The 288,358-nt window shown below is 45.8% G+C and overlaps 4 protein-coding genes and 3 long non-coding RNA genes across 16 annotated transcripts in view; 3 read left to right on the top strand and 4 right to left on the bottom strand.

Annotated features, from left to right (window-relative positions):
- LOC126545210 (isobutyryl-CoA dehydrogenase, mitochondrial-like) overlaps positions 1–82,229 on the bottom strand; it is a 149,719-nt gene extending 67,490 nt beyond the window's left edge. For both annotated transcript variants that reach the window (XM_050192971.3, XM_055078301.2), the window contains exons 1-6: positions 82,038–82,229; positions 51,758–51,858; positions 39,961–40,130; positions 26,584–26,693; positions 14,098–14,448; positions 10,926–11,023 (exon numbers count right to left, since the gene is read on the bottom strand). In XM_050192971.3, coding sequence (XP_050048928.1) covers positions 10,926–11,023; positions 14,098–14,448; positions 26,584–26,693; positions 39,961–40,130; positions 51,758–51,858; positions 82,038–82,146 — 939 coding nt within the window. In that variant the 5' untranslated portion in view covers positions 82,147–82,229. The remainder of the gene's footprint in view (positions 1–10,925; positions 11,024–14,097; positions 14,449–26,583; positions 26,694–39,960; positions 40,131–51,757; positions 51,859–82,037) is intronic.
- On the top strand, positions 2,264–5,855 carry LOC140213685 (uncharacterized). The gene is made up of 2 exons (XM_072284934.1): positions 2,264–3,113; positions 5,626–5,855. The coding sequence occupies exons 1-2, from the start codon at positions 2,264–2,266 to the stop codon at positions 5,853–5,855; spliced, it is 1,080 nt and encodes a 359-aa protein (XP_072141035.1).
- A 1,337-nt stretch (positions 82,230–83,566) lies between the features above and the next one.
- Positions 83,567–86,871, top strand: LOC129380350 (uncharacterized). Of its 2 annotated transcripts, none has more exons than XR_011890533.1 (2): positions 83,567–83,635; positions 86,706–86,871. It is a non-coding gene; the product is annotated as an uncharacterized lncRNA (long non-coding RNA). The 2 variants fall into 2 exon arrangements; XR_008608342.2 differs by having other exon boundaries at positions 83,575–83,635; positions 86,691–86,871.
- A 16,804-nt stretch (positions 86,872–103,675) lies between these two features.
- On the top strand, positions 103,676–105,681 carry LOC129380349 (uncharacterized). Its single transcript, XR_008608341.2, has 2 exons — positions 103,676–103,742; positions 103,894–105,681. It is a non-coding gene; the product is annotated as an uncharacterized lncRNA (long non-coding RNA).
- Positions 105,682–119,005: 13,324 nt separating this feature from the next.
- LOC126545211 (isobutyryl-CoA dehydrogenase, mitochondrial-like) lies at positions 119,006–268,046 on the bottom strand. 3 transcript variants are annotated; one of them, XM_050192973.3, is made up of 11 exons: positions 267,825–268,045; positions 259,280–259,380; positions 247,379–247,548; positions 243,766–243,875; positions 185,648–185,862; positions 180,185–180,320; positions 164,370–164,467; positions 163,260–163,412; positions 147,473–147,575; positions 135,067–135,130; positions 119,006–119,241 (listed from the first exon to the last, which is right to left on the bottom strand). In XM_050192973.3, exons 1-10 carry the CDS (start codon positions 267,925–267,927, stop codon positions 135,078–135,080), a joined length of 1,242 nt encoding a protein of 413 aa, XP_050048930.1. In that variant the 5' UTR covers positions 267,928–268,045; the 3' UTR covers positions 119,006–119,241; positions 135,067–135,077. The 3 variants fall into 3 exon arrangements, with proteins under 3 accessions (XP_050048930.1, XP_054934275.1, XP_050048931.1); XM_055078300.2 differs by lacking the exon at positions 267,825–268,045 and adding an exon at positions 267,139–267,289; XM_050192974.3 differs by lacking the exon at positions 119,006–119,241 and adding an exon at positions 128,193–128,888 and having other exon boundaries at positions 267,825–268,046.
- l(2)34Fd (nucleolar protein 10 lethal (2) 34Fd) lies at positions 202,430–206,844 on the bottom strand. Its single transcript, XM_050192965.3, has one exon. The coding sequence runs from the start codon at positions 206,666–206,668 to the stop codon at positions 204,626–204,628; it is 2,043 nt and encodes a 680-aa protein (XP_050048922.2). The 5' UTR covers positions 206,669–206,844; the 3' UTR covers positions 202,430–204,625.
- Positions 268,047–282,908: 14,862 nt separating the features above from the next.
- LOC140213767 (uncharacterized) lies at positions 282,909–286,649 on the bottom strand. Of its 6 annotated transcripts, XR_011890707.1 has the most exons (6): positions 285,260–286,647; positions 285,059–285,123; positions 284,891–284,986; positions 284,659–284,764; positions 283,940–284,099; positions 282,909–283,123 (listed from the first exon to the last, which is right to left on the bottom strand). It is a non-coding gene; the product is annotated as an uncharacterized lncRNA (long non-coding RNA). The 6 variants fall into 6 exon arrangements; XR_011890706.1 differs by having other exon boundaries at positions 284,891–285,123; positions 285,260–286,649; XR_011890705.1 differs by having other exon boundaries at positions 285,059–286,644.
- Between the last annotated feature and the right edge of the window lie 1,709 nt (positions 286,650–288,358).

The following is a 288,358-nucleotide window of genomic DNA, read 5'->3' as shown; positions in this document are numbered from 1 at the left end:
CTTGGAAGTCATGGACAGACGCGGCGGTCATTGTCTGCAGGGTCAACACTGGGCTGAAGAGGCGCCTGCTCGGGGCAGGACCCGCGTCTGCGAGAACCATCTCACCTCGGTGTGGTCAGTGAAACCTGTGCGGAAGTGAGTGCGTAAACCCTCCCCATGAAAGTAGGGTCGGCTACGATCACTTTGGACGCTTTTTCCACGTTTTTTCCTCACCTAGCGATCTAGGGAGGACAGAGTGTACTTAAGGAGCCGTTAGCGGCTCCTCAGGGTGCACTACTCTTGGTCATGTTAGACTGATGAACTGTAACGTTCTCATGTAGATACTCTAAATAAATCCCATATTCCACGTTCTCGATGAGAACAAGTCTCTCCCTTCAACAATGTCCTCAGCGTGGATAAGTTGGGCGACAGCATCGGCCAGCTACCATCTATTTCATGCCCGACCCCAAACATTACAACTAGCTGACAGGGGTGAGACGGACTTTGCGACGTGGTGCTGTGTCTGCGGTGAGTGCTTGCTTCTTGCTTTGACTCTCTAGGTTTCATTTTGTAGTTCTTCTGTTTAGAACAGTAGGGAAGCTGGATTGTTGATTGTTAGCTAGGTTGCGTTTTCCTAGGTAGGTTTAGCGAGCAGGACCAAGGCAGTAAAGCAGCAATCATGGCGTTAAAGACACTGCTGAGAGACGAATTGTTGATTGTTGGTGAGGAACTGGGCCTAGAGGTACGCGAGGAAATGCTAAAATCGGAATTATTTCAGCTAATTTCCCAACAAGTGAGTGAGGAGGACATTGAAATTGGGTTACAACTTTTTAGGGACAGAGAAGAACGGGACAGAGAGGAACGCGAGAAAGATCGTGAGTTAGGAAAAATGCAACTTGAACCTGAAAGCAAACGTTTGGAGTGGTCTCAAGGAAGTGAAGGGGCTCTGGGACGATCAAGTGAGGCAGAATCATACCGCATGGACAGGCTGTTAAAGACATTTGAAGTCGGGAACGACATGGGCTTGTTCCTAGGAAATTTTGAAAGGACTTGCGAGGTGAACTTCGGCCCGCGTACATGCATGGCCACAGTGGTTGCCGTCTATGTTGACTGGTGAGGCTGCGGCAGTAATCGCCAGACTCAGTGCGGAAGATGCATATGATTACGCGAAGGTCAAGGCTGGTCTTCTGAAGAAGTACCACCTTTCAGCCGAAGCTTTTCGGACAAGGTTTAGAAGCACAGGCAAGAAGGATAGCGAGGGATACCCGGAGTTTGCATATAGCTTAAAGGCAAACCTAGTCGAGTGGCTGAAAAGCGCGGAAGCGTACGAGAGCAGAGACACGTTTATTGAATGCATGTATCTAGAGCAGTTTTACAAAAGCATCCCACCATCTGTGAAGCTGTGCGTACAAGACAGAGGAAATGTAAACACTGCGTAAAGGGCGGCTGAAGTGTACATAACGCGTAGAAAGTTGAACGCCGAGGACGGAAATTGGGACGGTAGAAATGTACCGCGGAAACCATTTCCGTTCAAAAAGGGTTCGCAGGATAAGCGACCGGAGCCTGTAGACGTGGAGGAAAAGCCCTCAGAAAAGAGCGAGGAGAAATCAAACGGGGAAACCGTACAAAAAGAGCAGAAAAGAAAATTCCAATCTTTTAGACCAATCTGCTGGTAAAAGTGCCACAAACTCGGACATATCGCTGTAATCTGCGGGAAACCTAGCATAGTTTTCTCCTATGTGGATGGAAAAGACGAGAATATGGAACTTTTAAGCCCATATCTTCACGACCTGCAAGTTAATGACAAACCATGCAGGGTGCAGGGAGACAGTGCCGCCACTATGGACATTGTCCATCCGTCTTACGTGACGGTAGATGACTTCACTGGAGAGGTAGCATGGATTAAACAGATTGTAGAAGAACACAGCGCGTATCTGCCCATGGCCAAAGTCAAAATCAGTGGATCATTCGGGGAGCTAGTTGTGGCATAATCGTTGCTGTGTTATCGTGTTTAGTTCTTGCCATGCCACGGCCCTTGATGCGATGCCCTGCGCATGCATGACATGCACACATATGTATATATACTACGGAGCAATAAAGGCGGGGGTTCATTCCCGTTGATGTTCAAGATGGTGTCGTTCGACGCGGAAACACGACATGGTGTCAGAAGTGGCCTTCGCAAAGTGGGTGGAACCACGGGCGACGTGAGAAGATACAGGTACGGCCGACCTTCATCGTTGGCGTCCTCGGCTCGGACACGATAACGGAACAAGAGCTTCGAGCCATGGCGCGTGAGGAAAGTGGTATTTCGCGCCAGCTCTTTCCGGTACAGCCACCAACGAGCTTCAACTTTGACAATGCGTCAGAGTGGCCGGCGTGGGTGCAAGAATTCGATGATTATCGATTTGCTTCCGGCCTTAATGAGCGAACTCAAGAGGCTCAGGTACGCACGCTGCTGTATACCATGGGGCGGCAGGCACGCAACGTATTCAAGACCTTTGAGCTGTCTGAAGAACAGTCAAAGGACTATGAAGTGGTGAAAAAACGTTTCGACGCCTACTTCATTGCCACGCGCAATTTGGTGTACGAAAGTGCGTGTTTTCATCGTCGCCACCAAGTTTCAGGCGAATCGATGGACCGGTATGTAACGGCCCTACATACTTTGGCAGATAACTGTGACTATGGCGTGATGAAAGAACGGATGATCCTCGACCGTTTCGTGGTTGGACTACGTGACACAAAGTTGTCCGAGGCCCTACAAATGGACGCTGCACTAACTCTGAAAACGGCACTGACAAAGGCAAGGATGAAGGAAGCGCTACAGCAACAACAACAGAAACTTCACAGCAGTCCATACCACCAACCAGCCAGCGTAGAGGTCGACGGAATTCATCAACGAGCAAGCCGGGGACGTCCAGTGGACCAATGGGCCAAAGAAGACGTCCGAAAGTGCGCGGCTTGCGGCAGGGCCCGTCATTTAACGTCATCGTGCCCTGCAAGGGGGGCAATGTGCTACAGGTGCCAACAACGGGGACATTTCGCCGCGGTCTGCCCACAAAAGCAGAACTTCACGATCGCCGAAGCAAGCGCATCCGAGGTAGATTTGTGCAGTGTTCCCCGGACAGCTACATTGAGTGAGCAAACAGAGTGTGCCATCTATTTTGTTGGGACTTTAGCTGGCACAATTGCAAGAGCTCGTTTTGTTCAGGTCGCTATTAATGGGGTCACAGTGTCTGCTAAGACTGACACAGGAGCAGAGGTAAACGTTGTTCCAGCATCATTTCCTGGCGTACCCAAGACTCTAGAGCGTTCCAACGTAATTTTAAAAGGGCCAGGCAATGAAGTGTTAGATCTGAAAGGACAGTTCACTGCAGACATTCTGTGGAAACGATGTTTGGTTAGGCAGGACGTTTTCGTCATTAACTCGGGGAGTAATGTCATTTTAGGCTTGCCAGCAATAGAAGCTTCGGGAATAGTGAAATTTGTAGACGAAGTTTCGATCCACCAAGCTGTGCAAACGTGCTTCCCCTCTTTGTTCTGCGGTTTGGGTGCCATGAAAGGAGAATACTGTATTAATATCAAAGCAGACCCGGGACGGCGTGAAACGCGAGCTAGACGAAATGGAAAAGAACGGGGTCATTCGTAAAGTCGAAGGGCCAACCGAGTGGTGTGCTGGCATAGTGCCCGTCTTGAAGCCGTCCGGGCAAGTGCGAATATGTGTTGACCTAACCCAACTCAATAAGTGGGTGAAACGTGAGCGATTTGTGCTCCCCACTGTTGATGAGACACTCGGGTTACTAAGCGGAGCAGCTGTGTTTTCTAAACTTGACGCGAACTCGGGATTCCATCAGGTAAAGCTAAGCAAGGATTGTCGGCTATTGACCACGTTTATTACCCCCTTCGGACGCTATTGCTTTGAACGCCTGCCGTTTGGCATAACCTCTGCTCCTGAATATTTTCAAACGCAAATGTGTGAATTTCGTGATGGAATGCCGGGGGTCGTAAACTTAATGGACGATGTGTTAGTCTTTGGTTCTTCACAGAAAGAGCATGATGAGAGATTGTTTCAGACTTTAGGACGCTTGACGGAAGCCGGCATCAGTTTGAATCGTGAAAAATGTCAGTTCAGTGTAAAAGAGCTATGTTTTTTGGGATGCCGAGTGAGCAAAGATGGCATACTGCCAGATCCTGCAAAAGTTGTAGCGATCACTGATATGAAGCCACCAGAAAATGTTGCCGATATGCGGAGGTTCCTTGGTCTTGCAAATCATTGCTCGCGGTTTATTCCAGACTTAGCTGAGAAGTCTGCGCCGTTACGTCAGTTGCTGCACAAGCACAGGGAGTGGATTTGGGCAACGCCTCAGCAGATGGCGTTTGACAGCATAAAACGCGCTATCTGTTCTGATAGGTGTATGGCAAAGTTTGATCCACGGAATCAAACCATTCTCTCTGCAGACGCGTCGTCGTACGGTTTAAGTGCAGTTTTACTTCAGGTACAACCAAACAAAGAAAGACGGCCAGTTATATTTGTTTCAAGATCACTGACTCGAACAGAAATGCGCTACGCGCAAATTGAAAAGGAGACCCTAGCTCTAACATGGGCGACTGGGCGTCTCGAGGGTTATGTGCGTGGACTACACATAACGCTGGAGACGGATCACAAACCGCTAGTGACTTTGCTAGGAAAGACTCCCCTAGATTTGGTACCGCCGCGCATTCAGAGATTCCGAATGCGTCTGATGCGATTCAGTTTTGATGTAGTATACGTTCCTGGGAAAAATTTGGAAATTGCTGATGCACTTTCTAGAGCACCAGTGCGAGGGCAAAAAACCAAGAACTTCCTTTCTGTGGATGAAGTAAACTCGTTTGTTACTGGTGCGTTATCCGAGTTGGGTGAAACGGATCACTTTAGACTGGTCGCTGAAGAGCAGGCAAAGGACGAGACCTGCCGTACGTTGTGCCGTTACCTTCGTGAAGGCTGGCCGGGCCCAACTTCGGTATCAAGCGTTGTGAGGTCATATTGGCAGTATCGCGCAACATTGAGCGTGTGTAAAGGGGTTCTCATGCATGGAACTCGCCTCGTTGTGCCCCTCTCGCTCCAGAATAGAATGTTAAGTCTGCTTCACGAAGGTCATCAAGGTATTGTGAGATGCAGGGCGAGAGCAAGGGAGTCTGTTTGGTGGCCAGGCTTGAGCTCTCAACTAGCTTCTTTGGTTGTCAATTGCCGCGTGTGTTCGCAGTTTAGAGAACAGCCGAGTGAACCAATGATCCCAACCCAGACACCTATTCGACCTTGGCAAAGGGTCGCAGCAGATATCTTCCATCTCAACGGCCGTAACTACTTGCTCTTAGTGGATTTTCTATCTCGATTTCCAGAATTGTGTTTACTGGAATCGCTCACCAGCACTTGTGTTGTTGGTCATGTCAAAGATGTCTTCGCTAGGCACGGCATACCCGAAGTGCTTGTCACGGATAACGGAGCTCAATTTGTCAGTGAAGAATTTAAGCAGTTCGCGAAGGTCTATGGATTCAAAGGTGTGACGTGTAGCCCTAGGTACCCGCAGGCAAACGGAGAGGTAGAACGAATGGTGAAAACGGTAAAAGGGCTACTGCTAAAGTCTCATGATCCCTATTTGGCTCTGTTAGCCTACAGGGACACCCCGGGACCACTAGGCAAGACGCCAGCGGAGCTGCTCATGGGGCGGCGGCTTCGTACAACCCTGCCTCTCCATCCGAACAGGCTGGTACCAAAGACACCCAACCTGAAAGAGGTACGGAAGAAGGATGCAGTTGGCCGGGAAAAGCAGCGGCAAAATTATGACCGCCGTCATGCGGCCCGACACCTTGTCCCATTGGCACCCGGTGATTCTGTCTAGGTCACGGACTGCAGGCGGGAAGGCGTCATCTGTCAGCGGGCAAAACGGCCGCGGTCGTATGTCGTCACGTTGGAGAGCGGCATCCAGATCGAACGCAACAGGAAATTTCTAGTCAAGCAAGCGCCAAGCAGAATTCCAGATTCTTACAACGAGACATACAAGTTTCCCCCTAGCCTGGAAAATGCAGAAGTTAGCGATCAGCCTAACTTCCAAGCCCTCCAAAGGGACCCCATACATCAGGGTAATGTTTCGCCGCAGGTACCAGGCGAATACGTTACACGATTCGGCAGAGCTGTAAGAAAACCAGACCGTTACGGGATTTCTGAATGTAAAGCAGTACGTTTCTTTTGACTGTGTTTATCATTATTTATTTGGTTGTTATTTTGTTGGAAAAGAGGAGATGTGGCATAATCGTTGCTGTGTTATCGTGTTTAGTTCTTGCCATGCCACGGCCCTTGATGCGATGCCCTGCGCATGTGTGACATGCACACATATGTATATACACTACGGAGCAATAAAGGCGGGGGATCATTCCCGTTCATGTTCAAGACGGTGTCGTTCGACGCGGAAACACGACACTAGTGACCCAAGCTGCAGTTTTCAAATTCTTGTCGCTGCAGTACCCTTACATTTTTTCGAATCGGTCGGATCAGTTCCTGCGTGACAAAGGGCTTAAACTTGGAGTGGGCGTAGTACGTGCATTGACGCCAGGCCAAGCTCGTAAAATCGCGTCGCTTTCAGCTGAAAATGCAAAAGCTGCTCCAGCGGAAGTAGCAAAACAGGTAACTTCAGTAACCGAATACGAGCTAGGCTCGAGGGACGGAAAAACGGTTGAGGAAACACTGCCAGCCGACCAGCTCAATGAGAGCGTATCACTAGGGTGTCAAAGTTCACGCCTGCAGGAAGAGCCAGCTGACGCACTCGCAAGCGAGACAGGGTCGTTACTATCACCGGCCTCAAAGAACTTTGATCAGCTCTTACGTGTGGACAGAGAGTCACTGGCAGCCGAGCAAAAAAAGGATGACAGCTTAGTTAAACTACATCACACAGCTAAAGAAGGCATTGCTAGGCGCAACGTGACGATACATGAGAGAGGAGGATTGCTGTATCGGCACTACAGAGATCGAAAGGGTAGGATTTTAGATCAGTTAGTCGTACCTACTAAGTACACACAGGACCTTTTGAGTTTCTGTCATGGAAATGGGTGGTCTGGCCATCTAGACATAAACAAATCAAAGGAAAGCTTGCTTATGGAATACTACTGGCCTGGCTGTTTCAAAGACGTAGAAAACGTTGTAAGATCATGCGACGCCTGCCAGCGCTCGGATAAACCAGGAGAGACATGGAAGGCTCCACTAAAGGTAGTGCCCTTAATAACAGAACCTTTCAGACGACGTGTCATAGACACGGTAGGGCCTCTACCAAAAACAAGATCGGGTGACAGGTACTTGTTTACCATGCTGTGTCCGGCTACAAAGTTTCCAGAAGCAATCCCTCTGAAAGAGCTCAGCTCCACCGAAGTAGTAGACGCGCTTCTGAAAGTATTTGCACGAGTTGGGTTTCCAGTCGAAATTCAGGAGGATCAAGGGTCAGTATTCACCAGCGCACTGACTTCCACATTCTTGCAAAAGTGCGGGGTAAAGTTGATACACAGTTCCTTCTATCACCCTCAGTCAAATGAGGCAGAGAGTTCGCATTCAGTGCTTAAGCGAGTTTAGCGGGCGCTCTGTTACGAGCACAAGGAGGAGTGGGAGAATTGCCTTCCGGCCACTTTGTTTGCTTTGCGAACGGTTCCTCATGAGGCTACAGGGCTCGTGCCAGCAGAACTAGTGTATGAAAGGACACTCCGTTCTCCACTGACAATGTTAAGAGAGATGTGGGAGGAAAGAGGAGAAAGTCCAACAGTGGTAGAATACGTGCTAAACCTGCAACCCAAGAACTAGTCAACAAGAACATGGAAATAGCGCAAAAGAACGCCAAATTCTATTACGACAAGAATGCGAGGCTTCGTACGTTTAACTCCTAAGACCAGGTAATGATCCTCAAACTTTCAAGAAAGAACAAGCTTGAAGTTCACTGGGACGGGCCCGTTAAAGTGTTGCACAAACTTTCAAATACTAGCTATGCTCTGAAAATGCCCGGTCGCAGGAAGGAGGTGATGATATACCACTGCAATTTGATGAAGCCGTACGTAGAGCGGAGCGGAGTCGTTAACTGGTACCATGAAAGAGCAGGATGGCACTATTACCAAGTTTAAGGAGTATAAGGCGACCTCTAACTCTGAAATCAACCTAGAAGAAGTAGTAAAACATTCGGTAACCTCGCACGCTCGTAGACCCGAGCAGCTAGATGAGCTAAAAGGGATGTTAGGGGAATATCTCGACAGATTCAGCGATCGGCCAGGTAGAACCGAACTAATAACGTATGAAACAGAGCGGACATCAACCGAACCCGTAAGATCGAAGCCTTACAGGGTGTCTCCACGACACAATTAAATTATAGAGGCAGAGATACAGCGCACGCTAGAGTTGGGAGTTCTTAAGCCCGCTGAGAGTGACTACACGTCACCGCTAATACTTGTAGAAACCCCTAATAAGGACCCTCGTCCGTGTATTGATTACAGGAAGTTAAATGCCATCACTAGGCATCAGCTGTACCCGATACCCAACATTGAGGAACGAATTGAAATAGTTAGCCCTGCTAAATACATTTCAACTATAGATCTCGTGCGGTGATACTGCCAAGTTCCCCTTTCAGAAAGTGCCAGCCACTATGCCGCATTTACCTCACCTGTAAGCACTTTTCGCCCTCAGCTTCAGGCTGAAGAACGCGCCGTTTAGCTTCTCTAAGTTAATGGATATTTTCCTAAAAGACTTGCAGGAGTTCGCCTTGCCATATCTTGATGATGTAGCAATGTTTTCGGACAGCTGGGAACAGCACGTATCGCACCTCAAACAGGTGTTCTCATGGTTGAGGGAAACCGGCTTAACGATGAAGGCGGGCAAGTGTAGGTTTGGCTGCTCGCAGGTGAATTATCTGGGCCATGTTGTCGGTCAGGGCACGAGACGGCCAGCCGAGCTGAAAGTAGCTACGATAGGAGATTTTTCACAGCCGCGCACGAAAACAGACATTCGTTCATTTTTGGGACTTGTGGGGTACTATCAACGGTACATTCCGAATTACTCGCAAATGGAAAGTCCTTTAACGGACGCCCTCCGAAAGGGAGCACCGAGTTACGTGCACTGAGATAAGGACAAAGAGAACGCTTTCCAGGGTTTGTAAACGCTATTGGTTTCTCGTCCTGTGCTTCGCGCGCCAGACTACACAAAGGAATTCATAGTTCACTGCGACGCAAGCGACCGAGGTATTGGCGTGGTGCTTAGTCCGGTCGGCGACGATAATGAGGAACATCCTATCCTCTATGCCGGCCGTAAACTAACTGGAAGAGAGGAAGCCTACAGCGCTTCAGAGATTAAGGAATGTGCTTGTTTAATTTGGGCAGCCCAGAAGTTGTCGTGTTGCCTGTACGGAGCGAGGTTCATCTTCGAGATCAACCACTGTCCTCTGACGTGGCTCAATCAAATGTCACACAAAAATGGCCGCTTGCTCCGATGGAGCCTCACTCTCCAACAGTACAACTTCTCCGTTAGATATAACAAGGGAAAGTTGCATAGCAATGCGGATGGTTTGAGCAGGCTAATTGGAATTCTGCGTTTAAGGACCCCGCCTAAATTTTGGGGTTGTTATTGTTAATTTTGTTAAGCCAAGATGATCCCCTCTCCTTTAGCAGGACTCCATCCATGATTTCTCAATTTGTTAGCACGAAATTGCTTCGAAAATTGGCGTAGCGAAATGCAGCATTTTTTGTTTCTGCACTTATGTTTTCCGTGAAGCCTAGCGGGTCTAAAGTGAGATCCAAAATACGTCATCTCGGCGCAGAGCCATGTTGTGCGGTTCGCTTTGCAATTGCCTGTCATTGTTTAATGTTTTCGGGCGGCGTCATCATTTCACAGCTGGTTGCTGCAAGCCAAGGCATCCCCCCTTGCCATCAGCCATTCTCTTCCTGCCCAGCGGTTATCAGCACTGGCCAGTTTAGATTTTCCGGCCCATGGAGGAGCTGTTACGAACGGCCTGCAAGGGTACCGACCTACAAAAATTTCCCAGCCAGCTGCTGCTGCGGGGGTGGCGAGCTTCCCAGAAGAGACCTGGGAACCCTTCCCCACCTGCTTCGGCGACTCGCTTTGTAGGGGCGACGATGTGCCGCATCGACACCCCCTCGGCGCCGCTAAACGCGGTCGGCGGACCAAGTATTGTTAGTGGATTAGCCGCGGCCGCCAAGGCTTGTTTGTTGTGTGAAGCGGTGCAACTCCTGGGAGAAGTTATCTTGCGGCCGTCTCACGGGGCTTAAAAGTCATGTACAGACGCTGTGGCCATTGTCTAGAAGGTCAACACTGGGCTGAAGAGGCGCCTACTCGGGGCAGGACCCGTGTCTGCGAGAACCCTCTCACCTCGGTGTGGTCAGTGAAACCTGTGCGAAAGTGAGTGCGTAAACCTTCCCCATTAAAGGCGGGTCGGCTACGATGACTGGACGCTCCGTTTGGTCGAACGGCCGCTTTTCCCTCACCTAGGAATCTAGAGAGGACAGAGAGCATTTAAGGAACCGTTGACGGCTCCTCAGGGTGCATTCCTCTTTCAGTCATGTTAGACTGATGAACTGTAACGTTCTCATGTAGATACTCTAAATAAATCCCATATTCCTTGTTCTCGATGAGAACAAGTCTCTCCCTTCAACAACGTCCTCAGCGTGGATAAGTTGGACGACGGCATGGGCCAGCTACCATCCATTTCATGCCGGACCCCAAACATTACAATGCGTGGAAAATTAGAATGCTGAAATGTAGATGAATCGCTTATTCTGTAACAACAAATATATTGCGAGAACGAAACGTTCAGCACAGAAGCACAGAGGTTATTTGGTACGGGGTGACCTCATTCGGTAAATAAAGTTTGCATCTAATTAGGGTTTGTTTGTAGATGATTGCATTTGAGTCTCACTGAGATTAACCGTACCTGGTAAGATGCCAGAGGGCTTCCGAACTGCTTCCGAACCTTCATGTGCTCTGTGACGATGCCGATGCTTGCAGCGGCGGCTCCCACCGAACAAGAGGCTGCAACAGGACGGCACAATTAGGCTCCCAGCATTACTGGACGAACGTCTTAAGGGAAACGGAATTAGGTGCGTGCGAGCAATGCTGACATGCTTTCGCTGGTAAATTCTGCAGTGCCGTGAATTGCACTGTGTTTGTTCACTACAGTATAGACACGTTTCAATATATGTTGTGCTTAGGCCCGGTCTTGGGCGATACGTTTGGAACTCACAGAGCGACAAATCAGCCACTGGAAATGAAAAAAAAAATCTCAACGCCAACGACGACCACGAGCTTGCTATCCTCACACTTTGCCTAGGCGTGGTAAGTGGTCCTGAACCGCGCCTCCCAGGGCATTGGGGTACAAGAAAAAAACTGAAATTTAAGATTCGCTGTACCTTAAGGGATGGCGTCACTAAATCACTAAACATGAAGCAAATGCACATTTGCTTCATGCGACCCTTTGTGAACATTGTTTGAAAGCTATTTTGCAAGGCCGCAGCAGGTCGAACTGTCTACCTTATATGCAATGCCCGCAACAGGCTAATGCGACCCACCACGAGTGAGGGGCTTCAAATGCAGCCCGCTAGTTCGACTAGGAAATGAGCTGGTTGTCCAACTTCCACGACCGCTATGACCGTGAGAGCACGTCTGGCAGAGATTTCCATGCGACATTCAGGAGCAGTGCGGGTTACGGCGTATGGCTGCGCTGCGCAGGCGACAGGGACACGTAATCACAAAACGGACATTGCGCCCGAACAACAAGGAAACCGTTGTTAGTGGCCAAGATCCGTGATGGCTTCGTGCTTAGCAGCGCAACCACACGGATGCACTGCTCGAAGAGTATGCACTACCAATTCCTGTCGGACAACATGTGAGTCATCCGACAAGCGACTCTCTAATTTAGTCGTTGTTTAATGTCCTTCGAAGTTTCTTTCTTCTTTTTTTTTTTCATGGAGTACAATGGATTGTTAGAAGTTACATAACGGCTGCGGGGCCGTAACAGGTGCAGTCGCCACAAAATAGTACGGGGCGCAGAATTTGCCGAAAAGCACGAACCCCGGGCGCGTACAGTAGCCTCGAATTGAAGTATTCAATGCGTGGCACATAGCCTTCGCAACTTACACAGCGGTCCATAAAATTAGAAGCACCTCCACTTTTTTTTTCTTTCACAATATGCCCTCCCTACATAGTAGCGCTTCAATCGCTGCTCCCATAACCACCCTTGCTGATGCCGGTGACAACTGTTTCTGAACCGCCTTTCGCCCGAAGCTTGGCGACCTTTTGGATCGACCTTGCTTATGATTCATCGGCGAGCGCACCAAGCGCATGCGTGTATTCACTTTTTTTTGTCCCGCAGTGCATCCCAGCCTGGTTAACCGATGTGCCCACAGTTGCTTGTCGCTTGTGTTTCTGCGGAGAAGGCACACTCGGCGCAGGCAGGACGCCAGTTGCCGGTGCAGACACCGCCCAGCCGCTGTGGGAGTCTTCCGCCTCAGCGTCACCTTCTATACGGGATGCTCTTTTTAACCGCCCCAAAATTCTATTAAATATCGCCTGTGGCAGACAGCACAGTTCTAACTTTTGGTCTAAATTACTCCAAGAGGTGGCCCTATAGTTACACGACACAATCGAAATTCTTATTAGAATAATCAACATATTTACGCTAATTACCTTATAAATTCATTACTTTTGGCACATACGCTAATGTACGATTTCTACCTAGTTAGTACGCACGCAAGGCATATCGATATAGAACGAATTCTCAGGACTACGCCAGTTTCGAGGTATTATTTTTCAAAGTGCCAGACAAAATGCATTGGCGTTCCAGTTACTTTTCTGCTTCAATGCTTAACAGAGCGTTTTCTTTAAAAAAAATGTAAGTGGAACAACAGTACATTTTTCCCGCAAGCTTGACGCGTCATATCTCGAAACGCGTGCCATACTCAGAATTCGTTGTAAGTGTATGTGCCTTGCTAACTCACTGAGTACAATTAGTAGATCGAAATATTTCCGTAATGTGATTAATTTCAAAGTAATTAGTATAATTATGCTAACTACATAGCTAAGTATATTAATTTCTCGTAGAAGTAATAACCGCCTCTTGGAGTACTTTAGCTCAAGGATTACTACTGTGCTATCTGCAACAGGCAATTTTTAACATTTTGGTGCAGCTGAAAGAAACACCTTATATATCCTCACGTAAACGTTTCCAGACAAGGTCATTTCTCGTTTAAGGGATGCTCGTGGCACATCATATAGAGTACTTGGTTATTTTATGTGGGACTGACTCATAAAAAAGAAGTGTCCGAGCAACGTCTCGCATAACATTGATCGAATTTCAAGCACTGATTTCCGGACGCGAGTCATGACATCAGTTCAAAAGTGTGCGAAGTGAAGCCACTCAGGCTGGCTGGTTCATAATTTCAGAGAACCGCAAGTGCGCAAAAAGAAAAGGAAAAAGAAGAGACACAGGCTAAGACAAAGAAACTCACAACACGCGATTGTTGCCTCGCAAATGACAGTTTATGGCGTAGCGCCATAAGTGCGCCAGAGAAATACATTATTTCTACTACTTAAATCGGCTGCACGTAAAGCAAAGGACAGATAAACGAAAAGAAAGCAGGATTATAGACATGCTAACGTGAGCGCACACATGCTTGTGTCGGTACTCAGGCGTTGCCTTTATTCAACCAGCTTTGGTGGAACTGCCTCGTCGACTAGGCAGTATCCTTTCCCTGCGATTCTATTTCTTACATTTTGTTTGATAGTTACCTGCCATCAACCCAACCTAACCAACTTAAATCCCTTGGCTTACTTTATTGCACCATACCATAGAATAAATAGTGATTTTTAGTGCACCTATTGCTTCTCTTTGTCTCATCCACGTATTTCTTTTCCCGCTGTCTGCAGCCCCCGCACCGTGCATCCCTAAATTATTACATTAAAAGGCCCCGTGAAGGTATTGCACGTGGTAGGGACCACTTAATTATTAAGCCAGCGGTGTATGAGTGACTACACCAAGTGTGCAGGCTAGGCAGGACAGCTCATCGTCACTGTCGCGCCCTGTGCGCGAGCGAATTGGGGCGACGCACCGATGTTGATGCGCCCTCCGTTGAGGCCTTCCATGGCGATGGTGAAACCCTGGCCTTCTTCGCCGAGCCGGTGCGACACGGGCACGCGGCAGTCCTCGAAGATGACCATGCGCGTCGGCTGGGAGTTCCAGCCAAGCTTCTTCTCCTTTTTGCCGAAGCTGAGGCCGGGCGTGCCTTTCTCGACGACCACGGCCGAGATTCCCTTCGGACCCGCTCCACCGGTGCGGCACATCACCACGTACACTTGGCTCGCACCGGAGCCGCTGATGAATGCCTTGGTGCCGTTCAGGACGTAGTCGTCGCCGTCGCGTTTGGCCGTCGTGCTGATGGACGCGGCGTCGCTGCCGCTGCCTGCACAACGAGTCACAGCTCAGTTTTGGCAAAACATTTCAACGACTTCGTGTATTCCTGCGGGTTCCGATATATTAAAAGCCTCACCGAGGGATCACATTCAAGTGCACAGCGAAGCGAAAAGCTATCACAAAGACGAATGCATCGCCGACTTCATCTGACGCTCCAATCCACTGTGGTGCCCTCGATTGACTGGCTTCCATTCATTCGGCTACCTTTAATCAATAATCTGACATGACGTGCACAGCTCAACTGTGCTTAAGCTCAATATGAACCACCCATGTTTTTTTTTTACTTTTTTGACTGCCGTTTCATACTGTATTTTGACATTGCATCTACCGCTCTAAGTTCCATCACTCGTTGCACGGCCCTTAGCTTCGCAAGTTCCTTCGTTATCCTCCAAGTTTCAGCCCATAGGTACTTACTAGTAGAATCCCCTGGTTGTATCCTTTTGTTTGCACACACGCAAACAAACAAACACATACACACACGGTCCCGTCGAAGGGAACGAATGCAAAGAAAGAGCAATTCGCGGCTAACGGTATGTTGCCGACGGTCCTTGTTTAATAAGCAGAACACAATGGGATAGTTGGTTGCATGCAAGGAACACGTTCTGGAACAAGGGTTTGTAAATACTGTAAATATTTCTCGGGCAAGAGAGAGATAGAACAACTTTATTAATCAAAGGCAGAACTGGCCACATGACCCGTTAAGAGGCAGGCAGGCAGAACCCGCCCGCAACGTCCTGGGCATGTAGGGTGGTTGGGGCCTGGATGCGGCTGTCGATTGATCACAGCACGCAGTTCCACGCTTCCGGTGAGGGAGATGGCAAGAGCTGAAAGGGAGGAGGCAAGGCCTCACATCCCCATAGCACGTAGGCGAAAGTGGCGGCTGCATTGCACGAGGGGCAGTGAGGTTCATAGTCGCCTGGATACATATGGGAAAGCATGTAAGGATTAGATAAAGAGCGCGTTTGTAGTTGACGCCAGACTGGTAGCCTGTTCGCAAGTGAGACGAGGGTGAGGAGGGGTAGGGGCTAAGTCGCCTACTCGTAGATGTGATGTCGTGGTATGTGGTGAGGTAGTCAAGAGTTCGACGAAAGTTCGTCTAGTCAGGTAACATGATGATGAAGAAATTGCGGTCACTGACCAAGTCAAGGTGAAAATAATACAGAGACGCTTCGGGACCCGTACGGGTTCCTTGATCACACTAAAAGCGGGCAAGAGCCGCAAGTCTTTTTATGCCAAAATGTGACGTAGAGAACGAGTGCAGTTGGCAGGCACATTTTCATCAGTCCTGTTGATACTGTTGTCCGTAGTGTGAATAAATAAATATTTTAACAAGAGTCGCGTCATCGGATTCTTTTCCTTAGCTATTATATCAGCGTTTTCCCAATCGATGCGGTGACTGAGATTATAGGCGTGTTCGGCAAGCGCGTTCGAGGATTTTTTTTTTTTTTTTTTTTTTTTTTTTTTATTGTTGGAGACGTCCCTTTGGTGCTCTTTTAATCTTCTCGTGAAGTTGCCGGTTTCGCCGATGTAACTGCAGCTGCCGTCTGCGCCTGGTACCTTGTAGATGACACGGGGGTAATTCTTGCTGGTCCCGGCCCGGGATCGGCCCATGTATGGAGAGTTTTGTGTCTATATACGGACACGATCCAGGGGGAACTAGTCCTTACGAGGAATCTTTAGCTCGGGTGCTCCTATTTAAACACATGTAAAAGAAGAATTCGTTTTGCTCGGCAACCACTGCACCAAACTTGACGAGGTTTGTTGCAGCCAAAAGAGAAACCTAAAATCTAGTAACTGTTGGTTTAGAATTTTGATTTAGGTTGTCAATATTTTACTATAATTTGGCGAAAATCGCAAATTTTCATAAAACGAAACTATCAAGTTCACAACTCTGTATCTCAGCAACGAAAAACGATACCACAATTCTGCGAATTGTATCTCATAGTACATCTAAAGCGAACAAAACTAATATGTTGCACATGAGTCTTAAAAAATGAGTAATGTGTAAATACAGGTCTTGCAAAACCCTTGTACATAACGTAACACTCATGTAATATATAACTTGACATACACAATTTGTCCGCTTTGAGTGATCTAATGGATGCCGTTTACAGAACCGCGATATCTTTCTTGACAGAGAGCTATTAATTTGTAAAGTTTGTGCTTCCACATTTTTCGAACTTCCGAATTTTGAAAAATATTTGAAATAATAGTAAAGCCCTAAACAGGCACTTGGCAAGATTTTTTTTTGGAGGGGGAGGGGGGGCAACCCATGGCAACTTTTCAATGCAAACGAGGGGGGGGGGGGGTACCTTTACTAGTACAAATATGAATAACGTCCACAATTCGCCATAAAGACGCGTAAACCCGCAAAAGAGCAATGAAATAAGGTGTTTCTCACAGGTAGGTCTGCGAAATAAACCTCTCCTTTATTTGGCAAACAAGAAACCACATCAAATAGACTGGCGCAGGAAAGAAGCGCAGGAAGAACACTGCCAAAAACAAGTAAACAAGCGAAAGTGTAAAATAAAGATTTCTATAGTAGAATACAACTTAAAGAAAGAAACAGTTAGCAACCAAGTCCCACGGACCGCGCGGGGTTGTGTTACTCCGCCAGCCAATCACAGAAGCGAACAAAATCATCGTCATGCTGCCTTTTCAAAATTGGCGTCGTACTTGATAGCTTCAGAGAGTCGGCTGTTCTTGATAAGTCTTTTCATCGGCGGAAGCAATGAGTCCGGAAGAGGGTTGTAGCGCCGAAAAAGACAACACATAGCAAGCGAGACGGTCCCGTCTCGCTTGCTATGTGTTGTCTTTCTCGGCGCTACAACCCTCTTCTGGAAACATGCACCAACTAGCCCGCCAACAAGTATTACTCTGAAGCAATGAGATGTGCAACAGACATGGACAAAGTGTATGGAGTCTGAGCATCTCACTCTTCAAAATTCTGCGGTACAGTTCATTTAACTGCTTAGCCCGTTTTATTCATAAAACTTCACTGCCAACTGAAATGAAAATTGCAAATAAATAGATGCAGCGAAGCTACCATTTTATTTCAGTTCAATAAGGAATTAGACTTACGCCATTCCACTATAATAGGCGAAAGAAAACGTATAAAATTACGCGCTAATAATTTTATTTTTATGATTACCGCCTTCTTTGGGTAACAAGAAAAGTTTGAAGTACGAATTATTTGCAGCCTCGGCGGAGGAACAGTGGCTGCCAGTTATGAGGGCGTGGGCAGAGCTTCAGTGCAGACTTAAGTTGTACCCGACTATAGTACAGTTTTTTTTTTAATTAGCTCTGGAAGAATTACAGAGAAATATATATTTGCGGAGTAATCACAGTTCATTTGTATCCCTCGTTTACTGCTCTACCACGTGTCAAAACCGACTCGTATTGTTATTTGGGAAGTTGCGTAACGATGCGTGGCCGCCAGTCTCGTGCAACTGCGTAGAGCGCAGGACGCTGCGGTTCTAGACGTACTGCGCCCGCCGCGAAAGGTTAGAAAAACACGCACATAAGCAAAGCAGAGAAGTGGCTACGTCAGGCGGTTCGACTGATAACTGTGGAAGCGTCATTCAAAACACACGGAATTGTTCTCCACTTCCGGCGGCGTTTCCTCTATTTCCTTATTAAGTAAAAAGAAGTTGATCCATAAATATTTTCATAAGCAACGATTAAATTTGTTAATTTTCGCTTTTTCTTCCTGTCTGGCTATTGCCTTGGCTCTCTCCCTTACGAGATCACTTAATTTATGAACACCTTGCGACTGTTGTTTGCAGTTGACAATTTTTCACGAGAAGTGCTGTACAATTAGGGAAAACCAGACGAGTTAACAGGTGACATTCATATTGCTTATGGGTGTAAGGGTTATTGCAGGGTTTGATGATGGACACTGTTACTCATTATTTTATTTTCCACCTTATCTAACCCATATCGCAGGTATATGGTTCCGGGGATCTGCCAACACCGCGGCGAGCCGTCACTCGAGGAAATAATGAAGCAAAAGGAAACGTACAACGCAAGTGGCGTTTTCTCCGGCCGCAACTCGTTCCACGAATGAGTAAAGACCTAGGCGCAATAGACCAGGACAGAAGAAGAACTAGGTCTTTACTCATTCAAGCATGAACCAACTATAGCCCAAGCAAGAGTTTTACTCGTTCCACGAGTATACAGACCAGCTTACTAAGGACCGAATCCCTTTCCTGGTCCCTGGATCAATCTGAACAAAGAAGGTTGAACTAACGAAGCAATAGCGATGAACGCGACCGTTGAATAGATGGTGACAACTGAACGCCCACCTCGAGTTAATCGCGCGGGCACCGAACATATGAGAAAACTGGCCTACACACCCCATGAGATGCCGATAACTACCGCCATCCAAAAGGAGTGAAAAAGACAGCAAAACGTTGACCGCTGAATAGTTGTCAAGTATCAACATTGATTTAGCGGCACTTCAGAAATGTGTGACGAGTAGTAGCATGAGCGGGGAGGGATGGGCGCCCCCCCCCACTGGGTACGTGCCTGGCCCTAAATAGAAATTCCGCTTCCCAGCAGTCACTAGAATTTAACTTTCTCTCTCAAATGCAGCAAATTTCATTAAAATCAGTCCAGGGGTTATCTCGGGAATACGTTTCTCAAACAAAACAAAAAAAGCTTTTCAAACAGAAAAGCAACAATGACGCAACACATTAAATTGACCGCAAAAAGAAAAAAGCCCGACGTAATCATTCTCCAGGAAACATTCGACCACGCCAAAATTGCCGGGTACGCCACCCACGAACAACGCACAAAAGGGACGGGGAGGGACATAGTCGTGACCACATTAGTCAAAAAAGGACTGGTCGCGATCCCGCGAATTATGAGAAAAATTACGGACATTAGCCACATCCTCACAGAAGTCGTGCCACGCAGTAAGAAGGAGAGCAGCACTTTCATCCTGAACGTCTACAGCAGCCCGTCCAAAAAGGGCCTAACACACAATTTCGAAGATTTAATTAACGAAACGTTGACCATCACCGGCGACAACAGGCTCGTCATCGGAGGGGACTTCAACGCTCCACGCACGCAGTGGGGATATGGGCACTCGTCGAAGAAGGGAAAAGATCTGGCCGACCTCATAGAAAAGGCCGGCCTAACCCTTCTCAACGAGCCGGCCTCACACACCAGAGTGGGTGCGGGCCCCGACAGGGACACCACACCAGACCAAACGCTATGCAGGAGAGCCGGGAGAATCACCTGGGAGAACACCTTCGAGGACCTGGGGAGCGATCACAGGATACTCAGTATAGCCCTAGGAGAGGCGCGCGTCCCGAAGGGAATAAAACATAAGTTCCGGCTAGTAGACTGGTACAAATTCCGCAAAATCAGAGACGAAAAAGAACAGGCACCCATAAGAAACAGAAGAATGGAACGGAGAGCTGCTACGAGACGTAGAAAAGGCCACGACCGAGATGGAGTGGGACGACTGGGAGGCTCGACGCGAACATGAAGACGACGACAACGGTGGTGGTCACTTTTCGCGGATGGACAGCAGGCTCGCGCACCTCGTACAAGCCAAAAAATTCATCCAGAAACGGCTGCAAGGGCAATAACACAATATAAATCTAAGGCGCAAAATGTCGGAACTAAACAAGACCATCGAAGCGCACACTGCGCCCAGTTATGCAATCAGGATTGGGACGACGTATGCGACGCCATGGACGGCAACATCAACACGGGCAAGACGTGGAAGATCCTCAAGCACCTGCTCGACCCGTTGGGAACGAAGACAGCGGCGAAAGCGAAAATGACCAAGCTCTGACACGAGTACAAAGGAAACATCCGTGAAATGGGTGATGAAATCGTCAAGCTGTACCTTGAGAGACCTCCAGCTGTTGAACAATCTCTGTCGAGCTCTCCCAACGAAGACCTCGACAGAGATTTCTCCCGGCAAGAAATCAAGGCGGTCCTGCAGACCATCAAGACCAAGTCGGTTCCGGGCCCCGACAAAGTGACCGTCAAGATGCTCCGAAACCTGGACGACCAGGCAACGAGCCGCTTGACAGACTACATCAACGAGTGCTGGCGGAACGGCGGGATTCCCGACAAATGGAAGAGACCCGACATGATCCTCATCCCCAAGCCGGGTAAATCCTTAGAAATACAGAACATGCGGCCGATCTCTCTCACTTCCTGCGTTGGTAAAGTGATGAAGCACGCTTGCCTGAGTAGAGTTAACGGCTACCTGGAGTCAAACGACCTGTACCACAGCAACACGATTGGCTTCAGGAGAGGGCTCTCTACCCAAGACGCCATGATACAACTCAAGGAGCAAGTCATAGACACCACAAGGCGGGGCTTCAGGGCAATACTTGGACTTCATATAAAGATGGCCTTCGACAGGGTCAAGCACACGGCCATCTTCGACAGAATCTCGCAACTCGGCCTGGGCGAACGAACGTATAATTTTATCCGAAATTTCCTTACGGGAAGAACAGCCAGAATCAGACTGGGCGAGGAGGAGAGTATCCAGGTGGACATGGGCAGCGCTGGCACACCGCAAGGGTCCGTCGTGTCACCGATGCTCTTCAACCTCGTCATGATCGCACTATCGGAAAAACTGGACCGAATAGAAGGCATTAATCACACCGTTTATGCAGACGACATTACGATTTGGACCACGAAAGACGCAAGCGAGGGCGATATGGAGAACAGACTTCAAGGAGCGGTGGAGGCAATCGAAAATCATCTGGAGGGCACCGGACTAGAATGCTCGCCGTAGAAATCGGAACTGCTGCACTACCGCCCCAGGAGGCTCGGCAAACCGTCCAGAGACGTAGCGGAACTACACAAAAGGGGAATCAGATTAACCACGAGGATAGGCACGGAGATACCCATGGTCCAAAAGATTAGAGTCCTGGGTCTCTGGATCGAAGCCAGGGGAACAAACACGGAAACCATGACACGCCTGGAAAAGAAAGTCACGGCGACCATTCGGATAATACAGAGAGTCTCCAACAACAGGAGGGGCATTAAAGAAAGAAACGTCGTACGGCTCATTCAGGCCTACGCGATCAGCCACGTCGCGTACGTGGCGGCGTTCGTCCACTGGAACAAGACTGAGAAAGACAAGATCGACGTGCTCATTAGAAAAGCGTAGAGAACAGCACTTGGTCTCCCCCAATACACAAGAAACGAAAAGTTACTACAACTCGGGGTACATAACACGCTGGAGGAAATCGCGGAAGTACAGAGGATAGCGCAACTCGAAAGACTCTCCTGAACCAAGGCGGGCAGATTAATCTTGGAAAAGATCGGCATAAGCTATCACGGAATGAACGGCCCCAAGATGCAGATTCACCCAGACGTCCGAGCCGCAATTAACACGGAAAATATCCCGAAGAACATGCACCCCGTGCACAATGTTGAGAGAAGAAAATGCCGCACGAAAACGATTCTCAAAAACCACGGCGCGCGGAAGGGGGTGCTCTTCGTAGACGCCGCGCGGTACCCCCGAAACCGGGACGACAATGGTGGTGTCGGCGCTGACAAAGGTAACTCCCTCTTCGCAATGGCGGTCGTATGCACGAAAGGAAAGACCGTGACTGCGGGCTCCGTAAGGACCAGATCGTCGGAGGCAGCGGAAGAAACGGCAATCGCATTGGCTGTAATCAACGGTCGGCAACAATACAGAACAATAATCAGTGACTCCAAGACGGCTATTAGGAATTTCACAAAGGGCTGGGTCTCCACCGAGGCGGCCAAAATCCTGAACCGCAGAGCAGAAAGACTTTAAGAACGGCACAATTACACCCAAATACCTCAAATGGATCCCGGCACATATGGGAGAAGTTACCATGATGCCCCTCCCAACCTCAACGAGAAGGCCCACCGAGTCGCGCGAAAACTAACCCACCACGGCACGGATAGTGACGGCCCAACACCCCGCAACCCCCGGGGAAGGGGGAAGGACTGCGGCGGAGGCGATGGAGAAGACGGAGAAGGCGAGGACGACGAAGAAGCGATAAAAGACGACAGGGACAGACTGGTCACGTACCACGACATACTGACACACTACACGAAACAAAGAGAAGCATACCCACAACCCCGTAAACAACTCCACAGGTCTCGAGAAACAGATTGGAGAAGATTGCAAACCAGAACGTTCCGGAACCCAGCACACGTAAACAGAATAAATTCAACACAGTATCCAGACGCGAGCTACAAGCTCTGCAAACATGAACACGCAGACATGGCACACATCTTATGGAAGTGCACACAGATAAGATCAGCATATGTAGAGGACAAGATAGAACCGGACCTTCTCGAGGAGCGATGGCTAAGCGCTCTGACTAGCTCACAACTACACGACCAATTATGGGCTATCCAGCGGGCCCGGGCAGCGGTGGAAAAGATATGCCTCACCGCACATAATGCCCGGGTGGCCTTAGCCCGGGCTGGCAACCTCGCAGGTCCTTTTTTCATTAAAGTTTTTTCCGTCCGTCCGTCCGTTTTTGTGTTTTACATGTATTTGAATGGGCCACATCGGAGTTGGGCCCGAGCTAAAGCTTCCTCTTAACAGCTTCGCTGTGCAAAAAGAAAGAAAAAGAAAGCGCCGTCTTTCTTTCCCTTCTGTCTGTCATTTAATCTTTCAGTTCCGTTTCTTTTTTTTTTTTTTTTCGCTACAATACCATGTCACTATGCACGCAGGCGAGCTTTCTGGTAGAAACGCGGCCTTTCGCGTCAGCCGATCCTTTGTTATTTAATCGAAAGCTTTACTAACCTAGTCGAGCTGAGTTTCACTGTCGCCAGAAATATGACTTTCAGTTGACCCCAGCTTCGCCGTAGCCTTGGCAACGCATCACGTGACTCGGTCCACCGAGCTTAGCCGCCAGCTTGGCGCATGCGCTCTCCGCAGCTGGGTCGCCGCCTGACCAAGTGACTCCCCGCGCGCCTGGCCAGCACCCTCTAGAGAACTTAAGGCCTTCATGTTGTACCCTCTTCCCTTGAGCTACGTCACGCAAAAGAGGCCCACATAGAAGTTCTGTGCAGCGTGCTATAAAGCTACGAGAGGCGCACCTGTGTTGTAAATGAGACGCGGAAGACCGAGTGGCCGACGACGGCAACAACAATTCGATTAGTTCCGGGAACCCTGCCGCTCCTTGGATAGCTTCGTGGTTAGAAAAGTCCTGGCATGCTGCGACATGCTTCCGAGCGCACTTTTTTTCTGGACGTGAACCGTGCATGTAGTCTATGCGCTTGTGCTGCGATTGCGGTTGTGCGTCCGGCAAGCCTTCATTGCCGCGGAATGTGGATTACGTTCATGCCAGGGTATGCTTAATAAGTGCTACTTGCCCAACTGCTGGAGCAATTACAAATCGGGGCCGAAAAATCATGCCTTCGTGTTTCCACAAGATCAATGACACAATATTGGGTGCCAATATTAAGGCAAAAAAGAGAAAAGCTGGAATTTTACCGAATAAGGCAGCTGTTTCTTCGTAAATAGTTTCATGAATGTTTCGTATCTCCATTGCTAAACTTATTTGAGGTGTTGTAAATATGTGGACTGCGTTACTGTATGTAATAATGCCTCGAAAGCAAAATTATTCGTTTAGAGCCTTATGTAGACTGGAATAAATACATGTGTTCCGAATGTGAAGAAGGGCCCACCAGTGAAGTTGTGATGAGATGTCTGTTATGGTGCAGTGCTAACATTTTGTTGAAGAACTTTTGTAGTCGCATGGACGGCAAACTGACGCCGACGATATATCAGGGCAAAGAAGCTACTCTGAAGAAGAGGGCAGCACTGTGACTTTTCAATATAAGCCATGCTCCCTGTCATCATTTACCCGAAATTCGTTCCCAATCCTAAGGTTGAACCATTTCATTTTTTATGGACGGGCTTTTTTACCAATGCAGCGCGTAAATAGTTTTGCATAAATAAAATAATCTTGGAACACCCTCTGTTCTCTGCGGGCCACATGCTCAACTATGCATAAAAAAAAGAAACAATAACTGCGCTCTGGTTAACGTTGCCCATATGGGTGCGATCCCTTCATTCAACCCGTATCGCTGAGCACACCGTCGGCCTCTTCTCCGTGACGTCACTCGCCCAGCGCTCACACCTTCTCTTGTCTTCTCTTGTCTCTTGTCAGACCTTCTCTTGTTATAGGTGGTGTTGCCCTGGCTAAGAGGAACGCCGCGCTCGCCTAGTCAGTGCGAGCTCAACCATGGGCGAAAGTGAGGCCGGGCTGTCTTCTCTGAGCGTCGCGCGGGAGGCTTTGAGCCGTCGTCGCCAAGCGGCGCCTGACCACTCCGTGGATATCCTCCGGCCAGCTGCTGCACTGAAGAGGGTCGGGAACGCCAAGCGCGCGAAGCTAGCGTCGGAGACTGAGGAAGAGCGAGCCGTTCGGCTCGCGCCGGAAGCGGGACCACCACCGTAGACAAAGACAGGCTTTGGACGAACCAAATGAAACCACCGAGACTTAACCAGGCTAAACCAACCTTTCACTGTGCATATCCAGAAAGAGTCTGTTGCTGGGCCTATTGGTACATTCATTTAGAAACGATGGAACCCAGCTTTTAAGACGCAAACACCAAGTAGACAGCGTGTGTCTGTCTACTTCTCTCCTGGTGTTTGCGTCTTAAGAGGAAGCTCTAGTTCGGGCCCAACTCCGACGCGGCCTATTCAAATACATGTAAAACGCAAAAACGTTTTTCTGAGATAACCCCTGGACCGATCTTAATGAAATTTGTTGCATTTGAGAGAGAAAGTTACATTTCAGTGACTGTTGGAAGCGGAATTTCGATTTATGACCTGAATATTGTTACAGAAATTTTCAGAAATACGAAAGTTTGAAAAATATAGATGCACGAAGTTTAGAAATTCATAAATTTGCATCAAGAACAGATATCACGGTTCTGTAAACGGCATCCATCAGGTCATTCAAAGCGGACAAATTCGATACGTCATTTTACATTTTACATGAATTTGTTTAAACCTTGTTTACAATGGTTCTGCAAAAGCTGTATTTCCATGTTACTAAGTATTTGAGACTCATGTGTAACATATCAATTTTTCCCGCTTTAGATGTACTATTAGATGCAATTCACAGAATTGTATTATAACTGCTCGTTGCTGAGTTACGGAGTTGTAAACTTGATAGTTCCGTTTTCCGAAAATTTTCCATTTTTTCCAATTTTTTATAAAAATTGACGACCTAAATCGAAAATCCGGAACTAACAGTCACTAGATTCTAAGTCTTTATTTTAAACGCAACAAACCTCGTCAAACTTGGTGCAGTGGTTGCCGAGAAAAAATAAATTCTCCTTTTACATGTATATAGATAGGAGTACCAAAGGACGACGCAACGAACGAACGAGCTATGGAAAGAAGAATGATGGGTGTAACGTTAAGGGATAAGAAAAGAGCAGATTGGGTGAGGGAACAAACGCGAGTTAATGACATCTTAGTTGAAATCAAGAAAAAGAAATGGGCAGGACATGTAACGAGGAGGGAAGATAACCGATGATCATCAAGGGTTACGGACTGGATTTCAAGGGAAGGGAAGCGTAGCCGGGGGCGGCAGAAAGTTAGGTGGACGGATGAGATTAAGAAGTTTGCAGGGACGACATGGCCACAATTAGTACATGACCGGGATAGTTGTAGAAGTATGGGAGAGGCCTTTGCCCTGCAGTGTGCGTAACCAAGCTGATGATGACCCGAGCTAAAGCTTCCTCTTAAAGGCTGGGTTCCATCGTTTCTAAAAGCATATCCAGGGTTAGCTCAGCTAAGCGGCAGACAATTTTTGTTTTGCACTTTTAAACTTTCAATCTGAGATTTCACATAAAAGGCATGCGCTGTCAATGTTTTGTTTCATGACATTTGTTCGTGGGCTGTCATTCTCGATATTCCCAGGAGTAACTTTGTAAAGAATGCGAAACAAAGTATGAGCAACTTTGAGTTACAGAAGAACAACGTTAGTGCGGTATGGAATGCTTCGCAGCCTCACACGAGCATTGCCGATTTGAAGAGTTACGCTTTCACGAAAAAGGCGCCATCCGGTTACTCGAGTGGCCACGCAAGCGCTATATATGGGCAGAGCAGTTGCCGCACAAGAACTGAGGAATGAGTGCTCACCGGGCTCGGTGAGGCAGTACGACGCACACTTCTCCATAGAGCACAGGTCGGGCAGCCACCTCTGCTTCTGTTCGTGGGTCCCGTACCGGTCGATCATCCACAACGCCATGCTGCAGCAGGAATACACTTTGGACAAGGTTTGTATGACTCTGTTACGGCGCTATACAGCGCTTTCAGCTTGTTTCGCTCCTAGGAAGATGTAAATCTGCCTTCTTCAGTTGCTTTCACTTTGATCATTCTCGCATGAGGGGCATTCAGCGCAGCTTAGCTAGCGCAGCAATTGCGTGATCAAAGCAATCTCCGAAGGAAGGCGAAAAAATTTCTGAGGCTATGCTCGTCACTACGCAATTTCTGAATACTCGTTACATTAACAAAATATTGACACATTTACTTGTTTATCTTTCTTGGGTGACCACGATTCGCTGCCTAACAAATGTTATCGCACAGCGCAGGACGCGCGTCATGTATCGGAAGTTTCTCGAATGTTATTGATAATTCTATCCACTCTCTGTTGTCACCGAACCTTGTGTAATCTGATTTAATGTATGCGCGACGCAAAAGGCGTAGAACTATCTGGAAGACACGTGGGCACCAGTGATTACCACGTGCCAGCGTACCATCGACACGCGTACCAGCGAAAGATCACGTTCTGGTGACGCCTGCGGCAGAAACGATGTTCTACATCCGCCGCCAAGGTCTGCGAATGGGGGCAATGGCTAACACCCCCAAGGTTCTACTAGCAAACATAAATACCCAAGAAAGTGGATGGGCAAACGGCGCCGCGGTAGCTAAATTGGTAGAGCATCGCACGCGAAATGCGAAGGTTGTGGCATCCTTCCCCACCTGCGGCAAGTTGTCTACTTTATTATCTACTTTATTTCATTCCTTTAATTTCTATGCTCCACGGCCCGCCAGGGGGCCGTGCAGTACAGACAAGGTCGATTCAGATAGGTCGCGAAGCTTCGGGCGAAAAGCGGTTCAGTACAGATTGTCACCGACATCAGCATGGAGGGTTATGGGAGCAGCGATTGAAGCGCGGCTATGTTTGGAGGGAACAAACATTGGGAAAGAAAAACGCGTTATTTAATTCAAGCGAGACACAGTTAGATTCATTCAACGAAAATAAAATTCCTACTCAATTTTATATATTCGTGAAGAGTTAAGAAAATACAAGTTTATTTAATTTCATTATTATTAATAAATGCATTTCTTTTCAGCGCCTATCGCTACAGGGGGCATTGACGCCACTATCACTCGCAATGCAATGCACGTCTTGAAATGGGCAGAAAGGCGCACTCGTAAAGTTCACCTGTTGAGATACGCCCCCCTCACAGTTTGTGCTTTCTTGCTTGTCGAAGTTTGTCTGAATTTGGTGACGCGGGTAGCTTCATCGCTTCTTATGCTGTTCAGTCAAAAGAAGAGAGTTACGACCGCCAGATAATTGTGTAGTTGTTTTCGCGCGACTGCGCTGGCCGACGGGCTTGGCATCCTACAATAGGATCAGCACTCTACACCTAAAGCTTTCGTCGGCCTCCAAAGAAAGTATGTTCTGGGCAGGGGTGCGATTTCTACAACCGTACGGCTGGCCTTTTCCTTCATCGCTTTCCACGGTGAAAGCTCGAAACGCCCATCAAGTCGAATGGCGGGACATTTGAATATATAGCTCCAAAGGCAGGACAACAAAACAAATTTCGCGCCTTCGAAAACAACATGACGTCACTTCTGCTTTTAACCGATATGGCGTCACGTTATTTTTTCTTCCGCCGAAAGTGTTCCCACCACATACAGATGGCGCTAAGCCCCATGAACCGCCGATAGACCGCCATGTTTTGAACGTATGGGCTCCTATGGAAGCTTCGCTACCAGGTATATTTACCTTGGTACAGACGTGTCTGACATGGGCTCCCGCTTCTCGTGCTTCTCACCCCGGAACAAGGCCAGTGACGAACCCAAGTTTTGCACCGGTACAACCGGCAAGACGAGAGAAACCGGCGGACACTAGCCACTTTCGGGTGAGTGCACCTTATCTCAAGATATCAAGCGTTATTTCCGACGACCGTCCGCCCGCCCTGTTAAGCCTTACGCCAGAACCAGCTCCCGCAATCTCATCGGCAGAAACACCCTCGCGCCGCGTGAGGACGAGCACACGAGCGCTCGCCCACGCCGCAGCGAAGAGCCCCTACGATGAGCCGAGCGGCAGCTGCTGCAAGCGAAATGTCAAAGAACCAGAGAGAAGATAAAGCAAATGCAATTCAAACAGACCGGACGGAAGAAAACACCGGGGAAGGTTCCTGGAACTATGACGCATAAAGCGGCCGAACAATCGAAGCGGAAAGCGCCTGGATCACAAGAAACAAGAAACAAGAAAGCCAAGAAGGACACCTCGAATTCAAAGACGCCGGCGAAAGGACCAACCGATGAGCAAACGCCCAATGCAGCACCTTCACAGCAACAACGCAGACCCAGGATGCCGCCCCTGCCACTTGACGACCTTAAGATCGTCTACCGCCCGCAAGCAGGTCTCGACCACGCCAAATGGAACACCGTCGCAGTCATGCACACCATCGGTAGAGCGAGTGGACTATCGCAGCAGGACTTCAATGACAAAGTACGTGTACAAGTACAGAGAATCGAAAGTTTAATCATCGCAAGCACGGCCGACAAGAAAGACGCCAAGATGCTGGTCAGCATAAACAGAATACAGCTCGGAGGCACTTACCACAACGTCAAAGGCAACATATGAACCCCTGACGACGTCTGCCGAGGCGTCATCCATGGCCTCATACCAGGAATAAGCACCGCAGAACTTATGGCAGGAATCCGAGCACCGGCACGATAAACCGTTCTTCACGCCCGAATGATGGGTCAGTCAACCGCGGCAGTCGTATTCTTCCAAAGACCGCACGTTCCCTACTGCATCATCTTCCAGAGCGTAGACTTCCGCTGCAGACCATATCGCAAGTCAGTGCAGTACTGCCGCACCTGTGGCAACACGGGACACCGCCAAGACGTCTATCCGAAATCGATCCCAGATTTGTGCTACAAATGCGGCAAGACATGGACAACCACAATACCATGACTGCAAACCGACCTGCAAGCTCTGCGGAGAAGCGTCCGAAACTGCAAGTACAGAGTGCAAGGAGAGACTGAAGCCAAGCCCTCACCCTACAATATACGGCAACAGCGCCTTAACAGACTACAAGAAAGAGACAACCGCTGGATCTCCAGCAGTGAAGAGTTCCCGGAGCTGGGAACCTCGGCCACCAGCTCGAGCAGTGTCAGCGCGAGCAGCTCCCGCAGACGCAGCAGCTCCAAGCCAATACTGCGAAGTGCTTCGCGCTCCCGTTCCCGCTCTCGCTCCCGCTCAGTCAAGCGCGCGAGCTACGCCGACGCGGTAAGCGGCTCGAGCGACTCCGTGGTACGAGCAGCTTGGATGCATCGGCCGAAGCCGCAGTCATACGGGTCCTAGAAAACAAACAGCAGAACCAGCAGAGTAAACTGCAGAATCAGCACAGCCAATTGCAAAGCCAGCAAAACCTTATAGACAAGCTACTCCGCAGTCAACAGAAACAACAAGAACTCACAGACAAGCTGCATCAAGAATGCCAGGAGCTCGAAAACATAAACAGACAGTCGGGGACGACGTTGACCAAGGCCGACGTTGAAGCCATAGTAGATGCAAGGTGCCTGATATTTCAAGAAGCCTTTATGAAGAACATTCATGCCACAATGGAAAAAGTTGTCCAATCAGCAGTCGAAAAGACAGCCGATACCTTCGAAAACAAGATCGCCACGTTAAACGCCAAAATAGATGGGATCGCACCACAGCTCAACAATTTTATCGCGCATGTAAAGAACAACTACATCACCAAGGCACAGCTCGACAAATCGCGCCCACGACTCGGAAGAAGGCACGGGCGAACAGCCACAGCGACTCTCGCTCGGTCTCGCCCACTCGCGATCGCCGACGCGAATTCGAATCCATCGACGATGGCGATCCCTAACCACAAGGTAAAGAACCAGCATTCAACTATACGCATATGGCAATGGAACTGTCGATCATACCGCCCTCGACACGCCAATCTACAAGAATTCGTCAAACTGAATCAACCCGACGTCATAGCACTACAGGAAACCAACACGCAGAACGTCCGACTGCAAGGATACGCCAAATATGCACAAACCCGACGAACTGCCATACTGGTGAAGAAAACTCTCACAGCCCAAAAGCATGACGTCACCCAGACCGAACACACCTTAATCGAGGTTTTACCGGAACGAAAGACGCAGAAAAGCTTATTGGTGGCCAGCGTGTACAGCCCGCCTCGCGACCAACTACCGGACTTCGATTACTTTGTACGAGAAATAAGGAAATTCACGAATGGACACCAACTCGTCATAGTGGGAGACTTCAACGCCTCGCACACGGCATCATACCACCACAAAGAAGGGTGCTAGAGTGCACGATGCCGCCCAGCAACACAGACTCACCCTCTGGAATGATCCTCTCCAGACCACGAGAATTGGAAACAGCGTCTCCAGGGACACAAACCCCGATCTTACTTATACTGCAGACGCCCCCTGGGCAGAGTGAAGTCGACTCCAGGAAACCTTACGTAGCGATCACCATATCCTCCAATTAGATGTAGCACACACCCGTAAACAGGCCAAGACCGGAATTGCACGGCTAACCGAATGGAAATCCTTTAGGGACAAGCTAGATTCCGGAGCAAGCATAACTGACATTGACGAGTGGCTCACAAATGTATTAGATACAGCAGAATGTCACACCAAGATCATACAACTCGATGCCGATACACCCGCGGTCGACGCGCACCTCCTCCATCTCTGGGAGGCAAGCAGTACGTGGCCTCCTGAAGAGATGGAAGCGACAAAAGCTTAACAGAAAGTTGAAAACGCGTATCGCTCTCCTTACCAAGCAGGCTCAAGACTATGCTGACCACCTCGTCAGGCAGAACTGGCACGCTTTCTGTGACAAGCTACACGGGACTCTGAGCACGAAGAGGACCTGGCACCACCTACGCGCACTCCTGGCCACTGAATTACCCACCAAACCGAAACAGAAGCAACATCTTCACAGTCTTATCCACAACCACGCCGGATCAGAACACCTCCTGCGAGAACTACAAAAGAAACTATGCGGAGACGCACCCTCTACCGCGTCAACTCGCAGCACCGAATACACTGGAAAAAACCGAATCCAGAACTCGACCGACCCTTCACGCAGGCAGAAATCCACGTAGCCCCTATCCAAGCTGACTAGAAATACTAGCTCTGGTAAAGACCAGATCGTTAACAAACACCTACGCAACCTACTGCAGCAGGCCACCGAGGCTCTCCTCAGTTACTACAATGAGTGCTGGGAGAAAGGAGAACTGCCTGCTGTGTGGAAACACTCGGACATCACCATGATCCCCAAGCCCAACAAACCTCTCAGCTTGGAGAACCTACGCCCAATCTCCCTCACCTCGTGCGCGGGAAAGCTTTTCGAACATGTGGTGCACGACCGCATTACCCAGTACCTGGAAGACAACGGCCACCTACCAGACACCATGTTCGGCTTCAGGCAGCACCTCTCGACGCAAGATGTACTCTTACAACTAAAAGAAGGCCTTCTAGATCACCTAAACAAACGAAGCAAATACTCCATAGTGGCAATAGACGTCACGGGAGCCTTTGATACCGTTAGCCACGACGCGATCCTCAGCAATCTCGAAGGCACCGGCTGCGGCACTAGGACCTACGCATACGTCAGAATATTTCTGATGGACCGCACGGCAACAGTCGGAATGTGCAACATCCGCAGTGAAAGCTTCCTACATCCAAACAGAGGCACCCCGCAAGGGTCGGTCATTTCACCGCTACTCTTTAACGTAGCTATGATCAAGCTACCCCCCACTCCTCGAGACCATACCAGACCTACGTCACGCGATGTATGCTGATGACATCACGCTCTGGACCAGAGCTACGAACGTTGGAAGGCAAGAAAGTAGCTTACAAGAAGCCGCCGACACCATCGAAAGCTATCTTCGAAACTGCGGCCTCCGCTGCGCCCCATACAAGCCTGAGCACCTCATCCTGAAAGCAAGAACGAGAGGCTGACCACCCAACTACGAAAAGCCCGACCCCAGCATCACACTCAACGGGACAACAATCCTGAAAGTCGACACCATGCGAATAGTTGGACTCCACATCCACAAAGAGGGATCGGGAGCTGCCAGCCTACCGAGACTAGAACGCACCCTTTCGCAACTCACGCACCTCATCAAGATAATCTCAAGCTAAAGAAGCGGGCTCAAGGAGCAAGACACTCTAAGAATATTACCAGCACTGCTCACCAGCCGCATCACATACGGCACGCCGTACCTGGTTTAAAGAACGCTGAAATAGAAAAGCTCAACATCATGATAAGGAAGGCAATTAAAGTCGCCCTGGGACTCCCCGCCATGGCCTCTACATCACGTCTCCTTAAGATGGGCGTCCACAACACGTGGCAAGAGGTCGCCGAAGCGCACAAGAACAGCCAGCTGGAACGACTCAAGCTCACGCCCACAGGCAGATCAGTACTCCGACACTTAAACTACAGCGAGACGTATGTTGCAGACACGGACGGACAAGAAAGAGCGAATACCACCGGACGTTCGAGAGTGCATTTGCATCGCACGTATACCGTGCAACATGCATCCCATATATCACAATACTAGAAGACAAGCTAGAGCGAGCCAACGCCATCAAACGAAGTTTCAAGCATGACCCGAATGCCCGCTACGCCGACGCGGCCAAGTATCCGCATGGAAATGCGTACGCTCTCAGCGTCGTAGACTCCCAAGGCTCCGAGCTAGCATGAGGAGGGAAGATAACCGATGGTCATTAAGGGTTACGGACTGGATCCCAAGGGAAGGGAAGCGTAGCAGGGGGCGGCAGAAAGTTAGGTGGGCGGATGAGATTAAGAAGTTTGTAGGGACGGCATGGCCGCAATTAGTACATGACCGGGGTTGTTGGAGTGTATTCTGTGTTTGGTTCTTATACATTGAATTTATGGGGTACCATGGCGGTGCCGCGAAGACGTCCGAATTATCGGGCACGTCAGAAAAATCGGGCGACCCGAAAGTCGGTCGTTGACTGTAGTTGCAAAACTCTACTGAAGAAGATTGCATTGCCGTGAAAATGCTAAAATACCATACTTTTGCGCAGTTGACGCAAATGGCACTTGGGAGTGCGCAGCCAGGAGCAGGAAAGTAGGATTGTAGCAAAATGGCGCAGTTGAACCACCACTGCGTAAACTGACGACCCTCCATACTACTACCGCTGTATTGAAGGAGCTTTATCGCAGACGTACGTGAGCCCGTGAGCGGCCTAATCGGCCTTTACGGTCTAGCAACTTGGTGGCGCCGAGTTTAACCACCCAAACACAGACCTAAAATTTCTGTGCCAACGGCGTAAAACATTTAAACAGTTAAAAAGATAACGTCCTCACGATTACGCTCCTGCCGAAAATTCACACCAGCAGAAAAGTAGAGCTAATATAGCAGTAACCAAGTGTGTTCTGTGTTTGGTTGAGCTCCGTGCAAGCCAGCTGGCTGCATCATGCAGGCCGTTCACGTATGCGCCTCCGCTCATCCAGTAAAACACAGAAACCACTTGCGCATGCGTTTACCCGGATACCGGACACACGAAACTCTACTGTGGTAATAATCCTCCGACGTGAAGAGACGAATGAAGATGAGTAGATCCTGGCACCGTTCGAATATCGACAGTTCAATGTGCTGCAGGCAGTCCGCTCGTCTGCTGCCTTGCAGAGATACAAGATGTCGCAGCTTGACGTAATCGCCGATCGCTATGTCTGCAGCCCACAACGCAACAAGGGAGAACCATGGGGACCGCGCAAAGAATGACCGCGCAGCTCGCGTCAACGCAAACGTTGTAACACAAGCAGACGAAACTTGCTGTGTGCCGGAAGTGCTCGAGTGTAGTGCTTTATTGTCCTTGTGTATTCTCTTTCTGTTACTTTGTTCATAGAAAGCAATTAACCGATATTCCAACTATTATGAACAACACTTGTTCACTATAAAGTTGGAAAAATTATTGAAGACGCACCTTGGGTAGCAAACGGGATAGCTCGCCCTACTGACGTCAGATGGAGAACACACGTCAACATGGGTGGGGCGGCTGCGGTCGGTAGCGACGTACATTTTTAAAACCTTATAATAAATTACACGCCTTACGTGGAGCGCTTAGATGCGTCAGTAAATTATCAGAAGGACCTACCATAACGACTCAGTACGTTTATACAAGATCGTCAAAATCGTTTCAGTGTCTCTTTAATATGTGGTTCCGATTCCAACTAGGGTGAATTCATCTTGCCTCGCAGATAATACGAGGATCTTTTGTGACAAGGCAGTCTCTGGACGGAGGACGTCGTGACACTGGGTTGGATATTAAAATTTCATTTCGCTATACGGTGCGGCGCTGAACCTAATGATTTTAGCCCCTAAAATAATTACAACTTTGTCGCATCGCTGTCTTGCGAGTAACCGTGGAAGGCAGCTTTTTGTGTAAATTATGCGTTTTTAGTGTTAGCGTGATAACAATGACCTCGTCTGAAGCAGCCTGGCGAACCTACTGACGTTTTGTCACTCACAGTAGTGTCTTTAATTAAACTGATTGAATGAGTGCATTTCACCACGAATGAAAAAACATTAAGGAATCTGTAAAAAAAAGGGGGGAGAAAATGAAACGGAGATGTACGTGTGCAATTAGAGAAATAGATTGTACATTAACTTGCTACTTTAACTTCGTTTACAGGAATACCGTTCTTATATTTAAATATGCGGTTTTACCTTTCATAACGACGATCTTATTATGAGGCACACGGTTGGGGAGACTGCGGGTTAATTTTGGCCACTTCGATTTATCTAACATGCACCCAATTGCTGTATGGTACACGAGCGTTTTACAGACTCCGCTGCTCATTCCATAGCCATTTCCGTTGGTGATGGTGCCCGCCGCCACCGCCGCCGCAGTCAGTCTCCGTAGCAGCTATCACCGGGAATGAGAAAAAAAACTACCCAGTACCCGCCGGGAACAACTATTACACAGCTATTATAGCATTGAGCGACGCCAGCACTTGCTAGCATGCAGCTGCAAATGCCCTATATACGCCTCCTAGCGCGCAAAGAGACATGCGATGTGACATGCGCGCCGCGTATCATCGATTCGTGAACATTTTAACGCGATGGCTTTAAGAAGCCCGTGCCTCAGAAAATCTGGCGTCAACATCCTGCGCCGGTGTCCCGCGTCGGACGTCGTTCCGATAAAAGCATTTCTTAGCCGCCATACCCAGGCACTCCATGTGCCGCAAGGAATCTACTGAACTAATTGAATTTGTCAAGCTAAAATACGTGGAAAAATCGTAAACTATGAGTTACGTACAACCTACAGACATGATAGCTATCGGATTGTAATTTGACTATGCGATAAAACACAATTCTGTTACGCGAAAACTAAAAAAAAAAACCCTTCCAGCGTTTCTACAATTCACAGACCAGCCGCGGCGTCCGCCATTTATGCACGCCGGCGCGCGGGTGTCTTGGGAGCCACGAAGCGGCGCGCCCGGTTCTTTGCAACACCTCCAGCTGGCGCTCGCCTCCATCGCATCGCGGCCCACGTAAGAAGCCGCGTTTCTACCACAAAGCTCGCCTACGTGCATAGCGTTCGCGGCCAGCGTTTGCCGGTAAACATTAAGGTTACATACGCTCCTGTTGCCGGGAAGCGTGAGAAGCAGTCAGGGATCTTTCAATGCTATCGCGTTCCACTCTTAAAGGCGAAGCTTAAGTGTCTTCCAAATTTCTGCATTGCAGTTGCTTACCAGGTGATACGCCATGTAGCAGTGCCATAAGTAGCGGTACAAAGTGGATAGAGAAGTCTTGAAAGAGAAGATCATGGAGATGTATACACGAATGCTAGAAATATATATATATATATATATATATATATATATTGTATACCTGATTGAGTCAAGCTGTCTAGGCGACTATGCCACCGCCGCGTTTCACGGGGGATGCCAATAAATCATCATCATCATCATCGCCATCATGAGCATCGTGTCGCGCCACTTGCGATGTGAAATACGCACCGCAGTAGCGTCTATACTGCGGCCTTTGCACTGCAGTTGCATATTATTACACCAGGTAGCACACCATGTAGCAGTTGCATAAGCATATCGATACAAGGTAGATAAAGAAGTCATGAGGAAAAAGATTATGAATATGTATAAAAAATTGGAGGACGCTTAAGCTTCGCCTTCAAGAGTGCAACGCGATAGCGTTATCGCATCCCGTTCGCACCGCCTACTCAAACACGCTACGCTAGCCAAACGTCGCGATCGGCACAGATAGCCGGGCCCCGACGCGCCATGAAGGCGGACGCGATCATGGGGGGAGTGGCGCGCCACGTGTCGGGGCAGCGCCGAACATTGCGACGAGGGGGTCTTCTGTGTTTGCCGCAAGATGGCTCTGCGTGTGCGCAGAAGAAATGCAGCGGAAACGTACTTCGCTACTCGTGAAACTGCGACTTCTGTAAGTTACATGGTCATAATTACCGATATACACCGCAGTATAAGTTTCTACGGCACGTTGCTAAGGCAACATGGCATTCACTAGAGGCGATTTTGTCCCGCTTTGTAGGAACGAATTCGTGGCTGAGTGGTAGCGTCTCCGTCTCACACTCCGGAGACCCTGGTTCGATCTTGCCCATCTTGCAATATGTTTTTATTTATGAAGTGCTTTCGGGGATTTCAATAAAACTTGGTGCTGGGCTAGTTGGTGATGCATTCTTTGGCTTTTACCCATGAACTTCCGCAAAATGGCGAGATACGTTTTTTAGACCTCAGGCTGAGGATAACTAAGGGACACACCTGTTGGGCGTATTTCCCACGTGCAAAGAAAGAACTTTTGCCCTATGAATCTTCTCATTCAAAGACCGTGAAAAGAGCAATTGCATCGCTCTGCATGGAATCGGCGCTTCAAAAGTCGTGCCCGCACGAAATGCTTTTTAGCTTTGACTATCAGGTTCGCAGGCTATTGGCCGCAGGCTTCCCTTGCTCGGTCCTCGTAGCTGTCGCTGAAACCCTCCTCAAGAAATTTGGCCCCCGACGAATGAAGGCTGCACCTGAACGCGTGAAGACCAAACCTGAGGTGATGCCTTACATTCATAAGGTTTCACACAACCTCAAAAAGGTGGCCAACAGGCACAACGTGCCGCTTGTGTTTTCTGCGCCAAACAAGTTGGCGAGGCTGTGCCCCCGCATCTGCGGTGAAGGTCAACGCGGTTGCAAAAAGCAGCATGAAGACACCTTCGTCAGGTGTGCCCTAGGAGTGGTATACTTTATTCCCCTGTCCTGCGGCAAGTGCTATATCGGGCAGACAGGGCGTTGCCTCAATGACCGCTTAAGGGAACACTCTCAAAACTTAACAAAACAAGACAAACTTGCGAATTTAGTTTCGCATGTGATGGTTTGCGAGTGCGTGCCACGGTTTAAAGAAGCAAAGGTTCTGGGTAGAAGTGCAAGCTCTAAAGCTAGAGTGTTGCTGGAAGCTTTCCACATACAAAAGAAGGAGGGTCTGTGCATCAGCGATGCTTCAATAAATTTGTACTCGGCTGAGCGCACACTTCTGGGGAGATTTGAAAAACCGTAACGTATGGCTGTCTTCAATTGGTCATGTGTTCACCTCTTGGTGCTCGAATGTTTTATCATTTCACTTCGCGTGCATGTTTTCGATATTGCGATAAAGAAGGCTGGTGCAGTTCGGTTGTGCGCATGTGTTGTGATTCTTTTAAATATAGAACTTTTTCGAAAAATAAACCAGTTGTCAGTAGCGTTTCCTCGTCGTCGTGTCGTCTTTTCATCTTGTGTCCGTCCTTTTAGCGCTACCATCAGTTTCGGGGATTTATAGCTCACGGCCAACGCCGCTGACGCCGACACCGACGACACCGGCTTTTCTGCGACACGAGCTCCTTAACGCTGTCGCGTTAATATTCATGTAATGAAGAACGTGTATGGCACACAGTAGATCTGTAGGTCTGTCGGTCCGGTGCATAATGAGTTAAGAAACGAAGGGGCACACTTACGAAAACTGCATGTTTAATGTTTCACCGTTTCGGCTGTGGCACGGCCTTCGTCAGAATGAACACAGATACAAGCACGCAGCCTCTTTTATGAGCATGCGCACGTGGGCATAATCAGCAGTACATGTACGTGTACACTTGAACATAATAATAATAAAAAAAGTGCAGCAGCAAGTATAACTCAAGCACGATACATGATGTGTAAGAAATATCATTATGGTGTTACAATGATTGTACACGAAGGTGTACAATCATTGGTACACCATAAGGTACAGAATGATATCAATTGCGGCATGGCAAAACTAGGGATCAATTGATTTGGCATGCTTTGTTAATTCTGTACAAGAACACACACGTCAACGTATGACAGAAAGGCATGACATTTTTCCTGCGCTCTCGTTTATACCGGATGACACAATGTTAAATTTATGAATGAGAAAGGATTCTCGTACTTCTCGATCATGGTGCGATTTGAAACGTGATTTTATTTCTCTTACACTGATGATGTCAAACGTATAACCTGGCAGTCGAACATGTTTAGATAATGGCAGGTTCGGCAAGCTGTTAACGTTTGCTTTGTGGTTGTTGAATCGGATCGTGCTTGAGTTATACTTGCTGCTGCCCTTTTTTTATTATTATTATGTTCAAGTGTACACGCACATGTACTGCTGATTATGCCCACGTGCGCAGCATGCCAATAAATGCGGCTGCGCACTTGTATCTGTGTTTATCCTTACGAAGGCCGTGCCACGGCCGAAACGTTAAAACATTAAACATGCAATTTTCGTAAGTGTGCCTCTACATACATGCATCCATACATACATACATACATACATACATACATACATACATACATACATACACACACACACACACACACACACACGCACACACACACACGCACGCACGCATGCACAAGGCTAGCGGTCTAGCCAACGATCGCATGTTTGCAAACGTTCTCTACGGGAGCTCAGCGCAAGCGAGTGGGCGATGATAAACTCAATTAAAGAGTGAATGTCCACTTGTGATCAATTAGGGGACTATCAATTCGTTGTAAAGCGCTTCTTTTTAATCATTTATCTTCTTGTGTTTGTGTGTGTGTTTAACGTACAGTAACGTACAATGTTCCCACTCCTGCCCTACATTGAGCGGCAGTATATGTAAATAAATAAACAAAATAACGTCTTTCCGCAAGTGTCGTCCACTCTGCAACACTGCGAGTGTACTCACTGGTGCACCGTGATGTATGCGGTGGTGCTGACGCATCCCTTGGCCAGAGCCTCGAAGATGACCGATGCGTCGAGCCTGCTCAGTCCCGCTCCCCCGTACTGATCCGATATGTACACGCCGCCGAAGCCGAGCTCGCCGGCCTTGCGCATCGCCTCCACGGGGAATATCTCCTGCACAGCAGCACATAGCATAGCACTGTTAGGCCGCAGCGGCATTGGATGACCAATGTGCATGCTACGTTAAACGCGTGCACAAACTAAATTAGCTGCACATTTAACGCTTCTTCGTCCCACATTAGATTACGCGAGCGTCGTGTGGGATCCGTTTAAAAAAGAAAATCTGGTAGGTAGAATTGGAGAACTTCAAAGAAGAGCGGCAAGGTTTATCTTGTCAAAAATATCGTTCAACCGACTCCGTGAATGAAATGCTCAGGAAGCTCAACCTACCTCCATTTTCAGATCGCAGAAGGATAGCGAGACTAAAATTTATTTATCTGATTCGCCAAAACTGGTTTAACCTTAATACACAGCAGTACATAAAAAGCGTCTGTCTCGAACAGTAAGATGCAGCAACCAAGAGCAAATTCAATCCATTTCAGCACGAATAGATGCGCATAAGTACTCGTTTTCCCCTAGAACAAGAGAGGAATGGAGCGCACTGCCACATAAATTACTACCAGTAGACAGTCTAAATAAAATTGAAACCACACTAACAAAATTTTTTACCACGGCTAGAAGTACATAGCTACTATTTAATAATGGTAATTTGTCTAACTTATGTTCCTGGTTGTAATACACATGATTAATACAGTGGCTGCGGTACATTTGATACCACCCCGATGTAATTTGCTTTTTGCTTCACCTTGCTTTGCATTGTGCCTTTTCCTGTGCATATTACTGAAGTACTATAGCGCCAAACAGACGACACAAGAAGAAGAGACACGGACGAGCGCTCGTCCGTGTCCCTTCTTCTTGTGTCGTCTGTTTGGCGCTATAGTACTTCAGTAATATGCACCAACTAGGCCAACAAAAAGTTCAGTTGTCCTGTGTATATACCTTATTTGGTCTGTTCTAGACTGCGGCAGCACTGCTATCTTGTTTCGTTTGTCTTGCAACCGCCCTTTAACGGCCTTCGGCCAACAGTATTGATAAATAAAAAAAAATCAATTGCAATCTGTGTAAAAAAAAATCCTGCTACACGTGCTCGCAGGCGTGACGCAACTGTTCCAGGCTTTTCAAATAAGTTTTCTTCCTTGTAACGATGTTATTCTGTACGCGCACTGCTTAATTTTGGTTTTGTATACTGTAACATACCCCCCTCCCCTGCAATAAAGCGTTCACGGCGTCTGCAGGGTTTTCATGTAAATAAATTCAACTAAATTATTGAGTTTCCCAGTGTCCTGGAAACACTGTACTACACGCCGAGTCGACAATTAGTGAAAATGTAAGGCACGTTAAGTGTAATGTTGGGGAGAAAGTAACGTTTCTCGCTTAATTATATGAGCCGAATAATTATATATATATATATATATATATATATATATATATATATATATATATATATATATATATAGTATAATTAAAGTATAATTACTGCCCCCTCGTTTTCCATGCCCATATAAATATATTTTCATGTTTCGAAGTAATCGGTGAACTATACTGACACCCCGCTTATATCTGAAGAAAGTAAAGAACAGGTTATGAGTAAATATAGACACAGTTCCAAGTGTATGGGTGAATTGCGGTATTTGCAGTAAATATTGCATTCGAACGCTCCGAAGCGTTATAAGGGTGTTTTACGAACGGCGCAAACGGCATGATGTATCATCTGGGCGCATCAAAGCTGTTTTGCTAGGCAAAGTACAAATTTGAGAATATATTTTAGACAATCGGCGGTTGTTCTCCCTTTCCAAGTTCCGACAGCTGATTCGCCACCGCAGTAGTTAACTTAAAACTATCGTTTGTGTGTGCGTGTGTGTGTGTGTGTGTTGACATCATGGACGTAGCTGTTAGCGCACATATACGGCGCCGGCTACACCTCTGCTTAAAAGTCGCCCTTTCGCCAGAAAAGCGAATCATTGATTGCGATGGCAAATTAGTGGACAGCTATACGAAGTAAGGATGATGGTTTTATCGGGCGTATAAGTTTGTAAACACAGGCATACTAACTAAATTAACAAGCATGGTGTCACGCGCGCACACAGAGACATGAGCACATCTCCCTCGATGACCGCGGAAACTGGCTGTCAGAACGCTGGAGCGAGGACGCGCGGCAGCAGCAGCGGGCGAATGGAGCTTCGTGCTGTCTCTCGCATGAACGCGAACTAAGCCGCGAGAAGACCACGCAAGGCAGACGCTGTTCCCGTCACAGATGGCTTTCATGATACAGCGGCCCGGGCGGGAGCGCGCGGGCGCCCAGGCGCGTATTTACAATTGCTAGTAGGTACAGCGGGGCGTGGCGTTTCCACGGCGTTCGACGTTTCTGCGCAGGCGCGAGTAAGAGCGGGTGCGAGAGAGAAAATCTGGCGGCCTTTGCTCCTTGAATATGTGAGTCTGCCTAGGAACAACGGAGGAGGTTTCTTAACGCGTGTTGTATGCGTTTCTCCCCTAGGCATGCCGGCATTGCGGAGTGTGGTCCAGTTTGTTTACGCTCCGCCACTGGCTGTCCGCGCGGTGAGGCAGTGGGCACGGACGCCCCATTTGGTGATCGCTGTGTCTGAAGGGCCAAGGTTCTGACTGGTGTTGTATAAGTACCAGGTCGATTTTTAGTCACGACGGTAGATGGCATTTTTTACAAGCACTGCTCCAGGAGGGCAAACGTAACTGGTAAACGGAGGCCTCAGGAGAGCACCTGAGGTTATATTAAAGCAGGTGGCGCAGGATCTGACACGTTGTTTTAATTAGTAAAAAACACGATTGAATAAATATAATTACGTCCAGCCGCCAATTTGCGATGCTAAGTTCAGCACTACCGCGCCCTGCGACTTCTGCCTGCACGCCTAGGGACAAACGCATACAACGCGCGCTGTTAGGAACGGCCTGCAGAGATGCCGACATGCAAAGTTTTCCCAGCCAGCTGCAGCAGCGGGATTGGCGTTTTCTAGGAACCGACCGTCAGTCTCCAGCCGAACGGCGCCACTAGGTTCACTGTGGAGACTTGCTTTGAAAGGACGACAAGGCGTCATTCCGCAGCCTCTTGGCGTCACGATGTCTGCTGCGGCGACTGACTGTGTGAGGAGGACAATACGCCGAGTCAGCAACTCTTCGTCGCCGGAATACCGGGACGAGGTCGGCGAACCAGGCTTTGTTAATGAACTCGCCACCCCAGACCTGGTCTGTCGGGAGCGGGGAAGTTCCTGAGGGAATGCATTTGGCGGCACCGTCCCACGTGCCTTTCAAGACGCAAGACAATGAAGAACCACGGCGGCCACTCTGCGGGGGTCAGCTCGGGGATTAAGAGGCGCCTCCTTAGGGCAAGACCCAGTTCTGCGAAGACCGTCTCGCCTCGGTTGGGGCAGTGAAACTTGTGCGGAAGTGTGTGTGTAAGCCCTCCCCCTCAAAGGAGGCTCGGCTACGATGACTGGTCGAACGTTTTCCCTCACCTAGGGATCTAGGGAGACAGAGTGTATTTAAGATGCTGTTGCACGGCACCTCAGTGTGCTCTCTCTCGCAGTCATGCTAGTCTGATGAACTGCAACGTCTTTGTGTAGATGCTGTAAATAAACCCATATTATTCGTTCTCAATGAGAACAAATCTCTCACTTCAACAACGTCCTCAGCGTGGATGAGTTGGACGACGGCATCGGCCAGCTACCATCTAATTCATGCCCGACTCCAAACTTTACAGCGCCAAGAAACTCCTCCGTAGAGCCCAGGCAGGGTCGTATATTCAAGGAGCAAAAGTCCCCATATTTCTTCTCGCAACTTGCGCCATAAAACCCCATGCATCATCCTCTCGCAACCGCTCTTACTCGCGCATGCGCGCAAACGTGCGTCGTCTCCACAAGTGCCACGCCCCGTTGTACCTACTAGCAATTGTAAATACGCTCCTGGGGCACCCGGAATATAACGCGCCAGCCCTCCCTACCCTCCCCCTCGGAGCGTTGCGCGCGACGGAAGACGCTTTCCCACACTTTCTTCCCTTGCGTGCGCGAGATAGTGCCGCGGTCGCTGGCTCACCCTCGTGCGCTTTCTTTTGCACATACAGCACACGGCGCGTGGCGACGATTTTATCGCCCTAGGACTTTATGCGGAACCTCACAGCGACACCGACGGAGGCAGCAGAGGTGCACCTGGAGTGTCAATGTAATTGCTATTGCAATAAAAGCAATCGGGCGTTGCCCCACGTTGCTTACTTATCCACGGTGCATGAAGATCTTACACCTTCGGACCCCGGGTCGCAGAAATGTGTAGGAGGTATTAAAACATAAAAAAGGCAATGCCCAGCTAGTCAGGATCATCATCACGTAGCAAGTGTTTGCTATTCATTGAATGTTGTGGTACAGGTGCAGCGGTGGCGTAGAGGTAGAACACCCGCCTCGCGTGCAAGAGGTCCGTGGTTCGAATCCCGGTGCCGCGCAATTTTCCACCGGATTAAAAAAAAAAAGATCCGCGTGTTGATAAAATTGCATAAACAGGCCTGGAGTGTGGCCTGAACCCGGTGACCAGAACCGGCAACGCACTCCCTCACCAGAGCAGGATTGGCCACCCTGGTGCAGTACTTGGCCCCAACCTCCTATATCAACACAGTTGAAATCAAGAAATGGGCATGGGCAGGACACGCAATGAGGAGGGAAGATAACCGATGGTCATTAAGAGTTACGGAATGGATTCCAAGGGAAGGAAAGCGTAGCAGAGGGCGGCAGAAAGTTAGGTGGGCGGATGAGATTAAGAAGTTTGCAGGGACAGTACATGACCGGGGTAGTTGGAGAAGTATGGGGAGAGGCCTTTGCCCTGCATTGGGCATAACCAGGATGATGATGATGAATGTTGTGGGCGGCGACCTGGCGACTTTGTCCAAAACAAATGTTACCAACACTTATTTTCTGGCTCCTGCACTCTTCCTACAAGTTTCAAATTTCAATATCGTTTTCGCGAAATCACTTATTACTCTATTCACGTAACCCGACGAACCCAGTAGTACCCTCACGATGCTTCCAGCATCATCACCACCAGCACCAGCAGCAGCAACCTACTTTAGCACCGAAATGTTTTATGCCGGGGTCCACCACCAACTTCCTCTAACGGATGTGACGCAGGCGCGAACGAGTAAAATATGTTCTATCGTGAGAGGAGGGATGGCGTCATATAGCTAGCAGCGGTGAAGCGAAGTACTGCATCATGACACAAACGAGCGCCGACAGTGAGCGCTTCGGTGGTCCCAGCGCAGCGGAGGCTTCAACGCGGTGCAGCCTGGTGTAGGCGGCGTAGGCCTTCTGCTGAGGTGACGACGCAGTTACCGCATGGTTTGTGTATCGCGTCGAATTATCTTGTGACGCCTCGTCGCCTACGGAGTGCAGCCTAAACAGGCATCAGCAGTGCTTACACGCCGCGTACTGCTTCCATTGCGATGACACCAACTAAAAAAGCTGCCCGCTAAGCGGCGCAGAAAGGCAATGACGTCAACTGGCGAATCTCGTGTTGGTGAGGCGATAGGCACGCCAGCGTGAAGCAGAACGCCTTCGGGCGTTCATGGCGCACGCTGCGAACTCTGTCACTCGCACTGCTGAAGCCGAGCGCCTCGCAACTCAACTGGCTGTCCAAGACACTACGGAGTCGGACCAAAATGCGCGTACCTTCGCCGGAGCGACTCGGCAGCAAGAAGTCGTTCGGCAGCAGGCCGCCACGCGCCAAGCAAACCAGCAACACGGTCGCCGACCCGCAAATCGTGCGCCTTTCGCTGCAGTGAACCATGAGTTAACGAAGTGATTTACTAACAACACGTTCGGTTTCGCTTCTACGGTGCGCCATCGCCTGTGGTTTATGGCAGATTTGCGCAATGCTGCGGCACGTGCAATGAACAGCTTCTGTGAAGACACGTTCCACTTTCGTGTTCTGCCGATTCCTATGAAAGAGAGATCAACCATAATTTTTTTACGTCCACTGAAGGGCGAAGGCCTCTCCCAGCGATCTCCGATTGCTCCTTTTTTGTGCTAGCTGGTTTTAGCTTGCGCTTGCAACTTGAAAGTATCCCCATTTCATCACCCCACCTAATTTTATGCCGTCCTCGAATACGCTTCCCTTCCCAGTTAGCGTTGAAGCGATAGACAGCGCGAAGGTCACTTCGCTCACTTCTGATGCCGCGCTTCCTGGTTTTGACAGCGAGGTTTTTTTAACGTTTTGACAGCGAGTGTCCGAGGTCATCGAGTGTCATGTGTGCGTGTCTGCCTGCGCGCGCTGACGTCATGCTTGTTAATTTAGTTATTAATCGAGTCTTTACAAATGCCTACGGCCGATAAAACTACTATCCTTGCTAATTATGGCTGTCTACTGATTTGCTATCGCAATCGATGCTTCGCCTTTCGGTCGAAAGTGCGACTTTTTTCGTTCCATCCCTCTTCGCACGGTCATCGACTCGTTTGTCAATCTTCATTGTTAACCTTCAACTTTCTGCCCCATATGTTAACACCGGTAGAATGCAACGATTGTACACTTTTGGTAAGCTCCCAGTAAGGATTTGGTGATGCCTGTCGTGCACACTTCAACCTATTTTTCTTCTTCTGTAAATTTCCTTTTCATGACCATAGTCCCCTGTGAGTAATTGACCTACATAAGCGTATTCCAGCACAGACTCTGGGGGCTGACTGACAATCATTAATTATTGTTCTATACAGTGCTTCCATAGAGGCAAACAATTACCCAAATTGATGAAACCTTCTCCGCCTAAATTCACTACCATGCGTCATTTTGATCAGCCCTTTCGCAAAGCGTCTCTATTTGAGTGTGCGGCTCCGACGCACTCCACACCGGCTGAGAATGCTCGTGGCCAGGCAGCTCGCCACCGGGAAGGGGCGGGAGAGCAGTTGCGCGGCACACGAGTCGCCAGCTCGCTCTTTGAGGTGCGTGTGCTCTCTTGCGAGAGTCTTGTGGTGTCCTAGAGACTCCAGGTGTGTGGGTTGGTGGCGCTATGTCGCGCTTCGCCGCCTGGGCTGACGGTTGCAGGCAGGCACGTACCCAAGGGAAGGCCCGGGGGGGCCCGGGGGGGCCCGGGCCCCCCCCCCCGAGATCAAGTGGCATACCCCCCCCCCCCCCCTCCCCACCCACGCCACCACTCCTCACACATTCCTAAAACGCCGCCAGATCAATGTTGAGACTTGGCAGCTGTTCATCGGTCAGCATTATGCTACCTTTTTCACTCCTTTTAGATGGCGGTAGTTATCGGCATCTCTTGTAATGTGAAGGACGGTTTTCTCATAGATTCCGCACACGCGCGATTAACTCGAGGTGCGTTCAGATGTCACCATCTATTCAACCGTCACGCGCATAGCTGTTGCTTTTGTTAGTTCAACCTCCTTTGTTTAGGCTGATCCTGGGACCAGGAGAGGGATGCGGCTGTTACTCAGCTGGTCTGTACTCTCATGGAACGAGTTGCTGCCGGAGAAAACGCCAGTTGCCTTTAACTTATCCCTTTGCTTCATTATTTCCTTGAGTTACGGCTCGCCGCGACGCTGGCAGATGCGCCGGAAGCGCTGCCCGGAACCATATACACGTGATACGGGTTAGATAAGGTGGGAAATAAAATAATGTGAAAGAGAGTCCATCATGAAACCCTGCAATAACCCTTAAACCCATAAGCAAGATGACTGTCGCCCGTTACCTCGTCTGTTTTTCCCTAATTGTATAGCACTTTTCGTGCAAAATTGGCAACTGGAAACAAAAATCGCAAGGAGTTGAGAAATTAAGCGATCTACTAAGGGAGAGAGCCAAGGCAACAACCAAACTGCGAGCAAAAGCGAATAATAAAAAAGTTAACCGTTGTTTATGAGAATATTTATGGATCAACATCTTTTTATTTAAAAAGGAAATAGAGAAAACGCCGCCGGAAGTAGAGAACAATTGCTTGTTTTGAATGACGCTTCTACAGTTATCGGTCGAACCGCCTCACGTAGCCGCTTTTCTGCTGTGCTTATGTGGGTGTTTTTCTAACCTTTCGCGGTGAGCGCAGTACGTCTAGAATCGCAGAGTCCTGCGCTCTACGCGGTTGTGTGGGACTGGCGGCCGCACAGCGTTACGCAATTCGTGGAACTGTCAAAACTGATCAACAAGGCGAAAATAACTGATATTCGAAACTATAACATGAGAAAGACTGAAGAAGCCGTAAAAAATGAACGCAGCCTGAAATCAGTAAAAATGAAACCTGGCATAGGACAAACCATGATGTATGCACTAAAAGATGAGAAGAATAATATCATCAGCAATCTCGAAGATATAGTAAAAGCAGCGGAATATTTCTAAGCTGACCTGTATACAGTACCCAGAGGAGTCACGATACCTCACTTAGACACAGTAATGAACAGGATACAGAAACTCTCCTATAACTAGCGATGAGGTCAGAAGGGCCCTGCAAGACATGAAACGATGAAGAGCGGGAGGAGAAGGTGGAATAACAGTCGATTTAATCAAAGATGGAGGAGACATAATGCTTGGAAAACTGGCGGCTCTTTATACGAAGTGTCTATAGACTGCAAGGTTCCCATAAAACTGGAAGAATGCAGACATTCTATTAATCTACAAAAAAAGGAGACGTTAAAGAATTGAAAAATTATGGGACCATTAGCTTGCTCCCAGTATTATATAAAATATTTACCAAAATAATCTCCAATAGAATAAGGGCCACATTGGATTTTGTCAACCAAGGGAACAAGCTGGCTTCAGGAAGAGATAATTTACAATGGATCACATCCATGTCATCAATCAGGTTATCGCGAAATCTGCAGAGTACAATAAGCCTCTCTATGTGGCTTATATAGATTACGAAAAGGCATTTGATTCAGTAGAGATACCAGCAATCGTAGAGGCACTGTGTAATCAAGGAGTACAGAACGCTTACGTAAAAAACTTGGAAAATATTGCTACATGCGTGTGGTATTTGTTTGTTTGAACGAGGCGCGTAGGCGCCATCATTCCAGAAAAGAGGAGGAAGAACGAACTGGGATCGCGCTGTGAATCTAACCGGTCAGCGCTGCAACCGTTGTTGTAAATATAATCTGTAAATAGTTTCTCGTCTTACTGACACGTCCTTCGCGTAAGAATATCTACAGAGGTTCTACAGCTACCTTAATTCTACACAAGAAAAGCAGGGAGATACCTATAGAAAAAGGGGTCAGACAGGGAGACACAATTTCTCCAAAGCTATTCACTGCGTGCTTAGAATTCAAGCTATTAAACTGGGAAGGCTTAGGAGTGAAGATCGACGGCAAATATCTCAGCAACCTTCGGTTTGCCGATGACATTCAACAACAAAGCAGACGAGTTACAACAAATGATTGGCGACCTTAACAAAGAGAGTGTAAGAGTGGGGTTGAATATTAATATGCAGAAGATTAAGATAATGATAAATAGCCGGGCAAAGGAACAAGAGATCAGGATCGCCAGTCGGCCACTAGAGACTGTGAAGGAGTACGTTTACCTAGGTCAATTAATCACAGGGAACCCTGATCATGAGAAGCAAATTCACAGAAGAATAGAAATAGGTTGGATCGCATACGGCAGACATTGCCAGCTCCTGACTGGAAGCTTACCATTATTATTGAAAAGTAAGGTGTGCAATCAGTGCATTTTGCCAGTGCTTACATATGGGGCAGAGACTTCAGAGCAAGTTAAGGACAGCGCAAAGAGCGATCGAACGAAGATTGCTAGGCATAACGTTGAGAGAGAAAGAGAGCGGTTTGGATCAGAGAGCGAACGGGTATAGACGATATTCTAATTGACATCAAGAGGGAAAAAATGTAGCTGGGCAGGTCATGCAATGCGCCGGTTAGATAACCGTTGGGCCATTAAGGTTACAGAATGGGTACCAAGAGAAGGGAAATGCAATCGAGGACGACAAAACACTAGGTGAAGCGATGAAATTAGGAAATTTGCGGGTGCTAGTTGGAATCGGTTGGCGCAGGAGGGGTAATTGGAGATCGCAGGGAGAGGCTTTCGTCCTGCAGTGGACAAAGAACAGGCTGATGATGATGATGATGATGATGATGATGATGATGATGATGGAGGTGGTGGGCCCCCCCCCGAAAGAAAATCCTGGGTACGTGCCTGGTTGCAGGAGGCGTTTATTGCACAAGTCCGCTGTACGTCTAGGCTTGCCAGATGACCAAAGCTTCGCTTATACCTACAGCCACAGTGCGTGACATGTGCATGGTTTTAAGCCGAATGGTCGCAGAAGTATGTCTGGCCTCTGTGGAGTAAACGAGCGTAGGAGGAAGTGCGCAGCTGTCGTCACGCCATCGTCGTCGTGCAGCCGTCGTCCTCGCGCCGCCATCGTCGCCACCTTGTCATGCCGTCTACTAAAACATGCCGACGATAATTTGTGCCGCCATCTCCGAACACTGTTATCGACGTCAGCAGTATAAATGCATCTCAAACACTGCTAGTGCGTCCATTTGACTTCTGCGATCCGCAGACGCTATTCGACAACCATCTTCAGTAGTTTCTGCCCATTTTTTAATCTCGCTCGAACATCCCACCATCCCTTCCCTAGAAGAGCTGGGCTGCTCCGCAGCAACAGCTTAACCCTACTGGTACACTCAGTTGACCAATGCTGGTGTTCCGCATAAAACACATCGGTTTGGCTGGCACTGACCAGAACCGGGGACTCAGCTGGACTCCGATGACTCGGACCATAAGAGTCGTTCAGAAATTAAATTTCTTTCTCTTGTACTTGGGCGCCTTCGTTTTCGACTGCATTCTTCTGTAGTCGCAATAACAGCTTAGCTGCAAAGAATCGCAAGAGTAGGCGTGCACAGAGACTGCGTACTCAAAGATTTCAGAAGATAACTTGCAGGCTTCCTTTCCCCGCACGCCTTGTCCTCACGTGATTTCTTTTTTTTTTTTTTTTTCGTGCGCCAAAACAGTAGTCATGATTCGAGGAACAATATTCTTGTATTGCAATGTGCGGGAAGAGATTAACTTCGGGCGAAAGATTGGATGAGAAAGACGGACTCCTTTCTTGCTTTCATGACAAGGAATGGGTCTAGATTTTGTTAATAGTAATATCGCCGCAGCCGTGCACTATGTGGTTGAGGGTACGGTATGTCCTTATATTCCTCCACCTTTCAAGTTAACATCGTATAGCTGGTCAAATCATTTTCATAAAATCAATGGAGTCACGTCACAGGATCAATAAGGCTTCGAGTTTGGCTAGCTGGTATGACATCGTTCTGTTTACTGCACTATTCTGTTACACAAAGGTCAAGATAAAAGTCAGTGTCCTTTATTTTGTCCTTCGTGTAAGAGTATAAAGCAGTAAACAAAACGATCCACAGAATCAGCAGGATGTTCTGTAAACGTTAACCTTTAGCTGTTCGAAATGAAGCCGGCGTTGGAATTCTTCCTGTGCTAGAAACCGCAGGCTTTGCCACCTCGTCAAAGCGTTTTGTATATTTTTTTTTTTGCGCACCCCTTCCTTTCTGTCTCATTAAAGCGCAAATATGGTTTCCAGTGGGAGAAATGCGAGAAGAAAGCGAATTTTAAGTCGGCCGATTGCTTCGAGTTGTGGTTACATCACTCGCCAATAGGAAGAATAATGTATGCGTCCCACTGACGTACATAATCTACATAAGAAATAGGATTAAACTTACTTTTTCGTCCCATTCTTGCATGTATGGCAGGAATTCTTTTTCAGCAAAGTCGGAGGCAGTTTTCTGCATCTGGATCTGTTCCTCGCTGAGCCCGAGGGTGGCTGAGCATAGTGGGACGAAGAAAAACAAGAAGCAGTAAAGAACTGACACTTGTATGAAACCTGAATTTCACACTTTTACCTTCTAGGATGCAAATGCAAATACTGTATTATTTGTCATGAAGATGCCGCATATTGGTTCATGCAGAAAAACGCCAGAAAGAGCATAAATGTGCAGCCCCGGTAGCATAAGGGAGATCATTTGTTAAAATATAGAAGTCATGTGATCACGTAAAGGTAAATGAAAGTGGACAAAAAAACAGCTTGCCGCTGGTGGTAGCCGTACCCACAACCTCCGCATTCTCTGTACTTTCCTTGGCTTCGTTATCTATGGTTGACAACCGCAACACCCCCTCCCCCTTCTCATTCATTGCTTAGCGAGGGTATCGGCTCCGTCAGGTTCGATGCCTTCAGGTAGCATACACGTGTGTGTACCACCTATAGCCGTCGTTACGGCGGCTATGCGTGGGTAGGTGTGCCGTCTGCCGGGCGTTCAGCGCTTCCCCGCTTCATGACGACAAGTGGCGTGGCACTGTCACGTGGCACAGCGTCGTGTGCTGCTGCGGTCGTCTTACTGTAGAAGTGTGACGTATTTATCACTGCATTTAAACTGTAGTCTTCAGAGTGACACCATAGACAGTTACAGATTTCTGAATGGACTGGAGCTCTGTCACTAGCGAAGGCAATTTACTTGACTTCGTCAGCTGTTTGTTTACCGGTTAGAGAGGCAACAATACAGAGCTCCTATAACGCTGTTTTGTTCGGTAGACATGTTAAAATTGAGTCTCCAAAGAGCAGCACAAATTCTGCACGGACGAAATATTCCTTCATTAGTTCTTCCAAAGAGAAAAATAGAGTCGAAATTTGTTTCACGAATCAGTATGTAGGTACTGTATGCGAATGTAATTCACGCAGGGGGTATTCTTATACCACGAAATGTGTAACGAAAATGACTTCGGTGGAAGGAATGTAAAACACAATCCAATAAATATCGATATTCGCGCAACTAAACTCCTTGACTTTATTTCTTTGCCCGTATGGTTGCTGTTATAAGCGAGATGTATGGTAATTAGTGTCGAGCTGTACACGTTTGCAATACGAGGTGCTACCCAAAAGTTCCGAGAATTCAGTCGTAAAAAAAAATGCGTTCACCATACCGCCTAATCTGCACTGTCTCATTCAAAGCAGTCCCCTTGCGCATGTATGTACTGATCCCAGCGTTTCTGCCAAGATTCCATGCATTCGTGGAACTCTCCAAACGACAGTTTGTTGAGGACCGCCTGCTATTCCGACTGGATCTCTTCAACAGTGTGAAACCCAAGTCCCTTCACCCTCAACTTACACTTTTGGAACAAGAAAAAGTCAAAATGGTCAGGTGAATAGGATGGGTGCGGAATTACTGTGACTTGTTTGGAAGTAAGGAACTGTCGAAGAACGAGTGACGTGTGAGCGGGCGCGTTGTCGTAATAAATAAATCAGTTGTTTTTCCACTTCTCCGGACGTATACGACGAATGATGTCTCTTAAAAACATCACAGTAAAGCTCGCTATTCACTCGTATATATCAACCATCTTTTTTGCTAATAGAAACAAACTTCTATATCTGAAAGTTTATATATATATATGATGATATATGATGAGTAGCAGCTTGTAGCATGTAAATTAACAGTTTGGCCTCTTGATTGTCGCGCACGTATATTTGAATTTAATAGGCTAAATCTTAGGCCACACGCATAAACCAGCAACAACATGCTTTTATAGTAAACTACAGCCTTAAGTGAAACGTGGCACTGCATCACAGCGCTCACAAGTCACAGGTGCTTTTTTTTTTCTTTTCTGGAGTACGGTCAAGAGCCAACTTGCTGCTTGTCAAAAAGAAGTGCAGGCGAGCAATGGACTAGTTTGATGATGCTGTTCGCAGTGATGGTCCAGCCAGTTTAGCACTTGGAGCAATTTTCGAAGCATAAAAAATGTCCTTCTGGAGCAGTTTAGGAGCAGCCATACCAGCATTTTGGAGCAGTTTCGGAGCAGAAATGTTGGTCTTGAAACATTTGGAGTAGTACAGCAGTAATCTGTAGCCATTTGGTGAAGCTTGCTATTACTACGCAATCAGTAAGTGCTGCTCAACAGTGAAGCAAGACACAAAGCGAGCAGCGACCAATTAAACTTGCCTTCCCACGGACGGTATACCATACACGGTATGTTGCAAACACTTTTGTTTGGGTAGGCAGCGAACATAATTTTGAAAACAAATAAAATTTTGTAGCCTAACGAGAACAAATATGGACACCTGGGCCACGGAGTGACCTGGGCGCAAGACAGACATAAAGTTACAAATGAACAATTTGCGCCTTGAGGCACAAGATAAAAAATGATGACAAATGTCTTATGTGCGTTCCAAATTATAGATGCGCTTTGATATGCTTTACTGCACCATATAAAATGTATATTACGCCCAATGCCAATACTAGAAGCTCGACCAGATACTATGCCTCTATGAACGAAGCCAAGATGAGATGCCTCCGTACGGTGCGTCGCAAAGATGGTAGTGGCAGTGAAGAACAACGTCTGTACCATCCCGTATACACGTTTTTGTTGTGAGCCGGTTTGTCGGCGTCCCGTGTGTCGTGTGGCCTCTGCGAATAGATACGAGTCGACTCGACGTAAAACCATAACTTTTATGGGCAGTACCCGACCGACCTTTCGAAGCACTACCTCTTACTGCCCCGAAAGGGCTCGGATCACCACAGGCACGTCCGAAATAGCTTTGAAAGCCTGCCAGTACTATTTCGTATCGATGCTCGTACTGCGACAGGAGAGGGCGATCGCACGCCTGCATAATTAAGAAATACATACTGTGTCCCGAGACAATTACCTCTTCTAACTCTTGGTATGCTTCACCTCAATGCTTCGCATACGCTTCACCGCGTAGTATTGCTGTATTGAGGCGCAAAGCTGCCTTTCGTGAACCGGCATAATGCAACGCGGTCTGCTTTCCGAGCTTCGAAGCCATTGGCGAACTGACCGGGCCACCCACTTCATGTAACTCCAAGAACTCACAAACGTGTAGTGCAGTGGGCTCGTGCCGGACCCTGGCACCTACGTGCCCGAATCCCTTGGTCAAATAAACTTGCTTGTCTCTCTCTCGAGCCATTGGCGAGGATTAAAACGGCGGAGTCTGTGCCATTGCTAACAGCGGAACCGAACAGCAAGAAGCTTGGTAGCGAACGTCGAAGTAGCTAGACCTGGCGTTGCCACGGTGGTGGCTACGGCAGACAGCGGACCTGCGTGCGAGAGCGCCTGTTTGAAGCGGCGAGATAATTAAAATGGCAGCGGTGATAGCTTCGATCAATGCCGTTTCGGACCTGCGGCATGGTAAAAAGTCCGGAAAATCGGACGGCGAAAGGGTTTTGCGTCCACCATTTCAGACATTCTTTTATTAGGGTAAACGCAAGCGCAAGGGGACAGGGCCTGACCATTTGAATGTGTCGTTTCGCGGGGTGAGCAGAAGTCAAATGTGAATGGTCTGCACGGTGCAGCCACCTGGTGGCACAAAGCTCAACCACACACCGTACGAGTAAAAAATATTTTCTTGTTTGCTGCTGGCGTAAATTTTTGGCAGGACTGTGATTGTTAACACGTTATTTTTGTAAATGTTTAAAATGTTTTACACTTGGTTAGAGCAATATTATCTCTTTGTTTGGCTGGTTATGCTCTGCGCCAAAGGGTGGCTGGACCAACGTTACTAGACTAGCTTGTCTAGTAACGTTGTAGTAGTAACGTAGTAGCTTGTCTAGTAACTAGACTAGCTTGTATAGCAACGTACTAGACTAGACAAGCTAGTCTAGTAACGTTGGGCTGGACCGTGGAGACCGATCAGGCAGCTCACGTACGTCTACGCTAAAGTTTTTTCATCAGCTTGAATTTATGCCTCCACCGTTCCGTCGAAATGCCCAGCTCACCCGTGGTTACCGGTATACCAGACACGTTCGGCGCTGCAACAGAATGGTCGCAACGCACGCTGCTTCGATAGATCTCGCTTGGAGTCGACTGCCAGAGCAGCTGCCGGAGAGGTTGGAGAGGCTTCGCGCGCTCGCTCCTAGAGAAACGGAAGTCGACGACACGACGTACCATCATGACGCCGAGCAAGCGAAGGCGGAGCATAGCCCCGATCACTCGGCGAACGAGTTGAGGAGAAAATGCATGACTATGGAGGAGGGTAACTTGTAATCGTCCGTGGCTCTAATGGGCGTCTTGCGCTGGAGTTTGAGGTATAGTAGCGGCGCCTGGTGGCGGCGCGGGAAACGACATCTGGGTCGTACCAGCTTGGGTCGCATTGAGCCCTGGCTGTGGCGTAGCACGTTTCTAGACCGAGTTTTGCGTCGATTCGCACTTTTTTCTGCCCTGTTGCGAGTGCGAAAAGGCTCGTCACTTCTCACAGACCACGCTGCGAGCTGGTCGCAGCCTATAGTTAAGCGAAAACGGACTCTCCGTGTGCCGTGGGACGTAATGCTGGAAGCAGAAGAAATCGGCAACGCCGATCCGGAGGGACCTAGCTCAGTATTGAAAAAGCGTCACCGTCGATACTGCTGCGTCGTGGGCTGCCATGAAAAAGAAGGCCTGAATCCCAACATCCGATTCTATCGTTTCCCTTCAAGGCCTCACGAAGCGGAGCGTCGGGCGCGCTGTACAACTACAGTTCGTCGCGCTGGGTAAGCGAAACTTCGCGCCATGCTGACTGCTTCACCTGTCTTGAAGCTTGCTTGATTATAGATCTGCGTTCTAAAATTCGGTCTTTTGCACCTACAGTCCCGACGGCAGACCGACATAGCAGCAGGCATGGCTGGTGATTCACGATTCGAAACCCGGCCACAGCGACAATTAACAATTCGACCGGTGCGAAGTGGTGAAGTGCCCAGGTGTGTGCAAATGACCACAAATGGCCGGGCTGATTCGGTGACAATTCATATACCCCACTACGAGCAGCGCAGGTTAGAGAGTTAAATGTGCTCATACTTGACCTCAATTAAGCCAGCATGTTGAGGCAGCACAGCAAGATAGTATTGATTACAGCAGATCGATTTTCGAGCGTTATCATTAAAAGCTACATCAAGCGAGCAGCGCACGACCTCGCGCTGCAGCGCAATTCGCACGTACGTGCGAGCTCATATGCATTGCACTAGTTATTACCAGTTACTAAAAGGGACAGATGGCCGCTACTACAACGCAGGCATAACTACTTGTTTAGCGGCATGTTTAGCGGCAAAGATTGCAGGAGACCCGCCGTTTCGCGGCATGTCGAAAGACCGCTGCCGTCGCGGCGCGTACGATCGTGCGCTCGCGCAGTTTGTACATCGCGGCATGCTGAAAGACCGCTGCCGTCGTGGCGCGTACCGTCGTGTGCTCGAGCAGTTCCGTACACATGATGTCTGCTTATCGCTGCTGTGGATTCATTTATAGCAAGCATTTCCTCGCGTTTGTGCGCCTGAATCTAGCAGCGTGCAAACCTTACCTGAAGTTCCACTTCGTACGCGACTCGCTTCACTTGCGATTGACACCGTGCTAAAACTTCGCCGCTTAATTCTTGAACGGCATACACGTATTCGGCACTGCATAATTTCTTGCCTTTACGCAGCGTGCCACTCCTGAAAAAATCTTCGGCGCCCGATATTCGCTGCAGGCCGTGACAACACAACCGAAAGTGGCGGGTCCATATTGTAAACGTGCTTTCCGAAGCAGACGACAAAGCTTGGTACGACCCATTTTAGCACAGAGGGCGCTTTTTCGCACCTTTTTCGCAGCGCCCCCTGGGCAATGCAAAAGCCCCATATGAGACGTTTCACACAAATTGTGGTGCGAATTATTAACTTTAACTGTACCCTACGCGTCGACAAAATTTGTCCGAACCGTTTCAGGGGCCCTTTAAGACTGCTTACGTGGGGAATGCGAAAGCATTATAGTCTCTTTGGTGAATGGTGTAATATTGGGCTTGTTGCTAAAACATGCTTCAAAGTTCGATTAACAGCGCAAGGACACCATAGGGGACAGAATAAAGAACAGAGCGCTGCTTCCAACAGTTTATTTTCCTTTCAAGAAACAGCGCTATATATATATAGTCGCACGGAAGCCCAACAGTCATGCGCAGAACGCAGCAAAAGGAAAACCACAGAGAAAAATTCAGCGCAGTGATAGCCCGAAGCATCTCATCTTGTCAGTGTGAGCGTCAGATGGGACGCAACCATCCTTTAAGCAGAAATTTTTCGAGCTTCGATAATCTCGCGCGTGACACGATCTCTGCGTTTTGCTGTGATACTACACTCGGTGAGTCTTGGGCGGCACCCACACATGTTGCAGTGAACAGAAAGCCGTCCCTGTTAGGCGCAGTCATACATCGTATACGCCGCGCGGCGCAAATGTTCTTTTGTCTCCTCTGGTCTCCTTGCGCTGTTCACCTTTAAAGTTTAAAACCCTTTGGTGAAATGTTTTAGATTGATGTTTTCGACATGTATTCGCTTCTTTTCGCTGATTTGGTGTGCGTGTGCGTTGGCCACAGACCGGCTCACTTTATACTCTCGTGACGAGGCGTCGAGAGTCTATCGCAGTAGACAAGCACCGATGAAATCCGAAGAGCAAGTGACGCATGGGAGGCAGCGCGCTCATTTTATACACTCAAGACGCGGCGCCACCTGCTCCTCATTGGCTGCGCCGTCACGTGCCCGATGACGCACGCACTAGGCACACCTTTAGTCAGCCAGAACCGTGGAGCCGCCGTGGGCTCGGGGAAGCGTGCTCGTATCGCACCCCGCAAGCTCGGGATCGATTCCCACCAAGACCGTAAAGTACGAAATTTCCTTTTGAAACCCATAATTTACTTTGTTTGCAGGAAGCACTCCTGACGTGTTTTTCATCTTTGCGCCGTTCGCCATTTTTGGTAACGCCGACGAAGACGGATTTTCGCGTATTGGGGCATACAATGTTCTTGCATTAGAATTATTCCGATCTGCCTCCCCCCCCCCCCCCCCCCCCCACACACACTATACGGCGTGCCTCATAATCAGATCGTGGTTCTGGCACGTAAAACCACAGAATTTTGTGTGTGTGCGTGTGTGTGTGTCTGTGCCTGTGATATGTCAACGCATGAGGTGCGATCGTCACGTGGAACACGCGTGTTGGCCTTCGCGATCAGCGCAAGCCGACAGCCGGCGCCTTCCACGCGTTCGCCGAGTCGGGCAACGAGCAAAGCCAGTTCTTTCGAAATTGCCCCTATGGCCGCGGCGCGCGGGCGCTGAGTCACGCGACACCCTTTTGTGTTTCACGTGCTACACAATTAAAGCACGGGAAAACCAATTACTCGGGACATAGCGCTCTGGAAACGACTGAGTGGGATATTTTGCGACGCGATATCTGTCCCATTGGAAGTCACGCCCTCAATTTAAAGAAGAATCGAATAATCAATTTTTCGATCATCATCATAATCAGCCTGGTTACGCCCACTGCAGAGCAAAGGCCTCTCCCATACTTCTCCAACTACCTCGGTCATGTACTAATTGTGGCCATGTTGTCCCTGCAAACTTCTTAATCTCATCCGCCCACCTAACTTTCTGCCGCCCCCTGCTACGCTTCCCTTCCCTTAAAATCCAGTCCGTAACCCTTAACGACCATTGGTTACCTTCCCTCCTCATTACATGTCCTGCCCATGCCCATTTCTTTTTCTTGATTTCAACTAAGATGTCATGAACTCGCGTTTGTTCCCTCACCCAATCTGCTCTTTTCTTATCCCTTAACGTTAACCCATCATTCCTCTTTCCATAGCTCGTTGTGTCGCCCTCAATTTAAGTAGAACCTTTTTCGTAAGCCTCAAGGTTTCTGCCCCGTACGTGAGTACTTGTAAGACACAGCTGTTATACACTTTTCTCTTGAGGGATAATGGCAACCTGCTGTTCATGATCTGAGAATGCCTGCCAAACGCACCCCAGCCCATTCTTATTCTTCTGATTATTTCAGTCTCATGATCCGGATCGGTGGTCACTACCTGCCCTAAGTAGATGTATTCCCTCACCACTTCCAGTGCCTCGCTACCTATCATAAACTGCTGTTCTCTTCCGAGACTGTTAAACATTACTTTAGTTTTCTGCAGATTAATTTTCAGACCCACCCTTCTGCTTTGCCTCTCGAGGTCAGTGAGCATGCATTGCAATTGGTCTCCTGAGTTACTAAACAAGGCAATATCATCAGCGAATCGCAAGTTGCTAAGGTATTCTCCATCAACTTTTACCCCCATTCTTCCCACTACAGGTCTCTGAATACCTCCAGTAAACACGCTGTGAATAGCATTGGAGAGATCGTATCTCCCTGTCTGACGCCTTTCTTTATTGGGATTTTGTTGCTTTCTTTATGGAGGACTACGGTGGCTGTGAAGCCGCTATAGATATCTTTCAGTATTTTTACATATGGCTCATCTACACCCTGATTCCGTAATGCCTCCATGACTGCTGCGGTTTCGACTGAATCAAACGCTTTTTCGTAATCAATGAAAGCTATATATAAGGGTTAGTTATATTTCGCACATTTCTCTATCACCTGATTGATAGTGTGAATATGGTCCATTGTTGAGTAGCCTTTACGGAATCCGGCTTGGTCCTTTGGTTGACAGAAGTCTAAGGTGTTCCTGATTCTATTTGCGATTACCTTAGTAAATAATTTGGAGGCAACGGACAGTAAGCTGATTGGTCGATAATTTTTCAAGTCTTTGGCGTCCCCTTTCTTATGGATTAGGATTATGTTAGCGTTCTTCCAAGACTCCGGTACGCTCTAGGTCATGAGCCATTGTGTATATAGGGTGGCCAGTCTTTCTAGGACAATGTTCCCACCATCCTTCAACAAATCTACTGTCACCTGATCCTCCCCAGCTGCCTTCCGCCTTTGCATAGCTCCCAAGGCGTTCTTTGCTTCTTCCGGCGTTACTTGTGGGATTTCAAGTTCCTCTAGACTATTCTCTCTCACATTATCGTCGTGGGTGCTACTGGTGCTGTATAAATCTCTATAGAACTCCTCAGCCACTTGAACTATCTCATCCATATTAGTAACGATATTGCCGGCTTTGTCTCTTAACGCATGCACCTGATTCTTGCCTATTCCTAGTTTCTTCTTCACTGCTTTTAGGCTTCCTCCGTTCCTGAGACTATGTTCATTTCTATCCATATTGTACTTACTTTGTCAGCTGTCTTACGCTTGCTGATTAACTTGGAAAGTTCTGCCAGTTCTGTTCCACCTGTAGGGTTAGAGGCTTTCATACATTGACGTTTCTTGATCAGATATTTCGTCTCCTGCGATAGCTTACTGGCATCCTGTTTAACGGAGTTACCACCGACTTCTATTGCACACTCCTTAATGATGCTTTTGGTGTGCTATCTTTAGATAGCAGACCAAAATTATCCTTGTGGAAGAATAGAACTGGGGGAAAGGGAGCATTCTGTAAATGTTCACTCAATGGTTGAGTGCTCATTTCTACTGCTGCTTAAAGGGAAATTAGTGCCCTAGAACATCTAAGACGTCAATATTATCGCGAGCAGAGCGTTAGTAATCGAGAAAGTGAGGTAATTGCAGGACGCGTTTAGAGACTCCCCCGGGACATTCAAGTACTAGCCCGATGATGAAGGCACTCCTCATTATAATTCTGTCAATAGCTCTCAATCAGTCGTAATAAAAAGATCGTTGTATTATAACACGAAATGAAATAATCCTTGTCCAGTTCTGCTTGATCGTTAGAAAAAAGAAACTTATTGACGCTCCCCTTCACAGAGCCGCGGACGGTCTAAAGGCTTTTTCTCCACCATTCGCCGCCTGCGCTTTCGCGTTTCAGTAGTTTCGTTGTCGCGTAGTGCTGTGCTGGTTTTGCTGGCTCGAGAAATTCACCCAAACGATAAGTAGAAGCGAATGCCGCGGGATTCCCGAACGGCCCACGCCACTTAACCATGAGGAGCGACAACGGCGAATCCAACGCTCTGTCTTGGCTCGGTATTGACTCGGTTTCTTGATGGCCGCGCGCTTGCGTTTTGCGGAGAAAACCGTAGCGCGCCTGTCGGGCACCGTTTTACTCAACGACGGCAGTGAAGGGCGTTACATACGCCACCACTCCCGCGGTTGGGAGACGGACGATTTGATTTGCTCTAAAGCTATGCAGATCCATCAGACGCCACATTCAAAAGGTCTTTTCTTCGCACGAAACTAGCGTTGCGAGGTTTGTGTAATGATATTTTAACAGTCCACGCCCATTTAGTAGTTACATTTAGTGGCACTTTAAGTGCTGATTGGCTGGGCTGGGGTACCACTAAAAAAACTCAGTGCCCTACCACTCTGTGAAGAAGGATGACCAGCGAATCTGTGTATGTGGGCTCCTTAGGCAAACTGCACTTCCGCCGCGGTTTGGCCCGGCACTGCACTATCTTCGGGATCGGCCCACGTATGGGGAGTGCTTAACGCCTGCTTCGGCTCCGCCGCGGGTTGGCCCGGCATTGCACTGTCTTCGGGATCGGTCCTCGTATGGGGAGTTTTGTGTCTACACAAGGACGCGATCCTGGGGGAACTAGCCCTTAACTGCTTCGCTGTAAAAAGAGGCAGGCGCCCCCTGCCAGTCCTCTCCTCGCAGGTGCAGCTGCAGCCCATGAGCGGCGGCCGAAATGAACAGTCCACTAGGTGGACGCTTACAGAATACTCCCTCGATGAGCGAACGCCGAGGTTTCATAATCGTAAACTGTACCGTGTGCAATGCGTTTTAAAGCGTACCTCACTAACTTTCCAGGGGCTAGCTATGTCTGCTTGTACCTATCCGTTTTCTCGCCTGCGTGGGTCAGTCTATGGTCGAATGGGTAGCGCATCGGGCCGTTATTCATCGGGAACTGGTGTCATCCTGAGTATACGTTCCAAGTGAAACCAGTTTGTGAACTCCCCAGCTACCATTTGTAAATTGCATGGTGGCGTAAGTGTTTGGTTAAAGTGACTGACAACTGGCCAGAATGTGTTGCGAGACGTTGATGGAAATGAAATGACCATGATTTATATTGATCCAGCACGCTGTTCGCGATTTAAAGGCCAACTGCAACGAAATTTTCGACCACCTAAAAAGCCCAGTTTCAGTTCATTTAGACATTCAGTAGCCTCTGTGCAAAATTTTACGCTTGAAATGCAGGTCAGTTCGTCACAAAGAGCTCGCAAAAATATGCGTTTTTCATGCCAAAAGTGAAAAAAAGAAAAACGCCGCCATTCTAGCCCGGCGAAAGTGACGTATATACAGTAAAGAATGTAGAGATGCTGCGCCCGTGCTGTCTGCTTTCCTTGCCTGTATTCCGTTCCTGTGTATCAGTAGTGAACTGGTCCCGAACACCTGCTATAGCCACACAGTTAGTATACTTCGTTACCTGCTTCGTGCGCTGTGACAACGCTGTTCTTTTAATGCAAAATATTCTCCAAGTCCAGCCGGTTTTCTCTATCTGGTTGTTTAAGTTCACCAGCAGGACCTCAATGCGTTCTGCCTCCGCTCGAAGAAGAGCGCATCGGGGTGGCCAAACTAAATATGCGGCATAGCCGGCTTTACGCGGACGTGATCCACGCCTGGCGCAGTTACGATGTATACATCGGCGGAAATTGTCTAGTGTGGCTGGCGCAGGAATAGAGCGTATCCTATCGCACGCTAGCTTGGCTGACCAGCAGCAGGCTGTTCGGGCCAGGCAACGCATAGGCATTTCTGCAACCGCTCAAATCACGAGCGCAAAAGGGAGAACGCACGCCGAGTGAGACACCCGTCTTCCACGCGTCTCTGCCACGCAAAATGATTAGAGAGCAATGCGCCTCTGGCCGCTCAAGGCGCGATGTGGCGCCGCTGAGACGGTTCTTCAATATTCGCCTAATCCATATCGCTACCGCTTAGCCGCCAGGTGCACGCGTAGTCTACTTAACAACTGCTAATAACAAAATTAGGCAATTACCAGCCCTGCGGCTTTACCAAGATTACTTTGAGATCATACGCTAGGCATTTATATATAAATGCAATGCAACGAAAATGCAACGAAATTTCACTTGGGCTAAATTTACTATATTAAATTTAGCCCAAGTGAAATTTCGTTGCATTTGGACTTTAAGTAGGAATTATAATTTTAATGTGGCAAACGAAGTCTCAAAAACCAGTAAGTGGCGAGGCAGGCGGTGAAATCTTGGTGCTTCTGATGTAGTCCATGAGATTACTGTACGTAAGTCCGCTGTTACTATGTGCAACATAATTATTGCTTAAAATTACAGTTGCTATATTATTAGACACTTGCGCCTTATTCTATGCTTCGGAAACCAAAGCGCACGCATCGCTACGGCAACATACTGAACCGCGTATCACGTGTGAAAGCGTCATTTCGTTTTCGATCCGATTGGTTTCATTTTGACTGGTTAAATTCCACAGCAGTTGAACAGGAAACCACTAAAACACGTAGCTATTATCGCAGAAATACTTCAACGCTTCGGAAAACGTGAATCGCAGCAACATATATTTGATAAAATAATAGTTTCTCACAGTTACGGCTGCACTTGTCGTCTGCCTCCCTCTAATGCCGGCGTATAATCGTTATCGCGCTCTCATATCACCGTTTTCAGCATGCTTCCAGTGAACGACTACATCTTCACTGTAGATCAAAGAATTCTGATAAAGGACTGTCAGCCAGCGAAGCTGAAACGTGCGGCCCCGGTGTTTATCACTCGGTAAATCCCAACGGTTAATTAAAGTCTTTCTCAATTATTGGCTGCGTCTTTGTGCTTCTTAAAGGGACACTAAAGGCAAATATTAAGTCAAGCTAGAGTGATAAATAAGTGGTCGAGAATCTCTAAGGCGTCAATATTATCGCGAACAGAGCCTTAATAATTGAGAAATTGAGGTAAATGCAGGACATGTTTAGAGATTTCCAGGAACATTCAAGTACTTGCCCGATGACGAAAGCATTCCTCAGTTAAATTCTGTCACTGGCACTCAACCACTCGTTGCAAAAAAACATCCTCGTATTGTAGTATAAGACGAAATAAAGTGCTACGCGTACAGTTCTATTTCATTTTTTGAAAAAAGAACTCATTGAAATTTCCCTTGACAACGACGCGGGTGGTCGAACGGTTTCGTTTTCGCTCGACTCTGCACCGCCCACGCTTTCGCGTTTCATTAGTTTCGTTATCGCGTCGTGCTGCACAGGTTTTGCTGGCTTGCGAAACTCGCACAAACTGCAAACAACAGAGAATTCAACTTCCGTGTGACTTTGCGGGATGCCCGAACGGTCTACGCCACTTGACCGAAAAGCAGCTGCAGCGGTGAATCCACCGCTCTGGATGGATGGATGGATGTTGTGCGCATCCCCTTTGGAACGGGGCGGTGGGTTGCCCCACCATGCTCTTGCTATTGTACTTCCTAATATCCTACCTAAGGTAAAAAAAAAAAAAAAAAGATACGCACGATGAATTCCCATAACCAAACTTTCTGACCCCCTATTGCGAACTTTATTTTTCTTCGTCTCCGCTTATGTCGTTTCCCTACTTTTCTTCCACCAATCTTCCAAACACCTCTTACTAATCTCTATTGCGGGCATGCTTACTTTCCCCCTGCTCTCGCTGAACCCAAAGGCCTCAAAGAGTCCACTGGTGCCTAAATCGACCGCTGGGCAGATATCTTCACATTCTAAGAAAACATGCTCCATCGCTTCCCTAGCTTTACCGCAGCAAGCACATGCTTCTCCTTCGTTCTTATATCTCGCTTTATAGGTGCGTGTTCTAAGCCATGCTGATCTCGCTACCAAAAGTCTTTTGAGTTATCATAAATTGTTTCTTTCCTGATTTCGTTTTTTTTTCCTCTTAAGCAGTTACTCATGGCAGGTTTCTTTTCCATTGCCGCCACCCGTGAGATTATTTCACCCACTCTAAATTTACGCTTGACGTTCTTTGTTGCTGTGTTGCTCACTCTACAGGCCGCATACTTGCTGGTAAGTTTCCTTGTTCTTTTCGTCTACTGTGAATCAATGTTTTTTTTTTTTTTTCTGTGCAAATACTTTAACACTCTCCCAGCCCATTTACATCCTTCCATATTTCTCAGCGTTCTTCATAATCACATTTAGTGTGAGCTTCCCTCAAGTGAAAACTTGTCCAGCCCATATCACCCTGCACAGCTTCATTTGAGGTGTTGCCGTCAGCGCTGTCACGATAGGCGTGTAACACGCCGTGCAAAAAGGGTGCTCAAAGATCATGCCCAATCGAAACGGAGGAGGGATCCTTAATTTACTATGGTTGCCTCGAGTGGTTGCCGGTCTGGCAGGCACCCCGCAGTGATTACAGGGCACTTTGTGTGTGTGCGACTCTATAGGGGAGCATCCTTTGCGCGAACCAAACAGGACCCGCGGGTTGCCGCCAGAGGAGGCGAGCACGTGCAACGTCGCCTAGGAGAAAAGATCAGCCGCCCATCCCCGACCAGACTCAGTGCATGTCACGTGACGTTGACGTGAGCAAGATCCCGCCTATGATTTTAGCGGGCCTATTTAAGCGGCCCGGCAATGTATAATTCATTCATCCTCTTCTTCTATAACCTTCACCAACCATTGAATAAACAGCACAAGTTTCGCAGTAGAAATCGTCTCGTCCCTGCCTCGTCGCCATGGTCTGCAGTCTGCCGACAACGCCACGTTACCCAATAGTAACGCCGGTCGAGGTTCGAGTACGCAATAGCGCCCAATGCGAGGCGTCCCACCGGCGTTTGGTTGCGATCGAATGCTGATTGTACCCCTGATTTCAAGCAAACAACCGCATTTCCAAAAGTAAGTCGTGGAACCATTACACCTTTTCACATACCCCGGAGCACCTCGTACTTATTGTATCCCCATAGCGCTCTGTGCTTCACTATGCCTGCATTTCTGTTCTCCTTTACTGTCATTGTTTCTTCCTGTGTTTCCATATATCTATGGCCTTCGTTTATCCATATACCAAGATATTTATATTCTTTTACCCGAGGTATTTCCTGGCCCTGTATTGCCACTGTCTGTTGACTGTTTTCACTGAATACCATAACACCTGATTTTCTAACGCTAAATTTCAGAGCTAAACTCCCGCCTTCTTGTCCACAGATATTAACCAGAGGTTGCGAATTACTTTCCTTGATGGCTAGCAACACAATGTCGTCCGTATAAAATAAACCGGGAAGCTGCTACTCTACTACTGTACCCACCTGTTTGTATGAAAAATTAAACCCGATATTACTTCCTTCTAGCACCCTCTCCATCCTCACCACGTACATCATAAACAGCACTGGGGATAAAAGGCACCCCCTGCCTGTCACTTGTTGATATCAACTTTCTCCTCGCTCCTCATCCCTTCCCATTACCGCAAACGGTATTTTCTAGGTAAATCTCTCTCAAAAGCTGTAGACAATCGCCGCCTAAGCCTTCCCTCTCCAGAATATCCCACAAAATGTTGCGGTTTACGTTGTCATACGCTCCTGTAATGTCTAAAAAGGCCACGTATAACGGTCTGATTTCTGCTCTTGATATTTCAGTACACTTATTAAGAACAAATAAGTTATCATCCAAACGCCTATCTATTCGGAAGCCACTCGAAAGTTCTCCCAAAATGCCATTATACTCTGCCCATGCTTGCAGCTTTAATTTGATTGCCAGCATTGCTAACCTGTATATTACCGATGTAATGGTCAACGGTCTATACGAGTGAATCCTATCTTTCTCCCCCTTGCCTTTATAAATTAAATTCATTCTACTTTGTCACCAACTGTCTGGTATTCTCCTATCGTTTAATGTTTTCCCCACTGCTTTCACCAGAGCTTCCATACTTTTTGGGTCCTAGTTCATTGATCAACCTAACGGGAACCTCGTCTAGCCCTGTGGCTGTGCGCTTAAGAATTTTCTCTTCGGCTTTCTTCCGGTTGAAATTTGTCAGCACCAGTTCCTTTTCCATCTGGTTCTCTTTCATGCTCTTTTTTTCTTCAAATACAACCTTGTCATTGCCTTGGAAAGATTCAGCTGTTATTTTTATGATGTAATTTAACGCCGCTTCCCCTTCCAGTTTGTTTCCATCTTCGTCTAGGATATGTTGTTGTATTGTTGTTGACTTCCTGCCTAATAATTTTATGTGATTCCAAAACATTCGAGGTGCGGCCTTCTTTTTCTCACGTATTTCTGACAACCAACGTTCACTTTCACCTTTTAATTTTGCTTGCACCAGTATTTAAACCACAGACTTTTTCTCCCGGTATATTTCCCATTTACTGGTTACTTCATCCTGTGGCAACTGCGCCTTCTTTGCCTGCCTGTGCTCTCGAGATGCTTTCTGTGGTTCGGCGATCGCTTCTCGTATCTCCTTGTTCCACCAGCTTTTCGGTTTCTTTTTTCCTTTCCAACGAACACGTTGTTTCTCTTTCCGTATTTCTGTCGTTATTACACTTAGAAGCTCACCATATTCCCACTCCTTACTTGGCCACTTGCCAAGTTCTTCCTCACCTCTAGTGACTACATTTGCTATTTGTTCAGCGTTCAAATTTGGACTGGCCATTGTGCTTTCCTTGCTCTCTTTCCCAACTACATATCCCATTTTCAAAATGATGCGTTTATGGTCACTCCCTATGCTGTTAAACCCTTCCTCATCGATGACCATTTCTCTCAACTTATCATGAATTCCTTCTGTCATCAGACAGTAATCAATGGCCGATTGCCGGTTTCCCACTTCCCACGTGATCTGTCATTCACACTTAGGCCCTGTATTCACGATCAAGAGGTTATGTTGCTCGCAAAGATCTAGCACTGACTTCCCGTTATTGTCGGTATAGCCATCTAGATCTTTTATGTGGGCGTTAATGTCACCTAATAGGATAATTTTAAGTTAAGTTATGGGGTTTTACGTGCCAAAACCACTTTCTGATTATGAGGCACGCCGTAGTGGAGGACTCCGGAAATTTCGACCACCTGGGGTTCTTTAACGTGCACCTAAATCTAAGTGCACGGGCGTTTTCGCATTTCGCCCCCATCGAAACGTGGCCGCCGTGGCCGGTATTAGATCCCGCGCCCTCGTGCTCAGCAGCCCAACACCATAGCCACTGAGCAACCACGGCGGGTTAAGATAATTTCGGCATCATTCCCGAAACCCTTAATATCAGCACTTATGCATTCCACAAACTCTTGAATCTTCTCTGTGCAATTATATCCGGTCCACAATTACGTTACGCGCAGCCAAGTCTTTTTTTACTCATTGTACCGATAACCAAAGATGCTCATGACATATTGAATTTACTCTTTTCCATTTGGCTCCCTCATGGATGCGCATTCCGACTCCCCCATCCTTTCTTTTCGACTTAGTTCTGTTGCACCCTTCTCAAACATAATTCTCAATCACTGGCGGCTTTCCGAGTCTCTAAGGTGTGTTTCTGTAACTGCATACACCCCTCTTTGTTCTCTATTTGACTTCTCCTCAAACTCTGCACACTTTTCCTATCTTCTGCCACCCTGCATGTTTATGTAGCCTATTGCATGGCGAGCTCTCTTTCTTGTTTTTCTCCTTTTTCTGTTATTGACGGCGATGCTATTCTGAAGTTCCCCTAGGAGACCTTCATTACTACTTACTCTGGCCTCCTGAGCGTCCGTGGGCCCCCTAAAAAAGCCTCAGCGCGACCAGCAAGTCGCTAGCCCATTTCTCGTCCAAGCCTGTAATTGATGTAGATCCCGTCTCGCTCAAAACCACCATACCTTCTGACTTCCATGTTTACTTCGAGAACCTCGAAACCTTTCTCTCCGCTCATTTTCTATATCGCCTCATTAACAACCACTACGGCTCTTTGTACGTGACTGTCACGTACAGGCACTTCTGGCACCGTGCACACCACGATCTGCACCTGAGGGGACAGCCCGCGCAAGTCGACCACTCCCTTCGCCAAGCGCTGGGCTAGTCCTGTCCCTTTCCTGTTTAGGACGTCATTTAGCCCACCTGCTACTCTGACAAGCATGCGCACCTGGACATTTTCCGCGAGCTTTGCTTTTGCTCGTCCCATGACAGAACCCAGTGTCAGCCGTGGAAATGTCCCTACCGCCACTCTTTTATCGCCTTTCACCCTTTCCACAATTCATTTTGAGCATCTAGCCAGGTTTGAGTCGCCGGCGATAATCACCATTTCTCTCTCTCTCCTACCTCTCCCTGCTTCCCTTTGTCCTTTTTCGCGTGGTTCGTACTCGACAAGTGGCACTGACCCCCGCGCTCCTGCTTTTTGTGTGTGGCGGCCTCAAGGTAGGTGCCGCTCTTTCCAGCTAACCCTTCACCACGTTGCACGCATTCCACGTACTTTGTTCACACTCCCTCTCCTGTCATGTCGGGGGATTGCGTTCCATTGTCATGACTATTCTCGTTCACAATGACGGCCCTGTTCAGCTTTTCCTCGGCTGCTTGAAATCTTTTTTCCACTACCTTCTGTTCATCACGCTCCATATTTAGCTCATTTGCTCTTCGACCTATTTGACAAGCTCATACTGGAGAGCCTTCATTTTCTTCAGCCTAACATCGACATCACAGTGTGGGCCGATTTGCTCGATTCCCTCTCCATTCTCATCCGTCCCCTCGTCTGCATTGAGGGACCCCCGCACACTGCACGCTTTCCCAGCTTGCCATATATTGCACGGCTTTTTATAATGCAAATAATATAATACTATAATAATGCAGAGCACGTGCCTTCTAGCAAAAATCGATACGCACAGTATCTAAATCCTTTCAATGCCGCAAAGTAATTCTCAGCAATCTTTCAAAAACACTCGATGCCGCACAGACTTAAAGGGAAGCTGAAACGGTTTTCAATTTCCCTGAATTTCTGGGATTGGGAAGAACAGACCTAATAATTTACGGTTCCGAAATTTTTTTCTTCGTTTTGTTAATATAAGGGGCGGAAATCGCTTTCTAAATCACCCCCGCGGACACGCCCCCATCGCTTCCCGGAGCGCTGGGTGAGGTGGTTGCCAGAGGAGAGAACCGGCGAGAGTGACGTCATTCGCGGGGACCGAGCTGCCGGACCGGCGTGCTGGCATGTGCTGGCATGCCTCTTTCCGTCCTGCGCTTTACTGAACGACGCTACGACAGATCTGCCGCCGCCGCCGCTCACGTTTCTTTTCTTTTGAGATTTTCGTAAACTGTTCTTTCCTTCTGTGCTGCGTGAGTGCCTACAGCCAAGGGCGCCCAACATGCCCTCGTTCTGTGCAGCATTCGGCTGCACGAACACAGGCGGGCGAGACGATGTGGTGTTTCACAGGTTCCCGAAGGACAAGAGGCTTGCAGCGCAGTGGGTCCGTGCGGTGAGGAGAGATAAGTTCGTGCCGACGAAATCAACTGTGCTGTGCTCGGACCATTTCCGCGATAGCCGGATAGCCTTACGACAAATGCGGAAACGCGTTGTTGCTAGCGTTGCTATACTCCGTTTCATACATCAGGTGCAACGCTGTGGAGGCTTGAGATACTTCTTGCAGTGTCTGCGTTCGCACTTCGAAAAAGTTCAGTGTTTCTTGACCCGATTTTTGAGAAAATTTTCCATATATAAGCTCAGTTCTGAATAAAAAAAAAAGAATTTACCCAAAGAAACAATCCGTGTACTTATACGGCTGCTAACACGTTCTTTTAAATCAATTTTCTTTTCGGCATTCTTTAATTGCAGCCCGTCGCGGCAGCTTCACGTGCATGCTAGCGCGAGCATACGCCGCTGGCACGCTGCGAAGCATAGAAGGAAACACGCGCAGTAATAAATTTTGGTGACCGGAGTCGTGCGTAGCTTCTATAGCGTTGCACCTGAGGTATGAAATGGAGTATAGGCTTGCCTAGTGACATTCGACGTACGGTTGCAGTTATCGTGTTTACCACACGGCGGTGCTAAAACTGCCTAATATCTTTATGTCAACACTAGCATGGAGTACGCATACCGATTCTTGATCGAGCCACAATCGCAAAGTCGTCGAACCATAGTATAAATATTGCACATATAATACCTCTGGCCATCTCTGGATGTGTATGATAAGCAACTTCCATGACTGTACCCCACAGCACTGCATGTGCGCGCTTTGAAACGCGGCACTTATGTTCCCGATCGTGTATCAACACTGAAAAAACCACGGGACTTTAGACAAGCAGCGGCAAGGTGCTTGACATCGCGGAATTGCACCCGTGTTTACAATCTAATGAGAAGTTAGTGCTTCGGCATTCTTCCAGCAGCAGGTTCCCAGTGACACTTCAGCGGATTTTTTCTCCCGTCATTGGAACGTGCAGCTACATGAAAAAAAAACATACGTACTAGCTAAGATTTCCAAAGCGCGAGAAGGTGCACACATCGCTCTCGCTGTTGGCACACTCAACATCGTCGTTGCCGCCGTTGCCGCCATCGTTTTCTGTATCGGCTGTCGGTTCGAACATGTACGGCGAAAATACAAGCTGTCCGAGACAGCGAGAACGTTCCATAATGCTTACAACTCAGCTATGAAACCAGAACAGAACAGCGTGCTACGCTCTGAAACGGCGGCGCCGACCGGCGACTGCCGCGAATGACGTCACAGCGGCCCCGACCAATCACGGGCAACAGCGGCGTTAGCGCGATGCCCTGAGGCGCTGGTGCGCGTTTTCTTGAAAAAAACAGCCGCTTGCGTTTGTTTCCGCCCTTTTTGAACCAGATATTCGTGTTCAGGGGACTCAAAACTGCAGAATGCCGCAGAGAACTCATTTTTTTTTTTCGAAAAGTGTTTCAGCTTCCCTATAAGGTATGCCACGTTTTCGCACGTGTTCAACCACGCGTCCACGCTCTCACTTTCCTACCAACGCAATATTCCCGATAATAAAGCACACACAGTAAAACCACTAATAGCTATTACTCTTGCCGTTTCCAAGCTACTATTTAAAGGCTATAAAGACTTAACGTCCCACTCCGTTGCACGTGTTGAAGCACGTGGCGCGAGCTCACTAACATCTGCATAATGGTATATCACGAACATTTATCACTAAATTTCACAATAAAAAAAAAGAGTTCAGGAAACACGTCAAAGACAAACAGAAATCTGTGATATGCATACCAATTTACACAAACGAGAACAATGTTCAGAGAAATACGCCTAAGGCAGAAAAAACTATTTTAATTGCTGTTTTGATGTATTTTCTAGCTGCATAGCGTGTCTGTGACAAAAATTCAATAATTCTGGTAATTTTCTTTTCATCATTAGCCGTCCATAGGTAGTTCTACACGTCTCTACGTTCCAAATTTCCCTACTACATGTATCATATAAAGGAGTTTTCTTTGGCAAAGAAGCTAAAGCTGAGAGAAAGTTTATTGCCATTTGTTGGGCGTGTTGGTAAATTGAAAGCATATTTAGCGCCAGCAAACAAGGACGTAAGGGAGACGACAACACAATGCGCTGTGTGTGTTTACGCTGTTTATGTTTTCTTTTACATCCTTCTTATATGTTAAACACAGACGGTATGGATACATCTGAGTAATTTTCATAATTTCCAACTTTTCAAAGGCAGAGATGGGTGATCTCGAGGAACACCGAGAACATGTCGCAACATTCTTTTCTGCATTAAAAGAATGTTACGTAAATTTGTAACAGTTGTAGTTCCCCAAACTAAATGTGCATAACTAATAAGAGAGTGAAATAATGTAAAGAATAACCTTGACCTGCACAGGCAGCATCTCTTCATTAATGTGCGTAACTCCTACGACACTTGAAATCTTAGAAACAACATGTTCCACGTGGTCTTCCCACGTTAAGCTCTCATTGAACACAACGCCAAGAGTTTTGAATGCGCGGAGTATTTCTATTTTTGAATCGCCTAACAAAAGATCTGTATTAGGAAGGAACAGCGCCAACTAAGACGATCACGAGAGGGAGAACGACACAGGACAAGCGTGACATACACCATCTAGCCCAAATGAATGTTGTCCTGAAAAAGATATGGATTTATAAAAACGCTCTTATTCATCTGACAGAAAAGTATGGCTTTCGTCTTGACCTTGTTTATTTTTAATGTATTAGCACTTGACCACTCATACAAACGCGATATAGAGCTATTTGCTTCATAAATTAAGTCATTCGGACATGCAACTGAGAAAAGCAGAGTCATGTCATCGGCCTAAATGATATGTTTAATGTTCGGATTAATACATATAATGGCATTCAAATAGATATTAAATAAAAGTGGTCCAAGGATACTTCCCTGAGGTACTCCTGATGTTATTGTTTTTTTTGTGTGTGTGTGTGTTTGTGAAGAGAAGCCATTGAGGTAGACATATTGTTGTCGATTTTTTAAATAAGATGCTAATAGTGCTAGTGCATTACCACGGATTCCATATGTATCTAATTTTTTTAGTAAGATCTAATGTTTAAGAAAATCAAACGCTTTTGTGAAGTCTACAAAAACACCGAAGGCTACTTTTTTTTCAAAGGCGTTGAAAATAAATTCTTTCTGCTCCAGTAAGCCCTGTTCCGTCGACCTGTGTTTACGGATGCCAAATTGTGACTGGGAGAGTATACTGTATTTATCGCAAAAATTCATTATTTTGGCGTAAATTACTTTTTCCAGCCCTTTAGAGAAAATAGGGAGTATGGACACGGGTCTGTAATTTCCAATGTCATTCTTATCGCCTTTCTTATACAGCACTGTCACCCTAGCAACCTGCAATCGCTTTGGAAACACTCCCTCTAAAAAACACAGATTAAATATGTGCGTTAGGCACGGTGAAATTAGTTCAATTACATGCTTGACAGGTGCAACTTTTATATCGCCTGCGTCTCTGCTTTTACTGTTATTTAGTCCTCGGAACGCCGAAATAACATCAGGCTCTATTACAGGACTAAAAGAAGGGATTCCTGGTTTTTAGTTCTGATGTGACCGAGTGCCCCTGCAGTCGGACGTTCTACTTTAAGTTCAACAAAGTATTTGTTAAATTCATCCGCTATACGAGCGCCTGTGATCTCTTCATTGTTACGCTCAATCTTTGTAACAAAGCTAAAGTTTGTGTGGCGATTTAGAACTGCATTTAGTTTTTCCCATATTTCTTTCGTCTTTCCTGCAGAACTCTGAAAGAAATTGCGAATTTAATTATTTCTGGCAGCTCTAATCTCCTTTGTTAATTTATTGCGGAACACTTTAAATGTTTTTAATATACCTGGGTCGCGTGTGGCCATGAATTTTGCATACAGTTTATTTCTAATGTCAATCTGTCTGAGTTCTTCTGTAATCCATGGCTTACGTATCTTCTTTTGCTTTGAAAAGACTTTTTTGGGAAAACATTTAATATATATATCTAGAAACAGACTCAAAAGTATATTAAATGCACTTTTAGCATCTGTCTCGTTCAGCGCAATTCGCCAATCTACACAAGAAATTTGTAATTTGAAAATGTCCATATTCGTTAATGAAAAGTCTTGAAAGTATTGCTGTGTGGGTATTGTTTTACGCATATGTTTATCTAAGCACATATATATACCGAAGTGATCACTTATATGTGTGTACATTATTTCAGCCTTCATATTAGATGCATGCAAGTTGGTTATAAACATGTCAAGCAGCGAAAAAGATGTGGGAGTAATTCTAGTAGGCTTATTAATGACATTCATACATTCATAGGCTTTAATTAGTTGTGCAAATTCCCGTTTTGCGGGCAGATCTCCAAGCATAATAATTTTAAAATCTCCGCCGATGATCACAGATAGCTTATTTTCATTTGAAAAAGTCAACAATGAATCTAGCAATACCAAAAAGTTTTGCACATTCCCGCTCGGAGGCCGGTATACTACGCTTACTAGTGTTTTGTCGATCGCCAAACACAGGATTTCATAGTCTTCATGCACGCAAAAGAAATTCGCCACTTGCTCGCAGACAAGATGTTTCTTCACCATCATTGCCACGCCTCCTCCACGAGAGGTAGTTCGGTTCAACAAATAAGTGTTGTAAGAGGGTGAGCATAATGCATTAGCTTATTCTATGTACCACGTCTCCGTAAACATAATGATGTCAAAAGCGAAATCAAGGTTGCTGAGCAACATTTCGAACTGAGCGGATTTGTATTTAGCTAATTGGGCATTGAGGTGAAACAGCTTAAGTGAATTGGCATATTCCAGACCAAAAACATCTTTAAACATCTTTGAATTTCGAAAAAGGTATTCGGACCGTTCAGGTGCAATTTTCTCGTAAACGAAGTATTTTCTTGGCACGATACAAGCGTTGCGAGGTTTCTGGAATGGTATTGAAACAGTTCACTTCGACTTAGTATTTGCCTTTAGTGTCCCTTTAACGCTATCGCGTTAAAACTTGCTAGTTATACCGCACTCCTTTATAGGTGATTTGGGAATTCGCTGAACGCCAAGGCAAGCCACGCTATTCCTTACGGAAAAGAACCATCTCACGCTATACATATATGAGGAGGTTGTGGGTCCGGCTCCAATCGGCGGCAAGTTATCTTGCCTCCCACTTTTGTTTCCCTTTTCTTCATTATTTTCTACATTTCCATTTCGACCGCAGCTAACTTTCCCTATGCTTTCCTTGGCTTCATTGTCTGTTGACTTTATATGGTCATGATATACAGGGTGTCCCAGCTATGTCCACCCGGCTAAATGCTATTGCTCGTTTGTACGCGGATCGTTTGGGAGCGCTGAAACCACGGTGCGCAGGCGGGTATGTCACGTGTTTTTTTTTTTTTTTTTCGCGGGCATTTGCAGTGAGCGGAAAAGCACTAATGCCTAATAAATAGAGAGTTAGAAACTGTTTAATTGGATGTTTTGCAAAGCGCTCTACAACTTTCTAATTGGAATGTTTTGCCTAATTTCGCTGCTTCAGAAGTTGGTTAGTTAACCTTGACTACTTATGCAATTAAGCAAAATGCAAGAAATAGTGTGACTTATTCCATGCAATAGTCAGCAACATGCACTTGGTCGCGTCGTCTTAGAGTGCACAGGCATATTTTTAAACTCTGGCTAAAGTTAGCTGGGTCACCCTTTATATATAAAGATGAGAAGCACAACTTCGCGGTTATCTTTGGTTTATTTGCCCGACAGTTTCGGGCAAACAGTGTCGCGAGAATTTAATGTAGCCCTTGAAAAAGGGCTACATTAAATTTTCGCGGTACAGTTTCTTGATATATGTAGGTGAAAAATAAAAATGAATAGAGTAAAAAAATGAAAGTGTGCTAGAGAGCAAGGGGGGCTCAAGAGCTTGGTTAACAGAGGAGGTATTCACTGCGCATTAGCGGAGCCACGTTGCTCACAATGTGCAGTGTCGTTAACACGATCCCCAAGACGAGTGTCATAGGTTCAGGAAGTGAGTGGCGTAAGAAATTCGGTACGCGTGCAGCTAGACGGTGTCGTGAAAGCCATTTTGTGGTGTTCTTACCAAACAAAGGCGTTGCAAAATTAGAAGAATGTGTAAGAACATTCCAGAAATAAATAATTATAACAATAAAAAGAAAAATGCAGAGCGAATGGACGAGGCAGGGAGCGGTGTCAACAACGGGGGGTACTTGGAACAGATCGCGAAAGAGAAACAATGTAGTAAGAGAGAATGACTATATATGTAATTGGCAAAATAAAAATGAAAAGAAACACAAGGTACAGTAGTGTGGACCGGAACATTGCGGTGAAGCCCGGTCTGTCCGCTCCCCAAGACGAGTATAGTGGATATTCTTTCAGCATCGGCCACGTGTTCATGCAGTTTGCATACGCGATGATTCAGTTATTACTTAATTACTGTAACCTATGAACGAAGAAACGAAAGGTTTTCCATGCGTTCATTTATGCCGCGTGTGATTGTTCTATATCTGTGGATAAAATATGAGTATCTTTCTTCCCGTTCACGAGCACAGCAGAAGCCTAACTGGAGAAGGGTGACACGTATTTTGACAAATGAATGCTCTGGCAGAGTGAGATGTTTTGAAAAATGGAAGATTTGGTAGCGCGCGGTCGAAGTTCTGTGGTTATATAGATATATATATATATATATATATATATATATATATATATATATATATATATATATATATATATATATATATATATATATTGTCACGTGGTGGTGATGTTGAATAACACAGTAGCCATGCTGTGAACGACAAAACTAGCTTTTATTGGGCGAACCTGTGCCCACAAAACAGGCTACGCTTATAGCACAGCGATAGCGGCGAACACTGTTGGCGATCGTCGAAAATTTGATCAGCGAGTCAAGCGCGTCGGCTTTTATACAGCAGTCGTCGAATGTTCCAGACTAATCGTGCGGACCCGCGTACCTTCCACAAAGTTCTACACCATTCGCGTCACGCGATGAAATCAGATAACACAACGTTCGGCGACAACAGACAGCCGGGTAGAAGCATCGATAACTTTCCAGAAACTTCGGATACATGCAGGCGCGTCCCGCGCTGTGCGATTACATTTGTTAGGTGGCGAAACGTGGTCGCCCGATAAGGATAAGTACACGTGTCAATATATATATATATATATATATATATATATATATATATATATATATATATATATATATCCAGTTATAAACATAGGAGGTCCTGACAAATGTATATTTATTTGCAGAAATCCCCGAGCAAGAACCAAAGTTATTTTCGCCGTCTCGATCGAAACGTCGAAAATAAATTTGTTTTTCAACTTGTTCAAATGCACGTTTGTGTGTGTGCTTGGGGGGGGAGGGGGGGGGGGGGGCTTGCGCGTGTCCATTCTTTAGCAGCATAACTTACATAAACTAAACAACGCAGATGCATCAAGCAAGTGGACCGCGTTGCTCACAAATCGAAGACTGAAGAAAACGCCAGCCCAGCAAGCTTCGCCGATTCATCGGAGTCATGAGGCAGTTTATGGCCGAAAACGATAGCGCACGCAGTGCAGAGGAAGCAGTGTACGCACGTGTCTCTTGTCGGTATCACTCCTCAACCTCGTGTTATGCTTGCTTTCATGAAAATTTATACTTGTTTACTCAGCTTATCATCTAGGAGAGTGCCGGCTTCCAGTTTGTGAGGACAGGAATGCGACAGTCGACATAAGCATAGGAAGTAAAATAAAAGAAAAAAGAAAAAGATAGGAGAGAATAGCAGTCGCCTTCCACGAGGAGAGCAAAGAGACAACACATAAGAACGTGCAACGTCAAAGAAGAGTAATATCTCTAAATGCAAGAGCGGTGCAATAAGATAAGGAAATCGGCATGCATTTGGAACTCCTAATCAAACAGTATCGGTGCAATCAGGAGTCCGCAAATCAGGAGCTGGAGATGATCGGCGGAGCACTTTCGAAAAGAGCAGGCCTTGTCACGTGGCATATCGAGAGTCGGGGAACATGGTTCGCCACGAGAATGTCCCTTGCGACACGGTAGAGGGAGTGCGACGAGCTTGTGCATACGCACACACCGACGCCAAGTTGTCTTTTGAGCGTCGTGACTTCGTGTGTGACTTCAGTCATGAGCGGCCAACGCGAAAACCTCGTATATGTCGAACCCTCGACGGTACGTACAGCGACCGCAGTCTCTCCTGCTTCCATCGAGTAAAACTGAGGGCAGAGCGGCTGCATCGAACATTAATTTTTTTAAAGAAGAGGGGAGGGAGGGAGAGAAATAGATGACCAACGTTAAGCGGACACCCCCATTGCGCAATTCACACATTGCTTTCAAAGGTAAACATTCGGCAGAGATCTATCTGGCTGAAAAGAACTCAAAGAATGAAGAAACTACAACCAAAATTTATTTTAAAAGTCCGACGTTTCGGAGTCCGACCGGCATCTTCTTCACGGGTGAGATGGCGTGATGTTATATAAATTTCCGTTGGTGTTTCTTTATTCTTTAGTATATATTGGTTTGTCTCGGTACAAGAGTCAGTCGGTCGGCAATAAGTCGTGCTACTTCGAGCAAAATAAATTTTATTTGTATTATCAGGACTTAGAATCCTCCAATATGTAGTAAACGGCCGACTCGCGACAAAAATTTAGGCATGTCACAAAAAGCCAAACTGCATCATCAGACGTCAATTCAATGGTACTTAGAATGGAAGGGCATGAAAGTAGTCTCGGCTTGCGTTATCAAACACGTGTGTATATTTCTAGGCGAAAATATCAATTACAGCCATATTTTGATCAGTGTCTTTCTACAGCGAAGCTGTGTACTGCTCGAATCCGAGATTTCTTCGTGGCGTAACGTCGACCGAAAACTGTCATCATCTATGGCTCATACCCCCAAACGCAATGGCGCACAGCCCCGTAAGGCAGAGGCTACAAGTACTTAGCAAAGTGAAGCGAATAGTGCATACATTCTTTCACGCACGCAATACAGATAGAGCCCGCAGCAGCGAGAGGCTTCACCTTCGTGCTGCCTGTCGCTTCCACGCGAACGAGGCGGCGAGAACGCAGCGCCCACAAATCTATCAGCACACGCCGCACCCTTTCCCAGATCGCTTTCAACATACATGGGGCCACGCTTCTCTCTTCAACGCGAAGTGGCGAGAACACACGCGACGCTATCAGCAGTCGGCAGGCTCCGCCTGCACCGCAGAAGATATTGTCCGCGCGGAGCGTTCGACGCGGATGGGTCAGGCGAGCCTATAGCATCTCATAATGATCGGAACGTCATCGGCGCACCTGGCGCCGCCACCTGCAGTAGTTAGCCTGCTTCGTTAATTCACCTCGCGCCGCCGTCCGCAGCAGTTCGTGTTGCCGCAGTGCTGTCGTTTATACCGGTCGTATCAAGTTCCATAGCATTGATAACACCGGGATGCGTGGAGAAGAGCAAATTTATGCATTGTACCCCTTGCTTACGCGTACTGAGACAACTCCCAGAGAAGTTTCTGCGGGATTTTTTTTTTTTTCCGGCGGTGAAAGCAAGGAAGACATGAAGCGTTATTCGCTAAAGCATAGCGGGCAAGCAATTATGTGAATTGTTTGAATTGAACGGAATCACGCGAGTTTTAAGCACGTCTCGAGTCGCTCGATGTAGGAATTACGGACGTGGATGCTCTTTCGCACGGCGCTGTCTGCAAACTATATACCTCTAAGCTAACTTCATTAAAACCCTGAAGTAAATAGAATGTCGTTCCTCGAATTCATTTCCGTACCACGCATATTCCGCATGCCTGTCTATCGACATAGCGTTGAAGACTGAAATTCAAGAGCATTGGCGGGCTGGTTGCAATTGCCTACATAAATAAATCAGCGCGTGCTGACCATGGATTCAACGCTCGGAATCGGCAGAAACTAGGAATTATTTTCACGATCGATATTGCGGGGACAACGGCAACCATATTGAAATATTTCTATTCACTTATATATCGCTGACATATGATTATGTGAATATATAAACCCGTAATGCATATACTGACATGTACATGCAATGTAATGACATATACGTAATTCGTGCTGGGAAGTATATCACTGGGGCGATAATTTCTGGAGGTGTCGGTACCCCCTAACCCTCGCCCTGGTAACGGGCCTGGGCAGAAATAACACACATGGCACTACGCTCCATCACGCTTATGTCTGGCGAAATTGACCAATGATCGCGACTATTATTAGCAGTGGCATCTCTGTGGCCCGTAATGCAGTGTTAATTGTGTGCCAATTTCTTGACAGACTATAGTCACCTACTATAATTAGGTTAATTAAAGGTTATTTATTTCGAGTCGCCAATAATTGCTATAGCGACGATGCCCACTTGGGAACTTTATAATACAAACATAATATGTACATCAGAGTTTCTCGAAAAAACTGGACATATGTGATGTTCGATTGATTCATGCACTAGGTAACTGAAATAAAAAATCGTATTCTTTTCTTTTTCCAAGTTGTGGCGCTCATTCGAAAGCATTGTAATAACAGTTTTCACGTACATGCACGTAAGTTCGCTTAACAACAATTATAATATATATATATATATATATATATATATATATATATATATATATATATATATATATAAACTGTCACGGATATCACAGAATTAGGTTACTGTCACGGATATCACAGAATTAGGTTAGTTCTCTCAATAAAGATACATGTACCATACATTATGTAAGTTTGACGCGCATCTTACAGCAGGCCGCTATCGAGGAACACGCACATTGAGTGTCAGTTATGCATAGCGATGAAACGGGAAGTCGGTGGTCGACAATGTACGTACCATCGAGAGCAGTAGACGCTTTGCGGGTCGTGCATTTATGGGATGCAAATTGCGCCCGGAGCAACGCAGAAAATTGCCGCCTGATAAGTGCCTTGCTAACAATCCCCATCAGTCCTCTGGCAAGCCTGGTGACCAGAATAAATGCGGAGTCCCGATAGCTTTCGTTCTCGAATTTTGAGCGATGCCCGGGCGAGAAACCGCGCACGACTTTTATAGGAACTTGGGGCGATGGTGCTGCCATCTATTGGAGAACGAGAAAACTGACGACGCCGCACCCTCCAAAATTCTGTATTTTCAAAAGCGCACGTTCATACGGTTTGGGACTATTTTCACAAGTTGTTCTGGAGGCACCTGGTCTACTTAATTGCGAGTATGTGCTCTTACGGCCTGCTTTCAGTGCCGATCTAGCCACGTCTGGGCGAACTTTTGTGGAGCGAACTCCGAGGGTTCGCTAGGTGTTCGAATTTGCAGCGGCAGCTACATAGCGGTTCCAGAGTTGCAATGTTTAAACGATCGCTCACGGTAATAGGGTCGGATGCCTTCCGCACGCATACACCGCAAAGTTTGGTTCTTTGTGAATACACAGGGTGCAGAGTAGCAGCTTGAAATGCTTGTTCTTCAAAATAAATGTCATGTTTTCTGTGAGCGTCTGGAGCCACCGCGCTAGCAGAACACAAACAGCAAAAAAGGAGGGAAAATTAAACACCTTTAAAAGCTTCTCAGATGCCAAGCGTGATCCTGCATGTTACTTGTAATCGGGTGTTCGTCGCTGTGTCCGGTGAGATTTATTTGAATTGTATAAAGGCTTGGAGTGCCGTCGAAGTTTTTCTAGCGACGAGTTTGTACAACGCTCGAGCGGCTGACAGACGGCCTTGGAAAAACGTTGATTTCTGTGATTTCTGTTCGCTCAAAAATTATCTCCAACCACTCTTCATGATCTCTGGTTACGGAAGCAACAGCGAGATGAATTTAGGAACTGTCCTCGTCATTTCTCAACCCTGAAACAGAAAACTATGGACTGTAGAAGCAGCCCATTAGGAGCTGCCGAACTCGGTCGGTGCGAAACCAAATTCGCGCGAAACGTCTCCGCGGTTTCGCCTAGTTTCGCGTCTGGCGAGCGACAAGTTCGGTTATCACGTTTCGGTGAGCTCCGCGCTTTTTCGGGGAAACACTTGGTTACGAGCCGCGCACATCGGTTTCCAACAAAAATGATAATTTACGGTGGATTAGAAAGGTGGCAGTGTGACGTCAGACATTGTATGTACATTTTTGCCACAAATGAATGTTTCATGGACTACGTAACTAGACATTTTTTGTTGCCTGTACGTCAGAGAGCAGAAGCCATAGAAGTCGATGTGCACCTAGCTCTCTTTGAGTTCGCGCTTACCATGGTGATGCCCAGCGTTAGAATGTTTCTTACTTTCAACAATTTGCGAATGCAGTGACTGGTGCGACCGGGGCACAGCAGACGAAAGGTGCCTTGAACGTCTACGGTCACCTATGACGTCACGTCCGCTATAACCCATGAGGTCACATCTGCCTATTTACATGGCGTCTGTCTTTCGGGATCGGTTGCGCTGCGAAGCGGTCGTTACAGCGTGAGTAATAGCTTGGGGCTGTGAGCTGTTTGATGCGTTACCGTTAGGTACCTTGCGCGCATATTTTGCCTCCTGGCCGCGTCAAATTGCAGCCGGCCTGTTGAATGGGCCGTGGCGTCCCATATAGAGCTGCTCATGAAAGCGGTATTGCCTCCGTCAGGATCGTCGGTGCGTGCACAGAACAATTCAGTAGTCTGGTTCAGGAAAGGATGCGCGGAAGAACGTGAACGTAAGAAAACACTGGTATGACGAGCTGTTTCGTCAGATCGTGTTATATGCTTTTTTCTGGGATGGTCGAACAGCATTATTACTGCTTTCTTACAGCTTTGCTGCAGCTCATTTAATCATCACCTGCTATCTTTTAATAAGGCAAATGACAAAATAAGACAAAAGAGCCAGTACCGCCGTACCTGCTGCATACACACTTACCTTTCCTGACACAGTGAAGACGCGGCATCAGCTCTGCTACTGCGTGCTATAGGGTCGTTCACTATGATAAGAAAACAAACAACGAACGAAAAAGAACAAACGAAATTAATGCAGTAAGTGTGGTCAAGTGGTGTGAAGCGTGATAAAGTGACGTTCCTCGCAAGATAGGTTGAATAAATCGGCGTCCTGAAGTTGCAGTAGATTTGTGTTACGCGGTGAAGCACATCCAACAGTATTGCAATGAAGCATGTCAAAAGAACGGCCACAGTCACGGAACATATACAATATGTGTTCCTTAATGACGTACGGGCACACCCGCCGTCGCCTGTTACATTACGCGCGCCGAGGCGTCTAATAAGTGTACTGGCCGGCCTTCAGAGCTATTTCGGGCGTGGCTCTGACGCTTTGAACCGTTGGTTTGTCGACCTCGTAAGTCAATGTTTGCACGGTTATTTTTTTCTGAACTGTTGATTTCTTCCATAATAGTTACATAATTTCGTAGTTTCCTGTCCAACTGCTTTGGTCATGTGCAAGTCAAGGTGTTCTCTTTAGCCGAGCGCAGTTTTCGAAATCGAAAGGACGCTTTTGCACCATAGTGCCTTCGCCCATTTAGAACACAGTCAATCAGTGTCATTTTGTATGTCACTGGGAGACCACCGCATGCGGGGAACTCACTCGCACGCGTGGAACTGCATAACTTGGTTAAAACACGTTGGCGGGCTAGTTTATCGAAAAAAGCACAAAGGGGGACCTTGAATTGTTTTTCTCAGCAAAAACGCACAAGCCGGAATGTCCCCTCCGAGTGATAGTGTCAGAGAATACTACTTGGCAGAAACATGTAGAGACGTTCTCACAAAGGCACTTAAAGCTCTTGCCAATCAACGACCCATTTTTGGTAACTAAGTCTGAACAAGTGGTGGAATTCTTTAAAGACTGTCAAGACAGGAACCTTGTCGCTTTTTCCATTGACTTAAAGGATCTGTACTATTCTCTCCCGCAGAATGACATGATGATCTCCCCTGTTGGGAGTGGGGGTGATTCACATATATGAAAACTGCCAAGGGAAGCAGTTGCCCTTATGAAAGCAAGCTCCCCTGTCGAAACATTTGCACCAGCCTGTTCGACCACCATTATCACCACAACACACAAATATGTTGCTGTGAAGCATAGCGATATTGGGAAGGATTTACGTGAATCTGGAATGTAGGGTTTCAGTCAGCAACGAACCTAATGTTCTTGTCTCAACAAAGCAGATTTTCACGGCAGGATGATGTCTTGAGAACTTTCGTTGGCTAAAGCCATACATGCCAGGTTAGCTCTTCTCACTATCAATACGCTTTACCGCAATATAGAAGGGGCCTCACTGCAAGACACGCCCGCCATACATAGCCAAAACCTTACGTGACCGTTCACTGCAAAACACATCCTGTATTGTGGTGAAACGTAATAAAGCACATTTGTCAGTTTAGAATGTAAAGACCCCTGCCCTTTGTTTTTCTGATATTATGACACATAGTCTAATGAGACCATGTATTCACTGCTAAAAACATCCACATTGAAATGGAGACATGAACACTGATGGCAGCCTGTGTGATGTTTTATCCCTTTGCTTTGTTGTGTACCTGTCATGCTGCCATCATTAAATTTTCCTGTGCTTTGTAAGGTGCTGACGTACAGAACATTACATCACAGAGAGCCACTGCGTAATTAGTGTTCAAAGACCAGTGTGATGGCTTTTCTCAAGAAAGGTTGGAGTATCTTGTTGTGAAGCTTCTTTTTTTTTTAGAAAGGTAGTTTTCTGAAAAGAAATCAGATGTCAGGAAATATACCTCAGTGGCACAGTAATCTTGGCTGCCTTTTGCTTAAGTGTGCCCTAAGCATAATTGAGTGATTTGCACTTGCAACTGGACAGCAGCCTTAGCTTGGGAGACCAGTGGGAGGGCATATTTTAGCAAACTAGGCGACACATAGCATCACCAGTCCGAGCAGAGGCCTGTTTAAATATGTGTCGCCTTTAACACATAGATTTTCGACCATGAATTCAGAAAAATTTGTAGCACATTTAGATCCTATATTTTAAATGCTGTATAAGTTGTCTTCTTGTTCACTGCAGTTGTGCTCGGCTTCTGTCCAAATGGGAGAGCACTTCTGCATAGCTTATTAGGGAACATACTTATTTACATACCTTCTTTTTATTTATCTCGCCTACAATCAAGATAAAATGTTTATAGCATGAATGTGCCGTGCGCGAACCTAACTTACAATGCCTTGTTCAACAGCACAGTGCATGTAGCTGGTGTTGGTTCATTCAAGCTAAGCATTACTACAGCCTTTAACTGTAGGTATCATGGTATGAGAGCAGAGAAATGGATATGCAAAGACAGTTGGGCACATTGAGACATCTTTTTTGCATGTGAAGAGGAGACAGATACACAAAATGGGGAGAACACATGCACTTTCATATTTTCTCACTCACAAAAAAAGCCGGAGGAATAAGGTTTCTTCACTGTGCCATAGAAACTATATGTATGCTCTGAAAGGTAATTCCGATTCATTGGATTTGTTCCTGTGCTGTGTTTGTTTCCCGAGTCTGCTTTAGTTTTTACAAGTAAATGTTTCAAACTAGTTTTTATTTTCACAGACTGAACATCCAATGTCTTGGTTCTACTTCCTGGTACAGGATACTTGCACTTAGCATGGAGTAATGAAGCAGAGCAGTGTACTTTTATTAAATGCGTAGATTTTAGCAGTATAACAGCAGTTCATCAAAAAAAATGTGTGCTGGAAATAAAGTGTTCCTACCCACATTCCTCGTCTAATTATGCTTGTGTTTCTGTATTCTCTTCTGCAAAACCATTTATATGGGGAACTGATCATGATAAGTGCCCATGAGCATTTTAAAGAACAGCCTTGAACCCTACTGGTGCACTGGTAAAATGTATAGATGCAGTGAAATTGAAACAGAAGGCAAAATAGCAAACACCAATGCTTGATGCGGTGTTTGTCAGACTTGTATGTCAGCAATTTTCGCATAAAACGGTAGACAGAGCATACTAGCACTACAAAGCACCCATCTTTCATGTTAGGCATACATTTCCACAAGCTCTTCAAAGGTGGTCACAAGAGAAATGCTGGCTTTAACGATAAACTATAGATGTTAAAGGCAGCCCTGAAAATCCATTAAGAAATTATACAATGCATAGCATTTACTCAGTTCAGAGAGCTTCTACAGTTGCCATAAGGCCTTGATAGCTGTGTATGAGGGAACAGTTGTAGCCCTATTTGGAGCATGAGAAATTAACATTAAGATCAAAACATAAGTAACAACTCGTAATGCAATTAAAAAATCTTGCCATACCTTTAAAAAGGAGACAGTGAACTGAAATTAGTGTCACAATTTCCTTTTCTTTTTACTTCATTTAGATTGAATATACTGATTGTAGTAACACAAGAAAGAAGAGGGGGTGAAGCACATTAGAAAAATGCTAGTCTGTTTTTATATTCTGCCTTCTCTAGATTCAAAGTTCAGTAAAGTTAACTTGGAAAGCTACGGTGAACCCATCGCTTGAGCCTGTATGGTGCATAACAGCGGCAATCGCCAACCTAACTGCTTGGGTTTACAGTGCCTTATTTGTATTGTATACCTTTTAAGTGCTGAGCTATTGGAAGATTGATTAAGGTGACCAACATGCTGAACCAGTAGTTCACTGAGTAAAATACACGGAGAAGGGCAGAAAGATAGGACAGAGCACAGGGGGTGTATTCCGTGTTCACCTAGTGGAAATGTCCATTTCATCTGCTGCTGAAGTTCTGATTGACTGGGCTGTGGTATGGATGAGAAGGAGACAGGCTCCCCCAGCTAATTAGCACTTCAGCAGAAGACGATATGGACATGTCCACTAGGTGAATACTTACAAAGCTATTTAATAGAGTACTTCTGTAACCAACATGCCTGCTATGCCATCCTTGCTTTCAATGTCTGTCTTAGTAAAATTGTGAAAGAACCAGGTTTGTGCATGAAAAGTTTTCCTGAGGGTGTGTGCCTTGAAGCCCGCAGTGGTAATCACAGGAAATGGGGGTGGATCCAGAGTAGCACCAAAGGGCAAGCCTTCATAAACACAAACATGGAGGCAAGTGGCTGCATGCTCAAACTTGTCAGCTCACAAGTTTGCCAAGACCAAGTGATGTCAGAAGTTGATGAAGCCCACATGGTTAATGTATAACCGCTTAGGCCAAAATTATTTAGGTACAGTTTATGAGGACTACACATTTACTGGAGCTCTCAAAATAATTATCTTAGCGCAGAATACCTTCCACTAGTTGTGACGTCCTTGAAAGAATGAAAATGTTTTGAGTTGTACTTGTGTGGTGCATGGTTACTTTTAAAAAAATTGACAATGGAAACAAACTGCAAGGAATAGTACTCCAACTATATTGCCACCTCTTTAGGGCTAGATGAATTAAAATAATAATAAGCAGATGAAGATTGGATGCAAACGAAAAAAAAATGAGATGTTTCGGCTTCCACATGAGAGCCTTGTTCACAACGATTGTGAACAAAGCTCCAGTTGAACCAGCTCTTATTTTTCATTTTTGTGGTTGGCGTCCAATTTTAAACCACTTATAGTGCCTCTTTTGCCCAGACCAGACAGACTGCCATAACTCTTCACTATTTCAGTGCAAATAATTGGAGATTGGCAAATATCACATTTTTCTAATAGGAATAGTAGGTATCGAACAGTCGAACACCGATGCATATAGTTACACTAGGCATCTTTATCTTGGAATTAAGCACCATGCTTGTATCGACAAGTAAAAAAAAAAAAAGACAGCTATCAAGGATGATTAGGATTATCTTTAAACACAAGTTTACTGTTGGTCATTCAAAAACTGCACAGACAGCCTCTCAGAATCTTTAGAGCCTGGTGGCAAACAAGATTTCTAAGAATGAACAGCTGCTGTATGACTAGCTATAAAAAAGTCCTAAATAAATGGTTGACGAAAAAAAATCAGAAGTAGTGAAAATGGAAAACAAACGCTGCTGAAGAACATGTTTGCTGTAATGACATGTAAAAGGACACATTGCATGAAAAAAATCACTGGTTATAAAAAAATTTACCAGACTAGACTGACAATAAATTTAAATGATAGACAAGCAAAAATGAGGGGTTGTCATGTAGCCTTCCACAATGAAACCAAAAACAAAGCTTGCATAACCCTTTTTGTTTCTGCATTGCTTGGAAAACTTATGTTGCTTCACTTGTGATAATTTGTGATAATTTGATAGCGGAAAGATGATAGTAACAACTTAAAAACTTCTGGTTATTGAAATATATTTGGCTAGTTTGGCGTAATCAAAAATGCCAAATAGTAAATATTTAAGAATCTGAATATTAGCATGTAATATTCGATTCATATTCAAAAGTTCAAATATTCATCCACCCCTACAAATAATGCTTCCTTTACCAGTGTTCATGCCAAAGCCCCCCCCCCCCCCCCCCTTGTATGTACTCGGCATCCACCTCTACAATCCTGAAGCATACAGAAGTTATGCCCTGTGGCAAACCAAGCGAATCAAAAAAACAAAATCCTGAGGCATGATTAGATTTGCATTGTGTGGCAAGTACCAGTCTGCAACACCTTAGATTCTGCCTGCTGCGTTAAGTAAATATACCTCATATGTTTGTAGCAGATGTAGTGCTTCTCAAGCATCACGTCCAAACTGTACACAATAAAACATTAAGTTGGGATATTCAAAGAGACAAGTACATATTTTGCTCGCCAAGTCACTTTTAGTATGCTCAATTATGTAAAGTGTGTTATTATATGATTAATGCAATTTGCTAATGCAAAGAAAGAACAAGCCAGCATCTCTTGCTTCATATATATGTGCTGAACTAAGGAAGAAGAACACCAGAAATAAGCACAAATAATTGTGTGCTTTCTGGCATAAAATAATTCTCATGTAAGCCATGTAACATGCTTTCCAAAGCATCGCTTACCTTAACTTACAGCTGCATAACATCTAGGCACTTTCTAAGAACACACATGATTCATGATCATTCACTGTGTTAGTGACTCCCACTGAAGTAGACTGAGAACATATCTGGGCATCGCATTCAATAGCTGATGTAAAGTGACAAGACTGCTGCTTGTAGGTATGGATGAACCAAGTGAATAAGAAATATAGGTTCTCAAACGTCTAGCAGTAGGTGTGGTAGCACTTAAGAAAAACATATTGCAACTAAAAATTGCAACACATGATGAAGTAACTGAAACAGCTAGGGAGAGTTTAATAGACCAATAAACAGGAACTGCGAATTCCCAACATTTCTGAATACTTTGCTTCACATGTACTCACCTCATAAGTATGACTTCCCTTAATGCTCACACCTCTGCCTTAATTTCATACTTCCCCATTCTCGCTGCTTTGCCCATGCTGATTGACATCTAGCACAAAGGTTAGGCAAAAGTAGCTGAGCACGTGCATGTGTTGTGAGGTAAGCTGCCCACATCTGGTAGCCACATGCCAATTTGTCAGAGTAGATGAAAGGGAAGCCTCGTGGGTAAACCATAGAGAAGACGGATACCTTGGTTCAATGATAACTGAAAACGCCAACATGGAAAAATTGGGCAGCCCACAGAATCAGCAGAATTGACATAGTTTGGAAAAACTGAAAAGATGCTTGATGGTATTTATGTTACACAGGTCCCAGTCAAGTTGAAATACTTTTTCTGTCTAATAAACTTATAAGACAATACATGACCAGCAATACTGTATGGAACCTAAACAATTTTAATAAAATCATCTAGAAGTCAGTATGGAAAAGTGACTGAATTGAGGATGCTAAGGTGGACGAAGTGGAGGCAGATTGTGATGACAGGTCTTAAAAACTTAACATCCAACACACACTTAAGTTGGCAAAGATTGGACTGAATGTTCAAGAAGAAATTGACTAAGATAATTTATTGGTATACATACTTGAGAGAGCGCAGCAACAATACAGCAGAGATAACTGTCATGCAACAGGAAACGACGTCAGTCGTTTCCTGTTACGAGTTACGAGACGAGTTAGTTAAGCATAGGCTCAGGCTCATGTACAATTCTGTATAGTATGCATGATGTCAGAGCTGCATTGCATAAGGAACTGTGGCCTTACATGCCTCGTTTATGAATTGATGTGGGCCAAGAGTGGAACAAGGATAGCATCAAGAGATAGCATCTCCTCCAAAAGGAGAACGGGAGGGAAACTGGGTGAGAGAGATTTTCTACGCAACAGATACAGAGTCATACGAGTCAGAATTAGAGCCAGCATGTCTCGGGGGAAGAGACAAACTTCCAGGGCCCTCCACTTGAATCTGCCAATGGTGCAGGCAAAACGGTACATATATATTCCGGTGTGAAAGGCATAAAGTACTATATCTTTCTCATACTGTGTTTCCCTTTAAACTTAGGCCAATGTTGCTTTAATATAGCAGTTGTCAACTGGCAGATAGAAAGTAAATCTGCACAACTAAGTGCATATCCAGAATATGGTAATATAGCTGTCTGCTGCTTATAATTGGTAACGAAGTCTCTTTTTTTTTTTGCACACAAATAATGCACTGATATTTGCAAAAGAGCATCATGCAATAACTTAATTGTTCTTGGTTAAATAGAGCACGAAAATGCTTCACTCAAACCACATACTGTAATTTTTTATATGAATGATTAGTTGTCGAACTTGTTGATGAGCACTTTATCATTATTGCTGCAGCTAAATGCTGGCGATATTACATGACTGAAATGTTGCAATCTCACTCAATATGTACACAGTCCCTTTGTACATGAATTATGGTACACTGTCAATAAATGTGTAGAAGTAAAAAAAATTTTACTACCTCAGAGTTGGAGACACCCTTGAAAGGATGCAGAGATAGCAGGAATATCCTTTCTGCATTGTTTAGTGAGTTCTTGTTAATACAGAGTAATAAAGTTTTGACTTGATATGCAATCAGCATAATGCTACATTGTTCTTAAAAAGGTTTACATCACCAGCCCAAACCACATGAACAAGTTATTACTAGGTGCAGGCATAAGGCGGATTAAAAGAAGAACTACTTCACTGCTGACAGAACAAAACATTGAACATGTGTTGAAAATTGTCTTTGCATGGTCCCTTTAGTAAAGCTGTCATGTGTAGCAGCACTCTGCAGTCTGATTGAGTGAACTGGAGTAACATTGGATAAGCAGCATCAATTGATCCGAGTTCAGTTTTTTTGGTTCTTTCCTTGCCGCTATAATGTACAGAATAGGCAAAAAGAATTTGCACCCACGAGCAATGTGGAAGCCATGACTCAAGGAGCTACACAACAAGGTATGCACATTCAAAACTCTATATATAATGAAATTTCCTGTTCTCTACAAGGGTGGCAATGTGGGCCTGTTTGTTGATCATCATGGAATGGCATGTAGTGTAGTGCAGCAAAAACAAGAACACAAGAAGAAACGAAGCACAGACACAAGCGCTAATTATGTCTGTGTTCTGTTTCTTCTTGTGTCCTTGTTTTCGTTGCACTACACTACATGCCATTCAATACTTTCACTGTCGCATTCTTGAGCACTGAAAACCTAGAATGAACTAGCATCTTGCCTGATTTGCCATAATTAAAAAGAAGAATGTGGGTATAGTAGGTCTAATTGAGTTCTGGTTATTTTAGTATCACTGTCGTATAGCTTTTAAGAATCTTTTATCATTTCTCCCGTTAAGGCGGAGTACATGCTCAACTGCTACAGTGAGTGGGAACGCAGGCAAAAATGACATTCTTGGCTCTTGCTTAAATTTTATGGCAAGTTGCATGATCTAATGAAGTGGTTGCAATTTGACGAAGTTCTCGATTTAACAAAATAAAACCTCACATCCCACTAAAATTTATTAGCTAGACTTACTGTACTTCATAACCAAAGTTCTGTAAACTATAAGCAGCTACAGCCGCCACAAGTGGTGAGCAAAAGTGAAATGACATTGTTTTAGTCAAAACACGCCGAGCGCTGCTGCTCAAGTATGCGCCACATGCATTGGGCAAGAAAAAATCTGCGCGAACTGCGGTATCACACGCAGTTATTCAAAGCAGCACATAAAAGTGCTGCGGACTCAAATTGGTTAGTAAATGCATTTGGAAGCAGTCTTTCGATTACTCAATTGTTACTATCAGCCGCACGCTCACATAGCACAGCCACGTGGCAAACGCGGCCGTGCGGACGCTTTGATATGCGCGGATCGGCTGGTTGCAATATTGGGGCACTCTCTGGGTGCATGTTTAAAGTGCAGCGTTTTTTTGCCTATCGCGTGATCTTTGCAGGTCTTGCATGGTACAGATTTGGCTCCAGTACCAAAAGTACACAGGTTGGGCGGCCCGTGCAGATGAAGCGCAAATGCGAGCTTAACATACCCAAGTTGTCGTTGTTATTCTGTAGCGATTATTTATGCAATAGCATAAAATGGCCCATTGAGCAAGAAAGCCGGCATTTGTCCTCTCAGCGAAATGGCACCTCAAATCCCATAGAAATTTAAATTGATTTATTCATTATAGATTACAGCTTATACAAAAGAATAATATACAGCAGGAGGCCCCATAGTCAAAGCCTGTATTGGGACCTCCTGTTATTTATAAATATGTGTTTTCTAAAGCAATGAGGACAACTACAAATAAAATCACACAATAAGAAAACATGGAAGAAAGTAAGTACTGGAAAATCCAAAACAAGTTTAGGAGTTACAATAAATCTAACGAAGGAAATTATACAATTGCAAGGAGCAAATGCAGAAAAACTAAATCAACTAAATGAAATTGACACTAACAGACAAAAAAAAATTTACCCATACATGCAATACAAACAACAACAAAAAAGAATTTCAACATATTCATGACCATAAATGCAACAATAGGAACAACAAAAAAGACTTCGAGATATTCATGACCATTAATAAAAAAGAAAGGTATCAGAACAGCGGAACTGGCTGTGACTGCACCTCGACGGAGCAGAGCTGGTGAAAGGGTACATCTGCCGTCGTGCGCCAGGTGTTGCGTGAGGGGAGGGGGCATTGCCACAACGCCACGTCATCCTTGCTCTTGCAAGCCGGCGCCCGGTCCCTATCTCTCCCCTCCCCCCCTATGGGCTTAGCTGCTGTGCTTGCCTGCCGGCCTTGGTGGCCACTGCTGCTCCCTGGTCGTGCTGGACGTCGGTGGCATGCGGCATTGGCACCGCAGGCTGCTGCTGTTTGCTGGCTCGGGCACAATGCAGCTCTAGGGTACATTACTCGCAGCGCAAAGCTCGAAGGACTGCTCAGTGGCATTTAATTGGGCATTAATGCTTTCGCAATCGCAACTCAGATAAGACATGCTTAGCAGTCCTCAGATGTTTTTCTTTAGTTGCCAAGCAGATGCATCGTTGTTCACAGCCTTCAATCTGTCATCATCATTGCATTGTCATTTCAAATTAGTTGTAATATCACGCCGTCGGATGCTGCCACCTTCATGCTGTGCAGCAGATATGCAGTCATTGCCATGCATGCACTCGTCATCCCACAGTCATTATGCCTCAATCGTGATGACTCTAGAATTGTCATCCCATTGTCGATCACGCCATCATTGTCACCCCATCAGCATCATACTGTTGTTGGCATTCAACAGATACATTACACAGATTAGCAGTCCCTTTTAAGCTTCTAGAACAGAATGCATGTGATGATCTACCGCAGTAATATTGTGAGACACTTGGGCAGAACGATTGCTGGCCTCGATCGCCAAGCCTCCCTGCCACATAACTTATTTAAATCGCACACAATAATCCTAAATTGTGTCACAAAACTTCTACAACAAACGTCAACATTGTTGCCATAAGACCTTCTCTTTCATGCAAAACACAACTATTGTTATGTTCACTAACTTGATCTCCTCTCTTGAACTTGGTTCTTGCGTTGAATGGGTGCCATTAGTGTTTTAAATTCTGCTACTTTGTGCCACTGCCTCCTTCTCCTGAATAAGCAAACTTCATATTGATCCACATGCAATTACTAAAATTCACTGAATGCTTTCTTCATGACCAAGCACAATTTGTATGTTAACAACTCCAATTCACAAATCTGTTTTTGTCACTTCTGGCATGCCACAATGCTGTGTTTAGGCCCTTGATTTTTCTTATTTTAGATCTCCCAAAGAACTTAACGTATAAAATTAAACTTTCTGTTGATGACTGTGTGTTTTGTCATAAAACAACCAAAACCTGGCAGGTCCGCTTCAGTTCGAACAGACTAATGTCTCTTCGGAGTGTCATCACTAGTTAAAAACCTAACATCAGTAAAGGTAAAATTAAGAGATTTTCACATTATAGCTAGTCCTTTTAACACATTTACCTACAAAATTAAACACTAAACACCTTGCACATAGGTATTCATATTACTAATAACCTTTCAAGGAAAATACTGTCAATTATGGCTAATGCTAATAAATGAACACTTGGTGTTTTGTGCTGCAAGCTTTCTTGGACTTCTGCTTCCACTAAACTTATACTGTATAATGTTTGCAAGATCAAAAACTAGAGTTTGCTTCATTAATCCGGGATATACCTACAAAAAACACTACTCTCATATTTAGTTGAAGCCATACAAAACCAACCTGTACATTTTATTGTAGCTGCTTATTTTTGTACCGCAAGCACATCAACAATTAAAACTTGCCTTGATTGGCCAGGCTTGTCAACAAGAAAACTTACCCGTTTAATTTACAAATTCTCAATTGAAACACGTCTTTATTACCTCCTTGTATCTCATTGAAAATGAACCACGACCTCAAGGTACAGGTGCCAACATGCAAAACCAATCTTTACTATTCCTGTCAAAGGCAGCCTCAGAACACACTCACACATATATGTATATTCCATGGCACCTATTCCGTAACTCTAATGCTCCATTTGGTTATCTTCCCTAAGCTCACTAAGATGGAAAATTGGGCAAGTTGGTGAAGCTTCATGGTAGCTACTGCACGACAGACGCTGCCAAAAGTAACGGAACGGGACAGGATACAGCACTGACAAATGAAGTTTATTGGAAGAAAACAACCAATATGTAACACACATCACGTGACCAACACCCGTCCCCCCAGCATATGCGGATACATATCAAAACAACCTTCATATCACAGAATGCGCATGTTTTGATGGCAACACACATTTCACGGCTGATTAATCAACGTAAAAAAACAATTACTATGGCACAATGCAACTCAGTGGCTTTACTCAAGATGTAACAAGGCAACCTCACTATCTTGCGGTGGGATGAATGGCTGGCTAACACATAGTCAGCCTTTCTTCCTAATGTGATAAGCCTCAATTAATTCATGTGAGAGCTTTTCATAGTGTCTGAACAGCAGACTAGTACTTTCAAAAACTGGATGACACCCACAGTTGCAACAATGCACAGAAAGGTGTGAATGTGCAAAAACCCTTCAAAGAACTATGGTTACATCTTAGTCGAATGTTCAAGCATCTTCCAGTCTGACTGATATACTATCTTGTAGGCTGCAAGAAAAAGGAATCGAATAAACATTTTGTGTGCAAGAGACAAACTGCATGCTATGTTTCACTTTGCAGACCCCCTGTTCAGACACCCCTTGTGAAGAATGCGCTTGTTTATTGCTTCACATATTCCCTTCAGCTTATTTTTGCATGAAAACCTAATCCGGACCTGGAGCTTAGAAGCCACCTTTTTCAACCTGTGCGACAATGGATAGAGTAGATAATGGCAACTTTGTTACGCTCTTGCTCCTTAAGCTTCTTCCACCCTGGTTGCACTTGGAGGTCCTTAATTAACTTGTTGCAAGATAAAGAAACCACTGAAACTGCATAACCTGCCTCATCAAGCCTTGCCACCAGGTTCCTTACACTTTCAAGCATAAGGTGAGGATAGCTCTTGGGTAGGGCACCTCTAATTGCGTGAGTGGCAATACATAATAATTTTTGAATAGCTAGACCTATAATCAGGAAGAGAGTTAGAAGTTCTCGACTGATATCACCAGCATACGTGATCCTTCATAAAAATAAGCCTGATATAAGAAGTTGCAGCAAATTTTCTGGAACTTCTAAAGTGAAGTTGAAACCTTGCTCTTGTTCTCTAAATAGCTTCAGTATTTCGGTGACAGCTCTGCAAAAGTTACCGTTTGCCCATGAAAATCAAATAATCATCCACGTATCTGAAAATGTTAAGAGCAAGCCCACTCAGGTTTTGATTAATTTGCTGCTCAACGTAACTTAAAGAAATATTACTGAGCACTGGTGCAACACAGGAACCTATGCAGATGCCACCATTCTGGACAAATATTTTACCTTCCCACCAGACCGAAATTGACTTTAAATAGAAATCAAGAAGCTCCAGAAAACATGCAACCAGAATTTTACACCTTTCAGCAAGTTCCAGCTAATCTGTTTGATCGTGTATGCAGCCCTTAACAACCTGCAGGAGACATACCTGCAGCAAAGAATAGTATAGATCTTCTACATCTATATTAAAGCCTGTGCGTTTCCCAATATTATGCTCCTGCAGAAAGTATACAACACTCGGAGAGCTGGGAGCAAGGAATCGGTCCTTGATTCTCAGCTTGCCAAGGTGTGTCTGTAGAAATTATGAAACAACACGAAGGCATGATTTATATTCTGACACAATGGTCCTGAAATTGATTCCCTAGCTTGTATGTTTTGCACTGAAAAAAACCGCATAAAAGAAGACCTTTTCCCACCTTAACATCATTTGAGACCGTTGGCAACCCAAACTGATTCAACTTCACGACAGCTTAACATTTAATGTTAGCTAGATTGGCATAAATTTCATTAAAATTACTGTCAGTGGCCAACACACTTCCCTCCAGGAAAGTGCCTCCCAACATAACAAAATGCCCTTCTTTGTGTCCAAGAAAGCTCCAAGTTTCTGCCCCATATGTTAGCACAGGTAGAATGCAATGATTGTACGCTTGATTGGGCACAATGATATATATATACTTTGCATTCACCATCCAGGGAACAAGAGAAGCCAGGCATCACTGACCAATTTCTGACTAAAGGAATTAATCTTTGACCTCGTACATCTCTCCACCCTCACCTCCCTCACCTCCATCTAGGTTCCCAACACTTATATCTAAAAAGCTCGTCTACCACCACATACACATACCTTGAAGGTATGTTTGTGGAAAGCGTTTTCAACTTCTGCTTGCTTTTCTGGCACGAAATAAAACAGCCTTTTGTCTCTAAACCACTTACTTTTAAACTATCCCATTTGGTTCATTTTTCAAACTTTTGCAGAGTTGCATTCACATCTTCCATAGTTAACCGGCTCCATTTTCTTTCTTGCTTCCCAAAATATGTCATCGTGTCATGCTGATTTGGAAGGCCTTGCTAGCAAAGGGTATTTTATTTCAAGACTATCAGTGCAATGTTGCATGAAGAAAACTATTCTTGAAGTAAATAATTGTTCAGCTTGATATCATGACATTGCCGCATGGTTGTTATTTAACTCTGCAAAAGACTGGTCTTGCCGTCCTACCAAGAGTGTATTTCATGGGTATTACTCTCTTTCTTTTGACGTTAGTTTATGAGGCTCACAGATATGTATCTGTGTCAACAATAACACCTGGCACGGTCTCCTAATTTTGTGCAACATACACTACATTTCATCAGATAAAAGTTGCATGTTTTGTCTCTCGGACCAGTCTGCTCAGTGGCAGGAGGTCAAGACCACAGGTGGGAATGGCTCGCCAAGATCCATGGTGTCCGTCCCGTGATATGCAACTGACAAGATTTTGTTGTGGCAAGAAGACATGTCATACACCATGTAGTCTTTATAATTATTATGCACAGAGTTATCAGCATGATAATATCCTTAATGCTATAAATAATACCTCCAGCAGGCAGTCTATATGCTTATGCCTTTTTGTTGTTTATGGCAACAAAATACAACATCCTTTGAAGCATGCTCACTCACTGTCTGATGCACAAAATGAAGAATGTTGCCTTCTCTAAATTTATTAGCAAAAGAAAGTCACCCAGGAAGCAATTATATACATACACAACACAAACCAAAACCTATAAATGGGGGAAGAACACAAAGTAAGCTAACAATGAAAGAAACCAGACACCCAACATGTGTTACATGTTACTAAAGTATGCACATTCAACCTGAACTACAGAGATAGACGGTTTACTCCCGCACTCCTGTGCATGCATCTTGATATGTTAAGGCTCAGCTACTCTTTGTGTTTCATAACTATCCACATGTTTGTGAAATCTGGTGCACAATGCAAGAACGACAACGGCTTGACAGGTGGTTCACCTTTCGAGGAGTTATGTTCTATAAGTAGGATGCATGAACTCTTCCAGCCAATGTACGCACTACCACGTGAAAGCAGCAGCTTATAAACAGCACAATACCATACAACACAAATTATATATTTGCCACGTTATTAAATTTACATCATTTAAGTACATCAGAATTGGTGCTAAGGCTGATGCACAATATATGCATTTACTTTGGACAATGATAGATAAGGCAGGAACTTGGAATATGATTGAATATTCTTGGAACTGCTTTGATCATACAAGTCAAGGCTTTCTTTTTGACATCACCCACTCCCATTCGTTTCCTCTTTTTTTTTTTTCAAGTGAAGCATCGGCAGTGTTTGTGCCATGCGCTTCGAACGTGATTCTTCCTTGTTCACGCCTTTTAAAAGCGCATGGCCACGACCATAAAACAAGAAAATCGCCACAGTAACGCAGTGGCCCCTGTTTACTTTTTTTATAAACTTCACCGCAATACATCATGCATGCTTCACCGCATAACATGACTGTATTGCAGCAAAGCTGAATTTATAGAACTAACTTTATGTAACGGACCGTTTGTCATTCTGCTGCTCGCACGAGCATAAGCTCGCAAAGCCACGAAACGCAGACTTGACTTGCTGCTGGTTGATTTTCTAGTTAACATTTCGAGACGTCCACGTTGTTTATACAAAAACAAGTGAAGTTTCTCGCGCTTGTACGCGCTTCTAAAGGCAGCGTGACCACCTATAATTAAGGCACTGTCATAAGTGGCGACGAAATCCACACAAGGTACATCAACTTCCACAAAGCTACTGGGCAACGTCATCAATCACTCGCACAGGCGCCACCGATGAACTGGCAAACGCTGCGACGACATCCACACAAACCACGTTACTTTCCACGAAGCTATTGGACAACACAATCAGTCACGGTCACAGCTGAAGTCCGCTAAACACTACATGGGCAGAACTACAACGGCCACACTCGATCACTTCGCCACAAGCTCACATTTAACCACATCAAACAGCCACCATCACTTCTCCACAAGCACGAGCACACGCGAAGTCCGCACCATTCCGCACAGACAGAACGGAAGACGGAAGCACTAGAGTGTTTTAGTTGAGCGTCTTTACGGTACGCTCCGCTCTGAGCTGCCCCGCTAAGCCACAGCGGAGCGGTGGACGATTTTCACGTTTACCGTAGCGGAGCGGACCATAGAGTTTCTCACTACATTACCTTTTATAGTGAGAAACTCTATGGAGCGGACGGATAAATGGATGGATGGATGGATGGATGGATGGATGGATGTTATGAGCGTCCCCTTTGGAACGGGGCGGTGGGTTGCGCCACCAAGCTCTTGCTACTATGCTGCCTAATATCCTACCTAGGTTAACCAATGAAAAAAAGAAAAGACACTATGAACTACCGCGTCCAAACTTTCTGATCCCCTATTGCGAATTGTGCTTTTGTACGTCTCCGTCTTTTGTCGTTTCCCTACTTTTCTTCCACCAATCCTCCAATCGCCTCTTACTAATGTCTATTGCAGACCTGTTTGCTTTACCACTGCTCCCGCTGAACCCAAGGGCTTCAAGGAGGCCAGTGGTGCCTAAATCGACCGCTGGGTAGAGGTCTTCACATTCTAATAAAATATGCTCCGTCGTTTCCCTAGCTTTACCGCAGCAAGCACATGCTTCTTCTTCCTTCTTATATCTCGCTTTATAGGTGCGTGTTCTAAGGCATCCCGATCTCGCTTCGAAAAGTAATGAGCTTCCCTTTGAGTTATCATAAATGGTTTCTTTCCTGATTTCGTTTTTTCCTCTTAAGTAGTTACTCATGGCAGGTTTCTTTTCCATTGCCGCCACCCATGAGATTAATTCAGCCTCTCTGACTTTCCGCTTGACCTTCCTTGTTGCTGTGTTGCCCACCCCACAGGCCGCATACCGCTGGTAAGCTTCCTAGTTCTTTTCCTCCACTGTGAATCAATGTTTTGCCTGTACAGATACCTGAACACTCTCCCAGCCGAAACACTTTCTTCCATATTCCTCAGCCGTTCTTCATACTCAATTTTACTGCGAGCTTCCCTCACTTCAAAACTAGTCCAGCCCATATCCCCCTGCACAGCTTCATTTGTAATCTTCCCGTGAGCGCCCAATGCGAGGCGACCCACTGACCTTTGGTTCCCGTCGAGTCCTGATTGTACCCCTGATTTAAAGCAAACAACCGCATTTCCAAAAGTAAGTCCTGGAACCATTACCCCTTTCCACATACCTTGGAGGACCTCGTACCTATTGTATCCCCATAGCGCTCTGTGCTTCATTATGGCTGCATTTCTCTTCCCCTTGACTGTTATGGTTTTTTCCTGTGTTTCCATTATCCATTGCCTTCGTTTATCCATATACCAAGGTATTTATATACTGTTACCCGAGGTATTTCTTGGCCCTGTATCTCCACTGTCTGTTCACTGTTTTCATTGAATACCATAACACCTGATTTTCTAACACTAAATTTCAAACCTAAATTGTTGCCTTCCTGTCCACAGATATTAGCCAGACGTCGTAAATCGCTTTGCTTGTTAGCGAGCAACACAATGTCGTCCGCATAAAATAAACCTGGGAGTTGCTGCTCTATGGACCTTTCGTAGTTGCAGCGCCCCCTGGCTCAATGCAGGGTAATGAAAGAAAATAAAAACACCTATTGATGACTTTTATACAGTAAAACGTATATATGTATATATATATAACTTATTTCTCCATGAAGTATCTAGACGTGCGCTTGTAATGCGTTACCGATCCATTTTATCCAATCGAAAATAAAGCGCCGTCTTGGGGAACGCCACGTAATAGCCAGCGCGCTTGCTTTCTGCAGCCAATCCAATCCTTTCTGACGCCAACGCTAGCCAAAGCACTGCGCAGCACTATATTCTAGGCACTATAGCAGCACGCTCCGCTCAGGCAGCTTCTAAGCGGACTGTGTTCCTCGCGCTTCCGCTCCGCTTAGCTGCTTAGCGGAGCGTAAACACGACTCGGAGCTCTCGTCGCGTTCGTCACTTTAGCGCCACCTCTTTAAAAATAATACACGAAAGGGGACGCTCATAACCACGGCCGCTCGATGAAAACGCACAGGCGATGAAAACGCGAGCGGCCGTGTCATAACATCCATCCACCCATCCATCCTACTTTATCTATAAATGTACATATAATAACCGACAAACAATGTTAACATGCTATTTTGTTACAAAATAAGTAAACAACTGTTTTTGTTGAACTGATGTACTTAAAGTGTGTGCTTTATTACTTGAATGAAGGTTTTTAGTACTCACTGGCCTGCGATAAGCAGCAGCCCACTGGTATCGACTGCAGTACGTGCCGTTATCGATTCAAATTGTACGGCGGTAATGTTTGAGGTGGTCGTTTTCTTTGAGCAGCATCACGCAGGTTTGTTTTAGTTAGATAGCAATAATACCTCAGTCAGTTTAAGCGTCCACCATTCAATAGCCGCCACCAAGCGAACGTGTTTAAAGACGGTGAATTTTATCAGCTGCGGCTATTCGCTGGCATAACGGCTGCATGCACGGCTTCCGTCGATGGTGATCTGCCGCTTTTAAAAAAGTGTTGCTATTAAAGAATGTGCTAGCTGGCGTGAAAATTCGCCGCTGGAATCGAGCACAGTGCGTTTGGGAAAACACCCATGAAAGCAGAAAAACCTTGCACCTTCTAAGTGAGTGCACCGGTGAGCAAAAAAGCAGTTTCGCATTTTCAAGTTCGAATTTCCTTACTTGCGAGGCGGATAAAACATATTCCTGTAGTCATTTATTAAAATTGGAAAAAAAAATATAGTTATTGCTCTTCAAAGGGAATTCAAACAAAGCTCTTGTTATTTTGCCACGTTGCTAAAGTTCCCAACGCCGAGTACAGCATAAATAATAAATAGTTTTTTCTGTTTCTACGTAGACTATACGCTGCGAGAAATTCACTGCACGTTAGTGCAAATGCACTACTGGTGATACAGTTGGATTAATTGCATTTGATACATGACAGAATTATTGCTTATTATTTAGTATCTGGCAAAAAAAATGCATCTAATCAACACTTCACTAAGCACAGTCCATACAAGGGCACCATTGAAAGAAATGCACACTCAAAATAGTGTTGCGTGTGTTTGCTTTTCCCTCATGGAGCGTTTTGTGTACTGTTCTTAGTCGTACATGAATCACAAACTCACCCACATTTCTGCTACAATAACTGAGGCTCCTGTTTTCGACTACAGCATCCAAGACTCTGCTCATATTTGTTCACCCCTTTGGACTATTGTCTGTGGACGTGCAAGTCAAAAGTGAGTGTGTCACTACTGGGTCAGAATCCTCGCAAGGTATTTTTCTGAACACTTCACCTAGAACCGTGATTTGCTCATTTGTTTGACTAACTTTTGTTTCACCATTCTTTACTTACATGTTTGTCATGGCTTCATGATTTCTCTTTTGAAGAAGAAGGACAAAAGAGAGATTATTGGTCCGCAAGCTGCCCATGCCAAGCCCCAAGAAGCTCAGCAGTCACCATAATAACAACAGGTCTTCTTGAACTATATGCCTCACCATGAAATGTTTGCAGGTTTACCAGATAGAGGGGTGTGAGCCTTGTCAGGGAAGCAGCAGTCTACAGTTTTGTATTGTACCGAGTAAGAATGCTAAAATTTTACATACAAGCTTACTTGCATTTAATGGCGTTTTATGACAACCGGAGAAGTAACATGTTGAGTGCCAACTTGTTTCTTTTCAAGTCGTTATAGCCATGACGACCAAAACAAAAACAATGTAGCGAACTCCTACTTGCTAATGCACAAAATCTGTCATCTGCTCTTTGCAAATCAGCTTGACAGGCATTACAACCAAGTAACAAGCTCCCTCACAAAATTAATTTGTTACATGAAAACGCACATAATTTCGAAACCTTCAAAAACACTCAATGCAGTTTTGAGAAAATTATATCATGTTGACTGAAACTCTGGCAGCCACTGTTCATTTTATTATTTCATTTTTTTTTAAATACCCTCACGGCCATATGGCATGAAAGAGGGGACTGGTTAAAAAGTAGTAGATTAAAGCAAATAAACAAGTGCAGTGAGTTGTAGTAATAATTATCCTTAGTATACAATGTTAGCTAATGTTTTGCAACAAATTTATCAGTGATGGCTACGATACTTGAGGGAAAGCGGTTAGATTCTTGAGATGTACAGGAAATGAAAGATTGAGAGAAAGAGTTCGTGTAACATGAATAAATTCCTACCTTACTGTGATGATCGACACAATTTGAAATGTACTGAGGCCGCAGTATGAAGTCGTCATGAAGTGCTGTGTGATGGAAACTCTGAATAGCGAAAGATGGGCGACTTTACGGCAGTTAGCTAGTGGAATAAGTGCGACGTTAGTTCTCATTGAGGTCATACTCGCGGTACAGTCATAATGAGAAAGAATGAAACGAGTAGAGTTATATTGTACTAATTCAAATGATGTAATAAGACTTGCGCTATTGGGATCCCATATTGCAGATGCATATTCAAGTTTCGAGTGTATTAGAGTCTTGTAAAATTATAGTTTAAGTAGATGGTGCTTTGTAAAAGTTGTACCATGAGTACCCGAGCATGTGACTAGCATTTTTAATGATGTACTTTATATTAATGGTCTAATTTAAGTTGTTTGTAATGTGTACACAAAGATATCTATATGACATGTTGAAATCTAAGAGACTGTTCTTAAGATGGTAAGTGCTAGGATTAGAATCAGATCTGGGTACGCGCATTATTTTATGTTTGTTAACTACAAAAGGCTCATGTACAGTTAGCATGAAATCAATAACTAGGCTAGCCCTGCATCGTAGGAGATAGCTAGAAAAGGCAAATGCACGCAACCAGCCTACTCCACACTTCTCTAACATGACAAACCAATAAAAACGATTTTTATTTCTCTTCAAGCAGCAGATGACAAAGCTGCACAATCTGTTCGAAAAACTTTTTGAAATATACTGTGAATAAGTTTTGCTTAACATTCAGCCACTCAAGAGTGGACGAGCAAGGGAAAGCTCAGCATAGACTGTCTTTGTCACAGCCCTCACAAATATGTTTGCTTGTTGAAACGTTGGCTCCAGGCTGAGGCTTCCCTTGCTCACCTTTGTTATTCAATTGAAATGTTCATCTCCTTGCAACCTCTTTGACTTGTTTGAATACACAAACCGAGATGTTTTTAAAACATGAAACATTAAATTACATTTTCCAGCGATCTGTGAGCATTAATTGGTCTGATATGTTTATTTAGTGTACTTGTTTATTCACACAATATTTGCAGGTGTCCTTGTAAGCACTGTTGACTCCACAATGTTCCTTGCTTTCCTACGAATACTACACTTGTGTGGAAACCTTTACTGCCGCATATGAACACTAAATGTGCAGCAGAATTATCAAGAGGTACGTTGTTAAATTTAGCTCGTTTTCCCCCCTACACTTCATGCCTCTCGCCAATGTGTCACAGAAACAGTGGGACATTGCAGCTTGAGCTTACCTTCCTGACGGTACATCTTTCCAGAGCACTTTTTATGTTTCTTTTTTTAATATAGCTGAAATGATTGAACGCAGACAATATACTATGAAACACGTCAAGCAGCACTGTACGCAAATACAAGTACGAGGGTATGGTATTGTATGGTAAAACTTTATTATGGTCCTTCGGAACGCACGTCAGCACGTAGCAGGCCGCTCCCATGTCTGTACAAAAAGGCCGAGCCTCTCCGCTGCGTTGCGGACCTGATGTACAGCGCATAGCTGTGCCTCAAGGTTGGGGCTGCTTAGGGCAGCCTCCCATTTGGACGACGTGACGCCGTCATGGCCGTGTAACGCGGGGCACTGCCAGAGCATGTCGTCCAAGTTAGCTACGTCAGCATAGCTCGCAAAGATTGCTTGATTGTGTCTCTGGATAGATTCTGTGTAACGGGGTTAGGGTATGCCCCGACTTAGAGTAATCCGAGTGTTAAAGCCTGTGGTCTGCTTAGTTTCCTATGGGGCGGAGGATATCGTCTCCGTCCTATGTAAAAATGTTTGGTAAGTTCGTTATATGAGGAGGGACGGTCCTGTTTGTTCCTAACCTCAGCACAGAGCTAGCTGGTAGCTACGTGGTCGACGACTCCTTGCGCAGCACTGTGGACGGACTCGTTGAGGTTTGGTGGGGCACCCTCGATCTGCACCATCTGTGCGGGGAACCAGATCGTGTGTGGCTTGCTGTCCTTGTCCTGCAGAATCTGCAGGGCCTGCTCCGAAACAGTGCCCTTGGTGAATGCTCGGACAGCCGTCCTGGAGTCGCTATAGATCGTGGTCCTTCTGTCGTCCAGCCCAGGGCTATCGCCACCTGCTTCACCACCTAGGCCGACTTTGTTCGAACCGTCATAGAGCTCGTGATTTTCCCATCGTGGTCGATGCCCACCACTACGAATGCCGTCCCATCGGGGTACTGGGCAACATCGACAAAAGAGCAATCCCGAGCCCGTTTGCGAGCCTCGACCAGGAGAGCCCTGGCCCTAGCTCGTCGCCGACCCACGTTATGTTCGGGATGAACGTTGCGTGGAATTGGAACGACAACAATGCATTTACCCTGTTCCCGAGGGAGGCCGCAAAAGTGAGACTCAATTTCCGCCGCAGGAACCCCGAGCTCCCGCAGGATGCTCCTACCCGCTTGGGTGGTGGGCAGCCTAGCGTATCGGGCCCTCTCCTGCGCTTCCGCAATCTCTTCCAGCGTATTGTGCATGCCGAGATGCATCAGTCTCTCCGAGCTTGTGTACATGGGAAGCCCAAGGGCACTCTTGATAGTCTTCCTGATCAATGTGCTGAGCTTGTCCTTCTCCGATCATGGCCAATTGTGCATGACCACCACGTAGGTAAAATGACACATCACAAAGGCGTGCACCAGTTTCACGAGATTGTCCTCTCCAAGACCTTGCTGCCGGTTGGCAACTCTCCGTATGGGTCTGAGGGCATTTTCCATTTTCTTGGCTAGTTTAGACATTGTCAAGTTATTGGACCTCGTCAAAACGGACGTTTGGGCGAGTTGGTAAGCCATATTTGAAACAGAACAGTGCGGTTCTGACGGGGACAAGCAGGGAGAAACGACACGGACGGTCGTCCGTGTCGTTTCTCCCTGCTTGTTCCCATCAAAACTGTGCTGTTCTGTTTCAAATAAGGTTATTGGAGCTGTTTGATTCGATCGTCATTCCCAGGACTCGGAGGGAGTCTACCCTGGGGATGACGCCAGCCTCACTTGTCCATAGAGTGATGTCTACATCCTCTACTGGCTTCCAACCCTTTGGTTTGGGCCCCCTTTGTCTGGGTCTGTAAAGGAGAAGTTCTGATTTCCACGGTGAACACCGAACACCGGTCGGCTTGAGATATTCTTCCATGATATCGATGGCTTCCTGCAATGCAGACTCCACCCGTATGTCGCTGCCTCTTGTAAACCAAATGGTGACGTCATTGGCATATATTGTGTGATGAATGCTGTCAACTTCGGAAAGCCTCCTCGACAGACCGATTATGGCAAGGTTAAAGAGGATTGGAGATATGACAGACCCCTGTGGCGTCCCTCTGCAACCCAGTCTAATCGAGTCCGAAACGAGTTCTCCCACCACGAGGTTGGCTTCTCTGTCCGTAAGCAACGATCTCGTGTAATCGTGGAAGCGCTTGCCCAACCCAAGGCTAGAGGTTTGGTTCAAGACAAAGGAGTGCAGAACATTACCAAAGGCCTTCTCCAGGTCTAATTTGAGTATGGCTCTCATGTCCCTTTTGTTACGGTCAATGACTTGATCTTTGATCAGCTTCAAAAAATCCTGCGTTGACAGTCCAGGCCGAAAGCCTATCATATTGTGCGGATAAATATTGCGGTCTTCCAAGTATTGCGTGACCCTGTTTAAGATTGCATGTTCGGCCACCTTGCCAACACATGAAGTTAGTAAAATCGGTCAGAGGTTGTCGAGACTCGGGGGCTTGCCCGGCTTGGGTATGAGAATGGTGGTAGCCCTCTTCCACATCTCTGGTACCCTTCCTTCTTTCCACATTTGGTTGATGACATCTGTCAGGTACTCCACCGACTTGTCGTCCAAGTTCCTCAATGCCTTGTTTGTAGTTCTATCCGGACCCGGGGCTGACCTGTTGTTTAGATCGTGCTGGGCCTGCCGAATCTCCTCGACACCGAACTCTGCATCCAGCTCCCGATTCACGACACCTCCATATTATAGGATGGAGAGCGCCGGACCGGAGGCTACTGGCAAATACTTCTATATCAACCTTGCCATCATCTCCTCATCCAAGGATTCTTGCCTGGCGCTGTGAAGCACTCTTCCCAGTGTGCTCCGCTGGTTCGACTTGGTGTTGGTCTCGTCCAGCAGATGTTTCAGGAGGTTCCAGGACCCACCGCTCCACATTTGGCCATCAATCGAGTTACACACTTTGTCCCACTGCTGTCTGGAAAGGACCTTGCAGTGCTCTTCGATGCTTTTGTTCACCTCGGCAATCTTCTTGCGGAGCCTTCGATTGAGCCGCTGACCCTTCCATCTGGCCAGAAGGGATTGCTTGGCCTCAAGTAGGTGGGCCAGCCTGCTGTCCATCTTCGCCACCGGGAGGTCCGTACTAACCTCCTAGGTGGCGCACTCACTGTCTTCACTAATCTGTGCCATCATTCTAGGTAGAGCCTTTCTTCCCCGGTCCACTCCTCTCTCAGCTAGCGGAACTTGTCCCAGTCGGTGAACCGGAACTTGCGTTGTTTGTTCTGCTCGATCCGAAGGACAGAGGCCAAGATGGGTCGCTGCTGAAGTCTATGTTAAGTTGCATCCATTTCACCTCCGCCACTCGCCTGATGAAAGTGAGGTCCGGAGTCTTGTCCCTACTAGACGATGTACCGCACCTGGTAGGGATGGCAGGGCCCGTGACCAATATCAGGTCCAGGTTCATCACCTTTGTCTTCTCGTGACACATGGGATTTGATATCACTGCTTGCACACTTTGTCTGCTGTCTTGTGCGGTCCCCTGCAGAGCTTGCATTTTGGGACACAGTGGTGCTGATCATTTGGGCTTGACGTGCCACAACCCTGGCATGTCACGGCCTCCGGGGTTGGGCATACGTCAGCTCGATGACCCAGCTTGCCACACACGTAGCAATTGTCCACTTGCTTGCAGTACAAAAAGTACTGCAAAAGGAGCAAGTACGAGGGTCGCCCAGCATAAATATGGTAGTCTGAAACTTTGCTCTCACTGCTTTAGCGGCACGCCGAACACGATGAGAAAACTTTGTTTGGTTTTAGCTTTCAATTCCATTAAGTAGATGGCTATCTGTGTTTCTATATGTTGTAAACTTAGTGACTAACAGCATTAAGTCTGCCTGACCTGTACGAAAATTGCGAGCATGTACTGCTTCATTCACCATTAACAATAAACGATGTAAGCTTAATTGTTTCAAGTGCATTTTTGCCAGATGAGGCCTCTTGGTCAACTGGCAACATAATAAAGATATCTGTAGTCATGTTAGAGTTAGAGTCATGTTCACGCGATTATCGCCCGAAAGCGGTAACCAAACGCCAAAAACCAGCGAGTGAGCAACACGATGAGACCCACCACCCACTACCACAGCAGCCATATTGCGTACTGTGTAATGATGATGATATTAGCATAAGTTTTGATTTTGTCAGCGCCATCTCTCGGTCGTACACTTCAGTTCACAACACCACCGCTACTCTTATTATCCGTTGCACTGTGAAAGGTAGTTTCCCTCATCCAAGTTTATATAGGTGTTCTTTGGTGTTCATGTCCACGCTTTCATCGCAATGCGCTGTGTTTACAGCAGTCACCGAACGCCGCAATATGGACTTATATATACAGTGTGACAGATCCGTGAAACTGCAGTCTTCGCACTGTCACTCGAATGTTTCCTCAAAGGGTCGAGCCCATACGAGTTATTTGCTATAATCGGATACAACTCAAGTCTGCAGTGAAGCCCCACTCCTGCCCTCATAACCGTGAGCGACTGTTCCTCCGCGACGCTGCAAATAGTTCGTACTTCAAACTTTTCCTGTTACCTAAACAAGGCGGTAACCACAAAAATAAAATTATAAGCATGTAATATTATACATTTTCATTCGTCTATTATAGTGGAACAGTGTAAGCCTAATTGTTTATTGAACTGAAATAAAACACTTGCTTTGCTGCAAGTGTTTGTCAAGTTTCATTTCAGTTGGCAGTGAAGTTTAATGAGTAAAATGGGCTCAGCAGTGAAATGAACTGTACCACGGACTTTTGAAAAGTGAAATGTTCAGACTCCATACACTTTGTCTATGTCTCTTGCACGCTTCATCGCTTTCGCTGATGAAAACTCTCTTCAAAAGTAGCAGACACTCCGGAGGTATCAAGTACGATGCCATTTTTAAAAGTTCACATGACGACGATTTTCTTGCTTCTGTGATTGGCTGGCGAAGTAACACAACCCCGTGTGGTCCATGTGCCTTGGTTGCCAACCGCTCTTTCTTCAAGTTGGATCCTACTATAGGGGGAACTCTAGCGCTCGGCAGCTGCAAGCAGGGCAGTTCAATCAGCATGGGAAGGATGCCACCACCCCGCTCTGTGCAGGGTGCCGACGTTCTTCGAAAGTGTCAATGCAGACTGACAAAACCACTTCGAAACCAGTTTTCTGAGCGTGCTCTGCCATTTTGTACACGTGCGTGGTCAGCAGCCGTCATACGCATTGCACTTGCAGGCATTGATGTGGTTACTGAAACATGACAGGTTGCTGCGTCCCGCAGTACTCTAATCATTCGCGAAATGGCTGGCGAATTTTGCCACTTCCGAGTAATAAAAAAAAGGGGCGTCTATGGATGGTGTATACTAAACAGAGCAATGGGCTGCCAGAGCCATGTGCATGTAGACCCCTTTTCCTTTACAACTACACTTTATTTTTACAAATATCAAACTACACTCAACACTTCCTTATGGCAAGCGTTTTGCTCTGCTGGCAATTATTAGAATTTTTAGAATATCTTGTGACTCCTTATCTCCCCCTATAACATTGCAATGTCGCGGTCACATCGAAAGTATACACTCGACTCACTGGAGCTTTAACACCGAACCTAGTAATTCTCTCACGGCATTTGTATATATATACAGCTCCGAAGTGGGTACGAGCAACCTAGCGAAAATTGCACAAACTGACGTGATTTCGCACAACACAGCTAATTAATTCCCACAATCGTAACTTTGTGTCCAAATTACCTTTTCGCCCCATCTTTGCATACAATTTACAGCTCGCTGCAACATTTGCTTCTGCAGATAAGTTTGAGTTTGCACATATGTGTCTCTGCATACGAGCTTGTTTTACACATTTTGGTTCATCTTGCGCATGTGAGTTTACTTTTTCAAGCACTTCTAGTCACAATAACAAGTCCAGTGCAAGATATCAACATAAAGGCAATCAATGGCGATCTCCACCACAGTGACAACCAGTATTACTCTCGGTTATTTGTTTGATCTGTCACTTCAATACACAATTTAAAGTTTAGACAAATCATAAAACCTACAAACTGAATGTTTGAGACTTTGTTTTACTTTGTGCCGTAGCAAGAGGAATGTACTTCCACTTCGTTTGCTTGTTCCCACGTCGTGCAGTCTGAAGTCACATGCACAGAAAATGAAACTAGTCTGTTTTAGTATAGTGACCTCCAAAGATAAGGGGCCGCTAACAATTAGCATCTCACCACAGCGCTTGTGCCAAGCCCGAACGGTATCTTTGGGTTTGGGGTTTCGCATGCCCCTAACGTTAAATTTCAAAAATAGTGTGGGTGCCCAAAACTACAGTGTACTGTACCTAAACGCCCCAAACCTGCTTTGTGTCATCTCAGCGTCCCCGCGAACATCTGAAGAACGTGTCAACGCAACCTCACTTAAAATAATAAACTCTCAAACATAATTTTTATCCTGAAAAATTTTAAGGATTGCATCAATTCATACTGTTCTTCTCTGGCTTCATATTCTCATTTTCTTTCTGCGTACAGGAAGGGCACTGCAATTGCGTGATGCTTAAAGTCACTGGAACCTTTAGTGACGCTTAGCATGACTCGATTCCACGATTTTCCGTAGAGGGTGGCAACAGGTCCAGTTACGCCGCCATATTGCGTGGGAACACGTAAGGGGGCGCTGTGACAGAGTGATGCAGCCTTTGACCATAAAACTTTAGCTGTGTAATGCTGCGAAAAAATACAGGACAGAACAACGTAAATAAATATGGCAGCGTTACAAATAACTGAAGGTACTTCATTCATCGAGATACAGATCACGAGTATGAAAGATAAGAATGATAAGGAGCACCTTGCCGAAAATTCTTATATTAGCACAGACACACTACGAGTGTCAAAAAGCAAGCTCGTGGTCGTGGTTTCGATCACGATCGTGGCTGCAGATTTTCAAACGGGGCAAAGTGCAAAAGTGCTGGTGTATTTAGATTTAGGTGCACATTAAAGAACCCCAGGTAGTCAAAATTATTTTAAAGTCCTTCACTACTACATAATTTATTCTCTTTAATAGGTGAAAAGCAAAAGCTAGGTACAATGTACAGTGATAAATGACGGTGGACCATGAAAAAAACATGGACTATGCTGTAAATGTAAACTCCATTTCTTATCCTGGCGTCTTTGCTATGTTGCTTGACTCTAAGACTAAAGCTTCTTGCGGTCCCTACAATATACCCAACATATTTCTTTGTCACTTTGCCGAGTCTGTTCCTAAATACTTAGTTATTATTTTTCATGTCTCTCTGTTATCAGCGGAATTGCCTGATGACTGGAAGTCAGCCCGAGTTGTGCCTATATTCAAGAAAGGCGACCGTCTATTATTACAAAATTATCGCCCGATCTACTTAACATCTTCGTGATGTAAACTTATCGAACACATATTAGCTCACAAATTGCATTAATTCTTAGAAGAAAACTCAGCTTTATCAAATCATCAACATGGATTTCGAAAAGGATTTTCTACTATAACACAATTGGTTACTATAGTTCACACCTTTGCAGCTTGTCTAACTACGAAAAGTCGAATCCTTTACGGAACCCTGCCTGGTCCTTTGGTTGATGGAAGTCTAAGGTGTTCCTGATTCTATTTGCAATTACCTTAGTAAATACTTTGTAGGCAACGGACAGTAAGCTGATCGGTCTATAATTTTTCAAGTCTTTGGCATCCCCTTTCTTATGGATTAGAATTATGTTAGCGTTCTTCCAAGTTTCCGGTACGCTCGAGGTCATGAGGCATTGTGTATACAGGGTGGCCAGTTTTTCTAGAACAATCTGCCCACCGTGCTTCAACAAATCTGCTGTTACCTGATCCTCCCCAGCTGCCTTCCCCCTTTGCATAGCTCCCAAGGCTTCCCTTACTTCTTCTGGTGTTACTTGTGGGATTTCGAATTCCTCTAGACTATTCTCTCTTCCATTATCATCGTGGGTGCCACTCGTACTGTATAAATCTCTATAGAACTCCTCAGCCACTTGAACTATCTCATCCATATTAGTAATGATATTGCCGGCTTTGTCTCTTAACGCATACATCTGATTCTTGGCAATTCCTAGTTTCTTCTTCACTGCTTTTAGGCTTCCTCCGTTCCTGAGAGTAAACTACTCTCTTACTTTTCCTTAATTAGGCCAACACTTGAGTATGCTTCCATGGTTTGGGACCCTCAACAAAAATTAACATTAAGAACCTAGAAAGAATTCAAAGCAGTACAATATATTTACAGTAAATTTAAGGCTACTGACTCCCCCACTGCATTATTGACCATTAACGACATTGAACTATTACAAATTCAACGAAAGAAAAGTCGGCTAGAGTTTCTTTCAAACTTAATCATAGGCTAGCCTTAGACACTGCAATATACGTATCCCTCTTGATAAGCAGACCCACTCGACACCACTACTCTCGTTCTCTAACACCAATTTTCGCAAGGACTGACACTTTTCGGTACTCTTTCTTTCCACAAACAATAAACGACTGGAATAAACTAACTGAAGCATACCCCCAGCGCCTGTGAGCTGTATACCATTTGTGTAACTAATCTTGTTATTTAGTTCATTAATTATAGTAGTATTGTAATGAAGTTTAAATTTTTCTTAATCGTCTACCTTATGACCAAACAATTTCTGTGAAAAACGTGTTACGCTTGTTTCATCTTGTTCTTCTGTGTAGTCTTTTGTATTTTGCTCACCCTGCTTGCACTTCTTGTCTGCAGTATTGTATAAATAAATATAAACAAATAAAGTACAAGGTCATGCATTCGGTTTGTGAAAATTTCCTGACTGTATTATAGTATATTTTCTGTCTGCATAATTACAGTCCTAAATATTTTTAGGAAAAACACATTCACCTTATGTTCTGTTATGTAAGGAGGACCCATGATGAGCACAGCAATGTAAGAAAGAGAAGCATAGTGACACATCTCACTAAAAGAAAGGGAACGCTTATTCCTAAAGTATATAACTGTCACTCGAGTAAAACCAGAGCAAGACAGCCCAGGAACCGAAATGTAGTTCAGTGCAGCTCACCAACACTTTCACCTGCCTGAAGCCACAGGAGGCCGTACACATAAACTTGTGGGCATTGACAAAGCAAAGCTCAAGTTAAATGTCTCTTATAAATATCAAAACAGATCAGTTCACGTTTACACCTGCGGTAGTTTTAGCTTCCATATTCCATCCCCTCATTACATCTACAGCTGGTAAAATCAGTTCAAGTATAAATGCTCAGCCGCAACAAGGCAAAACTCCCCAAGAACATTTTTCTAACATTTGGATGGCGAGTGCATGGGATTGTTGGAAATGACACACTGAGCTTGAGCAGGCTTCTCATTACCTTGATTAAATGATTTAGACGCACACGCCTAGTGCATCAGAAAATTTCCTGAAGACTGTTTCACACAAAGACACAAATTTAAGCATCTAACCCATGATGCTTAAATTTGTGTCTTCGTGCGAAACGGTCTTTCTGCTGCAGGATAAGCTAAGACATAGGTGTTGTTTTTCCGTTGAGCTACTGCACAAAGGCGCGTAGCAAAAGGGCATGACAGGGTATTTTTAGCGCTAAATATGTTAAGGACCTTTTATCTCACGTCGCGAGCCTGAAAAGCCAAATCTTATTTTGTTATAGCGCAAGCTTGACACGGACAACAGAAGGCACATCTGACACACACACTGTGTGTCAGATGTGCCTTCTGTTGTGCGTGTCAAGCTTGCGTTATAACAAAATAAGATATGCCGTACCAACAAGCCCCTATTGCTATCCTCACTGAAAAGTCAACTTAGTCAACACGTGTGCAGCATCGATGAAACTACAAACGCAAGGCAACACGACTGCTCCACACTGTACGGCTGCTTCAACGGCTCCGACACAATATGACGGAGGTGCGGCGCAGGTCTGGTCAAATAGTGGTCACCACTCTGAATGGTGGGAAGCACCACTGACATTGACACATCCTATTGATGCTTACACAAGCCAGGAACCCTATTCTAAAGCACCTTCTGGGCGAAACAGACCGTGAAAGCAAAGCGGTCGCTTGTTGGGTCACCCTAAGCTCTAGACCGTTACTCTAAACATCCCTGCTATTTGCCATCTTCTACTTGGTTCCAGCGTGCGACCGTGCTCAAGGATCCACTTGTGACTGCCTCAGTGTTCGTGTAGCACTGACTTCTTATACCGCAAGTCGAGTGTTCTAATGCAACAACACAAACGCAACAGCTCACGCACGAGACCATTACCAGAACTAGTACACTGTGTTGCAGCGGCATACATACGAAAGATGCCGCATACAAAAAGAAACTTCGGTGATTGTCCTCCGTGCATTCTTTGTTTATCCCGTCCTTACACATGCCGATTTAACCGTTTCATCAAGCTAGATATGGTCTGTCGACTCAGAGCAGAAATGAAAAAAAAAAAAAAAAAGAGGTTTCGAGACCTGGCGATTTTCGATGCACCGAGCAAATGAGGGCTCCAGAGGAAAAAAAAAGGATAAGCAAATAACTTTAATTGCAATACGTCACGGACTTTATCGTCTGAAAACGCTTTGGCGCTGTTTTTCTTGGCATGAGGTCTGTATAAAGACCACATCTTGACACTGTGCTAGGCACACGGTACTGCGGAGAAATTAAACATGACGTGCGCTGTAGCAGACGTCGCCACACTGTACGGAGCAGCTTCGTGACTTCGCAAACTTATAATTTTCAAGAAAATACTGCATTATAAATAATTATATTTACATAAAAATTGTCTGAGGGCTCGATTCGAACGCAGGACCTAGAGTACAGAAGTCCGATGTTGAAACCATAATACTATGCACACGTAGACAAGTGGACCCACTGCAATTAGCAGCAATAATGTGCGCTCGCAGAGTCTTATTGCCTTCTGCGTCAAACAGAGGTATAGATTGCTTTGAAATTTAGGCCGACTAAGGCAGATCATGTGTAATAAACCAAGCCACAACCACGAGGATCAGACAAATCCATGTACTCACCATCATTCCCATGATGGCTGGATGATCGCAGCACCAGAGTTCCCTCCAGTAATTATTGTAGGAAACTCTATGGTTTTGCCTGAACTGAGGCTGGGAGTCCGTACTACTAGATTCCACGCCAGCAGGTGGTGCCACGGTTTTTTTCATCAACTCACTCTGGCCTAATAAACCTAATCATGAGGAATTACCAACAGGTATCGCACAGTGTGAGATTGGTGCTGAAGTTCTTTAGAGCTTGCTGAAGGATACCCCAAAACAGGATGACATTTCGTTTAATGTTTCTTCTCATGGGAATGCACATCTTGAGGAAAACGCATATGCAGGACCATAACACTGAATGAGCAGTTTCTTCCAGAATGCATTCTGTTTGAATGATTATTCACCTTCGTGGTTTGGTAGGATGAGGCATGGTTGCAGGCCTTTTTCAAGCGGCAGTCTGACTTTAAGATGGTGATTGATAATGATGAGGATGAGCTTTTTAAGTGCTGGCAGGTTCTCTTCAATAACCACTAAACCTTTCTCGACTCTTCAGAGCAAAAGAACAGCTGGGAAGAAGGACTTAATGAGCTTGTCACATTCTGTACGCTGGATTGCACACACAAATTTTGAGGGGCAGGGGGGTCAGTACATCGGGACATCACCCCTGGATTCGTGCATGGGTATGATAACTTGGAAAACAGCACATCAATTTTTCATTGAATTAAGAAACTGTCATAAAACATAATACCTATTTGTCTTGAACCATTTAAACTACTTGGTGACCCAATTTTTGCACTGTAGCACAGTTCGTACTGCTTTTTAATGCACACATAATGTGGAGTTGTGGGTTTGGCTCCCAGTGGTGAGTTTTTTTCATCTACTTTCATTTCCTTTTAGCTTACCATTTCTAAACTTAAAATTACAAATAACTTCCCCAAAGCTTTCCTTGTCTGCTGGCTCCATATGGTTGTGATTAACAAATCGGGCTCCTCGGTTCCCCTTCTTTCCATTCACTGCACAGCGAGGGTCTAATCTCCAGCAGGTATGATGCCTTCAGGTAGCACACAAGGCTTTATTGTTCAGCTGCCAGCTTTTAAAGATCATGCAATTTGTGATTCCTATTAATCAAAATTCACCAAAGAAATTAAAAACTCCAGTTGATGCATGTGAAAATTCTAGCGCATCGACTAAAACTGACTTTTTTGTACTTGAAAAAATCCAGTCAGAAGGCAGTAAATTTTTTTACTCCCATATGGAAAGTGATCGATGTTACAAAATTCTAAAATGATGGAAGAAACTATCAACACATTGGTTTGTTGAAACTGCAGGAAAAGCTGGTTAAAAGGTAAAAAACCCGGGGCACTTCGCCGACCAAATAAAGAAAAGCTGCAAAAAAATAACAGAAAAGGAATGTCACTAAAATTTTTACGTTGTTTTTTCGTGAAAAATTATTTTACAGCATATCCACAGTTAAAACAGTAGCTCACATCCACAATTCGTCCAACACTTGGATGGCCAGCATTGATAATGCGCACCATGTTCATGTGCTCCCAAAGTAGTTTCTGTCTGCAAGCTGACCGCTTGTTAAAGGCTGGATTTCCGTAAACTAGTATGCAGCATGAGGGGCGGCTCAAGAGCTGCTCAGATTGACCACCAAGGTGCAACCATGACAATTATGAGCTTTTTCCACAAGGGAGGGGAGAGGGAGAAGGTGTTCAGTTATTTCACACATACATGTTGTTCACAGAGGTTACAAAAGATTAGTGTGTTGCAATTACAAAATTAGAATCGTTGCAATCACATGAAAACACTTCAGCTGTTTCTAAATTGTGGTATCAGAAGGCACCCACACTGTCACATGGCATCACAGTTTAGACTTCCTTTCCTGTCACCTGCTGCTCAATTTTATCATAGCTTTCATGCTAGGAGTTTCATAAAGACGTGCATACTTCACATAAATTGTTGCAGCAAAACAGCCACTTTTTGTTTGAATGCCAGTGTCATCTCACCAATATAGCCAGAAGCCACAGTGTGGAAGTCAGCAGAGGTGTCGCAAGAATCAGTGTGCTTTTATTTACACTTCTCTGTTTTGCCATTCACACACTGCAGTTTGCTTTTCATACACAAATCAAAGCGGGGCTTGCCACTACAAAAATTTCAATGCAGCCATGGGCTCCATCATTACATGCGTCTCCTGTGCTGTACTGGAAGCACATGTTTTCTTGTTTGGGCATACCTGGCACAGACAGAAATGTTCCATGGGAAAGCAGACTTGTTTCACTCTGCATTCTGTAAATATAACAGGTCATAAAGGACTAAAAGCATTTTTCAAGTACTATGCATCTAAGACACTAAACAACATGATTTGCCAAAGATTCTTGATGCAACAACCTGCCTCTTATGCACTGTCAAACTTCGAAGTAACAAACGCAGATACAACAAAGTAAATCAAGAATGTTTCTTGTTGGTTTATCACATGTAATGAAACAAAGCAGGCTTGTGTTAATTTGACTCCGGTTAACACAATCAGTTAACTATTTCAATCATGACCGAAGGTCCTGGCCACTACCAATATATAAGCACGGGTGCAAACTTTCGTTATTTCTATTCTGAAATTGCTCTTCGTCGGATAATTCAAACTTGACTACTCAGCACACACGTGCCTGATCTCAATGGTGACCTTAACAGAGGCAGCACCTGTCTTGGTGGCACTTAGGGGACAGTAAATGCTTTGAACACGTTATCTCCTAAAGGAAGCGCCCCTTTTCGGCTTGGCCTAGAAAGATTTTCAAGAAATAACGGTAACAACCAATTGAATGATTACAGTATTTACTCAATTGTAATGCGCACCTCTTTTCCAAAGAAAGAATTGGTACTACAGGAATTGTCAGCGTGGTGCAATCGAATACAAAACAAACTATATATTCGTGACATTCACCATAGCCTGCTATAATTTATTTATTTATTTATTTATTTATTCAGTTACCTCACAGGCTCCCGAAGGAGTATTGCGTGAGGGGAAGATACAGGGCATTAGCAAAAAGAAAGGGGTACAAAGAAATTATACATTTTTAGCCAGTAAACATGAAAAAACAAGTATCTAACGCAATAAATGAAACAAAATGACTGTGTGAAGTGGCAAATTATACAAATATTAGCTGGTGAAGATGAAAGAACAAGTCTCTAACAATGTTAATGCAATACAAAACAAACAAATAAAACAAAAAAGAACTATGCAACTTCGCTAAAAGTATTTACTTAGGTGCGCAGTAAGGTTTAGTTGTGATGAATTATGGAAATAATATGCATCAGTGTGCTTTGAAGGATACAGGGTCAAGAATGTCAACTATGTCGTTTGGTAGGTTATTCCAATGCTGAATGGCATGTGGTAATGCAAAAAAATTGAGAGCACTGGTTCGGCCAAAGATACGCTGGAAACAGATGATTATGCAGACGCCGAGATGTACGAGATGTACTAGATGGACAAGTGAGCGGCAGGGTGGATGGGCGCGTGCTGTGGACTATTTTGTGAAACAGACAAAGCAATGCTCTGCTCCTTCGTGATTCAAAAGATGAGAGGGATAAAGATGACTTAATGCTAGTCATGCTAGAGTCGCGGTGATAATCTCTGACAACGAAGTGGGCGGTGCTGTTTTGGACTGACTCGAGAGTCGTGATTAGGTAAGCTTGAAGAGGTGACCAGATAGGGGCTGCAAATTCCAGTTGTGGCCTTACGAGTGTCTGATAGGCGATTTGTCTGATGAGGGCAGGAGCATCGCGCAGGTTGCTTTTGAGATAACCGAGCGTATGTGAGGCTTTAGCAGTTATTTTTTCGATGTGCGCAGACCATGACAGGTTAGATGTAAGGAGGCTAGGTGTATAAGAGTTGTAGAAGTAGTAAACGTTAATGACAAGGGCTGGGCCGTTGCCTAAGTGGGAGTGAAGGGAATGGATGGGTGGAGTTAGGTATAGGATAGCATATTCTGGCTTCCTGCACGTAAGTCGGAAGGGCCAGCAGGGTGGAGTCGGCCCAACACATCAATCTGGCCCACTCCTCATAAGAGGAGGGTGGGGTAAACTGTTTCTGAGTGAGGCTGTGGCCTGGCATGTCCCTAGCAGACGTGTCATGTCTATCATGGACATGGACCTGCAGTCAACTTACAACTTACAGTGTGCTTCTACCACTGGCTAATGGCTGCCAGTGTATCGGCAACAACTGTCCGTGCCTTGCATGTCAGTACTTGAGCTGCTTGGGGAATGTCTTGTGGTATCGGTGGGTGGAGTTCTGGAAGGATGTCCAGTAAAAGCTGTCTGCTCCCACCAGAGTCGAAAGACGGTTTATGCAGTGGGAGCAGGTAACTTGGGAAGGCAGTGGGAATGATAGAGAGAGCCACCCAAAGGCTGTCATAGAGGTGCAGTGGTCTATGAAAACTTGCTCACTGGCTGCTTCATGTGCCAGCTGCTTACCCTCGAGGGTGTAGCTGTGGCTTAGTGGCCAATATATGTGAATTTTGGTAGTTTGATGAACTAACTCTCGACAGGTCTGTTCGATGTACAAGGGGAGAAAATCTTGGTATGAGCGGCCATTGAGGGCCTTGATTACTTTTTTACTGTCTGTTAGCATGTGCACTTCAGTGATGCTGGGCATTGTTGTCAGGGACAAAATGGTGCTTGGAGTGTTTTGTACCTGACATCTCTCACGCAGCAGCTCCAGACCTGCTGCGTGAGAGACTGTGGTGCCGCTGAAGCTACGATTGATCGACATGTCTGGTGCAGCAGTGTCGACCACTGCCATTGCCACCAGAGGACGGGAAAGAGAAAAGCAGAAGGCAGGAAGGTTAACCAGAATAACGTCCGGTTGGCTACCCAACCTACCTAGATCTACCTAGATCAGTGTCACTAGCAGTAGGAGCAGTATCCAAGCCAAGTCATGGGCCCCCAAGATGAGACTGTCTGTGAATGATTTATTCCTGTTGGAGTGCTCAGCCAGGTCCTTTGGTCTTTGTTGAAAGGAAAAATTAAACTTTGAGGTTTTACATGCCAACAGAGATAACTTATTAGAAAGGCAGAGAGGTCAGTCTGAGCTAGTATGGTCTGGCCTGCTACTCTGCCAGGCGAAAAAGGAATAGGAAAACAAAAGAGTGATGAAAAATGATGACAAGGATAGAAAGAAGGGATACACATATAGACTAACGCAGTAGTTTCTTTATAGCCTTGAGTCTATTCCAGTGATCTTAATGTGCTCCAGATCAGCCCTTGTAGTTATTGATGCTACTGTACGGTCACACATTTGGCACAAAATAGTACTTTCGAGCAATGTTAGCCTGCCAATGCCTGCTAGTGCTGAAGCCAGCGTCTTCAGCTGTGATGCATAGAGAAGGCAGTGGCAAAACAGATGTTGAAGAGTCTCAGACACTTGGCAGGGTTTGATAAGATGTGCATAGCGTCGAGTGAAGGCGACACCCAGGTGAATCCGGTGAAGTATGCTTGCTTGCCATGGCTTGACTTCAGCCAGGAGGCAATAAGTCCTGCCACAGTCTATTTCCCACAGGCACCTGTACCGATGGTCTGGTTGAGCCCAGTACTGTGCAATCTCGCATGAGTGTAGCCAACAAAGAGTAAATCGCTTCGCAAATATGGAATCTTTACGTTGACGGCTCTAGGAACAGCAGAACTTGCTTCCACATCAGCTAGCTCATTGCCGGCCAAGCCACAGTGGAAGGTAATTGAGTGACCATGTCATATGTAAGAGCCATGGGGCACAAAAAGAAAAGAAGAGGACGATGTGCGCCGACCGGTCTGAACGGCACGAGCCCTCGAGGCGCGTGACCCAAGGTGTGAGAAGCAGGGGGAGAAGCAGCGCCAAGCTGTGATTGTCAACATGGCTCTGGGCCAAGAAGGTTGGAGCGCCAGCTTCGCACTGGCGATGGGAGCCATGGAGGTTCGGACTGGCCCGTGACGCTGGCTATCCAGGCTGTGGCCGTCGACCTCGGCGACGTTCGATCGAGGCTCCCTGGACCTGCTGCAGCCTCCCACGGTGCTGCCGAGCACTCCAGGAATTGGATCCCCCTTCTTGGGCAGACCAGCACGAACGGTAGTCCCCGGGGCTTCTCATCGGCACTCGGAGAGGTAGCGGCAGAGCCCGGCAGTAGGCCTAACCAGGAAGACCGGAGTGCCACGTCACCGACATAGTTCAGGGCACCGACATCCGAGACGGAGGAGCTGGCCGGTCGATGCCATGACAAATGGCATCGAAAAGCTTTCAAGTTGGCAGGAGCACCGACTGGGATCAAGAGCCGACGCACATCGGACTTGGAGTTACGTGCGATAACGGAACTTTGTAAGAGAGTTCCTTTTTGTTAGCGTGCAGCCATAGAGCAGGGTTGCCGGACTTTCACACGAAACGCACTAAGGACGCACGTAGGCGAGGATAAGGACATTGTTTTGGCAATGCCTCCTTTACTAGATGCCTGCCGCATCGCTAGTCTTCCCATTGGAGCAGAGGTTCTCGTTCAGGGTAGTCGCGGAGAGATGGCGCTCGCAGCCGACCCACTTCCTGTTGCGGAGGAAGTGACGATTACTAGGCTGGCGCGCGCTCGACCAATGGCTTGACGAGAGACCACGGGTCCAGCCTCCGGGATCGCAAGAGCTAGACGCTGTTAAAATCTCGGAGGCAGGGCTGCGTGATTTAGGTTTGCAGCGGCCACCACAGCTAGCGCTCGCAGCCAACCCGGGTGGGGAAGGGTAAAAAGGAGAGGGGCAGGAACCAGCTTCTTGGCTCAAGCGGCAGGCATCTAGTAAAGGAGGCATCGATTTTGGCTATGCAAGTGTGGAGTTTTATTTCTTGCCAATTGAATTTTGACTTTTCCTTTTTGAGTTTTGACTTTTCTATTTCGAGTTTGGGTAAATTAAAATCTATTTGCTGTGCTCGCCTGCGTCTCCCGACTCCATCTCTTCCAACATCCGTACGGCCCCGAGATCAGTGACAGACTGTTCCTCTGAGCAAGATCAAATACTATTTGTAGGATGTCTACTATTTGTAGGATGTACATGGAGTCAGGCAGCAGACGAAACGGACAGCTTCCCATATTGTGACAAGCTCTGCAGCTGTTGAAGACGATTTGTGGTCCAATTTGTATCGGCGGTATGTGCCCACCTGAGGGATCACAAAAGCCACAGTCAAGGCACGTGAATTAACAGATCCGTCTGCCTATACAGGGTGATCATTATTTAAGTTTTACGGAATTTTAAAAAACAGCTTGTTACACGTAACATAATTCTTGTGATTGAGCATGATTATTCAGAGTGCGAACATTACTTGCAGGAGAACTCAAAACACCTACTTAACTAATTAATACGAATAGTAGCCAGTGAGTTTGCAAGGCGCGTACACTTCGAATGAATTTCCAGAATGATGCCAGTTTGGAGATACATGCCATCAAACATGCTGCAAGAATGCCCTGTTGTTCCACTTGCTTTTTTAACAAAACGCGCTTCTGTGCATTGAACCACAAAAGTAACTGGAACGCCCGTGTATTTCGTCCCACACTTTCAGAAATAATATCTCGAAACTGATGTCAACCTCGAAATTCACTTCAAGGGAGCACATTCTACAATCTCAACGGCTACAATTCGCAAATTGCAATATGGGCCATAAGGTAATTAATTATGAAGTTAACTTTTGTTAATTAGTTTCATATATGTTTTGAGTTTTCGTGCTAGTTATGCCTGCCTGCCTCTTCAAATAATCCAGCTCAAGGACAAGTATTGTGCTATCTGCCACAAGCAATTTTTGAAAATTCTATAAAACTTAGAAATGATCACTCTATATGTGCACAGAGCCCAGCCAAACGGACCAAGGTGAGTTGTTTAATGCCATTCAAAGGGATACTTGACTTCTTTGAAATCCCAGGTATGCGAAGGCGCACCTTTGGTCTATGCAGTGTCCACAGTGGTGCTTCAGAGATGACGGTAGGTGCGAAGTGTGAGGGAACGATATTGTCACGTGGTGGTGACGTTCAATAACACAGTAGCAATACTGTGAACGACAAAACTAACTTTTATTGGGCGAACCTGTGCCCGCAAAACAGGCTACACTTATAGCACAACGATAGTGGCGAACACGCTCGGCGATCGTCGAAAATCTGATCAGCGGGTCAAGCGCGTCGGCTTTTATACAACAGTCGTCGAATGTTCCAGACTAATCGTTGGGACCCGCATGCCTTCCATAAAGTTCTACAACATTCGAGTCACGCGATGAAATTAGGTAATACAAGGTTCGGCGACAACAGACAGCGGATAGAAGCATCGATAACTTTCCAGAAACTTCGGATACATGCAGACGCGTCCCGCGCTGTGCGATAACATTTGTTAGGCGGCGAAACGTGGTCGCCCGATAAATATAAGTACACGTGTCAATATGCCTGTGAGTATTGAGGCATCTTGAGTAGGTGCAGCCTGGGTGGTTCTCTTGAAGACAACGAATAGTGGGTGTCTCAAGTCAGCAGACGGAGGTGAACTTGAAGTGGCCCACAGGACATGTAAACTTCAATTGGATAGGTCCGTGATTCCTCTATGGTGCCGGAAGTCGATATACACTGTGGCAGGCCTAGGCATGTTCACAAAGCTTGGGCCTGAAGGCTTTTCAACGATCGAAGACAAGTTGAACATACATTGGAAAGCACAGGCGTGCTGTAATACAGGTAGCCCACAAACAAAGCCTGATATAGCTGCGAAAGACTTTGTTCAGAGGGGTCCCATCTAAGTCCAGCTACAATATGAAATATGTGTAAAAAGCTGGATAGTTTAGTCTGCAGTGCATCGACATGCTTCAACTAAGATAGGCTGCAGTCAATCTCAACACCTAAATATCTATAGTACATGACTGCAGGGATCACTGCTCCGTCAAGGAACATCACATACCTTGTCATTAATTTCCTTGTGAATGCCATTGCAGCACATTTTGCAGTGGAAAGTGGCAGGCCTTCATGGTGCAAGTACTTTGATGCTATGGTTGTGGTATGTTTTAGTCTTGCACACATTTGCAGATGTGTTACTCCAGATGCCCATATGCATATGTTGTCTGCATATGCGCTCATGTTGACATTGTTGGGGAGCTCAGCTCCAAGGCCGATGAGCGTTATGTTGAACAGCATAGGACGGAGAGCTGTCTGTTTCACTGACAGTCGTGGACACAAAAATAGTATGTCCACTAAAGTAGCTGGAGATCCATGCATAGAATCGACCACCTATGCCAAGGTCTTCAAGTGCATTGAGAATGGCCTCGTGAAGGACGTTATCGTTAGCGCCTTTTATGTCCAAAAATATTGCACCGACTAAGCGCCGACATTGTTTTTCCTGTTCTATGCATGAAACAAGGTCAATAACACTGTCTGTAGATGAACAACCTCTGCGGAATCCTTTCATAAAGTCTAGCAAGCTGGAATTTTTCTCCAAGGGCCATTTAAATCTTGAAAGCACCATGCATTTCATTACTTTCCCGATGCAGCTGGCTAGAGGCCTACAGGAAGAAAGCTCGTACATGCACTTCCAGTTGTCCGGAACTGTTGCCATGTCCCACATGTATTTGTAGAATGACAGGAGCACTTTCTGCACTTCCTGGCCAAGATGAAAAATGGCAGAACAAGTGATGCCATCAGGCCCTGGGGTGGATGAGCATCGCGAGGCAGAAATTGCAGCATCCAGCTCATGCAAAGTGAACGGCAGATCAAGGCGATCGTCACAAGATGGCGGTGAGTCGCAATATGAAAGTGATGCTGGTGAGGTAGATGCGCCTACAAGTAATTGGCAATAATCTTCGGCCACTTCCACTTCACTCCGACCTTGCTTTAGTGCCACGGCTCAAAAAGGATGCAATTGTTGCATGAGTGCCTAATGGCTCCGTGCAACCTGCCATATTCTAGATAAAGGTGTCTTTGGGCACAGAAAACCACAAAATGTTCTCCAGCGTTGCTTATCGAGTTTGTCGAGGTGCCGAAGTACATGTCATTGGGCTGGGCGAGAAGTAGATAAGTCTGATGGTGACTCCGTCCTCCTGTACTTTCGTTCGGCATGGCGACTGATTGCGCGAAGGTGTTTGTACTGCATGTCAAGCTGTGATCTGGGTCTGGTCACATTGACATGCCTTGTTTTTGCAGTTAGGGCTGATGTAATAACATTTTCTATTTCCAAAAAGGCAAACCACAATATGATTATGAGGCATGTCATGATGGGGGACTCCATATTAATTTCGACCATCTGGGGTTATTTGACGTGCACCCTGTGCATGGTACGCAGCCGTTTTTCCATTTCACCCCCATCAAAACGCGGCTGCCATGGCCAGCATTTCATCCTGCATTCAAACACCTGGGCTTAGGTGCGCAATTCGGTCTCTGTGGCCAGTGGTGTGGGGTCTGTTGCATGACATTCCTACCATGGGGGGGGCCAGCGTGGCCTGTTGGGGAAGGGAGTGAGAGGCGGATGGGTCTACATGGCGCAGCAGACACTGACCACCGCAAGGGAATGTTAATTTTGCTCTACGACTTACGACTGTGTCAGCAGTCAAAACAGCCACTGTCGGAAGCTGGGCATACGATGAAGCTTGATAATGTTGGCATGTTGTGTAAGCGCCTGCGATGACTCGGAATGCAGTATGGAGGAGCACATGGAGTTGTTTGATATCAGGCAGCCTAGCCAGTGCCATTGCCATTCTAAGATGGCAGCAGAACATGTTTTCTCATAGCATGACAATGAAGAAGCGCCTCTTTTAGTCTTTGATTACAAGAACTCATTCAAAAGTCAAGTTATTTTACATGCTAAACTAGCGGCAACAAGTTGATCGATTCAGGTATTTTTGGTGTTCAAGGAATTGCATGGGTTGAAGGATGAACTCGCGACGTGGTTAGTCCAGGCGTGGGCCACCATCACATTTGCAATTGTTGCGGAGTCCTTTGATGGATGCAGAATACTAAGCCTACAATAGTCCGGACAGACATGACCAGACCAGACAGCAATAAGTGGTGTCAGAAAGTAATCATGGTAGATATTAGGTGCAAATAAACTTTCTTTCTATCAAAGTAAAGTTAGCTGGATTCATTTTTTTTTGCTATAAGGGGTGACAGAAGACCTATGGGCCCCGGGTGCCAGACGACCTAGCTAAGCCACTGACAGTAGCACAGTTTAATGTGAGCATGCGAATGCACCTAACAGATGTGGATAAAAGAAAGGACAAGACACATGTAGAGCCTATTTTCAATTGGTTTACTTGAAAAACCTACTGTGAAATATATGTGCATACATACGGACATAGTGGGTACGTCTACCGAATTATGCTTTCTTGTGAAAACATACATATTAGGCAAAAAAGTTGTTGTGTCAATGACTACCCCAGGGAACACTGCAGTAATGTCAAGAACAGAACCAACGGACATCTGGCCACCCACTACAAAAACTACACCTTCACTCCCAAATTTGACATCTGTGCTGGTCTGGCTCACAATCGTAATGAATGGGCAAGGCTTCTTAAGTTAAAGTTTTTAATCGAGGCAAAGATTATGTGCAATACAACGGGGGTGTTTGCCTAGCAGCACTAGTTCTAGGTTGTAGCGGTAGGCTTAAACAGGTCGGTACTATGGCGAAACGGGAAAGCCAGCAATTCTCGTCTTCACTTTCACAAGCACTATGCCCACTGCCCAGTGCCTTCAGTACAGCAAATAAAAAGGTGTCAGTTTAGCTTTAGTGACGTTGACAGAAAAGGAATCTTGGTTTCTGGATACCATGTGAGTGCAGTGCTGACATTCGAGTCACATGTCTGTGCATACTGTTAGTGGTGCCAGTAAGAAGAAGACGCTTTGACGTGTGTAGGTGGAGTCGGTCTCGACAGCCATCTTGTTTGTGCATTGTTGTCTCTCTTGTAAATACATCGTTATATGTGACTTCTGCAACGAAACAATATATATATTTGACAACAGGGTTTTCAAAGAACCCAGTTGAAAGTACTATACACTGTGTGTCACATCCTTTTTTTTTTTTTTGTCCATGTCTGTTAAGGACATTTACTAGCTCGCAATGCTCAACAAACCTGCCCAGCCAGCTGTGTTAACGGGTCTATGTGCCAACAGTCATGATGAGGAACAGGCAGAAATGCACTACAAGGATGCTAAAATGACAATTGGGAAGGACAAAACTGAGTACACTGTAGTGACATCAATGTGAAAATTAGGAAATGGCAGGCAGGCTAGCCGGCAATAGAATATTGCAGCAATAACTCTGAAAAAAAAAAAAAAAGCTTTGAGGATGCTTAAGCTGCACCTTGAAGAGTGCAACACGATAGCATTCAAAGATGCCTGACTGCTTCTCACGCTTCCCGGCAACTACAGCTTATGTAACTGTAATGTTTTCCTGGAAACGCTGGTGGCGGGCACTATGCACGAAGGCGAAATTTCTGGTTCTTGTTTTTTTTTTTCGTTGCTCCACCCCCCCCCCCCCCCTCCCACAGTGGGCCTCACTACTGCCATGGATGTGAGCAGCACCTGAATAGTGTTGCAAAGAACACAGACCCGCCGTGGTTGCTCAGTGGCTATGGTGTTAGGCTGCTGAGCACAAGGTCGCGGGATCGAATCCCGGCCACGGCGGCCGCATTTCAATGGGGGCGAAATGCAAAAACACCCGTGTACTTAGATTTAGGTGCAGGTTAAGGAACCCCAGGTGGTCGAAATTTCCGGAGTCCTCCACTACGGCGTGCCTCATAATCAGAAAGTGGTTTTGGCACGTAAAACCCCATAATTATTAAAGAACAGAGTACCTACTAAGACAGACCTCAAATGACGGCTGGAAAAGGGGTTTGTGTTAAAGTTTCTGTGTAACAGAATTACATTTTCTCATATATTCAAATAACAATCCGATGCCATAATGTCCGTAGGTTGAGTGTAAGTCATACTTTACAAGTTTCTGACACATATTACTTTGAGAAATTCAATTATTTCAGTAATGTCTATGTGCCACGCAGAAAGCCTGTGTTGTTTAGGATGATTTTTCATATACGAACAACGTCACCAATGCCGATGCCGTATTTTCTGCGACATGGGGCCTTTAATGCTATTGCGTAATTAGGCACCATAGCAAGAAGAGGGCCTGGTAAAGCCCAATTAGAGAAGCAAAAGAGGAAATATACATACTATGTGCCAATTTCATTTCAACATTGTGCATGATATAGAAGCATTAGGTATGCTACAACATGGCAACTATGGGTTAGTGAGGTCTAGGCTTAGCCTTAGCTTGAAGGCAAAATTTGGCAGCAAAGATGTGACAGCAGTTTATCAATTAATTAATCACAAGAAATCCATAAGGAGACAATTACTGACCTTTCAAGTGTCAACCAGAGGCCTAGATATGTATGTGTTAATGCCAGAGTTGGCCCTAATTATCTGTGGGGTGCCTATCAAACCTCTTTTCAACATTCCCTAACTTTCACAGTGAAAGTTCACTGACTAAGAAACATAAGACAGTAACTGATTTTTCAACACAATTTTTCGTACAATGTCCCATAAATCCAGACGAAACAAAACTAGGGGAACATTGCAGCTTACGCCAGCAGCAGGAAACATATAAGTGTATTAGCCATTTACTCAGACTTGCACTTCAGCAGGATATATACTCATAAAGCGACAGACTCATGGCAACCCTGAGTCAAGTGTACAGCACCAAGGAACTGACTGTTCGATGTCAAACCTCAAGTTCAACTCTGCATACCACCTACAACACTTCCCTTCAACTACCCCTTCATGAACATCTTGTCCACACTTCTAATTCATAATCATATATCAGGCAAGCCTAAACAAAGTGTTAGTTGCTTTGTGAAATGGTTTCAACAAGTTCACACCTGTTCCCTCACATAAGCACAGCACTCTTGGCTTTTTTTTTTTTCATCAGCAAGCTGATGTGAAAAAATGACTTGCATCACCACCACCAAACTCTGCTTCCAACAAAGGTGCATTGTCGCCGAGACAGGAGTGTGGGTAAGACGACGCCCGTCATTCGACACTGATGTCAGTGCCACTGCATGCACATGCATCAAACATTTGCGGAAACAGCAATTGACTGGTTTCCTATCTAATAGCTGATTAGTACAGTAAAATTTACTACGGCCATTCATACTTTGTGCTCTCACATGTTCAGAGTGGACTTTTGCAGAGAGGCGAGGAAAAAAGTTGCAAAGTTGCATGCAACATGTAATCATACCTGCCAACCTGTGATGATTAAAATTCTTAAAATTCTGCAGACATGACAAATGCGGGTGGAGGAGGCAGGACAAAAGCAAAAATTTTATTGAAGCTTGCTCTGATCACAGACCTTTTATGGGACTTTGTAACAACGTTTTACCAAAAGAACAGACCGATGGGCTGTTCTTTTGGTAAAACACAGGACGACAGAGGAGATGAAGACACAAGCAATGTGTCTTTGTCTCCTCCGTCTATACCTCACATGATTATTTGACCTTTAGACTGACAAGCAAAAGATAAATTTTACATCAATTATATTTTTTCTGCGACTTTGCCGTTGCAGATTTCACCCGCTTCAGGAACTTCAATGAATAAACTATGCCTTGTGCTACCACGAAGGGGCGACACAGATACTGTCACAATTTCTTTCTCGGATACATTTTTCTTTACATCCGGCACCGCCCTATTCTTCGACACCTCTAAAACACTTTTACAAACTGAATCTATCTTTCGTACATCGTGACACAATATTCGTAAAGTCGTAAAACAAGCTCAAATTTGTACATTTAATGAAAAATTTGGGAGTTGGCACATGTGTGTAATGCATGTTGCTGCCAATACTGCATTCGCTAATGGTCCTTTGCCATCATTTATCCTTAGCATCCATGGCACCATGGTTCAGCAGTGTACAAAGCAGTCCAAAAGGGTGCTACAACAAAAACGACACGAGGCTTCAGCAATGCCTTCGGCTGTGAACTCATTTGCTGCGACACAGCGAATAACGCCATCTCATTTCTTTTTCTTACCTGCTTGTTCCTCAGATACCATACAACCTTGTTCATAAGTATTGAGAAAAGATAACGCAAGAAAAAAACATACTAGCAGAAAAGTAAATTACAAATTTGGCAGGCTCGACTGCAGCTAGCATACTATTGCATGAATCATCGCAGAACAAGACGCAAATACACGCCAAGCTAAAGGGGTCCAAGCGGCCCAAGACACGCATAGTCATTGTTGCAGCTTCGCCAAGCTTACGATAGCTTACAGTAGAATTTGGCCTGGGTCAGCGGCTTCTTCGGGGAGGACATTTTGGAGAGAAGTTTTGATGCGTCTACTTGTTGAGAATTGTTGCACCATAAGACCCCAACACATGTTGAGCCGGCGGGGTCTGAGCAGCACATAACATGCTTTGGCATTTTTCTATTGTGCAGTGTTTTCCAACTGCGATGAGAAAATGAAACTAAATCAAGCTAGTGGGTGATGCCGGAATACAATGCCAACAGAACAGGAGACTCACTTCGTGCTGCCTGCAGCAAGGAACGGTGGCATTTGTGTTATCACCTATTAAAAGCATGCAGTGCACTTCCAATGGCACTACGCCACATGCTCCGTGAAACAGATAGGTGAAGATACTTATCACAATAGATAGGGCTGGCGGCGACAGCTGTGAATGCGATGTACAACAACCTATGAAGAGATTTGCTTGTACCAGAAAGGAAAACTGAGTGCGTGTTGGCATTTTCATGTGACATGGGTGGCGAGCACTGCGGGGAAACCGCTGTGGTGAGTGCCTACGTCTCTCGATCATATGTGCCTCACACCTTTTCTTGGTCACACGGAATCTAGCAGCTGCAAAACGTATCATAGTAACAGCAGTTTGGCAATGTACAGAACGTTGGTGCTGAAACATTTTGTATAACAGGAATCTATTAGCCAGTAAAAAGAATGTGAAACTGATTGGGTCATTGTTTGTGCACACGATCCCGAATGTTGCCACCAGGAAATCGTACAAAAGGGGACGGTTCGGCAAGGTTCTATTGTAGTTGCGCTCAGACACTGCGGGGAACTAGACAACAACCTAACGGTTGTAGGGTGGTTGGTTAGGGGACTGCTAGGGTGCAGCTGTATAAAGATGTACTGATTTAAGTAAGAATTTGAATAAAAGATGAAGTATTTATTATGGTATTATGATAATGGTTCCATGATAGTACAGAAAGAACAGTGTTCATTAGATAAATTCTTTGTGATGCACACAAATTCCTTTCTGTACAGCATAGTAGTGCATTTTGTGGAATTAGAAATATACATGGACAGATTATGATGAAAAAAGCGCTACTAAAGATGGAGACTTGGCAAGAACACAGGAGCCACTTTGTCCTGTGTCCTTGCTAAGTCTCTGTTTTTAGTAGCACTTTTTCCATCATGAACGTTTACCAACATGCCCAATTGACAGCTATTATACATAGACATACATTAGCACTCTCGGTCCCCCATGTCTAAGTAGGTTAGACTTCCTTAGTACGAATGAATAGCTTTATGGAACCTTATGTTCATAGCTTCATGGCCAAAGGCTTATGCAAATTTTTTTATTTTTTTTCAGAGCAGCCATATATATTACTATTTGAATATATGTAAATTTGTGTAAAACAGTCACACTTTTCTGTTTCCATTGTTCAGTACGTTAACGTCCGAGCAGCTACCTGCCCAACATCTCGGCATCATGGCATCTAAATGACTTTCAAATATGAAGTCTTCTTACACCATTTTTTAAATTCAGTGTGTGTAAATCAATACTTCGGCTGAAGGTTGGGATGGATGGGCAAGGCAAACCCAATTTTAAGCATGTACCAACTGGCACAGTAAAAGAGAGAGAAATACTAATTGTTACAAAAGATGGCCCATGGTCGTACTGTGCAAATTCAGCAAGAAATTTAAAGGTGAAACATAAGCTTTTAAAGTGAATAGCTTTCTTTGGCTCATTCAGCTGCTGTCATGGTTGGCTGGTGGTCGATGGTCAGACTCGGCAAGGAAAGCGTCTGTTCTCACACTCTCCGTGTCGTTCTTGATTGCTTGTTTGTTTGGACTATTTGCTCACATTGACAATAATCATCGATGGTTTCTGCACAATATTTTTCTCTGGCTTTTTCTTTACGTGTGTGCTCTGTAATCACGTGGGAAAACTTATTGCGACTGGGCACGCACCACTGTCAGCTCAGCAACCAAACACTGCATATCCGAACCCGCTTCATCCAAGCTAATGCCAGTAAAGCACACAAATGTACATAGTCTCTGTGCAACTGTGCAGCATTAGAAGACCATTGTGTCTTGCCGATGCTAGAGAATTATTGCACAATAATTTCACAGAAAAGCTGACTTGTTGTGCTGCAAAGGGTCTGAAAGCTCTGCAGAGTAAACAACCTACATGAATTTGCAACTTGGGCAGTTCACCCAGTCATTTTTCCTGACTCATTAAAAAATTTTCCCCAGGCTATTCTCTGACTTTTCCAAGCTTTCCAGGTCGCTAGGCACATTAAGTTTAAGACAGCAGTTTTCACTCTTCAAAAATGCAATGCCTTCTGCATTCTATCTGCTTATGTAACTTTCTTCTTGAAGATATGTCGTCTGATGCTACTCTCGAGTGGACCATAGTCAATAGCAAACAACACAAAACGTTATAAAACTCCAAGCCCTACTCACTATGATCCACATTTGATTATTCCCATCTAGAGATTACATGTAGCATTACACGCAAGGCCATCTGGCCTTTATGACTGAATTTTTAGAGAGTCTCTATGATTATATTTATAGGCAACCACAGTAGACTTTCTGTGATGTTTCCTCCGGGCAGTGATGAAGACGACTGGCTTATAATCCCTCTTGCATGATCACAGAGAACGTTCTTATAGGCATCCACAGATTGCACGCACAGATGGATTCATTGGAGCTCTCGCTGTCACATCTATGACTGACAACATTAAACTTTTTGTGACTATTGCCTACGTGTCTGAAATACAGTGAGACCATACACAGCACACCAAGCTGCTGCCAATTGTTCAAGTATCCACATGACGCAGGCCACAACAATGGCCGTCAAGAAATATTGAGACCTACTTACGTTGACTGCATTCAGCCTTGCAGTATATCCCTAGATATCACCATCTTCATTACTTCATTGGTTCCTGAGGAAGTAATAGCGAAACACAAATTATGAGGCACGAAGTCCATATCGGCTAAACTATGGCACACCTCAAAGGTTAAAAACTGCAAGTTTACAGGTTTACATGCCTTATGCAGCAGTTTCTTGTTTGGCTACTCAGAACAGAAATGCATGTGCTGGCACTACTTTGTTGGCCAACATGCAGAATGTGTTCTTGGCCTGGTTGGCACATAGTGCGAGAATTAATAGCAATTAAAAGGATGTACATGAAAACACAGGCACAAAGGAAAACAACCACCTACTTTTAAAGAAAAGAACATCCTTTTAGCAACAATTATGCCTTGCAGCAAGTATCAACTAATAGACCATGAACAAGTTATTATGAAACAAGCCTACGTGGCTTAAACCAGCCTATGACCAGGACGTACATGAAACACAGTCATAAAGGAAGACTCATGATCTTGTAGAGGACAAAGCATCGCTTTAGTGGTAATTTAGATTCACTGACGGTTTTGCTGAAGTTTGCATCTGGCACACACAAGTGTGTGGGCGTGCATGTATCTATGAGTGGGAAAGGGATTCAACGGGCTCGATTTTTGGTGCAGAATGACAGACAATAAGTCAGAGAATGCATAGGGGAAGGTGTTTGTTATGTTTAATTGAAATGTAGAAGTAATGAGGTAAATGTAAACGAAAGTGGAAAAAAGATAACTTTCCACTATCCTCTTCATTATGCATGCAGTGCTTTACCAATTAAGTCACTAGGGCGCCATCCGTCTGGCTTCTTTCTTGGGTGTGTGTGAATAGCCCTGGCAGTGTTAGCTAGTGCTGCTCATGTCCAAGATGGTGGGCATAGAATGTCTCTTTAACCCTTTGAGGGTCAATGACGTAAATATATGGTGCCGCGAACAAGCCCAAAATGGTCGATGCCGTATATTTACGGCGCCGTCTGTACGTTTAAAAAGTCCGCCTATTTCCTCACTTTTTTCTTTTCTGGCATGTGCCAGAAAAGAAAACCATGTGGGAGAGCTAGTTTGCTTGGGCACATCTTTATACTACCGCTCGTGCGCTGGCGCACGCCCGGGCAGGCGGCGGTTTGGGTTTTGTTTCATGGGCGGTTTCAGCTTCTTGCGCTCGCAAAACTGATGGCTATCTCGTCACTAATCGCTCAAAGGGGCAACCACCTCTTTCTCGCTCGTTTAGTGCTCACAGGGGTGCGCATAGGAAGGATGCCGCCGTGCATGCATTTCCTTTTCTTTTCCTTTATTTCCTTTTTGGAGACGCACGAAAACTAATTGCCTCTGGTTGGCGATAAGATGAATATTAGCAGAAGGTTGTCACACATTTTGCTTTTTTGACAGGCACACAACCACACAGTTTTCTTGAGTGCGCTCAACTATGCAGTTCCATTACTCTATGGACGTAAATATTAGTGTAAGAGCAGGAACATATGACAGTTGCGAAGTATTCTCGTGTGCGCACTTTTTAAGCCTTGAACTATGTGCATGAAATTTTTTATTCTTATAAGCTTATTTCCTTTTTTTATTGTTGTCATTAATGAATAAACAGAATATATATACCAACGCAAAATATCTTTTTCTCACTTTACGGTCGCCCTAGAAAAATTATGGTAATTTTTTTTCAAAATAGGTCCCTCGGAAGAATTGGAATCTGCAATAAAAAAAAATCGACCCTGGGCAGTCGCATATGGCGAAGAAAAATCAACCCTCAGAGGGTTAACCAAAAGCATCACGCAGTAAGTGATCTGACGAGCAGGCAACTGTGCAATAGAACCTCATATGCTACCTTATGACACAAAGATTGCCAAATTTGAGGCCCTGACTATGCAATGAGCGAGAACAATATGGGCTCCTAGGGGCTAATTTTTGTTTTTTTCCATAGCCATACGAAGTAACAAACAGTGAAGCAGAGAAAGCACACGGGTGTCACGGATCTCCTCCGGAGAGCACTCTGGCCGAAAGAATGGACGAGGCGACAGGTGTACCCACACAGACGCACATTTAATACAACCCACGCGGCACGAACAGCAGCACACAAACCTAACAAAACTAACACACAAGATACAAAGACTGTCAGTACACACGTCCCAGTAACACTACACTAGCGTTCTACTGATAGTGGTTGGCGTTCGTGCTCACGTCTGGTTCGATGCGGATGTGGTGTGGTGCGGGTCCCGTAGCCGACGTCGGAGTGGCGTTCGATGTTCTAGGGCTGGCGTCGCTGGAGGCGTCGTTGGTTGCGTCGTACACACTCCCGGTCCAAACGCCCGTGGAGGTGTGGCCGATGATGTTGGCGTTGGGGCACCACCCGGAAGGGTGGCAACAGCGGTAGACACACCCCTGGCCGTAGCAGGTGGTGGCGTCCTCCGTGGACTCCCCGGAACGGGCTCAGGAACGGCAGGAAGTCTGCGGTGCAAAGCCGTAGAACACGAGCACGCCGGAGCAGTAGCCGGCGTCGCTCTCTTCCGGTCGAACTGTCCCTCACCCGCCGAGTCTCCGCTGCTTTCTTTTCCCCCCCGTGTCTCGCCCTTCCTCGCCCTTTCATAGCCTTCTTGTTAGTCCACGTAATCCTTCTCTTCGTCTTCTTCTCTTCTTCACCAATCATCGCTTTCCATCTCACCGGATACTTCTCCACCAATCGTCTCTTGTCACCTCACTGAGAACTTCTTCTTTATCTTCTTTTGTCTTCGGTTAATCCACGTCATTCTTAACGCCATCCTCGTCGTCTTCTTGAAACCTTTCTTCGTCTACCATTTTATTTTATCTTCCCTCTTATATGTGACAACGGGAATGGTTTTGTTATGTTTAATTGAAATATAGAAATAATGTGGTAAATAAAAATAAACATTTCCTGATTTTATCACACCATCTAATTCGCTGCCATCTTCAATTGTGCTTCTCTTCTCTTGACATCTATTCTTTAACTCTTAACAGACCACCGGCAACTTGCCTTACGCACTGTGTGGCCAGCCCAACTCTATTTCTTCATTTTAATGTCAACTAGCCTATTGGCTACACCTATTTGCTCTATCAGCTATACCTTTTTCTCTTTTAACTTCACACCTATCATTTTTCGTTCCATCGCCAATTGTGCAGGCTTTACCTTCTTCTCAAGCTTCTTTGTTAACCTCCCTGCACTATATGTCAGAACCGATAGAAGGTAATGATTGCAGAGTTTCCTTTTCAGGGATAGCAATAAGCTGCCAGTCATGCCTCTGTAATGCCTGCCATATAAGCTCCAATCCATTTTTATTCTCCTGTAGATCTCCTTATCATGATTAGGACCCCTGTAGGTAATTGGCCTGATTAACGTATTCTTGTACAGATTCTAGGAGCTGACTGCCAATAAAATATTCTCATTTTTTTGCCAGGCTAGTGAAAATTACTTCTGTCTTCTGCATATTAACTTTCAAACCTACTCTAAGGACCTCAATCTTTTAATGCATTAGCATTAGAAGTGTCAAAGTGGAAAAAAAAGTATGAGTGCGAGATGCGAGAAGCCAGTCACATGGTCGAGGTAGATAGGGGATGCAAAGAAGAACTTAGAAGTGTGCGTGTGTGCAATGCAAATTGGTAAGAGCACTGCACATGTAATGCAAAGACTTGAGTTTGTATCCAACCTGCAGCCAGTTGTCTTTTCATCCACTTTCATTTCCATTAATTTATCATTTGTTTAATTCAATTAAGAACTACAAATAATTTCCCCTATGCTGTCCTTGGTATCATTGTTGCTGCACTTTGCTCCACGAAGAGGCCAGACATGAGTCGAGTGAGCTCCTGAACAACACTTTGCAACGTGGGGAACATGCTTTAAATCATGAATCTGGGACCTTAAAGAGGTGTGACATGATGGTAACGATATTACCTTGCATTTAGGGATAAATTACCACTGAATTTTTGTGGCAAGTTATCTGCAGCTTTGCTGAACAAGACAACGTCATTTGCGAACTACATAATGCTGAAATATTTGCCATTGATCCTCACTTCTAATCTTTTTCAGTTTAACAGCTTGAATACTTCTAAGCATGCAGTGATAGCATTGGAGAAATTGTGTCTCCTTGCCTGAACCGTTTATTTATCGGTTGTGTTTTGCTTTTCTTGTGAAATATTAAGGTAGCTGTGGAATCTCTATACTGTTTTCATGTAAGGATAGACTAAAAGAGTTCCCAACTATTTTTTAGTTTTCAGCAAAGTTTTTATATGAGGTGGGAAAATGCTTCTGTAAAAAGGAATCAACCTTCGTTTTGTGAAACTTAGCACATATTTCTTGAAAACAATTCTTATTTCACTAAGGGTGGAAAAGAGCGTTTTAATGACTTAGATTTTACAATTTCGAAGACCTATCACTCAGAAATTAACGAATTGTACCCGCCAACATTTTTTGGGTAAATCTACGCCAGTAGTACAATTGGCCCTTGCGAAGTTAAATTTATACCACCCCAGTGTGCTTTTTGAAAAATTGCCAAACTTTGGTTTTTGAGCAAACGTCTCCATCTGACCCTGAAATGATGGGATCTTTTGGCCTGCTTTAGCTAAGGCAATGAAGGTGAAAAATATTTTTGCAAACTTTCAATAGGTTTCTCACAAAAAAAAAAAAATGGTACGCAACTACACCACACATTTATTTCGTTATAAAATCCCCCAAATGTCAAAATTGCAAGAATAGCAAGAATTGTAACAATTAAGAGACGTTCTAAAAAAAATATCCATCGCCGATTTTTATTAAAATTTTATAGAACCCCCACCCAGTACTGGTAAATCTACTACTGCAGAAACATGTTGCATTATTTTACATTGAGAATACTGAGGGTATATTAAGATGCATGTATGGTCATCCCAACCAATGTGTCTCGTTCTAATAATAAAATAAAAACGACAGTCATATTGGACTCTAAAGTCATTGCTTTTGTTGTAGTAAAGAGTGACTCAGATTGTGTCTTTTTGCCTCTTTTTAGCCATGAAATGAGGTGAGCTTGAGTTTTCAGGGCTCCTGCATCCATATTCCTACTAGGGTACATTGAGGTAACAAGCACGCGACAGTACAGCAAGCTTTTAAGACTAGTCGGAAGAACCTATTTCTCGCATTCATCTCCAATTACATTTCTCATTTTTAATGCTTCAAGTGCCTGCAGTACCTATAGCGAGTTTGCATTGTGATTTGTGAAAAGTTTGCCTTTTCTGTATAACCTTTCTTATATGATGCGTATGCTTTTTCTTCTTTAAATTTTTTAATCACCTAAAGCACATATCTATATGTAGCGCAATTGGGCTTGCTGACGAGGATTATACCTGCAAGATGCGGATGTTACTTGCACGACAAATCGCAATTTAAGGGTAGCTAATCAAGAACATCCACAACTTTTTATTTAATCTAATTAGGGCACATATATTTCAACTGCTAAATTAAAGTCGAGCAGCACAGTGAACTCATGTCTGCTTAACAGAAATCTTAAGATAAGGACCATTTACACTCGATATATCCCCCCTATAAAAGCTTTACAGTTAACATCACCCTAAACTGTACAGTGCACGCTTTTGGGAAACTGTTAGCTAGAATGCCCATGTATATTGTAGCACACTTTAGGGCTGGATATCTCTAAGTGGTACTAGACTTCCTCGGCTTAAATTTCACATTTGTAGCATTATGTACCATAAATTTATTAATAAAAAGTTAATTAAATTAGCTTTTTAATTAGTTACCTGGACAATACGATTTGCCATGCAAGTAATGTATGCCTCTTCCATAATTACACCTTAAAAGGCGCAAAGAGAGAAAAGAGAGAAATAGGTATGGTATATGAGAACATTTCGTTTGGTATTTGGAGCATTCATCCACACTTCGTACGATAGAGTGGTTAAGCAGGATTTTCCATGGTAATTCCTGTTTCCGAAAGAGTTTATGAAGATAAGAAAAGCGTATCACAGCCACTTAGTTGTTTAAATGGCTTCTCAAAGGTGCAGAAATATAGTAAATACGCAAACTCATATTTTCATTTCACTGCTCTTGTACATTCAGTATTTGGCTATAACAGTTTTTCAAAGGAGCAACAGTCTTGCTATCTTGCGCAGATAGCCAGAAAGTGCAATTTACAGTGGCCGAACGGACCAAACTAGCCCCGGCCACCCGCATTCCGGTGCACAGCCGCAACCAATGCTCCTATCTCTCGCTGTGCCACTGCTGCAAGCATCACCGAGGAGCCACAGTGGAGACCGAGGAGCCGCGCTGAGACGGCAGGCTAGCAAAACTAGTCTAGAGACCATGCTATGGGAAGCTTTTCAGTTATAGTCAGTTATATTAACTCTATAGATGAAAGGACTGCATATCATGTGACTCCATCACCATTCCACACGTAGCTGGCACCGACAGTAAAGAGCAGGCACCATCCGCACCGTTTTATTGTCAGGTTTGGTGGGATTTGCCACCTGTCAAAGAATCTGAAATCTGGACGGTCACGGCAAGTTCACGTGATACTCACTATCCCCCTCCTCCTGCTCACTCATCTGCCGTCTCTTGCTTTCATTTGTGAAGCGGTTCGCCAGCTTTCCGAGTGTCGTATGACTACTGTGAATAGATCTGTGCCTATTCGGCACCAAACAATAACTTTAGTCGCCATCGCCCGATGAAGCAGCGCCGATTAGGTTTAATGGCCAAGGCAATGTTGCTGGCTGATGGGGTAACGGGCCACAAGCCATCACGTAATGCATGCCAATAATATGTTCATATGGCTGGCTCATCAGTGATCAATGGCTGTTGAAGTGACGTGAAGCTCGTCGCCGCGTATCCAACGTGATCTGTGTGCCTATCAGCGGCTAATTTACCCGATCTTTGCACTTGATGAAATATGCACTGCTTTTGTCTGGGTTGCATTATCATTTCGATCGGTCCTGTCAACCTGGACGAACCTTGTACCGACAGAGGCAGCCCCGGCTGACGTTACACTGTTCTGCGAATTGCGGCATTCGGGCACTGAGTGTGTGCGCGATCCCTGCACTGGGTCGATGTCAGGAGCACTCACAGTGACGAAATTCGCTACTGCGCCAGCCGGGACAGTCTGCCCACAATACGCTCGGTGCTCCCTTTGTGCCAAAATCGGAAGTGAAATTCTCGCTTGGGCAGCATCGAGCATGAGGGTCACCGCAGCACACGTGACCTGTGGCACTGCGCAAGTCTCTACACTGAATATATAGAATATTGTCACAGTCGGTAATGTGTGTAGAAGAGGACTATGATGGTGGCCTCAGAGACGACGAGGAAGAGGGTAGTTTTTTATCGCTGCTCTACGCTTGTTGGCCCAGCCATTAAAAGCCATCTGTAAATAGACGCACGCTTCTTCCTTCCCGTAACATCATTGGTGGACGTGCTGGGTAATCACTTGCGCAAAACAGAGCTCCGCAGTGGACCTAACCTGGCCACCATGTCATCCGAAGGAGAGAGTTCACCCACGGCCCCGTCGTCGCCACCGACGGTCATCCTGGCCCAGCCTTGTGACCCTGGCATGTTTTCCGGGATCGACAATGTTGATGTCGATGACTGGTTGCAGAATTACGAACCAGGTGCTCTTGTGCTAGTTTGGTATCCAACTCGGCGTGTTGGTCTTTCAGAGAAATTCCTCTCGCAATACTATGGCCCTTACTGCATCCTTCGCCAGGTGACCCCTGTCACATATGAAGTGTGTCCGCTGGATGCCACGGTGCCTTCACCTCTCTCTGACATCATCCACGTCAGCCGTTTCAAACCTTACCTTTCTCGGACAGATGAGCCGCACCAATAAGGTGCTTTTTCCGACGGGGGTGATGTCACAGTCGGTGATGTGTGAAGAAGAGGACTATGATGGTGGCCTGAGAGACGACGAGGAAGAGGGTAGTTTTTTATCGCTGCTCTACGCTTGTTGGCCCAGCCATTAAAAGCCATCTGTAAATAGACGCACACTTCTTCCTTCCCGTAACAATATCCAAGAAATTTAACAGTAGGTACTCAATTCGTGAGTTTGATTATTGAAACGTTCAGCACCCAATTCGATTCAGTGATATTTGAGTATTCGCGTACCTCTAGCTGTAGCCATTCCCTGTCACACCTGCGTTTGCACTCCCTTGTTTGAACCAACCAATGTTATTGGCAAACATCATGACCACCACACACACAAAATCATTGAGGCCGCTGTTGAAGCTGTGCGCAGTCAGTGTACTTCAGTTTCCATGGCTTGTAAGACAGGATCAAGCAATAAGATGTGCCATCGCTGATGATATACAGTTGAGTGCCTCTACAGTGAAATGACCTGTGTAATGACGGAATAATTCTGTCCTGGTTGTGTTGTGAGCTGTGTGGTGCCCGACCTTTGCAACGAAGTGACCTGTATACAGTGGAAACTCTTACATATGTGCTGGAAAAAAAATGTGAGAAAGAATGCACTAACCACGAAAATGTACCATCTGCAGTCACTCAAGAATTAGGCAAACTCAACTGCAGTTGACATCTACGTAATGCAAAGCGTTCCACGAATCATTGCAGCATGAGAAGCCGACACCTACTGAGTTGGAGGGGCCCGAGTGGCGTGAGACGTGCGCTGTCGTTCTAGCGGCTTCAGCAAGGTTATGCTTGTGCTCCTCGAATTCGACCACGGTCAGCAGCTACTTCGAGCAGGGCATTTTGGCGGGAAACTTTGACGTGCCCATTCGGCGCAAATCGTTGCAGCACAAGACACCAGCATGCTTCTCGCTGGGTGGGCCTGAGTGACCCGAGATGCACATTGTTGGATTCTTATTGTGTAGTGATTTAATAAGGCGATGAGAAACCAACACAAAATCGAGCTGGTGGGCAACACTAGAATACAGTGGCGCCAGAGTGAAATGTCAAGCTCACTACAGTGAACTCTCGTTAAGAACTCGGTTAAGCTGAATTCTCGCATATAACGACCAACATGGGAACGTTTGTTTGGTTTACTATAGATTCAATGAAAAAAAAATTCCGATTAAGACGAACCACCTTAGATGTGCTCTTTGGTTAAGACGAGCATTCAGAGTGACTGCTGCCGCTACTGATCTTGCCAGTTAGGGTGCCTCAATGTGCTGCGCACAGAGCACCCATCGAGGGCCTCAATGTGCACACTGTAGTGCCCATATGCTTGCGACAAAGCAAGCATATGGGTGCTATAGCGCACACAAAGCTATCAGCCCTCGGTGCACCTGGACTGTCCGCATCGTAGGTGGTATTCAAGACAGGGCTCGTGTGGCCACGCCTACGCAGCAGGGAGTAGAACGCCTCTTTCATTTGCTTACTAACTAAACTGACAAGCATGTTGTCAGTGCACACAGGCAAATATGAACACATCACATTTGATGACCGTGGACGCTCGCTGTCAAAATGCTGGCTTGAGGAATCGTGGCAGCAGCAGCGAGCGAAGTAGACCTTCGCACTGTCTATTGCTTCAACGCAAACTGAGTGAAGAGAACACAGTGCATGCAAAGCTATGAGCTATCGGCCGCCTAGACTGTGCCCCCAAAGCAGATCGCTTTCAATATAAAGCCCGTGCGCTCGCATGCGGCCGAAGTACAACAACCTCTCCTCCCCTCTCCGGTGCCATTCACGCAACGAAAGATGGTGCACTTTCCCATCTCTATTTCCTCCTTTGCGCACGCGAGATTGAGTTGCCATCGTCGGCTCACCATCGCACGCTTTCACTCGCACGCATAGCATATGGCGCGGGAGGACGATGATATCACAAGACAAACCTGGTATGTCCGTATCGCAAACAAATCCTGTAGCAACTGCCAGAGGAGGTCAACCCAGCGTGCCTCCACCTAACTTTCTCCTCTGCAACACTTTGCCTCGTTTCTCCTTCCCCACTATGCTCATTGTTACCTAGACCTTGCTCTAGGTCGTGCTGCTTTGCCGTGTGCTCAGCGCACTCCTTTGTACTTGCGCTAACTCGGAGCCTGCACAAATGACTTGCGAGGTGGTGCTAGTGAATGCCCTAGTGAACTTTTTCCAGAAGCAAAAAGGCACAAAAGGCTTTTTAAGGTCATTAGGTGAGATGACATAGTTTGTGGCTGCTTGCCGATTTGCACAGAAGCGCCAAATGTCCATCATAGACTGGATGAAACCAAGTAAGAGTACCACTTGAAGACAGTTTTCTATTAAGTTCAGCTAAATAAATGCTTCTTATGTCATTTTTCCCCGGTTGTAAGTCTCCTTCATTTACCGTTTTGAAGTAAGATATCTGGATGCACCTGGTTATGTTGCCAATTATTCTTCTGATAAGGCGAACAAATTTTTATGGTCCCCTAATGTTTGTCTTAAAGGGGGACTACTGTACTTCCCACCGCCTACAGTAGGGAACAGCACCATGTTTGGGTTATCGCCTATTAAAAGCGTGTAGTACGCTTCCAACGGCGCTATGCCCCATGCGCTGTGAAACAGACAGGTGGAGATGCTTATCTCAATAGGGTTGGTGGCAATAGCTGCGAATGTGGCGTGCGACGACTGGGAAGGAGATTTGTTGGTACCGTAATAGAAAACTGACGTGCACCAGCTTTTATTGCGAAGCAATACTACTTTAGGTCGCACTTCAGCCCGTTCCGTGGCGAGGCGGTGGTAGGCACCATTGACCTTTAGCGTGACCTCGCTGCGTGACGTTACACCACGTGACCTAGAGTGACGTCACACCAGCTGTGTAAAAACGGGGCCCCATCTCACGCCGTCGCGAGGCGAGGCGGTAGCCACCAACGGCGGCCTAACTCCCGCTCCTCTCACCAGGGGCGCTACGGTCAGAGTGGGCATATCTTACGACGCGGAGAAAATGGAGTGTTACCGCACCGTCGGCCAATCGATACTGGAAGATTTTGTAATGGGCACGCTGGTGAGGGAAATGTTTGTCGGCATACACGAATTCGACGGATGACTTCCTCTTAGATGATTCACTGTAAGCCGTAACACTAGCATAACCCAAGACTACCACCAGCCATACTACCAGCTGATCCGAGAATAACACACTATTGCTTCGCAATCACCAGGCTTAACCAAGCTAAGCCACGGCCGTTTTTTTAATGTGAGATGGGTGGGCGAGTATTGCAAGCAAGCTGCTGCGACAGGCAGCTACTGTTCTTGATTCCACGTGCCTAGCACCTTTTCTTGTTTACGTGCAATCTATACTCCATCTCAAAAGCTGGTTGCAGCACTGCCTAAGGTACGAGGCGTACACAGGCAATGTCCTTGCGCAGAGGTATAAAGTTCCAGGCATAACTGGCTGATTATTGGCTGCACTAGAGAGTCTTCTTTTTGCTTGCTATATGATATAGAATAGCAATATGTGACATGTTAGAACCTTTGCGCATGCATGTTGTATACAGAGAATTACTGTTACAGTTGCAGCCAGTAACTGTAATTGTAAAAGCCCCCCTAACCGTGGCAACATGGCAGCGTCCATACAATGCCGACCAACCGCTTCAATCTGAATTCGCACGTGTTACTGGCCTTCCGCCCTGTCAGCAAGAAGCAAGTGGCAAAATCTGTCATCGCTAAGTCTCATCTCAAGCTGAGGTCAAATCATTAGGTACGTTATGTCGTAATTATTCAGATCGGCTGTTTGTTTTCACACTGCTAGGACTACAGACACTGCACCGACCCGTAAAGCTGGTTTAATTTATAGTTAGCAGATGGCACTGCAGCATTAGCACTGGTGGTGCATTGACGATGCGAAATGCTATAAAGGCCTAATTGTTCATTGCATCATTAATTCTTTATCCCGCTCTAGCATGGTATGTGATGACGGTAGCGAGCAAACGCCAAACAGACGCTGAGCAGATGCTGTCACAGGTGAACATTAGTAAGGGCATTTGCCCATATTACTTGATAAGGAGGCTGCAAGGTAACTGCAGCGAAAGCGTACAGGTAAAGCGAAACCCTGCTGTTGCATGCATGTAAGCATAGCTGGTGGTTATGGTGCTGAACATTTCTTGTGTCAATCCAACGACCATGGAGCATGTAACAGGATGGCAAGTATAAGTAAGGCATGCAGAAGTAGAAGTAAGGCATTTTGCCTGTGGCAAGTAGACCCTGAGCAGACGACACAGCATGGATGAGCACATCTCGAGGGCCATTCAGCCTTCCTATTGGCTAAGAATTTTTATAGCTTCCAGTGCTGCAACCAGCTTGTGACATGGAGTACAGTGGTTGGAAAACATATCATATGATCATAATTTGGCAATGTTCTAGATGTTGGTGCCAGGAAATTGTACGTAATGGAATCGTACCAATGAGGTTCTATTGTAACAAATTATTTCGGAGGCCTCAAGCAATTTATCAGAAAGGTGTTCAACTGTAGTACAATAAATGTACACAACCATACCTTCAATAATTAAGTGCGCCCTTAGGTCCCTCAGATACTGCTGGATCGGGTACTCCTTGATGAAGCCATAACCACCCATCATCTGGAGGGCCTGGTTGGTGATCTGAAAACATACCAGGCTCCATTGGGGTAGGTAGTTCATGTTGGTCTACACTGCTTTCTCAGACGATGCGTCACCAAACTGCCTGATTAATGGTCTACAGCAATGAAATTTCACTTTGGCTAAATTTGTTATAAATTAGTACTACTATTACACTATCGAAACAACCTTGGCAAAGTCATAAGGCTGTTAATTGTCTACCTGTCTTATCTGCCTATTTTCTTTTCTTTTTTTCAGTTTTAGTAACAGAAACATTTCTTTTTGCAAGGCTTTTGTGATGCATCCACTCGTATTCCAAATGTAAGATTTTGCACAGAGGCTACTATATAGCTAAATTGTCTGAAACTAGGGAGTAACTGTGGTAGAACAAGGAATGTCACTGGGACGCTCCGACATTCCTCGCTCGACCACTGTTTGTTCATTCATTCATTCATTCATTCATTCATTCATTCATTTAACAGGGTGTCTACCAAGTTGACATTCCCAAATTTCCTGAGTTTTCCAGGTTTTCCCTGAGTGCCTTTGCAAAAGTCCCTGAGTGATGCAGAACTAGATTTATGTCAAGACGAGCTGAAACCATATCGCCCGATGCGGTCATTCTCTAGTAAGCATATCAATAAAATTAAAAAAACAACTTAATCCAATTTGAATACTAAGGAGTAGTGTTCATGTTATTCAAAATGAAAATAGAAGGGTGGGGTTAGTAAAATGCACCGCAAATAATTAAGATATCTTCGAAAAAAATTGCAAATCAAGTCGGACATTCTCAAATGCGAATAAAAAAGGAGATGCATACAAAAGCAAATATTTTCGAATATGAGCGATTTCTATCAACAGATAGCAAGCTCAGTGGTATGAGGCCCGAACTTTGTCACGACTGAGATTCTCTCTCAACAGCTCGTAATCAACCTCAAATGTCCTGACATACTCTCAGCCCATGCACGACACCTAACTGTTATGTTTCACGGCTTTAAAGAGTTTATTTTTGTTTGCATTAGGGACACTTGCATCTCTGCATCAGCCAACACTTTGTTTTTTGAGCTCAAGCTCCTTCAAAATGGTGGCAGCATGCTTCCTTTCCCGTCCATTCCTCAAGGTGCAGGTCCTTTCTGTTTCTTTACTCCTTCCGCCACTCGTTCGCCCCACAGACCATTTGAAGCATCTTCTTCGTCAGTTGCAGTCCACGTCCGAGTTTTCGAACTCCTTAGGGGCCGCGAAAACGTCCGAAAAATCGGCCAGTTGGAAAAAAATAAATGCATGTCATTTACTGCCCTTAGTGACTCAACCCACCACAGGCACATTCGAAAACGCTCTGAAGGCCTTTCGGGACACGTATTAGGCATATCAGTGCTCGCACTGTGACAGGAAATACCGATTGCACGCGTTTATAATTAAGGAATACATACTGTATCCCGTGGCAATCGCCCCTTCCCACGCTTGTTACGCTTCACTGCAATACTTTTGCGCATGCTTCACCAAGTAAGATTTCTATACGGAGGCGAAGCTGATTTTCGGGAACTGGAATTATGCAACTCACAGTGCTTTCTAAGCCAATCGCGAGGACCGCAAAGGCAGAGTCCGTGCCATTGCTGACAGCAGCGAATTCTTTCAATAAAGAACACGGCACCCAACGGCAAGAAGCTTCATAGTGAACGTCGAAGCAGCTAGGCCTAGCGTTGCCGCAGCGTTGGCTACGGCTGCCAGCGGATCTGCGTGCCAGAGCGCCGATTTCAGGCGGCGAGGTAATCAAAATGGCAGCAGTGGCGGCTTTTATTAATACCGTTTCGGACCTGCGGTCACGACAAAACGTCCGGAAAATCGGACGGCGAAGAGTTCTTGCGTCCGAAATTATAGATGTCCTGTTACATTGACTCTAGGGAGACGTGGTGGTGCCGCGAAGCCGTCCAAATTATCGGGAATCCGGAAAGTCGGTCGTTGACTGTAGACTGACAACTCCTCCAGCCGCCGACAGGACGTCAAATACGATTCATTACGATTTCTGTCTGTTGCTTGATCCAGAATTACAGCGACTTTCGACCCTTTCAATAAAATTACAGCTAATTTTCCCTGATAGAGACACAAATTCCCTGAGTTTTTCCTGACTACTCAAAATCCCTGAGAATTCCCGGTTTTCCCGGTTGGTAGACACCCTGTTTAATGTTTCCTTACAGGGCTCGTATGAGGCATTGGGTAAGGGAGGCGTCACAGTAAGGATTAAATGAGCATATACGATGGGTATACAACAAAACATAATATACATACATGAAAAATACGCAGTAATGTATACACAATATTCAAAACATTACAGCACTGCACAGGGAATGGTAGATTACATATTAGAGAAAAGACAAAAGATACAGTTCATTCAACAAACAGCATAACAATGCAGAAAAGTAGCCACTTCGACGTCACAGGATAAAAATTACAAGAATAATAAGCAAAATAATGAACTCGTAAGTAAAAACAAGAGAGTGTACATAACGCATAAAACAAGGAAAACAAAAGAAAAGACATCATGCCATTTGTCGAAGTTACGTAGTGGAAAATGAACTTATCAGCTAGCAAAATTTATCAGGATTTGTTTCGGAGATGATGAAATCAGGAATAGCATTCCACAACTGAATGGCATGAGGAAGTGCTCACCATACTATCGGCAAGATTATGTTTATGGCACGGTTATGCTTACGTATGCTCACTTCATCTCTATCTTCCTGTGAACTTGTGCTCTGTTTTCACATCTGAAACTAGACACTTTATGCAGCCCAAACATTTGCCTGAGTTTATTAATTTACTTTTCATTCTACCCTCAATGCCATATGGCATATTAAGCATAGTGGTTAGAAAGCATTAAAATAAGAACAAGTACAGTGAGTTGTGGTAAAAGCATAAAGATCCTTCTGATTATACTATTTCAGCTAATATTTCATGAAAAATTTTGTCATTGGTGATGGCCACAACTGGGGAAAAGGTTCTATTTCTGGGAGGCAGGCGGCAAGAAAGGGCTGAAAGCAAAACTTGGTATAGCATGAATCAATTGTCTCATTATGGTGATCAACACAGTTTGAAATGTACTGCAGCTGCAGAATGAGGTCGTTGTGAAGTGTGGTACAATGAATATGAAATAGCAAGAGACTACTAGCAACATTATGACAAGTAGCTATTGGGACAAGCACTAGGTTAGCTTTCATCATAGTTATAATAGTTGTCATAGTTTGGAAGGGTAAAACCAACATAACTATTTTGTACTAATCCAAGTGAAGTAATCATGTTTAACAGATATCAAAGCGCACAAAATTTTACAGAAAGACAGACAGGACAGCCCTTCACTTATATGCTGTCTTTCACTAAGCACTGTCCCGTCTGTTTTTCTGTCAAATTTTGTCGATGTTCCGGTGCACTTTAAGATCTGTTCAACATACACTTTAACCAACTAGCCCCACTCGCCACATTGAAGTAATCAGTTTAACCTGGTTTATGCAGATGCACATTAAATTTGGAGTGTATTAATGTTTCGTAGAGCAGCAGCTATCAAGTAGACAGTGCTTTGGAAAAGCTGCATACTACTACTCGAGCACGCAATCGGCACTGTTAATATTGCACTCTACATGAACGGTCCAACTTAAATTGGTTCTGATGTGCGCAGCTATGATCTGATGATTATATGGTGAAATAATATCCAAGGGGAAATTGTTAAGATGGCAAGTGCAAGGACAAGCGCCTTGTCCTGTTGTCTTTCTTGTGTATTGTTAGATACGGGACCGTTTCCTGAGCCTACTTCGAGTTCCCCAGACCACATCAAATCGCACCACAGCTAATTGAGGAGCGCAGAAGCACGGATACCACATTCCTGAGGCACGGCACGTGCAAACAAGTTGGCGGACCCCACTTCGCGTGCAGCTGGTGGCAATCCTTCCTTTGTAGCAATTGCTTGGTTTCCTTTGTAGCAATTGCTACAAAGGAAATCCATACGGATTCCTCGAAAAAAAAAGCCTCATAGTTGAAGAAAAATTCGTCCTGGTCCAGGACTCGAACCCGGGACCACCGGGTTCGAGTCTCTCCACCTTGCGGGTTTCCGCAGAACTACTACGTCAAACACTTGCCTTTGCTTCGTGTTGTCGACAAATTCGACTTCGCCCTGCCATCTGCTAGCCACCTGGTTAGCTCAGATGGTAGAGCGGCTGCCCCGGAAAGGCAGTGGTCCCGGGTTCGAGTCCCGGACCAGGACGAATTTTTCTTCAGCTATGAGGCTTTTCTTTAGAGGAACCCGTATGGGTTTCCTTTGTAGCAATAGCTACGAATGGGTGGATGTCTGATTTTCCCTTTATTCATGACCGGGGTAGTTGGAGAAGTATGGGAGAGGCCTTTGCCCTGAAGTGGGCGTAATCAGGCTGATGGTGATGATGATGAAGATCATCACTATCAATAAGAAATATGATCCAGCACAGGTCCTTCTGGTGCACCTGACTGAGTTTCAGCGAGTGAGCTAGTGGTAACGAAATGAAAGTGGTTAGTAAGAATACATTCAATTCCTTTCAGAAGGTTAAGGTTGATAGCCAGAAAGCATAGTTTAAAAAGCAGTTTGTGGCATATGTTGTCAAATGTTTTATGAAAATTTTCAAAAAACACAGCCAGCACAGGTTGGCCTACCCAGGAAGCGTGAAGGTGATGAGTAAGAACTTAAGGTTGAGTTTCACAGCAATAGGTTTCTTAAAAATCATGCAGTGGCTTAGTTAAGTATCAATTTGGCTCCAGAATTCTAGAAAAATTTGTGACTATGACAGATTCTAATAGTTTGCAAAAAGCACTTGTAAGGAAAATGGGTCAGTAATTAAGAGGTAAAATGTAGTCAGATTTATAGATCAGAGCTACCTTCCCAATTTTCCATTCCTTTGGAAGTAAACACGTGTTCAGGGATTGTTGAAAGATTCTTTTAGTATATCATGGAACTAAAGATGCTAGTGCTTTTAAGAAATTTAATGTTAAGGCTCATTTACACTGGTGACTTGCAGAGGTTGCACAATCAAGTTGATTGCAAAGCGGCCGCTCACAAATGGTCACAAATGGTCGAAAAGCGATTGTTCTGGGTCAGTTGCTCATTGCTCAATTTTACAGTCGTGTGACTGCAGTCACAAATCTGCTGAACCGATCAGTGCAGCGCCAGAAGTGACAACAGCACTGGTTTACATTCAGCCTCCCTTGGCTGCCTAGTGCCAGCAAATACAAATGCGAGAATGTGTGCTCATCTGCACCATGACTGCAGTCAACACGCTTGAATATTGAGACGTGTACTTGTTTATCTTTATCAGGTGACCGCGTTTCATCGCCTAACAAATGTTACCGCACAACCCAGGACGCACCTGCATGTATTGGAAGTTTCTGTAATGTTACTGATGGTTCCATCCGCTGTCTGTCGCCGAACCGTGTGTAATCTGATTTCATGTATGCGCGGCACAAATGGCGTAGAACTTTGTGGAAGACACCCGGGTCCCAGTGATTACTCTAGAACATTCGATGACTGATGTATAAAAAGCCGATGCGCTTGACCCGCTGATCATGTTTCTGACGATAGCCGACTGTGTTCGCTGCTATCATTGTGCTTTAAGTGTAACTTGCTTTTGTGGGCACAAGTTCACCCAATAAAACGCTAGTCTTGCTGGCCATTCACCATTTTACTTTCTTCACTGTCACTACCACGTGACATCTGGTGGAGGTGTGCTAGTGCGTTCATGTACAGAATGCCCCCGCAAAGCCGTGATCTAAGCCTGAACCATGAAGACAACACCACCGTCGCCAAGGACCAGTGAGCTAGCCGCATGCTGTAAGGACTGCCCCCGGAGCATGGACGTTTGTCTGTGACGATCAGGAAGATCGTTACCAGGTCAACGACCACAATGGCAGCACCAGCGTCCCCCATCTTGCTTCAACAGCCTGGAGAGCCACCTACCTTCGGTGGAGCTTCGTCGGAGGATCCAAAAACCTGGCTGGAGGCTTTTGAAAAGGTCTCGGTTTTCAACAACTGGACCTCTGAGGACAAGCTGCGCCACAAGTACTTGTTCTTGGAAGACGCCGCGAGGACGTGGTTTGAGAACTGGGAGTCGACCCTTACCACATGGGAGCTGTTCCAAAGTAATTTCCTGCGGACCTTCACGAGCATCGTCCGGAAAGAAAGGGCTGAGGTTCTATTGGAAGCCCGAGTGCAGCTACTAAACGAGAATGTTGCCATCTTAACAGAAGAAATGAGCCACCTATTCCGTCACGCCAACCCGGAAATGTCCGAGGAGAAGAAAGTCCACCTGCTCATGTGTGGTGTGGAGGAACTTTTCGCCGGAATGGTACGAAGCCCACCGAAGACCATCGACGAGTTTCTTCATGAGGGCACCAGCATTCAGAAGACACTGGAAATGTAGAACCGGCAATTCAACCACCACATGAACTCAACAAGCTATGCCGGAGTTCAATCACTGGCCACCAATGACCTGCGTGAGACCATCAGAGCAGTCATGCGGGAGGAGATACAGAAGCTGTTCCCTTCATCACGAGCCACAGAAGACAGCTGCCATCACAAAGTTCCAGCAGCCCATCGACAAGAAGGCAGTGCGTAGATTCCTTGGCGTGTGTGCCTACTATGGCGCTTTGTCAAAGACTTTTCACGCATCGCTGAGCTGTTGGCATATCTAACTAAATGTGGTGTCAAGTTCAAGTGGGAAACGCCGCAGGCCGACGCATTTCAAGAACTCAAATGACGCATGCAGTGGCCACCAGTACGTGTGCACTTCGATGAGTACACCGATACAGAAATCCACACTGATGACAGTAGTGTTAGGAATGGCCGTACGGGGTGGCAACGTGCCAGCTATTTCAGCCCGCTGCACATGTTCCAATCCAAACAGACGGGGCGCACTTCAGAGAACTGCGGATAACCGGCAGCCACGTGGCGCGGGGTCAGCTCAGGAATGTGGTACTCGGCAGCGCCACCCTTGACGGAGCAGAGTTCTACGAAGCCCTCTGACGTCGGCTCCGGACCTTTACACCTGTGTGTGTGTGTAACACGAGTATGTGAGCCCGCCTCCTCGAAAAGGGCGGGTCATCTTCGGTGACGTCGAACGATGACTGGACGAATGTTTCCGTTCGCTTGGAATCAAGGGGGGGGGGGGGGGTGAGAGCCTTATAAGCAGCGGTTGTCGGCTGCGAGAGTGTGCTCGTCGTCGGGAGCTGAGTGCTCGTTGTCATGCTAGAAATGTACTTGTGAGCTGTGTGCTCGTAAGCGGTTTGCTGTATGTTAGTCTTGCGGGCTCCATATGGGAGTCACGCTAGACTGTCAATGTATCTTGCTTAATATGTAAATACTGCAAATAAATCCTGCTCGCCTAGCCCTGTCATCCCAAGGTCCTCCCAACGACTACGACCGCTCCTACTCTTACAACTGAATGGCAGCGGTGAGATCGGCCTACGGCTCGTAAATTGGCCTACGACTCGGAGACAGCAACGGCAGCTGACGGACGTTGGCACATGGTGACCGAACGGCATCCTGATCAAGTTGGAGGCGACTTGGGATTGACCACCTCTTGCAACTGACTGGATACGGCGGAGAAGGACTGGTGATATGGTGCTGCTTCAGTGGGTGAGCGTTTGGTTTTGGCTGTAAGATTTGCCAGGCTTCAAGTTCTCTGTGTTTTTGAAATTTGATTTGCTCTGGATCTTTTACTTGTATTTTGATTTGCGTGGGTAACGCAGCAAGTATTGTGTGACAGCAGAGCCAAAGCTTAATGTAGCGACCATGGTCCTAATGTGTTTGACGAGAGCTGACCTGTTGTGGTTGTGTGAGGAGCTCCAGGTAGACGTAGAGAAGGACTTGACGGAATCAGAAATTCGTAAAGCCATTCTGCAAAGTGGCAATGATTTGAAATTAATCGAACATCTAGGTAAACGAATTCTAAGCAAAAGACAGGAACAGGAATCAATTAGGCAAGAACGCCAAGAACGTGAGCAAAAACGGCAACTAGTTTAAAAAGAAATGGTAGCAGTGAACAAAGAGATTGAAGGTTTTCAGCAGTTAATCGAGCAAAGTCAACAGCGGCTGGAGAAATCTGTAGGCTGGATGCAGCGAAAGTGGGTGGAAGTCGACAGCAGATTTCAGTCGAAAGCCGACAGTAGTAGTACCTGTGAGAATAGCAGCACATTCATAAGTGAACTCGAAGTGCTAGCAGCTAACGATGCCTTAGTGGCAGCAGAGGCCGTTAAAGGCCAGAGTGAGAGCGACGAGGTGCTGTGCCAACAGAGGACTGTAGAGACAGCTAGGCCAGCTGCGAACAAATTGGCACAGTTACCGCGCGTGTGCGTCGCATCTCATGGTAGCGAGGTCGTTAGCGAGGTACAGAATACTGCGGACTTGACAGACGCGAGCACCCATGTCGAGTCAGATCTGCGTGCCGAAGTGAGGTGCCAGCTGGACGATGCAGTTGAGAGTAGTTCTCGGGATGGCGAGCTTCGTAGCTCACGAGAGAACAACTGCATTGTTCAGGGATCGGTGCGGCTCTCCGCCAGTCTAGGTAGCCTAGAGATGGATGATTTAATTAGGAATCATTCGGACTGTGCGCGTGAGACAGTGATCGAGACCGACGGGCTGTGTGTCGATGCACAGCGTGAGCTGGGCAATGCAGTAGAGGGCAGTTCGCAAGAGTGCGAGTTGCATAACTCGAGTAAAGCCTGCTGCATTGTGCCAGAGTCGGTTGAGCTGTCCGCCAGTCGAGGCAAAGATAGAGTCGATTTAAATGATAATCACTCAGACTGTGCGGGTAAGAGACCGATCCGGGCCGATGAGATGGGTAACGGCCAGCATGAGGCGCCAGAAGGCGACATGAAAGAGAATGCAAAGAGAAAGCGCCGCAGAAAGAAGCGCCCTAAAAATAGGAATGCGGTGACTAATGTAGCGCCGCCAAAGACGGCGAGAGACCCAAAAGGGCAGAGCACGAGGAAAAGAAAGGTGCGGTCGCCACTGACGATGTTGACGCATCAAACACGTTCGAGCCACCGGACAAAGGGGGACCGCGAAGCATGTTCTGCACGGACGCGGACAAAGGGCACGGGGCATTTAAATTCCTCGTCATTCCATCGTTCTTTTCGAAGCTCAGCGTGTAGTACAAAGAAGCGCAAGGTGGCAAGACGAGACCAAGTGGTGAGTAGCGACGTGGTCAATCGAGGTCATTATGAAAGCAGGGCGCCAGGACGCAAATTGGCAGGGGACTGTAACGTCTTGGAGGAGCTGATAGTGAGTCAGCCCTTTTGTTGTTCCTCAGTAGCCAGAGTAGCTTTCGGAGACCGCGACCACCTCGGGTACGGCTCAAAGTATGAGTCAGATGTAAGCATTTGGAACGGGAGGCCAAGAGAGCTTCCGTAGAAGTAAAACATTCTGTTTTGTTTTATTTTTTGAGCACTTGGAAAGTTTTCGCGATTTAAGACTAGAATTTCTTTCAATATGTAAAAGTATGAGCTTTGTTTATGTTTTGTTTGAGAAGCTCCGAGAGTTGAATAGAATTTCTTTCAATATGTAAAAGTATGAGCTTTGTTTATGTTTTGTTTGAGAAGCTCCGAGAGTTGAAAGACGCGTTTTAAGTAAACATGTAGTATCGCGAGGTGTTCATTAATAAGTAAATAGGCTTTCTTTTTTTTTAGTGTGTGAGTAACCTGAGTGTCAAGGTTATCGTTGAGAGGCCTATGGTAACGCGCGTGTATTTTAGTTAACCTTCTTTTGTTTTATGTGTTATTTTATTTTCTAAGGTTAATCGCGTAGATTTTCAGTTAGTGCATCATTTGCACTGAGAAGAGCTCTTAGGTCCATTAGCGCATGTCCTGTGTGGACGGATGGAAGCAGAAGGTTTATGACTGGGTTGCTCGTGTGTGTCGAGGGCAGCCGTATTCTGACTTCTCTAGTACGCGTGCGTAGAGCTAGTTAGTAAAAGGTTCCTCTGTGTTGCGTAAGTTACGCAAGTTTGGTTGTTTGTTTAAGGAACGTGTCCTGTGTGGATTAAAGGAACAAATGTGAGTAAGCGATGCAAGTACGCGTTCGAAATAGGGACCACAAAGTTAGCGCATTTGTGATGACGTACCTGCGGAGTTGGCCAGACAGTTCAGTGGCAGCAGTACATGAGATAAGTACGCCACTGTGATAGGATAAGAACAGTCTGTTCGCGAAGTTAGGCTGCTTAAGTTATGTTTGGGTAATGGTGTTTGAGAGCCTTCAGTTTAATTCTACGTAAACCTTTGCTCTTGTGCAGCGCGACGGTCGGGTTTGGTCGACCTCAAGAGGAACGTGAACGCTCGCTTTGGCGGCACAAAATTTTGGGGCAAAATTTGAGATTCCCAGTTGAGTGACTTGCATTGAAATTGTGATAGGAGGCCTGGTGGATTAACGGCTGATTCCAGGGCGTTTGAATGCTGAGCGGTATTGTGTTGCCTGGTCGACTCTTCTGTGCCAGTTGTTGTGAGGTGGTTGAAGGCACTCCAAGTGCGCAGGGGTTGCAGAGAGCAAAGCCATCATCTTGCTCGCCAGCCATTCTCTTCCTGCCCAGCGGTTGCCAGCACTGGCCAGGCGAGATTTTCCGGGCCATGGAGGAGCTGTTAGGAATGGCCGTACGGGGTGGCAACGTGCCAGCTATTTCAGCCCGCGGCACGTGTTCCAATCCAAACAGACGGGGCGCACTTCAGAGAACTGCGGATAACCGGCAGCCACGTGGCGCGGGGTCAGCTCAGGAATGTGGTACTCGGCAGTGCCACCCTTGATGGAGCAGAGTTCTACGAAGCCCTCTGACGTCGGCTCCGGACCTTTACACCTGTGTGTGTGTGTGCAACACGAGTATGTGAGCCCGCATCCTTCAAAAGGGTGGGTCATCTTCGGTTACGTCGAACGGTGACGTCGAACGATGACTGAATGAACGTTTCCGTTCGCTTGGAATCAAGGGGGGGGGGAGGTGAGAGCTTATAAGCAGCGGTTGTCGGCTGCGAGAGTGTGCTTGTCGTCGGGAGCTGAGTGCTCGTTGTCATGCTAGAAATGTACTTGTGAGCTGTGTGCTCGTAAGCGGTTTGCTGTAAGTCTTGCGGGCTCCATATGGGAGTCACGCTAGACTGTCAATGTATCTTGCTTAATATGTAAATACTGCAAATAAATTCTGCTCGCCTAGCCGTGTCGTCCCAAGGCCCTCCCAACGACTACGACCGCTCCTACTCTTACAGTAGCCTAGGCCTCGATGCCATCCTAGTCCACAGGGAAGACGGACTTGAACGGATGATAGCTTACGCTGGCCGGTTACTGTCGAAAGCGGAAGGCAATTATTCTATGACCAAAAAGGAATGCCTTGCCATCGTTTGGGCTACAGGAAAATTTCGCCCTTACCTATATTACAGGCCAATCAAAGCTGTCAGCGACCATCACGCGTTGTGTTGGCTAGCAAATTTAAAGGATCCTTCAGGACGGCTGGCGTGGTGGAGCCTCAGACTACAAGAATACGACATTACTGTAACCTACAAGTCCGGACGAAAACACTGTGATGCCGATTGCCTATCACTCACCCCCATTGACCCGCCGCAGCAAGGTGAGGATGACGGCGCCTTCCTTGGAATAATAAATGCGGAAGACTTCGCTGAACAGCAATGAGCAGACCCGGAGCTAAAAAGCCTCGTCGAGTATTTGGAAGGGCACACCGACGTTGTCCCTAGGGCATTTAAGCAAGGATTGTCTTTGTTCTTGCTTCAAAACAATCTACTCGTAAAGAATTTCTCACCAGTCCGCGCCAACTACCTTCTTGGTGTTTCGTCAGCGTTGTGTCTAGAAGTACTGCATGCCCTACATGACAATCCGACCACTGGGCACCTCGGATCCTCTCGGACACTATCGAGAATACAGGAAAAATATTACTGGCCGCGCCTGACCACCGATGTCATCCGTTACATCAAGACATGCCGAGACTGTCAACGACGCAAAACACCAGCGACAAGGACAGTGGGATTGCTACAGCCAATCGAGCCTCCTTACCGACCATTTCAGCAGATCGGGATGGACTCGTTGGGACCCTTTCCGACGTCAACATTCGGAAATAAGCGGATCATTGTAGCGACGAACTACCTCACACACTTCGCTGAAACGAAAGCTCTGCCGAAAGGTAGCGTAGCTGAAGTGGCGGAACTCTTTGTCGAGAACATCCTGCTGCGACATGGTGCCCCTGAAGTCCTCATCACCGACAGAGGAACGGCCTTTACAGTGGAGCTCACGCAAGTCACTCTGCAATACAGCCAGACAAGCCACAGGAGGACAACTGCCTACCCTCCGCAGATGAATGGTCTCACAGAGCGCCTGAATAAGACCCTCACCGGCATGCTAGCAATGTATGTCAACGTCGAGCACAAGACCTCGGATGCCATCCTGCCGTACGTAACCTTCGCTTACAACACGGTGGTGCAAGAAACAACACAGATCACGCTATTTAAGCTGGTTTATGGCAGGAACCTGACGACGACTCTCGACGCCATGCTGCCGCACGTCACCTGCGAAGAGAATCTTGACATCACCATCTATCTCCAGCGCGCCGAAGAAGCCCGACATCTTGCCCAACTGAGGATCAAGAACCAGGAGAGGACAGACAGCCGACACTACAACCTTCGACGACGCTACGTCCAGTACCAGCCCGGCGACCATGTTTGGGTATGGACACCAATTCGCTGACAAGGACTTAGCGAGAAGCTTTTACACCGCTATTTCGGACCCTACAAGATCATCCGACGCATTGGCGCACTCGACTATGAGGTCGTACCAGACGGCATCTTACTATCACATCAGCACCACTCACCACCTGAAATAGTCCACGTTGTGTGACTCAAGCCATTCTACCAGCACTAATAAACTTTGGGACTTTGCGTAGTTGACCTTTGGACTTTTCTTTTTGGACTCTGTTTCTTTTCGTTGTTTTGTTACTTTTATTTAGTAAGTGTCCTTATGTTTGTAGCATCGGGACGATGCTTCTTAAGAGGGGGGGTATTGACACATGTACTTGCTTATCTTTATCGGGTGACCACGTTTCACCGCTTAAAAAATGTTATCGCACAGTGCAGAATGCGCCTGCATGTATCGGAAGTTTCTGGAATGCTATTGATGGTTCCATCCGCTGTCTGTTGGTGAACCTTGTGTAATTTGATTTCACGTATGCGCGACGCGAATGGCGTAGAACTTTGTGGAAGATACGCGGGTCCCAGCGATTACTCTGGAACATTGGATGACTGATGTATAAAAAGCCGATGCGCTTAACCCGATGATTGCTGATTGTGTTCGCTGCTATCATTGTGCTTTAAGTGTAACTTGTTTTTGGGGCATAAGTTCGCCCAATAAAGCGGTAGTCTCGCCATTAATCATTTTGCTTTCTTCATCGTCACTACCACGTGACAGTATTCACTAGGGCAGCTAATAAACTCTGTAAAACAGTTCCTTTTATGACAAGCTGAATGTATGTTTCAAAGATTGCACCAACACAGACTTGACATGGACAGAAATTGAGAAGACGGTTGGCAACCCTCAAAAGTGCTTCATGCACAAGCATGCAAACACTGCAGATCCCCACACTTCTCGCTGAAAATGAGGCTCTCCAGGATTGCGACTTGCAGTTTCCACTCAGTCGGGCTTGGTCACCAGTCGAAATTGGTTGTGCAACCTCTCTCTCTCTCTCATTAGCCAGTGTTAATGAGCCTTTAGTGCAGTCATCGCCAGAGCGAAAGTGATATGGCAATGCATATATTAATTAGTTAATTCCAGGTACTTCTATAACCACTGAAAGCATTGATAATTATTTATATAGGTATGCATTAAGTAGTTAAATATCATATGTTTACAAGAACTGACTAAGAAATCAGTTCATTTTCAGAATAATCTTGCACAGCAAGTGTGTCAACTAAAGGGTTATTATTTGCAAAAACTTCATAAAAAGTGTTTTATTATTTGTGGTAGCATGCTAGATAAGAAATTATTTGTAGCCATTTTAGTGAGTACCATATTAGTAGGTTGCCCAGCAAGCATTATAAGTGAATGTTTTCGCTAAATAACAGAACTCTTTTCCTGTTTAGATGAGTGCTTTAGATGAGCGAAACACTACAGGACTTGCAGATTTGAGATGATTGTCCGGTTAGAATGTATCTTTCACTTAGTTTGTGAGTCGTACATGCAGACGCATACCAGTTTAGTCTATCAAAATCTCTCACAGAATCCTTAAGAAATGGGATGTTTTGTTACTGTAGCTACAAAATTAACTTCTTTAAGGTTGTGTGTGGTTTTTCAATGTGTAGCTTTTATTTTGTAGGAAGTAGCATTAATTTAGCCTACTACTGCATTTTCTTGTTTTACTTATTTCAGCAATTTTAGTTTTATGCGATTTTACAGTATAAAAAAGCAGCTGCCATAAAAATGTTTTTTCCTAATAACACACAGTAGGGACCCTTTAACAAATTTGTTGGGTCCCAAAAGTGTGTACTTCGCATTATTTACGTTAAATAAACTTTCAAACAAGAAAATGGAGCAACATGAGAGTCCTTTAAATGACCTTGCTGATCAACAACCATTTTCTAGGTCAGTGCGTTCACATAGCCTCCCCTGGACTTTTCATAAGGCAGTTCTTGTATATACTGCATTTATTTCTAAATTAAAGCTTAGTTCAAATCACGTCTCCACTGTGTTTCGGCTTCCATTTCAGCTGCTTTTCCCAGATGTTAATCATGAAAAAAAAAATCCAAGGACACCTAAGCACTTTTTATGAGTTGTGAATGCGAAAGCATTAATGTCCGATTGAGTGGCACTGAGTGGTCCTTCAAGTTTTGAACTCCTCGCGAGCAAGCGAGCGCGTTTTGATTTGGCCTAACTGAGGCACAGTTAGAATGCAGGTGAGAGCTTGCACGGACAAGGAAACACACGGATAACACAGGCTTGCAAGGGTGAGGGTGGCGCGTAATTGTGGCGATGCCCTCTCCCCTCACGCAATACCATGGCAGCAGGTGTTCCCTTTCGCTTGCTCTGCTCCGCCAAGGCCCGAGCCAGCAAGCGGGAACCTGCGTCACGAGCGTGAGAGGCACCTTTTGTTTTGCTGATATGTGGCCAAAGGATTTTATTTTTCAGCAATATAACACCCTTGTCTATAATCATCCCAACAGTGGCAGAGCAGGGGTGACACAAGCTGCCAGGCTTGAGTAAGCAGAAAGGAACATTTACTTGAATAGCGTGGGTTCCGCCTTCACAAGGCGGCACATATGTGAGATACTAATTCAGAAACTAACATTAACAGGACAGCGAGCTAGCAATGTAATCTTTGGGAGCAACCGCTGCATGTTCACCTGGCTATGCATTTTCATGAACACAACGACGGGCTAGTTTCTCCGGACATGGGAGCAGCCTTTACTCACTCGGTGCCTACTGCACAGGTTCGCTGTTAAACCTGAGCACATCAACCAAATGGGTGGATTGTGTAGGCCATGCTTCACTGGCAGGTGGCAGAGGCCTGAAGTTTACTAAAACTTCAAACTTCTGCAGTATGGAAATGTGAAAAATAAAAAAAAGTAATCAACAAAAAGCTAATGAAATCTGTCTCCATATGTCTGTCATAGCTTCTTCTTAGTCACCACGGTAACTCTAAACCATGGAATCAAAAAACGAAACGCAACCTTAAAACCAACTTCCGTGGCATGAAGCTTGGCCATAGCACACAACGTCATCTTGTCTGGAGTGTTGTCATCTATGGACTGCGCTGCTCGCCTCACAATCAGACGTGATGTCTGCAGCCCTGTAGCCATCTTTGCCAAGTTGAACTGGTTGTTCTGAAACAAGCAAAAACGCAAGCTTCCAGCTGACAAAGTTGGCTTAATCATAAGCGAGAGCTTAAGCTTGAAATAAGTAAACAGGAGAAATAAATCCATTACCCATTACCCATAACTGATGCCTCTTTAATTCTAGATTGTGAGTGGCAAAGTGGGTCACAAATTCCATGCATTCTTCATTTTTTTTTTGTGAAAATGCCAAGAAATTGTGGCATCATGCACATCTTTTGTTTTGCCTACAAACATGAGAAATAGAAAGACAGCAGAAAAGCATGAACAAAACTAGTAAAAACTGGGAGCTTCACAGTGTGAGAAAAGTAGGGTAATTACTGGAGAGCCATGTCTGGTCTCCCTTTCCTGCACTCACTACTTGCTCCCTGAATCAGCCACATTCTATTACTGCACCCAAGAGAGTGGACAGAGCACCAAATTATTTTTTTAGACCGACTCCCTGCACTTCCTACCAGTACCACATGATCAATGTGCCCCTGCAGCTTCAGTCTGCCACACTTTTGTTCGCATAAATGAGACTGCACCTACTCCCGGATACTTCTCGGAGCACATATTGAACTCGTGTGCCGACTACGTCGAAAGACATTAAAGCAATAGCTTTATTTAACTACTTCCGTCGGTTTTCAGGGTTGGTGGATGGCAGTGCAACATGGTAGAGGGTAACAAGAGTGAGGAGGAGGAGAGTAAAGAATGGAGAAGGAAATGCAGGTGCAAAGGAGGAGCAGAGAGGAAGGCACGTGATTGGTTGGTATGGGTGATGATGTCATGCACGTAGGAGGAGGAAAAATGTGAGGAGGGCCAGTGCCAGGCAACATCCTTTCCACATTAAAAGCACAGAATAAAAAATACAGCAGAATAACTGGAAAGCTATCACTGCCTTTGACAATAATCTTGGATGGTTCCTGATCACATTTTTTGCGACAGCACAGGGTGAAAGAAGTGTACCTGGTAAGAGGCAAGGGGCTTTCCAAACTGCTTGCGAACCTTCAAATGTTCCTTTACTATGTCAATGCTAGCAGCTGCAGCTCCCATGGAACAGGATGCTGTGGATAAACATGGAAATGCAACGCTCAATGGCTGAACTGGTGCAAGACTCAATGGGTTCAAAGGCTCTCAAAACCAGCACTGCACTCACAAAAACAGGGCACTTTCAGCTGCTGGTTTTAATAGCATAGCATAGCCATGTGCCACATTTTTGAACCAAGTAAAATGAGAAAAAGATTTTCGACATAATAGTTCTTTTCGTTCTACTTTAATTACCACATTGAAACATTTTTTTCTCCAGGATTACTTACATGATGTTGATAAGAAGAAAACATTTGGTGATGCTTTGTCCACATCGTCAGTTGATAAGAGGATGGGGCTTTGCAACTTAAAAAAGGAGGAGTAGGATACCATTTGAAATGTGGCAAAAATATAAACTAATTGACAGTGAGACTTCGTGGTCTTGCCACGAACACATATTTGAAGCCAGAAATGCTCTCTCCCGTTAGGCAATTGCTGAACTAAATTTAATTGACTATCCTCCATTTAGTAGTGACGAAAAGATTTTGCAGTAAAATAATGGAAAGAAAATTTAAACTTAGGCCTTCCCCTTTCTTTTCTCTTAAGCAAAAGAAAGTGACGAAATGTTTCTTTAGAAGTAAAACTCAAGTTTACAGATATTGGCTTTCCCAACATAGAAAATTCTATGCCTGCTACAGTAGAGGACAAGAGCAACATATTGGAGTCAGCTCTAGCTCACCCTGTTGTTCTATTTTGTAAAAGCCATGTAACCAAGGCAACAATTTCCAGTAAAATGTAAATTATTGTGTTACTTTGAGGGAATTCTGGCTTCACTGTCTGTGATAGTTTCATAAAGGACACTGTGTGCACAAGGGAATGCTGGCATGCAGAAAGATCACCTCATCTCAAACATGGCCTGGCTAAAGCATCAATGGTCAATACTACGGAAAAAAAGATTTTGTGGAATCAAATCAATAAGTTATGGCTTTCTTTACCATAACTTTTATTGATATGGCAATTAGTTCTGTGAGCTTTCAGAGAACTTATTTGCCATATTCAGTGTCCTTGTGCTTTGAGTTAAGTATTTCAGCCTCACCTTGCCATCTGCTAACCTCCTGATTAGGTCAGGTGGTACACTAACTTACCTAGAAAAGCGGTGGTCCTGGGTTCAATCCCCGGACTAGACCACATTTTTCTTCAACTGTGAAGATTTATTTCCGAGAAAAGCTTATGGGTTTCCTTTGGAGCTGTGTGCTACATGCGAGTAGCGATATAATCTCGACTAGGTGAGGTGGGTCTTCATCGCAAGAGTCAGGAAACGACGGCGAAGCCGGGCATCACGATGATGAAAAAAAAAAAGTTGAAAAGATTGTATTCACGTCATTGGTACATGGATGGGACTCTCATCTGAGTCTCGAGCAGTTCTTTTAACAACGGGGCCAGCATGACCTTAAATAACCTCTAGCAGTCTTGTGATCATTGCCGTCTCTTCTGGAGCCTGTCTTTCCCTTTGCCCATCCTTGGTGTCAGCTCTGGGAAAAGGGTGACGTCGTCTTGACCTTCGGTTTGTCTTTCTTATTCTATCCTATTGTGTCAGCTCGGGGAAAAGGGTGACATTGTCTTGACCTTCGGTTTCTTCTTCTATCCTTTTGTGTCAGCTCGGGGAAAAGGGTGACGCCGTTTCAGAGAAGAGGGCAATTATGTTGAAGTGGGGAAGCCCATTTGAATGCTTCTCACAATTGACAGGTCAATCATAACAGTAGGCGAAATTTTCCTTTCATCTTTTATTATTGTTTACTGATAAGCAAATCATGAAAATTAAAATGTGCACCTTAGGCTGATGCACAATGAGCAGACATCTTTTCCTCTTTCCTACGAACTTAGCAATCTGCCAGCACTGGTTGATCCAACATAACAGGGGGGATGTCCACCTAGTGGACATGTCCGTTTCGTCTACTGCTGAAATTGTGATTGGCTGGGCTGGGGAATGTGTCAGAAGGAGGCAGGCGCCCCCAACAAATTGGCACTTGAGTAGCAGACGAAATGGACATGTCCACTAGGTGGACACTTACAAAATACCCCCCTGTACGCCTTAGCACTAGGGCTTATGTTTAAAAAAAAAGGGAAAAGAGAGAAAGAAAGGAAAAGAGTACTTACATTAAAAAAAAAAATACAGCATTTTATGTGGTATTTTAGTAGAGACCAAGGCACTGTGACAGATGGTAACCAGGTGGGACTTCTATAGGTGCCCTTTGAGAAACATGCCAATGTGAAGAAGTCCCCATGCGTACAGCAGTGCCATTAGCGCAATGGTAGGCCAGTACTACCACCCCGAGCAACACAGAGGTCTGCCTCACTGAGAAACAATTCCAGCCAGGGTGCACTGCAATAGTTCACCAGACAGGGCAAACAAAGAGTGCATGAGGCACTAAACCACTTTTGCAGGCCACCAACTGCCACCAATACCACTGCACACACCAAGCGAGGCATGCCGTCAGCTGCTGGCAGTGTCCACACCAAAAACAATGCCCAGTCACCACTGTGCCATCACCACGCTGCCTTCACAGCGTGTTTCAGGGCAGGACTGCTGAGAAACACCTGCCACTTGTCAGGCAAGCTGTTTTAAAAAATAAGTTTCTGCTGTTCTTCTATAAACACCGAAAAATGAGCTGTGCATAAGGTAGCATGCCACAGTTTGAAGTACAATGAGTCTTACACTTCTAAACACGCTCTAAATCTTTTGTATTGACCTGTAAACTGCATGTTAATAATTAAAAGGTTATCTCATTAGTAATGCTAGTTGTTTAATTTCATTTATTATATCCTCAAGGCCTGACAAGGCTTTACAGAGGGGAGTGGGTTACAGGTAATATCAGCAATTACACGAAAAAATACTATACAACATAAAAAATACAATCTTACAAATAATTCGGCAGGAATACAATGAGTAGGAAAAAAGGTTATTACAAAAAATACAAGATATACAAGTACATGAAACCGCCAGCTAATAAGTAATGTTGTCTAAAGCACCATGAAGCAAGGAATTATCATTGATGAATACAATGTTTACGGGAAGGCAGTTCCGCTCTAGTGAGGTCAGAGGTAAGAATGACTGGGAAAATGTATTTGTGTGGCAAGAAGGAACATGAACCTTGTGAGAATGATCGATGCGACGGGATATGTAGTGTGGAGTATGAATGAATAGATTATGCAGTGTTGTATGGGGAAAGGTCTTGTGGAATAATGATAAACAGGAAACTTTACATCGAGCTGCAAGAGGTGGAAGAGAAAGGCCAGTTTATTTAATTAGTTTAATTAATAAGAAGAACTAAAACATGCAGGCAGCTTCTTCTAATGAGAACCTTCCTTATGCTTGATCATTTGAGAAACTTCCAGTACATCAGCTGCAACCCTCTGTAGGGAGGGAATGGTCACAATTTCTTGATGTCCAGTAAAATAAAGCCCTTGTGTGACCCCATGCCTGTAAGCTAAGATAAAGTTATACATTTCAGCACGTTTTCTATTATTATTATGCATGACATCCTGTGTTTACGTTTGTGTACAAATTGGCATTTCCTCTAGTCAGCTTTCAATCAATGTTCAGAGCTAGTTATGTCTTCTCTGCCATGTACCTTGGTGCTGCGAACATAATACAATTCTGAATGTTTTCCACGAAGTTGTGGCAAGGACAATAATTCGTTGCTAATAAGAAAGAATGAAGAAGTGCAAATGGGGCACAAGCAGACCAAAATCCTGCAGAAATCATCTCAGGATAACTGCCGATGATGTTAGTGTGATCAGTACTGAAGAAATGTAGCGACACATCACAGTGCCACCGTCAAAACCCGTCACGTGTGCTGCTGCAACCAGGCCCCTCTCTTTCGCTTCACTCTAAACACGCCGCACCACCTAGTGGCACCACCGTGAAGTCCATGCATAGCGTATGTCTGAATATATATTTAGAGAAGAGTGTTTGGATATACTATACGACACCAATTCTATGCCACCCAGCACCGGAAAAATTTCAAAGGATTATTTTTTTTTGTCATTGAAAAGTGACACATATCCAGTGACCCAAGTTGCCGTCATAGAGGTTCATTAAAGGGGTCCTGAACCGTCCCTTGGCTTGGTGAAAAAACACAGTTCACGTCCACAGATAGCATACGCTGCTGTGAACATCTCAGGCAAATTTTGCAGTCATGCGCTGTGCTTGGAGCTCATAAGCGGAGCGCTAAGTTACATCTTTCTCAAACGCTCTCCTTTCAACAGAAGCCTGCCCCTCACTCTTTTCTGGATGCTTTATTCAGTAATACAGCAGGTTCACATATGCTGCTGCTATTGGCCAATAGCTAACCTCAATCAAGAAGGGTGTTCGGATCAGTGCGCTTCTTCCTACTGTTACTGTGTATATTTACTGACACAGTTTAATAAACAGGCTGAAGTAAGCGAAAATCTGCTTTCGAATTTCGACAACAATTACGTACTTCCGGAAGATACCGACTATCATCTGCTCACGCTTGGCCGCCCGTGCAGGAATTAAACTGTGGCCACCTGCTGAATGGTGTCGTAGCCGTTGCGTCTTGCTAATTTCAACTAGTTTTGAATTCAACTAGCGCACGCTCACTCCTGGCTGCTGCTGGTTAGACGCCTTGGCAGACGCCTTTGCTTCCTATTCAGCTACTGATAGCACTTCAAGATGCACAAGTTGGATGTGGCTACTATTAGTCCTCCCAGGTGGAAAGACCCCGTCAGATATTACTGCCTTTTGTCCTCTCTTCCTAACTGTAACCATGCACTTGAATAAAAATCAACTCAATTAAATTAAATTAGTTGGTCAAGCTGGTGCAGGACGAAGCCAGTCCACACTACATAGCATGGCCAGACTGGCGCATGTAAGCGTGAGTGCACACGCAATCCCAGTCGTACACAAAGCAAATGCTGCACATATGCACTGTGTGGTGCAATGGCGATGACGCTTACTACAGCATAGCCAGTGCAGGCAATGAACATGTTTTTTGAAAGCCTTGGTTATAAAGACGTGAGCTAGCATGCTGTACATACTGCGCATCACTGATGTGCATCCGTGCTGATACAATAACTACAGGTGTCTGCTACACCCTCCCTCAGGGAACAAACAAAATAGACACTAAGGCAAATATGAACAATTGTCAAAGCTTATGGCACTTGATTAAATTGTTCATCATAATAAAGCTTGTGTGGAGGCCTGACAGTACGAGTCGACCTTCTTGCAGCTGGTGGCAGTGGCATGCCAGGCAAAGGCTCGCAGTCACTTGCTGGTAGCGTTGATCCTACGAATGTTTCTAGACATGATGCTTCAGAGGCTCACGCTGTTGGTTCAGCTGGTGCTGTAGGTGCTGGTGTACAGGAGTTTTCACCCAATCGGCTCTCCTCACAGTCGTCACCACTTTCAGCACTGTACTGCTCCCCCGTCCTAAGCAGATGTGGGCAGTTTTGGCAAAGCACATGGTAATCATGAGCTTGTACCAAGTAGGAACGTGAAGCAGTTTCACTAACAACCTTCGCTTTTGCGACTACCCCACAGCATCCTGAAGTCCCACCTTCGTGGCTCTGCACAGTACCGTATTTACTCGCATAATGATCGCACTTTTTTGTCAGAAAAATTGACGCAAAATCAGGGGTGCGATCATTACGCGGGTTAAATTTCCCGCCCGCGTTTGCTGTGGGACACCAAAACAAAAATGGCAAATGGCAGAGCGAAATAAACGCGCCGAACGCGATTTTTTTTCTTCTCGTGAGTACATTACGTGCATTGAAACAGTTTCTTCCGTATCAGTAATGAATAATATTGTTAATATCGGCAAGCTTGCAGCAATAACGTAGCCATGTCCACTTTGAGGGGACAGAAACAGATGGGGGCGCTTAGCTGCCAGTGACATAGAAACACATGGCCGGCATGCTGCGGAAACTGCGGCATCTGTCTTCACTACTATCCTAATACGGCATGTTTCCGCTCAGGGTGGGTGAATCTTAGCTGTGTTACAAGCATCGGCGTATGAATAGGGTACACTTTTAACGTATCAGTGTAAACGTGGCTACTACCGTTGCCGCTTGCGATTTGTTCCGTGCCCACGAGTGCAGATAAGAAGAATCGAAAGGCGCCTTTTTTGTTGTTGTTGACCACAACCATTATAAAGCCTACACATAATAAAGGCAAGCCTGGTTGCAGCTTTTTCTTAGTCATGGAAGTGTGGAAAGTGATGAAAGTAATAAAATGAGGCATCTACTTAAGAATGTTTGGTGCGTGCAGACCGCTTGGTTTATCTTGAAGAGTCGTTCGCGTAGCATTCGACAGGTGGTAAGCGCGCTCAATATTAGCTAGACTTGGCACACGACATATCGCTGCGGCAAGTTCGGGGTACGATCATTACACGGGAAATAAAAAAAATTGAATTTTGACGACAAAATTAAGAGGTGCAGTCATTACGCTAGTGCGATCATTATGCGAGTAAATACGGTATTTCCAAACCTTGGCTCGGTGTTGCTTCCTCACAGTGGTCTGGGACACTCTGCCGAACTCAGGAACGTTTAGATGAAGTCGTCGTCTTTGCAGAAGCTCACCTGGAGAACGCCTATCTTCCAGTGGTGCTGAGCAATAGGCTACCAGGCCCAGCCAGAAGCACTCCACTGCCTCTCGAGTCATTTTCAGGGTCCACTTTATGATTTGCACACCTTTTCAGCCATTTAACTGTGGATAACCGAGGCTGGAGGGTCCGTGATGGAAGTCTTACGTTTTAGCAATCCTGCCAAAATCACGGCTCGAAAACTGGGATTGGTTATCAATGCAGACTTATACAGGTATGGTGTACCTGGCGAACATGGTGCTAAGGGCTGCGATCATAGTTGCTGCAGTTGTGTCTTCAAGCTTCTCGATGTCTGGGAAATTGGAAAAGGCATTGTAGGCAACCACGTACGAATTTCCAGCATAAGAAAGGACATCCACTCCGACCCTGTAGCAAGCACATTTGGGAAATGACCACATTAGAAGTGGTTCATGTGGCTGTCTGCATGCGTACTTTCTGCACGTTGTGCAGAGTCCTACTAGTACAGCAATTTTGCCGTTCAGGGCCAAAAAACAAGCGTTCAAGCCCTCTCCTCACACTTTTGCAACTCGAGGTGGCCAGCATGAATTCTCTTCAGCAAGCTTTGTTCCATACTCTTCGGTATTACAACTTTCAAGCCCTTCAGCACTACTTCATTAACGACTGACAGTTTTTTTTAAATGATTTGAGTTGCCCATTTACCAGCTGCCTGCATGCTAAGCTTGTCATCACGGTCTGTAGGTAGTCGTCACGAGAAGTTTCCTGCTGGAGTAACTGCTGCGTTTCGGAAGTGACCATGTAGCCCAAGGTCAGTACCTCATGACCTTTAACATTGTTTGTAGTGCCAACTTGGTCTTCGCCCTAGTGCACCGTCGGCCGTGATGACATGTCAGCGAGAACAAGCTGCTTTCTGGGAATGTACTGCAAAACAGTCATATTTTAGCAGTCACTAAAAGAATCTTTGCACTCGTGGTGGCATGTCAGCAATTTCTTTTTACACGATTGCTACACGCAGCTTATGGTCTCTTTCGATAAGCACTTTTCTTCCATAGACAAATTCGTGAAAACAGTCACAGCCAAAAGAAATGCGAAGTGCCTCCTTTTCGATTTGTGCACAGATTTGGTCGGCTTGGGTTAAGACATGAGATGCATATGCTACAGGTAGCCATTCACCATTGTAGCCTTGCAACAACGCTGCACCAACGCTGTTCTTTGATGCGTTGCACTTAGTTTCTCGTTGTGGATCAAAGATGGCAAGCGGGGAGGTGGTGGTCAAAACTTGCGTTAAGATTTTCCACTCTTGCGCATTGTTTGCAGTCCATTGAAACTTAGCGCGAGACTTGATAAGCTCTTGTAAAAGCATTGTGCATTTTTGCCAAGCTTTTGCTTAGCTTTGGGTCAGGCGACACGAACGTTCAGCACACGATGTCGTTAAGGAATTTGATTTTTTTCACACCAAACTTGCATTTCTGCGCATTGAAAGTAAAACACGCTTTTTCGGGAGCTTTCAGCACTGCTGTTAAACGCTAATCATGTTCTTACTTATTGGAACCGCAAACTAAAATGTTGTCAGTGTATACCAGCACACACAGTAGGCCGTCAAATACTTAATTCAAGGTTTGTTGAAATACCTCCTGTGCAGCTGAAATGCCGAAGGGCAGAAGTCGGAAATGGTGTCTCCGAGATGATGAAGAAAATTGCAGACCTTGAGTCTGTTCGTCAAGCAGTATCTGATGATAGCCGGAGTTCACATCAAGACAGCTGAAGTATGCAGCATTGGTTAAACAGGCCTCCAAATCCTTGCGTCTAGGATGCAGGAAATTCTGCCGCTTCGTGTACTTGTTAGCAGCTCTGCGGTCCACGCACACTCTTAGCATACCATCTTTTCTCTTTGCCAGAACTAAAGGGTTGACCCAGTCAGTAGGCTCATTTACTTTAACAATTATGCCAGCACGTACCATTCTTTCAAGTTTCTTCTTTAGAGGCTCCTTCAGCCCCAACGGAACTCGTCGAGCTGGTTGCATGACTGGCACCGCCCCAGGTTTCAAGACCACACTGTAGGCCTGCTGCAAGCAGCCTAGACCCTCAATGACATGCCTGAAATTCTTTAGAAGTTCATCATTTAAAGTCTTGTCTACAGTGCCTAGTATATGCAGGACTATCCCAAAAGCTTCACTAGCTTCTAGTACGAGTATGGCCTGCTCTCCACTTTTCACAACAATAATGTGACTGCAAAAGCACGATATAGTACCACTGTTACAAGCCCGCAGCACTGAATTTGTTGGCTTCAACTCTTCTGCTTCCCGCAATTGGCGGTAAATCGACATGAGAAACAGGCTTGTCTACAAGGTGGTGTCCACTTCAAGGGGAGAGGCTACCCTCGGCTACCAACTTTTTGTTTATTGAGATATCTAAATGAAATTTTCAGGATAGACTCATACCAAAAGCATACAAAATTTCATGCAGTTATGTTCACTAGTTCTCAAGTTACAGCAATATGTCAGAATGGTGCAAATGGTTTTCTCATTCCAGGCCTGGAGAATTCTCAAAAGGTGCTGCAACTGTGAAATTCACTATGATGATTCCCAGATGGATACCTCAGGGCAAGACAGAGCCCTTTTTTTAAATTTCCTTGCTGAAACATTTTAGCAGACCACTGAATTTAGTGTTGGTGATTAAGATTTTATCAATCAAATTTTGATTAAATATCACAAATCACAGGCACAATATATTGTCACCGACAAAGCCACATAAAGACTTCGGTGGATGCTATAGATCTTTTATAAGCTGTCCTGGCACCTTCGTCATCGTCTTCTCCTGGGAGCCACCCAACATGCCTAGCATATGGCACCGAATTGCACCGAGTGGCTGTCAGTTGTGTCAAGGTCGTGCCAATATTAAAAAAAAATGGGCTTGCCATGCCCTCAGAAATTTATTCAGGAACACAATAAAAACAACTTTTGCAAATCTGATCAGCAGTTACAGAGATATGGAACAAGCAGCCTCACCAGCCAAAAAAGTCACTTTGAGAAAATGAGCTTTGAATGTTTTGAGCACATATATTGGTCTAAAATGACCCTGAAGCGTAAATGGAGATGTTCTTAGGCACTCTCTTCTTTTGCCACCTTTCCACCTTCTCTTGCGATCGCTTCTTGGCCTTTTTCAAGCACAGAGAATCTTTCTCGGCTGCCCGTTGAATGGCCAGGTGTTAGCCCCACTGATGAACATAGCTCTTGGGTGACCCTGTGGCAGCCAGCATTATATCTTAAAACTGCCTCATGCAGTGCTGTCTCCACAGCAATCAGCGACGCATGCTGCTCTTTGGGCATCAGGGACCACAGCATGGAGAGAAATGATCCTGATGTATTCTGCGTCTTCCTTGCACCGAACGCGTGTAGCGTCTTGAGTTTCTTTGGGTGCATCGTGGCCGACCACACAACAATCAGCAGGCTAAACGCAACAACGGTCTCATAAAGACGGTTGAAAATCGTCTCGTAATGACGGTAAAAACTTGGAGGATATTGACACGTGTACTTATCTTTATCGGGCGACCACGTTTCGCCGCCTAACAAATGTTATCGCACAGCGCGGGACGCGCCTGCATGCATCCGAAGATTCTGGAAAGTTATCGATGCTTCTATCCGGCTGTCTGTTGTCGCCGAACCTTGTGTTATCAGATTTCATCGCGTGACGCGAATGGTGTAAAACTTTGTGGAAGGCACGCTGGTCCCAACGATTAGTCTGGAACATTCGACGACTGCTGTATAAAAGCCGACGCGCTTGGCCCGCTGATCAGATTCTCGCCGATCGCCGACTGTGTTCGCCGCTATCGTTGTGCTATAAGTGTAGCCTGTTTTGTGGGCACAGGTCCGCCCAATAAAATTTAGTTTTGTCGTTCACAGTGTTGCTACCGTGTTCTTCAACGTCACCACCACGTGACAATATGTGAACAGCTGCAAAGATAGACGATGGCAAGCAGAACACACAAAGGGTGCCGGCAATGGAGGAGCTGAAGCAGACGAAGGCTGGATGCAATATTGCACGCAGCAGCCAATGGGAGTCGCGGGCTCCACCGCGTCCTTGAGGAGCCGCGCCGCTTCGCCCAATCTCAGCTTCGCATCTCAGCCGCGGGAAACTTGAAAGCTCTCGCGAGTCCTCCAATCATGAGCGATTTACGCCTCTCCCATGCTGCCGCCGCGGGTGGCGGGGAAAAAAAAAGCACAAGAACGCCCGAACAAAACAACACCAAAATGATGGTGCTCAGGGCAGCGGTGGAGAAATGGCATTCCCGTCAAGTAGGGGTATTTTGAGCACTCGCTCACCGCTCGCGGGCTGCCATGGTTCGTTATAAATCTTATTTGAAATAGTTTTGCGATGAATTAGGCGTTGATATTTACAGAAATGGTAGTTTATAAGACATACTGCCCGAATATGTGGTTTTCCAAAAATCGACTTTTTCGCGATTTTTTCGGTTTTTAAAGGCTGTGTCCCCCCTTAAGCTCATCTCACAATTGAGAACATAAGCTTTAACTGTCCAATCCCTTTCACGTCTTGCTGTTGTGATAATGAGCTTGAGAATGTTGAAGTCTTCGTCTAGCTGCTTTCTGACTTTGATTACTACAGCTGACCTGCAACCACTTGCAAAGTGGTTCAGCTTATGGCATAAACGACATCTTTTTCCAAAGGCAGGCATTGCTTAGGCCTGTGCCAGCGGTTGCACTCACGACAGTAAAATTGTTCTTTTCCTTGTTTCCACTCTTTTGCAGATAGTGCCGAGCACCTTGAAATGGCTTCAACACTGTCATACTTTGTTTCGCTGTGCTACTGTCTCCGCTGCTTTCCACATTTCTTCTGCTTTTTGCAAAGTCAATTGGCTGTCACGAAGTATTTTCTCACGTAATCTAGGATTGTGCGTGCCAAATACGATCTGGTCCCTTATCATCGATTCTTGCATTACACCAAAGTTATACAGTGCTGCTTGCTTTTTCAGGTCACGAACAAATTTTTCAAATGGTTATTTTTTCACTTGCTTTCTTGAATGGCATACACATTTCTCAGGCACTTCATTGCTCCCTCTGGTGCAACAGGTATCAAACTTTCTCACCACAGTACTATTGGGGGCGAGGAGTTACGGAGTCGCCATCTGTCGGAAGTGTCTCTCTCTCTCTTGCGTAGTATGAGGGATCACGTGGCGCGCTCCTCATAGGTTTCGCTTACGGTGCTCAATAAAAGCACCACGCGGTAGCCCTCCTGGACATTTATGTAGGTGCTCTCAAAACAAGGGAGGTTTTTGACTGTCGATATATTAATGTTGGGCAAACTTAAAGCACAGAATCATTTACAGACACTATCTCTTTACCGAATATGTACAGCGAATGCCACTATGCGCGGTCGCCGTGATGGAGTCTCCCGAACCGGCTTCTTGCGTGAAAGGTAGGCAAACACTGAAAGTAAACTATATGAAATATGTTCTTATAGTAGGCTGTCTGTATAACCAAATGGGGCATAACAGAATGAAGCCTCAATGCAGCGATCGCACGGGTTTGCAGCAAGCGACTGCGCGTCTGCATGCATGTCCGCGCACTAAGTTTTGCTTTCGCTGTGAGCGCGTCTTCGCACCGTGCTGTGAGCTTTAGGCCGCAGCATATGAGCATTTGACAGTACACCAGCAACCATTGTTGCGTGGACACTATAGGAACTGTTCAAAAATAATTTCGTTATAGAGACTTCAACGCCTATGGCGACTGTAATGTGCCGTCGCGACGATTCAGTCTTTTTTTGTTTTCTAAATTCTTGGACATTTCAATATTATTTCTCAAGCTGCGTCGCACTGTATGTTTACCGGTCTTAGCGTGTGATTTCCCTCTGTTTCTTTTTTGTAATCCAGTGCATTAATTCTTAACACAAACATGATCATATCCCATGCCTTTCTTTAATGTGCATTTTACCGCCCCCTTTCCGTTCCAGTGAACTTGCCAGTATCTAGCATCAAGAAGTTCATAGACCAAACCGTCCTGACATCAGCCGGGCAGCGTGCGCGGGCGAGCGCCTCAGTGCGCGTTTTCTGCTACTCACCGAACATCGCGCAGTCCCGGGGCCGTAGCAGAAATCTTTATCGCGTCTGTGCTTGCTGCATACCCGAGTTGCAGCTGACGGCTGTCTGCTGGTTCTAAGTTTCGCCAGCCAAGCTTCACGCAGCTCCTTGCCCTGCGGCTATGTGTGAATAAGGCTGACACCGAGCTCCGTTGTGTACATCCGGCACTGCGGCACCGAACAGTCGCCTACCATGCTGCACGCCTCCAGAGGCAGCCACTACCTATTATAGTACTTTCAGATGTTGTCAAGCAGACACCCAAGGTGGTAAAGCCTCACCACTTAATCAGAACTGCGGCGCAGGTGGGACTTTAAACTTTCGTTGTCAGCTCGCTTCGGCGCTTCCGAAGCAGCCGATGCGGCCGCTGTGTCCACGTGATCCCTCATGCCACGTCACGCCGACGGTGGCGCCAGCTTTTCCAGTGGTGGAGCTCGCCGCCAATAGTAGCTCTTGTCTTCACTCGGCTTGAACTGGAAGTTGTTGAACTGACATGAATGACAATTACGTCGTGACATAGATGACATGACATACATTTTATGATGTCAATGTCATAAATAAGATGACATGACATGCATTTCTTTCGCTGGATATGTATTGAGTATGTGTGTTATGACATGCAATTATGACATGAACATGTCATAACATGAATGGCTTGAATGAATATGTCTGATTCAATTAGTAAGTACAAGTAATTTCCCATTTTCCTTAGTGTCTTTGTTTGTTGGCTTCTCATGATATGACTGGATATCATGGCATGTCTGTATGTGAAGCCATGACATGATTCCTACGAATGTCATGACAGCCTTTACAGGAATGCCATAAAATCATGTCATGCGGTTGTGCATGCACAGCACAGCTTGATATTATTACCATGACAAGAACTTATGCCGACTCCTGTGGACATAGTTGTTTATTAACTTGGGCCGATGGCTATATGCTCGTGCTCGTGAAGCCAAAATGGCCACTGCATCGTGATTCCAGCTTTGTCATCCGACTCTCACCTCTGATTCTTGTCTGCTACCTGCGCTTGAGCCAGGTGGCATGCCTATGAAGACCCCTGCATTATGGCAGTAGAACATCATCTGTTCAAACAGCGATTGGAAGGCAAGTTTCCCACGACTGCTGATTTCCACATGCCAGCAACGCAGCCCCTCTTCATTCTTTCGAAGCTCGTACCAGGCTTTCACGACCATCAAACATCGAGGCCTGGTCTTTCTTGATGCACATGGTGTCCGGATATGACAATGCTGGACGGAATTGCGCTATGGCAGCGTCATCATGGCTCAGCCAAGGTGAGCAGTGCATCATACCACTTGTCCGAATGGCTGTAAATGGACACGGGCTTTAGGTTGTGCTACAGTTTCGCCGTCATGTTCCCTGTTTGTGTTCTCCAAGTGATACTATGTGCTTGCTTCCATGAATGTTTTGTTTCTGTGTTCCTTACCCTTCTAGCACCTCCATGCCACTCGTTCACATGAATTCGATCATTTGTAAAAATCACACAATCATTATTATTGCCGTTGTTGTCTTGCTGCTGTCACCACACACATGCACAAGTGTTAATTCTAGTTCACTGTGCTTACATCACATACACAAGTACTGAATTTATACAAACACATTGGTCAACCTGGTAACCAGGGTGGCACAGCCTAGTCAATCAACCAGTGTTGCATAGCCTAGTCAGGCTCTTTCCAGGCCTTTCGCTGTGCCTTCTGAGACATAATGTATGAAATTGTGTCAAATAAAACAGAAAGAAATAAAGAAAGAAAACACCAAACGATGCTGCATAGCTAGCTGCCTGCAAAATGCTTCACATAACCTTGATTTCTACAGTGCATGGGATCTGCACAATTTTTTTCTGGGTCCTTTCATGCTTCGTTATTCTTCCTTACCTCTTTGCGTACTGTGCCCGTTGGGCATCGTTAGCTCGCTAACGATGGTTTGAAATGCCACTTTCGAGGCCTCCCGCGCCGCTCACAGACACTGCGCTATCAGATGTAAAGGAGAAAAATTTTTTTGTTTTCTAAGCAGTTTGCTTTTTCTCGCCAGGCGGTGATTTTTGAACGTTCTCCGAAGTTATTGCGATTACCGATGTAGAAAGCAAAAAATGGCTGCCCACAATTTTTGGTTTGAAGCACCACTTTCAAGACCTTCCATGCCGTTTACGGACACTCTGTGCCATTGGACGTGAAGGAGGAGAACTATATTTTTGTTTTCTAAGCTGTTTGATTTTTTTCTCGCCAGGTGGTAAGTTTTGAATTTACTCTGAAGTTTCCCAATCATCAAAAAGTGGCCGCCTCCGTGAGTCGCGTGTGCGCTTCGAAAGATTGCAGATCTAGTAGTTACGCTGTATCTGCAGCTGATTTCATCAATGGATCGAGCAGCAGCGAGTCTGACGATGCTGCCTTTTTGTCGGACTTTGACTGTGACAGCAACAATAACGCAAATCAGCCTGGAACATCACCAGCCACAGCCCGGCAAGCCCATCTGTAGTGCTTGCACTTAAATTTTCCTAGTGGAATACCTTTTCAATGAAAATTTTAATTTTTTTCGGAGATAGTGCCTATTAGACGACAATATATTTTGCATATCTCATAATTTCTGTTACATTTGATTCTTAGCAGATACAAGCGTGTCTTTACAAACTTTGTTCAAATTTATTTCACAGTCTTGATTCTGGTAATTTATATATTTTTAATGACATACATCTCGTTAATAAAACTTTTATGTGTGAAAAGTGTATTCATTCTGCTTTTTGTTTATGTATTACACAAAATATTGAGTGCAGTAGTTCTTTCAGAAGAAAGAAGATCTAGCTTAACCAACAAGGCACACCTTTTTTCTTCATGGTAATGAAAGAATACCAATGTGCCCAAACTGCCACACTTGTGAATTGCTGATAACTTTTTCTCACAAGGCGCACTAAATAAACTACTGCTAACTGCAGAAGGCTTCTGAGGCATGGCACTCTAATGCCAGACATACTATGTTTAAAAGGTATTAAGAAGCCCTTTTAAAGGTCTCAACTGAGCAGTCTTCCATTCTATGTTGTAACAGAAGAAATGAAGAAGGCGTCTAACCGATATTGACACGTCCGCCGTTGAGTCCCAGCATGGCAAAGGAGAAGCCCTGGCCTTCCTCGCCAAGCCGGTTGGAGACAGGCACTCGGCAGTCCTCAAAGATCACTGCTCGTGTTGGCTGTGTGTTCCACCCAAGCTATGACAGAAAGGCACAGAAAGTGAGTGCTCCCACACTAAAGACACATGGTGTGCGAGGAAAGGCAGGCCTGTAAATGGCCACACTGCTTCACCAAGAGATTTGGTGAGTGTGTAGGGCTACTGGACACCATTACCAAAAGCCAGTGAACTAGTGCACTGCACATTCCTGGCAGTGGGATGGTTTGCACCGTGCTGAAATGACGTGGCTGCTAAGACAACTACAGAGGATTGAACCACATGTTCAGCTGACGCTGACTGAGCGTTAACAGACCTCTGTGTGAATATATGCGCGTGCAAAGCAGGAACCACTAATGAAGTGTGAGCAGCCACAAGTGAGTGTGACAGCAAAGCTCACGTAGCTTTGAGAGGCCCATAAGCTGTGCATAGAAGCAGCCATAAGCGTACAGTATGGCCCAATCTGGAATGTAACACCTAGCTAGTAATAAAGCAAATATGACAAACAATTCTACTGTATAAAGGGGAAGAAATGGCTGATAAAATGTACCAGGCTGACATCTTTGCATTAAAGAATACAGTTGAACCCACTTATAACGATACCGCGCGCATTCTAACATTTTAACAATATAACGGTTATAACAATGAGAAGCCGCTGTACCGTCAACTTTTGTATGTTTTCTATGGTGAAATAACCCGCTTACTTACTGATTGGTTATCACAATGAAGTCTGGCTAATGAGTGTCCATGTTGAAAGGTAACGAAATGTGAAATCCTTGAAAATAAAAACAAAAGAGAAATTTGGGCCACTGCATGATGGCCCACCATCCCAACAGCCGCCACACGCTCACTTTCCAGCCTTCCATGCCTCTCACCATCCTCACGCGCCTCTTCTCAGCATTGTTTGACTTGCCACTGAAATGGAAGATCGCTGATCTGTGCGCTGATCATCGGCAATGCATGACGTTGCCAGCGAAAAAAAAGCACACTGTTATTGATTTGGAAACTAAGTGCTTCTAACCGATGTGCTTGCATCAGATAGCGACGGCAACGACGGCAGCGATGGCGCGGTAGGGCAGGCTGCATCAACTTTGTCCTCAAAAGAGGGCCGGCAGACGATTCAGTCCCTCCGGTACTTCGTTTTCGCAAGGAACCTTCCACTGCACTACGTCGAGCCCATAGATCCTTGGAGAAGAATGTCAGCGAGCTTCGTGTAAAGCAAGCAAGGCTGACGGTCATGAAATTTTCTTGTGCAAGCCAGTTAGAAGTACGCGGGTGGTGGGATGCTTGTGGCAATCTTGTCCCAGCATTTCTTCTGGATTTCCCAAGCTTACAGGCTGCCCCGGCAACCTTCTCACATTCTTTAAAAGGCCCTTTATGGGGCCACCAAAGCGATGCCTCAGCAGAGATCGCATATTGCTTGCCACCCGTGACCCCTCCTTGCAGTTGTTATAGCAGTGTAATTCGATTCCAACAGCCATGGTTTGTGAAGTGTGATCGTAGCGTGCAGGAAGCACAGCTAAACAGTTAAATAAATGAGTGAACACAATCAGCAGCCAGATGGAAGAAGGTGGTCGGGAGGGGCACTGGCCTCCCCACCATTATAGTCTTCTCGAAACAGCTCTTCCATCCCCTATTTAGATTTTTTTCATGCAACCTGGTTATAACAATTATTGGTTAAAGCAAGGGAATTTTCGTGGCACTTGAATATTGCTATAAGTGGGCTCGACTGTAGTCTGTATGCCTTCATGCCACAATTCAGCAGTAATTCAGCTTTTATTAGCAGCCAAACAATAATTTGGCATCCCTTTCAATAGTGGACTTATATTTACTGTAGGTTTTAGAACAGCAACGCAAACCACACATGCAACACAAAGCAGTACTATGAAAAACACTATATAGTACCTTGAAGCTTGCTGTATAATAGTATTAACAAACAGCAATACTTTGGTCTTCGAAACAGGTGAAGTTATAGGAATTAACAGAGAGAGCACATACAGGCTGTCCCACATAACTTGAGCCAAGAATTAAAAAATGAAAGGCGCATCGGAAGCGAATTGAACTGAATGCATACTATTCGCAATAGCCTATAGTAACTCAGACAGTTTTTGTTTTCCCCATAACTCAGTAATTAATTAAGTTTAATTACCCAACTTTCTAATTATTGGTTGAGGAGCACAAGTATGATATGCAGATTTGTAGAGCACCTTTAGACACAACCGATCGACTTGTTTCCTTTACGATATGTCTCACGTGGTCCTCTTTTCTGGGTTGCAAAGAAAGCCCGCGAAATATCAAGAAGGCCACGTGATGGAGCGCTTGCGCAGTGATATCGTGCTGCTATCAAGCGTGTGTTCGGTGAACAAGGACGGCTCCCGTCGGATGGCGGCGAAAATGCATGCTGCTGGCCGAGCGCCACTGAGGAGACAAAGAACACCCTGCCGCTTCCTCGTCGCCAGTCACGATGAAGCCGACCTTGTTCACCGAATGCACACTTGAGAGTAGCACAATACCAATGTGCAAACGCTCCGTCACATGGATTTTTTCATATTTCGCGGGCTGTCTTTGCAACCCAGAAAAAAGGACTATGTGAGAAGTATCGTAAAGGAAACAACTCAATCGGTGGTTTCTGAAGGTGCTCTACAAATCTGCGTATCATACTTGGGGTCCTCAGCCAATAATTAAAAAGTTGGGTCATTAAACTTAATTAAGTAGTGAGTTATGGGGAAAACAAGAAATTGCCTGAGTTACTATAGGCCAGTGCAAATAGTATGCATTCGGTTCAATTAGCTTCTGACGCACCTTTCATTTTTAAATTCTTGGCTCAACTTATGTGGGACACCTTGTATAAGCAGCAGTATAACAGAGAAAGAGAGAGAGAATACTTTATTTAAATGGTGGCTCTAGGCCCATTTGTAGAAGCCGGTAAGGGGAAGACAACTAAGTATGGCTAACTATGGAAGTATTACGCACAAAGCTCCACAGCGAGTTCAGTGTCGCTTTCTCATTAGCTCATCATCAGACCCAGTCCTCAAATGATGTCAGCTCCTTAGGCTGGTACATATCTTGGATCCAGTCCTTCAATTTCCCACATGAGGTGATGGGCGTTTGGGGTTACCTCCACTGAGCATGCGTAACATTTTACTTGTGGAGGTAACTGCAATCTGTCAGGATCATTGCACTGCAGCTGCCATGATTTCATCTCTCATGGCATACGCTGCTCTTGCCTTGTTTATAAGGATTTTTTCTCCTCGAAATAGTCCTCTGGTATTGGGAAAGATCCTGTCAAAAGGCTTTGTGTCCACACCATTGCAGCCCTCAGTGCCTCCGTAATGCAAAAGAGGTGGAAGGGTCGACAAGGGAGGAGCAAGTCCTTTTGGCAAGTAATATAACTACCCAACTTGTTAATCGTTACTGTCAGCCTTTATTACAAACATGAAAAGACAAAATCCTGTAAAACGTAAGCTCTACAAACAACAAGATTTTGAACATGATGTATAACAGAAAAGAAATTAATTTATATAGAATGAAACATCAGCAAATCGGAAAAAAATTTGCACCTGTCTTCATGGTGCTCCGGAATGACTTGCATTGGCAGAAGTAGTGGTTTCTCTGCAACTATGCATACTCTATACAACTACCTATATACAACACTATATATTTACTTCCATGCAACAATATTCTACAACATCATTCTTGATGTGAGGCATTGAAGAAGGTTTTGTCTTCAGCTAGCTCTCCCATGCCTGCTACAATCATGAAAGCAAAGTGCAGCACAGACATCTGATGCCTCCTGATCACAACATTGTGAAACCACAAACTGCAGCTGCAGCCTTCAAAGACATAGCTCCAAGGTGATTGGGCTAGTTCAGTGCAATATTTGGCTGACCTGCAGCAATTTTCGTTGCTTAATTACAATGCTGTTTATGGTGCTTTTGATGTGCATAAATAGGTTTTAAATGTTTCAGAATGCATTTTGACAGTTTACACGTTCCCCCCATGTTCGTTTGCTTCTTAAACAGGCTCCCTTTTGTATGTCCTTTCATGTTTCTTCTAGACCCACACCACGATCCTCCCATACATGCAGCTTGATGAAATCCAAAGTTTGCCGGCAATCCGTCTGGCTGGGAAAGTACATGTCCAAAGGTGCAAAGTGAAGCACTGACCAAGTTGGTTCAGTGCTTCATGTTGTGTCTTTTGACAAATGAAGCTTACGTTGACTCCACAAAAGAAGAAGAAAGAAGAAAAAGAAAACACAGGCAAAATTAATGTGACGCTATACAATGTCCAGGAACAACATAGAAGTCACACCTTCTGAAAATGAGTTAGCACAGGATGGTGTTCTAATAAAATAAATCAACCAATCAGTAATTGCCCGATTGTATTAAAAAGTCATTTTATGCACCGAGTTGGCCCGACATCAGCCTACTGAACTACTGTTCTTGCTCTGGAATATGTTAAGTTTAAACATCACGGCGGTGGGGCAGGAACTCTTGTAAGCCAGGAGGTGGGATGTACAGTACTCTTCACTCCTAAAGGAAACACCTAATTAGTATTCAAACTAACATAACTCAAGTAAATCATTAACTTATAAGAAAAAGTGCTTCATGAGACACATTAGGTAGATCTATACTAGATAAATTGATCGATAACCAGTCTCGAAATGCTAATTAGTACTTCTTTTAACAGTAGACTAAACTGTAGTTGCTGAGTAATGTTGCCAAATGTGGTTGTTTAATGCGAGATGCATATTAAATGGTGAGAATTGCGTGCTGCTTTAAATAATATTTACTTAACCACTGCTTGTAACATGTGATGTGGTGTTTTGAGTCAACCACTGATAGTTTTTATACAAAGTGCAGACCTCTTTTAACAACTTCAGCAGCAGCAGCAGCCTATTTTATGACCACTTCAGGACGAAGGCCTCTCCCAGTGATCTCCAATTACCCCTGTCTTGCGCTAACCAATCCAAGCTTGCGCCTTCAAATTTCCTCATTTCATCACCCCATCTAAATTTCTGCCATCCTCGACTGCACTTCCCTTCCCTTGGCACCCATTTTGTAACTCTAACGATTCACCAGTTATCTGCCCTGCGCATTACATGGCCTGCCCCGCTTCATTTTCTTTCTTTTAATGTCAACTAGAACATCAGCTATCCTAATTTGCTCTATGATCCACACCGCTGTCTTCCTGTTTTTTAATGTTACGCCTAACATTTTTCGTTTCATCGCTCTTTGAGCATTCCTTAACATGCTCTTGAGCTTCTTTCTTAACCTCCTGAGTTTCTGCCCCCTATCACTGGTAGAATGCAATGACTGTACACTTTTCTTTTGAATGGCTATAAGCATCACTGCTATGAACATCACCAACCTTCTTTTCTTTCTTGCCAAAGCTCAGGCCTGGTGTTCCTTTCTCGACGACAACTGTCGAAATGCCTTTTGCGCCTGAACCGCCGGTTCGGCACATTACCACGTACACATGGCTTGCACCCGAGCCACTGACGAATGCCTTGGTGCCATTCAAGATGTAGTCGTCCCCATCCCTCTTGGCTGTGGTGACCAGTGAGGCAGCATCGCTGCCACTGCCTGCACAATTCAATCCACATTATTCCTGCTTCTTTCAAGCAGGGAGCCCTGTAACAAACTGAGCGAGGAACAGGATTAAATCTTTTGAGTGTGCTCACAACCATGCCAGAAGATGCCAATGGAAGCTGGGCAGCTACTGCCTTAAAAGGCATTGCTATAATGGTGGATAGCTGATCAAAGCATTTTGCATACAGAACTATGCATGTGTCATATCTTGGCAGGTCAAAGTATGTTGCACAGTAAAGCTGGAAAAACATATCTATCAATCCCTGTAAACATTTTCATTGGCACAAAGAGGAAATATTCATTTGAAAACACTTTGCTATTTTAAATGTGAACTGAGAAATAGACATTGTCCATAAACTTTCCTAGACAAGGTTGTGAGGAAAATTTGCTGAGACCCTTTAAATAGATAAAACCAACTTGAACTGCACAAATGCTCTGATTACGAGATGAAATGGGTCACAATGAAATAAATGAAATGAATGGGTTACAAATGGGTCACAATTTGCCAAACATACAGGTGCATTAAGCTGAGCCTACCTGCATTGACCAATCTGAAAAGATTACCTGCATAGGTTTGCACTTGACAATATGAATGTTTCACCAAGCTGATTAAGAAGTTTTAGAAATATTCGACTCAGAGGTAGGGAAGCCCATCAGCCAACTATACAAAACAATGAAGAGTAAAAAAAGAACGCAAGAGGCATACAATGGAGTTGGGCTTATGGGTACGCGAAGCTGAAATCAAAGTGCGAAATGAAAGGTCAGTAGGCTTGAAAACACAGGCACTGACTCGCAACTTAATGCTTTGTTACTGACGAGATATGCACATACATACAAAGGCATATGGTGCATACAAGATATACAGGATGCATCAGCAAACCATGCCACTCAAGAATTGTACTTCTTTGTTAAGCAAGATAAACATTTGGCTTACACACTGGGCAGAATTTTTACGCATATGGCACGCCCCGACTATTTCGCAAGTTGTTTAGCTGTTATTTCAAAACAGAACCTTGATTTTCAGAACGCCCCTGTTGTCAAAAGTCTATTGTCATTCATTCATTTCACCCGGTTAACTTGCCCAACTTGCTGTTTTGTTAAGCAAGTTGGGGTGCTTGTTCTAAAACTCCCTATTGTTGAAACAATTACAGTAATGTTCTCATGCATACAAATCAGTCACACCTACAGCCAGGCCAATGCAACTAGCCAATTGTGAAATCACCCTTATCGTCACTGTGGGCCAGTTATCCTGCATTCGACGAGTAGTGAATTTGCTAAATTTTTTAAGTGAATGTGACCCCGCAAGTCTGAGCAAGTCCCTGATTCCCAATGTATCAATAAGCTTATGATTCACATCGGACTCAGATTTTTGTGAGTCGGAGTGAGGCTGACTGGGTCCGATTACTGGCGAGTTTGGATCGAGGAAGGCAGATTGGGTCTGATCTTTGTGAATCCGTGCCTGACTGAGCCATAAGCTTAAGAAATATTTTGTGAGCGAGTCCTGTGAATTGTTTGGTTTGCCAACCTATGCTCTCTGGTAGCACACACTTGTGTGCATGCAATGGAACTACAGGGTGTGTATACATTGCACTGCACACCATCCAATCCCAGTGCAACAAGTTTTTAGAAACCACCATTAACAAAACCACAGACATGATCTTTTGGTGGTAACTGCAGTTGTTTGATTCATTCACACATTTAAGATGCTAACAAACTGCTATAATATATACACAATTTTAGGTGCCAAGATCATCTGCATACGGTAACAAGTTAAACTCATCTCCTAGGACAGTGAAGCCATGAATGCTGTGTGAAAAAAAAATGCCCAAGCTTGAAATGAATTGCAATAAGCAACACAGAGACAGAGAGGCTTTGGTTCACAGAAGAGTGGCTCTGAGGTAGGACCATTAAGCAAGTCCAACAATGATTGTAACAAAGTCTAGTGGAACAAGACCAACATATAGAAAGGTAGACAGAAATGGGTGGTAAACATAGCCAAATGCTACTGTGAGGTCAACTTGTAACAGCATCAACTGTCAATAAGAGTTGGAGCAAGAACAAAGAATTATATTACTGGTAATACATGTCAAATAAGGCAACACTAGGACTGATGTTACACATTAAAATCTGTTGCCTGCAATAATATGCCAGACGAAAAAAAAAAAAGTAGAATATAGAGGAAAACGGAATCGTGGTACTGTTTGTCAATGTTAAAGGGAAACATGGCACACACCTTGTCTTGCCGTTACAATGAGAAATGACATATGATGTCATCTACTATAGTATAAATTTAGGTGGTGGTGACGATTCTGCTACAGGCGGGTTTAGCCTGGCAGACTAGGCCAGCAAATGCTCTGCCTGAGGGTCTCTTTCTGCCTCAAATATGTCAGCACAAGCCTAGCAGTCCAAACTCGCGCAGAAATGTACAATGCTTCCTCGCACATGATTGACAGTCCTTCCACGAAGACTTCCACACTTTTCTGGACTAAACAGGCAAAATAATGTATTCAAACACTATGTTAAACTGAATCCACCATGCCTATATATGTTAAACTTTGTGCGCAAACCGGCGAGTGGTTTAGCTGTCAGAGTTGTGCACCTGGTGCTCTTATGTTGCAACATTTGGTGCACCCTCATTTGAATAGAATTTATTGATAGAAAAGATAGAGAGGTCGACCTGTGCTAGTGCGCTCTAGTCTGCTACTCTGCAATGGGGAAGAGGAGTGAAAGTACTGGGATGAATGATGATGATAAGAGAAGTGGTGAGTGTTTATGTACATGAGATAGTTGTCTCACTAGAGCCGCTCGTCGAGCTTGGTTTCCTGCAGAAACTTCAACAATACATTTGTTGCACGCATTGAAATTGCAGTGTCAGGCCATGGGCCGAGGATAGCTTCCTCCGACAGTGGTTGCCTGCCAACGCTGGCTAGGAAACTGTCTAACGTCCTTCGCTCCAGCATATATGCTGGGCAGTCGCACAGTACGTGTTGCAGTGTTTCGGGCATCTGGCAGTGTTTACAATCAGGGCTGTTCGAGTGGCCGATGAGGTGTGCGTAAAAAATTAAAATTGAATTATAGGGCTTTACGTGCCAAAACCCCTTTCTGATTATGAGGCACGCCGTAGTGGAGGGCTCCGGAAATTTCGACACCTGGGGTTCTTTAACGTGCACCTAAATCTAAGTACACGGGTGTTTTCGCATTTCGCCCCGATCGAAATGCGGCCGCCGTAGCCGGGATTCGATCCCGCGACCTCGTGCTCGGCAGCCCAACACCATAGCCACTGAGCAACCACGGCGGGTGATGGAAATCGAACCTGGGTCTCCGGAGTGCCGAGCCGAATCCTGTGTAGCAATGATGTTTTGCTCCGTGTAAGCTTCGGGGGCAAACAGAATTTACCGTCTGGGTCAATCATATGTAGACGTCTGTGAATGTTGTCATAGTGGGCTCTGTAAGCCTTTGTAAGGTCCTGCATGAGTGCCTTGATCATGGAGTTGGTGTCAGGACGCGAGTAGGCAATCCGTACTTCAACAGAAGAAGAGGAGGCCGATCTTGCCTCACGGTCAGCGAGTTCATTGCCAAAAACACCACAATGACTAGGCACCCACTGAAAGGTGATCACGTGGCCACTTAACTCGGCGCTGTGATGAAGTTCGACGATTTCCAGCACAAGCAGATAGTATGGTCCTTTATTTAAAAAGTATTTTAGCGCCTGTCGCGCTGATTTGGCATTGCACAATATCGTCCATTTATGGGGTGTCTGCGTTCTCATAAAACGGACAGCCTGGTGCACCCTCATAATTTTTTCTTAACATAGCAGAAGCATCGACTTGCAAGTCAGTCAGCATTACAGAGGCATGCATGTTTCTCTTAAAATCATTTCTATAAAATTTTGCAGACTAAGAGGAGGCTTTAGCTTGGTTGCACCTATCTAACTACATGCAAAAGGCAAATTAGTTTTTCTCGGCAACCACTTCACGAAATTTGGCGAGGTTTGTTACATTTAAAAGAACAGCTTAATATCTAGTGACTGTTGGTTCTGAACTTTTCATTTAGGTCGTAAATCTTTTATTAAAAAGTGGCAAAAAAATAGAAAATTTTCAGAAAACGAACCTATCAAGTTTACAACTCTAACTCAGCAAAGAGAAATGATATCACAATTCTGTGAATTGCATCTAATAGTGACACGTGTACTTATCTTTATCGGGCGACCACGTTTCGCCGCTTAACAACTGTAATCGCACAGCCACGGACGCGCCTGTATGTATCCGACGTTTCTGGAAAGTTATCGATGATTCTACCCGGCTGTCTGTTGTCGCCGAACCTTATGTTATCTGATTTCATCGCCTGACGCGAATGGCGTAGAACATTGTGGAATACGCGCGGGTCCCAGCGATTAGTCTGGAACATTCGACGACTGCTGTATAAAAGCTGACGCGCTTGACCCGCTGAGCAGATTTTCGACGATCGCCGAGCGTGTTCGCCGCTATCGTTGTGCTATAAGTGTAGCCTGTTTTGTGGGCACAGGTTCGCCCAATAAAAGTTAGTTTTGTCGTTCACAGTACTGCTACTGTGTTATTCAACGTCACGACCACGTGACATCTGGTGGAGGTGCTTGTGCGTTCATGTACCGAACGCCCCCGCAAAGCCGCGATCCAAGCCCGAAGCCCGAGGACAAAACCAACGTCGCCCAAGACCAGCGAGCTAGCCGCCGGCTGCAAGGACTGCCCCCAGAGCACGGACTCCTACCTGAGACGTGCAGGAAGATTGCCACCAAGTCCTCCCCAATGGCAGCCCCAGCATCCCCCGTCGTGCTGCAGCAGCCCAGGGAGCCCCCCACGTTCCGCGGTTCAACATTCGAGGACCCGGAAACCTGGCTCGAGACGTACGAGAGGGTCGCTGCATTTAACAGCTGGAACAGCGACGACAAACTGCGACATGTCTTCTTCGCATTGGAAGACGCTGCCAGGACGTGGTTCGAGAACAGAGAAGCCACGTTAACGACCTGGGACCTTTTCCGAAGTGGCTTCCTGCAGACATTCACAAGCGTTGTACGCCGAGAACGAGCCCAAGCACTACTGGAAACCCGAGTGCAGCTGCCCAACGAGACCACCGCGATTTTTACAGAAGAAATGAGCCGCCTATTCCGCCACGCCGACCCGGAAATGTCCGAGGAAAAGAAAGTCCAGCTACTAATGCGTGGTGTTAAGGAGGAACTTTTCGCCGGTATGGTACGAAACCCACCGAAGACTGTCGACGAGTTTCTTCGCGAGGCCACTAGCATCGAGAAGACACTCGAGATGCGAAACCGGCAATTCGACCGCCGCACCAACGCTACAAACTATGCCGGAGTTCAATCACTGGCCTCCGAAGACCTGCGCGAGGCTATCAGGGCAGTCGTACGAGAGGAGCTTCAGAAGATCTTCCCGTCGTCGCAGCCTCAAGTGGCCTCGATCGCTGACATCGTCAAAGATGAGGTTCAGCGGTCGCTTGGAGTTCCGGAGGTGCAACCTCAATTACCGCAACCCCAACCCGAAGCGATGACCTACGCCGCCGTCGTACGCCGTCAAGGCCCTCCTCAGCGACCGCGCCAGGGCCCTGTAACGCCGCAATTCCGTCGACCACCGCCGCCGCCGCCGACAGCGCGCCCACCCGTCGCCCAGCGGAGCTACCCGAGGAAGACCGACGTTTGGCGCGCTCCTGACCACCGCCCGCTCTGCTACCACTGCGGGGAAGCGGGTCACGTCTACCGACGATGTCCATACCGGGAAATGGGACTGCGAGGTTTCGCCGTCAACGCTCCGCGCCCGCAGCAAGGTGAACGCCCTCGCGATATCGCTGACTACCTCGCGGCTACTCAGTGGAGTTCTCGACGACCGTCGCGTTCACCATCACCAGGCCGCTACCTGTCGCCGCAGCGCCGAACATACACTGGCCCAGCTCGGGGCCGGTCAGCGAGCCCATATCCGGAAAACTAAAAGCAGCAACCGATGGAGGTGCGGTTGCTGTCCGTCGAACTGTCGAAGATCCTCCGCCGCCGACGAAGACGCCGAAGAAACTACCTCGACGACATAACGACACGCCGCTGTCCCGACGAAGTCTGGAAGGAAAGAATGCGACGACGAAAGCCGACCTGACGACGTCACATACCAGCCACAAGTCAACGCGACGCAGTCGTGATCCGACGCCAAGACCGAACTGTAATGCAAGACAAAGAGCCACCGACCTCGACGTGCTTCTCGACGGCCACGCAGTCACCGCCTTAGTCGACACAGGGGCTGATTACTCCGTCATGAGTGGACACATCGCCGCCCAGTTGAAGAAAGTTAAGACTACGTGGGAAGGCCCTCAAATTCGTACCGCCGGAGGACACCTCATAACGCCGACTGGAATGTGCACGGCAAGAATTACCATTCACGACCGGACTTACCCTGTCACCTTCGTTATCCTCCAACAGTGTTCACGAGACGTCATTCTCGGCATGGACTTCCTCAACCAACACGGCGCAGTCATCGACCTGAAGTCGAAGTCAATAACTCTGTCGGAAGACCATGCGATACCGTCGGAGAACCCTCGTAGTCACCACACCTTGAGTGTGCTCGAAGATCAGGTGAGCATCCCGCCTCGCTCCAGCATTGTTATTTCGGTCGGCACCGAAACACCCGCTGACTTAGAAGGTGTCATCGAAGGCGACCAACGTCTACTGCTAGACCGTGAAATTTGCGTCGCAAGAGGGATCGCTCGACTGCACGGAGGAAACACGAAAGTGTTGCTGACAAACTTCAGCCAGGAGTACAAGCACATCAACAAGGGCACGACGATCGCATACATCGAGGAAATTCTGGAAAACAGCAATGCGTTTGTCCTCTCGGATTCCGCCGCATCTACCCCGACGACCATGGTTGCCGAACCAGACTACGACATTAATCCAAGTCTCCCCGTGATTAAGCAACAGCAGCTCAGAAGTCTGCTCCGGCGATACAAAGGCTGCTTTTCGACGTCATCGAGGATTCGACAAACACCAGTCGCCAAGCATCGCATAATCACCGAGGAGTACGCTCGACCACTTCGGCAGAGCCCTTACCGAGTTTCGCCGCGAGAACGTGAAGCTATAAGAGAACAAGTCGACGAAATGCTGCGCGACGACATCATCCAGCCGTCGAAAAGCCCGTGGGCATCTCCTGTTGTGCTGGTGAAGAAAAAGGACGGAACCCTTCGTTTCTGCGTCGATTATCGTCGTCTGAACAAGATCACGAAGAAGGACGTATACCCTCTCCCACGGATAGACGACGCATTGGATCGGCTCTGCAACGCTAAATACTTCTCCTCGATGGACCTCAAGTCTGGCTATTGGCAAATAGAAGTCGACGAAAGAGATCGTGAAAAGACCGCCTTCATCACCCCAGACGGCCTCTACGAGTTCAAGGTTATGCCATTTGGACTGTGCTCGGCGCCTGCAACGTTCCAGCGCGTGATGGACACGGTTTTAGCAGGATTGAAGTGGCAGACCTGTCTCGTTTACTTGGATGACGTCGTTGTATTCGCCGAAAATTTTGACGATCACCTTAGGCGGCTTGCCACAGTACTAGAGGCCATCAAGTCATCAGGGCTCACTCTGAAGCCAGAAAAGTGCCGCTTCGCTTACGATGAGCTTCTATTCCTAGGCCACGTCATCAGCAAATCCGGAGTACGCCCCGACCCGCAGAAAACAGCTGCCATCGCAAAGTTCCCGCAGCCCACCGACAAGAAGGCAGTGCGTAGATTTCTTGGCATGTGTGCCTACTACAGGCGATTTGTCAAGAACTTTTCACGCATCGCTGAGCCGCTAACACAGCTAACTAAATGTGACGTCGAGTTCAAGTGGGAAACGCCACAGGGCGACGCATTTCAAGAACTCAAACGACGCATGCAGTCGCCGCCCGTACTTGCGCACTTCGACGAGCACGCCGATACCGAAATACACACTGACGCCAGTAGCCTAGGCCTCGGTGCCGTCCTAGTCCAGAGAAAAGATGGACATGAACACGTGATAGCTTACGCTAGCCGATCATTGTCAAAAGCAGAAGGCAATTATTCTACAACCGAAAAGGAATGCCTCGCCATCGTTTGAGCCACAGCGAAATTTCGCCCTTACCTACATGGCAGGCCATTCAAGGTGGTCAGCGATCATCACGCGTTGTGTTGGCTAGCTAACCTAAAAGACCCCTCAGGACGGCTGGCACGATGGAGCCTCAGGCTACAAGAATACGACATCACTGTAACCTACAAGTCCGGACGAAAACACTCAGATGCCGATTGCCTATCCCGCGCCCCCATTGACCCGCCGCCGCAAGATGACGAGGATGACGACGCCTTCCTTGGAATAATAAGCGCGGAAGACTTCGCCGAACAGCAACGAGGAGACTCGGAGCTAAAAGCCCTAATCGAGTATTTGGAAGGGCACACCGACGTTGTCCCAAGGGCATTTAAGCGTGGATTATCTTCGTTCACGCTTCAAAACAACCTACTCGTGAAGAAGAACTTCTCACCAGTCCGCGCCAACTACCTTCTTGTTGTTCCGTCGGCGCTACGTCCGGAAGTACTGCACGCCCTACATGACGATCCGACCGCTGGGCACCTCGGTTTCTCCCGGACGCTATCGAGGATACAAGAAAGGTATTACTGGCCGCGCCTAACCACCGATGTCGCCCGTTACGTCAAGACATGCCGCGACTGTCAGCGACGCAAGACACCACCGACAAGACCAGCGGGATTACTACAGCCGATCCAGCCTCCTTACCGACCTTTTCAGCAGATCGGGATGGACTTGTTGGGACCGTTTCCGACATCAGCTTCCGGAAATAGGTGGATTGTCGTGGCGACGGACTATCTCATCCGCTTCGCTGAAACTAAAGCTCTACCGAAAGGCAGCGCAGCCGAAGTGGCTAAATTTTTCGTCGAGAACATCCTGTTGCGACATGGTGCTCCAGAAGTCCTCATCACCGACAGAGGAACGGCCTTTACAGCGGAGCTCACTCAAGCCATTCTGAACTACAGTCAGACAAGGCACAGGAGGACAACGGCCTACCATCCGCAGACGAATGGTCTTACGGAACGGCTGAATAAGACCCTCGCCGACATGCTAGCGATGTACGTCGACGTCGAACACAAGACGTGGGATGCCGTCCTGCCGTACGTAACATTCGCTTACAACACGGCGGTGCAAGAAACAACACAGATCACGCCGTTCAAGCTGGTCTACGGCAGGAACCCGACGACGACGCTTGACGCCATGCTGCCGCACGTAACTGACGAAGAGAATGTTGACGTCGCTAGCTATCTCCAGCGCGCCGAAGAAGCCCGACAGCTCGCCCGCCTGCGAATCAAGAGCCAGCAGAGGACCGACAGCCGACACTACAACCTCCGACGACGCTTCGTCGAGTACCAGCCTGGCGACCGTGTTTGGGTCTGGACCCCGATACGCCGACGAGGACTCAGTGAGAAGCTACTCCGACGCTATTTCGGACCCTACAAGGTCATCCGACGTATTGGCGCTCTGGACTATGAGGTCGTGCCAGACGGCATTTCGCATTCACAGCGGCGCCGCGCACGATCTGAAGTGGTCCACGTGGTGCGCCTTAAACCCTTTTACGGACGCTGACGAACTTCGTCATTTTTGTTCTTTTCTTTGCTACGAGTGCTTTTGTTTATTAACTTCGTTTGTTTGCAGCATCGGGTCGATGCTTTTTAAGAGGGGGGTATTGACACGTGTACTTATCTTTATCGGGCGACCACGTTTCGCCGCTTAACAACTGTAATCGCACAGCGACGGACGCGCCTGTATGTATCCGACGTTTCTGGAAAGTTATCGATGATTCTACCCGGCTGTCTGTTGTCGCCGAACCTTATGTTATCTGATTTCATCGCCTGACGCGAATGGCGTAGAACATTGTGGAATACGCGCGGGTCCCAGCGATTAGTCTGGAACATTCGACGACTGCTGTATAAAAGCTGACGCGCTTGACCCGCTGAGCAGATTTTCGACGATCGCCGAGCGTGTTCGCCGCTATCGTTGTGCTATAAGTGTAGCCTGTTTTGTGGGCACAGGTTCGCCCAATAAAAGTTAGTTTTGTCGTTCACAGTACTGCTACTGTGTTATTCAACGTCACGACCACGTGACAATAGTACATCTAAAGCAGACAAAATTGTTATGTTACACATGAATCTTTAAAAAATTTAGTAATATGAAAATACAACTTTTACAGAATGCTTGTACACAACGTAACAAATTCACATAAAATATAAAATGACATATTGAATTTGTTTACTTTCAGTGATCTAATGGGTGCCATTTACAGAACCGCGATATCTGTTCTTGATGCAGAGCTATTAATTTGTAAACTTGATGTGTCTATATTTTTTTTCAAACTTTCGAATTTTTTAAAATCTTTTCAACAAAACTTAAGCCCTAAATTGAAGTTCCGCTTCAAATAGTCACTATAATTTACCTTTTCTCTCTTAAATGCAACAAATTTCATTAAACTCAGTCCATGGTTATCTCAGAAAAACGTTTTTGCATTGTACATGTATTTGAATAGGCCTTGTTGGAGTTGGGCCCGAGCTAAAGCTTCCTCTTAACAGTAGTTGATGTCTACATGATATGAAGCATTCATGATTTGTAGAGAACTGTTGTGTGAACAATATAACTGTTTTGTAGTAAACGGTGACGTAGGGATTATATGCTGTAGTGTTTATATTTATATTATATTATATTTAGAGTGGGCATGGGATAGCAGCAATGGTGCAGTCTTTGCTGAGACCGTTCTTCTTTTACATCCACATTCTTCATCTAATCGGGCTGTTTCCTGTCCGTGCCTGGAACCCCTCCGATGGAGCCTGTACTGCGCCCTTCCTTGCTGAAAACTCGGCCTTTGCATCATGCGGCGATTTGCTGTTCTCTTCGTCTGCGCATGCCGGAAACGTCAGCGGAATCATCGCACCGGATTTTTTCACCATACCAATGGCATCAACACATGCGTCACCCTGTGGTGCGCACATAAATAGGCCAACGATGACGACCCTCGTCAGTGGGCATAGGATAGCAGCAATGGCGCAGTCTTTGCTGAGACCGTTCTTCTTTACCGTGCTGAGACTCGACTTCCCTTTACTGTAAGCACTCCAGCAATCGCGCTTTGTTGCTCGTCCCATGCCCGGACATTTTGTGGTGTTTATTTGCCGACTGTGTACATGTTACGAAGTTACTTGAGATGTCCGGAGACATTGAGCTTAACCCTGGGCCTGATCCCAGTTGTAGCACTAACCTGATTCTCGAGGCCATCAACTCTCTTGCTACTAAAATGGATGCGCGTCACGCTGAGCTAATCTCAACTCTTAATGAAGTGAAAGCCAACCAAGAATTACTTGAGCAGTGTATTACAAGCATGAATGCCAGATTAGCGTACGTAGAGCAGAAAGTCGCTGCACTTGAAACTCAGCAAGAACCTGCTCATATCCAAGGCAGTATTACTGAAGCCATGAAAAGTGAGAATGAATCGGTGCAATCTCGTCTGGACGATTTCGAGGACAGGTCAAGGAGAGATAACTTGATTTTCTATGGTATCGCCGATGGTGCCTCTGAAACTTGGGTGGAAACAGAAAAAAAAGTTTGTGCACTCCTTGTGCAGTTTTTCGTGTTGCAATTACCCGAAGAAGGAATGGAGCGTGCGCATCGCTTAGGTTCCTTTATAAATAACAAATGGCGGCCAGTGGTAGTGAAACTGGCATCATTTAAAGCAAAGGAAAACATATTAACACAAAAGAAGAAACTGAAAGGATCCGGGGTATCCATTCAAGAAGACTTCTGTCGGGCAACTAGAATGACCAGGAATAAGTTAATTGCATTTGGGAAGTCTTCTGGTCAATTGTCTCATCTCAGGTACAACAAATTGTTCATCAACAAAACGTGCTACGTGTATTGCTCTCAAATCGATACCGTTTATGAACTCCAGCAGAACAGTATTGCTACTGCCAGCGGTAATGTAGGCAGCAGTGGAATAAACTTCCCTGCGAATCCCCCGTCACCCGCTTCGAGTTAGCATCACGTGGCCGTACAGAATAAGCATGACAATGATTACTCTGTGGTGTTCACTAACATCCGCTCCATTATGAATAAGCGCGATGCACTGTCTACGCTGATCGACACATGCAATGCAGATATTGTTGTTTTAGTCGAAACCTGGCTTTCAGATAAAATTGAAAATTCGGAGCTTTTCGCATGCAGTAAGGCTTACAATATTTATAGAAATGACAGAATAGGACGATGTGGCGGTGGGACCTTGATCGCTGTTTCATCTGATATCACCTCTTTTGATATACACGTGCCTTCGCAAATTGAGTTCTTGTGCTGTTGTATTCACATAAATAACAAAGACGTAATATTTGCCGCTTGCTATCGACCACCCTGTACATGTACATCCACATTTTGCAATAAGCTGTTTGACTGTCTTAACCAAATCGTTGTTAATTATAAAGCAGCACCAATATTCTTGCTCGGTGATTTCAATTTCCCTGGCATTGATTGGGCTGTTGACTTCCCATCAGTGACTTTATCCTCATCCCAATGTTCAACCTTTCTTGATATATGTTCGATATTTGGCCTCACCCAGTTTGTTAAAGAGCCTACCCGTGTCACTGCAATCTGCCAACATCCTTGACCTCGTCTTCACCACATCCCGATTCAATTTCATCATTACCAATTATACCTGGTTTAAGCGATCACTGCGTGATTCATTTTGCAATTCCCTTACGCTCGCCACAGCGTCTAAAACACCGTAAGAAAATTCGTGACTACAGTCAAGCAGATTTTTCCTCGATCAAGAACGAATTACAAAGTTTTGCCGATTTCTTTTTTCCTCAGTTCTGGGAAAGAACTATTGCAGGAAACTGGCTCCTTTTCAAAAACAAGGTTCAAACGCTAACTGAAAAATATGTTCCGACTCGCCTATTATCTCCATGCAATCGGGTTCCTTGGTTTAACTTGAGTTTAAAACAGCTTCTTAACAATAAAAAATGCATTTTTTGACGCTTCAAGCTATCTGGGGAAACCAAAGTAAAAGCTGCCTACGTAGCTATCGCATCTGCATATAGAATGGCCATTCGCTCAGCCAAGAATTACTTTTTTTCTGAAACACTACCTCATCTGCTCACAACTAATCCTAAGAAGTTTTGGAACATTATTAATGTACGCAAACCCACAGAAATCGTTCTGAAAACTGACGATGGATTTCCTGTCCCCCATGAGCTTTGCTCAACGTTTTTTAACAACACATTCTCGCTATCTTTTTCTGACGCTCTAATAGACACTTGACCGTCCGCATGTGCCCTTACGTACCCTGAGATGGAGCCGATTTCGATCGATTTAGATGGCATATGCATATACAATTTGATTAAGAAAGATAAACTTTCTTCATCGGCAGGTGTTGATACCATAAATTACAAATTCCTTAAGAGTACTGTAGCGTATTCATCTGCTTTCTTGTAATATATTTTTACGCAGTCTTTGCAGAGTTCAACACTTCCGGACGACTGGAGGACGGCGAAGGTGATTCCAGTCCACAAATCCAGTGATACACATAACCCCTTAAACTACCGGCCGATCTCCTTGACTTCTATTCCATGCAAATTATTAGAGCACATAATCTACTGCAACCTGATTAGCTTTCTCGAGTCTAATAATTCTTTTGCGTCACAGCAGCATGGTTTTCACAAAAATTATTCTTGCGAGACTCAATTATTAACCTTTACTAATGATTTGTCTTCCGCTTTAGATCGAGCTTCAGTTATTGACTGCATCTTCCTTGACTTCGCGAAAGCTTTCGATACCGTCTCACATTGACTACTATTAGTGAAACTTAGCACACTCCATCTTGATTGTAACTTGCTTAAGTGGATTGAATGTTTCTTGCAGAATAGAACACAGTACGTTTCTGCTAATGAACATGACTCCAAATCATGCAATGCAACATCCGGTGTTCCTCAGGGGTCAGTCCTAGGGCCTCTTCTTTTTCTAATTTATATTAATGGCCTGCCTGATTCTGTTACTTCTAACATAAGGCTCTTTGCAGACGACTGCGTTCTGTACCGCGTAATTTCTAATGAGTCTGACTTCTCCGTTCTTCAATCTGACTTAAATAAAATTTCTTCTTGGTGTGATGCATGGCTTATGAAACTAAACATTAACAAATGTAAAGCAATGAGGGTGTCTCAAAGATTAACCAGTCCATTTCTCAGGGCTATGATCTTAACGGTTGCCCTCTTCAGTTCGTCGACAGCTACAAGTATCTAGGCGTCCATATCATTAATAATCTGTCATGGCAGAAACATATCTACCATGTTATTAACAAAGCTAACAGTTCCCTTGGTTTTCTTAGGTGGAATGTCCGCCTCGTTCCCGTTCCGCTGAAACTACTACTATATAAGACACTTGTGCGTTCTAAACTCGAGTACGCTTCATCGATATGGGACCCGTACACTAGCTCGTTAACACAGTCCATAGAATCGGTTCAGAACCGCTCAGTTAGGTAGGTTTATCCTCTCTATCTACTATCGCTTAGCCAGCGTTTCTCGCATGAAGCAAATGCTTGAACTACCTCTCCTTTCTACTAGACGTCGAATTTCCCGCTTATGCCTGTTTCACAAAATATACTACACTAATAATGAGCTAAAAATGACACTTTTTTCGCCACCGAGCCATTTGTCATTCCATATTGATCATCGAATGAAGGTTGGGGTGCCTCAGTGTAAAAGCAATGTATACCTCGAAGCCTTCATCCCAAAAACAAGTCAAGACTGGAATCGCCTTCCCGCATCCATTGTCACTATCACACATCATGATGTGTTCAAGTCGGCTATCTGTGACCATGTGCTGCCTCATTAGCTATCTTTTTTTCTTTTTCTATTGCCACTCCTCTTTGTAATGCCTGTACGGCCTTGAGAGTAAATAAATGAAATGAAAATTAAGTAAGACAGACTATTTCTAATGGCAAGGTATCAGGTTGAAAGCAAACTACAACCCAGGGACACATATCCAGTTCACCGTGTGGCACATAACATTACATTGCACCATCATTGGGATTTGCCCACTTAAACTTGCCCGCAAGGAAATGGCTGCTCTCAGAGAAAACTTCTTTGCATTCAAGATTTTGCACTTATCAGCAGTTGCTCAAATTTAGGCACAAGGATCACACATTATGGTCAGAATCGTTCAAAATACATTTGGCCCTGTTACTTGCCTGCTTTACAAAGAAAAAAACTTAATTCGCATTTGTCTGCATTCCTCGCAGTGAGTGATGCTTAAAACATGGTGGCTGTGTCACTTTCAGAAACTGCAGTACAGCCACGCGTGGCTTTTGGGATTGGCTTCCACCAACCGCTCGGTGCTGCATCCGAGAGGCACAAAGGAAAGCACACAAACAAGGCAAGTAACTGTGCCAAGTGCTATACCGAACAATTTGAAGAACCATGAAATACGATCTTGTTGCAAAATTTTATCAAGAACAGCAGCAGCGGTAAGAGCAAAAATCTTTTTTTCTACAACCTTAGGAGAAAAATGCATGTCCCTGTATATGATGGAGCACAGTGGTGCCGTGGGCAAGCATATGTACATGTGCACAAAACATAATTCAGTGCAGATGCTCTTTGTCAGGCTCTTCTCCGCATTCCACACCACACCTAGCAAAAATATAAAGACTACACCATTTCCAAACTCAACTCGAGCCGAAGGAGCATACAAGGAAAAACACATAGCTATGTTAATCAACATTACACCAACTCAATCATGTGGCCTTTTCATTTAATGGTGGTGTTCCAGAATGGAAGTGAAATGTGATAAGGAACCCAAATGTAAAGAGGGTTCTGCGCTTGCACAAGGCCATGCTTAACAGACATATGTACTTTCACCTATCTTCCCAGTCTTCTCCACCATAGATACAGCCTTCCCAGTCAATGCTTCTATAATATTAAAAATAGCATGGGTGTACAGTACACACAGAAAGGTTTAAAGAGGTAATGTTAGCTCGCAAGCTGTGTCAACCTGCATCCAAAACTGCTAGTCTCTGCTCAGGCAGACAGCACCTTCGAGTCATTGATTGCATTTATATAGTGATAAACACCTAGGTCGGCATCTTTATTATGTTATACATTACTGAAGATGTGCTAAATGGAGGAACTAGCCACTGCAAGGTTAAAACATGATGTTTTGGTTTTGCGCAAGTCAATATGGCTTTATTGACACACAGGATATATTTGAATGAATCGTTCTTAACATTCCCATGTACTGGCTGCTTTCTCATACGAGTTCAAGTTGTTCTTGGAAGAAGAACCAGTAAAAAGATTGGCTAGCCCAATGTGTACATGCTTACTCTTTCACAATAGAATTTATGTAAGGAACTACACAGTGCAACAGTGTGGGGAATGTTATGAGAGATGACACCATGGCCTTCTGAATGTACTGCAGTTCTGAGCAAATGGTAACATTGCTAGTAACATAACAGAAGGTAGTGCAAAAAAGCACAATCACAATAGAAGGTATGAAGAGAAAGTGTTAGACTCACAGTTTTATTTACCAGCATGGGCCGCTAAATATGCAGGCGTGTACACGAAACAAACATGCGCAAAAACAGGACTATCACAACAGTGTCTACATGTGCACATCAAGAAATGCTTTCTTTATATTGTACAGGTTGATGGACGGACTGCTGACACAATCAATTCCCTCTTTGATATTGGAACAGCTTCTAATATGAGCTGTGTGTTTGTTTCTACTTTTACCGAGAATCTTTATCTCAACAACTTGGGGATCACAAGTGCCCATGTTACCGTGCTCAGCTAAATTAGTATTTTCTTTCCCCTTTGTGTTCTGGAAATGTTCCCCATCCCTATCATTAACATAGTATCCAGTTTGGAACATGTAGACACAAGTAAGTGGTATTTGGTACACCTAGCCAATGGCACAATTCGCCATCCTGTGTGGCAATCGGTGCCTACTACTGGCTGCTTCATACTGTTGGCTTTTGCCACTTTAAAGCTGTCCAGCTTATGCAGCAGGAATTTGGTAATGACAATCCCAGAGCGAGAAAAACCAGCTCCAATGGGCTTCCCAATTTGAACATGCCAGTTATTGCTCATCTTGTGACTACGACTTCTTGAGATGCGACTCGAGGCACATTGAGGCAAAAACATTTTTTTTTATAACTTTGGTATACGCTGATTACAATGGCAAACCTTTCTTTGCTCTTGGTCAGTAACACTGTCAAACATGATTTGTGGCGAAAGTCAAGTTATCTAAGAATTGCAGCTTATTATGAGCAGGTGTCCCATGCCCCTTTTCATGCATCCATTGCATGTGCACGGAAATAGGACGAGAAGCACAAGTCACATTCATCGTGTAAAATGAGCGAGCAACATCATGCCAGCGGTGGAATGGCGACTTCGGTTGTCATATAAGAGTACAGAACGAAAGTTTGGCACCATATTCAGAGCCAGTTTGCACGACTTGTGCGTAACTTCTGCTATAATCGCCTACAGAGCATTCTTGCTCTCTGCCAACAAATATGGGCTGATGAAACCAAGCACTTCCTCCAAATCAACCAGTGAAAAGCACTTTTTAAAGATTTCACTGCACAGCAGAGAAAACACAGGACTAATGCACAGAGCAAATGGCACACGACACTGACTGTAAAGTTTTATTCAGTGTAGCATATTAAAGCCTTTACAAGTAGAGCTGTGCAACAATAATTTGAACTCAAGTTATCACATTTTGATCAATGAATCTGAACTTCCAGTTGTGGAATGTTGCTTTGCTTAGTAAGCTGTACCAAAATGGCACTCAGATGGCGTTGTATTTTGTATCTGCCAAGTTGAAGGGCAGCATGCATAGGCATTTTCAACTTCAACAGTTCAGTCTGTTGGTCCCTTCCTTGCTGGTGAGTAAGCAAAGTGGGTGTGTTAATGCCCAACGTCTGCCTGTGGTCCCAACCAATTAAAGCATTAATATGAAATTAATAGATATACAAGATACTGTTACCAGAGCATAAAACTTGTTGAAATTAAGCAATGTGCGTCATTTCCTCTGCCTCACGCTTTCCATGCTGTAAAGTGAATTATGCCACATCAGCAAGCCCAGTATCTACCCCCTCCTTCACAATAATTTTACTGTTAGTGCTCAAAAGAATGTATGCAATTGTTTTTATCCCCAATATACTCCTGCTTGAAACAAGTGTTAGAATTCACACCTTACCACCTTATAAAGCAGAAGAAACAATTAGTGTTGTGGTCAAGTTGTTAAAACACCATAAGTACATGTCGAACTTTCATGCCATAATGATTAGGCAAGAAGGTCCTGTTTTTCCCCTCATTAAATAGCACCATGAGAAAGAACAAAATGCTATCCAGCTGCTAAATTTACAGCCTTAGCTTTTTGATGTGTTACAAGGTAGCGTCTGTGGTGATAGGTGAGTAAGCATAGACACACAAGCAGAAGACAAATGGGAACAAACATTGCTCACCACTTGCTCCCTTTCATCTTTATTCAGTGTGCACGTATGACCTAGCTGGCTAATTAGGATAGTTCATGAAATTGTGCACTGTGATAGTTCATCCGGTTGACAAGCAAGCACTGTAAAAGCAGGACACTTAAGGGACTAGTTCCTAACCTTTCCAGCGGTAAGAGTGGACAATGTAAGAGCGATACCTTATTATTTACAAGTATGGGCTGTGGCATAAGTTAAGGCAGTCCCTTCATACTCATTTTCAACCCTTTTGCTGAGCGCCTAGCCTTCCTCCGATCGACCATGTGCGCCCTCACATTCTCTTCCCTGTCTTGCTCAACTTTCGTTTTTCTCAACGCAAATGTCATCATCTTATTCCCACTGGCACCCACTTCTGCACCTGTGCTATTCCTGTCCAATCTCTGAGCAAGCGTCAGCTTCTGTGCTGCCTTCTGCTGCTTTTTCACAATGTCTACATTTTCACCTTTTCCATAAATTACTCCGTGGAACTCAACACCACTCTTCAGTTCGTACATCTTAGGACCTTCTGCTGTCGATTTTGCTTCATGCTTTATCATCCGGTGTTGTTTTTTGACTTCTCTTGTCCATGTTCTGTCATCATCTGAGCTCTCCTCTTCACTTGAGCTGCCATTCTGTTCGACTGGATTGAGCAAGTCCATGATGCTATTGCCTTGCACCTCGGCTTCATCCACTTTTTTCTTTTGCCGTTTGTCCAGACTCTTCACGAGTGGATTCAACAATCTGTATTCTTCACTGGCAGGGTCAACCTCAAAGTCTGGGTTTTCAAATATTGCTTTAAATCGCGTGTCCTCCAAGAGGGCCGTCTTTGGAGCCTTTTTATCCTTCCTTGAAGCTACCGTAACCTCGGCTACAGCTGCTTCTTGAAGTTTCTTTGCCAGTTCCCTGTTGACTGTTGGCAACTTGAGCTTGCTCTCAACACGGTTCTTCCTTGCAGCTTCAACTGTGTCTCTGATTTTCTTCTTTCGGTACTCATCGTATGCAAAAGGTTGCACCAGTGCTTTTGCCTTGTGGTAAAGCCTCATGTCTAGGAAGTAGCCATGCATGTATGCTCGGAGAAGGTTTGTGCCCACAAGGTGGCCCAAGCCAAGATTCTCTAGCTCCCTCTGTGTGACAAACTTGTAATCATCATACACAGTGTCCTGATGCGTCTCCTCCAGCTCCTCTGTCAAGTTGTCCAGGAAGGAGCACCAGCGTGGCGCGGGGCCTAGGCTCGGGATGTAGTATGACAGCACCTTTTTGTCTTCATTTGCCAGAAAGAACAACCCAGAGCTTCCTACAAGGCACAGGTCGTTCAAGTCGACGCCTGGAGTGACTGAGCTGAACGCCTTTCCCGAAGACCGGTCCCACAGCTTAAGCACCTTCGAGTCCATGCTCATCACAACGTCGGCGCCGGAGTGGAAGGCGATCTTCTTGACGGGCAAGCCGTACAGGTGGTCCTTCACGAGCAGTGGCTTGTCAGAACGAATGTCAAACAGCAAGATCTGACCTGTTGCCGTGCCGACGCCGAGTGTCAAGGCGTCCTTGAATGTCAGCGCGGTGACCGACGGCATTCCCTCGACTTCTGTGTCTAAGGTGACACTGTTGAGAGCACATTCAAGGGTTCCTACTCGCGACCTCGACCTAGGATCGAACGCTTCCACTTTACCTTCTTGCGTCCCCAAGCAAACAAGATTGTGGTAACTGTTAACGCGACACACGTTGACAGCCACCGCCTCAGTCATGATTGGGTTCATGAAACGACCTTGGTCCAAGTTGAGCCTGTACACTTCAGGTCCGTCGCAGCCGAAGTACAGCTCGCAAGCGGCGGGCAAGTAAGTCATGTCACGACCAAACTTTGGAATTCTGATCCTGTGATAGCGCCCGTACGCGGCGTGGAACTCGACGTAACGGTCACAGTGAAGGAACACCATCTTTGTGTAGTCGTCGCTCAATATGTCGAAGGTGACTACATCGGAGTCGAAGCAGCGCTCGAACTTCATGGACAGCTGCGACACTTCGTAGCAGCGAACGCGTGGCTTGTACGTACCAGTTGCCATTACGTACTGGCCGTCGCGCGATATGGCAACATTGGTACTCACGATTGGCATTTCGAAGTCCTGGATGAGTTCGATGCGGTGCCGTATCTCCGCGTTCTTCTTGGCCAGCATGCGCTTCTTGCGATCCGATAGCCATTCTGGCAGGGAACGACCCGCGCTAAGGTTGTAAATCTTTACGTCGTTTGTGCTTGACACTTGCATTTCGAACGCTTTTCGCAACTGTACTGACACAATCGCAGCGTTTTAACTGTCGAACGACAATGGAAATTGCTCTTCTATCGGATGAAAACTGCACGAGAGAAAACAAAAAGCTCAACCATGCTGTGGCCTGGATTGGACAGGATGCGAGTGGCTGTGCGAATAGTCAACGTTAGAGGATTCGGCTTGGCTCGTTCTCTTAAGAAGACGTAATGGCTTTAGCCAACGTTTTGAATCTAAAACGTTGGCTTTAGCTTGGTCCTAGTGCACGAGACAATGGTCGAGTCATATGGGTCGAGTGCACGGTGGTCGAGTGGAACAAACGGCGCGCTCCCACTGAGGCGCCGCGTGTGGAAAATTTTGCGATGGCGCTGCGAGCGAATTGTATTGCGGTGAGACGCGCTTCGCTGCATAGTCAACTAGTTTCGCTGCGGGCGCTGAGACCGATTGCAGGCGTACGCTCTTATAATGGTGCTTTATTTCAACTGCAAACTTATATTGACACCATTTTGCTACGTATATATATATTTGAGGCATGGGTCATACAACATTCACTTTTGATGTTATCAAGTGCGTCGTCTGCTAGCGAGCGCGCATTCGTTGCGCGGACGCTGGCGGACGCCCAGTTTTTCTAGCAGAAAGTCTGCGCAGTAAATTTTCTTATGGTATTTCTTGCTTTGCTGCGCCCGCGATTCTTGTCGGTCGGTACCAATTGTAGTTTTAGCCAAGTGAACTGCTATTGTTTTCTCAAAGTAACACGTAATTTTTGCCACAAAAGCCGCCCATCTGCAACATGAAGCTACGTAAGAAAATTTTATTGATATCGTGTCATTTTACGCGCGCTTATTGGTGGAACATTGATCAAGGACAGTGATCAAGGAAAATATTACATTGAAATAAACCAGGTTTATTTACTGCGTGGCGCAAAGAGATGCAGATGACCAATGTAATTCTAGGTAAATCTAAGGGCACACAGACATATATATCCACGACATATATATAAGAGAGAAATTGTCAAATATTCTAAACGCACGTATTTCCCTTTATTCACGTATTGAAAAAGTGAGAACTCCCGACCGGAATAAGCGTGCTTCTTTTAAAAGCTGCACCAGCCCCAAGTCAACCAATCGACTTTCCGCGAAAAGGAATCAATGTAATTATTGGGCGTTAATGTGAACAGCAGTGTTAGGTAAATATATTGCCTATGTACTCAGACTGAATCGAAGAGACCCGGAAGTCTTTAGCAACATAATCTCCGTGGTTTGTTTGACGATCTCCTTCAACGTGCCAGCAGGTGAAATAAAGTAGAAAATATATATAGTGTAATCGAATGGTGTTTGCTATTCAGATCGTATTCGACTTAAGAATTCGCTATTAAAAATTATGGAATAGCCTGTTCCGTCCGAATGCAACGCATAACAGCAGTTACCCGCTGCAGTTGCTTAGTGGCTATGGTGTTGGCTGCTAAGCATGAGGTTGCGGGATCGAATTTCAGCCACGGCAGCCGCATTTCGATGCGGGAGAAATGCGAAAACACCTGTGTATTTAGATTTAGGTGCACGATAATGAACCCCAGGTGGTTGAAATTTCCGGAATCCCCCACTACGGCGTGCCTGATGATCAGATCGTGGTTTCGGCACGTAGAAAACCGTATTTTAATAACAGCACTTTTGAAGTCTCGAAGGTGAGGGGCCAATGCAAGTTAGGAGTCTTATTTCGAGTGATTGTGCTGCTGGAGAGTCGTGACTGTTGCACAGAGGCGCACCAGCTCCTGAGAGAGTTAACACACGGGTGTTATCAGCTCTGCTGAACAAGTTCGCAGCAGTCATTCAATATAAACGCCCTGTTTTGGGACAGCCTGTAAATCTGCTAACTTGATTCAGGCTAGGAAAACATTTTTTTCACAGCATTACCATGTCTGCAACCCATTAAAACTGGGTGTCCAATGTCGTACACTTCTTCAACGAACACAGCAGATCTACAAATATCTCTACGTGTATGTGAGGCATGGCGTTTCATTAATTGTTTCATCATTGTTCTTATGATAATGCACCGGATAACTGAATACAGAAGCTGCTTAGTTGAGCGGATGTACAGTTGGGAACGACAGTACATTTAGGTATGAAATATGAAAGATAAGCGCAAGATGTTTTCTTTGAAATCAGACTCGAGAATGATTTCTTTCATTTACACCGCTGAAAAATGCTGAAGGTCGCAGCTAGCTCCTTCTTTTTTGCATTCATTAATTAAAAAAATTCTGGCATTTTTTGTCTGATGATATTGTCACAGGTATAAAACTATTTGCACAATGTATTTACAAGGCATACATGAACAGCAGCCGAGAATTCCAAGAGTCTGTTGCCACTTCATCGTCTTCACCGTCGACGACCCTGTCTTCTTTTCCCACCGTAACACGACCCCCGGCAGAAAAAGCACCATCCCGGTGCTTCACACGGGGCCGTCAGAAAGGGCATAGTAAGGCTTAAGCCAAGAGACGTGTACGACGTCAGGTGATGTGGAACCGGGTGGCATGACGGCGGTCACAGGGATTATCTCGTAAGTGATATTAGTCACTTGACATAGAACGCGGTAAAGGCCTTTATAGCACGGAAGGAGTTTCTCGGAGAGCCCCACTCGGTGGCAAGGGGACCAAAGTAGCATGAAAGAGCCGGGTGAAAAATATGTGTCACGATGGCGGCGATTGTAAGCGTGCCGTTGAGATTCCTGCGATGCCAACAAACGAGTTCGGGAAAGCTGGCACGCATGGTCAGCATGGGTGATGGCGTCGTGGGCATACTCGGTCCTCAAATCCTATATTATCAAGGGGAGTGAAGTGTCCAATGGTAATACAGGGTCACGACCGAAGAGTAAGTAAAAGGGGGAATACCCAGCAGTATAGTGGTGTGATGAATTATAGGCGAACGTGACATAAGGGTCGGGTGAAACGTATTTCGATAGCATATCAGTAATGGTCCGATTAAGTCGCTCAGTAAGGCCGTTGGTCCAGGGATGATAGGAGGTAGCCACTTTGTGCTTGGTAGAACATGAGCGTAGGATATCGGCGATGACTTGGGAGAGGAAAGTGCGGCTGTGGTCAGTAAGGAGCTGTCGCAGGGTGCCATGTACTAAATGATATCCCGGAGTAGGAAACCTGCGACATCAGTTGCGCAGCTTGTGGGAAGTGCCCAAGTGATGGCTTAGCACAATGCGTAATCAGTAGCGACAGCGATCCACCTGTTGCCGGAGCTGGACTCGGGAAAAGGGCCAAGGAGATCCAAACCTATGCAAAAGAATGAGTCAGGTGGAATGTCGATCGGCTGTAGGTACCCGGCAGGAAGTGTTGCTGGCTTTTTGCAAAGTTGACAGGGCTTGCAAGCAGCTACATAGCGCCATACGATGCGTGCGAGGCCAGGCCAGTAGAAGCGGCGGCGCATGCGGTCGTAAGTGCGAGCAAACCCAAGGTGTCCGGCAGTTGGGACGTCATGAAGCTCCTGAAGCATGGTTTAGCGGAGGTGTTGAGGAACGACAAAGGGAAGGACCGTCAGGATGAAAACTGTGTCAGCACAATATCCCATCGTTGAGGACGAACCACTGTAACGATGAATCAGTAGGAGCAGATTCCATTCGGTCAATGAGAGTCCTCAAAGTAGCGTCATGGCATTGCTTGTTGGCCATGTCCAAAAGCTAGGAGATGGAAAGAACACTTGCAGAAGCGTCCGTGTCGGCATTGGTGGGTGTGTGTACAGTGTAACGGGACAAGCAGTCGAAGTCCTTGTGTAGGCGACCAGACCTATACACCACCTAATAGGAATACTCTTGCAGCCGCAAAGCCCATCGTCGAAGCCTCCCTGTGGTATCTTTTAAGGACGAAAGCCAACAGAGGGCATGGTGGTCTGTTACAATAGAAAAGGGCCTGCCACATATATAGGGGTGGAGTTTCGCTACTGCCTACACAACGGCCAAACATTCGCGCTCGGTAATAGAGTAGTTCAGCTCTGCAGGTGACAAAAGACGGCTAGCGTACGCGATGACACGTTCATGGCCATGTTGAACTTGTGCCAAACTGGCATCGGTGTGCACCTCTGTAGGTGCTGAAGTAGCGAAGTGTCCTAGAATCAGTGGGGGGGTGAGCATGGTGGTAAGGCGAGAAAAGGCAGTGGCCTGAGAGGGTCCCTATGAAAACGGCACACTTCAGTAGATCTGTGAGAGGACGTGCTATGGCGGCAAAATCTTGAACAAACCGGTGGAAGTAAGAGCAAAGGCGCACGAAACTTTGGACATATTTTGCGGACTGTGGAACAGGGAACTCTTGCGTGACACGAATTTTCTCTGGGTCCAGTCGGATGCCAGTTGCATTGACATGCCCAAGAACAATAATCTCACGGTGGCCGAAGTTACATTTCTTGGAGCTGAGCTGTAGACCGGCCTTGTGAAAAACAACAAATACAGCTGAAGAGCGCTCAATGTGCATGCTGAATGAGGGCGAGAACACAACAACATCATCTAGGTAGCAGAGACAAGTTGACCACTTGAATCCTTGGAGTAATGAGTCCATCATACGCTCAAAGGTAGCCGGAGCATTACATAGCCCAAAAGGCGTAACTCTGAAATGGTAAAGACCATCAGGCATTATAAAGGCGGTCTTTTCATGATCTAGATCATCGACAGTGATTTGCAAATATCCGGACTGTAGGTTGATGGACGAAAAATACTGTGCCCCGTATAGGCAATCGAGGGCGTCATCGACACGAGGTGGTGGGTAGACATCCTTCTTCATGATGCGGTTGAGGTGGCAGTAATCGACGCAGAATCTCCATGAGCCGTCCTTCTTTTTGATCAGCATGACAGTTGACGCCCAGGGACTTGACGATCGCCTCAATGATGCCTTTCGCTAGCATCTTGTCTACTTCCGTTTTGATGACGTGAGGCTCCGAAGCTGAAACTCGGTAGGGTCGCCGATGGATGGGTGGATTATCGCCTGTATGTATACGATGTTTGACAAGTGACGTCTGGCCTAAAGGTCGGTTGTTCAGGTCGAATATATCCTTGTAGGAAAGCAATAGACTGCAGAGCTGTTCAGCCTCCACAGGAGTGAGATTCGAGGGCGATCATTTTCCTAATGTCGTTGTCAGTATATTTGGCAGAGCAGAAAGGCTCACAGGAAGCATCGACAGCAAAAGTCTCGATGCAGCTAACTTCTAAAGCAGTGATCGTAGCCAGGGTGATATGTTTAGGCAGAATTTGCTTAGCGAGCCCAAAATTCACCACAGGTAAATACGTGCGATTGTCTGTGACCCTCAGTATTGTATGCGGGACAACGTTGTGGATGAGAACGATGGCAGTTATGGGAGCGAAGATGTAATCACCATCGGGAACTGGCATAGAAGGCGACAATTCAATGTATGTCAAGACCTGTGGTGGAACATGAACAAAGTCAGTCGGTCTCAGGCGAATTTCGTGTGGTGTTGGAGGAACTCCAGTAGAGGCAGGTCAAGATGCACAGTACTTGAGGAACAATCAATAAGCGCTGAATGGGCGGAGAGGAAGTCTAGGCCTAGTATGAGGTTTCAGGGGCATCGGTCAAGCACAGTGAAAAGGACGACAGTATGGCAGCCCAAAATGCTCACACGTGCAGTACACATTCCGACCACAGTCACCGTGCTACCGTCGGCGATTTGTACGAACAGAGTAACAGCAGGAGTAAAAATTTTTTTTTAATGGCAGCATAGGCAGCTGGTTATAATCAATATGTGTGCTCCGGTATCTATGAGTGCTGTGACGGGTGTGCCATCAACTTGGATGTCAAAAAGGTTATGTCTCATAAAGAGTGTCAAAGGAGGATTTTGCAGCAAATCCGACATTGCAGCACCACCTCGAGGTGCCGCATTGCCTAGTTTTCCTGCTGGGGCGGACGTGGCTGGCGATGTTGAGGCGAGGGCAAACGAGCATAGCGGCGTGTCGAGGTAGTGTCGTTGGAAGCGTCGTAGAAGCGACAGGGTGAACTTCGGGGCGAACTTGAATTCTAGAAGGTGTTTCGGGGAGGGGACGGCCAACGGCTCCAACAGTGACGGGAAACATGACCGATTCAGCGGCAGCAGAAACAAATTGGCCTATCATCAGGTGTACGCCAGTCCAGTGGATTCCTGGTAGTGTAGAGATAATGGACACTGTGAGGTGGACTGCGATAGGACCGAGGCATAGGAGCAGGGCAACTCAAGGAGCAGGCGCTGGGAAGGCCCATATTAGCAATTCCCTGGCGAACCATGGACTGGATCAGCAATATTGTCTCAGCAGTGTTGTTCCAAGACGTCTGTTGAGGCAAGGCAGGAAACGCTGCTTCGAGTTCGCGGCGTACGATTCGGGTCATGGTCATGGTCAATTCACTTGGCGGTGGTAAGCTAGATTGGTCGGTGGGGTTGGTACAGGAAGAGGTCACTGCAGTATTGGGAAGCCGTATAAACTGATTGTATATACGGTGACTCTTCGCCTGCTCGAAACGGCGGCATTCCTTCACAATGGCGTCGACAGTCGATAAGTTTCTAAAGACCAGAAGGTTGAATGCGTTGTCCGCGATGCCTTTGATAATGTGTCCAACCTCGACAGCCTCTGGCATGGACGTGTCGATCTTATGACAGAGGGCTAGGATGTCCTGAATGTAGGAGACATACAGCTTGGTAGCAGTTTGGGCACGCATGGCGAGTTGTTGCTTGGCGGCTAGTTGTCGACCAGTCGGATTGCCAAAAACGTCGGACAGCTTTTCTTTGAGCAAGTCTCAGCTGGTTAGCTCTTTCTCGTGTGTGCAAAACGACGTTTGCGGTGTTCCGTCGAGGTAGAACACGATACTGACCAGCATTATGGTCGGATCCCACCTGCTCACCTTGCTGCTGCGCTCATACATCTTCAACCATTCTTCTATGTCAACACCATCGAGGCCGGGGAAATTGTCGGGGTCTTGCGGCTGAGGTAGAGCAACGTACTGGGTATGCGTAGTTGGCATTGCAGCTGCAGATGCGGTGCCTTCCACTGGAAGCATGGTCGCAGGCTGGGCGAGACGTCTACTGTGGAGCTCCGTGGCGAAGACGCATACCCCGTACGTCCACCAAAATGTCACAGCTATAAAACTTCTTGCACGATGTATTTACAAGGCAGACATAAACAGCAGCTAAGAATTCCGAGAGGCTGTGGCCACTTCGTCGTCTTCACCATCGACGACCTTGCTTCTTTTCCCACCGTAACAATGATTATGAAGCACTCTGTTCAGTTCTTTAACGTGCACCTAAACGGAAGTAAATGAGTGTTCTTCAATTTCGTTCCCATCGAATTCCACGACCTAGTTTTAACCCGCACGTGAGCTCAAGTTTAGCAGTGCAACCTCATATCCACTACGTAGCCACTAATTAGGCTACCGTGCCGCCTTCTTTCCTTTTTTTTTGTTGTTGTTGTTAAGCATGGACTGGACAAAAATTTTACACGGCTTACGGGACAAAGATTACCATATATAATGCATACCTACAACCGTTTTTGGCGCCCGAGGTCTGACCACAACAAAAGAACTCGTACCAATTACTGCACATTCTGTTATGCGAGGAAGATGGAAACATGAATGGAATGTTGCACTGCAGCTTTTTTTTCTTTTTCTATAAGAATACTTTCCATAAATCTGAGTACCGGGCGCCGGATGGGGCAGATATGTTTTATTTGTTTGAAGTGGCAAGCAGGATGTTTGCATATGTTTTTCCGTCAGCGTTTCGCAAAACCTACTGATGAAAAACCATACGCGCAAAAATACACACAAGAGATACATGCTGACTGAAGAACAAGAAGAATATTTGTTCTGCAAAGGGAACCGTACAACAACGTAGTACAATGAAAGCCGACATAGCAGCCGCAATGCACGCGCAATCACCGAGCGGCATTAAAAAAAAAATGACATAAAGAAGAGAAAGAAAGGCACCTAATCCTACGGCATAAATACCTGTGATAACCAATTATAAACACCGTTTGAGCGGCTTCAACGCATATACCAGCGGTGAAGTAGTACGATTGACCCTTCCGAGAAGTACCGTGCCGGCAGTTTCCAACGGCGCGACCTTGATGCGGCCCAATCCACTTTGATCGCATTGCCGCCACACAAATTTTTCGCCGTCGCGTACCTCACTGCAAAGCATGCGCCGCCGCAGCTGCTCGTTCCACTCAACCGTATTCTAGTACACATTACTCGGGCCGAACTTCGATGCGACCTATTCATGCAAATACATGTAAAACGCAAAAACATTTTCTGAAATAACCCCTGGACCAATTTTAATGAAATTTGTTGTATTTAAGAGAGAAAGTTAAATTCTAGTGACTGTTTACAGCGGAATTTCGATTTAGGGCATGAGTTCTGTTAAAAAGTCTCAAATATTCGAAAGTTCGAAAAAAATATTGAAGCATGAAGTTTACAAATTAATAGCTCTGCATCAAAAACAGGTATCGCGGTTCTGTAAACAGCCCTCATTAGATCACTGAAAGTAGACGAATTCGATATGTCATTTTATATTTTACACTCTTAAAAAAAATTACACCCTTTGGGGCTTGTCCCACAACAATAATTATCTGTCTTGCCCGCGTTTCCTTTCTTTAATGTTGCGGGCCCGGTACAGGGTGTCTCCCAAGTTGACACTTCCAAATTCCCTGAGTTCTCCAGGTTTTCCCTGAACGCCTTTGCGAAATTCCCTGAATGGGCCAGAACTTTGTTTTATGTCAAGGCGGGCTAACCCCATGTTACCCAATGCTGCCACTCTCCAGTAAGCATGTTGAAACAAAAAATGACTCAATCCGGTTTGAATAGTAAGGAGTAATATCTATTTTATTCAAAAAGAAAACAGAAGGAAGGTGTTACTAAAATGCACAGCAAATAAAATATATTTGAAAAAAATGGTAAAACCTATTCCAAATCGATTCGAACATTTTCAAATACGAATGAAAAGGAGATGCATACAGAAGTAAATATTTTCGAATATGAGCTATTTCCATCAACTGATAGCAAGCTCATCGGTATGAGACCTGAACTTTGTCACAACTAAGATTCTCTCTCAGGAGCTGCAAAGTCAACCTCAACTGTCCTGGCATACTCACAGCCTGTACAGAACATCTGTGTTGGGTTTCACTGCTTTAAAGAGTTTATTTTGGTTTGAATGAAGGACACCTGCATCTCACCATCAGCCAACACAATGTTTTCTTTAGCTCAAGCTCCTCCAAAGAGGCGGCGGCACGCTTCCTTTCCCGTTCATTCCTTAGTGCGTCGGTACTTTCTGTTCTCATCCTCGTTCCGCTATGCGTTCGCCCCACGAACCACTTGAAGTAACCTCTTGGTCAGTTGTACAGTCAACGTCCAATTTTTCGGACTCCCTAGGGACCACGAGAGTGTCCCAAAAAAATGAATGCATGTCTTTAACTGCCCTTAAGGGCTCAAAATGCCACAGGCACGTCCGAAAACGCTCTCAAGGCCTGCCAGTACACTTATTAGGCATATCGGCGCTCATACTGTGGCAAGAGAAGGGGGTGCACGCGTGTATAATTAAGGAATACATACTGTGCCCCATAACAGTTGCCCTTTCTCAAGCTTGTTATGCTTCACCGCGTAACATTACTGTATTAAGGCGAAGCTAACTTTCGGAGACTGGCATTACGCAACGCGTTGCGCTTTGCGAGCTTCGAAGCCAATCGTGAGGATTACAAAGGCGGAGTCGGCGCCATTGCTGACAACAACGAATTCCTTGAATGAAAAACATGGCGCCGCACGGCAAGAAGCTTAACAGCGAACGTAGAAGCAGCTAGGCCTAGCGTAGCCGTGGGGTGCGAGAGTGCCGGTTCGAGGCGGCGAGATAATCAAAATGGCGACGGTGGTCATTTTGATCAACGCCTCCTTTATTATACTATGCCTGTCAGTTCCGGCGCCACGCAATGGGACCGCCGCGGACGCCTCGGTTCACGCGCCGCTCGCATCGCGGCAGCTGCCACTATGCCGCCGCTCAGAACGTTGCTGAAACATACGCGCCGCGCCCGACTTGCGCAGCTCACGTTGGTTGTCGAGTTACATATTGCACTATAATTTATTTAGTTCGTCCAGTATGTTAACGAAACACTGCTCCGGTGCTTATAACCTAAATATTTATTGTGATACAAGCGATACGGTTGCGTGACATAGCCGCCGCGTTAGTAGCTAGCAGTTTCGTGTGTTCGTTCAAGTATTCCGATGTAGACTAGCTACTAGCCAAACGCATCGATTGTCACTCACTGAGCTCGGCAAAAACGTAAAGCGTAATAGCCAGAAACTGTACTTGTCCTTGATTTTGTGATTTGCCCTGCTTTTTCAAAAGCTTTCGTTCCCAAGGCCCGAATTTTCTCACAAGTCAACCACATGGGACATATAACAATCGAACATTTATTTGCAGTAGTTATCTAAACATGTCAAGAATGCTACAGTTCAGATGGCATATGCTACAGTTTTAGCAGCTTCCGTGACAATGGCTTCTTTGCATATAATTTGGCAACTGAATTCTTATCTGTAATATTAAAAGCATGGTTAGACAGCAGTGGTTTGATGAACTTGCGGCACAAGAGTTCAAGGAACATCTTCCTGTGGCCAGGCTCTTCGTTCTTGCACATCAAGACGGGGACGTCCACAAGCACATCAACAGCATGTTCTACACTGGTTTCGAGCAGTTTGGAAATGAACTTCCTGTGAAACAACATTATGTCAACAAACCGCTTGAGACCTATCAAGACGGACACCAACTCTTTGGTTGGATACTTCAGTCCACCACGGTCTTGGTACGCAATGAGCCCATCAACAGGGGTATTGGCCTTTGGTTTTTCGACATTGAATACAACTCTCGCAGCTCAGCCTTTCTGACAAGGCTCTGGCTAGATATCCACCAATCAGGGCAATACTAGCCACTTCGGGGTTGGGGAGCCATGGTGTAGTGCACAGGTCCCGCAATCTATTCTTTGCTGCTGATGGGAAAAAACCCTTGCTTGTACAGCTGCGTTTCTGAGTGTCTCCATTAGAAACTGCTGCATGAGTACGGAATGAGGTTGAGCTGTTCACATTGCTTCGAACTGATGCAGATACAATACCAGTCTTTAACATCTTCTCAAGTCCGCAGAGTACAGTCTTCACATCCATGGCATCATTGCAACCTGCTGTCCTTCGAAGGAAACCGAACAGTGCCTCAATCGGATCACTTGAGAACTTTCGAGTCAAAACAAATATGAACTTCTTTTCCTTCAGAAGAAAACGAATGCATGCTACATTCGATGTTGTCGTCAGGACCAGTGCTCGGTATGTCTCACTGGTAAAGAAATTGTCAGGGTGGCTCTCCTGTCTCAGCCTTTCGATATAGTTAAGGAAATCGGTCTCTAGCCACTGCAACCTCATGTCATCAACATCACTGAAATGCCGGCTGTCAGGGTCATTCCTGTGGACGTGCTGCTCTGTGTTGCTGACATCCATCAGCGCAAACCACTTGTGCATCAGCAACATAAATTCAACAGTTGGGCCCACTGACCTGAACTCCAAGTCACAGGTGTGACCAGCCTGGTCTTTCAAATACTGGAGTGCAGCAGTAACTGGCGGAGAGAAGATTTGCACGGCGTGTCTCACACTCATCTTCTCAATATTTGATGGATATAGGTGTTTCCGTGTTAAATATCGTATTGGCTTCACAGTTGAGCCTCGCTGCATTCTGTACAGTTCTTTCAAAGGAGCTGACGAAATTTGTTTTTTACCACCTATGTCCTTTGCAAGAAATTGTGACCTGACATTCTTAATTATGTGGGATTGGTCAAAAGCAAGATAAAGGAGTCTTGAAGGATCCGCTGGATGTGGAGCAGAAATTTGAGCTGTTCCCTTGCTTAATATGTCCATGGCAGCGACGTTTGTCTTGTGGTTATCAGTGACAAGACGAACTATTTCAGAACCGAGTTCCTCTGTCTTCTGGACAACGTGACAAATGGTCTGCGCGAGCTCGGCTCCTGTGCAGGCTTTAGTAAAAAAGTACCCGACAGGTATCTTAAAGCTTGTCGACAGGCCACAAAGCAAGAAACAAAGCAATAAATTTGCTAACTGGTCGCTGTCACTTGGTATCAGATGCTCCAGATCAATGCTCATATTGACGTCACCAACAAAAGCATCTCTTTGTTTGTTATATTCAAGCTTTTGCTTGATGTGCATTTCGTCTACTACCAAACTGCACACTTTTGACTGCGATTTTGTAAGACCCTGAAGCTCTGTTTTGAGCCTGCAGCGAACCAGAGGGCTGAAGCCAATTTCCCCAGTTGCCGATCCAATATACTTTTGCAAAGTATTTCTACATGGTAAACTCAGAAGATGCTCAGTCCGCACGTACTCATAGGCCTTGGTCGAGAGATTCCTCAGGATCACGCAGTACCTCACGGTAGTTTCAGACCACGTTGGTCTCTTCCTACCGTAATTGATGACTTGGTCCACAATGAATACAGCCTTTGCCTTGTTTTGGTGCGCATCGGCTACAACGTCCACAAAGGCACGCACATTGCAGTCGTCCTTCAGCTTGCAAAGTTCTTCTTTGTAACTTTCAACTGTCTGTTGCAACCTGGCGATCTGTAACCGAAGGGCTTTCTCTTTGGCTCGCTGTTTTTGGCGATCTACAAAACTGCTTGAACTTGCGGTCCTTTCCGTCTGAGTTGAAAATGTTCGCTTCGCAAACGCCACTGTTCTGCAAGTTAACGCTTTGGTACGCACCGCCGTCGCTACAGCGCATACTGTACCACTCAAAGGAAGAGATGCGTTCGAGCATGCTGGCCTGTTAGTTGGCGCTAAGGCTGGTCGCGCAACTACTGAAGTCGCGACGCCAGGGCAGCCAGGTTCTTCATTCTCGTTGAAGGTAGTAGCAGTTCCTGCTTTCCGTTTTTTGCTAGTCTTCTCCTGGCCACAGTCGAGCTGCACAGTGCGCTTTCGACTACTTGCATCACTACGTACCTTGGCAGGTGCAGGCTTCATGTACGAGGGGTAGCACGTGAACACGCTGGGCACCGCTCCCTTGTTTAATTGTCGAATTTTAGTATTCTCCCGAAAGTCCGAGGCAACGAAGTGCTAGCTGCAAACGACGGAGTAATTAGATGTTGTATTCGGCTCCCAGTTCTTTCGTGAGATCACCTTTAGCCATCGTTGGCGCAACTCGAGGTCGGCAGGAATCTCGTGGAATGATACTCCGTCGTCCTTCTTTCTTGCACTTGATGTGCACATAGGCACACAGCAGTACCTCATGCTGAACACTGTCCGTACACAAAAAAGAAGCAAATCAAACTTCAGAGCATCTTTCTACGCACGTTGACACTAGCGAACAAAGCATTGCTTTGTTTACCTCGCGCCACGAGTCCCGCAAGCCCGTGCACGGCCGAGACGGACGGGACACTGTAGTGTCAGCCGGCAGCGCCACGAGCGGCAAGCGCCGGCATATGGGAAAGAGCGACAGGAAAGGGTGTGATTGAGCAGGAGGGGCTCTTTTGACAGGCATAGTTAAATAAAGGAGGCGTTGGTTTTGATTAATGCCATTTCAGACGTGCAGTCAGGGCAATATACATTGACTCTATGGGGTACGTGGTGGTGCCGCGAAGCCGTGCGAATTATCGGGCATCTGGAAAATCGGTCGTTAACTACTCTGTCAATACCTCCAGCAGACGACACGGTGTGAATGATTATTCGTTGCGATTCCTCTGGGAGCCAGCACTAACGCGACTCTCGTTCCCTTTCAATAACATTACAGCTAATTTTCCCTGACAGAAGCACAAATTCCCTGAGAATTCCCGGTTTGCATGCCCTGTTGGTAGACACCCTGCGGTACTTCCCAGTCACGAATGGATTGCGCGTTAACAGTGTGACACAGCACTCTCGACAGGAAAGTAGCAAGCGCCGAGTTTTCAAGAAAGGAAATGCAAGCAAGGCAGATGACGATTATGACTGTGGGACAAATATACACCTCAAAGGGTGCAAGCGTTTTAAGAGTGTACACTCTTAAACAAATTTGCACCCTTTGGGTTGTATCTTACCACACAACAATAATCGCCATTTGCCTTGTCCGCATTTTCTTCGCTGCGAGCCCAGTACTTCCAAGTCACGAACGGCATGCGCGTTACCAGCATGAGGGCATTCTCGACAGGAAAGTAGCGGGAGCAAGGTCTTCAAAAAAAAGAAACACAAGCAAGACAGATGATTATTGTTGTGTGGCAAATATACACCTCAAAGGGTTTACATTTGCTTAAAGGGCCCCTGAAACGATTCGGACAAATTTTGTAGATGCGTAGGGTACAGCTTAAGTAGAATATTCGAACCACAACTTAAGTGAAGCGTTACACTTTAATGGAGCTACAAGCGATTACAAGTTATAACCCTCGTCCCTAGCCAAGCTTTTCCTCCTCAACTCATTCGCCGAGCGATCGGGGCTAAGCTCCGCCTTCACTGGTTCTGCGTCACGATGCGACGTCACATCGTGCACTTCCAGTTGTTTTGGAGCCCGCCCGCGCGAAACCTCTTGGCTAGCCGCTTCGCCGTCGACGCCAAGCGAGAGCTATCGAAGCAGCGTGCGTTGCGAGCACTCTGTCGCAGCGCCGGAAGTGTCTGGTATTCCGGTAACCACACATTAGCTGAACGTTTCGACGGAACTGTGGAGGCATAAACTCAAGCTGATGAAGGAACTTTAGCGTAGACGTACGTGAGCTGCCCGATCGGTCTCCACGGTCCAGCCACCCATTGGCGCAGAGCTTAACCAGCCAAAGAAAGAACTAATATTGCTCTGACCAAGTGTAAAACATTTTAAACATTTACAAAAACGTGTTAACGATTACACTCCTGTGAAGAATTTATACCAGCAGCAAAGAAGAATACATTTTGTTACTGCTACTGTGTCTGGTTGAGCTCTATGCCACCAGGTGGCTGCACCATGCAGACCATTCATATTTGCGCTTTTGTTCATCCCATGAAACGACACGCAAGGGGACACGGCCAGGCCCTGTCCCCTTGCGCTTGCGTTTACCTTAATGCCGGACTCGCGAAGCGCTATTGTGTTAGTAAACTTCCGGTGTAAAGTGACGGCCGCAATCGTGCAAATCCTGGCCCCGATCGGATAGGGGCAGTCCAATGCGCTGCAGCCAGTCCGCTCGTCTACTGGCTTGCAGGAGGACACGATGTCGCAGCTTGACATATTGCCAGTCGCTACGTTTGCAGTCCACAACACAACAAAGTCGAATCATAGCGCTCGCGAAAAGACAGACCGACACTGACGGCGGAGCTCTCATCAAAGACGGAGCATGTTGTAACACAAGCAGACGACACTTGCTGTGTGCCGGAAGTGCTCAAGTGTACTGAAAAATTGTTCTTGTGCATTCCCTTTATGTTACTTTCTTTTTATAAAAACAAATTAACTAAAATTCCCACTATTACGAACATCATTTGTTTGCCATAAAGCTGGAAGAATTATCGATCACGCGCCCTGGTAAGCCAATCGGATAGCTCGCCCCACTGACGTCATATGGGTGATTTGCGTCATATGGGTAGGGGCGGCTTAAAATTCCACCAAGCAGTGTGCTGCGATCGGCAGCGATGTGCATTTTTAAAACCTTATACTAAATTACACGCATTACGCTGAGCACTTAGATGCGTCAATTAATGATCAGAAGGACCTACTCTAACAACTCAGTACATTTGTAGAAAATCCTTAAAATCGTTTCAGGGTCCCTTTAAGAGTGTACGTGACTTTGTTACTTTGTGTGCAAGGGTTCTGCAAAAAGCTGTATTTTCACATTACTAAATTTTTTGACATTCATGTGTAACATATCAATGTTGTCTGCTTTAGACGTACTATTAGATTAAATTCACAGAATTGTGATGTCATTTTTTATCTGAGTTTGAGTTGTAAACTTGATAGCTTCGTTTTCTGAAAATTTTTGATTTTTGCTACTCTTTATAAAGAATTGACAAATTAAATAAAAAATTTGAATCCAACAGTCACTAGATTTTAAGTTTGTCCTTTAAATGGAACAAACCTCATCAAATTTGCCGCAGTGGTTGTCGAGAAAGACAAGTTCTCCTTTTACATGTATTTAGATAGGAGCACCCAAGCTAACTAAAGCTTCCTCTTTAGTTTCTAGACACCATATCTGCAGCATAGCTTTGTAGTGTAGTGGAGTACCAGGCTAGTGCAATGCAGAAATGGCACGTGTATGCTGCTAAGTGGGAAATGTAGCGCTGCGCCTAGCATCCATCCATCCTTCCATCATCTAAAGCACAGCCTCTCGCTGTATTATCTAGACGGGAATCTGGCACTGCTGCGCTCAATGTTAATACATCAATGAGAGTGACCTCTACTTCAGTTTCACAGCTCTCTATGCACGCCCACTGGCCGATGGACACAGTGGCTGTCGCTGCAGCTACCTGTGTTGCAGTCGCGCCTTTCATCACACTCCACTCCACGTCTGCTCCTGCTGTGATGCGTCGTTTGTCCCTACTGGCCTGCACTGCTTGTTGTCGGTAAATGTAGTTTAGCTATACACTCAATATTGTGACAAACCTGCAACACTTAAAGCTTTAGCTCGGGGGTTCCCATCTAAATAGATGGGAAAGCAGAAACCGTTTTTCGTGGCAAACACTGCAACAAATTTCATGAGGTTTGTTACATTTAAATGTAAACGTTAAAATCTAGTAGCTTGGTTTCGAATTTTTTTATAAAAATAAACAAAACTCAGAAATTTTCACAAACCAAAATTTCGAAAGCTTACAACTCTAAATTCAGCAATATCACAATCCTGCAAATTGCACCTAATAGTACATCTAAACAGGGCAAAATTGATATCTTATACATGGCTCTCAAAAAGACCACTAGATTGTGAGAACTTTTGCAAAATCCTTGTAAACAATCTAGCAAATTCACGTAATATATAAATTGAGATATCATATTTGTCTGCTTTGGACGCTCTCATTGATGCAGTTCATAGAACTGCGATATCTGTTCTGGGTGCAGAGCTACGAAATTGTAAACTTCATGCTTCTATTTTTTCAATCTTGCCAATTTTTTATAATACCTTTTAATGAATGCAGGTGCTAAATCAAAATTCTGCTTCCAGCAATCACTAGAATTTAAATTTCTCTCTCAAATGTAATAAACTTCATTAGAATCAGCCCAGTGGTTATCTCAGAAAAGTGTTTCTGCATTTTTCACTTATTTGAATAGGTGCCATCAGAGTTTGGCTCGAGCTAAAGCTTCCTCTTAAAGGGACTGACAACAGATTTTAAGGGCCTAGTTTTATATGACTCAATGCAAAACTCACCCTCGGTAGTGTCTACACCTGCAGCAGTTTCTTCCAAAAGTGCGTGGATATATTGTAAGCAGAATTTTTCGGTTCGTCTTGAGAAGGTACATCTTGAAAATTTCGGTATTTTGATTGCTCCATTCCAATGCACTATTTATATAATGGGGATTAGCACCCTCTAAAAAAAGTAAGAGTACCTCTTCCAGCAAAGCTGAGAGAAGTGAGAGTGATACTGATAGCCCGCCTCGCAAATTGTGAAAGCCACCCATCGTTCTTCTTTCAGAGGAATGAGTGCAACTGTTGTTAACCATCTACATTTTGACATTTTCAACCACACTTGAAAAGAAAAGGCTGGTACAATAAGTTAGTGTTGTTATACAGGCCTTTCTTATATTTATACAGCGTTTTTCCCAAGTAAATGCCTACGTCATGGCTGGCTGGTTCCATCGTCGTTATTCTGTCGATGGATGAGCCAAGCCAACTCATCGGAAAAGAAGGCGAAGGCAGCGCCACTCTTCTGCATACTGCAAACGAAGGCCTATCTGCATACTGTAAGTTATAAAAAGGTATAACCGCAAAAAGTGTGCTGTATTTCAATACTAATAAAGAGACCAGGAACTACGGAAACTAATAAAAGGTCACATGATAGATCTCTTATGCATCTTCATGTTTTTGCCACGTGGGGCAACAAAAGTTATTTGCCACGACTTTTAGTGAAGAATTAAAAATAGAAATCCGCATTTGATGAGAAAAACATGGCTCATTTTAACCAATATGATAGGTAACCTTCCCATCAGTAGGGTGATCTAGATTCATGTTCTGAGCGGTTATCTGTCCCTTTAAGTAACAGAGACTTCACTGTGCCCCTGTACCTGTGCCATTGTGTCTTGCGGATGCAGCTCTATTCATGCACGGCTCTTCATCTGCCGCACGATTGCTGCGATGGGTCATTTCACCCCCCTACCCTGTACCGCTTGCTCGTCAGTGAATGTAGTTTAGCTACCCCCTCAAAATTTTATGCCAAGAATGATGCGAGAAAAAACTACCCTGTACCGACCTCAAAAGACACGTGTAGCTGGTGCCTCAAAGCTGCAGCTTTACTGAGCAAATGAGCAGTCGTATGCTATCACTCTGCTTTCCAACCAACTTTTAGAAATTAGAAGCCCCATCCTGCCTTACTCAACATTTTTGTTCTTTTTTTCTGGCAGCTTATACTTAACATGTGTGATAAAGACGATGAGTGCATGTGTAGAAGCAGTGGTATTAAGAGTGAGTGCCTTTTTTGTTGCTCACAGATATAAAAAAAGTGTAGGTTCAATGTAATCGGCAGGAAGTGGCAAGAGCACATTCCAAAAGTGAACATTCATAGGTCAAAGGTTTATTTTCTTTTCGACGAACCAAATCGGCAACAAACATTGTGACATCTTTTATTTACTTGAGTAACCATTCTAATTATGCCTTTTCTCTGGCAGGTTACGTGCCCGTGCTCTGTAAGCAATACTCATGGTTTTTTTTTCTTCTTCGTTTTAAGTGCATGCACATCACCATATAAAAGTTGATTAGGCATTTCAAGGTTTACAAATCACCGCACCGCAGGTACTCAAAGATAATGTCTCTACATAGTTTCTTTAGCCTGACTGGGGTGTTCCAAAAGAAATCACCGGAAACAGGATTTACTGAAACGCGTGATGAATAAATTTTTCATTCTGTCAACATTTGAGCAACGAGTTCAACAATTAATTTCTGGGCATCGTGTCGTGTGCATTTTAATGCAACAGCGTTAAGGAGCTCGTGTCGCAGAAAAGCCGATGTCGGCGGCGTTGGCCGTGAGCGAAAAAACCCGGAAGGCAATTCACAAATAAAAACAACTTGCAAGATGGGCTGGGTGGGAATCGAACCAGGGTCTCCGGAGTGTGAGACGGAGATGCTACCACTCAGCCATGAATTCAATGGTTCAAAGCGGGACAAAAGCGCCTCTAGTGAATGTGGTGTTGCTTTAGAAACGTGCCGTAGAAAGTTATACTGCAGTGAATATCGGTAATTATGAGCATGTAAATTACAGAAGTCTCAGTTAAACGAGTAGCGAAGTATGTTTCCACTACATTTCTTCTGCGCTTGGCGCACACGCAGAGTTATCTTGCGGCAAACACAGAAGACCCCCTCCTCGCAATGTACGGCGCCGCCCCGACAGGTGGCGCGCCACTTGCCCGCTTCTCTGAGACACGGGCAAACAGGTCCGCAATAGACATTAGTAAGAGGCGATTGGAGGATTGGTGGAAGAAAAGTAGGGAAACGACAAAAGACGGAGACGTACAAAAGCACAGTTCGCAATAGGGGATCAGAAACTTTGGACGTGGTAGTTCATAGTGTTTTTTTTTTCTTTTTTCATTGGTTAACCTAGGTACGATATTAGGCCGCATAGTAGCAAGAGCTTGGTGACGCAACCCACCGCCCCGTTCCAAAGCGGACGCTCATAACATCCATCCATCTCCCCTTCATCTTGTCAAGAGCATGCCGAGCGAATGAGTGGGCGGTGCGAACGGGGTGCGATAACGCTGTCGCGTTCCGCTCTTGAAGGCGAAGCTTAAGCGTCCTCCAATTTTTCCATTATGTTGATGACTAGTTAGTCATGCTCCAAGTGTCCGCACAAGTAAGCTTAATAATGTCATAGATCGCCTATTAAAGATATTCCGATCAGCTTCGGGGGGCTCACACTTGCCCACGAGTTAGCCAGGGATAACTACTTTCAGTTTTTGGACCTCAGTCTTCATTTTGATCCAAAAGACATCTGTTGGTATTGTAAGGAAGATAACGAACGTAAGCGCAGAGTCAGCAGCATCAGCAGCATCAAGCGCGCACGCAGCAGAGGCTCGAGCTAAGGGACTGTGCTCGGTGCATCCTTGAACCGGCGGTCGCTACGAACCTCAATAAATCCCCTTTATATGTGGTGGAGGTGCGGGGTAACGTTACACTCTACCATCCTGGAACTCCGTTCTTGGACGCTACCCTCTGCCATGCGGGACGCAGACCAGCAGACTCTTCGATCGCCACCCATCCCTTGCGCAGCTGGCACCGTTCGCCAACGGGAGCCTCCCATCTTCAGCGGAACCGACGACGACATTGAAGAGTGGTTGTCCTACAAACGGGTGAGCGTTCACAACAAATGGAATGACTCGGACAAGTTGGCTTACGTATCATTCTACCTCGCGGGCGTGGCCAGCCTCTGGCTCAGAAATCATGAGAGGGTATCCGAACGTGGTCGGCGTTCAAGACGTCGATTACAGAAGTATTTGACCGACCCATCGTCAGGAAAGTCCGAGCGGAGCAGCGTTTGCGTACACGCGCACAGGACACGGGTGAGACATTCACCAGCTATATAGAAGACGTTCTCGATTTGTGCAGGCGCGTGAATGCTGCCATGACGGAAGCGGAAAAGATCAAGCACGTCATGAAGGGAATCGATGATGACGCATTCCAGATGCTTCTGGCCAAGGACCCACGCACTGTTGGCGACGTTATCAGCTTGTGCCAGAGCTATGATGAATTACGTAAGCAGTGAGCTCTGACAAGGCGACATCCAACACTAAATGCGGCATCACTCTGCAGCCTAACCACCGGCCATCGAACAAACCTCCCTGATAACCCAAATCAAGGATTTTGTCCGCGAAGAAGTCGCACGACAGCTATCTCTTGTGTCGGTCACTCAGGAGTCTGCCAGCACTTTGCCGTCTCATCTCCGTAACGTGATCCATGAAGAGGTTGCGGAAGCGCAGCCGGCTGTTAAACAGCAGGATGTCGTTACTACACCAGTCACTTATGCAACGGTTGCTGCAATGGTCCCTCGCAGTGTGCCCGTGCATCGCTTCCAGCAGCCTGTGCACCACCCTCTCCCTCCCGTCCCCTGGACCACCACTGCCGTCGCTAACCCGTGGCGTATGCCAAACAATCACCCTATATGCTTCGCATGTAGGTATCCCGGTCATGTCGCAAGGTTCTGCCGCCCCCAATCGCAGGCGTTTGATGACGATCGACAAGTGCCCTATGTGCCACCTGATCTAAATGCGCCTTACGGACCCTTCGACCCATCACCAGCTCGCTCCCAGACTTATCGCCGTCCTCGCTTCAAATGCCTCCGGTCACCCTCCCCACGTCGTCGATCGCTTTCCCCTATGCGTCGACGACCCATCTCTAACATAGAGGAAAACTAGACGTCGCAGTTCCCGAGGCAAGAACTACGCAAGTGTCTGCATGCCAAAGTCCTCCTCCCTTACCTGCCAATGTCATCGATGTGCTTATCGAAGATGTTCCTACAGTCGCCCTCATCGATACCAGTGCCGCTGTTTCAGTTATGGATGCCAGGTTTTGCCGTTCGCTTCGTAAAGTGACGACGTCTCTGTCTGGATTGTCGGTTCGAACGGTGAGTGCTCAACCCATTCGCCCTAACGCTGCTTATACTGCCCGTGTGACCATACAGGACGTTTTATACACAATTGAGTTCATAGTTATTTCATCGTGCTCTCACGCCATTATTCTAGGACGGGATTTTCTCTCACGCCACAATGCCATCATCAATTGCGCTCGGGCTGAGATTGAACTTTTCCAACTTGGTGACCTGGCCTCGGTCGATGCTCATCCTGCCGCTAAAATTGTCATGAAAGAGGACACCTGTATTCCCCCGTGCTCTTCAGCATTCGTACCAGTATTCTGTAGTACCATATCCGACAGCACGGTCTTCATGCCCTCTCATCACTTTGTTACCCGAAAAGTGCTTCCTTTGCCCTTTGCGGATTTTGACCTTGCCGCCAGTGTTAGCACGAAGCCCATTTACAATCATCTTTCATCGCCGCTATCACTGCTCCGCTGCGAATGCCTTGGTTACGTCGAGTCGGTCGATTCAACATGAATTGTCTCCGTCCTCGATGAAGTGCCTTCTACTGCCGTCCATGAACTGAGTGCCCTCTCCGTACCCAACTCAACATGGACTGATGTGTTCAGCCCATTCATCGCCCAAGAGCTGACGCATTCACAGCGATCTCAACTTCTCGCAATCCTTCAGCACTTCCGCCGTTCTTTCAATGTTGCGTAAACATCTCATCTCCGTGCATCGACAGTCGAGCATTACATCGACACTGGCTCTCACTCACCGCTGCGACAAAGACCATATCACATGTCCGCTACGAAACGTCACGTCATTGCAGACCAGGTCAATGACATGCTCCGTCGAGGTGTCATTCAACCTTCGCAGAGCCCATGGGCCTCTCCCGTGGTCCTCGTCATAAAGAAAGACTGTTCCATCCGCTTCTGTGTTAATTTTCAACGGTTGAACAAGATCATGCTGAAGGACGTCTACCCATTACCACGCATTGATGATGTTCTGGACTGTTTGCATGGAGCCGAGTTCTTTTCTTCGCTGGATTTGCGGTCAGGTTACTGGCAGGTTCCAATGGCAGAGGCCGATCGCCCTAAAACTGCTTTGTTACACCAGACGGCTAGTATTAATTCACCGTCATGACTTTCGGACTTTGCAACGCACCTGCTATGTTCGAAAAAATGATGGATAATGTTCTGCGTGGCCTCAAATGGAAAATCTGTCTTTGCTATCCTGACGACATTGTGGTGTTCGCCCCTGATTTCGCAACGCACCTGCTCTGCCTCCAGCACATACTCACTTGCTTAACCAACACCGGGTTGCAACTTAACCTGAAGAAATATCGATTTGCTGTTCGTCAGCTCACAATTTTAGGCCATGTCGTGTCAAAGGAGGGCATTCGCCCAGATCCCGAGAAGCTACGTGCTGTTACTGCCTTCCCCAAACCTACCACTATGAAAGAGCTACGCAGTTTCATCGGCCTCTGCTCTTACTTTCGGCGATTCGTTCGAAACTTTGAGTCAATTATATCGCCTCTCATGCAGCTCCTTGGTGGCACTAGAGATCTCTCATCATGGTCTCCAGAGTGTGACGAAGCCTTCACAACTTTGCGCCGTCTTCTTACGACGCCACCCATTCTTTGCCATTTTGATCCACAAGCGCCAACCGAAATCCATACCGATGCCAGCAGTGTAGGCCTTGGCGCTGTGTTGGCACAGCGTCAACCTGGCCACACAGAATACGTCGTTGCATACGTGAGTTACACGTTAACTAAGGCGGAGACCAATTACAGCGTTACAGAAAAGGAGTGTTTGGCTATTGTGTGGGCGCTTGGCAAGTTTTGCCCATATTTATACGGCCGACCTTTTGACATAGTGACCGACCACTATGCACTATGTTGGCTGTGGATGCTCAAAGACCCATCGGGCTGCCTTGCCTGCTGGGCATTGCGAATCCAAGAATATGACATCCGTTCTGGTTTACCGTTCTCGGCGAAAGCACTCTGACGCTGATGCGCTATCCCGATCGCTGCTTCCCCCGAAGGCCAGTCACGACTCTTCCTGCGAGTGAACATTGTCCTCTCTGGACTTTGACACTATCACTGGTGCACAGCGTAATGATCCCTAGACTGCTCCTCTGCTCGACCTTCTCTCGGACACGTCGAAAGTTCCAGCATCATGTATGCTTCGGCGCCAAGTTCCTTATTTTGCGATTCGAGACCAGCTACTGTATCAACGTAACTATGCCCCAGAGGGACGCACCTGGTTACTCGTCATTCCGAGAATCTTGCAATCAGAGCTCTGCTCCTCATTTCACATCGACCCTCAGTGTGGCCACGCAGGAGTCGTCAGACCTACGAAAGACTTCAACATCGCTATTACTGGCGGGGAACGTACAATTTCGTTCGGAAGTTCGTCCGCTCTTGTTATGAGTGCCAACGCCACAAAGCACTACTGCACAACTCCGCCGGTGAACTCCAGCCTTTACAATGCCCATTCCGACACTTTGATCGCAAGGGCATAGATCTCTACGGGCCACTTCCATTGACTCCTACCGGCAACAGGTGGATAATCGTTGTGGTAGACCACTTAACCCATTATGCGGAGACTGCTGCTCTACCAAATGCTACAGCGCAGGAGGTCGCCAATTTTATACTTTGCCATTTTCTCCTTCGCCATGGAGGTCCACGTGAACTTTTAAGCGACATGGGCCACGCCTTCTTATCTGAAGTCATCGAACAACTGCTTGCTGAATGCACTATTGTTAATCGTAAATGCACTGCTTATCACCCACAGACTAACGGTACCACGGAACGCTTTAATCGAACTCTTGGCGACATGCTCGCCATGTACGTCTCACCTGATCACTCTAATTGGGACCTAGTTCTTCCATTTGTCACCTACGCCTACAACACTGCGACTCAGGTCACTACCAGATTATCCCCCTTTTACCTTCTTTACGGCCATCATCCTTCGCGCACAATCGACAACATTCTGCCCTACTGGCTGGACCAATTTGAATGCCTGCCGATCTCGGAAGCCGCCAGACATGCGGAAGAATGTCGGCACCTGGCCTGCCAATTCACCTCGGACGACCAGAACCGTCAAAAAGCCGTTCACGAAGCCCAGAACTCAGCTCCCACTTTTCTCCCGGGCGCTCTCGTCTGGTTGTTAGTGCCACACTGCACGCCTGGGCTCGCTTCAAAACTCCTTCCAAAGTAGGACGGGCCATACTGCGTTCTCGACAGAACATCACCCGTTAATTACCTGGTTGAGCCGCTAACATCGCCATCCGACATGCGACGTCGTAACCGCGAGGTCGTTCACGTTCAGCGTCTCAAGCCGTATCACCATTCTACCGTCCTTCCAGAAAACTAAGTCGCCAGGATGGCTCCTTTATTTCCGCGGGGCCATTGTAAGAAGATAACGAACGTGAGCGCAGAGTCAGCAGCATCGGCAGCATCAAGTGCACAGCAGAGGCTCGAGCTAGGGGACTGTGCTCGGTGCATCCTTGAGCCGGCAGTCGCTATGAACCTCAATAAATCTCCTTTATAGTATTACAACCTAAGGACAAAGGCCCCACTGCCGTTAGAAAGTGCACACTACAAACTATTTAAAAGAGCCAACGTAACCCTAGCTTGTATTTAAGTCTGCCCTGAAAAATTTATGCGAGCACAATTTAAAAACCAGTTTCAATCAGCAAGTTAGGCGCTTCCTCTAGGCTGAATACCCTCAGAGTTTAATCACTGGCGCCTGCGAAAGTCTTCTGCAAAAGCTTAAAGGTAAAAAGCACTAGAAAGAGGGTATTAAGAAAGAAAAACTGCAGGTCATGCCCTACATTCATAGAGTTTCGCACAACATCAAAAAAGTAGCAAGCAGCTATGGAGTCAAGGCCATTTTTATGTCTCCATGCAAGCTCAGTAGAGTGTGCCCCATGGTGACAGGCAAGAGAAAGACTAGGCCACAATGTTCAACCATGCATGAAACGCAGTATACGGATTGTGTTTGTGGGGTAGTGTATTCGATCCCCTTGACATGTGACAACATTTACATTGGACAAACGGGCAGGTGTTTCAATGAAAGGGCATGGGATCACCAGTGGCATGTAAAGAACAAGGCAGGAGTCAATTTGGCCCTACACTGTGACAGATGCAGAGGAAAAAAAGAGGGCGGGAGAAACAACCTTTGCAAACAAACTTTTAATAACACAACGTTCCTGTTCTATTCGAGGTGTGAAGAAGAAGACGCGCCTCGCGGCACAGCCGCATCGCCAACACGCGGCTCGTCTCTGCTCGCGCTGTTGATTGCTGGCATCCGTTTGGACAGTGCTTCGGGCTGCCTCGCCGTTCCCGGTCGCTGTGCCTTCGCATTAGGCGCCACCAATAAACCTTTTCACAATTGGTGGAGGTGCGGGGACTCAAACCCCGTCGCTTGAAACCCTGGAGCTAAGATCAAGAACGCTACCGCCCGCCATGACCGACAGCTCATCCCAAACGGCACCGACGCCACAGTCCGTCACCTGCACCGGCGTTCCACGACAACGGGACCCCAAGATCTTCAGCGGTGCAGACGACGAAGACGTAGAAGACTGGTTTGCGTCATATGAACGGGTGAGCGCACACAACAAGTGACGTACCCACATGGTCACTCTTCAAGACAACCTTTACGGAAGTGTTCGGCCGACCCGCTGTTCGCAAGCTGCACGCCGAACAACGCTTGCGCGCCCGAGCACAGCAGACGGCAGAAACGTTCACAAGCTACATAGAAGACGTCGTGGACCTTTGTAAACGAGTCAACGCCACAATGCCCGAAGCTGAGCGAATTCGCCATATACTGAGAGGCATCGATGACGGCGCATTCCAGATGCTCCTAGCCAGGAATCCGCGCACTGTGTCTGAAGTTGTCAGCCTATGCCAAAATTACGATGAGTTAAGGAAGCAACGCGCTTCGACTCGGCGTCCTCTGGGAAGCGACGACTTGTTGGCGAGCCTTGACAACATGTACGACCCATCCTCATTCCTTCAGCGGGTCAAGGACTTCGTGCGTGAGGAAGTTGCCCGCCAACTTTCTTTAGTCCCCTTCACTCAGGAGCCCACCTCCCGTATTCCAAACACGCTCCGCACCCTCATTTCAGAAGAGGTCGCCCAAGTTGTCCCGTCCGCACACCATCAGCCGCCTGCAGCCGCGAATCTCAACTCTGCGCTGGCAGTGCAGCCTGTCGCCACGCCTCTCTCCTATGCGCAGCCAGTCCTGCCTATGGCCGCGCCTCTCACGTACGCGCAGGCAGTACGCAGGCCTCCACAGGCGTCTTTCGCGACCCAGTCCCAACCGCTGCCACCGGAAACCCATGCTGCATCTTGGACCGCACCGCGAGCTAATCCTTGGAGGACACCTGACAATCGACCTATCTGTTATTCTTGCTGCACTCCCGGACACGTCGCCCGATATTGCCGCCGTCGCCCTCAAGCGTTCGGCGACGCCTCGCGGCCCTTCCAGTACGGCAGCCAGCCATTTCGCCAATACGCCGCTCCTTCCCCCCAACCGTACGCTCGTGCTGACATCCCAGAATTTCCTTCACGTTGCTCGCCATCCCCTCGCCGACGCTCGCTCTCCCCAATGCGTCGGCGACCCGCACCACCTGACCAGGAAAATTGAACGTCGCAGTTCAAGAGGCAAGAACTGCGCCCCATTCGAACTGTCTAAGTCCTCGCGCCTCTCCTGCTAACGTGGTCGAAATTTGTGTAGAAGGTGTTCCTGCATTCGCTCTTGTGGATACCGGCGCAGCCGTTTCTGTGATAGCCGCCAAACTGTGCCGTTCGCTGCGCAAGGTGACCACGCCGCTTTCTGGACTGTCGCTTCGTACGGCAAGCGCGCAGCACGTCACTCCGCACGCAGCCTGTACTGTACGTGTGCTTATTCACGGCATTGTTTACATCGTCGAGTGTATTGTTCTTCCCACCTGCTCACATGACGTCATCCTCGGATGGGACTTCTTATCCAGCCATAAAGCCGTGATCGACTGCGCACGCGCCGAAGTTGAATTTTCCCCTTGTGACGCACCCTTGGACGAAGATTGCGACCGCCCTTCTAAACTTACCGTGCGCGAGGACACAGATATTCCACCTGGCTCCTTCGCCCTTGTACCTGTCTCTTGCGATGCCATCGCTGATGCAACGGTCCTCTTCACACCGTCCGACGTCTTCATGAGCCGTAAATCTCTCCCACTACCCTTCGCAACGCTTGACATGGCTGGCGGCTGCAGCAATATATACTTTTACAATCCCCTCTGTGCGCCTATTACGTTGCTCGTTGGCGAATGCCTTGGCTTCGTGGAACTCCTCGACTCTTCGTCTTTGGTTGACGTCGCCGGAGACTATTTTGATGTCGACTCTGGCCAACCGTCTTCGATGTCCGCGCTTGGGGAAACGTCCAGGGATGCATTCTCGAATGCCATCGCCGATACCCTCACACCTGCCGAACGCGCCGACCTTCTTGATCTCCTGCACAAATTTAGAAATTCATTCGACGTTTCACAACCTCACCTGGGCCGCACGTCGGAAGTGCAGCACTACATTGACACCGGTTCACATCAGCCGTTACGTCAACGACCGTACCGCGTTTCTGCCGAAGAGCGTCGTGTCATTACCACCCAAGTCGAAGATATGCTGCGCCGTGATGTTATTCAACCTTCGCACAGTCCCTGGGCATCTCCTGTCGTTCTCGTTCGCAAGAAGGACGCGTCTATTCGCTTTTGCGTCGACTACCATCGGTTAAATAAGGTAACGCGCAAAGACGTCTATCCTTTGCCGCGCATCGACGACGCCCTCGACAGTCTTCAGGGAGCAGAATTCTTCTCGTCCCTTGACTTGCGTTCAGGGTACTGGCAGGTCCCGATGGCTGCTGCCGATCGCCAGAAAACCGCATTCATTACACCTGACGGCTTATATGAATTTAAGGTGATGCCTTTCGGGCTTTGTAACGCCCCTGCCACCTTTGAACGACTCATGGACAACACGCTGCGTGGCCTCAAGTGGTCTATATGTCTGTGTTACCTCGACGATGTCGTGGTTTTCTCGCCTGATTTTCCTACTCACCTGCTCCGCCTCAGACAAGTTTTGACCTGTCTCACGAACGCTGGCCTTCAACTCAACCTCAAGAAGTGCCGCTTCGCCACGCGAGAGCTTACCATATTAGGCCACGTTGTGTCCAAGCATGGCGTTCTACCCGATCCTGCAAAACTTCGAGCAGTCGCTGAATTTCCGAAGCCTCAGATCAAAGAACTTCGAAGCTTCGTGGGCCTATGCTCATATTTCCGGCGCTTTGTTCGAAATTTCGCATCGATCATGGCGCCATTGACTCAGCTTCTACGCGGTGACGCCGCCCTCTCCTGCTGGTCCCCTGCATGTGACTCCGCCTTTGCGACGCTGCGTCGTCTTCTCATCTCCCCACCTATTCTTCGCCATTTCGACCCGTCAGCTGCGACTGAAGTACATACAGATGCCAGCGGGGTCGGTCTCGGCGCCGTCCTCGCCCAACGAAAGCCGGGCTACCCCGAATACGTAGTCGCCTATGCGAGTCGCAGGCTGACGAAGCCTGAGGCCAATTACAGCGTGACCGAAAAAGAGTGCTTCGCTTTAGTATGGGCACTTGGCAAGTTCCGACCATATCTGTACGGGCGCCCATTCGACTTGGTCACAGATCACCATGCGCTTTGTTGGCTCGCCAACTTGAAAGATCCCACTGGCCGCCTAGCCCGTCGGGCACTACGCATCCAGGAGTACGATATTCGCGTCGTATACCGCAGCGGACGCACACACTCCGACGCAGACGCCTTGTCTCGTTCACCTTTACCTCCAGACTCGGCCTGCAGAACAACTTCCGCACATTCCGTGTCATCTCTCGACATGGACTCCTTTGTCACCGCACAACGTCGTGACCCGTGGATCGCTTCTCTTTTCGACTATCTTTCTGGATCATCGACCATCCCTGTATCCCGAACCCTCCGACGCCAAGCAGTTCATTTTGCCATTCGTGACCAGCTGCTGCACCGACGCAATTACACTCCTGAAGGTCGTCGGTGGCTTCTGGTGGTTCCCCGCAGCTTAAGGTCTCAAATATGTGCCGCTTTCCACAACGATCCGCAGTGTGGCCACGCCGGAGTCTTCAAGACGTACGAACGAGTTCGCCACCGCTACTACTGGCGTGGCATGTACAATTTTGTACACAAGTTTATTCGGTGCTGCCTTGACTGTCAACGCCGCAAATCGCCGCCTTTACGCCCGTCTGGTGCCTTGCAGCCGCTCCCGTGCCCTGCCGCACCCTTCGATCGCGTCGGCATCGACCTATACGGCCCGCTTCCTATGACGCCAGACGGCAATCGGTGGATTGTAGTTGCTGTTGACCATTTGACACGCTACGCCGAAACTGCTGCTTTACCAAGTGCTACAGCGTGGGATGTAGCCTCTTTCGTCTTACATCGCTTCGTGCTTCGACACGGCGCACCTCGAGAACTCCTCAGCGATCGAGGTCGCGCCTTCCTCTCCGAAGTCGTCGAAAGTTTGCTTTCGGAATGCCACATTATTCATCGGACAAGCACGGCATGCCATCCACAGACTAACGGGCTCACAGAGCGATTTAACCGCACACTTGGTGATATGCTCTCTATGTACGTGGCATCTGATCATGGTAACTGGGACCGCATCCTTCCATTCATCACGTTCGCGTACAACACCGCGATCCAGGCCACTACGGGATTTTCACCTTTCTTCCTCCTGTATGGCCGCGAGCCCACGCATACCATCGACACGCTCCTTCCATACCGTCCTGACGCCTCCGAGTGTCTACCTGTGTCCGACGTCACCCGACAAGCCGCAGAATGCCGCCAGCTAGCGCGCTCCTTTACGGCAGAGCAACAGCAGCGCCAGAAAGAAAACCGCATCGACACGCGTCCAAACACCACCTACGCTCCAGGCGTTCTTGTGTGGTTGTCGGTCCCTTTCCAAACGCCGGGGCTTTCCTCGAAACTCGTCCCAAAATTCGAAGGGCCTTACCGAGTCTTGGAACAAACGTCCCCGGTGAATTTTCTCATTGAGCCCCTGTCACTACCTGAAGACTTGCGCCGGCGTGGACGTGACATTGTCCACGTCTCGCGTCTCAAGCCCTACCACGACCCTCTACCTCCCGATTCTTAAGGCGCCAGGATGGCTCTTTTTGTCCGGGGGGAGATTGTGAAGAAGACGCGCCTCGCGGCACAGCCGCATCGCCAACACGCGGCTCGTCTCCGCTCGCGCTGTTGATTGCTGGCGTCCGTTTGGACAGTGCTTCGGGCTGCCTCGCCGTTCCCGGTCGCTGTGCCTTCGCATTAGGCGCCACCAATAAACCTTTTCACAGAGGGATCAGATTGAAAGCGAGATTGTCGAAGCGTTCCACACAAAAAATATGCTGACAAATGTATCAGCACACCATCTGTCTCGTTGGTTTCAGAAGAAGTCAATTTTCTGGAATATGCCTTTTAAGAAGATTCCCTTTGGTAGTATAAAGTTTTCTTGTTTTTGTTTTTAGTTTTTGTTTGTCGTAGGTGTTTCGTGCTGTGAGTGCCGCCAAGCGTTAGTTTTTTTTCACCAGGTCCCACTCTTTCCATAGTCACGTTTGTAAATTCACTAGTCACCGTCACCCCCACTTTCCATGGTCGTTTTCATTAAGCCATATTTTGAGCCTTCATTCCTTCATGATGTCATTTCCACATTTGTTGATTGGTGTGATATTCCCCGTTTGTTATGTTGTTTTTCCTTTTTTGCTTCGTCAAATGATTTTATGTCCTCATCTTCGCCTCTACACTGGTTATTTGTTAAGTGCCCCATCTGTTTCCTTCACATAATCGCAGTCTCTTCCTGCTTTTCGATTTTCTTTTAAAATTTTTTCTCTTCCTCTTTCATGATGCTGTAAGAGTGGCTCATGGCTGTTTTGGTGATCGCTTGTCACAATCTTGGATACACTGTTACTCAGCAGATAATCTTTTCCGTGTTTATGTTTATTGGCACATGTGAGAGTGACAATGCGGACATGTGCACACATTTCCGAATGAATTATGTATGTTGCTTGCTTTCCAGAAATAAATAGTTGGCAGTCTGCGCTCATAGTGTGGTGAGTGTTTCTTTCTTGTGTCCTCGTTTTTTCGCCATATATAAGAAATGTCTAAAGCTATGAACCAACTAGCCTGCCAGAACGTCCTACTAAAACACACAACACCAACAACATGATGACAGTATACCACCAGACAATAGAGCACCACCAAAATCAATACAGAGGCGAAACCAGAAGTGGTAGAAGTGACGAAAAACACAGTTGCAGCACCACTAGTTCACACGACCATCATTTCAGCCACCCCCCGAGCAAAGCTGTGAAACTGAAGTATGTCTAAGAATGTAGGCTCCACTGTTGTATGCACGGGAAAGCCTGTATATGGTGACTTTGGATTAGAATCGTCCTCGGAGAGCCAGGACACCTTGAAGGCATGCCTGGCCAGCACTGTTCCATCTGTCACATTAATAATTTCCTATTAAAACAGCACGTAAAGAGCTGTTTTAACTTTATTATTCCCATGACGACACAGCGCTCATTAGAAAACTCCCATAGACGGTGGTGCCAAATTTCCCTCTAGGTAATAGTGAGAAACTCTACGGTCTAAAGAGAACACCTTCCGCATGGTGTACTTGTTCACCACATGCTTGTGACAGAAAAAGGAAATTGAAAAAAAAGAAAGAATCTGGGGTTTCACATGTCAAAACCTCTATATGATTATGAGGCACAATGTGGTGGGGGGCTACGGATTAGTTTTTGACCACCTGGTGTTCCCTAACTGCACCCACTGCCCGGTATGAGCCACCACTATGTTTGCTTGAATGGGGAGCTCATTATTTAATAAACGTCGGGGGAGGTGCCAAGAGCACGGCACATTTCCACTAGCAGAGGCACAGAGTTAGTATACTAACTCTAGAAGAAAAGCTGAGAGAAAAAGTGGCAACCGCAAAGGCTAGATTCTTGTATGCTACAAATATTCAAAATAAGATGCAAAAACAAGTATTTACACATAGCACGTATGTAGAGAAAATGTGTAAAGTCCATTGTGTACACTTTTCAGAAAGATCCCATAAATTTTTATGTAAAATTTACGGTGCCTGAAGGAGCGCTCGCAGTCTTCGTGTGCACCGCCCAATCTAAGAGGCCATATGTGAAAGAATGCGCTTGCAGGTGTCTGAGCTAGGTGACTCTGCCATACTGAGGGAGGCTTGGAATTGCGTTCATTGTGGGTCTTGTCTGAATCACATCTCCCCATCTGCGCCTGCACAGAGCAGCGACATGGCAGTGCTCTTGCAGTTACCAATTTCAATGCATGGACGCTATCGGGAGTTTTCTCTCTAGAATTTGATATGTTAGACAGTTTTAGTTTAATGTTAGCATAATAGCGGGATTAAGGGAAATAGCGTTAACGGTCCGCAAATGAACTTTGGAGAAAGCGAGTCTTGGTATAGCATGATAGCGCAGTTTACGTGTGAGCCACTATTAGATTACATTGAATTTCACATACATAGTGAACCTAAGTGATTCTATCTATTCATCAACTTTTGCGTATGCATCCAAAAAGTGCGATAGCACAATGAAAGCTGTAAGCGCAGTGCATTTGTCATTTTCATGTCTGCCAATCCGTGGGGAAATTCATGCAAGCAATACAAGCTGTCGACCATGGCCTCCGAGAGCTCCCAATCTCAGAGGCCATATGCCGACGTGCCTATCTCCCAACTTAGCCAATAGGTGGCGCTACCATCCTGGAAGTTCCTGATGCTATGCCTCGACGTGTACAAAAAGAAAAGCAATCTAGAAAACTGTGCAAGGTTATCTATGATACTCTGTTGTCAAAGGCCCAAGAATAAGCAAAAGCTGTTTTTACAGCCATTGGCAATGAAGTGAATTCTACAAAAGCAATGCCAAATTCAGTTTGAAGCAGGCGGCCGGGACCGCCACCATGTTTAAAGTAAACTACATAAACCACACAAAGAGGCTAACATTAAATCTGAGAAATAGCATGAGCATGTTAAACGTAGTGGCCACACACTGCTGTGTATGGTGGCGCATTTGTTAATTTCGGTGTTTTAGCTTTTAATGAGGCTGGAAAATTAAGTTTTGCTAGTCATGACACTTAAAATGCACCCCTTATCCACCGAATGTGAAGTCGCAGTCATGTACAGCTCTTTTAGAACTTTGAAACATTTTAGAATGGTCTTATGACACTCCGGAATTAGGACACTTGCCTAAGTAATTTCCTACAAAGCCTGTAATTAACTGACAGTCTCAACAGTTGCATGCATCATGTGTAAGACACTCCCCATTCTGTCAAAATTTAAACTTTATGACACATTCAGTTCCTTCTGGACATTGGCCAAAGTTCCTGCATCGTTCATAATAAATGCTAGTACAACTCTGGAACACCTGCATAAGTAATCTGCTATAAAAGCATTAATAAACCTCGCACTTTAGTTTTCAGTACACGTCACCCACAAAAAAGCCTTTATTATGTGCAGATATAGAATTGCCCTCATTTTTTGTTCTTTCAGGGCAGGGAATTGAACCACACACTTCAAAATTTGCCTGCATGTCACCTCTTGCATGCCCCCTATGCCATCTATATATAACCTCGTTGAATGAGCTTACTTTTTCAGGGCCCAACGAAAATTGATATATAACCTTCTTGAGCTTTTTGTACGAAAAGGCCACATGTGGATACATATACTTGGATGGCGGCTACGACTCTACAACTCCCACAGGTTGCAGGAGAGTTTGGCACTGGTCCAAAACATTCACTTACAGTCTGCTTGTCTCTCTTCATATCTGAGCTGTGGTTAAACAGTTTGAGGACACGGCATGTGGCACCGCGTATTAACTGCAGGCTAGGTTGCACATCACGCTGCTTATATTTGGCTGCACTTTCTGCGCCCTTTAGGGAATGCAGATTTTGTCCTAGAGTGGAATGCACAGAGCTCTTAGATACGTACAGAAAAAAAAGTTGTTTGGCACTTAATTAATAGAGGAGATGTGTGTCTCCCGCCTTCAGTTCAGGACCATCAAATTGGAAGCGTGCTAAGCTGAGTGGCTAATTTAAATAGTAATTTTAATTGTTTTATTGTGAATTGACTCTTGATAGCTGTCCTAGATGCTCTTTTTGCTACTTTATGGCGAATCACTTTTCTATGTCATTCTTATTTCAAGCACACATACACAACAAAAAACTACCTTATAGTTTTCATTTCTTTGTATAAATAATACCGGCAAAAAGGCACACATAAAAAGAAGTTCTTGGCAGATTTGCAAATCTTGATCATTTTTCACATCTCCTGAAGGAATCAGACAGCAACAATAGCTGTGTGAAATGGCCATGCAAGGGGCCATGGTTCAGTTTGCACAATGATTCTGTGCACAGAGCCATCTACGTGCCCAACACTTTTGCATGAGCCACCCACCTTTCCTTCATGTTGGGGCAGGCGGACTGCAGTAAAAGGTAATGTTAAGGTTTGCACGGGCCCAGCAGCATACGTTAATTATCCAATTCACATTGTGTGAAACATTGAGACCTACTGCACATAATTTCACACTTGTGATCACTGTTGCTGTTTTACACTTCCAGCAAATCTGGATTTTTGAAAATTTACAGAGGCTTGTGCAAATTGTTTTTGCTTTATTACATTGTTTTATATGTTGCTGAACTTACAAAGATGAACATGCTTAAGAAGAAATGATGCGCCAGACTCATTCTTGGAAGCAAGCAACTAGACAGGGTGACTTGCACAGGCTTCCACAAAACACACAATAAATCATAGACTGCACAAGTGGGCAAAATTACTTCGTTCAGTACATGAGCTGCCACTACTATGCCATGATATTGCAGTTTGGCTTCCTAACACTTTCATGTAGTCAAAAGAACATGTGGCACCTGTTAGCAACAACTTAGTCCAACTCTGCAACATTTTGGGGATGCAGATTCCAGGGCACTGAATCAAATGGACATTCTTCTTTTAATCTATCTGGACTACTTTTAATCGTCCCCCTTTGATGATATGCTGCCAGCTTTGTCCAAAGTGACAGATTAAACTCCCAAGGTTTTAAGTGCCGAAACCATGACCTGAATATACGGCACGCTGTGGTGGTGGACTCAAGATTAATTCCCACCACCCGGTGTTCTTGAACGTACATCCAATGCATGGTACACAAGTCCTTGTAAGAATTTGTCTCCATCATAATGCAGCTAGAATCAAACCCTGTGATCAGCAGCACAATGCCATAGCTACTGAGCTTCATTAAAACTTCTTTCTGGGCGAGTTGGTGCATACTTGACATAAAAATTGTTACAGCGCAAACACAGATTCTCGGCAAGAGTGCCGACGTAACGGCGCACGTCAGTTTGGAAGCGTTCCACATACACAAATATGGCAGCAAGTGCGTAAGCACCCCTTCTGTATCGCTCTTTGCTGCAGAGCTTCATTTTTTGGAAGCGACTGCTTACTGATTTGATTGTATGTTAGTATCCCTCGCCTTTTTCTAGTGTTTTTCTAGTTTTTTTCTCGTTCTCTTGTTTTTTCTGCGCCTGATTCCGTTGACTGCTGGCACGTTCGTTCATCGATGCGCAATGTCATTTTCCCCGACTGTATCACTCCCTTCCCCCTTCACTTCTGCCTTTCACCTTATATAAGGTATCCGTCTTCCGTCAATAAAATTTAGTTGACAGTCAGCGCTTGTGTCCCGTCCTTGATACTTTGTGGTTGCATGTGTTTGCACTGTAACAATTTTTATGTCAAGCTACTGAGCTACCTGTCTGAAGTGACAATGCATGCTAGACCATAACAGTGATGCTCACAGCACCAATATTGGTTTGTATTCACAGCCAAAGACTTGCCTTTACAGAAATCTTCTGGCATGATCACATTAGGAAAACTGTTTGAGAAAGGTTCATAAAGCATGTTGTGGCATAAAAGTGCAGTAATAGCAGTCAACCACTTCACAATTCAAAAAGCAACCAAGTAATTTCACGCATTTCATGGTAAGAGTAACGAGTGCTAGAATAATAGCAATAATTCATCACCAAGTACAGCCAACACCAACAACAGGGTCTTTGATAGCAACCTTTTGCTGAAGGGCATAATGGAACACTACCAGTAAGATTACCTGTTATTTGTTTACTTCCACTAAAATGGCACGCAAGGTGCTTCCCTGTCTTACCTGTGTGTACGCATGGCCTTATTCACAGAAATGATGAGGCATCCTTATCAGGCAACACTGCATTACCTTCAGACTACAGCAACGCGCAGAATAAAGGCGAGCGCTTGCTAGCGGTGTAGTTGTCCCCAAGAAATTACCTGGCTCTGTCAGGCAGTATGATGCAAACTTCTCCATTGTGCACAACTCGGGAAGCCACTTCAGCTTCTGATCCTGACTCCCAAAAGCATCAATCATCCACAGTGCCATGCTGAAAAAAATTGGCAAGTTAATGCACACAGGAAAATGTTGCCCTGCCTTAGAGAGCATTTGCTTACACACCACCATCATTTTCCATATCCTGCTGCAACTTGCATAAGCAAGTGTTATTTTACAATATCTACACATTGCTAACTGTGCTGCATGAGTGTACTGCTTGCTGTTGCCTTTGAAATATACATTTGCCAACACAAATCTTGTGTCACGAATGCTAAGAACCCTGCCCAAACAGTCAGACTGTGCAATAGCTGAGACGTCACTGTTTAATGTGTTGGTTCTTAGCGTCACATTGCTTCAGTAGCATGAGCTCAATCTACAGTGGTGTCGATAGACACAAGCATTGTATTAGCCTCTAGCAAGGACTTGCTGTAAAGTTGCTTTGGCAGTGGTTCAATGTTTTTTTTTTTTTGGCTGCAGTGTGCCAACTGACACCAAGCGTGCTGCAGCTAGAAGACGCAGCATGCAATAAGAAATGCAGTCACACATTCCATGCACTGCCTACACCAGCAATTGTGTTGTTCAGGATGCATTACACACTGCTATGACTGCAGCACATGACTCCATAGTTTACATGTTGATGTGTGCAGTCATGCAAGAATGCATACTCTACAACTTAATCTGTGCTGCAGCAAGTGCACATCACATTTTGCTAAAGATGAGAGGCGACCCTTTGTGCAAATACAACTGCATTTACAGGTTTATGCAGTAGTCAAAATACCTGCAGGTACACAAGGTGATGTGCGTTTATCTACATTGCCATGTGAAGACAAGAGACAATGAGACCAAGGAAATCATTGAGGAAAGAGTTTCTAACAAACTTGCAATAAGTTTATATCCTAATTAAAGGGAAATGGTAATGAAAGTAGACAGAAAGGTAGCTTGTCACCTGCAGGAGCCCAACGCACAAGCTCCAAATGATGCATACAATGCTTGACCAGTTGAGCCAGAGCCCTCCCTCCGTTCACTTTCTTGGGTATTTGTTTGCATGCATTACCCATAGTCCTGGGAGCGCTAGCCAATGCCACTTGCAACCATGGCAGTAGGTGCAAAACATCCTTTCAACTGCAGGTGCCACATAGTACATAATACATGCATGACCTCGAAAAGACGTTAAAAGGGTGTTGAAAAGCTGTTAATCCCTTCTATGCTTTTCTTGGTTTTATATTTTGTCAACAATATTATGTCTGTTGGCATAATATTGTTAGAAAAAATCAAGGCCCTGTGCTCCTCTGATCGTTTTCATCTAGGTAGGGGTCACCAGTCTTCTCACTTTCCTGTGCCCTGTTGTTTCAATAAGGGTCAGTTTGTTATACATGATGTAGCCACGCACAAAGGACACAATGCACTGCATGCCTTTGTTTCCTTTGTGGCACTGCCTCTTCCCTTAATGCAGGTTATGAAATCCATGCAAACGTAGCATGAAGCTACAGAGGAAACCCATTACAGGTTTCTCAGAAAGAAAACCTCGCAGTTGAAGAAAATTTCATCCTGGTCTGGGATTGCCAGACAAATGTTTCTTCAACTGCGAGGTTTTCTTTCTGAGAAACCTGTCTGGGTTTTCTTGGAAGCTGTGCACTACACTCGGGTTGATTACAATTTTTCCCTTTCATGTACTTTCTCTTCCGCAGCACTGATTTGCCTTAATGCAGGTTTCTCAGATCCATTACCTTATTAGATCATCAGCCTATTTATGTCCGCTGCAGGATGAAGATCTCTACTCCTGCTGCAAGCTGCTGGCCATAATTTAATAATGCGCAGAGCATGTGCTCCAACGCATTTTTACTTTTTTGTAAGTTTCCTTGTTATGATCAGGGTCCCCCGAGTCTGTTAGCCTAGATAAACATACCTTTGCAGAGATTTATTCTTGGGCCTCTCATTATCCTGCCAGGCTCTTGAAAATTACCTTAGTCGTCTGCATGTTAATCTTCAGACCTACTGTTACACTTTTGCCACCTAAGGTTCACAAATATTTGTTGCAAGCCACTTCCATCTAAGTGATGAGGACAATCTCTGAGAAAAGGTTTCAAACTGAACTTGTTTGTATATATTACATGACTTCTTGGGAACTGTGCGAGAAATAGGAGAAAACTAGACAAACACGAGCGCTGTTGGAGGTGCTTCACAAAAGCATGCAAATCGAAAGCAGTCCTTGAAGAACCTGGCCAGCTTCCAGGTTTCTGGTAGTAGAATACAGCAACTACTCAGGCACTGCCCCTGAGAAGGGGCTAAGGATCCCACAAGAAGTCCACTGGCAGAACGGAATTGCCGATGGAGTAAGAGTACATGTGTGTTCTGACAATGTCATCTGCAAACCACACGGTGCTGAGATATTCACCATTGATCTTCACTTTTAATCCTTCCACATCTAACAGCTTGAATACCTTTTCTGAGTATGCAGTGAATAGTATCGGAGATATTGTCTCCTTGCCTGACCTGTTTCTTCATCAGAATCCTTCCACTTTTCTTGTGAAGGCTTAGGGTAGCTGTGAAATCTTTATAGATTATTTGCCACAATACTCAGGTATGCTTCCTGCACTCCTTGATTACGCAATGCCTACATTGCTGGTGGTGTCTCTACTGGATAAAGTGCCATCCGAAATCTATGAAAGCCATATGAAGAGCTTGGTTTTACTCTGTAAATTTTTCAATTACTTGATTGATGAGATGTGCGTGATTCATTGTTAAATACCTTTTCCTGAAGCCAGCCTGTTCTCTGGGTTGACTGAAGTGTTGCCTTAATTTTGCTGGAAATTACTTTGGTGAAAGCAGCTACGGAATACTACAGGCAAGATAATGGGCCTAAAATATTTCAATTAATAATGTCTTCTTTCTTATGGATTAGTATAATGTTGGCATTCATCCAAGTCTCTGGTAAACTTGCGGTTCTGAGGCATTACAAATAAAGGGTTGCAAGTGTTTCTACTATAATATCTTTGCTGTTACTTTACTTGCTTGGGCAAATTTCACTCAGCAAGATGCTGACCTGGCCAGCATGTATTGCAGCAGCTTCCCATTCCAACATAACATTTAGACAGACACGTGCCCTAGAAGGTTTGACGCAAGTGCTTAAGGCAATACTGACAGTAGAGCAATATCAGTGCATGTAACTTATGGGCTGGTTACAATAATGGCACAATAAACAAATTAAGCAGGGGTAAGAGTTTGGTAAAAGTCTGCAACCAAGGTGTGTCTTCATTAATAAATCACTCATCAAACTAAGCAAGAAGAACAAGGGGGTGCACTGGTTTGCATAAAATGAAGACCTATTTGCAGAGCCCCAGAATAGTGGCTAGCCGGGCTTGTTGGTACGAACACATACTTTTGCAAAGAGCGCAAATAACGGGACACAGAAAGAGGCACACAACACAGGCGCCCTCCATACATGGCACCTATGTCGTGTGCCTCTTTCTGTGTCCCGTTATTTGCACTGTTTGCAAAATAATTGCACAGCCCAACACAAAGGAATTTCTCTTAACAAAGTAAAAGGCTGCATACTTGTGGATGCTGATGTAAGCAGTCGTACTGACACAACCTTTCGCAAGGGCTTCAAATATCACCGAAGCATCAAGGCGGCTGAGCCCTGACCCTCCATATTCATCTGAAATGTAAATAGCCCCAAAGCCAAGTCCAGCTGCTTTCCTCATTGCATCCACAGGGAAGTGTTCCTGTAGAAGTAGAAACGAAGTTAGCAGTTCCCACTGTATCAGTGAACAGCAATAAGGTCTGACAATTAAGGCAGCATTATGACGTTTAAAACAAACTCAGCCATCAGAATGCTACCACTGCTCCAAGGAATGAAACAGCTTCACCTACAAATCTGTATTTTGTAGTACTTTGTCTAGTCAGATTTTTGTCGTCTGGAGGGTTATCCTACTTTCATTTGTGTGGAAAACTACACTGCTATGACCATATACCGTCATGGCAACTCCTAGATAATACTGGCAATATACTACACTCATGGAGTGAAATGCAGCAATTTAAGAATAATTAATGCACATACTTTCATTCCTGTCTTCTTCAGTTTGTGTGACGTGGGCATAATTCTGGCTCGTACACTCAAAGTCTGCATTGCCTACAATGACCAGATTCATAGCGACATGACATGAAACGCGTGAGTAATTACACATATGGAGTGTCCTACATTAATGCTTACTGGCTGCATATCATTCAATGAGTATTGTACTATGTTTCATATTGTTACGAATGATGTTTATTTACAGGGTGAAATGAGGTCCGAGATGGAAGCTACAGGCCAAGCCCAGCCGGCGCAGAGTACCCCGAGATCATGCGCGCACACTCTACTTCTTTCTCTGCCTCAGTCACGCAGTGCTGCAACATTTTCCCCGGGGGCAGACGAAGCTCGCTGAGCGAGTTAAAGGGACCTGTGATTGTACTGCTTGAGTCTGGCCACGTGAACAACTTGCGTCGCACGTGAACGCCGATTACTTGCCGTCACTTTGGCGACGACATAGTTCACATCACTCAAGCGGCTGAGTATAACGAATGGTCCGGTGTAAGTGGCGAGAAACTTGCAGTACAATCCCTTTTTGTGAACAGGTGTCCACAACCAAACATAATCACCGGGAGTAAAGCTGACGGGGATATGCCGCGCATCATAGCGAATCTTGCTGTTGCCTTGTGAGGACAACGTCCTAAGATGCGCCAGTCGACGTGCTTCCTCAGCATGACACAGAGTTTGGGCGATGGAAGGATCTTCTTGGCACGATAAAGGTAGAATAGTGTCCAGAAAGTTCTGGGGAGCGCGTGCGTACAGCAAAAAGAACGGCGCATATCCAGTAACTTCGTGCTTGGCACTATGTACGCGTACGTTACAAAAGGTAAGACGGTGTCCCAATTCTTGTGGTCAGCAGCGACATACATTGACAATTTTATTTATTTATTTATTTACAGTACACCCTGCAGCGCCGAAGCATTATAGCAGGGGAGTGGGTACAACATGAAGTGACTATCATACAAGAGGGAGGGATGACAAAGGAGCAATGCATCAAGATAAAAATAAGTACATGAAAAAAGTACATGAAAAACAATACAAGAAAAACAATACAAGAAAAACAATACAAGAAAAACAATACAAGAAGAGTTCATTCAGCCTGCAGTCATTGGTTTGGAAGACGATTGCAATTACAAATCATTGATTAGTCTTAGAAATGCATCCCGAGGAGCACTCACAACTTCAACTGGCAACTTATTCCATTCAGAAATACTGCGGGGAAAAAAAGAAAACTTCATATAGTTCGTTTTGCAGGAAATTTCACGTATTTTGAAACTGTGGTCTCTTCTGTTTGAGATATAGTGGGGTGCTTTACGGTATTTTAGCTTGTCAATGCCTGTCGCGTCAGTGTATATTGCGTGTAGAAGTTTCAGTCGGTGCTTCTGGCGTCTTATGTGTAGCGGTTCTAGTCCGATGTGTTTCTTTATAGCTGTTATGCTTGCGTGTCTGGAGTACTGCTTTGATATAAACCTGGCAGCGCGGTTTTGTATGCCTTCTATCTTATCAATCAGGTATCGCTGGTGGGGATCCCACAAGGCAGTGGCATATTCTAATTGTGGCCTTACCAGCGACTTATATGCTATGGTTTTAAGAATCTGAGGGGCAGTTCTAAGGGTTCGTATAAGTAGGCTAAGCATTTTCCCGGCTTTCCTGACGGTCATATCAATATGGCTGGAAAAGGACAGATCAGCAGTGAGATGAACACCTAAGTATTTAATTTCGTTAACCTTCCTAAGCATGGAATCTCCCAGTTTGTAAGTTGGTTCATTAGTGATTTTAGATTTAGTGAATGTTACCTGGTAACATTTATCAGTATTCAGGCTAAGTTCCCAGTTTTGACACCAGGAGGCTATGCTGATGAGGTCCTGCTGGAGTACGTCTATATCATGTTGATTGCGAATGGATCTGTAAACAACGCAGTCATCTGCGAAAAGTCTAATTTGTGAGGAAATGTATGAAGCGATGTCGTTGATGTAAATTAAGAACAGCAGCGGCCCCAGCACCGAGCCCTGCGGCACTCCAGAAGTGACTTGGGCAAAACTAGAATTCTTGCCCCCTATAACTACGCATTGTATTCTGTCGTTCAGGTAATCTTCAATAACATTCATGACTTTCGCATCCAAATTAAGAGTGCTCATTTTATGTATTAACAGATCATGTGATACAGAGTCAAAGGCTTTGCGATAATCGAGAAAGACTGCATCTGTACGTATTCTTCTTTCGGCACTATCTGCAAGCTCATGAAATAGTTCTACCAGCTGAGTGGTACAGCTCACGCCTTTGCGAAAACCGTGCTGATTTGGAAAGAAAAAATTGTTTCCTTCTAAGTGCCTTATTATATTGCTATAAAGAATGTGCTCAAAGATTTTACAACATATGGAACAAAGTGAAATTGGCCTGTAGTTAGATACGGATGACTTGGAACCGCTTTTAAACACTGGAACTATATGGGCTTTTTTCCAATCATTAGGGAGCACGCCACTTTCGAGGGTTTTGCAGAATATTATTTGTAAGTATTGAGATATAATGAATGAACAGGCTTTGAGTATCCTCGGAGAGATTCCGTCTGGTCCAATTGCTTTGGCTTCATTAATGGAGTTGAGACAGTTCCTGATACCCTCCAATGTGATAGTAATTGGGGGCATTACGTTTGGCACACTGTATGTAGTGTTGGGAAAATTATTTCTATGTTTCGTTTTTAGAAATACTGATTTAAAGTAGTTGTTAAAACAGTCCGCTTTAGCGTTGCTTTCAGATATCTGGGTTCCATTGTGAAGAATACTTGGAATACCTGTACTCTCCTTCCGCGTCTTTCTTAGATAGCTCCAAAATGCTTTTGGATTTGTCTTGATAGAATCAGCTAGTCCGGAGAAGTACATGTCCTTGGCGGTATCAATAGCCTCGATATGTTCTATGTGTAACTCTTGTAGACGGCGCTCGTGTTCCTTTGATGGGTTCTTTTTATATTTTTGATAAGCATGAGTCCTTCGCTTTATCTTCCTTTTAACCTCATAAGTCATCCAGGGTTTGTCTACTTTTACTTTGTCTGAGACGTATTTGAAAGGTACATGTTTTTCAGTCAATGATGACAGCATGCTTTTAAAAGAATTCCACAGAACGTTCACACCTTCGGATGAGTGTTGTGAAAAAGCCTGAAACGCTGCTTCCAAACCAAGACTGATTTCATTAAAATTTGCCCTAGAGTAGTCATACACTTTGCGAGTTTCGTCGGTAGCAGGAATTATTTGTGGCAGAGTAAGCATTGCAGTGACAATTTTGTGATCGCTAATACCAGGTGAAACACAAACATCATGAACAACGCTCGGATTATTGCAGAATAGTAGGTCAAGGATGTTATTTCCACGTGTACCGTTCATCACGTATTGATCAAACCCATATTTGCAAACCATATCAAAAAATGCTGAACAGGTTTCGTCTGTACGCAAGCTCTTATCCCAGTTTAAGTTTGGAAAATTGAAGTCACCTGCTAGCACAATTCGATTATCGGGAAGCGAGGCCAGTGTATCATCCAGTGATGTGATAACTTGTGGTCGGGCGCTGGGTGGACGATAAACTACGCCCAACGCTATCGTTTCTTTATCAGGAGTGCGGAGCCTGCACCAAGCTGATTCATGATCGCTGGTTTCCACGTCTATTGCGGTACACTGCAAGAATTCCTTAGCTAAGATAAATACTCCGCCGCCCCTATAGTTCCTGTCTTTTCTAAAGACTTGATATGTTGAAGGAAACACTTCACTGTCTCTTATTGAGTCATCTAGCCACGATTCGGTAGCAAAAACGATGTCAGGATTCGTCATCTGGAGTAGGGCATAAAACTCATCAACTTTGTTTTTAATGCTTTGGCAGTTTATTAAGAGAACAGAGCATTCCGTATTTTGGGGCTTCCTATTGCTTAAGACTGGTCATTCCTTATTTAGTTTTTTTACTGATTGGGTGTCTTCATCCCACACGAACGCCTCTCCATTTATAATTAGTTTATCGTATGCCAAGGACACCTTGTCCTTACCATTAAGTTTTCTTGGTTTACCAACAGCCCAGAGCTTCTGACGAATTTCTCTGACACGCCTAGAGTAGTCCCGTGAGATTACATAATCAGTCCCTTTTAGTTTATTGCCGTTGCTTAGGATCAGTTCGATATCCTTGTATGATGAAAAGTTTGCGATAATCGGTCGTTTACGCCCAAGAGTATGTTTGCCTATCCTATGGGCCCTCTGAATCATCCCTACGGTTACTTTTAACATGTCCTGGCAAAGATTCCTGACAAGGTTTTCCGAAGTTTGCCAGCTTTCATGTGGTTCATTGTCTTCGAAGCCATAGACAATTAGGTTCATCCTTCTGCTGTTGTTTTCTAAGTGATCTATTTTTTTTGCTGTCGTATCTGCGTTTCCAAACCGTTTTGCCATACCGCTATTCGTACTAACAGTCTCGCGTTCTATGCCCTCGAGGATAGCTATCCTTGACTCTAGGGAATCTAACCTTACTCTGAAGTCACCCATTATATTTTCTAGCTTATTTTGTCTTTCTAGAATGTCACTTAGTCTACTAAGAATTGTTGTTTGGCCCTCTTGCAAACTTTGAAGGATAGCAGCCGTACCAGACCCAGGACCGGGGTTTTCTTCAATATCACCCGACAGCAACAACAATTCGATGAAAAGCGCCTTCACCGACGTAACTAAATCGCACATCTTTTGTGGGAAAGGCAGCAGCACCAAAAAGCGATCATCACTTCTATAGCAAGGAAACGGAAGTCTTACCTGAAGTATGCAAAAATGCCTGGTTAGAAGCATGCTCACGCTATTGCCGCTGCCCTTCCCACTGAAGTCGAAATGGTACAGATGGGGCCTTTTATACTGTATGTATTCTTGAAGGCCATGTGATGTTCCCGATGACGAGTGATATGAGTAATCACGCCAGGATTCTTGCACGTTGAAGCGAAGATCTGGCAGGCTGTGAATCCCATGGCCGCTATCTTGAAGGGGGTGCGTCCTTGTCTCCAAGAACATGCTGTTGTCGCAGTCACCGATGGCAGAGAGCAGCAACTGAAGTATGCAAAAATGCCTGGTTAGAAGCATGCTCACGCTATTGCCGCTGCCTTTCCCACTGAAGTCGAAATGGTACAGATGGGGCCTTTTATACTGTATGTATTCTTGAAGGCCATGTGATGTTCCCGATGACGAGTGATATGAGTAATCACGCCAGGATTCTTGCACGTTGAAGCGAAGATCTGGCAGGCTGTGAATCCCATGGCCGCTATCTTGAAGGGGGTGCGTCCTTGTCTCCAAGAACATGCTGTTGTCGCAGTCACCGATGGCAGAGAGCAGCAACTGAAGTATGCAAAAATGCCTGGTTAGAAGCATGCTCACGCTATTGCCGCTGCCTTTCCCACTGATGCTGCGATAACATGTTGGTAAGGGTTGGATTCGTCCGCTCCTTGAGGTCATTGGTCTGCGGGTGGTAAGGAGTGGAATGCTGATATGCAGAACCACAAAACCGTAAAAATTATTCAACGACGTCGGCGGTGAATTGCCGTCCACAGTCACTGATGACAACCCGGGGAGCGCTGTGACGGAGTATGACGTGATGCAACAAAAATGAAGAGACATCTGCTGCAGTGGCGGATGGAAGTGCCGCCGTTTCCGTGTAGCAAGTAAGATAATCTACGCATACCATAATCCAGCGGTAGCCAGCTGACGTCTTTGGGAGAGGGCCAAGCAAGTCGATGCCAACTTTTTCAAAGGGTAGCGTCGGTGACCTAACTGGTTGTTAATAGCCTGCTGGGGCCGTCGTCATTTGCTTGTGGTGCTGGCAAACAGTACAGCTGGCGACATACTGTTTCGTTGTTTTCCAGAGCTTGGGCCAGAAAAATCTCTAAGTCGGTGTAGTGTGCGTGCAAAGCCAAGGTGACCGGACGTGATATCGTCATGCATGGAACGAAGGACAGCAGGCGCAGATTGTCGGGCACAACTAGAAGCAATGGAGGACCATCAGCCGAGTAATTTTTTTTGTACAGCAAACCATTACGAAAAGTAAACGGTGTTGTTCCTGCTGGCTCACGTGCAGCTGCCCGTAGGGATTTCAAGGTAGGGTCGCAACGTTGCTTGCTCTCGAAGGTATGCAGGTCTGGATCTGGAAAGTCGGAAGAGATGGAAACTAGGTAGTCATCGAAGTCATCATCCTCAGCTTTAGTGTGAGGCGAAGGGAGCCGGGATAGGCAATCGGCATCCGTGTGACAGCACCCGCTCTTGTAGTTAACGGAAAAGCTGTACTCTTGAAGGCACAAAGCCCAGCGGGCCAACCGACCAGACGGGTCACGCAGCCCAACCAGCCAACAGAGTGAATGATGGTCAGTCACTATCGTGAATGCGCGGCCATGTAGATACGGACGGAACTTCTGAATGGCGAATACGACTGCTAGGCACTCGAGTTCAGTAACGGTGTAGTTTGTCTCCGCTTTTGTAAGTGTCCGACTAGCGTAGGCAATTACATGCTCACGGCCATCGCAGAGTTGAACAAGCACAGCGCCAACACCCGCACCGCTGGCGTCAGTGTGCAGCTCAGTTGACGTCTCCAGATCAAAATGCCGCAGTACCGGTCCAGAAGTCAACAAAAATTTCAGCTGTTGAAACGCCGACTCGCAGTCAGCAGTCCACAAGTATGGGGTGTCTTTGTGAAGGAGAGACGTGAGGGGAGAGGCAAGCTGTGCGAAATTCTTGATAAAGAGCCGGAAATATGAGCAAAGGCCCAAAAAGCTTTGCAGATCTTTCACCGTTTGTGGCTGTTGGAATTCGCGAACCGCTGCTATCTTTTCAGGGTCTGGTCGTATGCCGTCTTTGTCGACCAGAAAGCCTAGTACGAGGGCTTGACGCTCACCGAAATGACATTTCTTCGAGTTTAACCCTTTCGCTGTCACGGACGTACCGGTACATCTCCGCGCTTCCCCCCCACAGTGTCACTGACGTACCGGTACGTTCTCTATCGTGCGTTCAAAATTTCGCGCCTGAGCACAAAGCTGGCGCTCCTGGACGGGCCACGCCACCTGATGACTCTTTCTACAAGTTCGTATTTTCGCCTCGACCTGTGTAAGCACATGTATTGAAGAGTACGGTGCGACTGCCACTCGTCCCTCTCTCTTGGCTGAGTGGCGCGGTGGCTCCGTGTTCGCTGTATCATGCATAGCGCGCATGAGGTTATGAGTTCAAGGGTTGTTCTGCCAACTCCGCTAGTTTGAAGGTTTTTATTTTTCTTCTGTTGGTGTGTCTGCAATGGCGCGTCAAGTTCAGAGGCACGCGCCGTTGCCTCTCCGAAAAGAGTGACTCGATTGCTGCTTTCGCTCTCTCGCCGCACCCTCACTTCCGACTTGCAGCAGTAAACGTAAAGCTCTTTGAACTTTGTTTTAGCCTTTTTCCATCTCCCTCTGTCTTCTTGATCACGGAATGTTCCGTTTCTCTCCGTTGTGCGGGCGACTGAAAGTGCATCCTCCCCGCGCACGGTTACTTTCGGATAGCTGAGCGCGCGGACCTTCGTCTGCTCATTGGAGCGGTGGCTCAATTCCGATTCAGAATACGAGCTGAGCTCGGATTCGGACAGTCTCAAGCGAGAAAGCGGTGAGTTCCGCATCGTCAGATTCGGATGTTGAACGGATGTTATAGTCAGGCTGATGATGACGATGTTTACTAACAGCTGCAGAACACTGAAATGTGCATATTGCATTGACTATGTTGTTTGTATACCAATCATAATCAGAAATAAATTGCTATGTTCATTCCCTGTTATGCTCGTTCCCTGAAACCAAGCCGGCACTGGGGGGGCGTCACGGCCAGAAAGGTCCGACAGCGAAAGGGTTAAAATAAGGCCAGCTTGCTGGATACAGTCAAGAACGATCGACAGGCGCTGATTGTGCTCGTGAAATGTCCGGCCGTAGATAATGACGTCGTCTAAATAGCACATGCAAATTTCCCATTTGAGTCCGCGGAGCACGGTATCCATAAATCGCTCGAATGTCGCTGGAGCGTTGCATAAGCTAAAGGGCATAACGTTGAACTCAAAGAGACCGTCAGGTGTCACGAAGGTTGTCTTCTCCTTGTCTGAGGGGTGCATGGGGATCTGCCAATATCCTGACCATAAATCAACAGAAGAGAAATACGACGCGGAGTGGAGGCAGTCGACGGCGTCATCTATTCGTGGAAGGGGGTACACGTCTTTCTTTGTGACGGTGTTTAGGCGGCGATAGTCCACACAGAATCTCCATGAGTTGTCTTTTTTCTTCACTAGGATCACAGGAGCAGCCCAAGGGCTACATGATTCCTGGATCACTCCTTTCTGTAACATTTCTTCGACCTGTTCGGCGATGACTTTTCTCTCTGAAGGTGAAACGTGGTAGGGCTTCTGACGAATTGGCGTTGCTTGCCCTGTATGGATGAGGTGTTGCATACGAGACGCTCGTTGGCCTTGAGCAAAATCAAACACTGTGACGTAGCGAGCGAGCACAGCTTCCAGCAGATACTGCTCACTAGAAGACAGCGACTTGTCAATTATGTGCTTAAAGTCAGCAGAATTATCATGGTTGGAATTGGGGTTGCATTTCTTCTCGGCAGTTGACATTTCAACTGTTCCGACGCTGACAATGGCTTGTTCATCAAAACATGCCAGTTTAAGTCCTAGCGGCAATGTTATGGATTGGGTTGAAACGTTCACTGTCCACAAACGAGTACAACCATCAGTGGTGACAACGAGGGAGCGAGGGACTATCGCATTTTTCTTGAGCGCATTGTTATAGTCGGGCTCGGCTAAACCACAACAAGAACCTGTACGAGGGCGAGAAGTATTCACAGGTACAAAGATTGCAGTCTGAGGGGGCAAACACACATCTTGTGACACGGAAAGAACGTCGGCGGCATCACTGGTGCTATCTGTCATTGAAGTTCGCGTGTCGCGGCGAAGAGAAATCACGCCACTTCCACAATCCAAAGTTGCCCCCAACTCACGCAAGACATCAATTCCTAAAATAATGTCATGCGTTGTACGTTCAAGCACAGTAAATTCACTTTGAAATGTCTGGTCCCCTATCGTAACTGAAACAGAACAGACCCCAAGTGGGCGTAACATTTCCCCACCAACTACACGAAAGGTAGCGTTCCGATCCCAAGAAAACATAACTTTCTGTCCAAGACGATTTTTGAAGGACAGGCTCATAACAGAAACTGCCGCTCCGGTGTCAAATAAAGCAAAAGCACTCACATTGTCAACTAAAACGCACACTTTGTCTTTAAACAATTTTACACAAGGGGGTCTTGATGAAGATGAACATATTGCGGCCTCACCCCCGTCGGTCGCACCAGCTAGTTGCCCAGCGGCGGCGGTGATAACGAGCGACGACGAGGTGATGGAGAGCGTCGTTGTCGTGTCGGTGGTGGTGTCAGGCTGCGATCGGAAACGGGGGAGTCACTGCGGTTCGCGCATCCCTGCTGCAGCCGCTGGAAGGAACTGGGATACGGCCAGGGCTCGTCAGCGGGCACGCGGGGTATGTAGGAATTAAACCGTGGAGCACGCTGCTGGCGGCGGTGGCAATACCGAGCTATGTGTCCAGGCACACCGCAGCTGTAGCAAATGCGGGAGTCGGAGCTTGTCGTGGGTGACACCGGTGACATGGGTGTTATGGGTGGAAACGTACTCTCAGGCTGGTTGTAGGAGGGAAGAGCCCGCGGAACAAATCGTTGTGGTGCATCTTGTCGGCGTCCCAGACTTGTCGGTTGCCGTGGCAAGTTGCTGCTCTCCGTACGATCAGCATAGGTCCTGCGAGGTTCTCGGTAACTCTGAGGTGCCCAGGTGGTCGGTGGCACACGAGAGCGATGATCAAATGCACACTGATGGCACACATGAGCATCTTCAACAACTTTAAGGCGCTCAAGCTCTTTTTTAACCACTTGCCGAATCACCAAGGAGTTGTCGTCGTGGATTGGGACGGACACACTTGCAATAGTAGTAACGTTGTCCAAGCGTCCAAACTTTGGCCCAAACCTTCTCATTTTCAGCGCTTCAAACGCCCGGCAGTGTTTCCTCAGATCAGACGGAGTACTAAGATCTTCCTTCGTTATAAGAAAATTATAAACATCTTCAGCCATTCCTTTAAGCAGATGTCCTACTTTGTCTTCATCTGTCATGGTAGCGCTGACAATTCCGCATAATTTCAGAACAGCCTCTATGTATGTTGTACACGTTTCGCCAGGTAATTGAGCTCGTCGGGAAAGCGTCTGCTCAGCCTTATTTTTCTTAGAGATCGGGTCCCCGAAGCACTTGGTGAATTCTTCTACAAAATTATCCCAGCTTGTCAGAACGCTCTCGTGGTTTTCAAACCAGAGGAGCGCTGTTCCAGCGAGAAAAAAAATCACATTATCGAGCTGCTTCGTAGTGCTCCAGTGGTTGTGGCGACTCACTCTGTTGTAGTGTTTAAGCCAGTCGTTGACGTCTTCGTTTGCCTTCCCCGAAAAGGTGGGTGGCTCTCGCAGCGGTGTCCAGTAGCCATCCTGACCTACATGACTGCTGTCTGGTCCGCCACAGGTGGGTTCGTCACTGCCTTCTCCGGAATCGGCCATGTCCGCTGCTTGTGGTCGTAAACCAGCCAAGCGCCTACTCCGTCGGACAGTTGGTAGAGCTGGGTCGTCCAGGATCGTCCAAGATTTAGCCCGCACCTCCACCAAAGATGTTACGAACGATGTTTATTCACAGGGTGAAATGAGGTCCGAGATGGAAGCTACAGGCCAGGCCCAGCCAGCGCAGAGTACCCCGAGATCATGCACGCACATTCTACTTCTTCTTTCTCTGCCTCAGTCGCGCAGTGCTGCGACAATATAAACAATCACATGGTATCTCCAGAATAAACAAAAGCAGATACATAACCGTTCGGTATGCCTGAGTAACTTTTATTAGAGCTATCATATAAGCCACAGATTGGGTGAGGCAACACACGCGAGTTAATGACATCTTAGTTGAAATCAAGAAAGAGAAATGGGGCATGGGCAGGACATGTAATTAGGAGGGAAGATAATCGATCCTCATTAAGGGTTACGGACTGGATTTCAAGGGAAGGGAAGCGTAGCAGGGGGTGGCAGAAAGTTAGGTGGGCGGATGACATTAAGAAGTTTGCAGGGACAACATGGCCACAATTAGTACATGACCGGGGTAGTTGGAGAAGTATGGGAGAGGCCTTTGCCCTGCAGTGGGCGTAACCAGGCTGCTGCTGCTGCTGCTGATGATGATGATGATGATAAGCCTCCATAGGGACGCTAATTAACGTGAGCAATTAATATTGTGATATTTCAGACAGTTCTCTATGCTGCGAATCTAGATAATGTGTGCACACTCACCTTTTCATCCCATTCCATCATATTTGGAAGCATCTCCTTCTCAGCAAACTCGGCAGCTGTTCGCTGCATCTGGATCTGCTCTTCGGACAGTCCGATGGTGGCTGTGGCAAAAGTGAACAGCCCTGTTTAATGAACTCTGACAAATGGATATAGCACAGACACCTGTTAAAACTAACCTGGTTAATTAAATTTTTGGATATGAAGAAGTTTTATAAACATGTGGTTGGTTTTCCATAGACACAATGAAAAAATATCCCTTTAACAAGAATCACAAATTCAGTTAAGCTGAACTTCTATAGCCGTCCATCACTAATGCTTCATCCTATGTTCAGCAGGTGATCTGCTAGCTACAGGAGAAGCAAATGGCGGGGCTATTTTCGTTACTAAACTGGCTACACAAATGTAGCTAGTGCAGGAAGTCGCCATTCTTTTTACTTGGTGTAGAAAAGTGTAGCGCCGCCCACCTACACAAAGGCATTTTTTATGGCTGTAGTGTGGCATGAAAACTACACTTTCTACACTGTGGTTTCGATGAGTGTGGGCAGCAGACGACAAACAAGCAGGCTGGCATTGCAAATTCATGGTGCCATTTTGTCTGTGACTGTCGGCGCTGATATAGCGACGATAGTGAAAATTCGCTGCAAGGACAGTAGCGAAGTGCTGACGTGAGCATGTGTCACAGAGGAAGGTGAGCTAATCTTCCAAGAAGATAAAATTGTCTTACTCACAGATGGTGTGGGCTGTTATCAGACTCTGCGCTGTATTATATGCATTGAAACGTTGTCTTCGTACACTGTGCATTCGCTATGCATTTCGCTGCAGTACTCGTACATTGGCGTTTAGTTTCAGGCGAGGGCATATACGCAGCCAATACGTGCGAAGTCAGGCGAAGTGTGGTCATGCGCTTTTCGTCAACATGCTGTCAGCTGTGATTGGCTACAGCACAGCGAGCCAAGTGCAGCACATGACATCATAGCCTCCGCCCGACACTATACTCATCTACACAAGCCTGCACGAAGTGTAGGTAAAAAAAAATAGCTCTGGTATTTCAGCGAACAGCTATGCCAGTGTTGAGGATAATGTGGAAACCTACAGGACTGCCAACATGACAATTGAAGTGGTGTTTGAAGTGCCTCTGCAGGCTGATAATGCTGGCAAGAACACTGCTGAGGAGCCACAAGAAAGCCAGTGGTGTTCACACACGATGCGGCTGATAATGCCCTGAATACTTTGGTTAATTTTTTAGCAACATGAAGGCAGTAAAGAATTCTTTCATTAAGCTGTGTCAAATTTACGCATTTCTGATGGGACACAGGTTTTCAGTCATCATCATCATCATCATCAGCCTGGTTACGCCCACTGCAGGGCAAAGGCCTCTCCCATACTTCTCCAACAACCCCGGTCATGTACTAATTGCGACCATGCTGTCCCTGCAAACTTCTTAATCTCATCAGCCCACCTAACTTTCTGCCGCCCCCTGCTACGCTTCCCTTCCCTTGGGATCCAGTCCGTAACCCTTAATGACCATCGGTTATCATCCCTCCTCATTACATGTCCTGCCCATGCCCATTTCTTTTTCTTGATTTCAACTAAGATGTCATTAACTCGCGTTTGTTCCCTCACCCAATCTGCTCTCTTCTTATCCCTTAACGTTACACCTATCATTCTTCTTTCCATAGCTCGTTGCGTCGTCCTCAATTTGAGTAGAACCCTTTTCGTAAGCCTCCAGGTTTCCGCCCCGTAGGTGAGTACTGGTAAGACACAGCAATTATACACTTTTCTCTTGAGGGATAATGGCAACCTGCTGTTCATGATCTGAGAATGCCTGCCAAACACACCCCAGCCCATTCTTATTCTTCTGATTATTTCCGTCTCATGATCCGGATCCGCCGTCACTACCTGCCCTAAGTAGATGTATTCCCTTACGACTTCCAGTGCCTCGCTGCCTATTGTAAATTGCTGTTCTCTTCCGAGACTGTTAAACATTACTTTAGTTTTCTGCAGATTAATTTTGAGACCCACTCTTCTGCTTTGCCTCTCCAGGTCAGTGAGCATGCATTGCAATTGGTCCCCTGAGTTACTAAGCAAGGCAATATCATCAGCGAATCGCAAGTTACTAAGGTATTCTCCATAAATTTTTATCCCCAATTCTTCCCAATCCAGGTCTCTGAATACCTCCTGTAAACACGCTGTGAATAGCATCGGAGAGATCGTATCTCCCTGCCTGACGCCTTTCTTTATTGGGATTTTGTTGCTTTCTTTATGGAGGACTACGGTGGCTGTGGAGCCGCTATAGATATCATTCAGTATTTTTACATATGGTTCGTCTACACCCTGATTCCGTAATGCCTCCATGACTGCTGAGGTTTCGACAGAATCAAACGCTTTCTCGTAATCAATGAAAGCTATATATAGGGGTTGGTTATATTCCGCACATTTCTCTATAACCTGATTGATAGTGTGAATATGATCTATTGTTGAGTAGCCTTTACGGAATCCTGCCTGGTCCTTTGCTTGACAGAAGTCTAAGGTGTTCCTGATTCTATTTGCGATTACCTTAGTAAATATTTTGTAGGCAACGGACAGTAAGCTGATCGGTCTATAATTTTTCAAGTTTTTGGCGTCCCCTTTCTTATGGATTAGGATTATGTTAGCGTTCTTCCAAGATTCCGGTACGCTCGACGTCATGAGGCATTGCGTATACAGGGTGGCCAGTTTCTCTAGAACAATCTGCCCACCATCCTTCAACAAATCTGCTGTTACCTGATCCTCCCCAGCTGCCTTCCCCCTTTGCATATCTCCCAAGGCTTTCTTTACTTCTTCCGGCGTTACCTTTGGGACTTCGAATTCCTCTAGACTACTTTCTCTTCCATTATCGTCGTGGGTGCCACTGGCGGTATATAAATCTCTATAGAACTCCTCAGCCACTTGAACTATCTCATCCATATTAGTAATGATATTGCCGGCTTTGTCTCTTAACGCATACATCTGATTCTTGCCAATTCCTAGTTTCTTCTTCACTGTTTTTAGGCTTCCGCCGTTCCTGAGAGCATGTTCAATTCTATCCATATTATACTTCCTTATGTCAGCTGTCTTACGCTTGTTGATTAACTTCGAAAGTTCTGCCAGTTCTATTCTAGCTGTAGGGTTAGAGGCTTTCATACATTGGCGTTTCTTGATCAGATCTTTCGTCTCCTGCGATAGTTTACTGGTATCCTGCCTAACCGAGTTACCACCGACTTCCATTGCACACTTCTTAATGATGCCCACAAGATTGTCGTTCATTGCTTCAACACTAAGGTCCTCTTCCTGAGTTAAAGCCGAATACCTGTTCTGTAGTTTGATCTGGAATTCCTCTATTTTCCCTCTTACCGCTAACTCATTGATCGGCTTCTTATGTACCAGTTTCTTCCGTTCCCTCCTCAGGTCTAGGCTAATTCGAGTTCTTACCATCCTGTGGTCACTGCAGCGCACCTTGCCGAGCACGTCCACATCTTGTATGATGCCAGGGCTCGCGCAGAGTATAAAGTCGATTTCATTTCTAGTCTCGCCGTTCGGGCTCCTCCACGTCCACTTTCGGTTATCCCGCTTGCGGAAGAAAGTATTCATTATCCTCATATTATTCTGTTCCGCAAACTCTACTAATAACTCCCCCCTGCTATTCCTAGTGCCTATGCCATATTCCCCCACTGCCTTGTCTCCAGCCTGCTTCTTGCCTACCTTGGCATTAAAGTCGCCCATTAGTATAGTGTATTTAGTTTTCACTCTACCCATCGCCGATTCCACGTCTTCATAGAAGCTTTCGACTTCCTGGTCATTATGACTGGATGTAGGGGCGTAGACCTGTACAACCTTCATTTTGTACCTCTTATTAAGTTTCACAACAAGACCTGCCACCCTCTCGTTACTCACCAGCTCAGTACTCACCAGCTAAAATTACACAATAGCATGAACAAAGAGTGCATGAAAGAATACTTTGTATCACTTAAATCTCTTTTCATAACTGCCTTTTGGTTTTGATGTTTCATTTATTGTTTTGTGTCGTGAATATCCGGGTGTACAAGGAATAGTTGATGTTTAGTTTTGTGGATTAATTCTCTAAATATGAACAGTACTTATAGCAGAGCAATATCAGCGCATCTCCTCAGTGAACTCAGCAGTTGGTTAACAGACAGACAGATTTGCACGGTCCCTTCGAGTTCGTCTAATGTACAACAAAAACAAGATTTTAAATCTCAGCAATAATTCGGTGTCTACCATATGTTCTAGCTTCATGCTGCTAGCATGTCATACTCGCGAAGCTGGCTGCCTAGGACTAAAGATTCATGCTTCACCATATCACAACGCATGGGCATCATAGTGAACCCCGACTGTCAGTGATAGATAAGACACAATAATAATTAAGGAAACGTTCCGGTGAGCTTTTGTTATGGTAAAAAAAGATGATGAAAGAGCTCACTCAAGTCGCAGCGGAAGCGTTTTACAGCCAATCTCTGCGGCACATTTGTTTATGCAGTCGTCTAATGCGCTGATTCAACTGTCAGCCAATCTAACCAAAGAGGGCGTTAACTTACTCCATATGGGCCAAACAAGCACAGAATAGCTAGATTGCAAGGTACTTGTAACCAGGGGCATAGAGAGGAGGCAAGGGGGGGGGGGGGGGGCTTATGGGGCTTCAGCAACCCCCCCTCTCCCAGAAAAAAAAAAACATTTTCGTGTTGTCATGCACCGCTGACCAAAACAACCCCTGTCGCCGGAAATCATTCCGGATTTCATCTAGAATGTCCTTTTTATGCATGAAGAGACATTTCGGCGCAATTACTGTGAACTCTGGCTGGATTTCGTGGCAATGCCCATGCACCGCGAGTCGCATAAAGCAAGGAGCCCCATCCAAGCACAAAGTTTCAAAGGCGTTTCGATGGCGGCGGGCTCGTCATGGCATCTCGCCGAGACCGCGGTATCTACAGAGTGCATGGATTTTGATTCCAAAAGTTTATGGTATAAAGTTCTCATAAACTATTGATGCAAAATATACATTGACATTTCCAAAGCCGTGCTTTAGATTTTCAATTCTATAACTTTGTGGGTTTAATGTTTGTTATAAACATTTGATGCCAGAGGTGCATTAACTTTTCTAAAGTTGTACATCAGACCGTATAACGAGACAAGCCAAATCAAGACACCATCAGACAAGTTGACAAAGCACGCAGTGAGGTCCGATGAGACGAAGTGTTCTGGTGTTTCATTTGTGCGGTCATGTCACAGCAAAGAATATGAAAATTTTTTTTCACCTGCACCAAAGCACCCATGTCAAGACACTAATGCCAGCAAAGGTAACTATACATTCTTATTTATTTTTCTTCTTTGGCTTTTATTCGCGAGGTCACATAGAGCTTCGTCAATTTTCTGGTTCGTTTCTATCCGCGGGCTGCCAGAGCCAGCCAGAGCGCCTGCATTTTTCTCATGCTGCCCTGACTACCACGGGGTGCACTTTGGTGCACGTTCGTCTATGTCTGGCCGAGTGAATTTTTGCCTGGCAGAGTATTGGACCCTTTCTGGCTAGCAGACGAGAAAAAACCAATGGGCACTTGCCGGCATCACTCTGGGGACTTGATGGATTGCAACGCGCTGGCTAAGCGCCTCCCCGGAATGTCTTGTCTAGCCGGTGTAGGACACCGAGCACTATGCGTATGGTTCTCTGTTAACCAAATGTCTCACGTTTTCTTCTATATTCGTTCAGTAGGTGCCCAAAGTAGGCATTCGATTGTGGTCAACATGCTTTCCTTCGCATTTTTTTTTTTTTTCATTTGGGTGCCCCCGCCCTACAAAAAAAGAAAGGCAATGTTGTGGTGCAGCGAATTGTCGTATGGTAAAAGTTCGATTTTGTTACTTCTTCTTTTGTGGAAAGTAATGGACCATGCGAAGCTTCAGTTGCCGAATACTCTTACTATATTATTGCGCAATTGTGTGGACACTTCAGGCGCATTTCTGCTGTTGCCATCTCCCTCACATTCCATATAAAGTCAGCGGGTGATAACATTGTGACCGCGCTCCGCATGCTGCATGTGCGAGTGAAAGCGCAGGGGGGGGGAGGGGGATGGCGGCATAGGTGAGCCGACAATGGGGGCTCAATCTTGTGTGCGCAAGGGAGAAAAGTGGGGAAGAAGTGTGATTTCCTGCATCGCATGCAATTATCAGTGGGAGTGGAGGGAAGGGGGAGGGGGGGCGAGCCTTAGAATTATATGATCTGTGAATCTGTGATTTCACATGTTTACTTGCCTTGTTTGACACATTATATATAGTGACTTTTTCTTAGATACCTAGATTTATTGGTGACATAGACGTATATTAAATTTTCTTGTTGCGAGGCTTTGTGTATACGTGCAGTGAACTTTGTTTCCAGCGGCGCTCTTCTGCTTTTTATCAAGCTGTATCTTCGCATTTGTACATGCCATTGTATCTTCGAATTTCTAATGTATGAGGGCGAGTCAAATGACAGTGGGCCAACCTACCCTGCGCAATAATGGTTCAGTCCATTATCTGCGAGGCTTGCGTGTAGCACACATGCATCTCCCATTTACAGAAGTGACACGCAGGTGTGAGCATAAATGTTCTGTAATACTCTCATACATTGGGTTGAACATAGTTACGTGACATAATGGACGCTCAAAAAGTTGAACAGCGTGCTGTTGTGAGGTTTTTGACAGGTGAACGTGTTTCCCAAAAAGAAATTAGTAGCCGTATGACTGCCTTTTATGTTGAACATTGCATTTCATTGGCCACTGTGAAGCATTGGAGCAAACAGTTCAAGAAAGGATGTGAAAGTTGCAAAGATGATCCAAGACTGGGCAAAAGCCACCGTGCAATCTCATCAACCTTTGCAACCACCCCCAACACAATTACAGAGGTTCATGAGCTGATTAGACAAGAACGGAGGATAAGCATAGATGAACTGGCAGAGCGTGTGAACGTCAGTCACGGTGTGGCTCACACCATAATTCATGAACATCTCGGTTATCAGCTCTTGTGTGCGCAATGGCTGCCCAACATTTTGAACCTCCGCCAGAAGACGGAAAGGTTTGGCGCTGCCTTGACTCATCTGATCCCGTATCACAATGAGGGTCACAATTCTTGGCTGCAGCTGTGACCGGGGACGACTCATGGTGCCACTACTACGAGCCTGAAACACGATGGCAAAGCTTACGGTGGAAACATTTGAATTCACCACCCCCAAAGAAAGCAAAGGCCGTCATTCCCGCTGGAAAGGTGTTGCTGACTTTCCTTTTTTTTTTTTTGATCGTCAGGAGCCATTACTGAGCGAATTTGCTAAACGTGGACAGACTATCAATCGTTTCCGGTATTGTGAAACGCCGGATCAGCTGCATGTCACAGTCGAAGAAACAACGACGTGGAAAATTGATGAATGGGGTCATCTTGCTCCACGACAATGGCCATCCTCATGTCACTGATGTGGTTAACATAAAACTGGCAAAGTTCAAGTGAGAAACGCTGCAACACCCGCCATTCAGCCCAGACCTGTCACCTTGGGACTTCCACATTTTGGGGCAATTAAAAAAAACAGCTCAAGGTAACCTGATTCATGTCGAACAACGACGTGGAAGAGTCACAGACTTTTTGAAGCAGCAACCCAAGGAGTTTTATGAGACGGGAATCACACAACTCGTTAGTCATTGGGACAAATGTCTAAATGCTCACAGAGACTACATTTCAATAAAGTACCCCGTTTGTCATACATGCACATTGGCTCACTTACATTTGCCTCGTCCTCGTATATTTTGCAGAACTTCTGCTTTCTATATATTCTCTCTGTTGAGACTATAATTTCGGTGGTTACTCACAATACACGACCGGTGACAGCTGCTCCTGCGCAATACATTGGAACAAAGGACTGCATCATAGGGATTTTTCCCTGGCCATTGCACATGTACACAAACGTAAACAAAGTTCTTGAATGACGAAGTTTCATTAAAATATTTGTCCTCAGCTTGTTGATTTCATGGCCTTTACATTTTTTCATATCAGCCGCATGTACTGCTTTGCTGGTTTCGAACTGATATATTTCATAAGTTAGTGTGATATTCTATTTACTTAATAAATAGACAAAAAGAAACATGGAAGCATTGATATCAGTTATATTGGCGCAATTTTTGGTACATACGAGTACATTTCTTTATAAAAAAAATACATATTTTACTTATGTTGACAGTGCGTAGCGTTCAAGAATTCGTTTGCAGCATCTTTGGCAATGACAATGCAGTTATTATTCATGTATTTGATCACTCGACAAATTCCATAAGGAGGAGGCCGAGCTGCAACGTGAGCCTCCACCCGAACGAAATTTCTGGCTACGCCACCGCTTGCAACTGTTTATCGTTTAGGGGAAAGGATGAAAGTGTGTTGTCTAGCACGTAGTACAAGCGAGCACGAAAACGAATGGGCGGTTTATTTATTTCGCCGGAATTATCCGCCAGTCAGGAAGCATGGTTCATAAAAGCGCGGTTTACAAATAATCGGCAGCGCTCACCATCTAGTGATGTGGCCGCACCACGGGCACGCGCACTGGGCATCGGCAAGCGAAGAATCCGCCGCAGGTGACAGTGTCTTGCGAGCATGCCAAACGCGCTCATGTTTGCACAGGCTACAAGTACCACCACGCTGTCTGCTTTCAGGCGGCATAAAATGCCAAGCCATAGAATGAAAAACCAACGTCACCCTACAGTTCACACGGACACAGTGCAGAATGTGGCCCGCTGCGCGAGAGCCACCGCGGCACGGCGCTTCATTAGCTACATCTTTACAGGCTAGCACGAGAAGTGGGCTGGCGACTTCGGGGTCGCGCTGTTGCTTTTTTAGGGGGCCCGCGGGCGCTCAGGAGGTCAGAGTAGGTAGTAAAGAAGAAGGTCCCTTAGGGGAACATCAGCAGAGCATCGCCGTCGATAACAGAAAAAGGAGGAAAGCAAGAAAAAGAGCTCGCCATGCAATAGGCTACATAAACATGCAGGGCGGCAGAAGAAAGGAAAAGTGGGCAGAGATTGAGGAGCAGTTACATAGAGAACAAATAGGGGTGTATGCGGTTACAGAAACGCACCTTAGAGACTCAGAAGAGCCGCCAGTTATTGAGAATTATGTATGGGAAGGGTGCAACAGAACTAAGTCGGAAAGAAAGGGAGGGGGAGTCGGAATGCTCATCCATCAGGGAGCCAAATGGAAAAGAGTAAATTCACAATGTCAAGAGCATCTTTGGTTATCAGGTACAATGAGTGGGAAAGAAACTTGGCTGGGAGTTACGTATTTGTGGACCGGAAGAAATTGCACAGAGAAGAATAAAGAGTTAGTGGAATGCATAAGCGCTGATATTAAGGGTTTCGGGAATGGTGCTGAGATTGTCCTATTAGGTGACATGAATGCCCACATACAGGATTTAGATGGCTATACCGACAATAACGGGAAGTCAATGCTAGACCTTTGCGAGCAACATAACCTCGTGATCGTGAATACAGGGCCTAAGTGTGAAGGACAGATCACGTGGGAAGTGGGAAACCGGCAATCGACCATTGATTACTGTCTGATGACAGAAGGAATTCATGATAAATTGAGAGAAATGGTCATCGATGAGGAAGGGTTTAGCAGCATAGGGAGTGACCATAAACGCATCATTTTGAAAATGGGATATGTAGTTGGGAAAGAGAGCAAGGAAAGCACAATGGCCAGTCCAAATTTGAACGCTGAACAAATAGCAAATATAGTCACTAGAGTTGAAGAAGAACTTGGCAAGTGGCCAAGTAAGGAGTGGGAATATGGTGAGTTTCTAAGTGTAATAACGACAGAAATACGTAAAGAGAAGCAACATGTTCGTTGGAAAGGAAAAAAGAAACCGAAAAGCTGGTGGAACAAGGAGATACGAGAAGCGATCGCCGAACGACAGAAAGCATCTCGAGAGCACAGGCAGGCAAAGAAGGCGCAGTTGCCACAGGATGAAGTAACCAGTAAATGGGAAATATACCGGGAGAAAAAGTCTATGGTTCAAATACTGGTGCAAGCAAAATTAAAAGGTGAAAGTGAACGTTGGTTGTCAGAAATACGTGAGAAAAAGAAGGCCGCACCTAGAATATTTTGGAATCACATAAAATTATTAGGCAGGAAGTCAGCAACAATACAACAACATATCCTAGACGAAGATGAAAACAGACTGGAAGGAGAAGCGGCAATAAATTACATCCGAAACGCAACAGCCGAATCCTTCCAAGGCAATGACGAGGTTGTACTTGAGGAAAAAAATAGCATGAAAGAGACCCAAGTGGAAAAGGAGCTGGTGCTGACAAACTTAAACTGGAAGAAAGCGGAAGAGAAAATTCCTAAGCGCACAGCCACAGGGCTAGACGAGGTTCCCGTTAGGCTGATAAATGAACTGGGACCAAAAAGTGAGGAAGCTCTGGTGAAAGCAGTGGAAAAAATTTTAAGAGATAGACGAACACCAGATAGTTGGCGACAAAGTAGAATGAATTTAATTTATAAAGGTAAGGGGGAGAAAGAAAGAATTCACTCGTATAGACCGTTGACCATTACATCGGTAATATACAGGTTAGCAATGCAGGCAATCAAATTAAAGCTTCAAGCATGGGCAGAGAATAATGGCATTTTGGGAGAGCTTCAGAATGGCTTTAGAATAGGTAGGCGTTTGGATGATAACTTGTTTGTTCTTACTCAGTGTATCGAAATATCAAAAGCAGAAAGCAGACCGTTGTATGTGGCCTTTTTGGACATTACAGAAAGCAGACCACTGTATGTGGCCTTTTTGGACATTACAGGAGCATACGACAACGTAGACCGCAACACATTGTGGGATATTCTGGAAGGGGAAGGCTTAGGTAACGATTGTCTACAGCTTTTGAGAGAGCTTTACTTAGAAAATACAGTTTGCGTTGAATGGGAAGGGATGAGAAGCGCGGAGAAAGTTCAAATCAACAAGGGACTGAGGCAGGGGTGCCCTTTATCCCCGCTGCTGTTTATGATGTACATGGTGAGGATGGAGAGGGAGCTAGAAGGAAGTAATATCGGGTTTAATCTCTCATACAAACAGGCAGGTACAGTAATAGAGCAGCAACTCCCAGGTTTATTTTATGCAGACGACATTGTGTTGCTCGCTAACAAGCAAAGTGATTTGCAACGTCTGGCTAATATCTGTGGACAGGAAGGCAACAATTTAGGTTTGAAATTTAGTGTTAGAAAATCAGGTGTTATGGTATTCAATGAAAACAGTGAACAGACAGTGGAGATACAGGGCCAAGAAATACCTCGGGTAACAGAATATAAATACCTTGGTATATGGATAAACGAAGGCAATGGATATATGGAAGCACAGGAAAAAATCATGACAGTCAAGGGGAAGAGAAATGCAGCCATAATGAAGCACAGAGCGCTATGGGGATACAATAGGTACGAGGTCCTACGAGGTATGTGGAAAGGGGTAATGGTTGCAGGACTTACTTTTGGAAATGCGGTTGTTTGCTTTAAATCAGGGGTACAATCAGGGCTCGACGGGAACCAAAGGTCTGTGGGTCGCCTCGCATTGGGCGCTCACGGGAAGACTACAAATGAAGCTGTGCAGGGGGATATGGGCTGGACTAGTTTTGAAGTGAGGGAAGCTCGCAGTAAAATTTAGTATGAAGAACGGCAGAGGAATATGGAAGAAAATATTTGGGCTGGGAGAGTGTTCAGGTATCTGTACAGGCAAAACATTGATTCACAGTGGAGGAAAAGAACTAGGAAGCTTACCAGCAAGTATGCGGCCTGTGGGGTGGGCAACACAGCAACATGAATACTTTGTTTAGCGCAAAACGACAGAGACAAGAAAGACGACAGGACAAGGCGCTACTCTCAACTGACATCATTTTATTGCGTCACTCCTTTATAGACCGCTCAAACCAGAGGAACATGCGCAGTGAGCACCATGCGGTGGAGCCACCAACATCCGACCCCAAGAGCGCACTCATGCGACAGAATCCAAAAAACCAAATTCAGCGCTGTACAAGGTTAAGGAAGGCACACTAATGCACTGTGACCCCAAAGACTGAATGAAAAAAGCTTCCGATAACTCTCGGGCGGTGGTGTCACGGCTCTTTTTCAAAATCGTGGTATCACGAAACATGGGTTTGCACTTGCATGTTTTACAATGCTGAGCCAAATGGGAACCTGTGCCTGTTGGTATGGATCGCTCATGTTCTCTAAGGCGCTCGTTAACACAGCGGCCTGACTGCCCTACATACACTTTGCCAGATGACAAGGGAATCTTATAAACCACACCGACTCTGCAATCTACAAACTTCACGTGGTTCTTTTCACAATCAGGTTTTTTACTTGTTTTAGAAATACGGCTGCACAACATTGACAGTTTCTGAGGAGCGGAAAACACTACCGGAATTTGATATCTAGTGGCGACATTCTTTAGATTGTGAGCCACTCTGTGGCAATACGGCACAACTTCAGGCCTCTTCTTTTGTATGATGCGGTTACTTTTGTGCCGCTTCCCTTTCAGTTTCTGAAGCAATACCTCCGAGACTGACGTCACCACCACACTTGGGTAACCAGCAGCCTGCAGCCTATTTAACTGAGCAATGAGCAATGAGCAAGCGGAAAGTTAGGGAGGCTGAATTAATCTCATGGGTGGCGGCAATGGAAAAGAAACCTGCCATGAGTAACTACTTAAGAGGAAAAAACGAAATCAGGAAAGAAACCATTTATGATTACTCAAAGGGAAGCTCATTACTTTTCGAAGCGAGATCGGGATGCCTTAGAACACGCACCTATAAAGCGAGATATAAGAAGGAAGAAGAAGCATGCGCTTGCTGCGGTAAAGCTAGGGAAACAACGGAGCATATTTTATTGGAATGTGAAGACGTCTACCCAGCGGTCGATTTAGGCACCACTGGCCTCCTTGAAGCCCTTGGGTTCAGCGGGAGCAGTGGTAAAGCAAACAGGTCTGCAATAGACATTAGTAAGAGGCGATTGGAGGATTGGTGGAAGAAAAGTAGGGAAACGACAAAAGACGGAGACGTACAAAAACACAGTTCGCAATAGGGGATCAGGAAATTTGGACGTGTTAGTTCATAGTGTTTTTTTCTTTTCTTTTTTCATTGGTTAACCTAGGTAGGATATCAGGCAGCATAGTAGCAAGAGCTTGGTGGCGCAACCCACCGCCCCGTTCCAAAGGGGACGCTCATAACGTCCATCCATCCATCCATCCTTGTGTAATAACGACAGAAATACGGAAATAAGTGTAATAACGACAAAAATACGGAAAGAGAAACAACATGTTCGTTCGAAAGGAACAAAGAAACCGAAAAGCTGGTGGAACACAGAGATACGAGAAGCGATCGCAGAACGACAGAAAGCATCTCGAGAGCAGAGGCAGGCAAAGAAGGCGCCGTTGCCGCAGGATGAAGTAACCAGTAATTGAGAAATATACCGGGAGAAAAAGTCTATGGTTCAAATACTGGTGCAAGCAAAATTAAAAGGTGAAAGTGAACGTTGGTTGTCAGAAATACGTGAGAAAAAGAAGGCCGCACCTAGAATTTTTTGGAACAACTTAAAATTATTAGGCAGGAAGTCAATAACAATACAACAACATATCCTGGACGAAGATGAAAAGAGACTGGAAGGAGAAGCGGCAATAAATTACATCCGAAAAGTAACAGCCGAATCTTTCCAAGGCAATGACGAGGACGAGGTTGTATTTGAAGAAAAAAAGAGCATGAAGGAGACCCAAGTGGAAAAGGAGTTGGTGCTGACAAATTTAAACTGGAAGAAAGCGGAAGAGAAAATTCCTAAGCGCACAGCCACAGGGCTAGACGAGGTTCCCGTTAGGCTGATAAATGAAGTAAGGAAGCTCTGGTGAAAGCCATACAGTTACTATACTGATTCTAGAGGACAAGCCATAGAGTTTCCTACAAGAATTACTAGAGGGAACTCTGGCGCTAGTGTCTACGGGAGCTGCAATGGGAGCGGTTGTCCGAGCATGGGAATTATGGGAAGTACATGGATTTGCCTAAACTTCGTCCTTTTGGCTTCAAACGGCATTGTGACTTTGTTAGCTCGTCATTTTCAACACTATATTGCGGAATAAATAATTAAATAAACATAATTAAAATTGCCCGACGGCAGGATTCGAACACAGGGACTCTAGCACAGAAGCCTGATATTGAAACCATTAATTTAGCCACGGACGCACGTATCGACAAGCGAATGAAACGCCCTTATGGATTTATCGCGGATATGCCAGTGCCTTGAGACGCTTGGCGCGTTTCGATTTGGCCACCTAGACAAGCTCAATCGTTGCAATTAATAGAAACTGTACGCGTTCCCGGCGTCTTCTGCACTTCGAAGAATATAAATTGCGCCGAAATATGCGACAATAATATTTATGTAGCGTAATATACAAAGCCACAAGAACGTCTGAATCCACAAGCACGAAGATCAGACAAATCCATGTACTTCCCATCATTCCCATGGTAGGACAACGACTGCAGCGCCACAGTTCCCTCTAGTAATTTTGTAGGAAACTCTATGGGACAAGCTACCCATAGGGTCCATGCATTGAAATCGGGAACCGCAAGAGCGCCGCCATGTTGCTAATGTGCTACGCGCTGAGGTTGCCAGCTCCCGAGACGCTTGCTAGACTTGGTAACAGTAGTCAGTTTTAATCCGGCAACCGTTGCAGCGTAGCCATGTTAGGGTGGCTAGAAGGGGATGTGTGAATACCGGCGGCGCTTTCCTTCGGGCGCGCGTGACCCCCTTGCGCACCGATGCCACCAGGGGGAACGTGGCGCTGCTGCTCGCGGTGTGGTATTACCGTATTACGGCGTGGTACTTCCGCGCTGGCCTGCGCCCTCCGCTGTCGTTGGTCTCGTCGCCTGTTTTGGAGTGTTCCTCCCGACATTCCGTCATTCGAGGGCGAGATGCTGTGGACCACCAAAGTTATGTTGAGCACCGCAGCGACGCACGGCTAGTTTATTACATTGCAGGTTACGTGGCGAGAAGGCGTGTTTTGCCCACACATTGTGAAGACTGCGAAGCACCATAAAGGCAATATCCCCAGAGTACAGTGGCTCTACCCAGAGCCACTGTACCCAGAGAGCTTCCACCAGAGGCATCCAAAGAGTGGGACCTTGAGAGCCTTTTATATCCCTCAGAATCGTTCTATAGCTGGACAATGCCCTTGAAAAAAAACTCACTCGTTTATTCAGTGTGACACCCGCCGTGGTTGCTCAGTGGCTATGGTGTTGGGCTGCTGAGCACGACGTCGTGGGATCGAATCCCGGCCACGGCGGCCGCATCTCGATGGGGGCGAAATGTGAAAACACCCGTGTACTTAGATCTAGGTGCACGTTAAAGAACCCCAGGTGGTCGAAATTTCCGGAGCCCTCCACTACGGCGTGCCTCATAATCAGAAAGTGGTTTTGGCACGTAGAACCCCATAATTTTTAATTCAGTGTAACACGCTAGCATGCCAAAGCTGTGGCCGAGATTTTGCAGTCAATTGGTTAAATGTCAAAGATTGGTTGCCTTAGACCATTCTGCTACCCTGACAACCTCAGTTATACGTTTTTATTGCCTCACAAGGATTCACTTGTTGCTTAAAGGTGTCAATCAGCAGAGCAGTGAGAAGAAACGGAAAACACTGAAACCTTGAGTGTTGTAAATTTTTTTTCCTCACTTGTAAATAAACGATTTCATGACCAGATCTGTTGCTTCACTGTCTGCAATCATAGTAAATTGCTTATATGAGCGTCAAAATGACATGCTACAAGTCTGCAAGAGCAGACAAAAAGTGGTTTGTAAATACGTCCAGACTTTATCAGGTAATGTCTGCAGTTTGACTGCTGATATCGAGGACGACGGTCGCATTTTCAGGGAGGCGATATGCAAGGCGCCCGTGTGCCGTATGATGTCAGTGCGCGTTAAAGAACCCGAAGTGGTCGAAATTATTTCGAAGCCCCCCACTAGCCCCTAACACCCAAAGCCAGCTCACGAAATGCGCACAGACAAAACGCGTTTGAATCTCGATACAGTGCGAACTGGGCCTGTAAAATTTCACAGGAGTAATGATGTGGGCTGACATAACATTGTTTTCATGATAAAGATTCATGCTTTGACGCTCGCAGAAAGCGCGCGATACCCGAAACGGGCTCACTTTCACTTCGGTGGTAGAGATGCAGCCGACGCGAGGCTGGCGAGGCGCTCATTTCGGCTGCGTGCTTACCCGGATGGATGGATGGATGTTATGAGCGTCCCCTTTGGAACGGGGCGGTGGGTTGCGCCACCAAGCTCTTGCTACTATGCTGCCTGATATCCTACCTAGGTTAACCAAAGAAAAAAGAAACGAAAAAAACACTATGAACTAACACGTCCAAATTTTCTGATCCCCTATTGCGAACTGTGTTTTTGTACGTCTCCGTCTTTTGTCGTTTCCCTACTTTTCTTCCACCAATCCTCCAATCGCCTCTTACTAATGTCTATTGCGGACCTGTTTGCTTTACCACTGCTCCCGCTGAACCCAAGGGCTTCAAGGAGGCCAGTGGTGCCTAAATCGACCGCTGGGTACACGTCTTCACATTCTAATAAAATATGCTCCGTCGTTTCCCTAGCTTTACCGCAGCAAGCACATGCTTCTTCTTCCTTCTTATATCTCGCTTTATAGGTGCGTGTTCTAAGGCATCCCGATCTCGCTTCGAAAAGTAATGAGCTTCCCTTTGAGTTATCATAAATGGTTTCTTTCCTGATTTCGTTTTTTCCTCTTAAGTAGTTACTCATGGCAGGTTTCTTTTCCATTGCCGCCACCCATGAGATTAATTCAGCCTCCCTAACTTTCCGCTTGACCTTCTTTGTTGCTGTGTTGCCCACCCCACAGGCCGCATACTTGCTGGTAAGCTTCCTAGTTCTTTTCCTCCACTGTGAATCAATGTTTTGCCTGTACAGATACCTGAACACTCTCCCAGCCCAAACACTTTCTTCCATATTCCTCAGCCGTTCTTCATACTCAATTTTACTGCGAGCTTCCCTCACTTCAAAACTAGTCCAGCCCATATCCCCCTGCACAGCTTCATTTGTAGTCTTCCCGTGAGCGCCCAATGCGAGGCGACCCACAGAACTTTGGTTCCCGTCGAGCCCTGATTGTACCTCTGATTTAAAGCAAACAACCGCATTTCCAAAAGTAAGTCCTGGAACCATTACCCCTTTCCACATACCTCGTAGGACCTCGTACCTATTGTATCCCCATAGCGCTCTGTGCTTCATTATGGCTGCATTTCGCTTCCCCTTGACTGTTATGATTTTTTCCTGTGCTTCCATATATCCATTGCCTTCGTTTATCCATATACCAAGGTATTTATATTTTGTTACCCGAGGTATTTCTTGGCCCTGTATCTCCACTGTCTGTTCACTGTTTTCATTGAATACCATAACACCTGATTTTCTAACACTAAATTTCAAACCTAAATTGTTGCCTTCCTGTCCACAGATATTAGCCAGACGTTGCAAATCACTTTTCTTGTTAGCGAGCAACACAATGTCGTCCGCATAAAATAAACCTGGGAGTTGCTGCTCTATTACTGTACCTGCCTGTTTGTATGAGAGATTAAACCCGATATTACTTCCTTCTAGCTCCCTCTCCATCCTCACCATGTACATCATAAACAGCAGCGGGGATAAAGGGCACCCCTGCCTCAGTCCCTTGTTGATTTGAACTTTCTCCGCGCTTCTCATCCCTTCCCATTCAACGCAAACGGTATTTTCTAAGTAAATCTCTCTCAAAAGCTGTAGACAATCGTTACCTAAGCCTTCCCCTTCCAGAATATCCCACAATGTGTTGCGGTCTACGTTGTCGTATGCTCCTGTAATGTCCAAAAAGGCCACATACAGTGGTCTGCTTTCTGCTTTTGATATTTCGATACACTGAGTAAGAACAAACAAGTTATCATCCAAACCCCGCCTTGAAACGCCTACCCCTCCTTGGTCAACAGCGCCGCCCCGCGGCATCGGTGCGCTGTGGGGTCACGTTTGCGCCGCCGGTATTCACACCTCCCCTTCTAGCCACCCTAGGCATGTAGAATATACTGGCTAGTGTGCCGTCCGCGGCCTCCCGGGTGGCACCGGATGCAATGAATGCCGGCGGCTGCCGCTAGGAGCGCTGCAGTTCAGGTTGGTGCCGCGGCACCATCCGGTCTTCGTAGGCCGCCGTGTTTCCACCGCATCGGCAAGCGGGCTGTTGCGCTTTTTGTTTTTATTAAGCTGCCCACAGTTCAAATGTGGGCAGCTGATGTATAAATCGTGGTTTGTCTTGAGAACAACAGGCTTCTCTAGCGCTTGTCGCTTGTGTGAAAAGCGTGTGCTATCTCAGCTCGGCTTCGAGCGGGGAACCTGATGTGTTTCTATGCTGGCGAAGAGAAAACGTAATTTTTAAGGCAAATGCCTTAGATCTCCATGTTCCAAGGCCGTTTTGCGAGGTGCAGAACACATCACATGATCCAAGGAAGGCCAGGAACGAACCAAAGCATGTCCAGCCGTGTATAAGAGATGCTAAATGATTAGCAAATTTAATTATTGATTATAGTGATTGGATTAAGGGGTATTAGGTTGAATTAGGAGGATTAAGGTGTATTAATTAAGGAGGATTAGGGTGGATGAAGGAGGATTAGGGTGTATTAAGGTGAATTACAGTAGGCTTTACAAGGCGTTCGCCTTCGTACGTGTCTCTTCGGCGGTAGCTAAGGACACTTGTTTTTTATTCTAGCCATGATGGCAGCGTAATTTTTTTAAGGGTAAGTTTTAGGTTACATTTTTCATTCTAATAAAGTAAAGGAATTCTAAGGTTACGTTACTGTTCTATTGATGTTATATTAATGCATAACCATTGAAAACCGCTGTAACCGATCATCTATTGAAATGACTTGAATTTCGCTGTCCTCTCTTTTTATTTGCTGCTATTTCTGCCTATTATCGTATTGTTGTCCTCATAGGTTTGAATGTTTTTTATTGTTTGTAAACCATGTACCCATCTCCTCATAATGCCCATTGGGCCACAAGGATAGGATAATAAGTAAAAAATTTTGCCTGTAAAATGGACTGCATGCGGTGTTCTGTGTACTATACATGTTTTAATACCTGGTAAACACGTGCAGATTTCTTTCTATGTCTGATATAAGTGAACGAAAATGGGAAACAGATCTTTCATTTAAGCGTAACGAATATTTTATTCTCGCGTAACAACAGTCAAACGCGGGCATATAAGACAGCCCTAGATGAGATAATGCACACATACCTGAAGAAGATAGATCTAGTGGCAGTGACGCAGTTTAAAGAGCTTCTGCCGTTGCCTTTGCGCTTCCCTCTCTTTGTTGATGCCTTTTACAAAAAAACCGAAACCTCTAGAAAACGTTGAACTTCTTCTCAAAGCTGGTTTTTCATGCTCTGGGCACCCTAGTTGGGGAAATGCCAGTGTCTGCAGCTGACCTGAAAAATCAGCTAGACTCGCTACATGTAACTTGTTTTTGCTAAAGAACACAGTAAAAGCATCTTCCACGGCCTTCACAGCGGTTGACAAGGTCTGACTAAGATAGACAAGGCCTCCATTGTCAAAATGCGTAGTGCAATAGCGAAGCAGCGTCGGCACTAGCTTCAGCTTTACTTACGCAAAGGAAGCCTGCACACTGTGGTCAAGAATTTTGGGCAGTGATCTTTCTTGCAACATAACAGTATAGTAGATCAAAGCACTACTGCTCCTTTTTTCTTGTTTTTTCCCCCTGGTACTCACGAACAGTAAGGTGCATGCTTAGGATACTCAGGAAACATCGTGGGTTTAGCGTAGGGTTTCAGGCGGAGTTTATCGCGGGGAATCTCGTGGACAACGCCGTTCACGGTGATAGAGAACGCGCGCTCGACTAAGCTGTTTTCGAAATGTTTTTTACAAACCACAGCAGTTGGTGCCGGCCTTCTGTCCGCTCTCCTGATCATTCTTACCCATTCTGCTGCCGCTTCGTATCAGTTCAGTGGTGGAGTGAACAAGGATACACGCCCTTTGTTCGAGCGGTAACCGCTTCGACACAACGGCACAAAGCAGGTCCTCTCCTTGCACTGTCTCTTCGGCATTTTTTCATCGCCGCCGCATAGTTCTCGTAATGACAGGCACACGAACACAGCAGCGACGCACTCACTCTTTGACAACACCAAGAACAAACACGCAACGCTGTAATAACACTGAAAACGCCAACATAGAAACCGACGCAACAGCTGCGAAACTGATATGCGAAGCAGACGACACGCGCTGTCTGCACCTACCCGTGTGGCAGCGACCTCTGTCGGCCACCGTGGGCAGTCGTCACACAGTCGTGATCGAAAAGACTATCTTCATGAACACTGGAAGTACGCAAGGCCACGTTGTCTGCCGGACGTATGTTTGCCGTACGTTGTATAAGAACCTCTCGCACACAATGAAAGAAGCGAAACAGGTGCTGCATGACTGTTTTCGTCCTGTACGTTTTACAGCAAAGTTGTCTATGGCTAGGAGCCCGGGATTTCTTCGTGGCGTAACGTCGACAGAAAACTATCATCTTCATGGCTAATGCCTCCGTAAGACAGAGGCTACAAGCACTTACCAAAGGGAAGCGAACAGTGCATGTATTCTCTGGAATCACACATGCAACATACAGAACAACATACGTTTCAATAAAGAACAAGCTTAACACAAGCATCCGAACCACGTGCATAATTGATAAGACGCTCCTACGCCTACTTGCAATGCGAAGCACGTAGCGCTCCCCGCATACGTTCCCCCGTAAAGATTACGTTGTGTTAACTGCCGCGGCGACGGCACCTTGACTGTTGTATACGAAGGAGGGTGTGACGTAGCTACACTTTCGTACGTGGAAGAAGAACCCGCCTAGCAATTTATTTGTGTTGTGACACGCACGTATAATACAAGAGCAGCATGCATACGAGACGCGGCGAATTTATCTTCTCTCTGGCTAACTCTTTGTAGGTGCACGAAGTAGCGGTGCAAGCCAAGTCGCAGGCCGTCGAAACGTAATGTGATGTGAGGTAAAGTGTATGTGAATGTCACCACGTGAATAATTTCAACCTACGTCGCAATGGGTAATCGTTCTAGTTGTCGTCTACAGCTTCGCTGTCCAACCACCTTTACGGCACGGTTTGGAGCCCGTTTTTCTTTTTTTTTTTTTTTTAACGTGTAAATAAAGCGCTCTCTGCAGAACTAACTTGTGTATACGCTGAATGTTTTCCTTTCGGTGCAGGTTTCGATAAGCCAGTCGTGCCACGGGCGCGTGTTTGGACTCGCACGTACCTATTAAACTTTTTTAACTTGTGTCCTCGCAAGAAAAAAAGAAGAGAAAACGAAGCAACTCGGTTTCTTTCCCCTCTTTATCTCTCTTCTGGAGACATCCGACGTGTATGCATGCATGAAGTGCCCAGGTTTGGATTGGATTGGATTTAGTGGCCTCGCCCTTTGTAACGGGTGGGCATCGCCGTGAAAAAGTAGCGATGCCCTGGCCTTGGTAGGTAACAATCAGGTACATGCATACATAAGCACAGTCACACATGCATTTCACACACACCGTCAATGTCAATATCAGGATGGATGGATGGATGGAAGGTAGGAGCGTCCCCTTTGAAACGGGGCGATGGCAGTTGCCACCATGCTCAGATTTTTATTTTGCCTTTAATTTTTATTTTTATCTGTGTTGTGTGTTATTGTATTTCTCGATTTTCTTTAAATAAGTTTTCCTACCCTTTTAACCTTATGTTACCTCTCTGCTTTTGAGCCACCAATCCTCCAATCGCCGTTTGCTAATTTCCACCGCATATTTATTTACATGACTATTATCATCTCTGAACCCTAGGGCCTCAGGAAGGATGACTGTGGCCGCATCGACATCGGGCTTGATACCATCACATTTTAGTATGAGGTGTTCCATTGTTTCTACATATTTACCACACACAGTACATGTGTCTTCGTCTTCCTTAAGTTTCTTTTTATAGCTCCGCGTTCTAAGACATCCTGATCTAGCTTGAAAGAGTAGGGCACTGCCTCTTGAGTTATCATAAAACGCTTCCTTCTTGATCTGCTGTTTCCAGTATCGATCTAGTTCCACACTATGCTTCTTTTCCATTGAATTTATGCAATGTTTACCTTCTGCGTTTTTAACCTGTCGTTTAATGCTCTGTCTTTCTTCGTCCTCGTGTCTGGCATACTTACTGGTTAGCTTCCTAGTTCTTTTCCGCCATTGTGAGTCAACGCTCTTTCTGTATAGGTATTTAAACACCTTAGCTGCCCACCTGTTATCGTCCAATTTCCTCAGACGTTTTTCGTATAGGATTTTACTCTGAGCTTCCCGTGCTTCGAACGATGCCCAGCGCATATCTCCCTACTTCGTTTGTGGTTTTCCCCTGGGCACCTAGTGCTAACCTTCCCACAGCTCTCTGATTTACTTCTAGTCTCGACTGAACCTCTGCCCTTAAACACAGGACCGCATTCCCGAAAGTAAGCCCCGGCACCTTTACTCCCTTCCAAATACCTCTCAGTACCTCATACCTGTTGTACCCCCACAATGCCTAATGTTTCATTATCCCGGCATCTCTTCGCCCTTTTGCTATGAGAGACTGTTCGTGCTTTTCCGTGTACATCTGCCCTTTGTTTATCCATACCCCGAGACATTTGTATTCGGCCACTCGGGGTATTTCATGGCCTTGTATTGTAAGCTCCTGATCAGTTGTATCAGGTGAAAGGCGCAGCAGCGCCACCTGTACGCTTCTGGGAAAACTGCTTCACCACGGAGACTTTCCACGGCCCACTACCCCTAGTCTAGTACAATATAGCCAATATTGCACACTAAGTAATGATGATGATATTACTTTTGATCTTGACAGCGCCATCTCTCAGTCATACGCTTCACGGCGCCACCGCTACTCTTATTTACGTTGCACTGTGGAAGGTACAGCTCCCTTCTCTAGTATGTCCTGTGCGTCAGTTGCATATCGTTCCTTGAAGAGGCCAGACGTATGCCGAGTGAGCTCCTGGACGACACTTTGCAAAGTGCCCAAGCAACAAAAAGACCGTGGCAAAAAGTCGGCCCGACGTCTCCGGCCGACTGCAAAACGGTTGGCCCGACCTCGGCAACCGAGGGCGGCCCAGCTTTGGGGATTGACATTGGCCTAACGTCGGCCGATCGTCGGCAATCGATGTAGGCCCGACCACTGTGGCCGACTTGGCCGACGGCGTCCCATACGAGGGCCTACCAAGGCTTTAGGTACGTAGTCAGTCGGCCAGCCGTAGGGCCATTCTATTTGGCCAACGCAGCCGAGCGCATGCCACACGCGGGCCAGCCATGGCCCTGACGACAATAATGGTCGGCATTGCACCGGCCCGGTGCTGAAAGCCGACGTTGCTTTTGACGCCCCGAATAATCGTAGCTTTTGCATCATGCATTTACAACAGCATGCGCATCATGCATCATGCTTGTGTGGTGGCCGGCATAGAAGTACCACACGAAAGCGAACGCTTTTTTGTACTTTTCATGCCACATAAAGGCCAGGCAAAAGATTCTGATACAGGTCTTTATTTCTTGTAATTGTATATGTACACCGACACGTTCACAAGTTTCAAACACTAGTTCATATTTGGTGGGCTTGAAGCAGGGTCACGGCGCCTTCTTTCATTCCGGCCTCCATCCCTGTCAGCTGCTCCAACCAACCAGCGTTTTGCGACTCCAGCCACTGATGCTAGTGAAGCGTCAGGGAACGTGCTCCTCACAGATGCTGCAAAAAAGCGGCACATATAAGAAAGCTGCCCCCGCTTTATAGTTCAGTTGGTGAGTCGCATTCCATTTGAAGAAGTGAAACAATCAAAAAGATCATAAGTCAGATATCCACGAAACATTAAAGAAACGACAACAAAGCAATATTAGGGACGTGCAAATCAGTATCGAAGCTGTCAGGATGAGTGGCTGGACGACACAAATCGTGTAAGTACCGGATAGTTGGTAATTTATATGTCGTTAGCAATAGGGGGAACTGAACACGGAACCATAGCAAAACACGCATACACAGTGGCTACTGTGTCTATAGGTAGCGCGGCTATTTACACCACGATAGGTCTTGTTGCTTCCCGTGAGCACTGTATGAAACAGCCGAGTTGAAACGCCGAGACAAAGAACGCGCCGGAGCCCGGAGCGCGCCAAGCGGCACAAGGAGGTGAATAGGTAAATGTCTGGAGAGGCAAGAGGGGAAGCTTATGGCATGATACATATACTTGCTGACATGATGGCAACGATGATAGGTCTATGTTTTGCAGAAAATAGTTAGCATACATGGGTTAAAGCAGAAACAGCATATACAGCATATATTATATGGTGAAGCAAAACAAACTCCTCAAAAGCAGTGGCAAAATATGGACGCCGCAAGTAGAACTCACTTATTACGGCATTATTTTATTAAAGAAAATGCTAATACTGGACGCAGCAAGATGCAATAAGCAGCAGCTTGTTTGAATGAAGAAAAAAAAACTAAGCATGCAGTTGGTACCGATGTTCGCAACGTGCACTAGAAAGCTGATTGTTATGCCATATTTCTTACTTATATTCGTGATGGCCATGAGCTTCACGAAGGCGTGCTTCCTCCCCTGCGACCCTTTCCAGCTGAACTGCAGTGCAGCTTCATTTGGAAGTATGCCCTGCAGAATAGTGCTCACGGCACGACCGGTGTCCGTTCCTCCGTATCTGGAAAAAAAGTTCACCTGCACGAACCAGCGCACGTAGAGTTAAACCAGACATCCAAATACGTGGTTATCGTGGTCTATAAAAAATAATGGCCAGGATAAGAAACGCTCTCGTTTTAAATGTTTTAACCACATAAAACAAATATATCTAGAAACAACGTTCTATGACAGAATGGCATATGGCTGCGGTATTGTATGAATGACAAAATGAAAATCAACCAAATATTAAACATGAATACATAGTTTCTCTAAAAAGAAAACACAGCATGTCATTCACCATCTGTTCCATGCGGGAATCTGAAGCTAAATATTCCTCTAAGATACGCTTTAGAGCCGCCCAAGGAAACATGAGGACAGGAAGGATAGGTTTACCGACTTTGGTCGGAATATCAGTGAAAAAAAAAAAACCATCCAGGCAGCGCGATAAATGAATACAACACATAGTTGCACAAACAAAATAGCACGCAGACTGCCACGAGACAAATGTATAGGTATACATAACGTCGAGACCGCGGTGACAAAGTATTACACGTAAACTACGAAAATGCAACAAAAGAAAAATTGAGGAAGAACTTACATATGGGCTATCCGCAGGGTTTCACATACGTGTCTTCTTGTCTGATGTTCCTAGATCTACTCTAGTCCACATGCGGTGAAGCGCGCCACACACAATCCATTCTTACCTGCAATGCACCAGACGTATATCATACAGGTATTTACAGTTATATTTTTTCATCTGTGGGAAGGAACGAAAGCAACTTCTAATTAATTATGACTTTTCCGCAATAATAACCAGACAAGCGTCTTACCCAATTTCTTCCCGAATGGTGATAACAGTTCCGAGCGTAGCAGGTCATTCGCACACGTACTGTGCTTCAATTTAAGCAGTGTCGTTCCAGCGTTTCCTAGAGAAAAATTAACGAGAATACAAGACGAAAAAATAATATTAGAAATATATACATGAAAGTACGTCTCACATTTCTCTGTCCCAACTCTCGAACGCTTGATCCGTTCTTATGTAAAGCCTCTTTTTTTTTTCTTCCTGTCAGAAAAAATAAGCCCGAAAGACAAGGAGTTTATCATACGTTGCAAAACCATTTACACAATACAAAGCGACCTTTGTTCACTTGAAAAAGACAGTCATGCATTACACAACGTGAAATTAAAATGCCACTTACGAGTACGCATATCTTGAACGGCGAGATACGGCGGCTCCACTGCATGTAAAGGGCTTGCGCTGTTCTTGTCCTTGTCACTTTTGTGTAGCTTGCGTTTATATGCGCAGTCCATGATAACAGAAATGCACCAACTAGTCTACCATGAGACGCGGAACGAGCTGGCATCCAGAGCTAGCATTTGGCGGCAACTCACGCACCCGCGCCATTTGGCGGGAACTCGCCTGCGCCCCTGCAAGCAAGCGGCGTTGGCCTGACGAAGAAAAAATAGACAGCAAGGAAAGTCCCGTTTCGCTTTCTCGCCCCGTCCTCGCTGGTGGGAGCTGATGCTGACAGAGAGAATCGCCCGTCCCTGCTTTCCAAGAACCTCTTCATTCCTTATGGGAGAGGGAGAGGCGACAGCCCAAGACGACCTCGGTTCCCCACACTTTTCCTTTTTTTTCGTTTTTCAGGCGCTTCCTGTGAGCGCGTTGCCGTTTCCTTTTGGTGTGTGTGCTGTGCACGTGCGTGCGTGCGTGTGTGTAATGAAAATCTGCGTTCTATATTTTGCAGGGATTGGTAGCGCTATACGAATATGTATATACCTTATGTGAACAATAATTTTGACCTCTTCAACGTGTCGAACAGTACTTTGGGTGCTATGTACGTTAGCATGTAGGTTCTGTTTTCTTGTTTGGGAGTATTGTACAAATATCGTATAATCTTGATTGGTTTCCTTTTGTACTTGCTCAGTATTGTATACCTGTTATTACCGGGTGCAATTGTCTTTGTTTTAAAAGTGTCGCTGTAAAGGCTCTGCCAAGCGAAAGGGGGCTGCGGCTTTGTCAATCTGTATCTGACAGCTTTTTCTGCGCCTCTGCTGTCTGTACCTTTACAAGGCAGAAATAAATAATTTGAATTTTAATAAGTATTTATCGTCAAAGCATCACGTCTATATGTGCACGAAGTTCGATAGGTGCATGCATGCATACACAGTCAATACGCTTTCCAGAGAGCTTTGCACGAAAATGGTAGATATGCTTCACAGGAGACGGCGCTTGAAAAAACACTCATGATATACCATGAATTTATTAATTCTTAACTGCTTGATTATTGAACGTCATTAGTTAATTGAGCGAAAATTGGAAGAATTTGATCTAACTCTAGTTCTTCCCAATCAAATCCACGTCGACAGCAGAAATGCTCTATTTTATGATTTACATTGATTGGCATGCAGCCTTAATTATTCTTAGACGAATCGACAATAGCTAGAAAAATTGCAGATTTTGACATCTCTTCACAATTCGCCTTCGTATAATCGCTTCTTTCACCCTCCCCAGTGAAAACATTCAACTGAAATGTTTCCTAGAACTGTACAGTCCACGAGTCGCCTGCGCTTAGTTCGTTTGACGATTTTTTCTTTGCTGCGACAGGGCCGTTTACAATTAACGCGCCGTTCGCGAACAATTTTGCTTGACTCTTTCTGCAGTTCAGATGACTATTACGAGAACTGTCTAATGCAATATCCACTTCATTAAATTTTGTTCCCCGTTAAATAGTTATTTTCTCGATAGTTTAACTACAAAAGAAGAAAGCAATAATGAACGACACAATAGTGTTGCAAACATATCCGTTTTTGAAGTATTGAAATCTTGTGCTTTTTGATAAAGCAAATGTAATACTTACGCGATATGTCTTCTTCTTGCGACTTGCACACTGGTCTCCACGTACTCTTGCTCTCATAATAGTGGTCGTTGCATGCGCACTCGCATATATGGCGAAAATAAATTTGATTCTGATTTCATTATTCACTCTAATTACTAGAGTTCTATCAGTCCGGAACAAAACACAGAACCATCCTTTAGCCGGAAGGTGATCTAACTGCCAGATGAACTGTCACTGACGTCTGTATGTGATGGTTGCTGTTTTTCCCCGTGTGATGAACCGCCGTCATCGCTTTTGTATAGCTGGTATATATTCCGTCATTATATATATTCGTCCTTCAACATTTGTTACGCAAAAGCAACAACAACAAAAAATTGCTGCCTCTCACTTCTTCAAAGGACTGCGCAGCCTGTCGGAACGCACTGGCGCGTGTGAACGCATGGCCTGAAGGTTCAATTTCAAAGTGTTGTTCAATTGCTGCCTGAACCACTCGTGAAGACCTTTCGTGCCCCGTTACTTTATTATGCTAGCTTTTCTTGTGACCGATGACAAGACATTAAATTTGGCGGCCTCTGCAAGACTAAGCTGCATCAACACAGCTTCTTAAATATACGAATTGGCTCAGCGGCTGTCGGACAGTGTGCATGGTCCCTTGTGGCACGTCACTAAAAAACCAATTAAACGCTTAGCGTATACGCACAAAATGATGCGACCACTAATATAACATGAGAGGGGACTTTCGGTCTCACAAAAAAAACGATATATATATATATATATATATATATATATATATATATATATATATATATATATATATATATATATATATATATTACACGAAGTGCGCATGCGCACAAGCATGATGCATGATGCATGCGCATCATGCTTGTGTGGTGGCCGGCATAGAAGTACCACACGAAAGCGAACGCTTTTTTGTACTTTTCATGCCACATAAATGCCAGGCAAAAGATTCTGATACAGGTCTTTATTTCTTGTAATTGTATATGTACACCGACACGTTCACAAGTTTCAAACACTAGTTCATATTTGGTGGGCTTGAAGCAGGGTCACGGCGCCTTCTTGATACCTGATAATATTTTTTTCACTGGCCTCTTTCTATAAGAAGGACGAACATTCTAGGCAGCGAAAAAAGTATGAGACATATTTCATCCTGGGGTAAATCTTTTATTCATAATATTCATTCCCAGAAAATATGATACAATGAAACGTTGATGCTTAAAAGCAAAACTTAAAGTTAAAGCGTTTTCAGATCACTGAGAAAGCGTAAGTCTTTATACGAGTTTGGTTTAAATGCGCAACGCAGTAAACAAATCCTTTAATGTAGTTTGCACCCATGATATTTCTTTGCTTGTTCTTGGCTTTAAGTTGGTTGCACTAAAATTGGCCATATGCCGCCGGATATGTTACATATTGCATACCATTAAGGCATATGCACAT

The sequence above is a fragment of the Dermacentor andersoni genome, chromosome 10 (genome assembly GCF_023375885.2).
Source record: "Dermacentor andersoni chromosome 10, qqDerAnde1_hic_scaffold, whole genome shotgun sequence".
In the NCBI taxonomy this organism is placed as follows: domain Eukaryota; kingdom Metazoa; phylum Arthropoda; class Arachnida; order Ixodida; family Ixodidae; genus Dermacentor; species Dermacentor andersoni.
This window is presented reverse-complemented; position numbering and strand designations above follow the sequence as displayed.

What these genes read in the sequence shown, in the direction of transcription:
- LOC140213685 (XM_072284934.1), top strand. Translation starts at nt 2,264, where the DNA reads ATGGCGCGTGAGGAAAGTGGTATTTCGCGCCAGCTCTTTCCGGTACAG. An exon ending in TCCCCGGACAGCTACATTGA is followed by an intron (nt 3,114 to 5,625) that starts GTGAGCAAACAG and finishes TGGCTCTGTTAG; the next exon opens with CCTACAGGGACACCCCGGGA.
- LOC126545211 (XM_050192974.3), bottom strand. Translation starts at nt 267,927, where the DNA reads ATGAGCGCGTTTGGCATGCTCGCAAGACACTGTCACCTGCGGCGGATT. An exon ending in ATACTGCCTGACAGAGCCAG is followed by an intron (nt 185,863 to 243,765) that starts GTAATTTCTTGG and finishes TGAATTGTGCAG; the next exon opens with GCAGTGGCAGCGATGCTGCC. An exon ending in TTGGCAAGAAAGAAAAGAAG is followed by an intron (nt 180,321 to 185,647) that starts GTTGGTGATGTT and finishes TTTCTGTCATAG; the next exon opens with CTTGGGTGGAACACACAGCC.